The 250,411-nt window shown below is 38.4% G+C and overlaps 16 protein-coding genes across 34 annotated transcripts; 8 read left to right on the top strand and 8 right to left on the bottom strand.

Moving 5' to 3' along the window:
* The first annotated feature begins 2,328 nt into the window (after nt 1–2,328).
* LOC143207008 (uncharacterized) lies at nt 2,329–7,398 on the top strand. Its single transcript, XM_076419981.1, has 3 exons — nt 2,329–3,632; nt 4,772–5,115; nt 5,681–7,398. The coding sequence occupies exons 1-3, from the start codon at nt 2,800–2,802 to the stop codon at nt 6,241–6,243; spliced, it is 1,740 nt and encodes a 579-aa protein (XP_076276096.1). The 5' UTR covers nt 2,329–2,799; the 3' UTR covers nt 6,244–7,398.
* Nucleotides 7,399–12,442: 5,044 nt separating this feature from the next.
* LOC143207012 (uncharacterized) lies at nt 12,443–16,202 on the bottom strand. Its single transcript, XM_076419989.1, has 4 exons — nt 15,969–16,202; nt 15,229–15,548; nt 14,427–14,815; nt 12,443–13,830 (listed from the first exon to the last, which is right to left on the bottom strand). The coding sequence occupies exons 2-4, from the start codon at nt 15,535–15,537 to the stop codon at nt 13,095–13,097; spliced, it is 1,434 nt and encodes a 477-aa protein (XP_076276104.1). The 5' UTR covers nt 15,538–15,548; nt 15,969–16,202; the 3' UTR covers nt 12,443–13,094.
* A 1,660-nt stretch (nt 16,203–17,862) lies between these two features.
* On the top strand, nt 17,863–23,880 carry LOC143207006 (phospholipase DDHD1). 3 transcript variants are annotated; one of them, XR_013008597.1, is made up of 12 exons: nt 17,863–18,074; nt 18,273–18,371; nt 18,825–19,175; nt 19,497–19,661; nt 19,736–19,864; nt 19,947–20,088; nt 20,182–20,288; nt 20,359–20,672; nt 21,070–21,349; nt 21,430–21,567; nt 22,226–23,471; nt 23,539–23,880. XR_013008597.1 is itself a non-coding variant. In XM_076419976.1 (11 exons), the coding sequence occupies exons 2-11, from the start codon at nt 18,305–18,307 to the stop codon at nt 22,369–22,371; spliced, it is 1,839 nt and encodes a 612-aa protein (XP_076276091.1). In that variant the 5' UTR covers nt 17,863–18,074; nt 18,273–18,304; the 3' UTR covers nt 22,372–23,880. The 3 variants fall into 3 exon arrangements, 2 of the variants coding, with proteins under 2 accessions (XP_076276091.1, XP_076276092.1); XM_076419976.1 differs by having other exon boundaries at nt 22,226–23,880; XM_076419977.1 differs by having other exon boundaries at nt 17,863–18,164; nt 22,226–23,880.
* Nucleotides 23,881–28,494: 4,614 nt separating this feature from the next.
* E(r) (enhancer of rudimentary) lies at nt 28,495–31,160 on the bottom strand. Its single transcript, XM_076419998.1, has 3 exons — nt 30,738–31,160; nt 30,319–30,406; nt 28,495–28,818 (listed from the first exon to the last, which is right to left on the bottom strand). Exons 1-3 carry the CDS (start codon nt 30,738–30,740, stop codon nt 28,598–28,600), a joined length of 312 nt encoding a protein of 103 aa, XP_076276113.1. The 5' UTR covers nt 30,741–31,160; the 3' UTR covers nt 28,495–28,597.
* A 904-nt stretch (nt 31,161–32,064) lies between these two features.
* Asap (ArfGAP domain of ASAP) lies at nt 32,065–72,649 on the bottom strand. 8 transcript variants are annotated; one of them, XR_013008596.1, is made up of 17 exons: nt 71,848–72,649; nt 50,471–50,543; nt 49,323–49,468; nt 47,935–48,189; nt 47,711–47,796; nt 46,432–46,934; nt 45,656–45,883; nt 44,490–44,712; nt 44,243–44,423; nt 43,863–44,138; nt 42,838–42,957; nt 42,542–42,764; nt 41,778–42,062; nt 41,493–41,659; nt 40,541–40,609; nt 37,059–37,921; nt 32,065–36,973 (listed from the first exon to the last, which is right to left on the bottom strand). XR_013008596.1 is itself a non-coding variant. In XM_076419962.1 (17 exons), exons 1-17 carry the CDS (start codon nt 71,971–71,973, stop codon nt 37,706–37,708), a joined length of 3,162 nt encoding a protein of 1,053 aa, XP_076276077.1. In that variant the 5' UTR covers nt 71,974–72,648; the 3' UTR covers nt 32,065–37,705. The 8 variants fall into 8 exon arrangements, 7 of the variants coding, with proteins under 7 accessions (XP_076276077.1, XP_076276079.1, XP_076276076.1 ...); XM_076419962.1 differs by having other exon boundaries at nt 32,065–37,921; nt 45,590–45,883; nt 46,432–46,696; nt 46,778–46,934; nt 71,848–72,648; XM_076419964.1 differs by having other exon boundaries at nt 32,065–37,921; nt 46,432–46,696; nt 46,778–46,934; nt 71,848–72,646.
* Nucleotides 72,650–74,025: 1,376 nt separating this feature from the next.
* LOC143207016 (small ribosomal subunit protein eS19) lies at nt 74,026–74,987 on the bottom strand. The gene is made up of 3 exons (XM_076419996.1): nt 74,903–74,987; nt 74,601–74,671; nt 74,026–74,455 (listed from the first exon to the last, which is right to left on the bottom strand). The coding sequence occupies exons 2-3, from the start codon at nt 74,669–74,671 to the stop codon at nt 74,062–74,064; spliced, it is 465 nt and encodes a 154-aa protein (XP_076276111.1). The 5' UTR covers nt 74,903–74,987; the 3' UTR covers nt 74,026–74,061.
* A 387-nt stretch (nt 74,988–75,374) lies between these two features.
* On the top strand, nt 75,375–84,769 carry LOC143207014 (persulfide dioxygenase ETHE1, mitochondrial). Its single transcript, XM_076419991.1, has 6 exons — nt 75,375–75,616; nt 76,039–76,183; nt 77,899–78,084; nt 78,651–78,739; nt 80,040–80,250; nt 80,617–84,769. The coding sequence occupies exons 1-6, from the start codon at nt 75,464–75,466 to the stop codon at nt 80,679–80,681; spliced, it is 849 nt and encodes a 282-aa protein (XP_076276106.1). The 5' UTR covers nt 75,375–75,463; the 3' UTR covers nt 80,682–84,769.
* Nucleotides 84,770–85,750: 981 nt separating this feature from the next.
* On the top strand, nt 85,751–133,440 carry Appl (amyloid-beta-like protein). 3 transcript variants are annotated; one of them, XM_076419974.1, is made up of 15 exons: nt 85,751–86,102; nt 107,617–107,670; nt 109,715–109,846; nt 112,234–112,360; nt 115,722–115,812; nt 116,617–116,747; nt 125,902–126,121; nt 126,208–126,418; nt 126,758–126,931; nt 127,054–127,125; nt 128,175–128,365; nt 128,497–128,657; nt 128,732–128,964; nt 129,474–129,620; nt 129,724–133,440. In XM_076419974.1, the coding sequence occupies exons 1-15, from the start codon at nt 86,040–86,042 to the stop codon at nt 129,832–129,834; spliced, it is 2,118 nt and encodes a 705-aa protein (XP_076276089.1). In that variant the 5' UTR covers nt 85,751–86,039; the 3' UTR covers nt 129,835–133,440. The 3 variants fall into 3 exon arrangements, with proteins under 3 accessions (XP_076276089.1, XP_076276090.1, XP_076276088.1); XM_076419975.1 differs by having other exon boundaries at nt 126,749–126,931; nt 128,557–128,657; XM_076419973.1 differs by having other exon boundaries at nt 126,749–126,931.
* Nucleotides 133,441–134,556: 1,116 nt separating this feature from the next.
* On the top strand, nt 134,557–139,352 carry Hsl (hormone-sensitive lipase). Of its 4 annotated transcripts, none has more exons than XM_076419971.1 (11): nt 134,557–134,698; nt 136,092–136,526; nt 136,618–136,819; nt 136,895–137,108; nt 137,190–137,380; nt 137,526–137,808; nt 137,876–138,098; nt 138,198–138,382; nt 138,593–138,918; nt 138,982–139,107; nt 139,186–139,352. In XM_076419971.1, the coding sequence occupies exons 2-11, from the start codon at nt 136,168–136,170 to the stop codon at nt 139,252–139,254; spliced, it is 2,178 nt and encodes a 725-aa protein (XP_076276086.1). In that variant the 5' UTR covers nt 134,557–134,698; nt 136,092–136,167; the 3' UTR covers nt 139,255–139,352. The 4 variants fall into 4 exon arrangements, with proteins under 4 accessions (XP_076276086.1, XP_076276085.1, XP_076276087.1 ...); XM_076419970.1 differs by lacking the exon at nt 134,557–134,698 and adding an exon at nt 134,726–135,364; XM_076419972.1 differs by lacking the exon at nt 134,557–134,698 and adding an exon at nt 135,427–135,947 and having other exon boundaries at nt 138,596–138,918.
* A 635-nt stretch (nt 139,353–139,987) lies between these two features.
* San (Probable N-acetyltransferase san) lies at nt 139,988–143,919 on the bottom strand. Of its 3 annotated transcripts, none has more exons than XM_076419994.1 (5): nt 143,842–143,919; nt 141,508–141,553; nt 140,915–141,071; nt 140,662–140,828; nt 139,988–140,570 (listed from the first exon to the last, which is right to left on the bottom strand). In XM_076419994.1, exons 2-5 carry the CDS (start codon nt 141,513–141,515, stop codon nt 140,390–140,392), a joined length of 513 nt encoding a protein of 170 aa, XP_076276109.1. In that variant the 5' UTR covers nt 141,516–141,553; nt 143,842–143,919; the 3' UTR covers nt 139,988–140,389. The 3 variants fall into 3 exon arrangements, with proteins under 3 accessions (XP_076276109.1, XP_076276110.1, XP_076276108.1); XM_076419995.1 differs by having other exon boundaries at nt 143,876–143,894; XM_076419993.1 differs by lacking the exon at nt 143,842–143,919 and adding an exon at nt 141,634–141,851.
* LOC143207007 (peptidylprolyl isomerase domain and WD repeat-containing protein 1) lies at nt 143,740–148,020 on the top strand. 2 transcript variants are annotated; one of them, XM_076419980.1, is made up of 9 exons: nt 143,740–144,023; nt 144,105–144,193; nt 144,489–144,591; nt 144,667–144,863; nt 145,452–145,645; nt 145,751–146,088; nt 146,386–146,575; nt 147,184–147,756; nt 147,838–148,020. In XM_076419980.1, the coding sequence occupies exons 3-9, from the start codon at nt 144,554–144,556 to the stop codon at nt 147,979–147,981; spliced, it is 1,674 nt and encodes a 557-aa protein (XP_076276095.1). In that variant the 5' UTR covers nt 143,740–144,023; nt 144,105–144,193; nt 144,489–144,553; the 3' UTR covers nt 147,982–148,020. The 2 variants fall into 2 exon arrangements, with proteins under 2 accessions (XP_076276095.1, XP_076276094.1); XM_076419979.1 differs by having other exon boundaries at nt 143,740–144,193.
* On the bottom strand, nt 147,978–152,834 carry LOC143207020 (mitochondrial pyruvate carrier 2). The gene is made up of 3 exons (XM_076419999.1): nt 148,502–152,834; nt 148,289–148,430; nt 147,978–148,189 (listed from the first exon to the last, which is right to left on the bottom strand). Exons 1-3 carry the CDS (start codon nt 148,599–148,601, stop codon nt 148,045–148,047), a joined length of 387 nt encoding a protein of 128 aa, XP_076276114.1. The 5' UTR covers nt 148,602–152,834; the 3' UTR covers nt 147,978–148,044.
* Nucleotides 149,057–150,993, top strand: LOC143207018 (uncharacterized). Its single transcript, XM_076419997.1, has 4 exons — nt 149,057–149,455; nt 149,539–149,777; nt 150,416–150,460; nt 150,559–150,993. The coding sequence occupies exons 1-3, from the start codon at nt 149,370–149,372 to the stop codon at nt 150,427–150,429; spliced, it is 339 nt and encodes a 112-aa protein (XP_076276112.1). The 5' UTR covers nt 149,057–149,369; the 3' UTR covers nt 150,430–150,460; nt 150,559–150,993.
* A 138-nt stretch (nt 152,835–152,972) lies between the features above and the next one.
* Nucleotides 152,973–224,014, bottom strand: LOC143207010 (GTP-binding protein REM 1). 2 transcript variants are annotated; one of them, XM_076419986.1, is made up of 9 exons: nt 223,900–224,014; nt 220,799–221,491; nt 213,336–213,545; nt 210,567–210,813; nt 181,788–182,005; nt 172,285–172,448; nt 161,795–161,886; nt 158,845–159,037; nt 152,973–154,602 (listed from the first exon to the last, which is right to left on the bottom strand). In XM_076419986.1, the coding sequence occupies exons 3-9, from the start codon at nt 213,443–213,445 to the stop codon at nt 154,367–154,369; spliced, it is 1,260 nt and encodes a 419-aa protein (XP_076276101.1). In that variant the 5' UTR covers nt 213,446–213,545; nt 220,799–221,491; nt 223,900–224,014; the 3' UTR covers nt 152,973–154,366. The 2 variants fall into 2 exon arrangements, with proteins under 2 accessions (XP_076276101.1, XP_076276100.1); XM_076419985.1 differs by lacking the exon at nt 223,900–224,014 and having other exon boundaries at nt 220,194–221,479.
* On the top strand, nt 191,305–204,351 carry LOC143207013 (non-selective voltage-gated ion channel VDAC1-like). The gene is made up of 5 exons (XM_076419990.1): nt 191,305–191,471; nt 191,652–191,872; nt 194,291–194,516; nt 198,398–198,607; nt 203,979–204,351. Exons 2-5 carry the CDS (start codon nt 191,714–191,716, stop codon nt 204,242–204,244), a joined length of 861 nt encoding a protein of 286 aa, XP_076276105.1. The 5' UTR covers nt 191,305–191,471; nt 191,652–191,713; the 3' UTR covers nt 204,245–204,351.
* A 9,884-nt stretch (nt 224,015–233,898) lies between the features above and the next one.
* On the bottom strand, nt 233,899–242,663 carry LOC143207011 (pickpocket protein 28). Its single transcript, XM_076419988.1, has 11 exons — nt 241,648–242,663; nt 239,799–239,935; nt 239,544–239,731; nt 238,727–238,877; nt 238,104–238,243; nt 237,723–237,819; nt 236,875–237,138; nt 235,348–235,453; nt 235,216–235,272; nt 234,971–235,097; nt 233,899–234,486 (listed from the first exon to the last, which is right to left on the bottom strand). Exons 1-11 carry the CDS (start codon nt 241,700–241,702, stop codon nt 234,351–234,353), a joined length of 1,458 nt encoding a protein of 485 aa, XP_076276103.1. The 5' UTR covers nt 241,703–242,663; the 3' UTR covers nt 233,899–234,350.
* Between the last annotated feature and the right edge of the window lie 7,748 nt (nt 242,664–250,411).

Below are 250,411 nucleotides of genomic sequence, written 5' to 3'. Positions count from 1 at the left end.
GTGCGCGATGGGGACCATGGAGCGTGCGCGTGCGCACGGTGCTGGAATGGAATAGTGGAAGGGGCAAGGAGCAGTCAGCCGCTGTTCAAGTTCCCCACAAACTTCGGACGTAGATACGTTCCTGACGAAACTCGCGCATGCGCAACGATTCTAGCCTCAGTCAAGTACGAAGATCGGGTACTTTGGCCGCCCCTGCCGTAGGGCATCGCCAAAGCCGCCACAGTTCCCCACAAACATTGGACGTAGATACGTTCCTGACGAAACTCGCGCATGCGCGAAAAAAGCGCCTTACGTACCATCACTGTTACGGTAGTCTTTTCCAACAGACGACGCTCGCGCGTGAACACCAGTGAACACTCACACACCGCTATACCACATATACGTACGCGAGGATTGCAAGGATCCGTGATTCCACTTCTGATTTTTCGATAATGCAAAGACGGGGTTTTTTAGTAGTCAAAATCGCTAGATGAAAGATCAATCTAGGGCGCTGTTTGTCTCAAAAGTCCTTCTTTTACGTTTCCGAGCAATGGTTTTGCAATATTAGGCTGCATGTTGCCCGTCGGAGAGGCTAGTTAGTACGCCGGCGTGATTGCAGTGTCGTCTGACGGGCAACATGCAGCCAAATATTGCAAAACCATTGCTCGGAAACGTAAAAGAAGGACTTTTGAGGAAAACAGTGCCCTAGATTGATCTTTCATGTAGCGATTTCTACTACTGAAAAACACCGTCTTTGCGTTATCGAAAAATCAGAAGTGGAATCCCGGACCCTTGCAATTCTCGCGTACGTATACGTGGTCTAGCGGTGTGTGAGTGTTCACGCGCGAGCGTCATCCGTTGGAAAAGACTCCCTTACGTACCATCACTGGCTCCATCTCCACATGTCTCCAATCTCCATCCCTGTATTCCCATATCCATGGTTTGTACAAACATGCCCGTTGTTTGATACACGACTTATTTATATGGTTTTATCCACACAAACACATACATATATATCATTTCATACATCAACACATTTTTGACTATCAGTAACATTCACAAACCTTTCCCATAATGTGATGTTTGCAAATGTTACAGACAGTCAAAAATTTGTTTAATGTTTAATATACGTAAAATTGTCAGAAAATATAAAAATCTCACTATAAATACGACACAGAAGTAGAGTAAATGATGTCGCGTGTTTTCACTATTTTAAATTTGTGCAGTAAAAAAAAATTGTTCATATTCAGATTTTCATAAAAGTTGGCAATTTTTAATTTCATTGATATCATACGTTTTCGGCTTCTGCGAGTTACCACATGCAACATGCAACGTATGCAAGAAATGCTTACATTCCTAAGAATCGTCACCTATACATGTTTCGATCAGTAGGAGGGAAGCGAGGGGATATGCGGGGTAAAGAGTTATACGACCAAAGGATCACTGTTGAAAAGGAAGAACATGTAACGCGACGTATGCCGTATGCCATATATACAACAATTCCTGTCAGCTTAATTTTTGGTGTCAGTTTGAATGTCATGAGTAGACTGCGGATCTTTATGCAAAATGAAAATTTCTTACCTGAATCGCAACACACTGGAGTGAAATAGAAATTTATTTTCTTCCCTATTATGTTTAGTAGGTTGAAAATAATATACAATAGTACGTTTACATTTTTCTAATATTTTTGCTATTTTAAATTACACCTGCTCATTTTAGTCATAAATGTCATAAATCCACAGTCTAGTCATGAGCTCTTCGAGACGTGTATTAGTACCTGCACATTTTTATACACATATATGAAACAATCTTAATGTTTTTTATGTTTATCAATAATAATGTTCTTTATGTCATATATGTATATATGCATACATATATAATTATAAGAAACACGTACATTCTATATTCATGTATTTTATATTTATACATTGATCGTCTATATTTATTGTTTAGGTACAACAAATAATATATCTTAAATACAGGAAATTAAAGAAAAATTTTTAATTAAAAACAGATTTATGCATACATATATGTTACTTTTTATTGTAGTAACTGATGCGCTTTTGAATGCCTTTATCAGATATAAAATTATAAGAATGATAAATAATAATTAAAATCATTGAAAACTTTATTCATGGAAATAAAATTACATTTGATCCCACTTCCTTCAAATTTGTCTACAAAAATTGAAAATTGCATAAACATCCGCAGTCTAATTATAATATTTGATTAAATTATATTGACGAGTTGTTCGGACACAGTTTGAAATTTTGAAACTGTCAGATCTAAATACATACAATATACAATCTTAGACCACATATACTAATAGACCTGGCATAGGTATAGTATGTGTATAGGAAAGCCAAGAGTCCAAGAGTTTAGTGAGGCAAAGACCGTGGTGAAGGTGAAGTGTGTGACTGTGTGTGACACACCACAGGAGGGTGTCAAGAAGTGGGGTAAGAAGTAAGAGTGGGGAAGTTAAGGAGAGGGGAAGCATAGAAATCTGCAACTGCAACGACTGAACACGACGCTTCGTAAGCAGACTTGAGCAGACTCATTTGGTTTTCAGTCACGTATTCTTGATTCGTCAGTTCGTTTATGGGTCGTTTATACGTTTGTAATCACGCACAGATATTTCGAGTACGCGTCCAGTTTATGTCTCACTTAAATGATTGAGAATCGGCATGCCGCAAGGAAAGGAATGAACAAGCAGGTGTATTAAAATAAATAAAGATAGATCACGGTGTGAGGTTGTTAAGAGGCATCGAGCCAATTACTAGAGAATCAAGCTCAATTAAAAGGCGAGCAACAATCGCTACGATGACTGCTGCTTATACGAACGATCTCATAACCCAGGAACAACACGCAGAAAAGAAGATGAGCACAACAGTTAATAATGAAACACTGTGCAACAAGAAAGAGCAAACGGCGAACGAGGAAAATACCGAAATTGGTTCTGTGGAAAAGATCAATCTTGTAACAGGTGGCCAAGATCGAAAGGAAATCTCCGTCGATCAGGAAAAATCGCCGCTTTCTACACCGATTAATACTCCAATTCTTGACAAAGAAGACGATGGAGCTATCCTGGAATGTGAGACGTCTTCCGAAATGACGAAAGTTGTCGAGGAAAACGAAGATACTGTATTTAAACTGGTCGAAAGCGATTTGCTTCTAAGCACAGCTGACATGGAACATATTGATGTGTCTTTCGATGGTGAATCAATTGTCGTGAAACCTTTCGATACGATCATATCGCCAAGACTCAATGCGATCTTCAATCATCTTAGTAAAAGTTATACGGAAAATACAATCTTAGAAACACGTGGAAATGATTCCCCCACAAAGAATAATTTTAAAATGGAAGAATTAGAAGACTGTATTAAAAGTGTTACGAAAAGTACGAATATTTCAAATAATCCTGATATTCCGAATGGCTTGTTAAAGGAAGCGGATTTTCAAAATATTTCTGAAGAAGTATACGACCCAGAAAGTGAACTGAATTTCCACGAGGCTGTGCGTGCCGGAGACGCTAAGTGCATCGCGGCGCTTCTCGCAAGGGACTCTATACAAAATCTGGACGAACCGGATTGGAATGTTTCAGGTGATCCGCCCTTATTAGTGGCCGCTACCAATCATTGTTTGCCTGTCCTCGGGTAAGAAATTTCAATTGTCAAATATATACTTGTACTATAGAATATTATTTCGTCTAACAAACCATTCGTTTAACGAGTCTCTTTAAAACAAAGTACTTAAACAATCGCAAATGTTAAACTTATATGTATAAATACATCTACTTATACTATACACACTGTTGAAAAACTTGGTGATTATTTGATTGTTTTCGAAATATTTTCTGCATGTATATTTATTATTCAGATTAATTTAGAAAGTCATTGCAGTTTATTTTAAAAGGAAGAAGTATCTCTTGCGTGTTTATTAATATTTTATACTAATATTTAAAATTTTTTAATTCCATCAAATTGTTATTGTTATAACCATAAATTTTAAGAAAGTGGAATTAAATAAAATCTTATTTTCAGTGGTAGTAGCCTTTGTAGATCTGGAATAACTGAAAATCGTAACAAATCCTAGCAAATTTTAGATTCCAGCGTTTTTTGAAAATTTTCAGATGCCATAAATGCATAAAGTATAGCTATTAGATTATGTTCAAACAGCCATAGACTTTAATATTTGTACTATATTAAAATTTTGGAGTTTTTAATAAAAGATAACATAATATCCATATTTTATAAAATCCAAATAAGATCCATTGTTGAATTTTAATTTTGGTTTCTTAATTTCAGTAAGTATAGTTTTAAAACGTTACGAAAAATATTCGAATGTCAATGTGGTCAGATATTATAGCCATGAAATATTCGTAAATTTTTCACACTAAATCTTCTATTGAAATAAAACATCTGAACATTTGTGGAAACCATCCTTGCTTCCACACTTTGGTACATATACTTTTCTCAACATATTGTAACCAGATGTTCAAAGGCGTACTCTTCTCGAAAGAATCTCTGGATCTTACTTTAGAAATTTACACGCGGAGAAACATCGACGCGTCGATAACAAAAGCAAAACAATCTATTTATATATGCACATGTTAATTTAAAAAAGAAAAATATAAAATACAAAAATAACTGCAGCTTTCTCCGATATGTCGTTGTAGCGCGAAATCATTATTTATTTAGTTTACTTATTGTTTAATTCAGAAAAAAAACAGAAGATTTCCACTATAAAAATCGAACAAATGAAATATGGTAAATGAAAATTTATGGTTTTATAGTTTACTGCTTGCAAACGGATGCGATCCAGCTGTTCGTTCCCCTCGCGGCGAGACGGCTCTTCACAGAGTAATCTTAAATGGTGGCCCAGGAAATGTATTGCAATTTGTAGGAGAACTGTTGAAGTATGGTTGTCCGTCGGGCGTCAAAGAAGCTGGCGGTGGATTGACCGCGTTACACATATTAACGCGGCAGTTAGCGCATGCACAAGGGTCGAAAAACCTTCATCACAATTTTGAGGCGGCTCTAAAAACTCTCGATTTATTAGCACGCGCTGGTCCTGTTAACGCAAAAGATCATCAAGGCCGTAGCGCACTTCATATTTTGGCCTCCTCAACAATATTCGGTATAGTCACTGATGCAATTAGAAAATGTATCGTTTTAAATTCTGTATTTTCACTCCTAACTTGTGTAAGCAAGAAAATTGAACAATTTTTGCAACAAACAGGAATGTTGCTAAATTATAGGGGTACCAAATTTACAACTACTACAATCTTTTCTTTTAATCTCTTGAACGTACAAATGTTACATATTGCAACAATCAGACACATTAGTATGAATCACCTCAAAGTAAAAAAGTCAAATGCATGTTCTCTTTTTATAATTTTCTAATATCTAACATTCGTAACAACAACTAAAGTAGACACAATTATATATTAAAAACTCTTTGACTCTTATTTATATCTATAAAATAAGTAGTCGTCTTTTGTGGCACGTTCATACAAGAATTCAAGTTCTTTCCAATCTATTTTATTTTTCTATACAAATCAACGAACTTGAATATTTTCTATGTACGATTTTCCGATGCTTACACAATTTACGGCAAGGATCATCGTTAAAATTTTTTATTATAAATTTTCTTTTTCTATTTTTATAAGTTATTTCATTAAAGTACAACTTTTTTCTTACAGATAACAATCATAGAACAGAAATTGAGTCGTTAATTGGAATTCTATTAGCTGCTGGCGCTGATCCATCGTTGAAGAATGATCGTGGAGAAACTCCCTTACACGAATGCCTCGAGTGTGGTGCTTTAAACACAGCGCTTTTACTTGTACCACACACATTGACTGGTATTATGTCACGTTATGGTGAAACACCATTACACATTGCCTGTAGAAAGAATTATCCCGACATGGTGGCAAGATTATTAGAACAAGGAGAAGATCCTAGTGTACAAGATGCCGGTGGCAATACGCCGTTACATTTAGCTTCCGCGAGGGGATTCCATCAAATAGTTTCTTTATTAGTTACATCCCCTCTTGCACAATTAGAAAAACTTAATAGTGAAGGTTTAACTGCTCTCCAAGTAGCTGCGGAAAGTGGTTTCGTTAATGCGGTAAAGCTGTTGTTAAAAGCAGGTGCTGATCCAAGTCAGACGGTACATTATTGCACCACTACTCTACATCGTCATCCTGATATTTCCGTTTTAATAGATCATGAATTAAGTAGACGTCGTCAACTCGCTGCCTGATCATTTCTCTATACTGTTTTATTGAGAGAAACGCTTAATTTTAGCAGAATTAATCGGTACTCATTTTTTTATATTCTATAAAAATCAATTTTAATGTTCAGTGAACTCCATTGAAAAAAATCATCCATGGAAATGATACAAAATTTAGAGACTCGCATGGATAACAATGTTTCAATTGTATATTGGTATCAGAAGTTTTGCTCGAAACTGTAAAATTAATTTCTATGTACGATATTAAATGAAACACATTTAGGTAGGATTAATCGCTTAATAACCATAGCAGTTGAAGAAGCGACGTAAAACAATCGATAAAAAAAAAAGGTAGGATTAATAAAATTCAATAAAATCATAACATAAGTTCTGTTTCAAATATTAGCTTATATATACACTTCCAAATTTTTAAGGGAACGTATTTTATCCTTACAGTAATTTTATAGATATCAGTATAATAATTAACGTGTTAAAACGTTGTTGATAATTAATGATTCTTCGTGTTGAATTTTTTATAACTCTGAATTACATTAAAAGCATTTCACAAATGTGTATAAATTCCAATACTACAATTTAGAAAATTTAGAGAAGATTAGCTCAAAGTTTGTTAATTTTTTTTACATCTTTCTTCGTTGTTAAGTTTAGGTGTTAAAGTATGTTGCATAGGAAAATAGTATAATTCTTTTTCAGGTATTGAAAATCGTTAGTGTCGATATACTTATTTTTTACAAAAAGTCACTGCAATTGATAAAACTTGTTGGAACGACATGAAGATTTTGTGGTGTTATAATATCTACAAAATTGAACATTACGTGTGAGATTTTACTACACACAAACATATATATATTGCCATTTAGTTTGGCCACTGTTATTGTATTAACAAACACTAAATAGTATTTGTTCGTTGCTCAATACTGTCTGGTATTCAATCATTTGAAACTCGGCAGAAATCGTTAAAACTGCACAAATGATTCTATAATTTCTGGCTGTGGATAAAACTACACTTTAAAGACTGTGTAATACTAAAATATGCGTTTTGAAAGGATGAACATTATTGATTTAAGTATTATATGTTACTGTATGTGTTTATACACACATTATGTTTAATTAATTCTTTTGTAATACTATTTTTGTAAGAGAAATAAATACGCATATATCAATCGATTTAGATAACATTTTTTTATATTCTTCATTTGAAATTTGAAGATAATTTTAATTCAAATATAAATATAGGTGCTGTGACATATACAGTCAGCGGCAATAATAAGTGGACACCCTTAAAAATCGCATAACTTTTCAGAAATTGGTCCAAAGGACTTGAATTTTTTTAAGATGTTAGATCGGCTAGTTCGCTAGTCGTGTGTATTCACATAAATTAAATGGAAATTATTTCATACTTTTTAGTGCATTTTTTTGAAATAGGTTTAATTCTTTTTTTATAAAATTTTTTATTTCGCACTTTTTAGTGGAAAGAGCAGAATGTGTAGAACACCGTAGGATGGTTTTTTGGTCTTATTGGTTATTTGCAATAAAAACCGCAAACAATGAGAAAATGCAAAATTTGTTTTCAAGGGACCAATCGGGAGACATACCCTACAAAATGCAGAAGGTTTTGTCTTGATTGGTCCATTCATCTCGGCGTAATCGGTGAACATGCATAGAAAAAAAGGCACATATACAGGGTGTCCCAGCTAACTTGACCACCTTGAATATCTTTGTTGTTTTTAAAGATACGTCAAATGTCTGAAGGACAAAGTTGAATGGTAAAATGGGGCTAATAAGATACCAACAAAATTTTTTTTTCATGTCATTTTTTTTATGAGATTTCAAGGTCACCTTCATTTTTTCAAATGGAATGAGGTATTTTTTAATACATCAATCGATGCAGCTGGACATTCGTTATAAAAAAGTACTAACCTATGTATGTCGAAAAGTTAGTAGTTCAGGAGATATTTCAATTTAAAAAACTCTAAAATACCATTACTGTTTTAGAGTTTCTCATAAAAAAATTACATGAAAAAAAATTCTGTTGGTATCTTATGAGCCTCATTTTACCATTCAACTTTGTCCTTCAGACATTTGACGTATCTTTAAATACAACAAAGATAAGTATATAGAAAAAAGTTGTTGAGAATGTTGAGTTTTACAACACATTTAAATTTTATCAAAATCGGTGAGGTGGGACTGCACAATTACTGTGGAGGGTGTTGATATAAAAAACAATTTTAACAACAATTTTTTTTGCTATAAACAATTTTGCGGCAAGTTTCTCTTACAAATGTCGACCGATCCAGAGGTATAGATTCATCCCTAAATAGAATGGATAACCATTATTTTTTATACACCCTACATAGCTAGCTGCTAGGCTGCTATTTAGATCGCTTATCTTGCCCACAACATATTCGCAAAAACAATTTCAATTGTTCGCTATAAATCTGTAACTATGCGCAATGAAAAAAAACGTTAAAGTAAATGCTATTGTGTTTAATGAGAGGTATAATACTGTCCATTTTAAAAAATGTTGGGGGCCCCCGTTTCTCCCCCAAAAAATGTAATACATACTAAAATATTAGCCCTTCTTAACCATTTAATTTAGAAATAAAATTAATTCGATATCTTCATTAGATTCCGAGAAAACAGCTTATAACACTTTATATAGTACACCCTGTATATAAAAGCTTAGAAAATAGCATGGACCAATCTTGTAAATTTTATTTTCAAGTTTTTATGTTAGCTTTATAGTTGCTAAACAAGTTAGAGTTACACCGTAGCTATACTATATTCCCGAAACTATGTATTGAAAAACTTCTGTATGTCTAACAATAAGATTTATACATATGCATGTCTAACAATAAGATTTATACATATGTATGTCTAACAATAAGATTTATACATATGTATGTATAGAATAAAAGCTATAAAATAAGACTTTCTTTGGAATAATCTGAACTGCAACAGAGCTGCAGTTGATGTTCGCTTACCTCCGCTAGAGGCATAATTAAGTCAAATCATTAAAGTGGCCTAATTAATCATTTCTGTATGATCCTTGTCCACCGATACTATCTTAATACCATGTATTGCCTGTCAGACAGTAATTTTCTTTGAGCAAGTTAAAATCACATGAGAAAATGAGAATAGTCGACGATCTGTTGGCATCTGTTGGTATGCAGCTGTCAATATTTCATGTAACATTACAAATTTACAACTGATACAGTAACTGTATTCTGTGATCGTTAGTCTTTTATATTGTTTTCTTGACACTGCAGAAAATAATGATTTCATACAATATTTGTAAATAAATCTAAAGAGAAAAAGAACTACAACAATATTTTACAGTACTGAAATATAGAGAACCAGGACAGGCAACAAATACAAATACAACTGATCGTTTTGTAAATTAGAAGGAGTTTCTTAACCCTTGGATGGCAAAACTTGGGTCCATTTTGAGCCAAAGAATAAACATCATCATTCTACTAATCAATTTCTAATAAATCATTGGAATTGGTAACTTTAAAGAAAGTGTCGTGACAAATATGTTTGAAAAAATTGGCAAACAATACTATAAATGGTTTTGAGGAATATCAATCTCATAGCTACGAAAATGATCTCCACCACCATCCGTGGGTTAATCCCAATGAACATGCATTTCTTGATATTATCAAATGTAGAATAGCATTATGTTTCGTAATGAAGACATAAAATAGAACTCACTTTCAAATTATAATTAACATACATGTTAATTATACATGTCATACATGTACATGTAATCTAACTCTTTGTAACCCACCAAATATGGTTGTATGCTTTCGTTACGGAGACAGTTTGAACAGATTTTACTACCGAAGACTTGAGAGGACAGAAAATCTAACTATGTACTACATCATTTTCAAATGAAATGATGCATAACTCTGTGTGTATGAATAAGAAAATAATAGAGTTACTTAACCAGTATGGTGGACCTCCAAGAGGTTACATTATTTACTTAGTATGTAATTATTATATCTCTTTTATGAAAAATAAGTTTCACATTCATTGCAGCGTGAAATATTTTCCCTAATACATTATTGTAGGAATGATTAATAGACTCGATAGTGGAATATACACTGTGGCAAATGCATTGTAATACTTCTATACAAATTTTACATAGTAATCGAGTTATGACATGATCGGCTAGTACTATAATTATAACAAGTCTACAGTGAACACAGAAGTTGATACAAAACGTGTGCATAAATTTGATCCGAAGACTAATTTGAAAAAATAACACTGTCCAACACCAAATTTGATTTCAATATACTGTTGGGTCCTGCTTATAGAGTTTTTTGCGCTGATTCCGAATCTGGTTTTAATTTTTTTCCTATACGTCCAGTTTTTGAGAAAATGGAGTTTTAAAAAAAGACATATTTTTCAACTTTAAACAAATATTGCGATGTTATTATAAAAGATATTGAATTGTTGTTTACAGCAAAAGATTCTGTAGACTTTCCCGAATACAGTGATATCCAATATTAATACATTATGATTGTTTAAACATGTTTAAACAATGATTAAAGACGGAGATGCACCACTTTTGCACCAATTTTTGCGGATATTTTCGAATTTATCTCAAAAAATAAGGGTCCAGCGAAAAATTGAACTATACCACGCGAAAGAGCAGACTTTTATCTTGAGAAACCCCCCTGTGAAGTTTGCATGGTCGACGTTTTTACCGAACCAGAAAGCAAAATATCTTCGCCCGACATGCGTTGACGCCAGTGGTGCTCTTCCACTAGCGCGGTCGTTCGTCGGGATACGGCGCGGCGCGCTGCGGTGAAACGGCGCGTGGCTATAAGCGCGCAATTATGTCAGCTTACTTAAATGTAATATTTTATTAAATGTTATATTATTGTTATTTATTATTTATTAGTATATTTATTCTGTATAAATTATTTTTGTATTTTTTAATGTTAGTCTCTCGTTTATAGTATATTTAATACAAAAAATACCTTTTGTAACAAAAAAATAATTTATTCACACACTACACTATTACACTATTTACAATGCTAATATATATGTGTACACTATTCAGATATAATACACTATATCGATTTAATATGGAGCAAACTATTTTAATTATGTATTTAAGTCAATAAAAATAGTCCCGTTTATATTGTGTTTGGACTTATTTTACTCGGAAGAATCTCGAGTGTTCATTGGCACTATAATTACAATACATAGATAAGACGACAATTACTGAAAATAAAATTTTTCAGTCACCGCATTGCAGACTTTCCTTACATTGTATGTATTCCGTTGTCCGTAGACCGTCATTTATTTCAAAATATGTATCGTGTTGGTTCTTAAGAAAACTGATGCCAGAGTTCAGTTTCGGCTTTGTGTTTGTTGAAATCAGTCGTGTCAAGCATTTCAAATCTGCATTGCTACGTATAAAACTTCATAAAAAACATTTATAGTTATTTATAGTATTTTAGTTGTTCTGTATATAATATATGTATTTTAGTAGTGTATTATATCTGAATAGTGTACACATATTTATTAGCATTGTAAATAGTGTAATAGTGTAGTGTGTGAATAAATTATTTTTTTGTTACAAAAGGTATTTTTTGTATTAAATATACTATAAACGAGAGACTAACATTAAAAAATACAAAAATAATTTATACAGAATAAATATACTAATAAATAATAAATAACAATAGTATAACATTTAATAAAATATTACATTTAAGTAAGCTGACATAATTGCGCGCTTATAGCCACGCGCCGTTTCACCGCAGCGCGCCGCGCCGTATCCCGACGAACGACCGCGCTAGTGGAAGAGCACCACTGGCGTCAACGCATGTCGGGCGAAGATATTTTGCTTTCTGGTTCGGTAAAAACGTCGACCATGCAAACTTCACAGGGGGGTTTCTCAAGATAAAAGTCTGCTCTTTCGCGTGGTATAGTTCAATTTTTCGCTGGACCCTTATTTTTTGAGATAAATTCGAAAATATCCGCAAAAATTGGTGCAAAAGTGGTGCATCTCCGTCTTTAATCATTGTTTAAACATGTTTAAACAATCATAATGTATTAATATTGGATATCACTGTATTCAGGAAAGTCTACAGAATCGTTTGCTGTAAACAACAATTCAATATCTTTTATAATAACATCACAATATTTGTTTAAAGTTGAAAAATATGTTTTTTTTTCAAAGCCATGATTTTCAAAAACTGGACGTATAGGAAAAAAATTAAAACCAGGTTCGGAATCAGCGCAAAAAACTCTATAAGAAGGACCCAACAGTATATTGAAATCACAAAAAAAGTTGAAATTTGTTGGACAGTGTAATTAGCGGCTCGAAAGGTTTTCCTGTAAAAGGTATATTATGATCTTATAAGATTAGAATATTTGATATCAGAGTTGAAGAATATTATATATACTTCCTCTCTAAAAAATAGAATTGAGGCTTTTCAGTTTTAAACTCTTCATAAAAAAGACTTTATTCTTAATTATGTCTGTATCACATCTCAACAACACTTTGAAGAAAACTTATTCTTTAAAAATACTGTGATGCATCATATACATTTGTATATCTTACAAAACTTAAAAGCTAACTGGTAATATGAAGAATATATTGTAGAATAATTCTTATTAAATATGTCAAAAAAACAAAAGTATTTCAATCAAGATACACTGCTTCGCACAGAACACATTTTAGTATAATCAATATCATCGATATTATCATATATAAAAGATTTGCAAACTAACTCGATGTCTTTGGCTTTGCATTAGTTTGAATTCAAAGAAATCGTAAAGCGCATTGTCATTCTATAAAATGCTATTCATTATGTAAGCATAATTATAAAGTATAAAATGGATCATTCGCTTACAGATGAGCTACGTCTACAAGGTGCGGTTAAGTCACTAATCGTGGAATTGTGACGCGTTTTCCTTGAACCCTCATTATCATTTACAAGGTTTGGATTGACAGAATGCGAAAGAGCGACTGTCTTATTAAAATCTATTGTAGCATACCCTTTTTGTAACTTATTCGGTGACTCTGGAGGAGATGCGGATGAATTTGAAGGACCTTCCAATGACGAATTGATTGGTACATCCTTTGTGTCCAGATCTAATACAGCATAATTTACTTCTCTAATTGGACCACCTGTTGGAGTCGATGGAGTCAAAGGAGACTTTTCTGCTACAGATACACCAGAAAATCTTTTTCTTAAACTTTCAATTTCGTTTGCTTCCAAGTTGGCGTAACAATGTCTCGTTGCTTCTTCCACATCCGGTTGAATAGATGGCAAAGGCGATGGTCGTCCTCTTGTAACAAATAATTCTGTACACTCTTCGCCTGGACTGATATTCATATAAGCATGTCCAGATTCGTTATTTTCATTTTTGTCTTCTTTAAATTGTATTGTTTCAGGCACACTATGAGTTGGAGAAAGTGAACTAATATCATTAATAATGTCTACGTTCATGTAAGCTGCAGTTGTCGAAAGTGGTGATTTATTTTGTGTAGCAATGTTTATATTTCTATAGGTAGACGTAAATTCCAATGATACCGAGCCATTATCAGATACCGAATTACTCATTGTACAAGATCTGTAAAATAATACAAATTTATTAACTCGATATATTATGATACAGTATTATAATACAGTCAAACCTCGATAACTCGAACACCTCTGTAAGACGAAAATGTTCTTCATTCCCTTTCGCTGTGCTTTAAAAACCTCAATATATCGAAATAAAACTTTCTTTAACTCGAATTATTTTCCACAAGCGTGGAAGCCAATCAAGCCGGAACAGCAGTAAATATTTCACAATGTTTCATAGAAAGATGCAACGATATCGAAGAAAATGCTCTGCTTTGGTTACTGTTGAAAATACCGTTGATCAACAATCTGTTAATTCATTAACACAGCATAAAATCACAGATTTCTTTAATATGTAAGAGCCTAATAGATTATATTTACTACGTGTACATAATAAATAACTCGTCTTCAAAAATTGAACTTTTCTTTCCGTAAAACTATTACACTCAGCAAATTATTAAACCTCTCTATGTAAACCTCTCTTACTCGAAGACTTCGACAACTGGAAACCTCTATAACTCGAAGATTTCAGTTCTTCCCTTGAGATTTGAGTGGTCGAGGTTCGACTGTATTAGCAACAGAATGATAAAAAATTTTCTTTACCTTTGTATTGCTCTTCTAGGACTTTTGTTATTATTATGTTCCATTTCTAACGATAAAGGTGACAATACTTCTTCATTGACATACAACGAGGACGGATGTGGTTGAGGAAAAGGTGGCGGAGGTGGTGGCAGCCCGGGAGGTGGAGAAGGTGAACCTATGGTTCCTTGTGGCGATATAAGACCAGTGCTACTTCCCATACTACCTAATCTTCCAATTCCATTTTGTTGAGCGTGACCAGGTCTCTGAACCATACAATTACTAGTTCTACTTGGTATTGGATCCAAATAATTAGGCTCAACTGGTATTGTCACTCTTGTTGCTGTTGGACCAGAATGAGAAGCAATTGGAAATTCTCTGGACATTGCATCGTCCCCGCTGTTATTACAAACCTAAGAAGGAACTTAAATGAAGTATTCAAGTTGTTTTGATATATGCATTATCGCTCGAAAGGTAGTTAAGTACTTCAAAACTTAACCCTTTGCACTCGGAGCTATTAACTCGAAAATTAAACACTTCTTCCGACCTAAAACTATTTCCATTCTCTATGATTTATTAAATTTGATGGATAAGAAATTGATATAATACCTCGTATAATACTTAAATGTTTAGTAATCGATTAGATACCAACATATCTAATAACGTAAACGATATTTTAAATAATGGTACAGCAATTTTCAGTGGCGTCTCAGTGTTACCACTCGAGTGCTAAGGGTTAATATAGTTTAATAGGTATACAAATATTTAATTATCCTATATAAATCGATTAAAAATGTTTAGATTTTATGTACTTAAGAATACACACCTGAATATTTGATTGTACTAAATGAAATATATGTGCAGCTTTATGACATTTAAAGGCATAAATGCCTGGTCCCGTGGGACATCTTCTACCAGATTCAAAACTAAATATTTCAGCATCATAACCGTACCGACGTAAACAACGCAAAGGCCATTGTACAGGCTCTTTACCACGTTGATAAAGCACTATCTCAGTTTCAGTAAGTTCTAAACGTCCAGGAATAACTAAATTACCTGAATCATCTACATTCATCACTTGAAATTCATTTGGACGTAAATCATTAGTATCTGTCCGACTATTGACACAACCCATTCTTTTTTACTCTAGAATAAAAAATCAAGTACATGATCAGTTTCGACGATGACATATTTATTACTACATTAATATACATATGCTTCTTTAAATTCATGTATGATTTATCAATATTAATGTGTACCATTATTATAAGTAACATTAATATTAAACTTGTGCAGTATGATGTGTCCCCTAAAATAATGATTACTGTTTAGAAGAACGTATGAATTCTACAGAAAAGAAGTTTAAATACATATTTTTCTTCATATATGCAACATTAAACACGCTTGAAATTAATTTGCTTAAATTTAAACACAATTAGAAACACATAATTCAGAAAAAATTCAGTACGAAAAACTTAATGGTATTTAGTTTTCGTAAATGTAATCACATAAAACAACTCTAATGAAGATACAGAAAAGTTACATTGTTAATACTTAGGTACGTACCAAATGCGACATATCCAAAACATTCAACCTTATTTTTTAAATAAAATTATCTATCCTTTTGCGAACAACACACCACACATTACATACACCATTGAACAATATAAAAGTAGTTATCCATCCCACTCAATCCCACTTCTATCTCAATCACGGTCACGGTATAATTCTTATTCTTATACCGTGATCACCAGTGATCACCGTGATCACCGTGATCTCGATTCTCCAGAAAAACACTACGAAAGACGGCATTCCCATCTGTGCTACTGTGTATATCATGGATATACAACCAAAAATCCAAATTGACCGTGCTGCCCTCTTAAACAAAGGCAGATTCGGGGTTCAGCGGCCGGCATTGTGCCTTCGTTCTGTCCATGTCCAAATACCTGGTCCTACGGCCGACACAGGCGCGGCATATGCGCTGGCAGGTCGTTCAAAATTGAGCCAATCTGGCCTTGAGCAGCTCCGAGCGTAGCTTGGACAATATTTTACCCGTTTCTGCCCTAGGCAGGCTTGGCTCAAGGCGCGCCTGGTTGTCTGGGTACCTATTGACTATAGACTGCTATAGACCCATCACAGATACTCGTGGATACTCGGCAAAGATAATGTGCTCTGTGATGTCAGATTTTCAAAAGATGTGTAAGCTATGCTCATCGACAGTGCCAACGCTTTGACTTATAGGGCGGTGAGGGGGATCAGCGGGTGCGCCATGTACATGTACATACCCAGTACGCGGGAAGAATCAGGAAGAATGGACAGGATAATTTCAAAGAATTTGACATTGTATCATGAAATTATCTATTATAAACTGTATTTGAGATACAGACGTTTATTCTGTATGTTTTATTAAGATATAAAGTAATAATAGTATTATATATATTAACTATTTTAGGAATCGCGCGATATTTGATTCTGAAGACATATTATGCAGGTTACAAAATGGTTTTTTACATATAAATTGATCACATTTACAACATTTTAAGGTAGTACTGCTAGTTTTACACAATTTACATTTACCTCGCTTGTGATTAGTTATTGCTGGACTACGGATCTTTATGCATTTACAAAAAAATTGAGTAGATGAAATTCAAATTCGTTGAAAAATTGAAAATGTCAATACATGATTTCTGCTCTATTACAATCATTCAGGGAAGAAATAACATTCAATTTAATTTCTATTTCTTGCCATCGATGTATTGCTACACAAAATTTACACGGAGCAAGTGTATAATGGCGTAGTGTCGGCGTCGGTCTGCCGTTTCAGCCATTTTGAAATTATCTTAAGACTGCTTAAAACTTATCTTGTGACGTCACACCGTCGTTTATCTTTTCCGAGCTGTAACGTCAGAAATGAAATTGACATAATATAACGAATATAACATCCATGAAAAAAAAGATAAAAAATGCAATTGAAGACAATAACGTTGCCCAAATTTTATTTATTCTCTTATTATATCTATTTGTAATATATTATTTATTGATTACGAAAAATTTATGAAATTATACTGTATATATATTCATTTTCTTCTTAAAGTTATAAATAAAATTAAATATTCGTTTTCCGATGGAATTGACACTAATTTTAAAACAAAATGTTTTAAGATTAATTATATTTTTACGTATGAAAATTATACTGATACCACGCATATGTATAATACATGTATATATAACTTATACATACTTCGAGCACTCGGCAAATTGTTTTCACATGATTCATGACATATGTACGTTTGAAATTGTGTTCAATTACCTATCGATATATACATATGTGTATATAGTACATATATATATATATACTCATTTACTCATAGGCAAATACGTATTTGCATGTATACATACTACATACACTTTATCTGTAGTAATATATAAATTTATATATATATATATCCATGTCGCATACTATTTTACGCATTGCGTTCATACATCAGCTGTTTATTGATGAATGCAGCAGCTTACTGCACAGGAAAATAGGAATACATACAGTTGTATAAGATATATAGTTCGAATTGAATGTGATACGGCGTGGAGGAAGAGTACTGTATCAAATTTTAGATAACGTTGCAACTATAAATACTGCGGAGAAAGATTCTGTTCATACTATTTAGTATATATGTATGTAGTTCTCATCATTACATCGAATTATTCATACATATATAGATTTTACATTATTTTAACCGGAAACGACATTGCCCGAATTAACATGTATGAATATATATAAAGTGACTAATGGATGATATACTAAATACGTAATAATTATAAATCTGCATTAGTGACAAGCATGTGTTTGTGATATCGTGTTTTTTTCTCTAGTAATCACAAACCGAAAGATATTTATTGACAGGATGTCTAATATCCGAAACGAAGTCGATCCCTTCAGCGAAACACCATTAGAACTGCCACAGTTCGAAGGTAAAATTATAAATGTAGTTTAAAATACTTTTAGTAATCTTTGTAAACATTATTTACATATATGTACGAACTCAAACTTCTTTTAAGTAATGAATTTTTTGTATATTCACATTTTCAAATGAGAAGCAAACCATATGCTTCAAGTATTCGTAATATATGTAAATATTTATGACAACACGAAAAAAGAGATTAAATGTGTAAAAATATTATAAGTGTTACGTTTTTAGCGTATAATTTATGTGTAGTAATTAATTAAGTGCGCGCGAATTTCAAAGACCATAAGATTATAATTACCTTTTTTCATTCGAGAATTTAATTTTAACGTCTATAGAATTATCCCAAATAATTCGTATAATTTGAAACTGAAGTTACGAGAGAGTTTAAGTATGTAATATTTAATAACTAAGTTATTGTTACACGATCAAACGTAACGATAGTCCTTAATATTTCAAGATTCCGCAGAAGTTACCGCAGAAATTACCGCAGAAATTACCGCAGAAGTTACAGAAGAACAAAATTCGATGGTCGAAACAGAAGATATAGCGAACGATTTAACGTACGCAGAATCATTGACACCGATGCAAGTACGCTGGTTTTACAGAGACGGTGTAGACAAAAGATGGGTAGAATTTTGTGGATACGACAGTTTAAGAATCGAAAATGCCTGGCGAAATTATCAAGATTTAGTTGGTACAAATATTGATACATTGAATAATTTGCCTCATATAGAAAAGATTGTGGTGAAAGGGGGAATGTACGATGTAGAAATAGACAAAATGAAATGTGTTTCTATATATTGTTCAGGTACGGTTGCATATATTATCCACACTTTATATATTTTAACCCTTTGCACTCCTTTGTCGAGCGTGACTCCACATCAGGGAAAGGAATTTAATATAATTAGGAAACGAAATTGTTTAAAATAAGTAGCAGTCAAGGAACTGTCCTTTGAAGTAAATATGAAACAAAACACTTGAAATAGTAGGGAGTTGATGGCAACAAAATTGAAAAATAATTCGGAGTGCGAAGGGTTAATCATGAAGTAGAAACTCTCTAATACATAAAAGTGTTGATTAAGCAGCTGGTTCTTTCTATTCTATAATTATTAATTTTTATTTTCAAAAGGAGAAGAATGGGAAATTATGAGAGGTACTTGGTATTACGATGGTACTTGGATACCTTTAGAATCGGAACAATCTAAAATCATAGAAGAAGTTCATCTAAATCTTTTTCAAAAACCACTTCCGAGTCAATCTACTTCAGCATCCGACATGCCTCATCCTTACAAAAGTATAGATTTTTATTAGTATTAGATTATTTGCTGTTTCAGTCAAACGCTCGCTAATCAAATACTTTTATTTCAGTACTACATACGGAACATTTTCCAGAATTTCATGTTGATTGGCATAGCATAAACGATGTTATACTACACAGCGAATATAGACATAGTAAGTTAATGCGCAGCGTCACATCGAAGCTGGGATTTGCGAAAAGTATGTATTTAATTTTTTTATTGTTGGTAATAATGAAAAAATATGGTTATACACATTATGTTATTTGTATTGAATATTTTAGCAACGGGCTATCAATTACGCAGAGGTTACAAAGTTGCTGCAGTAATGGAAGACAAACCTAATGATATCGATCATATAGTGTTTGTAGTTCACGGTATTGGTCAAAAAAGAGATACAGGAAAAATAATTCGTAACACAACATCGTGTGTATTATATAAAAATCTAATCTATAATTATATATTTTGTTATGCGTAAATTTTTACATATTTAACGTGATATACTTAATATTTGTACAGATTTAGAGATTGCGTGGATTGGTTGAAACAAAAATATTTTCCCAACTCCAATTATAGAGTTGAATTTTTCCCTGTTGAATGGCGATCCTCGTTAAAGCTTGACGGAGGTAAAGTTGTTATTCACTATATCTACTAGATAAATAGTATTAATGTTTCATGTCGTACATATTCTTTTAGATATCGTAGAAGCTATTACACCTTACAGCGTACTAAGTATTCGACATTTGTTAAATTCATCAGCAATGGATATACTCTATTATACTAGTCCTCTTTACGGTGGAGAAGTAAGAGCAGGTTTACAAAAAGAATTGAACAGGTTATACTTTATGTTTGCTAGTCGACATCCAGGTTGGAAAGGCAAAGTTTCAATTTTGGCACATTCTTTAGGATGTGTAATCGTTTATGATATTGTCACAGGTTGGATGGGTCCAGATACGAGACCCCCATCTCCAGAAACACAGGAAGTTCTGTTGCAAAGATTACAATTTTCAGTAAATATCATTATTTTCGTATATACAGGGTGACAAGAAATAACGGAGTTAATCATTTCCTATTATAATTCTATCAAATAGACGAATTTTGAAAAACCAAATAATAACAACCATAATATGGACCTTTAGTATTCACATATTTAAGAAGTTTCGAAATGGCCACCCTTTGCGCCAATACAGAGGCTCAAACGTGTCTTGAAATTTTTGGCAATGGGACGCAGCTCTTCTGGCGTCATTCGGTCCCACTCCTGGTACAGAGATTTTTTCAATGACTCGTCAATTCGTCAATTTGACAGAATTATAATAAGAAATGATTAACTCCGTTATTTCTTGTCATCCTGTATAACAGAACAACAACTGTAAATACTGTAAATTCTAATTATTTTCACAATTGCAGATTGAGAATTTATTTTGTTTGGGTTCACCCTTATCTGTATTCCTTGCATTACGTACTCGTTCTCCGTCCAATAGAACCGACGTGATGCCTCAAGGTTTATGCAAAAGATTTTACAATATATTTCACTGGTCTGATCCTGTAGCTTATAGAATGGAACCACTTTTAGAGAGAGGTTATAGCAAAATTGAACCAGTTCTTATTCCATCTTACGGAGGAGTTGAAGGTCAACAGATGGAACCTCCGACGATAAGCGCGGCTGAGCAAGCCTTCTCCCCTACGGGTATACGAGAAATCTTCACGATAATAATACTTTTCAAAGACATATAGATGTAAATAATATTAAAATATGTAATTACATAGACACAGAAACAGATGACAGAGACGAGAATCCAGATATGCCTAATCGGGCTTCGGATAAAGGTTGGAGTCTTTGGGGTTTAGTACGAGCTGGTTGGAATGCTAAAGAAGATGCATCTACCCCAATTCAACCAGGTCAAGGTATGCACGTAGTTGGTATTATCATATCGATATACAGGGGTCTGTCTGGAAAGTAATGCGACCACATTTAAAAAAAAAAATCTATTAAACATATGGGTACAAACCTTTAAATTTCTTCAAAGTAGGATCCTTGGGCGTCAATACATTTTTTCCAGCGCGATTTCCATGCTTCGTGTGCTCCCTGGAAGGCGTTATCTGGAACCACGCTTTCAAAATAGCATCCTTTTAGCACATTTTTAATTTTTGGAAACAAGAAGAAGTCGGCGGAAGACAAGTCAGGACTGTACGGGGGTTGAAGAAGTGTTGTGATCCAACTAAGAAGTACCGTTTACTGTTTTCCCTGTAATCTAGGGAAAAGTTTTGGTTGGAAGTGCTCGACGAGGCTGCGACGAGGGTACTACGAGAGGCTCCACATAACGCCTTCCAGGGAGCATACGAAGCATGGAAATCGCGCTGGAAAGAATGTGTCGACGCCCAAGGATCCTACTTTGAAGAATTTTAAAGGTTTGTACTCATACATTCAATAGATTTAAAAAAGAAAATGTGGTCGCATTACTTTCCGGACAGAACCTGTAGTTGAAAAATAAAAATTATTATTAAATAGCATTAACGTTTACATGCGGATTAAACTAATGGAAAACATTTTTATGATTACTAGAATTATCACAACGGTTAGATTATGTACTTCGAGCAAGCTTGGGACGAAATTATCTATATACGGTAGCAGCGCATACAACATATTGGAGTAACTACGATGTAGCCTATTTTGTGCTAACAAGACTCTTCCCAACACTAGAATCGTGATGTTTATCTGCACATATAGTATGGTATTCAAATAGATTTTACTAAAATTAACTAGTCCATTGTAGGCCTGAGGGTCTAATTTTGACAGTAGGCCTACTAAAACAATCTGTGATAATGAAAAATCGATACAATAATACTATAAATTTAATCTAAATTAATCAGGTTATATATATTGCTCATATAATTAAAAATTAGCATATGTAGTTAACCTTTCCGACAAAACCATATGTTTTTACGTATACTCGATAAAGTGGTTCACATTTATTACACTAAAATTAGTTACTTATTTGATTACTTAATTCACAGCACTTTATATTTCTGTTAAACACGATACATATACATATATGTTTTATGTGAAACATTTATTTAAATGTATAACAAAACGAGTAATATAACTAGAATTTGTTATGTATTTATAGCGCAAGAACTGTTTTCTACGATACGTTTTATATAATTGAAAAGTTGTTACTCCTCGTTTTTGTTATATATAAAAGCGTAAAAATAATATTATCTTTTCGCTACAGTCGTTCTAGAAAAAATGCTACAAATATTCTAGCAGTGATGACTCGATTAGTAATATAATAATTCGCGTTATTACACAAATTGATTGCATTACCATTATCGTATGTTTAACAGTATAGATACTAGTAAAATCTTTTATTTGTATAAATAATATAGGAATGTAATATTTCAGGATGATACCTGAATGTTTTTTTACATATATATAATAACACTTGTCGAATTCTAAAAGAAACTAGATATATTTATATACAGTAGCGACTCCCATACTACACATAATTATAATTATAAGGTACAGTGGCCGAAATAATGATAGGTTTACCGAGTGAACTAGCTTATTGTTCTTATTTCTATCTACGTTGTGGAACATTTCTTGTGGTGTTTGTTATTGTTTCTAATGGGCGTGGCCTATCCCATGTAGCAGCAGTCACTTGAGTTTCGGCAGCGTAGATAGTCAGACATGGTTAGTTAAGAAATTTATTGAATGTTATCGTGTTAACAGACCGAAAATAATCATAGGTTCACAGTGATTTATTCAAAAGATACTTTTGATAATTCATGACTTGAATAAATTTTATAAGGTAAGGAGAAAACTCTGCGACGTTTCTATATTTTAATATAAATCATATAATCGTTTAACACTTTTAGAGCATAATGAGTCACGGAAAAAGCATTAGTTGATCATGAAAATGGATAAATCACTGCTTCCAAGGGCAAAGATAGATCTTTAAATATTATGAACCAATGTTTTTACAATTAGGTGATCAATACGGCTCGAAAGAATCTACAGGCCATCGAAAGAAGTTAAGTCGGAGGGATAAATGAAAGATTTTTCACAAACGCTCACAAAATAAATCGAACACGTCGCAAATAAGGACAAAATGAAACTTGCCAGTTGTTGTACGAAGTGTGTAACAAGTTTTAAAGACGATTTAAAGACGTTTCGGTACAGAAAACGAGCGAAAAAATCCCTTCTTACTAAACTTCGCAAACGTGAGAGATTAGAATTTACCCAAGATCTTATGTCAGGATCTTGATCCGGATGGTTCTCAGTATTACAGACATGATTTGCGTGATTAGAAAGAGATCAGAATAAGCAGGAATTATGTAGGATTTATGCAGCGTTTGGCTACCACGATAAGACTCTAATCATGTGGTTTCTGTCAAACGTCAATGCCAAAAAATACACCAAGAATTGTTGGAATATTTGCTAGATGAATACGGTGACAGAATTGGTTCACCAAACTCGATTGCTTAGCATAATAATGCCCGAATTGATCGTGTAGACTCAATTCAAAAATACTTTAAAGCAGCAAAAGTTGAAGTCTTGGCCACCAACAAGTCCAGACCTTGACACAACTAAAAACCTTTGTGGCAAAGCCTTGTGGCTGGCATGGACATACGTGGATGCCTACAAGCATAGGTGAATTAAAGCGGAGTGGGGACAAGTATTGTCGTTTGCCTCATGCCAATCGGCCGATGATCATTCTATTTCACTTAATCTCGATACTAGTCACTGTCCTCAGCCAATAACGACAATACGTGTAACGGATACGATATAGGAATGGAATGATAGTGAAAAGGCATGATTAGTTGCCCGCCGATTTATTTATGTCCGGAATAAACAGCAATGAATTAAAGAATACAATCAGAGAAGCGTGGTCTCAAATCAGAACAGAAATGTTGCAAAAATTAATAGATTCCATATCAAACAAAAAACATTTGAGATCATCAAAACCAACGGAGGATCTAATATTATCTATTAACTACAGAATTTTCTTTGCCTTTGTCATATTTCTAAAATTTAAACTAGAAAAATATTGAGTGAACCTATGTTTATTTCGCACATAAATTCCCAATTCTCTAATTGAAATATGTTATATGTTAATATTAATAATAATCGTATTATTTAAACAAATTAGAAATATTACATGAAGCACACAGTTACGTTACAAAAATCAAGTGAAACTAACATTATTTTGGTCATGTATGAGAGTATAGTATACGCGCTTTCAGAGGAGTGTAATTCGTTTCTCTCGGTTTTGGACTAAAAACTAAAATTAAAATTAATTAAAATTTGGACCAGTGCTTCTTTGAAATAGAGTTTAACGTGAAATGTAAAACGCAATGTTTATAAACGGATTTCAAATATTATTCCAAAATTAATTGCTAATAATCTACTGTTGTTATAAAACGCGTCTTATAGGACTTATTTTAGAGCCAAGTCGACCATTTGTAACAAATGCGTGGAGCGTATTACCAAAATGTTTAATACACGTTACACATATTATGTAATATATATGTCAGAATTTGATCCACGCATCATTGTGGATAGGATGAAATGTTCCAATCCAGAAAAGCAACCAGTGTTTAAAAATGAATTATAAACTTATAAACTCTCCGGTCGGTAGCTTCTAACATCGCAAACTAATAAATTTTTGACAATAATGTAAACACAGAATGAATCATCTTTGTGTTACTGAAAATGCAATGTTTTATTCTTTCCATTCTTTCCAATTTCCGAATATATGGCATGTACAAATATATATTTGAATTTTATCACGAGTTCGTTAGCTTTTCCGAATTTGAATGTTATTCGAACACATTCCAATCTGTTATTTGTTTGCGAATGCATTATTTAACACAATTAACGAGAACGTTCACTGGCCCACGATCTGTACATGAATTGCGAAAGAAATGTTAAAATCTGTTTGTGTGTATGTATGGTTTCTCTTCAGCTTTGAAACAAACTTGAATCCCATAAATTAGTGTTCACACAAGCGTGATATATAAATAAAACAAAACTATAATAGGAAAACAAGTCATCTAAAAATAAATATAAAAATTTTTAACTACTAGAGTATCGGAATTCTTAAGAAAAAAATAAAACTTTATTATACTTTTTAAAATATGTATTATGAAGCACATATATATATTGAACCTGTTACAATTAGAAATTCGAAACGTTTTGTTGAAAATTTTTTAGAGTATTATAAAAATAGAATTTTTGTATTTGTGAGTATATTATGTATTTTTCTATTCTTAACTAATATTGATTGAAATATAATTATTTGTATGCCAACGTTAAGAATTCTTTCAAATCTAAAAGAATTTTAAGATAATGTCCAAATTTTTAGGGTTTGAATTGTGAAGAACGCACAGTATGGGGGTTTCACAGCTGTGGCCATATTTTATTTTTCGTGAGGAAATGAAACTCGCTTATGTTTTGAATATTATAAGACAGTATCGTTATGCAAAACAAAATAATGTTCACGTTTGTTTAGTTAAATCATTTCAACGAGAAATAAATATTGAATTACATAACTATATTACAATACTACCTTGCGTTATTGTACTTGTAATAATGTGCGTGTTATCGAATGGAAGGAGTGCGATGATAGATTAAATGAATCCGTTGTGTGTTCTTACACTAGCAAGGAAAAGATGCAGCAATTGTATTATTGATTTCTGTCAAGATTTTTATGACAAACTTTTAGAGTAAAAATAATAAATTGATACATATCCGATATACTTTCAAAAATATTTAATATTAATGCTCTGAAATATATCAGTGACGCATTTTTACGATGTAAAATAAAATCTTTTCTTAGCATTTTTTCAGAGCAGTTAAAGAACATAATTATTTTATAATTACACTACAGACTTCGAAGTTTGTTACAAAATATTTTTCATCATAATAACGTAACGAACACACTGTATTTCTATAGCCCAATAAAATTGTTCATTTGAAAGCGAAATAGAGATAAACAAAATTCATCGTGTAAGAAAAGATTCAAACGCATGCTATTTCCACATGCATATAAACATACAGTAAATACTCTATAAACGCAAAAGCCTCGGAGAGGTTCGTTTGCATTTTTCGTAGACGGACACTATTTTTTGAGTTTCAAAGGCCGAGCGAACGTAGAGAAGGACAGCGCGTGTAAAGAGAGACCACGCGCGGCCGAAGCGCCAAAGCGACTGCGACTCTCCGCGTCTCTTTCTTTCCCATACGCTATCCTTCCTTGCGCCCGAAATGTTCATATTTAATTAAACCACTAAATACAGTTAAAATTATATCGTGTTTGGTCTTATTTTAATCAGAAAAATGCCACGACTATATTGGTGACAGTTCCTTAAAAAAATAATGAAAAATGAAGAAGATTAAATATTGGTGTTACAATGCGAGGACGCACGGGCCTTTCAACAGTGGAGGGGATATTTTTTTGCGTTTATAGAGGATTTACTGTATATGATATATACATATATATACGTATATAAATCAAAATTTGCCAGAGAAACTGCGCGCCACTGGTACATTAACTTCAACTTTATAATCAACGTAATTAAGAAAAAGAAATATTACTTTTTGCTCTAAATTCATCATAGGAAGTTAAATTGGAATCAATGGAACAACTGCCGCATCTCTTACTTATAAATAAGTTAATCAATTTTTTACATTATTTTCACTTTTACATTAACACTTTGGGGACGGACGTTTCTGTTCAGACACAGCAGTAGATTCAAAGCGAAAATAGCATCAGAGCAATCGTACATCGAGGCAAACGCCATGGTATAAAGTTTAATCTACAATTTTCCTTATTTCAAAACTTGAGTCCGAGTTGTCATGCTGTTCGCGAGGTGTTACAATGAACAACCAACTTATATATTAACTTAGGTGCTAGGCATTACGAAGTAGTATATACAAACGCCAGTATGAAATAAAGACTTTTGGTAATTTTTAAAAGACAAGCATGTTTGAAATTTCTGCGATCGATATTCATATGCGTATAACGTATAACGCATACAAGTATAAGTATGCCCTCAAGTGAAATGGGTAGGTGAAGTGACACAGAGCGGTCTCCTCCGCAGGACTTAGAATGGGACATTACTGTACATAACTGTCCAATTTGTTAATACTTACCCCTCGAGGGGCCAAGAAGCTCGAGCTGCTGCCTCGGTCGCCGAACAGTGTAAACATGCGCGTAATTCGATACAGTTTAGATTATTCTTTATATGTGAACAATAAAAAGGGATTGTTATCTCATCATTGCTTCGATAAAACGTCGATCGACCTGTACGAAATTAGATCTACATAAATTGGATTTCATCAGTCAGAATATTACTATAGCTTGTCAAAAGTTGTCGACCCTTTGTGCGAGCCTTTATCTCAGCAGTTTGAAATCGACAATAGGAAATAACGAAAACAATAGATAATAGATTTGTACAAATCAATAGAGTGATTTTATCGCTTTAAAAATATTTATTATTAATTAAACCTATTTAAAGTGAATTTAACGTTAATTTAAATTAACTGACATTTAACATAACAAAACTATAGTTATGTTTGTATGTATCAACATAATAGAACCTGATTTCGGGTAAAGGAAGAACTGATAAGAGTAGAAATGTTGAACATTATCGCAAAAGTTCAATTTATTTAGACAAACATGACTTTTTGTTGGCATTAGAAAAATAAAATCAATAAAATACCAATTACTCTCTAAACAGCAAGAATATGGTATAAAAGCAAGATAGATTTGATTAAATCGAAAAGATTATTAGGAAATTAGTCGATCACAATGAAAATACAACATTACGATATGCTTTTCAATTATATATTTATTATTACAAATGGCAATATAGACCTTTACTTAAAGTTAATTTGTCTTATACATAAAACATACATCTATCTTTGTCTATTTAGTTACTCGCTATGTCCAGCAGCCCGACGTAGTAAAACATATATCTTTTCTTTAATCCAATCTTTATTGTATGGAGCATATGTATTTGTCGATTTTTGATAAACAAGACATGATAAATCTGTGAGTTGATCGATAAAATCAAACAGCTGACTGATATCATATGTTATAGTTGGAGTATTTGGGTTTCGCTTCTTTAAATGCTCCTCATAAATCTTGCATACCCCTATGTTAAGAAACAATTAAATATAATCACTTATCTATGCTAAAGTGACAGTATATTAGTTAAATAGTTTGTAATGACATCATTCCATAAATTAATTATCTGTTAACATAAGAATTTTTAGAAATCCTTGCTTTATATATACGTTATTGGTACAATATACAATCAGTTTTTAATGATAATCTAAACATATTAACCCTTAACACTTTAAACATTTTTTGATATCATCAAGAACTTTAATTTCCAGGGTAATATTCTGGAAAACCAAAAATTTCCATCTCTGGAAGAAAAAGTGAAAATATTTGCGAATTCATTTACTCTTATTAGTTCATTTTATTCTAATGTAAATAAATATTGTACTACAATTACCATTGATACAATAATTTATAGAACATATTATGCATGTCATCACAGAGTTAATGGTATATAAGTTAACAGAATATAATTACGTATCATATCTTTGAATCGAAAAGATCAGTTTCTACATTTTACCAAAATATGAACGATGCGAGTCCTCTCTGATTTGAATGAGCTCTAGATACATGTTGTCAAGACCATATCATTCTGAACAACATTTCTCTTTAAAGGTTCTGGCGGTCGGCTTTAGTTTACGCGATATTCGCAAAAAACTTTACTTGTAAATTCACCCTTTCACAAATCGATTCCAACCTTTCTAATAAATTTGAAAAATGAAACTACGTATGTATTTATGGAAGCGTATTAAGTATCGAGTCTTATGTTTTCCTCGCAGTAATGACACTGTTCACATGTGTCTAATTTTAAGTATTCGTAATGGGTGAAACTGATTTGCAAAAGGAAAATTGATTTACAAACAGGTGCAACTGATCTGCATAAGGTTGAATTTGACTTGCAAAAAGGTGAATTAGGAGTGCAAAACTTGTGGGTCCCATGGAAATCACCAACACAGTTTTCGCCGACAACGAATTTGATCCACAATGACTTAAGACACAATATGATAATATCGTATGATAATACATACTGTGGTTGTCTTAAGTTGTTGTGGATCAAATTCGTTGTTGGACAAAATAGTGTCGGTCAAAATCGTTGTCGGCGAAAACCGTGTGGGAGAAATCTGTGTCAGTGATTTCCATGGGACCCAAAACTTGTATAGGTGTTCTTGATAGCGAACACATATGGCAGAAACATTATAGACAGGTTTGGGAACCAAATCTAACTCAGCATTTACAAGTAAAGTTTTTTTTACCATACAGCAAGCATGCACAACCGGACAATTTGGGAGCACGAGCTCTCGATTCGGCTCGTCAACAACAGGAGCCGCTCTTGGAGCTACGAGTTGTGCATACCTGCGGTACCGTAACCCATATACCTAACTGAAACTTACAAAAGTTTTTTGCTAATATCTCCGAAACTAAAGCTAGACGGCAACTATTTCAAAGGAAAATTTCAAGGTCATCGGAATTGGCGAAGACCCACATCGTCGGCAACTTTATCAAAAAATCAAATGATAAAATATTACATTACCTTCCATGCATTCGTTAACACTTTCGTAGTCAGAATATGTTCTTGTTTCAGGTCTATTGCCTGGTTGAACAAGCAATATGGTATGAGACTGAAACAAAAAATAATAAATAGTAAATTGTTTTCTATTATATTTTAAAGTTATAAAAATTAATTAATTTTTCACATTACTTTTTGTGCATACAAATAAAGAAATGAGGTAGATCTTATTCTACTTATTAAAATCTTGACATGGTATGTCTTAACAGATATCTTAACAATATTTACATCGATTCCAAATACAAATGTGTATTTGAAATTTTGTGAAAAAATTTAAACAATGTAAAATTTTCAAAATTTAGATTCAATAGAAAATTGTGAATGAATATAATACATAAATTATTAACTTATTCCAAAAATAATGAAAACAGAAGTGTGGTTACCATTACTGCGTTTAGCTGGTGACTATACTACGAAGAATACACCGGGTTTTTTTTTCGTTTAACTGGAGAAGTTAAATAAATGTATAATCAACGTTTGCCTGTATTCTATCAAATTCACGTGCTGTGGTCATTGATATTTTAAATGAGTTAAATTTGTATCTTCGCCAGTAAACATCAACAAACAACCATTTCTGCACCTGATTCGAGAAAAATCTGGTGTAGGTTAAATGGAGTTTCGTTTCTTTTCGAACTTTTATAACTCGGTGGTAACTAAAGATGGTAAAAGAACTGAAGATTGAATTTTCCTTTAAAATAGAAATCTGAAAATTTGATCTATAGAATATGTATTGAATGATATCGGCAAATATACTGATGTACTGTAAATTGCTGTAAATACACTCAGGCACGGTTGGGCACGGTGTAAGTAAGAAGAATAGGTAATAGATGGTTCAAGCAGTGTTCCGATATCGTCTAGGATTTTTCATGCGATGGATGGCCGCTGGTGGCACTGCGCGGCCAAAACAATAACGTATCTATGATGACGAGATAGTGGAGCCCTGCGCCTTGAGACAGTTATATTGGCGCGAAAGTACCGAAACAATCTGTTCCGGACAAAAAAACTTCAGGACGTGTCCTACAAGTTACAAAATATACACAAATACACATGTTATACATTCATTTTTCAGAATCAAATCATACAAATCTTTTCAAATTCTGCGGGTTGCTCAAGGTACCCCATTTTATCGAGAATCTTATTTAGTGAGGCTGAAAGCGCCACCAGCGGCCATCCATCGCACGAAAAATTCTCGACGATATCGGAACACTGCAGTGCTTCGATTGTGCCCAAACTTTCTCTCGCATGCGCGGTGATTTCAGCCTCAGTAACATAAGCTTCTCGATAAAATGGGGTTCCTTAAGCACCCCGCAGAATTTTAAAAACTTCATATGATTTGATTCTGAAAAATGAATGTATAACGAGTGTATTTGTGTATATTTTGTAACTCGTAGGACACGTCCTGAAGTCTTTTTGTTCGGTAAGATTATTTCGGTACATTCCCGCCAATATAACTGCCTCAGGGCTCTGGCCGCTCTGCTACCCAATAGTAGATACGTTACTGTTTTCTCGCGCCTGCGCGTGAAAGTTTAGACACAATCGAAGCACTGCCCCCGCCCCCAACTGTAATAAGTGCCATCATCCATCATCCATGGTAAGTGCCCACCCTTGCTATAAAAGCGATGGGATTATGGTATCAGCATTTATGGAATATTGGAATTGGAATATGTTTAAAGAATACGGTTTGATAAATTCACGCGAGTAAACAAAGAATTTGATAGTTCTCTAAATGGTATTTATTTCTGATACATTTCACAGTTTGTGAACTGCTCAAAAGACAATTCTGTAGCGATTTATTCGCAACGGAGACAGTAAATGTTAGCACATTACCGATCATATAATATCAATATTTAGACCTGCTTCGATATTGACGAAGGCCGCATCTAAACAAGATGTCTCGTCTGATTAACTTTTCAATAGCACAGTATTATTAGGTACGTACACGTAGGTAGACTTAATAATGTAACGGCGTTTCATTTCCGCGCGTACCGTGTATCTGGCTCATGAAATCTCAATAAACAAGAGATATCGTTATTCTTATCCTTGAGAATTAATTTCTTTCATTTTATGGTACACAATAATTCTTGACTTTATATAGATACCTACGTGACGTACGTTTTTGTATCTAGTACAAATAACTACATAATAGTAATAAATACTTATCATCTATACTTAACGTTTTTTTTTAAATGCATGAAGTGTAATAGGTTCAGAGAACAAAGTACGTGATCGTAGCTTCCGTTCTTTGTCGAAGATTTGTGTTGGTAATACATACATTGGTATTAGATCGTGTGATGTAAGATGGATTGTTAGAATCTCGTCTGTATTGCGCACGAAATAAATTATTGATTAAGTTAAGGGTAACTGATAGACTATTATATTTCCCTAGAGCGAAGAAAAGAAATCACATTAGAATATTTAAAAAAAAAATGTATAATTATATACATTGTTATCTTGACACGTCAGTAAAATGATAATTGTAAAACTAATACAATGTTCAATTGTTTCGCGCGCCTGTAACGAGTTATACATGTACATAAATACATTTCATAAAGTTATCAAGTAACAAAGAAAATTGTTTAGAAAAAACTATAAAATATACATAGTTGGAAAAAATAATATTGTCCTGCTCTTTGTCCCAGAAACACCCGATTTCCTTGCAACGTATATATACATCACAGCAAATTTCATGCACAGAACAGAAGCCACTCACAGTTGTCAACATCTCATTCTTTAAATATATCTATATAATACATACTTAAGACTATATGTTATTGTTTATCGTATGCTTAACAGTATAAACATCGATTCCTGCTCTCTCTCTCTCTCTCTCTCTCTCTCTCTCTCTCTCTCTCTCACCGTCTCGCTTATTTACTCTATACACATATATACACTCACCAACTGTCCCCTGCACTCTTTTCAGCGTCAACCAGTTTGACACTACTGTGAGACACAACAAAGACTACAAGGATATTAAAAACAGATTTTAAAGGCAGCTTAATGCTACGTGGATTAGATAGTTTTTCATGTTAATTCCTCTCGCTCTCTCTTTCCTTTTTTAAATTACAGATTGGCATTACACAGCGACGTGATTCGAAATCAAAGTTACGTTGAACCCTGTTTTCTTTTGTTTCTCTCCGTTAGAAGCGTGTATCCCTAAAGAACATCTGACGAATATAATTTTCAACACTACGAATCTAATCAGCAGATTTCTTTTTATCACCGTATAGAAATCGAACGCGCAACAATTAAGTGTTACATCTCGAATTATCTGCAAGTAGAACGGAAGGCTTTATCACGTATTTCCCCTAACGAACATTGACATTGTTTATTTACCGTGATCAGTACATTGCACAGATACAGTTATTGTAAAAGAGATACCCAGCGACACCATCAATCAGAGCATGGTATTCTACCCGATGGTTCATCGAAAAACATGTACCTTTACCTTCGCGCGATAATAACTCACTATCCGAAAGTGTTAACACTAATTAGTAATAGTTGTCCTTATAAAAGCTTTGTCCGTTTTGTTCGAATAAAACAGTAAAGCGTTGCAAGCCTAGCCTAATTATACGTAGGAAACAACTTTGTTCCGAATACTCTACTTCTTTTTTTTTTTTCATTTATATTCACTCACAAAATTTAGTGTGCGATATAATGTTTCACGTACAGGAGTACAAATTTAGGTGAATTAATTATTTGATTTTTCTAATCCTCCGTCAGAGGAAATGAACGAAAAATGCATTTATAGTGATATATAAAAAATATTGTACAATTTTATTTTATTAGAGTCCATTTCAAGAAAGTCTGGAAATCATTACGTTGCGATTGTGTATCCAACTTTGCGAGTAATTATATGTATATCTTTTTCGTGATATTATCGTTTGCTTTTCGAACGGCGGGGCTAGCTTCCTAATTTTATTTTCGTGCCGAATTTCGTCTGTAACATAAAGTAGAGTCTCGGAGACAACGTTGGAGAAAATATTAATTCTATACTGATTTCGACTAGGCAGCAAACACGGTCCTCGACTGACCGTGGATTCACACTTTGCATTTTCTCGCATTTCTCGCATTCGAACCGAGCATCGAACGATATACAAACAGAACGCGACAATTATTAGCATTCACAAATATATTTGGTGACGTTCCAGACATGTTTAAATACAAAAGAATGACAAGCGCGTTTCAATGTCAGAAGTAAAGTGGATAGCTATAATTAGATCAAGGTCAACTTGATCATTCATGGTCATGTGGAGGGGGCCATGCGAAGAACACCCCTGCCGTGCGACCGAGCGATTTCGAAGCGAATCCCAGACTACTATATCCTGTTTTTCGAAAGAAATAACAACTGTAGAGATCCTCGAGCCTCTTTCTTCAAAAAACAGACCATAACAGAAGCGATTTTGGATCTGATTAAAAGCCCCTTTGCCATTGCTTTGCACATTTCGAGGCAGAATGTCTGACCCACAACCAACTGTGATACACGCAGACCAACTATCCTCAAACGAAGGGGTAATCACTGGTAAGAGAACCATGGAACTCAAAAGAAGTGAATTTAATACAATCTGGTTGTTCTTATACCTTTTGAAAAACCTGGTAGGGTGCCATCGTGATGGGAAATGATTTGTCTTTTGTGATACCCTGAATGATGGCAACCCAGTTGTCTTTCGCGAAGCTGGGAGTCTCTAAACACAAAGGGCGTTAGGATGATCGTACAAGTTTTAACATTCAAAGGGACCATCGTTGGACGCCACCAAATTATTACCCCTCCTCTATTCATATCTGTTCATGCAAATTCTGCATGCATTCAGTTACGCACGCTCTGTTTCTAACTGCACAGTTGGACAAGTTTCAAATAAATTATTAATGTAACATTCACACCGAATACATTTTTACCGTTATCAATCGAACGAAGTTTCCGTTTCAATCTGTTCGATCAGATGGGATCACGAATATATGAATAATTTACAAAGCTTTTAATATTAATTAATTTTCTTCTCCATAAAAAGGTTTTACAAGAATACATTCTCATTCGAATCAACAATCGTTCTCCATTTATGAACAATATTTGATTTATTTGCAACCTCGAAAAATGCAATTTAATTAATTTGTGTTTTTTTGTTATCTGAAGGCATGACCTTGAGCGGCCATAACGACTTTGATCCAATTATAGAGGCAACGGCGGCCATAAGCAAATTTACTATCTCACCTAGAGGAATTATAGTTCCGTAGATTAAGCTAAACAGGCTGTTGCTTTTCATTTGCGAACGTTTCTTTGGTCTCGTGTGTATATATATTTCAAGTGAAATAAAAATAAATTTTTAATTCGCTTCCGGCGCATAATCATCGTTAAAGTCGCATACACAGCTCTAAAACTCTTCGTCCTTTCTTCTCTTCTCTGTAATATTCTCTCTCTTCATGTACATACTTAACCGCTAATAAACCTCTAATTTCAATAATTCTATTTCCGCAAGATATACATACATTTAAATATATATATATATCCATTATGAGACGCGCGTGGTGTGTGTGGGTATCGTGTTCGCATGTACGTTGTGTAAACGCGTAATTATGTATGTACTAACAAATAATATGGCATTACAAAAATGTACATACAGCCGTAACGACGCGATCTCCTTATTAATCGAGTATACTAATAATACTATCGGTGTCATGCAATATTAATGTCACACTCTGTTCTTCGACAGAGGTTGAGGACCTGTTTTCTCCTTTTATTTTAAACATCCTAGGTTCACGGTTTAAACGTTAGTTACGTGTCGTTACGACGAGAATCATTGTGAATTTTCGATCTTTCCTTTTTCTTGTTTCTCCTAGAACGCGACAGTACAAGAGTATAGCAATTATACTCGTAATTGGCAGTACAGAAAAAGAAGTGTGCGCCAGATATTGTAAGACTTGCGTATTAGAGATTAGACCATTTCTCACCGACCCTTTCATTCCGTTTCACACACTCACGCACGCACCCGCGCTTCCGTTTTTGTATTTGTAGTTCTGAATTTGTGCACAGCTTGCCGAACATAATCATCGTTACGAACAACGAATACCTCTTCTACCTAGTAGAATCGATATCAGCCAGCTAGATAAACCAGTATCCGCTGCATTATCTCTCGTTATAAACGAAATTACTGTATGATTTCACGGCGAATGGACTGTCCGATTATGCATCGTCTGCCCGGCCACCAATGCACGCGTACAACAGTGCCACTTAGCGTGGAATTTGTTCGTTAACCCGATTCGTAATACTAATGATTCATACTGAAATATATCTTATATATCACATTTTTGTTAACATCGGCTTTAAAAAGAAAAACCGTGAACAGTCCCCTTCCCAGTCTTTCGAAAGCGTCAGCCGAAACCATTCACTCGACGCACTTCCCCCTGTGTTCTTCGTCTTCGAACCGATCCCATCCGTCCTTTTGTATGAAAGTTAATCCGTGAAATCGAACTATTTACTCGAGGCCATTCAGGGGGCCAACCCACCGTATACATATAGTTCCCTTTCGCATAGTTCAATGAATTTTCAGCACCTCCTGGCCCTTTGTCAGTTACACGAGCAAGGGGTACAGCAAGTAAGCCGGCGGACCAACATTTTACGACGGTCCTTGAATAGCATCAGGACAGAAAAATACATAAAATTGGCGGGAATTCGACCAATACAAGTTGATAGACATTGCAATGGGATTTACCTCTCAATGGCCAGGAGTGACCAAAATCTTCCAACGCTTAACGCAGTCAAATTTGGATCTTTCTTTCTTTCATTTTCCTTTCCTTTTTTTTGGCGAAGGATAAAACTCTATGTACCTTTCATTCGCCTATCTCATAGGCAATCTGATCCCGCTTCCTTCTCTCCTATTTCAAGCGAACCGTGCTCCACAAGCTCCGAATGACATCGAGTCCACACGTACTCGTATGACAGAGTGCCAATGCAGGACCAAACCATAATTCTTAACCGACGAACTGATTGTCATCCTATCCAAGACACTGTTGCACCAGGGCAGATAGCGATTTATGGACAATAGCACTTCGAGTGAACTAGAAAGGCAATCCAAAGAAATCAAGTCTTTTCGTTTTGGTGTAGAACCGAGCTTCGATAGTTGTCAAGATGAAAGATAGACGTAGATATACATATAAAAGTTCCGAGGCCTACGTGTCTTCTATGGGGATACGACGGTTGTGGAGGATGTGTCTCCACGCTTTCTATTTCTCTCTTTTTCTATCTCTCTCTCTCTCAATCCTTCGGCTTTCGCATCCAACTTTTCCTGCCCAAGCTTGCGACACTCACGGCGCTGGCAGTACTGGAGACACTTGCCAATGAGTTCAGGCTTACCGAATGTTAATCTTGGAACATGTGTACGAAACTGATTGGGAACATTCCCCTTCGTTCCGGCGCCCGCTCCAACGCACCCTCCATCCAGTTGTCATCGTCGGTTTGTTCGTTGGTGACGATGATCACTTCCCCTTCCCGGAAGGACAACTCGTCTTCATTGTCTGCTTCGCAGTCGTACAGGGCTCGACAACGTCGTAGTCCGCTCAAGGTCGACGAAGTTGGCTAAAAATTAACGAATGCGAGATTACAATTAATGCGACACAGTGCGAACGTTCCTTTTAGTTCTCCAGGACGAAGCAAGCACACTTTAACCCCCTGACGACCAACATCATGTAACACAAACATATGCCAGCACGGTTACCTCTTTCTTGCACAGTTCAATATTTCATTTTCAACTATTGTCTCTGGAATATCTAATTTTCTCTTGAATGTATCAAAATATTTGCAAATATTCTGTAGACTCTCCCAAACACAATGGTGAATTTCTTTCGTAGCATTACAAACATTTAAGCGTGTTCCAAAATGTTTCAAGAGATCGAGAGTGATCGAGGGGCCCCTTCAGGCCCCTTCAGGCCCCTTCTCCTAGCAGACGACACTCGCGCGTGAATGTGTGGTATACTCACGACTCACACCCGCTAGACCACGTATACGTACGCGAGGATTACAAGGATCCGGGATTACACTTCTGATTTCTCGATAATGCAAAGACGGGGTGGTTTTATAGTAGTCAAAATCGCTAGATGAAAGATCAATCTTTTACGTTTCCGAGCAATAGTTTTGCAATATTCTGCTGCATGATGCCCGTCAAATGGCGCTGCAGTCACGCCGGCTTACTAACCTCTCCGACGGGCAACATGCAGCCGAATATTGCAAAACTATTGCTCGGAAACGTAAAAGAAGGACTTTTGAGGCAAACAGCGCCCTAGATTGATCTTTCATCTAGCGATTTTGACTACTACAAAACCCCGTCTTTGCATTATCGAGAAATCAGAAGTGGAATCCCGGAACCTTGCAATCCTCGCGTACGTAGTTCACGCGCGAGCGTCGTCTGCTAGAAAAGACCCCCTTAAACGCAACAATTTTCTCAGACATTTGTTTATTTGGTTTAAAAATTAAAGTTTCGGAGCAAGATATAATTACAGTTCATGACAGAGCGGATCTTCTTTCATTGGAACCCGTCGGGTGTCAAAGGGTTAACTTCTAAGAGTTGATGGAAACAAAGAATGTTTCCTTAAATCACAAAGACAGCTAAATTGGAAATTCTAGATAGAGAAGACAAGAGGGAGACAGTCTTTTTCCAAGAACGTATGCAGATCGTGCACAGTTAATTACCATAAATATTTGTTTGACTCGTTTCTCTTTTTTTACCATTATGGGTACCATGCATATAGAAGAAACTGTATTCATAAAATGTAAAATTGTATTACATAGAAATGTTACATATGAATCTCTTCTAATTAAATGCTATAATCGAACTATTTCAATGTTATCCATTCAGTATGAGAGTCTATTAGTTATTACTGTTCTAAGTGACATTTTTATACAGTATTTCATGCATATATTTAAATTGTCTTTCTCAATTACATAATTCTAAAAATTAACAATAGTTGCTAAACTCTTTTTTTACATGATAGTACGTATTCTCTAATGTCTAGGTACACGATAACGTCGATTTTATCGAAACAAATTCTGTGTTATTTAATCCAATACATCTACTCTTTCATTACCTAATGTATACTGAACTAGAATTTCCAATAATATGCATTGATTTCATGCCTGTTGTAAGTATTGCTTAGACTAAGTCCTTAGATTTAAGCTATCAATACAATGTAAAATTACAAAGTGGAAGATAACGTGTTATCTGGACATAGGTATTTTCTTTATACATACAGAAATAATCCAAGATTAACACAATAATATTTGAAACATTTAAAACAGATAGCTGACGCATCTCGTGATTACAATGAAATAATTTAGACAATAAATGAACGACACTATTGTATTTTTGTAACTGCTTACATCCACTTTGTGAGTTTATGGGGGTAGTTTACACCAGAGTAATTATATAAGGGCCCAGTGCGTTCAAGTGCTATTGTTAACACAAATTTGGGAGGCTCATGCGAGAATTAACTTTCAAAGCATCCTAGCACAATATATACTTTGATCAATATAAACATTACATCGACATAGAGGATTTGTACACAGGAAGCTCGAGTGTTAGTCATTCAGTATCGTTAATTTTATCATGTATATTCGATTTTCACAAGGTTGTTTACTCGTTAAAAATCGCACAGTAGAAATCCAGGAACAGTAATGTAGTTTCGATTAGAACTGAATAAAACAATCGTTTAGAATCATATAGCACGGACAACAGATCCGACGAATCGAAATAAAATGTTATTCTGACGAAAATTATGCCCAAAGCATTGACAATGAAAAAACGATTGTTACGGACAGCACGACTGATCATGCAAAAGCATTGCCACACTTGAAAGGATAACTATACTATTTGACTGTATTGATTGAATCATTTTATCGAAGCAATTATTACGAATGTTGGAAATTTTAGTAAATGTGCACAGACGAGAAAATTAAATCAACGAATAGGAACAATATAATTCAGTATTATAATAGTTTTTTGTACGAATAGAAAAAGAATTGTTTGGTTCTCTGATGAAACAAGAAAAATGCAAACTGTATATGTAAAAAAGAAAATTCTAGATTTGCAATTGTTGTGTAAATATATATTGTGGAATGAAAGGTATTCTTTGAAAATTTGATAACAATGTTGAAACACATTTCAAGTGTAACAAGCTGTAATGTGGGATGGCTGATGTTTACCAGATTCAGATTTGGGAGCAAAGATGAAGGCTCCTCGGCGTAGCTCTCTAGTCTGGACCGGTCCCTTCGCTGTACCAACAATGGTTAATAACAAACCATAAAGCACCGTCTTTGAAATGCATGCACTTTCTAAATACCGATTTTCTTAAAGATCACAAGATTTCTCAAGTTCTCGAATAAAAAAACAAGTGCTTCTTAAACTTTAACTGTCTCTATGTAGACTCTATCAAAACCTATTACGAATTTTCGTAATCACGTTACCACCAAATGAGAAATGATTTATACTAATATTAAGAACAATTATTAGTTGAATGGACAATTTAGAAATTTGCTCCAGCTGTCTTTTGAATTAATGAATTATGCAACATGAAAGAATGGATGTGCATTATGTATGTAGATTACTGCAAAGATTAGAGAATGTAAAAATGTGGTGGGCATATGATGCTCGTGATTAATATATGTAATCTACTGAAAATTACTGATACTATAGGTATGTGGTTAATATGATTTGCGAAGTACCGTCGTTTACGAGAAGGTATTATATCAACTACTGCATGGGAAACGTGGGAGGAGTAACACCGTGTTAGTTAAAATTTTCGGAAATTAGTGACGCTGTTAAATGAACAATAATGACTTGAATGGATGTTTATACATACACATACAATGTTAAAGGAGATGTTAGAAGTCTACCGGCATTGATGATTGCGCCAAATAAAATACAAATAAAACTTCATTCGCTTTAGCGTGAAAAATAATAAATGTCTTGGTAGGATTTAGCATTACGTATTCGAAAATAATATGAAAAAAAAAGTATACAGGAAAGTATTCCTTGATTTCCTGTTTCAACGTCTCGTCCCTCCTCTCTCTCTCTCTCTCTCCCGAGGAGAGCTCATGTTTTATAAAAATATTTCATAATCTTGTGAATAACTTACACGAATGATTCGCAGCTTACCTTGCGCGGGGGTGGAACAGGATTACCCAGACCGTGATCCGAGCACATAGAACTCAATGACTCGCTACTGCGGCCATTGCTCAATCTCGAGGAATTGATGCCTGAAGGCGCCGGAGGTGGAGGATTTCTCGGTCGTTGAAGCGTCGAGCTGTTCACTTTGTCAGCACCTAACAAACAGACGAGACACAATAAATCCTGAGAAAAGAACGGGTGCGGAAGGTTTGGTAAGGTTACCCGAGCCAGGCGTCAGTTCGTAGAGAAGTTCGCATAAACTTTTAAACGCACCGTGTCCCGTTGAAGAATCTCCACTGGGCGATCTTTTATGATGCTGACTGTTTAATGTATTTAACGCATGTGGTAGAGTATGTAAAGAATGCCCAGCTAAGATCGGTTCGCTCGTTGTACGGCTATGCGTCGACGCTGCTAAGGACGCGGACGAAGGTAGTGTACCATAATGAGAGGAGGGTATACCACCTGTACTTCCGGCCGGTGGTGGTGGTGGCGGTGCGACACGTTTCTTCAGAGACCCATGGATATTCAGTGAAATGTCCGGAGCCATGGGTGCGGGTACTGAAACAGAAATCATCGGTTAGTTCCTCTGTATCTGCATATCATGTGTACACACTAAAATTGTCGTAAAATACGTGGTCTGTCCGGAAAGTATCCGACATTTGCTTATATCTTCGTTCCCAAGTGGGCTAAGGAATGATACTTCCACTCGCTACAGCTCAAGCTCGGATACTTTCCGGACAGACCATGTACTTCAATTCAAAAGGATTGATCCTAGGACTTCTAGGTGTCAGGATCTTATTTCACCACCGCGGATTCTCCAACTTGAATGATCTACGTCTTTAAAACAACTAATAGGGTCCGGTGTTCCTTGATGAAAAATCTGTTCTTACAAGGGACGATCCTGAAGCGACATCTCCGGATTGTTTGAAATAAAATCGATTTTTCGAAGTTGACAAACTGGTCTCGCCTATTATGAGTGGCGAGGGAGTGCCGAGGATATGACGTAAGGCGTTAACTGAAGAAAAGAGAGGCCGTACCAGCAACAGGTTTCCTTGCTTGTGGTGGAGGTGGCGGAGGCATTTGTTGCCTATTCGTCGAGGCACTTGGCGAAGAACCGCTTTGCAAACTGTCGCAAGTGCTACTTCGACTTCGCAGTGTCACTGGTGAGTCTCCTGACCCAGTGCCCCCGCCACTGCCACCACCGCCCACATAAGATGGCGGTCTACTGCGGGACTTCTTCTCTGGCGTTAGACATCCATTCTACAAGAAACAATTAAAGTATAAACAACAACCCTAGCCAAACAATTTAGCTATTGATCTTCTACGATCATACCCTGTCCTCTATTATCGTCTCGTCATCAGAAAAATCAGTTGAGCCTTCATCGTGTGAGAGGTTCCACTCAATGTTAACGTTGTCGAATAACGTCTTCTGCCTCTGCAGAGCGTGACTCAACTAAAAACAGTACAACGTTTACAATTGCGTTCTTTGGATTTTATGATGACCAGACTGCGGATGTTTATGCAATTTTCAATTTTTCTAGACGAATTTTAAGCAAGTGGAATAAAATACAATCTTATTTCCAGTGGTAGGAGCCTTCGCGGATCTCCGAAAAATAAAATTTGTACTAAATTCTATCGAATCTTATACAGTAGCGGACAAAAGTTTAAGACTGCTCTAAAGAAGACGATTTTTAATATTGTACTATATGATTTGAACTTTTTTGGAAGCTAGAGCGATTAGTTTACTAAAGGATGTGAAAAAAAATTTTTTCATAATTGCAATTGATGTTGAATCAAAAAGTTGAATTTTTAACTTTTTTATGTGGGCCTATATTGAAAATTTAAAAAATACGTTTTGTAGATCTGTGTCAATTAAACATATTCTGAAAATTTCGTCAAAATTGGTCGACGTTGCAATGAGCTACAAACGTTTATAGATGGTAGCTGATTGTAACGTCGACCGATTTCGATGAAACTTTCACAGTATATTTAATTGACAAAGATTCACAAAAAGTATTTTTTAAATTTTCAATATAGGCCCACATACAAAAAAAGTTAAAAATTCAACTTTTAGTATTTTTTCAACAATTCCGATCAGTTGCAATTTTTGAAAAAATTTCTTTTCACATCCTTTAGTAAACTAATTGCTCTAGCTTCCCAAAAAAGTTCAAATCGTATAGTACAATATTAAAAAAGTTATCGCCTTCTTTAGAGCGGTCTTAAACATTTGTCCGCTACTGTACATATTCCGTCCTTTCCTGAAAATTTTCAGAAGCCACAAATGCATAACGATCCGCAGTCTAATGATATTATCAGGGTGGTACACCACTCAAAAAACATTTCATGTTAATAATATACCAGTTCTTTGCAAGTATGATGGCCCATCTCTTGGGCAATATCAAGCGGAGTTTTATCCTGTTTGTTCCGATGCGTGGGATCGGCGCCTGCACGCAGCAACAATTTCATCGCCTCCGCTCTGTCGTGCCTTGCACAAAGGTGCAACGCAGTCTCTCCGTCAACAGTGGTCCTGTCTATACCGCCTGTTGACATGTTTTGCACTAGGAAGTCGACAATGTGTAAACTATTTCCCATCTCGCGTAAAATGGCTAAATGCAAAGCTGTCTCGCCCACATCCTATAATAGAACAGTGATGCTACAATCGAGGGTCACATTTCCTCGAGTCGAGCAGGTGTACGCAAACTTCTGAAAGTTTGGCATCGATTGAAATGGAACTTTACCGAAGTAGGTAACGGCGCTGCCAGATCCACGTTCTCGGCATAAACTTGCAGAAGTTGTTGCAGGTCACGATTATTTACAGCGTGTTCTAGATCCGAGAGAAGATCCCTTTCATCGGCGCATGTGTTCATCACGTACCTCTTGTCTACATACTTGGCTCTTATGAAGTCGTATCTCTCTTCCCTGTTCGGTGAAACATAAGTTGGGAGATCAAAGGAATGCAGGCCGAGGATATATGGTTGTACTTACATGGTCGATGTTGGAGTTGGTTTGTGGTTATGATGCAACGTTGCTTCCATCACTTCATTGAACGCCTGGTTAGTCATGTGTCGTGCAAGGAGCAGCTGAGCTGTACCCACATTGTCGAGTGTCAGAGACTGTATTCTGGATATGTGTACACCTAGGTCTCGGTGAATACCGCTGCACTCTATGCAGACGATTATGCCGAAATTTGTGGACAGCCACGTAGCATCTGTAAAAATATTCAAATGATAGTCTCGGTAATCGTCGATCTGCAGAGAAACGGTTATTAATTGTGCACAGTACTACAGTACTAACACCTACCACCCCTCAATCAAGTCTATTACTATTTTATACGATATTAACCCCTTGCACTACGATTCATTTTACACACGGTTACTTTGTCGTTCATAATATCTCCTAGAAAAAGAAGAAAATTTATACCTATTGTCTTCCTACAATGTCCGTGTTAGGAAATTAATGATACTGTCCAACACCACAATTTTTCCCTAGACGCACAGTTTTTGAGAAACATGACTTTGAAGAAAAAACATATTTTTCAACTTTAAACAAATATTGTAGTGTTATTATAATAGATATTGAATTGTATAAAAATGTTTTTTTTTTCAAAGCAATGTTCCTCAAAAATTGTGCGTATAGGAAAAAACTTAAAAACAGATTCGGAATCAGCGCAAAAAACTCTATAAGAAGGACCCAACAGTAATTAGGGAACATAAAAAAAGTTGAAATTTGTTGGACCGTGTAATTAGACAGTGGATCTTTATGCAAAATGAAAATGAAAAACAATCTGGAGTGAAATAGAAATTAATCTTCTTTCTTAATACATATGTTTGACAAGTTGAAAATAGCATAACAGTATTATTAAATTCTTCTAATATTTTTGCTATTTTAAATTACACCTACTCGTTTTTATATCATAAACGCATAAAATCCGCTGTCTATTAATAATATTTATCGCGAGAGCGACACGATGTTATACATAGTATTATAGTGCAAGCGTTTAATATACGAATAAAGTCTACACTATTATATTTTCTGCAGAGTCTATCTGATCCTCTGTGATATTGTACTATTGATCGTGTACTTGCTTGGTTTGAAGATACAAGGAGATACACCTAACGTTCGACCCCCAAAACGAGTCCCATCAGATTTACCATTTTGCGAGGAGCAATCACAGCACTGATCGTTTCCCGGTAACCTCATAACGCATCGAATCACGGCCTGTTGTAGTTCAACTAGACTTGGATTCCCAGTACCAGCCTCTGCTTTGCCACTGGCATCGAATGCTCGAAGCAAAGCGCGTTCTTTGCAGTTGACCAGAACGGACATCCATGCTCGTTGATCTGCCTCGTCTTCCGCTTGGAAATGATACGTCCTGTTGTCTGAAGTATCACAAAAAATAAATCATCATGTCAAATTCTAACGATAAATATATAATAAATTTTATGATTTCGGCGCAGGGTTCGATCATTTATAGAAAACCAGCAAATGTGTGCAATTAATTGAACATGCTTCTCTTTTTCCGTTGGATTTACACGGCTGTGTTTCAGACGCAAAAAATGTGTCTTTGAGAATGATCCACATAAAGATCGAAACGTTGAGAAGCATGTTTAATTAATTGCACATTTGCTGGTTTTCTATAAATGATCGAACCCTGCGCCGAAATCATAAAATTTTATTATATATTTAATTTTCGATCGAGAAGAATTCATCTCTAACGATAAAGTGCATCAAGCCTGCAAAAATGCAAATAACAAACATACGACTTCGAAGATACGCAACATCGCAAACGCATCGTGATTCATAGGCTTTTTACGAGGCGGTGAATAATCACCGGTAGGTAATCCGTTAATATATGTTAACATATGCATGTAGCGATACAACGACACATATTTTTTTGCAGGTTTATACATCAGTTTAAACGACTCACAGCTAATGAGATCGAAACCCCGCTTGTCATCTGGTACTAGCTTGATTTGGCAGGTTAATAAATTCACTCGTGTGGGTGGTTTATTTTCGTCCGCGTGACAAATATCAAGATAACCCTCCGCCTGAACGGCGCACCTTCTCTTCTGCCATACTCTCCTCATTTTACCCTCGCTCTTCTTCAGAAGGTGTCCGGAACGAGTGACACCATGCTGCTTGTCCCCTTGCAGTTGGTGAAGCGAATACCCTGCATTCGCGTTTACGTTTAACTGAAAAGAAAAACACTGTCTTGAATATTCATGTCTACAAATTTGTTGTCTAAGATTAAAATATGGTAGTTCAAGGTTTACTTCTTTGTCGCAGCCAGAGCTCCTCAGGAGGTTTCTCAGCTCTGTCAACCGCCTTCTCTCTTCGTCCTGCGTTTGCCTAATCTTCTGCAACTTCACGCTGAGGTCAGCCACGTAGGAACCGAAGTGTTCGATGGTCTTTAGGCCGTCTTGAAAGTAACTGGAAAGTGGAAGTTCAACATATAAGTTTCTTATCGTAATCATCCTTGTCACCATCTCTATTAAGCCTTATACGAACGTGATCATAACTCCGTCAAAAATTGCCGTATCAATATTGTTAAACAATGGTTTGAAAGCCTGAAACCTCTAGTTTCAGATGCTCTGTTTCAAATTGTTGCTATGTTGGCTTTTTACAAAGTTATAGCGAGATGAAGACAACATTGACGGTTAACAAAAAATTTGTGCGACTTTGGAACATCACACGGGGAGCAACAAATTTTTTTGATAATTCGCGTTAATATCATTTGGAAGGGCTATCTTTCCTGTGTAAATTGTGCGGTTGTTGAATATTGTGCGATTTTTTTTATTCGAGTTATTCAACATTGAAGTAAATATGGGCGTTTTAACTTTAACTGGCTCCAGATAGCGAAAAAATTATCGTAGAATCTTGTGCGAAGTAGCAATAGAAAGAGCGTTTCTTTCTCTTCAAGGCACTCCTTTTGTTTTTTCAATTTCATTAGCATTTCGATATGCCAGGCAACATAATTTGTTGATTTTCACGTGTGGAGCAAACATGGGTGAATTATTATCCTGGTCTCTTTTGAGCAACTATTCTCGAGGAGCGTACGAGAGTTAAGAAAATCCATAGACTTTCAAAAACAACGAAATAATCGGTAGACAATGTGTTCAACAATTGTGCCTTTTCCAAAAAACTGTTTCCAGTTCTTGTTCGTTAAGAAACGGGTTAACGGCTAAAATATTCTCCATGAATCTTACTTGGTTTGCGCATGGTAATATTCGACTAGATGCTGAAGTAGTTCGATTCCCTTCTTGGTTTTGATTTCGTTCACCTTGATCAGATACTGTAACAGAGACGCGGACGGGGCCGGTTGTCAAACGATCGTCGCAATAAATATGTACGCACAGAGAGAGAGAGAGAGAACGAGATATGTATATAGAATTACTGTGATTCGTTCCGGAGACGATTTAAGGGGCCTCACCTCGCACATTTGCAATTGAAACAATCGTCTCTCCTTTTCCATCTCATCGGCGATCTCGGCCGGCGTCACTTCCGTCCGAATGAGGCCAGCCTCTTTCGCGTGCTGCTTCTTCTCCTTCTCGATTTTCGCGTATTTCGCCTCGTAGTCCTTCCACGCCTTCTCGAACGGTCTCTTCAGGTCGCCTTTAACTCCTCTCAGGTCCCCCTTCAGCACCGAGTCCAGGGGAAACATCACGATGTTATTGATGTTCTGCATCTGTCCATAAATAATCCACGCGTGACATTAATTGCGCAATTTTCGGCAAACAGGAAGGAAATCGATATCGGTCGACAGATAAGATACAAGCAACAATTTTCGGAGGAACGACTGGCCAACTCGAGGAAAATATACCGAAAAGTTCTGCATAAATATTGACAGTCTAAAGTCGGTTGCATGTTTTACGTAAAGCTGATGTTTCATGATGAAAATTACAAATTTTAATCAAGTCCTGCCAATTAAACTCGCAAGAGCCAAAGCTCTGTTTTATTTAATAATAATATTTCCAAAAAACAATGCTAATAATTACGGTGAATTCTTTTCTCGATCGAAGAATGAATATATAATAAATTTTATGATTTCGATCATTTCTAGAAACCAGCAAATGTGCAATTAATTAAGCATGTTTCTCGACGTTTCGATCCTTATGTGGATCATTCTCAAAGAGACATTTTTTGCGTCTGAAAAATAATATATGTAGAATATATTTTGAACAAAATTGTAATACAGCCGTGTAAATCCAATCAGGAAAAAAAGAAAAATATAAGAACAGATACTTGCTGTGACAACAAAGAACATTTAAACAAATATTAGAAAGTTACAAATAAGTGGTCTTTGTTCCATGGTGGCAAACGTGTAACTGAACCATGTGTTAGACAAATGCAAGGAGGAATATGTCCTTTAATTTATTTAATTAATTAATTGCACATTTGCTGGTTTCTAGAAATGATCGAATCCTGCGCCGAAATCATAAAATTTATTATATGTTAATAATTCCGTTTAAAGAAATTGCCGGATTGTTATACACGGCTTACCAAGGATCATTTCTAGCTGCATAGTTGCAATTATGAAAGAATGTTAACCATCGATAGAGCATAATCCCAGCAACAGTCGTCGGTATGATATGTTGCAACCGGTAAAATAGACATTAAACGCGGAATTGTTTCAGCGAACGAACGAGGAAACGAAAAATTAGCAGAAGGTGCACTTGAATATAAACGACGAGAGATAACCGGTCTTCTCTCGTGAACAGTTGCGAATGATTTTCCTGCGGAATCTATTTCGAATGAATAATTTATTGTTACGTAAAAGAACGGAACGACCGGGGCAGAAAGTATGGCGTCCATACGCACCAGCGTTTTCATTAGAGCACTCAATTCTTTCGTGACGACCGCAAACTTTAAGAAAGCGGCGCCGATATCCGGTTCCTGTTCTTTCAGCGCCGCATCGCCGAGCCTTTCCAACGCCCTTCCAAGGTACACCTCGTTATCGACGTGAGCTGTTGCAGAACAGAATAAATTGATCTTTAAAAAACTTTGCTAAAAAAAAAAAACCACCGCGATGTCGTTTGTATAGCCATTCATTTACGACGGAAGCAATTAAAACGAACATTAAATCACGAACGCCGTATACGAGGAGAGTTAACAGGAAAAGAAATCGCTTCAGCCTTTGCCGTACGATTTTTCTCATGGCTACAATCATTTTAACTTCTCCAAAATCTATATTTACCGTGTATGCTTGCATCTCTCCTTTAATGCTCACAAGTATTGACCATAATAGAATTTTATTTCGTTTCGAACGAAAAGCACAACGTTCGACCGAGTCTGACTCTCACAAGGGGAGAACCCCGGTGTGTCCGACTTCGATTTTGATAATTTTTTGTGAGATGATGGTATATGGATCCCTAATTATGTATGCAAAATATTAGGTGTAGTTACTCAATAGTCTTGAAGATATAAACAATTAAAGTTCAACCTGCTCACAACCTGCTAATGAAACAACAAGGTATGAAACTTTAATTGTTTATATCTTCAAAACTATTGAGTAACTACACCTAATATTTTGCATACAGAATCAGGGATCCATGTACCATCGTCTCACAAAAGATTATCAAAATCGAAGTCGGACACTCGGGGTCCTTCCCTTGCCGGTAAAAAATTTCTTTCGGTTTCTTTCTCCACGAATTCGCTCGTAAAGATTTACATATTTGCACGACTGACCCGAAACAAAAGGGTCCAACGTGCGAAATTAAGTATCTTGCAGTCTGGAGTCTTCTGCCTCATAGCTTACATTGAGAAAATGATTTGTTTCATTGAAGAAACGAAGAATCCAGGTAGAAAAACACGCGGAAACCGGCAGAAACTTCCATTTAAACGGAACGGCGAGTGCCGCTCGTTAAACGCTTGGAGAACACCTCGCGCCGTTACAAAGGCCAAGCAGAGGGGAAATCGGAAACTTTCATCCGATGTCTGATCATTTTTAAGCCGGCCGTGCTACTCACCGTTTCCAGAGTTGTGAATGGCTTTGATCGCTTTCTTCAGCTTCGTCAGGCCGTCCCTGTCGAAGTCCAGCGTCTGCAACAATTTCAAACAGTTCCGTTATCTCCTTATCTCCCTCTTCAGAATCGACGAAGATCAAACCGATAGAACGTCCAACTATTTCAACACTGGATCTACATTACTTTATACAGGGTGTTCTAGAAATGAACCGAAAGAAAAACCATCGGCGCCACCTGGTAGGTAAAATGTAATTTCCACTTGGGAGGTATTCGTTCCTTTTAGCTAGAAAATTTCCAATTTCCTTCGTTCCCCGAGCTTTCCAAAGGGTACGAACTTAAACGTTGTGTACGAGCAACAAACGTTATCGTAATGCGCGGACCGCGGAGAACGCACGCTCGCGAGCGCACGTTCTCGAGGCAGAAGGGGCTTCACCGGCTGTTAAACGCGAGAAGGAAAAGCAACAACAAGGAGGAATGGAATTCCCGAGCAGAACGACGACGGCGATACATTTTATCGGATCACGCTTCGCCGAGCGGAAGATTCGTATATCTTCGTTCCTCGCGGCGCGCTCTCGGCCGCTTCTTATCGGAGCAGATTTTTGCGTTCCGTGGCTCGCGCGCTTTCACGATTTTCAATAAACCGCGGGGGTAGGACGTTGTAAAAGTGTATTGGAATCCCGGCGTACGATCCCCGGCAGTCGGCTAAAGGAATCGCAATTAAATCCACCTATCGCCCGATGCCGCGCCGAGCAAATTTCAGCTGCTTATCTTGGACTGAAAAGACTTGCGCGGCCTCCTCGGGCATTTCATCCGTCGTTCCTTTCATCCGCGTTTGATCCAAAAAGTTGGGGCACTTTCAAATATTTTGCAAATAAGTAGGGATTCATTTTTATTTATCTTTTGGTAGAAGATGATCCTTTACATTAGCACAAGCTTGGTTCAGATTTTTGTACATTTTTGATCAAATGAAAAATATGGATTTCCATTTGAAAAAATGAAGTTGCCCTTCATCTGACCCTTAAAGGGCCATTATGGAAAAATGTGCATAGTTCCTGCTGGTTTCCGTAATAATCGACGACTGTCTCAAGATAGATGGACCACCCTGTATGTACAATACATAGTTTAGCACTCCACGCTTTTATTTATAGTCACTAATGCCTAAAAAAATTATTTCTTCTTTCTAGTGCCTTTTAATATAAGCGTGGTTTTTAAAAAGTTTCTTTTATTTGTATTTATCTTTTGGTAGGAGATGATCAAGGGATGATCCTTTACATTAGCACAAGCTCAGTTCAGATTCTCTTTGTACACATTGTTCTAGATACAGTTCGACTAGTTTGATCATTTTGAAGACGAGGTAGAAAGTATTTGTTCATCGAAATCATTTGTTTTTTCTATGAAATTCTTGAGGGGATGGGATAATTCTCTAGAGCTGCGAGTATTTACAAAAAGGTGGAACTCCTTTTTATTTCATTTCTATTGCCCGCAAACAACTCGGAAAATTGTTATCTTGTGCAGAGCTCCACAGTCTATTTATTGCTCGCAGAGGTCGACGAACGGCTCCTTCAACCCCTACGGGGTGATCCAAGGCAGGTATACATCAAGGTTTCATTAACTTTGCAAGAATCGTTGCGATACGTGGCGAGAGGTATTAATAAAAATTGCACGGTGCTCGAAGGGTTAATCAATTCGACAGGTTCGCCGATCGGCGTTAATTAAAGGGAGGGGTTGCGACGCGCTCGAGCGGTCGCGTCTTCGATTCTTTTAATTATCGTCGCGGAACTCGACGGTCGTATATGTATACATAGTAATCGACGGTCGAACACAGTGTACATATATCGGGGATCGCACGGAAACCGGATCCTCGGTGAAAACACCGACGCACCGCCATGCCAGCTGAATGCAAATTCCGGAAGAGACGCGGTCGTCGAACAAACTACCGTATCAGCGCAACGTGCTCAACGACGGGCCGTGACGTGTCGCGATATACCTTGATGCGATCACCTGCTGGCATCCACCAAACGAACAAGAAAGACGGAGACACCCACCTCCAGTTACCGTGTATTGTATGCTACAATACGCGCGTTCCTCCACCGAGCCCATTCAACGACCCACCGATCGAAATGTCTGATACCTATCAGCCAATCGACGTCTGCTCACGTTGGACCCCTTTATCCTAAGTGGACGAGGGTGTCCTCGCATTTAGGGTTTCTCGATGTTCAGCCCCATTCACAATAGACTAGCTAAGAAGTATTCTAATGATCGTTACATATCATATACAGATTGTACAGGAAAAGTGTTCTCTCTTAAATCGCGTGTTGCTACTAGATTTTTGTGATCTCGCTTAAGATAGAAAAAGACAGGACCCACAGAGCAGAATTAAACGACTAAATACAATTCAAATTACATATTGGGTATGGGAATAAGTTTCCGCCCTTTTGACAGATGTCGTTGTACTTAAGTACCGATCGCGTATTTGGTGGAACGCAGTACATGTTTTTGAAAGGTCTATGTCTAAGTTTCAAAACGCTGTCACTGGCAATTGTTTCGAGCGTGAACAGCAGTCAATTTTTCGCGTGAAAAATGTCGACTTTTGTTCCAAGTAAACAGCATTTGCGGGAAGTCATGTTGCATTATTTTGTTTTAAAGAAAGGTGTTATATATTTACTATATTATATTTATTATATATTTACGCGGGGACGATGCTCCATCAGATACAAGTTGTAAAGAATGGTTTCGGCGGTTTAAAAATCATGATTTCGACGTAAGGGACAAAGATTGCGATGGTGTGCCAAAAAATTCGAAGATACAGATTTGCCAGCATTACTTGGTGGTAATCCACGTGAAACATTTAAAGAACTGTCAATTGAATTAAACGTCGATCGATCTACTGTTGGAAAACGTTTACACGTTATGGGTGTGGTTTATACGCTTTTTTTCAACGAGAAAAAGGGCGAAAACTTATTCCCATACCCAATATATCGCGTTTAGTGTCGTTTTAATGAGAAAAGTGCCACAAATAAGTTGACGAAAGTCCCGTAAAAAAATTACGAGAAATAAAGAAGTTTTATAATTGGACTAAGCCAGAGCGCTCGGATTTACTTACTCGGCCGAGTTTCGAAGGATACGCCCCCTCGATCTAGCCGCGCGTCTCGCTCCTCGTGGCTTGCATAATTCGGAGCTCCTCAGGCGCGTTCCATACTCGCTATTCGTGACGCCTAGGAGAACTAAGGCCGCCACGGGGAGCGAGACGCGTGGCCGGGTCGTGGGGGCGTAGCCTTCGAAACTCGGCCGTCGCGAGTAAGTAAATCCGAGCGCTGCACTAAGCGATCGGTGCAGTGGAGGGGATATTCGTTTTTCTTAGATCGAATATTTATTATAATTGTGACAGCGCTGATAAAAGTATCATTGTAAGAAAATTGTACTTCATGTCTTCTACTTCAGTTCCAAATAAGGAACTTAAAAACCACCATTGTTCGAGCGGAAACATTTCCGCCATAGTTGTTCGTGGACTGTTTCGCAAGCCTTTCGGAAAGGAAAAACTGTGGGCGAGATTCAACAAGGTCGCTGTTACTAAATCCGACCCTAATGTATGCACACAGCGATAGAGTATTGTGTAACATGATTAAATAAGGCTGTATCCTTATTGATAGTGTGTTTATCACGCCGCGTCGGCATGCATAATGCAATATCCTTAAATATTTGAGCGGTTTTCTTGATGCAAACCTTATTCTTTACATTTTTAGCGTTGTCGGTAAATCGAGGATCGTTACGTAAAATTTTCCCGTGCCAACTAAGGTAGTAGTTAAACAATTTTGTTAATACGCATCGTCTGAGACCGTTGAGATAGTCTGATCAGTGTAACCTTTAATTACTGAGAAGTTTCTGCGATAAACTGTATTTTACTTCATTGTTAATTGTAAAGTGTTATAATAATGTGTGCAATAAATAATAAATAACGATAAACCGTATTTTCTGTACTGAAACATTGAAGCATCGAAGATCGACGAAGGCTCCAAGAAATTTTTGTCGACTCATTCGATTTCGTTGGTGGGCGTTGTCGGGCCGCGGTCATTGTGATTGTTAATTAGTCAGAAGTTGCTACGGTTTCGAACGCGACCGAATATGATACACATCGAGGGACGGGTTCGGGCTGAGAGAGTCATCGAATTTCTGTCACTCCGTCCCCTGTTTTATTCAATTTGTTCGACGATCCTCTTCACACAGTACCAGCCCGCGTATTGTGTGAACAATAGGGACGTCCATCGATCGGTGCGCTTCTGTTCCAACTTTCCAATTATACCCGGTGTAACGTCTCCGCCCGGCAAACTGGAATACATACATAGAACACGACCGAGGAGAGGGGCGATGTCGATTTAATTTTCCGCGTATCGACAAACACAGTTAAGACCTCCACTCAACAAATTCCACTGCTTTCGCTCGATTAATTAATAGTATTCACGAAACACAGTCGCTGTCCACACTCCGTTACAATTATCTCTCATCCCAGAACTTCAACCACAATGTCGTTCAATTCATATTTTAACGCGTCGATTGCTGAACCAACATACGCGAGAAAATTGTCAAATACACGTATTATACAGGGTATTTCACCTAACTTGACCACCTTGAATATCTTTGTTGTTTTTAAAGATACGCGTCAAATGTCCGAAGGACAAAGTTGAATGGTTAAATGGGGCTCATAAGATACCAAAAAATGTTTGTTTTTGTGTAATTTTTTTTTGGTCTCATATGAGCCCCATTTTACCATTCAACTTTGTCCTTCCCTTTGTCTTTCTCCTTAGAAATACCCTGTACATATACGAAAAACAAGAGCCGGTTAAAAAGTACTTCCTTTATGTAACAATTTTAACAAATTGAAAACAATACATTGGTGCTTATACATAAATGCTTGTTTTTCCTGTCATAAATTCTGCCTAAAAAATCTAGTGATAGCATGAAAAATCAACGGATGAACAATTTAAACGAATCATCGGAAGGTGAACAAATTGAGAGACATTTTTCTGTGATCTTCCGGTGGCAGCAGGCGAATAGCAATCGTCATTTCCGTTCGCCGTCGAATCCCTCTCGATTGAAACGAATTGGCAAACGAGATAGGTACGTTTTCTATTTTCAGTACGCGACCGGGGAGACAAACGGGCGCGGGCGGCTAAACGGCTTTTCCTCGGAACACGAGATACACGATAATAGCAGCCGCATCTTGCGTTATTCCGGTACCAAAACTGTGTCGTGTCCCAGAGCGGTAGTTCGTAAAGCTGAGGGAACATTGCTGTGAGTTCTCGCCGGGGTTCGCATGATTCGTGACGCTCGAACGCCGTCGGTCCAGGCACGAATCACTTGGGCGTCGTCGTCGTCGTCGTGCCTCGTAAACGCGAAACTGGCACATCAGAAATTCGCACCGCGAGCGACACGCATAAACGAGAAACGAACGTACTCGTTTTCATTTGCCTACTTGTTAACTATTTATCCAATCTGCACGGCGGGTGGGCGGAACGCCGGCCCGCAATTTTATAGAACAATGTTCGCTTTATCTCGATTGGCCTGTCGCGAAATTACTACTTGCGAATCGCTATTTCTGGGCCCGCGTGTTCGCAGAATCTTTCCGCAACGTTCGCACGTGCTACTTGTTTTATTAGATTCCAATATAAATATGTTCGGTTACTATCTCTTTTTCATTTAGTGATGAAAAGTATTGTATGTTTCTTAGACTCAGTCCAATTAAAAGTATTCGTACACGCTTTAAAACGGAATAACTTTTTTATAATTGTACCGAACGATCTGATTATTTGTAAGCAATTAGAAGCACCGGTTTACTAGATGATGTGCAAAAAAGATTTTCCAAAAATTACAATCAGGTTACATGCAAACAGAAAAACAGCATTTTTTAAATCTTTTCATTTGGGTCCCTAATGAAAATTTAAAATATACGTTTTGTAGATCTATGTTAGTTATACACAGACTGAAAATTTCATCGAAATCGGTTGGCGCAGGAAAGTACGACACGCATCGAAAGTAGATTTCAAGCAGAAACTTAAGTATTCTTACAAATCTTACAAGTATTTTCATAGCTATTAAAAATTCACAATCACAAATTATCAGGACTATCTGTATGCGGTTAGGAATCTGTACGGGGGGTGTATTAAAAATCTTTTTTTATTTAAATAATTTTTTATAACTCGAACCACTAAAGTGACTGTACGTCGCGCGTCGACTTCTATAATCATTTATTAATCTAGCCGAAGGTTATAATCTTGGTAATAAATTCCGCTATTAATTGATCGCTGTGGTACGGCTAATTACAATTGGAAACTACTAGAAACTGCATTTGGCACACTACAAGCTTTAATTGCTTTCGTGTCTGATTTTTAGTCGTGGTAACGGGGTCAGTGATTATTTATTTTTATTCCGACGCCCTAAATCATTGCGGACGGACGACATCGAGAACAATTACGGGAACAACCTTAATATTAGTCGAAAATGCGAATAATTCACGTTCTGTTAAATTGTTGCCGACGTTTACTGTCAACGGCAGAGAAACACTAAGTGACTTTATAGAAACTTCGCACTTGTGTTCTGCACCACACAGAAGAAAATCAAAACAATCGTAAATAGTAAACATAGCGGTCTAGAGTATGCAGTCCCTCTATCCGAGTGTCTACAAGGCACAAGACCAGATACGATAAATCAACAAAAATGGTGATATTTTTAAAATATCTATGAAAAAGAAGATGACTTTATAGAAATTTCGACCACTGTATTAATTTCAGATTGATAGGATAATTAAAAGAAGAATACAATTTTTATTTGGCTCCTGTGTCTGGCAATCAATGCAAACATTTTTTATTTTGCATAAAGATCCGCAGTCTAATAATAAACAACGAAGACTGCTATACGAAACAAAAATTTCTCTAGCCGATCGAGACAGGCCCAAACACATACTCAAAACTGTTCTACCTCCACACCCCGTTTAGTTTCCCCGCCTAAAATGGCAATTTTCAGGCGCCTTCCCAGAAAAGCGCAAATGCGCGCAGCTATTCGACGCCGGGGAATGCGAAAACGCCATAACGGGTCGAGGAGGGTTTGCTTAACAGTTGTTGGATCCCCAGAATCGGTCCCCATCGAACGAGTTTGTCCGCGAAATGACCCTAATCGTATGACGAGTGCGGTGAAACGATTTCGCGTTGCGTTACGCAGAAATCTGCGGAGGCCCGGTGTCGGGCGGAACCGTGTCATCGTGCTTGCTCTCGAATTGGAAACCTGCGAAACGCGGGCACGAGGAGGGGCGAGGCGTGTTTGGCAAATCCGCGGGGAAATTGGCAAATCTGGCCCGGTCCGGAACTGACCTCCCTTACACTGCGGAGCCGCCGCGCAAACGCCGAAGAAACAGGTAAAGCCGATGGAACAGGTTTCGCTGCTCCTCAGCCAATGAACCTCGGCTTAAAATACGGTACCATTTACAAGCGGGATCGCCGGGACCAATGTTTAACACTTTGCGGTACCCCGCGCACTCTCGCGGACACGTGAACGCGTAATATCGAACGTTTCCGGCCGTTCGTGCAGATTTACCGGCCCTGATTAACTTGAAATTTCATCGACGATTCCTTATACAGGGTGAACCACGAATGGTGACCATTACTCTGCTATTAGCAGTCCGATCAGAAATGTTTTTATCACATACAGCATGGTTTCGAAAGAACTTTCACGTGATTATTGCAAATTTTTTGTAAAAGAAATTAGAAAAGCAATTTTTTTATGTTGTGATACTTACCGAAATCGCCTTGAAATCCTCTAACAAATAGGCGTAAAAGAATTACAGGTGTATTTGCAAAAAATTGAAAGTGACCTTAAAAAACCATAAAAAAAGAGTTTTGAGAAAATTGGCTATAATCAAGTGAAAGCTCTCTTGAAACCATGAAACCTAGTATACCTGATAGAAATATTTTCGATCGGACTGCAACCAGTGTCGGGCAAATTTATTTTAAATAATAAATGATGAAATAATAAATAAACGTGATCTTAATTGCAAATAATAACTAAACTTTTCATTTACATAAATTATTGTTTCTTATTTGCAAGTAAAAGATTATTTATTATTTGGATAGAGTAGACGTCGAATAAATAATTTTTGGTCTTCCCTTATTTCTTGTACAAATAATAATTGAAATTGTATCTGTAAATAACAATTAACTTTATTATTTTAAATAATTCTATTTAGACTTGCTCAAATAATGAATATGTAATTATTTTTTATTTTTATTTGAATATCCAAATAACAAAAATAACTTGTTATTTAAATTTTTATTTATCTAAATAAATTTATTTACTGCCCAACACTCACTGCAACTAACAGAATAATCTCTACTGGTGACGATTCGTGGTTCACCCTGTAGATGAATTAATCTGCAACCCGTGCGGTTTGTCGGTTATTACCGGACTGCAAAAGTTTATGCATTCTTGTTAAAAATGAAGTCCAATTTAAACCAGCAGACAAATAAAAATAATTTAAGAACATAAATGTATCAGGTCCAGCTTATCAATGTTATAAGAAAAGAATGAAAGTCCTATTTGGCTTCTAGTGGCGTCTAGTGAATCAAAATGTCAAAGTGCGTGAACCGGCGCGGCTCAATTGAAGCAATCAACTGACGATACAATGGAAAGACTAAAAACAATACCTCCAGAAATACGTCTAAAAATACCTACAAATAAAGATATTCAAGGTTTCTTTCTTTTTTTAAACAGAAAAATAAATTTAGAAATATCAACTAACGTTCCCATATTCGTTGTCAGAACTGTTTTTCAAAAATGTACATAAATATTCATAAGAGAGTCGTCAAATGTCGCCGGGTGTCGAAGTGACTCGTTCGGTAAAAGATTAACAATTTTCCAAAATGACATAATTTCCAACTAAACGAAGTCTTTCAGTCTTCATAAATATGTTCCACGTAATATGTATGTAGATAGAATTGAGAACGTTCATCCTCGGAACGTTTAGAAAAACTTTTACCCATTAAATGAATGCCAGTGAATAAAACTGTTCAAGTTTAGCGTTAGCAACCACCCACACGCTTGACTTTTCACGACTGCGGAAGATCGTACGTCGTTTATGAATAATTATTTTTACGCGGATTTCACGCTGAAAGGGGTTGGCCGAGTTTCTCGTTCGCAAGTTTTCCGCGTGGCGCCGGCCTAATAATAAACTTGCGATGATAAAGCGAAACGATACAATGATCGGTCTCGTTCGTCGACCGTTCTCTCTTTCTTCGCCTAGTCCGTGTTTTTCCATTTTCAGAAGCTTGTCGCACTTTTATGTATCTAGGACAGTCGATGCTTGGCATCGCGCGCTGGTGTCCCGACCATATAAAGGGTGTTAAGAAGAATGCAGTCGTAAGTAACCTGTTAATCGTTTACTAAAAAAAGTTTCACGACAGAAACAACTTTTTCTTGAAACAAGCTTTACGCGCATTCTCATTCTCACGAATGTCCAGCTGCATCGATTGATGTATTAAAAAACAGCTCATTCCATAAAAAAAAAACCAAATTTGACCTTTATATGACTTTTACGCGTCCACTCACGAAAAAACGAATAATATCAGAATATGCTCCACTCGATACTATTCAAGCCTCCGCTGAAACAGTTTTTGTTACGAGTAACAATAGCGAGAAAATCAATTGTCAAAATCGGGTGAGACACCCTTATAAAGTTTTATTGGTAAAACTAGTCGAATTTTCATTTGATTGGTACAGTAGCGGACGAAAGTTTAAGACCTCTCTAAATAAGACGATAACTTTTTAAATATTGTACTATACGATTTGAACATTTTTGGGAAAGCTAGAGCAATGAGTTTACTAAAGGATGTGAAAAGAAATTTTTGAGAAAATTGCAATTGATCGGAATTGTTGGAAAAATACTAAAAATTGAATTTTTCACTTTTGTATGTGGGCCTATAGAGAAAATTTAAAAAATACGTTTTGTAGGTCGGTGTCAATTAAATGAACTGTGAAAGTTTCATCGAAATCGGTCGACATTGCAATGAACTACAAACGTTTAAAGATGGTAAAAATTCAACTTTTAGTATTTTTTCAACAATTCCGATCGATTGCAATTTTTGAAAAAATTTCTTTTCCCATCCTTTAGTAAACTAATTGCTCTAGCTTCCCAAAAAGTTCAAATCGTATAGTACAATATTAAAAAAGTTATCGTCTTCTTTAGAGCGGTCTTAAACTTTTTTCCGCTACTGTATGTATCGGTAAAATTGATAAACTACATTTAATTACGAGTTATACTTGCTGGATTTTATAAATTTTGTGAATTTGATGTGGGATTCGAGAATAGATCACAGGAAGGAACGTTAGGTACGATTAAGCGCGCGAGCGATTCATCTCTAGACACTCAGCATCGTGTATTGGGTGCTCATCCAAGTTATTGATTTATTCGCCAACAGTGACTCCATGGTGCAGTTTCGCTGTACATTGCAGTTCTTTTGCCACCTACAGTACAAGCCATCCATCCATCCATCCAGCACACGTTTACTTCAATTTGCCACTACGAGTCTTTACAACGCACCCCCGTCGCACAATTGATACTAATTGCCGATTTAACTACCCAGAGCATCGAACGAAAAAAAAGCTTCGAATATATGTTAGTCTATCGAAGCCTTGGACGTAATAACGACATTTGAACAAATGAATACAAGCTGGTACGAGCATGATGTTTCTCTAAATGCACAAATATGATTTTGGTTTCAGAGTATCCAACAGTACATGGCTGTCAGAAGTATTCTGCCAAAATGCAATTCTATCATGACAGTCGAGTAGAAAGTGGCTGACTACATGATTTCTGTTCAGCTTGAAATCCTTAATTTTAAACACTCAAATATAACTCTAGTTCCGTCGTATCCAAGAGCAAACGACTGCCAAAATGCAATTCTATCGTGACAGTGAAACAGAAAGTGGCTGACAGCAGAATTGCTGTGCATGCAACATGCGCATGAATAGAGAAATACATGAAAAAATTGAAACAAATTTTTAAAACGAATTCTAACATCTCAAAAAAATACTGGAGTCGTTTAGCACAATTTTTAAAAAGTTATTGGTTTTTGAAGGGTGCACAGTTAGGAGCAAAACTGATCACACACACGCTTTAAATCAGAATAACTTTTCTATGAATGGACGAAACGACTTCAATTTCTCTGTAAGGCTAGAAGAATTAGTTTAGTAGATGTCATATAAAAAATATGTTGACAAAATGCATTTGGTCGGAATCGTGAAAAATAATAGAATAAATTGATTTTTACTAGTTTTTTAGCTGGGTCACTAACGAAAATTTAAATGATGTGTTTGGTCAACTCGTATAAATTATATACGCTCCGAAAATTTCATCAGAAATTGGTTAATTGGTTTACGAGTTATAAACGATCGAAAGTGGTAAAAATTGCAATTTTTCAAGATGTTTGAATTTTTACCACTTTTGATCGTTTATAACTCGTAAACCAATTAACCAATTTCAATGAAATTTTCGGAGCGTATATAATTTATACGAGTTGACCAAACACATCATTTAAATTTTCGTTAGTGACCCAGCTAAAAAAGTAGTAAAAATCAATTTATTCTATTATTTTTCACGATTCCGACCAAATGCATTTTTTCAACATATTTTTTATATGACATCTACTAAACTAATTCTTCTAGCCTTACAGAGAAATTGAAGTCGTTTCGTCCATTCATAGAAAAGTTATTCTGATTTAAAGCGTGTGTGTGATCAGTTTTGCTCCTAACTGTATCTGCTTTTGACTCTCAGCCCGCCAATTTTCCAGTGTTTCTACGGCGGATGATGAAAGTTCACGGTGGAAGAAAGTGAAAGAAAAATAGAATGAGCGATGAGTCATCGTGAATTCGTGCAAGGGCCCAGAGAGAACCGAGCCGGTCTGAAGGAGCGGTGAACCAGCTCTTCGTCTGCTCGTCTCCTCGCTCCGTGATCCTCTTTCTCTTCTCTTTCTCCGGCTCGAACGACCAGGTGAAGCGACCAACAAGTACGAAAGAAATTCCTGGCCGCGCGCGCGGCCTTGGTAGGTCGTTCGTATCCGAGTCGTTTACCTGGACCGATTTGCAAACGCGAGGGATCGGCTGCATCTGCGCGCCGCTTCTAGCCGCCTCTGACCAGACGCCAGCAAAATTTTACTCGAACAATACCTGACAAATCCTAATCGCTCCTTACAAACGAGATCAAACACAAAACTTCGAAACCGTTCATACGAATGGAACGTACACTCCATAATTAGACTGCGGATTTTATAGAAAAAAATGAATGGGTGGATTATTTTCAAAAGTTGTGAGATCAAACAAAATACCGCCAAGTTCGTTGGTTTAGAAATACCTCTTGCAATACTGAAAAAAAGCGTTTGTAAAAATTAGTTTAAGAGAACGCTATTTAATTTTTAAACAGTTACATGGAGGGCTAAATTATTCAAACTTTGCCGCTACCTAACAATTTTTATGGCCATTGGTTTAAAAAGTAGCGGCCAAGAATGAATAATTTAGCCCTCCATGTAACACTTTAAAAATGAGATAGCGTTCTTTTAAACTAATTTTTACAAACGCTTTTTTCAGTATTGCAAGAGGTATTTCTAAACTTGGCCGTATTTTGTTTGATCTCGCAACTTTTTACGGTCATAGGAACTTGGCTCCTGTGTACAGGATGTTTTTCTTGGGATTTCATCAATTTTTGTTGAAATTTCATCAATTATCAAGTAGGTATCAAAGAAAAACAATCCTTTTCTAATCTGCAGGACAAAATCGAAATTCAATGTATCGAAGATTAACACTCTGCCGGCGACGCACAGTGGGCGAGAAACCGATCTTTTTGGACAAAATCTACCGACAACTCAGTTTTTCATCGATTCAATTGGAATTTTTTTTAAGTGTTCGTAAAGGACTATACTTTGATGACATGCTGCGCGAAAATCGTTAACTGTCACAAGAAATCAAGAATCATTATCTACAAAACCCAATAACCAATTGATTGTCAAAATTCTTTTTCCATGAAAATCCACACAGTCTCGGCATAATGTTATTGGAATTGTACTACGTTGTGGATCTTTCGATCGTAGAAACACAGGGGTCGTTAAACCATGCAATATTGTTCTCTAGAATCTCACTCTAACTTCATACGTAACACACAGCTCTATAGTCCATCACAATTGTTATAGAGAACTTACACGTGGACACGATCTATTTATATAGCGTGTGATCGAAAGTATGATGCGGAGAGGATGATTGTTAACACAAAAATGAACCGAAAAAGTCGAATACAATCTTCGGAAACGTTGAATTATCCGATGGCATAAATATTTTTAATTTTCTGCTGCCGGGATTGTTAATTGAAAAATGTTTCCGCACCGTTCCGATTTATTTCTGCGTAAAAAATCGGCCTTTGCCCTCGTGTAGGATGCTTTCAGTCACAGCCAGTGCACAGAACACAGGAAAATGATTCAGCGAAGAGGTGGTTCCACGCTGGTCGAACAATTATAAAAAAATTATCTGGGGCGTGTTAATGTATCGGCAACATGTAAACGACCGGTTACGCAAAATCCAATACATAGCATGCTGTTCTCGAGTCAGTCTCTGTCGATGGGATTGGCTTACCGGTCTTCCTCCACTACGGTCTTTGAGGGTAAGCACACGGAACATGCTTCCGCCCGTGCGTTTCAATCAATAAACCGCCTGTGAAGTGTCCGAGAGTGGAAATCTCTCGTGGAAATTCCGATTTAATACCGTTGGCCCGAGCTTATTTAATTATTTCACTCGAATCGCCTCGTAGCACACGCTCGGCCACAATCTTTGCTTGCTTTCTGGGAACCGTTTCTTCTTCTTGATCAGGCTATCCGGGGCTTTGATTCTACGTTTCTCCTCGAGTTAGCCTGAAACGGCTGATTAAATTTGAAACTTTTAGATCAGATTCGTCGTTTCGACCGGTTGGGAGAGGCCGGAGGCCGAGGGATGTTTCGTAATACCGTTGGTCTCAATTCCTGCTTTTGATCTGAAGAGGTTACTTCTAAAATGTTCAATCCGTCGTGATAATTGATTCATTCAACTCTTATGCTCCCTTTAATACTCCAGCAGTACTAAACACGTTTAATTTTATCGTTTCTCTGTTTCCACAATCATTTTTACACGCATTTATCTCCCACAATTAAAGAATCCCAGACGTTTCTTCTCCGTAAACAGTCTTCCTTAATATAGCTCTTCGACCGAAGAGTTTTATTAACCCGCGGTGCATTCGTCAAAGGTAAAGCTGTTATTGCATCAGTATCATGCAATCATTGGACGCGTACAGTTTATTTCCGTCTGTGGCGTATCTTGTAGCTATCGAGTCGTTTGATTTTGAAAAGCGATATCGACGTTTAATGTAGGATTTAAATTTGTTTTAATAATGACTCAAGTCGATATATCTCGATACGCGTGGAACGACGATTTCCAAGGTCCCGACGCAGTTCGACAGACTTCATTGAATTAACACACTCGTCGTCCGGAAGTGGTCAGAAAATGCCGCGCAGAACGTGCGCCTAATGCTAAGGCATCCTAGAAACAAGCTGTTCAATTAAGACCGACGACAAAAGCAAGGAATTGCGACTCTCAACTTCATTGGAGGCGCAATCGAGGTATTTAACACGGAGACTCGCGAGAAAACCTGAAAATTACTGTTTACCCTCAGCATCGCGGATTTGCACAACATTCAAAATTTGTTTCTGCTTCCTAGATATTCTAGACGAACTACGAAATATGTCAGAGTGTGTTGAATCATCACAGAGGATGCCGCTACCCTTATGAACCGGAAAAATAGAAAAACCCACACGAACGACAAGAAACTAATAAAAATGCTTTGAAAACATACGGAAAAATGTGCGCATCAATAAAAAAAAAAGGAATGTTTCCACCCGGAAAAACGAATAGCTGAAAACTCTTCCAAAATATACAGAAAAACGGGGAAACGCGAATCAATTGCTAAAAAGCGTGAAAAAAAGAAGAATCAATAAAAGGTTGGTTTTATTCCAAAGAATCAAAATCTGTGAACACTTCTAAAATTCTAAAATAAAAGGGTTGCTTCTACCCCAAGGGAAAAAACCACAAAAACATAAAAGCACGTAATAATGACCACATAAAATGTTTCTAACTCCAACAAATTAAATAATTTTCGGATTAACGAGGTCTTCGTGAATCGATCCGTCATCGATTTCGCATCGAACGTTCATTTACCTGTCCGGTAAACTAAACACCCGAGCGTTCAAGTTCCCGCGGATAAGGGACCGAAAGCAGCATCGGTGTCAGCTTGTTTGTGTGCGAGTGTGTGATACATAAATGTAGTCGCGTCGCGAGGGTGTTCTTCAGCGTGTCGAGATCTGGTGAAGCGACAGAACCAGAGGAAGCAGAGTTCTAGAAGAGGCACGAGGACCCGGTTTTCTCTTGAAAGCCGACAACGCGCGGAAAGGAGACGGAACGGTCCCGGTCATCTTCCGGCGGCGGACGCTAACGAGAATAGACTGCGGTCGCGCCACGCCGAAAATAGCCGCGGAACGTAAATTTTCGTCGCAACGGTGTCGTAAGTCGCGCTGCTAAAGCGGGAAAGTGGGTGACTTACACGCACTCAGGGTCAAGAGTAAACGAAGACGACACACTGGGTTAGGAGAATAGCCCGTGACCGGTCTGGATCCTCACCTCGGTGCTGCACCGAAGATTACGCTAGTGTTAACGCTTTACCTACCGAAAGCCTATTATTCTGTACCAAAAGGAAGCATTGAAATTTTCTTTTACATTACAATCTTAAATGAAAGTATCAAGTGGCGTTGTTGAGGGCGACTTGTTAGTTCACAATGAAAATTACTGTCACTGTTGAAGTTTCCATTAAAAAGTATTTAGCCATGACGCATAGATTTTGCAAAATTATGCAATAATCACCGGTCGGTAATGTGTTAAGCTGCCCTGACACTAGGTCTACGAAACAATGGATTCTAATATTTTTAACCCTTTGCACTCGAAGCAATTTGAACTCCAAAATCAAGATATTTGTTTCAACCCAGATCATTTTTGTTCTGTGTAATCTTTTTTACATTGTGTACATCAAATTGAACCTGTTTTCTCATATAACAGTTGAGATTTTTACAATTTATAGAATACAGACAAATTAAAGAATGCTAAAACTGTTTTGAATAATGGTATGGACCATTTTTAGTGACGCCTCAGACTCGCCATTCGAGTGCAAAGGGTTAACCCGTTAACTCCGTGACCAACCTGGGTCGCTCATTCTTACACATTATTTCACCCAAAGTAAATCTTCAGGCTTCAAGAAATAATAAAACATAATTAAAACAACCGCCATTTACGCTTTGCATTTGAGTGACAATCTCCAGTCGCCACTTGACTCGATGCGGTAACTAGCATGGCGACCGAGCGGCGGCAATAACTGTTTTATCAATGGATATCTTTCCTGTTTACATTTTAGATAATTGGCTCTATGTATTGCTTACGAGCACTTAACAAGGCCGATCTCGCGCTTCAAATTATGATTTTTAAGTCTACTGACCCCAAATATGTACAATTTTATTCGTACATGTGTAGCAAGCGTTGAAACCAGATCAATTTAAGAATTAACAATTCTAGGACTTTCAGTAATACGTAAATTTGTATTTCTTAATGGATAATAATTGTTTAATTCACATGAGCACATTAAGCTCAATATTCCCCAATTCCAAAAAATGTCCAGCATGTTTCTGGGTCAAACACCCCCATAACCGTTCTTTATGGGACACCACCGCTTCAGTTGCCCAGGGGACACGCGAATCCTCACTAATTAATTTCTTAATTACCGTCCAAGCTCGGCCAACGCTATACGCAATGATTCATCCCGTATGAAACCGAGAATTTTATGGAAGCAGTGTATACGATATAATTCTAGTCCATTAAATAGGAAAAACAATGCGACACTTTTCAATTATTGTTCATGGTGTAGGAGTGGAAATATTCTCGCTTGTAGACGATGAGCTTACAGGTCGGGAGGAACGGTATCATTGGAGATCATTTGAAGACAATGAACGGACATCCGGTTCTAAAATTAAAGCCACTCTTTAAAAAAAAAAAAGAACCTTAACAATACATTGATCGAAAGACAAAGTATCGTTCGAGTTTTGCAATTCGACACGCAACACGCGCTTTCGGCGCACACCTGATACCGCGAATTGAATATGACACTCTGCGAATTTCCTGCCGAGCCTACTTCATTTCAGCCTGTGCAATATTGATTACGCATTATCAGCAGAGTATTGATCTCCGGCGAAGACCGTTTTTCTTCCAATGTTATCTCCGAATTACGGTCCGGGGGCTTTTGATAGAGGTCGAGTGTTCTAAAGATCCAACGTGTTGAAAATACTCCTTCCAAGTTCTATATAAAATTAGGGATGTTCTGGAGGTATATAAAAACGCAACAGAATTTTTGAAAATTTGACAAGATATAATTCTTACTAAATTAATGCAATTATTAAAGTTTGCGTTCGATTCACTGCACCGTTTAAGAATCATAGCAATTTAAAGTTTGCACATTTGAACACGTCTTTTTATGGAGAATTCATAAAATTCCACTTCAAACCCTATTTAAACCTCGAAGAAACGCAACTAGAAACTCCAGTTTTTTTATACATATATGTATAGTAAAAATTATGTTAAAAATTTATTAGGATTCGCTAAACAGTTACAGAGCAAAAAATTATAAACTGTTACAAAACGTCAAAATCGTGTTGTCATCTCACTAGACTGGAAACGCGACAACAGTGTAAAGAAAAGTATACAAAAGTATGCAAAATATACTCATGAATGGCTTTCATTGCCAATATATTGATGTACTTCGAATTTCTTGTACTTCTATCTCCTATTGTACCTCCAGAACATCCTTAAATTAAACACTGTACTGCTATTACACGTTTTAATAGTTGTCATATCTAAAATAATTTCCAAAAGGAGTCGTCGGATTGTGTTGCTGAAGACGTATTAAATTCTCGCTGCCATTGAACTTATTTAAGAATTCATGAGACAGTAAATCCGTCTCTCAGTCCAACTGTTCATCAGTGAAACCGCGAGAAACAGTAATAAGCGGTAAACTCACGTTTCTGTGACGCCGGCAGTTAATCGTCGGGTCGGTGACGTCACGCACACGTAACTCCGTTCGTCAACGCGTTCAAAATTAGTCTTACCATACCGGAGCGCGGTCTTTTTTCGGAGCCTCGCACGATATGCTTACTAAAAACCGATGAATATTCAACGGTCGAAGAAAAGCTAGAAAAGAAAAGGAACGGGCAAACGCATCGCGGAAAGTGGTCGTTTATCCGCGGCGTATCGCGGGAAACTCTGCGAGAAATATTCCACGCACAGAGAGCGTTTCCTCGTTGAAAATCGTGCGGGTCATTAAGGCGAGGCAGGAGAAAACGAGCTGACCCGGAAGATGCTGGCGCATCAAAGCAGACGGAAGTGGCTGGGCATATAATTCGCAAGAAACCACCACAAGTCGAACTGCACCGTAAAAGTGACTCGCCTGCCATTACGAGTGCATCGCTATCGACTGCCAGGCAAAAGTAACACGCCGAGTGTTTTCTAGATTTTCCCCACGAACCTGTAACGACGCCGAGTGCCAGCAATCGAGAAAGCAATCTTCTGGGGACGCGAAAATAAACGCGAAACCGGAGGACGACACTAATCTAAAGTGAAATTGCATCGGGACATCTACGCGACTTTAAATTCCCATCTTTCCCGCCTCGATCTATCTCGAGAAAATTTTATCAAATGTTCACTGTTTATATGCTCCTTTTACTCGATTATGTCGTAAGCGCATCAAATCCGTCGTCTACTTATTAATGTTATAATTAGGCTGCAGCTCTATGCGAAATAAAAATGTTCCGCATTGATTGCGAGAAACAGGAATAAAATAAAAATTGATTTCATTGCATTGAAAACAACATTGCAATATTCTGAAATTTTTCTAATCCTTTACTGTTTTATATTTCGCTCAGCCAATTTCTTCGTAAACGCAAAAAAATCCGCAGTCTCGTTAATAATACTTCATTATTTGCTTTTGGTGTTTCAAAATTCGCCATTTTGTGTAAAACAAGTACATGGTGGTAGCCCCCTCTGGTACTTCCGGAAGCCGGACAGTGACACGCCATAAATCACGAGAAAATCCCTAGCGGATTGAAAAAATCCATTACAACGTTGGACCTACTAATTCTGTAGAACGTGATGCTGCAATATTTTACATACATATAGGCCACCCTGTACATACTCGATCCATTAAGTAATCATGTTTAACACATCAAGATAATTATTCACTAATTATTACAGCGCAACCCATTTTGTAAGGGTTTCAATTAGCCGACGTACTGAATTGGTTCGCCTCTATCGGCTTTAACGTCGATGCTGGATTCTTCCCCGGGTTCTTCTTCGTGGAAAGAAACTTTAATAATTCTATGCATAAATTCCACTTAGGAGCGCCGCCGCGGCACACTTTCCGCGCAGACTTCCCTATCTGTGTTACAAAATACGCCCACGATTCGATAATATGCAAAACAGCGGTGCCGCAATGATAATTGTTCACCTTATCGTCGCCGATTAGTTTTAACTCAATAATGCTGGCATAAATCGTGAGATATAATATTCGAATACGCAAGCATGTGCTAGAAAAGACGCATTATTATATGAAAAGAAAAACTATACATAAAATACTTTTACATTCAGCGTCGCATGAATATGCAACGACCCAATTTCGATCGTTGACAAAAAGACACGACGGAATTTACCGGAATTGTTATTGATGACAAGCGGAAAAAAATAATGACCCTACTATCAACACTACTACAAGCGTGTAACGGCCATTATTCACTGGTAAAAATATTTTATGATCGAGAGAACGCTCGAACGAATTCAAAAAATTGATTGCTGATGCACGAATAGGATAGGTTTTATGTTTGAGCAAGAAACGAGTTCGACGTACGTATGTACAATGGCTCAGAGTTCGATGATAGGTTATGTATGCGAAATTCCGCGAGCGCTTCCGTTTTTCCAACGATCGGCGAAAATCCCGACTATGTCGGACAAGTTGGAAACGGGTCCAGAAGGAGAGCCCATATATTTCTGCGAGACAGCGCAGTCCGCGAGAGTTACGATGGCAGTTAAATTACGAAAGGTTCTCGCAATAACATTCTTCGCCAATAATTACGTCGGCGTATTACGGTTTGCTATTACAAAAGATCTATTATCTGCAACTGCGTGAAAGAATAATTGTGCGAGACACTGGTTTTAACTCGAGTCACTTCGCTCTCCCGTAACTCTCTCGGTCGCATTGTGCCTTCATTATCCCGCTAATTAATCTGAATGTAAATCCCTGCGCGAGACGCATAAATACGACGACAGGCGTACTAAAACGTTGCGAGACAAGTGTGCAATATCATTGAAAATACAGTATCGTTAATCAGTCGTCCAATCGACTGGCCAACTGTCTACTAAACGCATTAATTCCTCGTGGCTCCATTTTTATTTTCCACCAGCAATCTCTAATAGAGACACTTACTTGACCGCCCATGACACATAGGTTAAGTATCAATACCTGCTTGTCAAAGCGCAGATGCAGTTCCGTGAATTTCACAAATTCCAACGAATTCGATTGTAACAGCGATTTCAGGTGTTTCAAGGGTTAAACGTATTCACGGTTGCCAATCTGAGACCAATTAAAAATTCCTGGCGATCACCCTCTGCTTTCTCGTTGGCCAGCGCGTTCGAAATGCAACGCCAAAGCATGTCCGAACGCGTTCGCCCTGGGAATCGCCACGCTAAATATCTATTTACATCGATACGTGGACTCGAATAGAATCGACTGTAAAATCAACGTGTTCTCGCGGGTGCGTTCTACCGAAAATTCTATCAATCATAGTCGAAGACGCGCCAGGCAAACCTATAGAGTGTAATTGTGAAACGCCCACGCAGTGGAACACGCGCTCGACCACCGATCCTCGGCGGAATTGGGCAGAAGTTATTTTCAATAACAAATGGATTGATTCGTTCTCTTGTTCGTGCACACAATTATTCGTCAATCGCGAGTAAATAACGATTGAATTGGGCAATACCGGTGGGACATCAAATACTTACATACATGTCTCAATTCTCGATCGCCAGTTACATAGTTTAGTTAGAATAAGGGATAAATAAAAATTGATTCGAACGATGCCCGACTGTGGTGCTCGGTGAGGTTATACGGGGCGCAAAGTGGCCCCGAGAGAGAGTGTATGAATGAAAGCCAGATAGGGGGGAAAAGAGAGAAAAAAGAGAATCACCTCCTCGAGGGACGTGATGGTCTGTCTGCATTGTGGCATCCGCGAGACGAAGGTGGAGGTGGTGGGCGAGTTGTAGTCCTCCCTCGTCTCCTCGACGAACTCGCTGACGGCGATTAGGCCCGGCATCTTTTCCCCCGTGTCTCTATGTAATATAATAGGCAGCCGAAACCGATAACTTCGTTCGATTGTTCACCGGGTCGTGGCCGTCGCGCACTCACTTCACTGTGACACCACTCACTTCACCGTTTCGCCCGTGCGCAACCATAAATTCCGCGGGAGGGCTGTCACCTTCTGTCTCCTCCCAATGCCGTTTCCCGTGACGCACGGTAAACGTCGTCCCGGTAAGACCAACGGACCCCGCAGAGGAGTGGCGGGAGGAAGGGTGGGAGGGGGCCAACGATGGCCGAAGGGAGAGGGAAAAGGGGGTTGTTGCAACGCGCGAACGAGAGGGAACGAGACACGGAGACTAATTCTTCTTCTTGTTCGTTTTCGACGGGCGAACTCTCGGTCGTCTGTCTTCTCTGCCAGCGAGAGACACTTGCGCGACACGATTATTTCGTTAACATTCTCGCGCGGAGGGGTTTCCCGCAGTGCTCGCGAGGAAACATATCCGGCACCGTTTTTCTTTCGTTCGAGAGCGAGCGACGACTCCCGATGCATACACACTTTTACGCGCGTAACGCGGCTCTCTGCGTCCCGGGACACCAAACCTCTATTCCTCTCGTCAACTTGCTCCAAAATCAGACGGTTCGGTGCCGAAACGACGGTGTCCACGGTCAAAGTTTCACTGAGGCGGCGCTGTATACGCCCATACCTTCACCATTGAGCCCGCGACTACGGAGAAAGCCGAACCCGAGCTCGGCCGCGATCGTGTTGCCATCTTTCCGGAAATCCCTGCACTCGTTCACGAGATTTTCAAATTATCTTTATTCGATGCCTGAAGGTTACATGGAAGGCTCCCTTGCAGAGTTGTGCAGAATAACAATTGAATTACTCCAGAATTATAATTACAAAGTAATTGAATTAAATTGTCATTCAATTATGTTGTAATTTATAATTCAGATCTTCAGTCAATTAAATTACAATGTAATTCGTAATTGCATTGGAGTACAATTATAAAATACATTGTAATTCAATTATATTGCAATTTATAATTCAGATCTTCATTCAATTAAATGACAATGTAATTCGTAATTGCAATGGAGCACAATTATAAAATACATTGTAATTGAATTATGAAAAATGAAGTAATAGGCAAGAAGAGGTTGAAAAATCCATGTAAAGGATTACACCTATCGTCGATTACACCACTAAATACAGTTGAAATTATATCGTGTTTGGTACCATTTTGCTTTAGAAAAATCCCACGAATATGTTGGCGAAAGTTCCATAAAATAATAATGAAAAATAAAGAAGATTAAATATTGGTGTTACATTGTGAAAAAAGTGATGTCACTGCGGGAATACTGTCCGTGCAGAACACGGCTGTTCGACAGTAAACCCGCGGTTACTGTATACTGTATATGAAAGAAAAATATATCGCAAGTTCTTCCAAGTTCTGGGCTATAATTTGGAGAGCTGTATTTTTATTATATTATATTTCAATTACAGTGTGTTTCAATTATATTGTATTTCAATTACATTGTGTTTCAATTATATTGTATTTCAATTACAAATCTGATTAAAATACTTAGTAATTGAATTAGCACAACTCTGCTCCCTTGTACGATCGAGTTTATTATCTCTTGTACATATTTTTATATAAATTTATACTTCTGTTGAAATTATATATATATATATAAACGCTGAATACTTTAAAACTCTTGTCTATTCTGATTATTGTAAATGTAGATCCTGTTTTGTCTTAATATTTCGTTAGTAACGAATCGTTACTCTGCAGCTCTGGGCACTTGTACATTTTAAAACCTTTATTCTATTTATTGTAAATCAATCTCTTCTTTTGTCTTATTGTATTATTATTCTATGCACACATTAAAGATTGATAAATACCTGTTCGCGCTTCTTTCTTTTGATTTGAACACACATTTTTGCTTTTTGTTAGAACGCATAAAAATATGTACCAAAATGTACAATATAATGAAGCAATGAAACGAATGTGATAATTAGCCAGCCCACAACGCCTTAACACAGGGACGGATGTAAATAAAGCGAATCATGTATGAATTTTTCGTTTTTATTACATTAACCGAAAAGTTATAGAACAAGAGTCTCCTGCAGTTTGAGTTGTTTTTTGCTTTTTGCTTTAACCTGCGCTGCAATGCGATCTAAATCCCTACGACCCTGGCTGGTGAGCTTGCGTCCACCGAGTGGAGCCTTCTCGATGAGTTTTAGTTGTTCTAAGCTTTGGAGAGCCTTACGGGCTACACCGCCAGCAGATTTGCAGAAGTGGCTGGGGTGGGTACCATTGCGTTTACGACCTCCAAAGATTTTGGTGACTGCCCTGGATCCGATTGGGCTGCGGATGTAAATGTGACGTACCAATGCAGCACATCTGATGTAGTACCAGTCCGGGTCGTAGGGTGCGAGTTCCTTGAAACGGGCGGATTTCACGATGTCTACCCATTCTGGAACGCGCATTTTGCCGGTCCTGCAATTTATAAAGAATTAGCGAACGGTTATTGTAATAATTTCGAAACTGAACGATTGCTGATGCTTGACATAATTATATATAGGTATGCGGCTTACCCCTCCATTTTGAGGTTATGTGTACGAAATTGAAAATAAATACTCACTTTTTCAAGAACGCGGCAAAAGCCTTAACGAACTTGTGTTGGTCAACGTCTTTTAGCGTCACGGAAGGCATCTGAAAGAAGTATGCGAAGTATGAACGATTGATAAACACAAACGTTGTGTCGACATGCCACACGTGTATTGCTTTAACATATATTTCAAAATTCTGCTAGAGAATGTTATTTATTCCATATTAGATGTAAATACAGTGCAAAACACGTACACTGCTTCTTATTACGAGTTATGCTATCGTTTTTTATGCTAATATGTCAAAGTTTATAGAAAACTGCCAAAAATTACACACCTTCGCTCGGAAGCTAACCGGAAAGAGAACAGTCAAGATGGAGTAAGAAGTACAAATTTAACAAGATGGCTGACTGGGAGGAAGCGGTCATAAAGTTTGTGTATGTACATAGAAAGGCGCCTTAACGAATGATTCCTTACTACAATAACAAATATATTTTAGGCTATATATTTATTAATTGTATTAGTTCAGTTAATAATACAATTAGATACGAATAGAATTGTAAGATCCAATATATATTTAATTTTTATATACTGTAATAACGAATGAAAGTGCTAGAATAAAATTGCAAATGGCATATACAATGAAAAATCGAAGAGAATAATCTCTCATGTGCATCGTAAAAATATCCTAACATGTTTGAAGATGGAAGATTTATAATGTCTAGGATGTAATACAGGTTATCGCATATATGTTAGGAAAGAGACGATAACTGATATCTGTTATTACTTAGATATGATGTAATCGACAAGACGATCGTCAGACTTGACTAATCGTCAGTGGTACAGGTAGCAAACTGCTGTCAGTACTGTCTCACATTTTACGCAGCATGCTTGTTGCATGAACATGAAAGTGGGTTTCGTTAGAAACTTGTGTCAGTATCAAATAAGATCGTCGTTTATAAAATCCAACGTTTTTACACGCCGGGATTGCAGTATGGCTACGGCATTGACGGAACCGATCCCGTTTACAAAAGATTTCTTCTTTCGTCAAGTAAGTCGATAGATGCGCATTTGATATATGCAGCATCTCTACCGATTATATAGTTCATTGTCGTGCTTGCAGTGACACCTGACGGCAGTAATTAAAATAATTAAATTCAAATAATCAATATTTATCGTTTCCACATGTTACAACTTACATTCGATTCGATTTCAAATGTTACTTCTGGTTCAGAGTGGCTTGTTAACAATATTTTATTTTGTATAGAGGTTACAACGTGAATTTAAATCGATTTAATTGTTTAATCATTTTAGCCTTGACATTTTGTTTTTAATAAGAAAATTACTGAGTTGTTGTCGATATTAATGCGGGTCGGTAACAGGCGGGAAATTTGAATTTTATTTTGTGTATATGTAAATACGTTTAAGTACGAAGAAAAATATTGTTATTTTACTTTTAATTGCAATTCTCAGTTCTTCGACCCTGTGTCCAGCACGTACACTTATCTGCTGGCGGATATTAACGAAAAAACAGCAGTATTAATTGATCCAGTGATCGAATGGGCAAACCGTGATAAGAACATTATTCAAGAGCTGGGATTAACTCTGAAATATGCGAGTAAGTTGCAATCTGTTAAGTACTTCCTTATATAATAACGAATAAAAACCCCGTCCGCCATGCATTACATTAATTACTCGAATTTACCACAAACGGAAGTGTGATTAAAAGCTTATTTTAAGTTTCCGAATTTTATTTAAAAATTTTGCATTGATTCGCTCGGCTCTCAGCGATCGAGTAATTAAATTACCGATTCATTATTCCAAACTGATTATATTACCTAATAACGGTCGAAATAAATCGAAATAGAAGTCTTGACGATGTAATCGGCTGTATCGATATACGACTAGGTCAAAAATGTCCTCGTCGACTGAAGCATCTCAAGTGAAAAATGTCTACCGAACGGTTATGCAGTTTATGTTCCGATAGTTCTGCAAAGTACAAGTTTCGTATTTGTATGGCTTGTTGAGTGAGCCGAATCGCTAATTGTTGAAATTGGCACTTGAAGCCTTCCGCATGGATCAAGACACACGAAAAGAGTCTTCCGGAACCATTCAATTACGTTCAGTTGAATGTATTAGAACAGATCAAAGTAATAGCCATACCCGTGCGCATCATAACTTCGAAAAAGAAATATTCCTCGAAACAGACAAAGAATGTGGAGTCAATAAACAGTTACAGATTGCCGAGATAGCGTGAGGTTCTCGTTTCTCAACTTAATTAACACTTTACCCACCGGGAGCCTATTAACAGCTATTTCAATGACTGTACTGTATTTAATACAAGTTTAACAATTTCTACTTAACTGCAGATGACTTATTGCTTCGTCAATTAAGTTACCGCGTCTGTTGAAAAATTAACGACGCAGTCCTTTTAGAAAACGGTCAGGTCATATCCGGTAGATGAAGCGTAAAAATAAGGTTCGAACCGTTTCAATCATTAACTAAAACCGTTTGTGTATTGACTTTTACATTTCTGGACCTAAATCGATCCTTAACATCCTGTTAAAATATGCACATACAATCCGTTACACTTTCCCGGTATCGTGGCTGACGAAATCGGATTGAAATAGACGACAGTCATTTCGGTTATCGGAGATCGGAAGAGCAACCTGGCTGGGAGTAAATTTGATTTTATCAGTATCAAGATTAAGTCTCGCCGGCATGAATGAAGCACGTAAGACAACACGCATTCACCTTATTCGAGAATTATTCAATTTTTGCAGTTTACAGGAGCGCGTTGGAGCGATTCAACTCGCGACGAAGTTAAACTGAAATTTCCTGTAAGTTCGCGTCCCCTTATCTTTTCCTCATTTGTATCCTATCTTTACGTCTGGTAGTTCTTGCTCGTAAAGCGTGATTACCGGAAACGGCGTTGTTTTTATTCAGAAAATTTGATCGAGCACACGGCGCTTTTAAATTGTTCGCGGCCCTTATTTGAATACCCCGGCCGCGCGACAGAAAGTGTAATTCTCAGTTGCGAAACTTCGGCTAAAATTCCCCCGCGAAGTTCGTGTCCTCCTTATCTGGTCTCTCGGCCGGCTACCGCGTTGCAATCTTTTGTGCCCGCTGCATAAGGCTCGCAGTATAAAAAGCAATTACCAAAGTGGCGTTTCCCCGAGAATCCCCCGGGAACGGCGGAATTAATGAAAAGATTTAGGCCCATCGAACGACCCCCGGATCATCCGGATCTTTCGAAAAAATGTTCATTTAACCGATGAACGGACCTCGGTCTTCGCGATGAACGATAACTAACCGGGAAACCGATTTTTCCAGTAAACACGCACATGCACGCCGATCACATCACCGGAACTGGGAAATTGAAGTCATTGTTACCTGGCTGCCTGTCAATGATATCTCGCAGCAGCGGCGCCGAGGCCGACGTTCTTCTCAATCCGGATGATAAGATTGATTTCGGCAAACATAATCTGCGCGTGGTGTCCACGCCTGGCCATACTGCGGGTTAGAACGCTATTTTTAATTATTATTTTATTACACTGGCCTTTAAAATGTTGTCACATTATGATTCTTCAACTACTTTTATAAATTGGTGACACTAGGTGCTAGTACAAAGAATCTTTCACACACTTAAATTAATAAATTCAGTAAGAATTTTTTCAAATAACAGCGAGGTAATTTTCTACGGCGCCTCAGAGTCGCCATTCGACCACGAAGTGTTCAGATTGTCCGCGACTCGATCGGACATTATCGAATGGGAAATGACTCCGAATTGGGCGAGATGCCTAGCATTAGACTAAACTTTCGTGTCAATCGCGAGGGGACATTAACATTGAGCCGGTCACGTAAAAGTACGTGTTCTGGAAGCAGTTCGTCGACTGCCGGTCACGTAGAACCTAACGCGACACACGACGTGATCATTATAAATGTTCTCTCCACGTACCGAACATGACACAGTATCAAAAACGACGAACAGCAAAACATCGTTCACGAACAGTCAATTTTTGGCATCCAAGACTGAAATTAACGAAACCAACGCCTGCAATTAATTAACTTCTCTATTTCCGTAGGCTGCGTAACGTACGTATGCGACGAGCAAGGAATTGCTTTCACGGGAGACGCTCTTTTAATTCGTGGATGCGGTAGAACCGACTTTCAGGTTTGTGTATGAACGACCGTATACTTTATAACACTGAAAACATTTTATAATTTACATATATTCCTGTTTCGCGCGCTGGACGGTCACGCAACTGGGACAGCTCGTATCTTTTCTGCCGGTTGCAATTAACAAAAAAAGGAGAACGCTCGAGAGAGGATTTGAATGGTCCACAGAGATCTATTTTCCTCTCGCTATTCCGCAAAAATGTACCAAGCTAACACAGTCTGGAAATGTTAATTTTGTTAGTTCCTCGAAATAACGGGACCCGTCCATTTCTGTGAAAAAAAAGATGTGTCGCGGAAAGATTTTCTGGTGTGAAAATAAACTTCGTCGACCGCTAGCCATTCTCTTCTTGCGTAGATTTTTTAACTGTGAAAACAATTCGATCTTTCCCAGCTGCGTGGGCCACCCTGTATCGTTTAAAATACTTTACCGCCCCGAACCCATAAATGTTAACTTGTATACATATACGGCAGCCGATTGACGTAATTGGCTGCGCGTCAAAACCTCCCCAACGCCGCGCGTCGCACAGTTCTTAATTTATTATGCAGCGACAATGTTGGGCGTAGAATCTTGAAATCTGGCGATAAGATTTTCCAGGGAAGCGCGGTGACGTAAAATGTTGTGTCGGTTCGATATTGTCCGCGGTAACTTCACCGTGCCGGCGCACATCATTTATGCAGCGTTTAATAGCAACATCGATATAATAGCCGCGAATAGTTTTACCTCCGCCTTTCAAATTTCTGTTATTAGACTGCACCGGCGTAGAAACTAGATAGCGGCTGCGCACTGTTTAAGTATACCTAAATAAACCTAAAACTCATTACAGCGTCGCGTCGCGGCGAATACCGTCCACCATACTTAGCGAGTATTTAATTTTGCGGTGAGCGAATTTCCGGCTAATTGGAGGCGGATGTTGTTTAATCGATCAACGCTAATTTTAAAAGACGAAATACGAGGTAAATAAATCCAATTCTTACGTTCCGCAGAAGTTTCAATCTCACATATTGCAACACGAACAGAAATAAAAAGAAAAGAGAAGAAAATAGGTGAATTTTAGCCGCAGGAATGCTAGGAAATTATGCCGTGTACTTTATAATACACGTAATTTAATTTTTATCAACCTGCTCGCGTATTTGCGCTTCCGACGATATTATTTTTAGCTCGCATCGTCGCGACCCGATGTTATGGTAGTTCGCTGAAATATGCCGAGCGAAAGAACGACATTTTTTTCGAAGCGAACGGGGTGTGGGGGGGACACTTTGTTTTTCTTTGTTTCATAATTTCACGAAAATTACAGGGTGGCTCGGCAGAAACTTTGTACAAGTCCGTTCACACGAAGATTTTTGCATTGCCGGCGAATTATAGGCTGTACCCGGCCCACGACTACAATGGCAGAACGGTAACTACGGTGGCCGAGGAGAAGACCTTTAATCCGAGATTAACCAAATCTCTGAATGAATTTGTTGACATAATGAACAACCTTAATCTGCCGTACCCGAAGATGATAGGTATGCTAATCCCCCCGTGTGCAATTTCGTTGAAGGACTAACGAGATTCGCCACGCGATATTATCGTCGGGCTTTAACCCTGATGCGGTGCGCTGTTTCTTTAGACTACGAAGTGTTGTAGTAGAATCTTCATAAGAAGTCTGTCAAATTAACTAAAAAAAATTCGAAGTATAATCAGGTTGTTGCATATGAAATGTCTGACTTTTTAGTGACATTAAACAAACATAACTTTTTCCTATAAATGGTCGGAATATTTAAAGAATTTCAAGAAAGTTCATATTTACTATTATTTTGTACAACGGTACAGGGTTAACGAGTCTCGACGATCGTTTCTTCGAAAAATTCGACCATTTACCATTTTTGCAGACAAAGCGGTGCCGGCTAACAAAGTTTGCGGAGTGTACGAGGTGAAAAAGGAACCGGAGCCATAATATTTTTACGCTCGTCAAATCGATGGGGCGTGAACCGACGATTCGTCGCACCGGTGTACAAACATTGCATAATAAAACGATTGCAGGTTCGCGCAACGTACAAAAATAATCTACGCGTCGCCATTTTGCGCCCGTGGACTCGTAACAGGGAAAAATGCAAAACGCTGCGCACTGTTACCGTAATTAACACCCCTCATCCTCTTTAATCTTTGAGCGTCGCATTCGCCGTACTGCACTATTTCCAGATCCGAAATCTGACGTTACAGAATCCATTAGCGTAATCCCTCCATTCCAGCTAAATATTTGTCTCGCTTTCTAAATAAAGTGCTCGGCCAACGTAAAAAATTAATTAAATTTCTTCCTCGAACGCTCCGTCCACGGCCGCCCAGTTGGATTATTCAGGATTTGCTGACAAACGTATTTATTTCTCGATAATAAACGTTATGCGAATCCGGGGCCGAGCATATGTAACACCGGGCGATCATGCTCTCGATTCTTAAGGTGGTATTGTTCGGAGGGGTTCGAGAGCCCGAAAATATCGGGTCGGGTTTGCAAAAATATAATTTTGGAGATGATACATTTTTAAACGCTTTCGGCGCAACAGTTCGATCGTTTATTACGAATTGTAAAGCAATTTTGCTAATTGTCAAACAAAATCAACGTTTCGATCTTAGTTTGGACCTTCTCAAGATTTATTTCAATCGCGTCTGTAAATAATTCTGTAATTTTGGAGACAGTTGAATGAGTTCGCAGTCGGAAGATTGAACAATATCAATTTCAAAGTTTACCGTGGTTTCGCATTACCGGTTGATCTACATTGCTGCGGACGTCGAAAGACGTTCGCGGGGGTTGCATTCATTGAATTATTCTCTGGACGTTGCCGGTAAATAGCCGCAGGAAATTCTAAAAAGAATAATAATGATAAATACGGACTCGGTTGCGCAATTTCTACATAAGTAAGACGTATAATACTGTTCGTGCAATGCATCAGATTTGCGTAAAGTGCCCGGGCTAGAACTGCCGCTCTAGGTCCGGAGCTTACGCGCTCGTGCTCTCGTCTCCGGTTTGCATATACAAATTGCGTAGTACAGCGGTATTATTATTGCCATTAAAAATATTACGACGAAGACGAGGGCGGGTTTAATGAAAACGCGCCGGTTCTCCATTTAAACGGTCCAAGGATGTATGAAAATCTCTGTATGCATTAATCTCAAAAGGTTCAACCCCCGGCACACGCCTCTCTTTCGAGCACATCTTCGAACGGCCCGGGAGAAGATTACGCGAATACATTTAATCCGGATATACCGCGATGTAAAAGGGACTGAAATTAGCATAAAACTGTGGGTGTAAATCGGAGCAACGACGGAACTAACACATTATCGCCCAGGCCGCGAGGATAAGGCGTGCGCTCGCTCGCCTCTTAAATATATTAATCTACGAACAATCCCGTCGAGTTTACAAAAAACAAAAAAGCGAAAAACTCGAAAAGGTTTCTTTCCGCCGAAGCAGAAAAATTCATCTTCCGAGCGACCAGAGCCAGCGCTTTCCTACTCGGAAGTCTTCGAAAGTGCTTTCTGTTATCGGCGCGAATCACCGAGAAGCCCATTAATCTTCCTTCAAGTAAGAATCACAAAAGAAATCGTTGCATTGTGCTTATTTCGTTTTGTTTATCCGTTCGCGATCGTAATTTGCTGCCGGAATTGCGAGACCGATTAACCCACGACTCTCGTGGCTTTGATCGTCGATTTGACGAAGTCCGTGTAAACAAAAACTCGGGCTGTTTTATCGTTTTGGTAAATCGGAGTCGCACCGTTCGTTTACGAACACGTCGACGTATGATCGCGTGGGAAGTAGAGAGCCGGAATTATAATCGCGGTGGCCGGTGACTTCGGCCATTTTGCAAGGTTGCCGCAGCGGGCCCCGAATTTTCCGAATTGCTAGGGGAAAAAGACGAAAGTCGGACGATAATAGAGACGAAAGGTGCTGTAATCGGGCGGTTTAAACGGGCTGTCTTGTCGAAACTCGAGACGAAGAGATCCCCATGGTGTGCCGCTGGTTTCTACTGCATAGCTGAGGGTTGAAATCGATACCGTTTCCAGGGTAACCGGTGGGTACGGTGGCCGACACACGGGCAAAGGTATGGGCCAAGGCTATCTGCTCGTGCATTTTCATGTTCTTCTGGCGAAAAAAAAGAACGAAGAAAACGGGGAGAGGGGGGGAAAAAGGAAAACAGAAGACGAACGGGGCGGTAGGGGAAATGGCGAAAAAACCAACAGGGAAGATGAAGGAGGAGGACAGATAAAGCCACGCGGAATGTGTAATTTCCCGGGGTTCTAGTGGTTTGGACGAAAAACAGAGGGGTAAGAGGCCGTGCACCGAAAGGACGCTGCGTTGTTAACAAACGAAATGTCAAGAGATGCTTGATAAGAGGGTGTACCGTAACCCGCGGTCTTCGAAACCGTAAAAATGACAAGAGGCCGACGAGCGGATGCGACAATACAACCTCGGCAATTCGTGCGGACTCGAGCACGGTCCCCGATGCATGCTGCTCACGATTTTTATTCCATCCACTTGGCTCTGTCTTCGTCCCTAACCTCGTCTGACCTTGCCTCCATCACGCATCGTCGACTTTCAAACATATTAGCGAGCGTTCTACGATCGCGTGGGCGGAACTGCATTTTCCGAAACGTTACGCGCTTCCAATCGCGCCGTGGAACGGCCGATTTACGCGATCGAAAGTGTTGTGATAATTATTGGAGCTGAGCGAGATCCCGAAAATGTTGGGTAGCCGATTGTTCTTGGGGAACAGTGTGCTTCAGAATGAACTTGGTTAAACATAATCGTCAATCGGAAGCGTCGTGAAAAGCCCGACCCGACATTTTCGAGTTCTCGCACACCCCTAATACCTCCCTAATACCTAATACCTCGCTTGTCGTCGCTGAAAACTCCAGGTTCCGATGTTCGCTAGCTCAGAACTCTATTCAGGCTTGTTTATGAGTTTGTACGTATGTATGTACGAACGTCGCAGTACTTTCGTTGCGTTATCTTTTGAAATCAGTATGCCGGAGCGTTTGATGCGACTGCATAGACGTGACTATACAACCTCGATTGAAATGCACGCTATAATCATAAAATTAATTGGATCCTTTTTGCGACTAAGTCCATGCACGGAAGAAGTGTTAATTTCTACGAACATCCTGTACAACGTCGATCTATACCAAAGTGGCAATTTCCACGGCGCAGTAATTTCTAGAGTTAATTGTGAAAATTGTTTGCAAGCAGCATAGTGTTCTCTGCTCGGCAGAGTGCATCATGCAAGGGAACAGATTCGTTAGAGTGGTAATAGGTGCGCAACTATGTGCATGATGTCATGCTGCCTTGTCACTCTTTGCATGTTAAACAATGTCGTGGTAATGACACGCAAACGGACGTGTCTGTATCAATTAATCGTTTTTATTGATCGTTAATAGGTAACGCTGGACGATTGATCTATCTTTAGAGGTGTGCCAGCTGCCAACATCCGCTTCTACTTTTTTTTTTCTCTCTTTTAAATCGGAGCTTTTGGAGCACCGGCTTACTGCGACGGATGACGCGGTCAAACTTTATCATCGATTGGCATCGGCTAAGGTTTCTGCACGTATCATTGGAACCGCTGTTTCATCTGCTACCAGTCGAATATTTTCAGGAGGATGAACCGAGGTGAAAATTGGAACAAAGGTGGATAGATCAGACTTCACGGTTTATCTGAATTCATCGTGTGTTCTGCGTTTCGGGTTCACGTGCACGCAACAATAAACATGCGCGAACAATATACGCGGATTGATTAGCGAAACTGGTCGCTTTTCGGATACTATTATCTGACATGGTTTCCATGGACTAATAAATGTGTCATAAAAGACTCGACAATTTCAGAGAATGAAAGAAAATTGCGTCGAGCGGTGGTTCATTAATTATTTTAGTCGTCATTTTGAATGCGACGACTTATTGATTGGGGAAGAAAGTATTTTTCGAACTCCTTGTTTAATTAAAAATGTAATAACAATGACAATGTAATAACAATAATAACAAAATATAAAGCATACTAAATTCGTATTGTTTAATTTATTTGATGTACCGAAGCGTCTCCTAAAATCCTATTAACATGTTTTTTTAATCAATCCTCCGTTTTAAATTGTACATATTCACGAAAATAGTCTTCATACATCAAAAAATCATCTTGAAGGAACAAAAATTCATTATCATGTTATTCATTGGTAATATGCCATCATTAACCGATTATTATGTTATTCAACGTGCGTGCAAAAAGTGTTCTCAGCGTGTCCGATATGAAAAGTTGAAAGGTATTCTTTGAATCGAGAAGCCTCGGGAGAAAAATACGTGAAAGTGGTGCGACGCCGCACAGTGGGACCTTTCGTCCAAATCGGAGACAAAATCAAAGAACTCTCGATAGAAATGAGGTAGAGCGATGAAATTTTTTTTAAATTAAAGCTGAAACTTTGCAGAATATGGGAAAAATAGGGAGATTATGGTAAGAGCGTTTTTTAACGTTGAGAAAATTCGTTAAACTTGCACATTTTCGAGAAAATTGTGGTTTTTCCAATACCACGCGCGGAAAAATTTTTTTTTGAACATGTTGTACTTCATTTCCCGTAAATTTTGTCACACTGATTTCAAATCTGGTCTCAAAATTTTTCTAGGACCTCAGGATACTGCAAAATCGATTTCTTGAAATTGTACATGTTTAACGAATTTTCTCAAGGTTAAAAAACGTTCGTACCATAATCTCCCTAATTTTCCCATATTCTGCAAAGTTTCAGCTTTAATTAAAAAAAAATTTCATCGCTCTACCCCATTTCTATCGAAAGTTCTTTGATTTTGTCTCCGATTTGGACGAAAGGTCCCACTAGTGCGCCGTTTCGAAATCTCAATATTCCCGCCACAGTATCGACTGACCACTGCGCGCATGTGAACGCGCCCTCCGGCGCGGTCATCGAGTGACAGCTTTTGATTGGTCGAGTCGTTTCAGCGGCACCGGCGCCGCGCTTCACCACCATCTTGATTTCTCGCGAATGCGACCCACCCAGCAGCAGTGTCACAGTAGTACGCTGTGCTCCCGTATACACGGCGGGTGAGAAGAGAGATAGTGGGTGTCTTGTCGTATCGAACAGCGTAAAATCGTTCCGCAACGTTCTTCTGCGGTTTGTTACACGAGTGCGGTCGCCGATAACTCGCTGGGAAGTTTCGGGAGAAAAACTACTTGATCGTCGTCTTCGGTAACTAGTCGAACGTAGGAGAAAGAGAGAGCGAGAACGGACGGTGCCGGAGATTTAAAGAAAGGTTAGGCGGAGTGGAAAGAGGATGAAGGGGATGCTGGTGGCCGGACTACTGCTGGCCGTTCTGACGGTTTGCCGGGGGGTTCAGGTGAGTAATCATGTTTGTGAATATCACCGGTAAAACGCGAGCCTAACAACGTAGAACCGCGAATCGATCGACCCCGGACAATTCCGCCTAGCTCTCGCCCGATGTCACTTCGATTATTTTCCTCTATCGAATAAGGGTTTCTTTTTTTTTGTCCCCCTTACTCTCACCCCGCACGGAACAAGCGGCAAATGTCACGCGCAACGCGCATCCACGATCGATGTACTGTCCACGAATCTACCTGCCCTCGTGAAAATTCCTTTTAAACGCTCGTCGATTAGCCCGTGCGCTACCTGTCAAACGGTTCACGGGAGCCTCGATCGATGCTGTGCACTCGTGTTCCTCGATGCGTTTCCTTCCACGAGTGCGTTATGGGAACGGCTGTAACGATCCGAACCGGAGAGCCGTACGAACCTTCTCCGCGTTCCAGAGGAATATGTCTCTGGTTATCCGGAAGAACGCCGCATGTCACATAATTTCACTTTCGAGATTTATTGCCGTTTCGAGCTTCGATTCGTTTCGGTTAAATTGCAAATTGCGAATTTATTTTCCTGACTTTTTTCAATGGTAAATACGTAAATCCTATACTACGAGGCTGAGTTAACGCATAAATTTTTTGAAATTGTCACATGCGGCGCGGCGTTTTTCCTGACAACCATAGATGTATGTATGTGCTTGCCCACGTTCGCCGAATATGTTAGTTCTCTCGCTCGCCTACGCTCCGACGCTTTTCTACAAGGCTAATCCGCCTCTGACATTACGCGTCACGAAATACAGCCTCTGTCATCCATGATTTCTTTGTGGGATACGTTACTCGAAACCCTCGGTGTCGTGCCTCTTCGGACGCGGTGCAGCTAATTTGTTTTTCATCGAGCGACCGCCACCGTACAGCGGTGCTCGTACCGATTATCGATAAGTTCGCATAACCGGGGTGATTTCGAAAAATAGTTCCAACAACGCGACACAATTCTAAATTGCATCATTAAGGCAACGTTCAACGATATTCTCACACGGATTTATACGTTTTGATCATTGTTTAATTAAATTATATTCAAACAGCGGATCTTTATGCAAAATAATAATGTTCTACCGAAATTGCAGCAAAGTGGAGTTAAATAAAGTTCATTTTTCTTTCTTAATATGTACTGTGTAGTGCGTTTAAATTCTTCTTATATTTTGACTGCCTGGAATTGCACCTATTCATTTTTGCGTCTGATCATGACCTACCGATTCTACTTCTTGCATGTACATATTATATGATACCCTGTATACATAGACAATCGACATGTTATGCAAAATTCCCAAATTTTGTCCCTGAAGTTCAAAAATCTTTTTGCACAATAATCCCAAACGAAATTATTAGATTGCGTTATTGAGTTGCTGCTTTACGATTAGCGGATCTTTTCATTTTCTTCCTTAATACGTTTAATAGGACAAACATAATCTAACAATTACTTTAACATCGTCCAATGTTTTTACTGTTTTAAATTATACCTACTCGTTTTTGTCATACATGCATAAAATTCTCCATCTCACTCCATCGTTAGAGATAATCTGTTCTACTTTCAAAAAAGGTTGTTCACCTGGAATAAAAGTTTCTCGACATGACAGTTGAGGTTAGAAGCCCTGAAAAATTCATGGCTGCATCAGCCCTCAATTTTGTATGAAATCTGGCTACCCAACGTTCCCGAAGTGAAATGTCTCCATTTCATAAAATCTAGTTGCCTGTCGTTTCTTTGTTAGTTACACGGGTCCAGATCTAAGCAGGATTCAATTTACGGACATCTTAAAAATATCGACATATCGAGCTCGGTCTGACAGCTCTATATTATCGATGTTTATCGATAACGTTATCGAAAGCAGCACCTCGGTCGCGGCGTTACGGTCTCCGAGTAAGGGGTTAGGTTTCTCTCGGCGTGTCAAGGGAGTTTCGAGAACCGGTTAATTAAAGCCTCGCCGAGTTATGACGTGTGGTTTTCACTGGGAACGGGATAAGCAATGGCGACGTACCTCTGATCAGCTACTGGTTTTTACATTTTTTTCTCTCCCTCTCTCTCGGTGATAGTTCTTTCGCGATTTTTTCTTTCTGCGGACTTTTCGTTCGGCTTCCGCGTACATAATTTCTGGGCAGTGAATCTGATCCGTCACGCTTCGAGGTGAAACGCCATTCGGGCAAACTCGGAGGAGCCTAGAAAAATCGCAATCACCATAGATGTTTTCACTTCGGTTGTGCGGTATTAGTTTATTTTTTTCTCGCGAATTCGAATTTTTTCCCGAGGCGCGAGGGTTTTACGAGGCAACCGTTTTTGAAGCGTGTCAAAGCGCGTCTGTCCCGGGGGAGTAACCTTGTGCACGCGCGAATTATCACGCACTAACGAACATAGGCGAAACGCCCGCCGACGGGAGAGAGCGGGACGTACGTGCAGCAGAGATCGCTGGCTCACGTAAGTCACAGAACGGATTCGCGAACGATTTTCTCGTTTACGTTAATTCCGCGTGACAGTTTAATTTACGCTGCCCCGGCCGGGCCCCGTGAAATAGGACGCGTAATATATGGGAACGTGCTCGCCGCGGACAAACGTCCCACCGGAGATCCACCGGCGAAAAAACGTGAGGTTAGGTTCACTCTTTTCGAACTTCGGTACATTGGTTTTTCGGGTTACGCGTTCCACCGTTTGACAGTGTTGCAACGCTTGTGCCTTTTACGTTAACCCACTGTAACCGGACTTGTTTAAAGTCTCAATAAAACGGATACAACTTGAAAAGTGTTCGAAAAATACAAGTAATAAAAGGTTTCGCAGTAGATAGCATTCTGTGCATGATGGTGGAATGAGAAGTGTTAAGCCTTTGCACTCGGAGCTATTTTAACACGAAAATTAAACATTTCTTCCGACCTAAAATATTTCCTTTCTTTATGAGATTTTAAATTTGGTGGATATGAAATTGATATTATACCTTATGAAATACTTAAATGTTCAGTCATTGATTAGATACCTACATATCTAATAATGTGAACAGTATTTTCAATAATTACCAATAGTTTTTGTTTTCTTTTATGCATGTCCTTTCTTAGTAATTTATGTTAAGTCTTTATTCTATTGTAAGTCTTTATTCTATTGTAAATGTGGACCTCGGTCCGTGCATAATAAATAATAATAATAATAATAATAATGGTACAGCAATTTTTAATGGCGCCTCAGAGTTGCCACTCGAGTGCCAAGGGATAACAAGTTATATTTGGCGTTGAATTCAATCCCAAATGAGAATTAAATTATTTTACCGAGCTTGAAATAAAGCTGTCACCGTGAAGGAAATCGCTCTATCCTGGACTGTTCAAAAATTGATCGTAGTTCGTGCGCTTCAGCCTCGAAGGAATTTTCAGAACATTTAAATCCGGTGCAAAAATTTATTTTTAAAATACGAACGAAGCTACAATCTGATCAAGAATTATTAATCGGTGAAAATTTAGAACGTTGCATATTCTACATTATCTTCGGATGACTTTAATTTAAATTTTAAAAAATTCAAGATAAATCACGATTTTTAAAATAGTGTTACTAATTCGTCGCGCGCAATTTCCCGGCCATGAAATACATAACTAAAGAGAATTTCGATATATTCGTTGGACTAATTAACTGGGATGTTCCTGGCGGTCCTAATTACGAACACGACCATGCTTCTCGATAATCAATTTATTCAAAATTTTCTTAGTAAATCGCGGCGCGGTTCTGAGACTCGAGGAACAATAAGACTAAAACGAATTTCGACATATTTATTGGCCTAATTAACCGGGAGGTTTCCGGTGGTCTTAATTGACCAGAGGAAAAGATTGGCTGGAGGAAACCGGCGCATCCGTACGCCCGTAGAAAAGTTCATTCTATCGGGGAATCGATACACACAGTTTCAGTGATCAAAGAGAAGGGAGAGAGAGAACGGCGAAGAAAGATCGGAGGAGAGAGAGAGAGAGAGAGAGAGAAGGCCGACATAAAAGAATCCGACGACGAAACTGAAAAATGCATTGAAACTCTTTCGTCCTCATTTACTCCGTGGCTACATTAACGGAGCATTTTCCCGTGCATCGACAGAGGGGACAAGAAGCCGCGTTTAAGCGGGCGGGAAGATCTTTTCTTTCTTTTTTCTGCTCTCTCTCCCTCTCTTTCGCTCTTCTTCTGGAAAAAAGTGTTCCGGTGAAAACTGAGTTTCACGGGTGAAAATGGAGCCACGGTGAAAATGAGGAAACGTCGAAAACCTTTGACTTGCGGGCCGCGTTTTCAATCGCGCGCGACAGCTTTAACAGAATCTAGGTAAGGATCGTAATTGCGGCTAAGTAAAACGCGAACGCGATAGCATTAATACTTGCCCCCGCGATCGGTGACGTAGCCTCTCTCTCTCTCTCTCTCTCTCTCTCTCTCTCTCTCTCTCTCTCTCTCTCTCTCTCTCTCGCCGACCATATTTCTTTTTCACGCGAAAATCTGGAGCATCCTTTCATTCGCGGCTAACAGACCGCGTAACCGTCCAACCCCGGCCATTCGGAGTTATTTTAATTCGGCTGCTGGTCAAGTGGGATACCCAAGTTTTTCAATGAGCGATACCTCGCCTATGCTCGTCACCGCGATGTCAACTTGTATACAGTTTCCCTGTTATCGCGAAATTGTGAACGCGAGTTCGCGACCTGAGCCATCCAGAATTCGCTTGGCGACGTCATAATGCCGCTTTTGTATGAAATTATCCAATGAATTTATTGGGTTGTAACGTCAAACGAATTTACTGTGTTTATAATTAAGATCGACTGTATGAACTTGTTCGGATTGTAACAATTCGACAGCGGATTTCATGTATCCATGATGGATCAAATACAAAACATTCTATACATTTAATATCTTCACAAACGTGCTTCGCAGTTCATTTTCAACGGACGCGATTGTGCAAACGTAAAAATGAATGACAATGCGATACATCTTTTTTACACGATGCTTCACTCTTGAAATTAATTTACATTTGAAACGTCGTCGTCGAGAGCATGTCCAATACGTCTGTTCAGTTCTGTCCGTTTCTGTTGTATAATATACTTGCAGTCACTCGCATGCACAGACTTATCAATTTCCCATCGATCTTATTACTTTCTGGCGTGTCTGCTCGCGCGCCAAGTTGTATCGTGAAAAAGCAGATGAGACTCTACGCCACACTGTCGATATATCTGCAACCGTTGCCGCAAGTGGAAATGGTCAGCAGTGGTTGGACACGACATGTATCTGTCACTTGCTGCAGTGCACACGTGTTCATCGGGCTTTCCGAATCGATTTCCTTGAGAACGGAAGCTTTTATAGGGAAAATACAGGGTGGTCCACGAAACTTGCACATCTATAATAATTTCTAAAGTATGCGTTGCACGAAAAAGTTTTGTATACAGAAGTTGCATGGTCTGAAGGGGTACATTATGTAGTGTATTTAATTTTTTTTTACAGGTGGACGCGTAAAGGACATGTGAAGGTCAACCTCATTTTTTTTAATGGAATGAGGTATTTTTTAATAATACATCAATCGATTCAGCTGGACATATTTAAATAACTCTAAAATACCGTTACTGTTCTACTAAGACGTTACACAAATAAGTAAACATGAATGTCTTATTGTTAGTACGACAGTAATGGTATTTTAGAGTTATTTAAATTGAAATATCTCTCCTGAACTACTAACTTTTCGATATACATAGGTTAGTACTTTTTTATAACGAATGTCCAGCTGAATCGGTTGATGTATTAAAAAATACCTCGTTCCATTTAAAAAAATGAAGTTGACCTTCACATGTCCTTTACGCGTCCACCTGTAAAAAATATAAATACACTACATAATGTACCCCTTCAGACCATGCAACTTCTGTATACAAAACTTTTTCGTGCAACGCATACTTTGGAAGTTATTATAGGTGTGCAAGTTTCGTGGACCACCCTGTATACCTGAAATCTGACTTTCATTGTCTAAATAGCTTACATTGAGCTGGAACGAGAGTTCGTAGCTGGACACGATTTATTGTACAGATCAGTATTTATCGTAAAAACCTATTGTACGTTGATAATATGTAGCATCATAAAAAAATCATAAAGAGAAATAAAAATGCGAAGGGATCAGGAAATAGTTGGGGAATACAACAGGATTAATTTAATTGATTCCAACCCACGTTCATTTATATTGACATTAAAAATACGTAAAATCTGCAGTTTTCCAGCGAATGTGGTCAATCCACTACTGAATGAATACTATATTATTAAAAAATGAAAATAAACAACGGTAAAAAAATAACCGAGGAACACAACAGGATTAATTTAATTGACTGAAGTCCACGTTCGTTTATACTAAATATTAAAAATTTATAAATCTGCAGTTACCGGATACAATAGTATGAGAAAATGAAAATGTAAAAGGGTAAAGCAAAAAGTGTACGTGGTAAAGAATACGGCACTGAAGAATACGACAGTAATTTCATTGGCTCTAAAACGCGTTCATTTATATAGGATAGGGTGGAGTGGGTTAAGTGCGTTAATTGGTTATTTTTATTACAATATGAACGTAATTTCTCTAGCTTGTATTTATTAATGTAGTATAAATTAGTATGAATTATTCGACATAGATGTCGCCCAAGAATAAAGGTGTTTTCCTCGTTTAAATCAACCAATGGCAAACAGTCACGTGCGAGGTACACGTACAACTTTGAGGTTACCCTGAAACGTGCAGTAGTTTACAAGTTATTAGTATATTCTGTGTTGTTATTTTAGGTAAGTACAACAAATATTGATGTAGGTTTACATTAAATAAACCGTTTTTGTTGTATTTTGTAAAATTTATTGGGAAAAACACTAAGATGCTCTTGCCCCGTAAATATTAGTACACGGGGCAAGTGCGTACTATCACGGTGGGGTAAGTGCGTACTGTATGGTTAATCATAGAACTAAACAATATAATTTAATGCAACAAGAAGCATTTTATAGCAGGCTTGTTAATCATTCTTTTCTTGCCCCGTAGCACTCGAAACAAGGTTTGGAAGAATTTTTAACTCTCAAAGACGCACTTGCCCCATCCTAGTTGACACTTTGTACAATATCCTATCAAAATGATAATTTTCAAGCAAGATTAGAATCCTGCATAATACTAATTCATCAGTAATAACTGTGGCAAGAGTTTGATACCACGAACGTTAAGTTTTTACATACCAGACTGAAAATACATCAGTTTAAAGTCCAATTTTGCAAAAACTAGTCCACTCCACCTTACTAAAAATACATAAAATCAGTAGCCAACTAGCGAACTTAGTTAATCGACCACTGTAATAGAAAGAATAAATAGAATATATCTCATTACTTCCGAATATAATAAATCTGTAAACGCACCTACCTCGTAGCGTTTTACCAGAGAGAGAGAGAGAGAGCGTCGAAGTAGCGGTCCCGAGCCCATATTTTTAATTGTTAATAAAGTAGATCGATGCGGCTGCCGCCGGTAGATGGAGGATGCACTTTGCAGGGACGTCGAAGCGGCAACAAATTTCGTTAAAGGTTCGCGGAAGATTAATGACCGACGATAATTCCGTGTCGACTAGTCGATTCAGCCCCGCTATTAGTTTGCCATAGCGGTCCCGAACTATGGAACACGAAGCCCGAGGAAAATTCCCCGGGCGAGATTCGATACTTCAAATTCGCCGGGACATTAAATTGTGTCTCCCTTCTTTCGCGAGATCAACATTTCTCCGCGGGAGCTTGTTATTTACAATTCATTGGAATATCGAGCCCGTTTCTTCACGAATAACGAGGCGAATAAAGCTTATTATTTTACAAAGCACGCATGAAATGATTGCACTGCAGAAAGAGAGAGAGAGAGAGAGAGTTCCTCGGACCCGGGTTTATGCAAATGGAAGTAAAAAGGGTGGAATAAAATTGTTTCGTGCGGATCACAAAGGAAAGATTGCTACTCGAATTCCCGAGACGGTATTCGTGAACCGAGGAAACGGAAATATATTATTCCCGAGACGTCTGTTTCTTGCTTCCCATATCTACTTACTGGAAAAAATATTATTTTGTACTCTCGCTTCTGGTAGGTTGTTATATCGTGCGCAAATGTGAGAAACGGGATGAAATGTAATTCAATATTGTGTTCACGACGTTGGCATGTTAAGATAAATGTAATCTTGCACGGGGACGCTGCTTACAGAAATGATAAACAATTTATTACTCCGTTACGAGCGTGTTAATATTAGCAACCTGAAAATATTCTTTGAATTTGGAGCAGGCTCTAAATAAATAAGAACACAAACAGGTCAGTAACGCAGTGGGGCTAAGAGGATGAAAACTAAAGTTCGCAGGCAGGGTTCATTTGAATCGAAGTCAGCCAAACTCCTCCCTGCGTATTTAAACTTAGAAGTTTTTAGTTTAAATTGCATATCGACCTTTGCCCCGGCTTTCGCTGGATAGTTGTTTGGCAAAGAGATTATTCGCCGGGGAGACAGTAGACGAAAGAATCTCTGAAGGATCAGCTTAAAATTCATAGGAGTTACTTCTATCGAATACTTCTCGAGAATGCGCTTAAAAATCATCGGCACTTTATCTTTACTTCGTCCATGTCACTTCTCATGCGCATTATCAATAACTGTCCCGAAATTCGTAAAACTAGCTTACACCCTGTAGCTGTTGCACGATAATTCCTGTTGATCGACCGCGGTTGCAACACCTGTTTCCTCATCCTGCGCTGGTAGAAGGAACAAAATTGATCGTTCAGTATTGTCCGACTTCGAACGCGTTTTCCTGGTCGGTGTCGGGAAATAACCACACGCGAAAACGCCCCCTGGTTCTATTTGCGAACGCTTGAAGAGGTTTAACAATACCGTGTTAATAAATCGTCGAAGAGGCCGCAAGGACCATTCAAATAACAAACGTCGACGGGAAGCAGTTGCTGCAGCAGCAGCACCGACTGCTTGTAAATTAACAGGTGCCTCGACGACCTCAATTTCGGCGTTCCTCCCGTGCACCCTGACTAATTTGACGAATAGAACGGCGATTTTTCACGCGCCAACCGAAACGAACCTGCTCATTGTTTTCCCTGAACGCGATCGCGTTTGTGGAATAGTTCCCCGCGTTGAAGAATGGTCATTATTCGTTGGTGGAACGTGCACGGTGGTGCTTTATCGCCGAGAAATATTTTATGCGAATTCATTTTCATCGAAACAGTGCGAACAACCCTTAAAGGGACATCTTTTTTGGTACAGAGAAAACAGGACAACTTTATGGTATTTTTTCCACTTGTAGAAATTGAAGCAATATCAATTTGTTTGCCCTCAAATTAAGACTCGAGAGTTAATTATATTGAATCATAGTGTAACAATAAAGTTTTATTCATTTTGTATTTGTATTATATTTTTTAAAAGCATGTTTACCTAAAGTACGGCCCGCTGTAACATTACGCGTCATCAAAGTGGCCCGTGAAACCATTTGGGTTGGCCAGGCCTGATCTAAATAAATATTAACTTCATCAACCGTGCCTGAAAAGGAAAGAAGAATAACAAAAGCCATGCATTACATACAAAATACAATAAAGTGATTATTGCATAATTTTGAAAAATCTATGGTACATGGCTAAACACTTTTTAATGGAACCTTCAATAGCGACAACAATTTTCATTGTGAACTAACAGGTCACCCTCAACAACGTCATCTAATAGTTTCATTTAAGATTGCAATGTGAAAGAATTATTACAAACAATTATTGAAAATCCTATTATGTAATAGGCTTCCGGTAGGTAAAGTGTTAATCTCTCGAAAGTTATTGAGTATCTGACCCTATAATGCTAGATTTTCATAAACAGGAGAACGAAATCTACCAGTATGTAAACTTTCGAGAAAATCTGAGACCCCATGACCGTACCTTCTCCTTGTAAGCCGGGAGTTGAATCACGCGACCCGTTTTTCACACACTACAATGTGAACCTTCTCCGGCCCTCCGCATGTACCCTCAAATGGCCTAAGTGCCCTTAAAATCGACATTTCGCTTCTTCGTCGTAATGCTCGGGAAATTAGTACAGTTCGGCGATCTTCTAAAGCATATTGGGTGGAAAATTCGCTCCACATCATTGAAAAACGATACATAGTTTATTCCCAGAAGTGGTTGGCGTCGTCTCAGTTGCGGAGTTGTGAACAAACCTTAAAAATACGAGCGACCATACGCCCCGTTCGATCGAGCGTCTCGGAAAGTCGTTGCATGTACTTGGTCGATATCGTCTCGAATATTGAAGGTGAAGTGAACAGAAGCTTTTCATTTCGAGGTAAACTGTGTCGTTACAGGATATGTGCTCGTTGCATTGGCATAACCAGCGAGTATATCTTCTGTGTATCTGGATTATCCATTTCTCGTTTATTTTTGAGGGAACGGTTTATGATTGCTCGATTACAGTAGGCAGTATCGAATGCTGTATTCGAAAGGAACTTTTTCGAAGACGGGATGAGTAATAATCGTAATTATGACTTCTATCCGGTGTATCATGGAACTTATCTCGTTCGCGGTTATGACGTTGTGTTACACGCTTGTTACTTCATTTCACGGACGCTAATGACTTCATCCGTTTACTTTAAAGCACGACGTAACGCGCAAGTTTTCTGGGTTCGAAAAAATTGATTACGGTAAAAACGTATCCGCCATCTGCGAATGGTACTCTGTAATGTCCTTGGTACTTTGCAATTCTTTATCACCTGGCTCTAAAGTATAATGTTGAACGAGATTGTATGATTAACTTGTTTTTTGACCGCGCCTAAATGGATCCGAGATGATCGTCGTAATGTCACATGGCCGGCGTTGTCATCTTTCTCACAACATTCTTCGCATATTTTTTTCAAACACGTTACGATTAACTTGCTGCAGGCTTCTTTCAATTTTCTTTAGAAATTGACACTTTCTTTCACCCGATTAACGTCGCTGCTTTCTAATCGCTTTAAAGCCGGAAAAAGGTGTCGAACAATCTTCACGAGGACAAGTTCTTAAAATACTTTCCTGGGCCATTAAAACGATGTCTAAAGTTTCTAAATTATTTTAAAAAATCAGAGAATTCTTTAATACCAGATAGGAGAACGATTTACTTAGCAGCGAGAGCTATACATATAATGTCGGGTCTCTCATAAAACACAGTATAAATCCACTGACTGAAAAAATCGTCGTAAATCAGCAACTGCTGCGTCTAGTGGTTATGCCGGGACAACCGATAGGTTTGTTCAGAGGGAACGGGAAGCGAGAGAGTGCCGGTGTCAAGATCAGGAGAGATTTCGAGTCAGTTTCCTTTGACACGCGGCCGCCACGCAGCCATTTAAAGCTGATTAGCCGATGTTTTATATAAGATTCGATCTAAGTGGATTTACTTAATGCACTTAAAGCGAATCTGACCGCAGAGCCTTAAGGAGCTTCGGGCACACGCGACACCCGCGCCTCCTCGTATACCACAGTTTTCAGACGCTGACGTTGACCGAAACGCGACCCCCCTATCCCTTCAAGATGCTCTACGACGACTTGCCTCGCCTCGTATCGTCGATTCTGCATCGATAAGAACGAAGCCAAGCCGGGATGGAGGTTGCACCGTACACCCCAGACCGCAGAACTATCTCCGATACGTGTCGCGTTTTATAACGCTGCTGCGGACCGCTTTAGTGCCGGAAGGTTGCAACATATTGATCGACGAGCAGCTTCTTCGATTCCCTGACTCTTCCTCCTCTTCATCGTCTTCTTGTTCTCCTTTCTTTTTATTAACGCGTTCACTGCCAGACCACGCTGCCAGAGATAACGTTATTCCCTACGTAACTGAATTTACACGGGTTGTCTCCTCTGGCAATCATTCCTTCAGCGAGCCTCCACTTTCCCAGACGATTCCGAAGAATTTCATGATTCCTTTTACGTAATTTGGAGAGCGTGAGATTCTTTTAAATAACCGTGGAGATTGTTTGGGGAAGTTGGGATTTATTGCTGAAAATCTTCCAGCATTTTAATTCCACTATGCATACAGGGATTTCGACAAAGCATCTCTCTCTCAAGTGTCCTTTGTTTTACGAGAAGGAGAATTTTCGACCATGCGGGGGGTGACAACGATTTGACACACTACCAAAATCGGCAGTGGCAACCGGGATTTAAGGATCGAAGAGGCCACGGTTCCCCGGAGGATAGTTGCGGCAGGGATTATGCTCGCGCACGCGACCACGGCTTAAGCCTTCTCTCGCCGCGTGTTCCGTTTATAGCCGAGAAAATGGCGTCTCTCGTGGGTGTTCGTCTTTTAATGACAAAGACCGGCACTTGCAGGAATTTGTGATCAGTTCACTTTGTTTACGACGACTCGTCACGCAACTCCAATTAACTGGGAAAGGGAGATCCTTTCACCGTGAACTCGGCCGCGAACGCCAATCACGGTACCTATCGCCACGAATTCGACGAGCTGAAAAATCGTTCCGAAAAACTGCCGGATAAAAATTTAATCGAGCGCAACACATTTTCGGCTACCGTTTCCAATTTGCTGAAAGCATCAACAAAGGAGGGAAAAATATCGCTCTTTTTCGGTATTCTCTAGAAATCGGGTGCACGGAACAGGATTATTTGCTGCGGGACATGTTTGTAGAGCGAATTGTCGAGCGGAAATCATTTTCTCGCCGAAATTTTTGCATTTCGCGTTTCGATGGTCGAAGTAAGCGTACAGTGAAATTTCGATAATACGGGGTCGAACGATTCGGCGCGATCGATGGCCATTTTAAAGTATGGAATTTAAGTAATTTAATTGGCAATCGGTAATTGATGACGACGCGATGCGGGACCGGTCGAGTGTAATGTAAATATGTGTGGCAGATTACTTTTGCCAATTACGTTATTGTATTTGCCGCGCGGGTTTGCGAAATTAGTTTCGTCGTTCTGATTGCATTGAAAATGCATTTTTGCGGTCCGACGTTGCCCGTGACTGGAGCACGGTCTTTATTTTATTTGGCAACTCATCTTTCAGAGAAATCATTTAAATCTTGCTCATTTTTCATTGTTTCTTCGTTGCAATTGCGCATGTGTAATTATGTTCTGATTGGATAACGTAGCAACTATTACTCGGCTATCTTCTTTTGTAAAACGAACTATAATTCGACTGCACGACGCGACGTGACAAGAAGAAAAAGGATAAAAAATCAACGCCCCACATTTGTTCTTTTTCCAAAGTGAAGAATTCGTTTTCTATTTTGGAAAAGCTGATTCTACTCGTATGTTGCAAGTCCGAAGTGATATGTGTAGGAAAGACAACTACTACGACTTCACTTATCTTCTTTCGAAAAACAGACCATAATTTAACTGTCGCATGCTGGAAGACGTGTTCAGAACCGCCGCTCCAGATTTTCTTTTTCCGAAAAAGAAGCTCATAAATTCGTATTCTGTTCACAAGAACGTACGACTCGAGCGTCTTCATATTTTTCACTCGGCTTTCCCGGTCGCTGGGAATTTTTCCGCGGGCGATTCCTCAGCAGAAATGGATTATCCGGATCTGTGGGGCGAGGGACTCGTCCGGTGGTGTAAATCGGCCAATAAATAACCGTATTAAGACGGTTGCGGGGCGAGGAAAAAGGGAACACTGTGTGGAACGAAACGTCTACTTTCTTGAACATTGGCTGAAATATTGAAATGTCGAAACTTTGCAATGTAGCTTCGTTCAATCACTATTAAGCAACCGTAGTTTAGGAAATCACCGACTGTGTAAAACACATTTTTTTTCACTTGAGCGTCAATAATTCTTACTATAGAAGAGATTATAAAATATAAACCTCATAGATGTCTGAAATACACTTTCATTGCAACAGTAACCTTCTTTAAAATACTCTAGATGATTGAAGTGGTTGACTTTGATATTTTATGCTTCGCAAGAATGTGCAGGGTGTGTCCGTTAAGTTATGTCACCATTTTATAGGCATTTCCAGTAGTGCAGTAGTGTCAAATAAACGTTCAAATACTTCATTATGTTTAATTTTATTGTGTTTTATATATGAGAATACAATATACCTTCAAACTAGTGGGTTATCAAATCATTTCAACGAAAAATGATTACATTAGTTCTGTTCACAAAAATCGATTTCTTGAAGAAACCAGAGGTCGTAGACAAATTTTGAGACCAGATTTGAAATCAGCGTGAAAAAATCTACGTGAAATGATATATAGCAAAAATTTTAAAAAAATTTTTCCGCCCGTGGTAACGGAGAAACCACATTTTCTTGAAATTGTGAAAATTTAACGAATTTTCTCAAGGTTAAAAACCATTCGTACCGTAATCTCCCTATTTTTCCCATATTCTGCAAAGTTTCAGCTTTAATTTAAAAGAAAATTCATTGTTCTACCTCATTTCTATCGAAAGTTATTTCTTTTTGAATCGAGTTAGGTCACTTTTCCCCACTGTGCGCCACATACGATCAAACTCGGAGTATTTTCATGTTCTTGAGCTCGGCAGCGAACGTGTTAAGATTCGATTACAAGATTTTACGCATACAACGACAACTCGGCAAGCTAACATAAGCGTGGTACATAAAATAATTCGAGCAGCCTCTGCGATATCGAAAGAAAATCCTCCACAACTACTTTGGAAACGTCGCGTCGTACGATCATGCATAAAATCTGTCAACAACGGAGACAAACGAAGATAGTTACGTCCAATTCCGCGGAGTCGCAGGCAGTGTGTCTCTTCGCGTTGTCAGAATTCTGTGTCACAGCTTGGAACGTACAATGATCCGACAGCCGCCGCGGAAGAAGCGGAAACGGGAACAGAAAGGGAGTCAAAAACCTGGTTCCACTTGGACCGCCTCGCGAGCAGAAAGGGGGATCTGTAAAAGCATCTCTTGTTGCGGACTCGAGAAAGACACAAGACAGAAAAGACAGGGAGCCACGGATTCGCGCGCCCACGGAGCCCACGAGTCGCTGAGCCCGCGCGTTTCCCGGCCATGTTTCAGATTAAAAGCGCTGGAAACGTGGAAACACCGGCTCGGATTGAAAACACCGGGACGCGACTACCTTTTCAGACACGTTTATCTAAGTAATTGGAGTTTAAACCACTGAAGGAATCATTTTTCATCTTTCGGATTGGAGTTCGGGAACGCGCGAACACACTGACGCGCGTTTTTTCAAAGATTAGTAGGATGCACTCGCCTTTTGTGCGATCCCTATCCAAAAGCTTCTACGCAATTTAACTGTCGGACATTAGAAACAGTGGAGAAGAGTGTATTGTCCTCTTCTTCGGAAAAGAACACGTCTTTTCCGAGTATTTTCGCTTTTTAGTTCGTCACAGAAAATGATTATCAGCTACGGAAGAAGTTCATTCTGTAGCGAATTTTTCTAAATTGAACTCTTTTCGAATGAATTGTAAAGGATCAAAATCCACAAATCATTTTTAAAAATTATTTTATACGAATTCAAAATTTTAATCTCTCATTCTCCCAGATTATTTTATAAAGACCATTGTGCATTCTAAATCTTGATGAAAAAATATACTATATTTTTTAAACTGCGTACTAAAAATTGTTGACTTGGAGAACGAGATTACAAATGAACGTCTTAAATAATACTGGACATAATAAATGAATATAATAAAATACTGGCGGGTTGTATATTGATCATTTACTATTGTTAGAATAATGAAATATATAATATCATGGATTATTATCTCCGTAGGAAATGTTTCGCGTACATTTGTACATTTGTGCTATAGTGTTCGGAGTATTTTTCATGGAGTCTCTGCCAGGTGTGCCGTTCTTCGGGAACGGTGACTTCTGAATCATCTCGTGTGATGCAGACAAGGTGTGGCAAACGCATTCTGCGGCGTAAACGTCGTTGTCGCGAATTACATCGAGGTGTACGTCACGATCTCGTTTGGCATTCTACTCGGAGAAGTAATAAGAGTAGATGGTATCTCTCGACTCGGGTGTTCTACCCTCGATGCAAGATCGCGTGTCTTGTCGACGTTGAAATCGTTGCAATGGCGTCCGTGTCTCAAAATTCTGGCCTATTTTGCACGTCGCGCCGCGTCGCTTCGATGATGGCGGATTGTTTGGGCTGGGTTTGCGACGTGTCTGAGTTGGCTCTGGTTAGGTAAGAGTATTGATTCCATATGCATAGTTCTTATAGCTGACCGTGTACCACTAAATATAGAACGTTGTTACTGACACGTTTTTCAACTTTTTTAACACTAGGTTTAGGATGCGTGAAAATTTTATCGAGATTGTAAAGATGCATCCGAGAGACTCAATAAATTTATTTCTTTGGATGCACATTGTAAAAAGAATGGATAAAAAAAATGTTATAAAAAGAAATTAAACCGACTTCGAAAAAACGCACTAGAAAGTATAAAATAATTTCCATTTAATTTATGTGAATATACACACGAACTTAAATGCAATACAATCTTTTCGGAGGCGGCGCAAAATTGAAAATTTTCGACACTGGAAATTACGAAATCAGCAACATCTGTCATTTGGAAAATTTTTAATTTTTGCGCCGCTTCCGAAAAGATTGTATTGTATTTAAGTTCGTGTGTGTATTCACATAAATTAAATGGAAATTATTTCATACCTTTTAGTGCGTTTTTTCGAAGTCGGTTTAATTTTTTTTTTTAAGTTTTCTTTTATTTCACACTTTTTTTTATCTCTGTCAGCCGTCACATGCCAAATCGTAATTTATAAATATCTGAAAGCCGCAATCGATAACGGTAACGACGTCGCGTCGTTACTGTTCCTAATATCTAACATTCAGCGGAGTTCACAACGGTGTCATCACCCTATATTTTCGCAAATAAAATCGTAATTAATACAGATATTATTTACAGATTGAATTGAGTAACCCCCTCCTTTTTCGAAGTCGGTTAAAAATTTGGATAGAACAGCCACTTTTAGCACTCGGAAAATGCTTTTAACGCTTCTGGAAAATCGAGAGAAAAGACGCGGTTACTTACATTATTAGCCGAGGATAGTTAACAGATTACATTATCTATGCAGAAAGTTTGCCCAATGGATGGCAGTGCTTCGATAATCCAGGAAATTGAAGAACCCGTTTTAAAGTCCGCGCTCTCTTGCAAACTGTTCCCGGGCAACAAGGAGAAAATAAAAAGATGAGAATTCCGCCGAATCAAAGAACTTCCATCACGCGGATTGCTAATTTCGATTATCGGGGAAATTGAATGTCAGCTGGGAGAGCCGGCGTCGTTACTCTGAGATTTTCAGGCTCGGTGCTTCTTTAGAAACGCTTAACCTTCGCCCGTCTATTTTTTGATGCCTCTTAAGTCGGCTGCTAAGCCGTTTGCTTCGCACATACAGCCAAACGTTTCCGGCGGCGAGATAAGTGCTTGCGAAAGCCAATTTATACTGGGTGTCGACGAACTATTGAGAGCGTCTGCAGAATCGCTGAAGCTGCGCGATGTAACGAGTTGAAAACTTCCAGTAACATTTCTTTACGAAGAAGAAGGTTAAACATCACTAAAAAAAATTGATGCACAAGGATTAATGTGTGTTTCATATTTTTATTTTGTAGAAACGTCACAGAGCCTCTGTTCTTCGTCGACAGAGGTTTCTGGAGGTTCAACAAAGATTTTCCGACTCACGAAAATTATTTAAGATTCACGAAAATATTCTACGAGTTCTACGAAGATTTTAGGGGCCCGTGAAAATGTTTTAGGGCCAGGGAAAAATTTTCACGAGCTATGATAATTTTAGGGTTCCGTAAAAGAATGATAGGGTGTGCGAGAATATTTTGCGCGCTCTACGAAAATTTTAGGGGTCGTTGAGAACGGTTTAAGATCCGGGGAAGAAGGTTTGAGGGTCTACAAAAATTTTAGGGGTTGCGAAAATATGTTGGAGATTCTACGGAAACCTTTAGAGGCTAACGGAGAGAGGCCTCGTTCCGCAGAAATTTTAAGAGGCGAGTAGCAAGGTTTGCGAATATTTTTGAAGATTCTACGAAAACTTTAGGGTCTTACGTAAAATCCCCAGTGTCCACGAAATGTTCGAAATTTATGAAACCATTTTCCGGGTTCTACGACACGTCCAGAGTCCCAAAGTAATTTTCAGGTCTCTCTCCATGATAGTTAACTACAGAATAAAATGTTAGAACGTGGTCGTTAGGCCTCCGCAGAGCTGCTTTGAATCGATAAGCGAAGAAAGTGGTGTAGGGGATGAATCAAACGCAATCCAGTCGAGGGCCTGCAGACGCCATGATGTGGCCCTGCAGGAGATTAATGGTCAATGGCACGTTATGCAAACAGGCCATCACGGCAACGGAATCGCGACGTTATCGCGTGAGCTACGAGCATTCTTTCGCGAATGGGAATACGTGAATGAAATCGTCGAAGGAACACCGAGCACATTTCGAATGTAGGAAGCAACGCATCGTGGGTGGTTAAGTTCCTTTAGAGTCATCCTAAATTGCAAACAGAAGTCGTCTCTGGTACGTTTCGAAACACTTGTTCCTGTGCGATTCTTATATTCCCCGCAGCGATCATTTCTTCCATTAATTCAGTGAATTATCCGAGTTATCGGCAACGATGCCACGTTAACATCGCAACGCAAATGGCTCTGAAGATCGCTGAAGTCAGGAGAGTCAGAACATTTTCCTTGATGGCGGCCAGTCTTCAATTTTTCACGGATAAGACGCCGGTCAGGTTTTCCGCTTTTTCCCGTTCGCGCAGTTTGTTCGTGGCCTGTTCCATCTCGAGCGGCTTCTATGCGCGCTCAATAGCCCGTTAATATGTCATTAGCCGAGCCGAGATGACTAAATCAGCGATAGAGCCGCGTGCACGCTCGCCGACCGATTACGCCCGGAATCTAATTCCCTTGTGTTACTTGTTCCGAGGCAGCTTGCTCTCTCTTTACCCCCCCTCTCTCTCTTTCTCTCTCACTCTCGCCGAATATCTCGCGTTATATCGGCCGGCGTTGTTCGAAAGTTCGATAGATTGGTTCGGAGCACCGTTAAAACGGCTCCCCGAACTCCGGTAAAATCGGGAAAGTGGGATTGAACGGCGTTTACCTCAGGAGAGACGGAGAGAGCGAGATCGTTAATTGTTTTGCCCGAGCTGTGTTTTTGGCAAGTCAACGGAGATCCCGTTCCGCGAATCGCCGTCGAGGAAATTGAAAACGAGAGAGCCCCCCTCGGAATTGCCAGCACGCGCACGGAGGCTCGATCATCGTTGTATTTTCCCTCGAATCGCATTTTAGTTAGCTCTGTTCACGGCGTTGCATACTCGACCAGTTTGTTTGCCTCTCGCTAACTTATTTATTGAACGGCGATTCAATTGATTCCGCCGAGCGCCGCCCGAGAACGCCGGCTTTACTACAACAGTCGTAATTAACCTGATTTTAGTCGAAGATCTTCGAACGCATCCTCTTTGTGCATTCGCTTTCCATTGTTCATCAATTTTGGATTTTCATTCGGGGGGGCGCGTTATGTTGAATCCTGTTTTTGGAGGCAACAAATATATTTACATCTTGACTATTGTGGCGGTGTTGATGAACCAGAAAAATTTTTGTTCGCTGAAATGCTTGTTTACGTGCACGTCGAGGGAAATTAGAAAATATTTTTTCGGAAGTGAGATAATTGCAAAAATGCCGTGACTAGTATGAGGATGTTTATGCTGAAATCTATTGGGTTTGCTCACTACCTACTTGTTCGCATTATTTTTTACCAATTTTACGACAAGACCTAACGATTTCGTAAAAAAATGAAATACGCGCATCATCCCTCGTGAAAAAATGGGTTCTGCATCAATTTTAACGATTTCATGTAAGAGAATAACCTGTGCACCGATCGAACAATTTCATCGAGAAACGAACACGTTTACATTGTTCGTATCGTTCTTTGCAGAAATATATAGACTAGTTTTGCGGACTAAATTGCAATTTATAATGTACGGGTCATTAATGCCACAATTACCAGGACAGCGTACAAGGATTAAATAAACGTAAAAGACAAATGTAATTGGCTACCGGGGTAAAACGAATTTATTAATAGCCTCTTAACTGGTAGTTGTTAAGTCCATAAACCAGCCGCATAGCCACCGGTATCTGTTAATGCAAATTAGTTTATTTAACCCTTATTCGCATTGAGCCGCGGCTGCCGTAAATCGTACGATTCGCCGCAAACAATTTCTGCTCTGATTATAGCACTAGCCCGCGGATTTTTATGCAAATCCTCGTTTCCATAACCAGATTTACAATGTCGCGAATTACATTTTGTTATTTTCATTTTCTACGATCTACTATAGAATGATTTACGAACAAGTGGATTATTCGAGCCAATTTTACCGAACGAAAACACATCCTCTTTTAATTGCAATTTTCCTTGCTGATATGTAAAAATTCATTTCACATCCACAAGCTGCATTCGTCAGCAGCGACCCAATTAAATTTTACACTTTCCAAAAATATGAAAAAAGCACCGTGCTCGTATAGTGCCGTAACGAGGGTACGAAGCGCCTGTGGCAAGGTTTAACTTGCGCCTCCCCGTAACCCAATACATAATGGCAAAAATATTAAATTTTGCTAAATGCAATATATGAAATACTATTAACCTCATCAAAATGAGTTGCCTGTATAAACAATAATGTATTCGTCAAGGTATTTGTATGAATAAATAATCTATAACCTAAATAAGAACAAATTTTTATTCATATTCAATAACGACAAGATAAAAGAAATACAAAACATAGGTATATGTTAAAATAATATAATGAAAACATAAAACAGTTCAGCATATTTTACAATGTAATTTTTCTCGTTTTTTCGTTTGCAAACACATCTATTATATGTATATCGTCATAATTTAATGTTCTGGCAACATCTTTTTCAATTGATATTATAGACATGTTTGTGCTCTTGTCAGACACATTTCTCAAATTTTTTTAACAATATATCTGATTGAAGGAAAAAAAGAAATATATTACGAATAATAATGTACGGTATTGAATCGAATAATATTTTCAATCATCTCATGATAGACAATTCAAATACATCACGATTTGCTTCTAAATTTCATACTATTGAAAAGAATACATTGATATTCATCGAAGTAAAAAAATGACAATAACACACGCGTGTTATTGAATTAACTACTTTTTTTCTCAGTATACCTCTGTTCCTAGTCGACACAATCTTCATTCTGCATAAAAGTCCTCAGTCTATCGACTACGAACGTGTTAATCCGCAGGGTTTAATTTAAGCGAGACCGGGGAAACGCATTCGGCGAGTCTCCGGCAACTGTTCCTCGTAATATGTCGGGACAAGTCTCTGTCGACGTGCTTCCGGCGAAGCACGGAGGCAGCTTCAGCGGATTTCTTCGAACGAGATTGACGGAAGGACGCGCGAAAAATTTCAAGAGAGTATCTACGAGGAGAGACGTCTAGTCTCTCTCTCTCTCTCTCTCTCTCTCTCTCTCTCTCTCTCTCTCTCTCTCTCTAGCTCGCGTACACCGTTTCACGCGTGCTGAATTTCACCGGTGGTTTTCTGCATTGCAGGCGGTGTCGGAGAGGCTCGAGTTGGCACCAGCTGGAGGAAGATCAGAGCCGCAGGTGAGTACCACTCGAGGATGCACGTTTCCTTTTTCTTGCGAATTGCGAATGTCATCGAGCCCCCCCCCCCCGAGCGTCTCGCGATTTTGCATTCGCGATTTCACAGCTGCTGTTCTCTATAGAATAGACGAGTCTCGGAATCGTTTCCGTTCGTGGCTCCAGTCTCGCATCGATTCTCTGGTTAATTTTCTTCTCTCTCTTTCTCTCGCTCTCTCTCCCTCTCTCTCTGTACTCTGTGTCCGAGAGACCCGTAACGAGCCGGAGACTCGAATCGGTCGACCTCGATTTTATCGCGGCTTTTGTGGAACGTTGACGCGATGTTTCTTAATACATCGGTAATGGTTCAATGCAGCCGATTTATGCATAAAACATGCGCCCGATTCCGCGGCGAAATGCGAGGATAGTCACGCAAATAGCATCGAGCAGATGGACAGAGATATTATTCGAACGACAACGGTGGAGCCGCTCGAGTGGACGTAATTGGTTTTTCACGGAAGAAAGTGGAGCAGGAAATTATGTTCGAGATTGTATGTAATTAATTCGGGACGGATTATTATGGTCGTTTACGAGGGACGAAAGTGAAACGGATCGTTGCGCTGGCTTGCAAATGAATGTGTTGTCGAGTCGTTTAATTTCGTTCCTGTATGTCGACTCGCGCATTCCACCATTAACATTACACGCTAATCTTTTCAATTTGGCACATCCTTCGGATTATGAAGATGCATCCTATTTCAGCGAGCATGTATCGTACAATAATAAAAATCGCCGAAAATCTTAGTGAACACATTTCCGTTCTTTTTACGGAGCATTGCATAATACAGTCACTTTTAGTGCTCCGTAAACCCAGTGTTAAGATTGTAAAGGTTCGATTACCGCTTTTTAGTTCATGGTTTCTGATAGCAGCAAGTTTTAACGAGGAATCAGATGTTGTTCTTCCGATCAAGTTTCGATTACGTCTACTGGAAGCAACTTCTAAAATATTGGCGATTTTATTGGGTGTCCTGTTAGCTTCAGAAGATTTTTTGTTTCTCCAGCACTCTAGAACTTTATTTATTTGAGGAGAGAACGATTTTCACAGTTTTTCAGAGGTTTCTATGAATAAAAAACTGTAACTGTTTACTTTTGTTACGCACCGTTGAGAGCTTCATTTTACGCCGGGAGGTAAATTGGTATTAAAAATTATAAATCCTCCGAGTACGTATACGAAGTTTCTGAAAAATGCCATGAGTTCATAATATCCGGAATCTAGTTATGAAACTTCATTAAAAAGAGGAACTTTTGAAGAGAACTGTCCCTCGAGAATCTGTATGACGTCGCAGATCTGAATAATTCTTCAACCCCTTTATCTTGTGTGAATTCTAACGCGGTTCTAAGACTAAAACATGTTCGACGAACATCTACTCGATGCTACTTGAGAATAAAAAAAAAACCTCAAATCTCTCGAGAATATAAATCATTTTTCGTGCCGTAGGAACCACGTTCGTCCTGAATGGTTTAAACGAACACCTCGGAACAGCCGCGAATCGTTCGGACGAACATTAAAGAAGTAATTTCGTTGAAAAGGGTGCACAGAAACTAGTTTATCCCGCGGAACTCGCCTCGCAATTCGTTCAAGAAACTGGCTGTCGCGTCTAAGACTGCAGCTGGGCATTTAGAGGTGGTTGAACTGTCGGGCGAGCAGTTTCCGGGGATATCGTCGTCCGTGCGAATCCCGAAGATTTTCGCGTGCCAGGTGCTGGGAACGTTCGCGACCAGCATTTCTCTCTCTCCCGTTCGCGAAGATAACCGGGGGGGAATTTTTGTATTCAGACCGTCCGGCGTGTAGAGCCCGTGTCGGGTTTGAAAAGGTCGCTCGCGACGCAAAGTTTCTCCGGCGCGCGGCGTTTTAAGATTTATCGCGTGTGTCGAGTAAGTAGGTAGTAGGAGGCTACGTATGTCGTCGTCGTCGTCACCATCGCCGCGTTTTATTTCGCGGGGGAGATGATCCGGTGACAGGCCCGAGACTGGGGTGACTTTCTTTTTATGCGAAAAACACTTTGCGAAGGTTGCGACATTATGCGAGACCGGCGAGGTGTATCTGGCGCAGCACATGGGCGAGCAGGGCCGCTGGGTCTCCTCCGCCGACAAGAAGAGCTGCATGACGGACAAACTCGAGATCCTCGAATACTGCAAGAAGGTAAGCGAACACGCGTTCCTTTTACTAGAAGGCCGCCTCTTCCATTAAAACCACCCACGAGCCCCGTTCGCGGTCGTTCGTTTCTGTTGGGCACGGCCGCGCAACCGGTCCGTAAAAAAGTCCGCAGTCGAGTATGCGAACGCGACTCTGCACGCAATTGCACGTCACTGTTGTTAGCGTTTCGGCGAGCCGATGACCCTGATCGTTCGACTTCGATGCTGCAGCTTCTACTTATTTAATCCTCGGACGGTCCTTCGAGGTGCGATATTTGCGAAAGAAGTCGCCGCCGAAATGTCGATCGTATCGTCCACAGACACTGTTTCTAGATACGTATCTTGCTGATGCTAGAACGTGGAAAATTGTAATTACTTTTTATCAAAACCTTTATCATGTTGCTCATCTTGTGCACAAGAAATACCTTCACGAATATGTTTCAAAACTAGCTCATCAGGAAGTTAGTTTAAAATCAATTGCAAAATTTGCCACCGAACAGACAAACAAACAAAAAAGCGAGCTAATAAAAACGTGGTAAAAATTCAATGAAGCAGCGAATGATCCGAAACATCATCTACAGTCAAAATTGCAATAAGTAGACTGCGGATCTTTATGCATTTATAGGAGAATCGAGAAGATGATCGAAAAATTCAAAATTGTTGAAAAATTTTAAGAATTGAATATGTCCGTACGATTTCTCCTTCATTGAAATCATTAAGCGAAGAAATAATAACATTCAATTTAGTTTCCATTTCTTGCGATCGAAGCAGACAATTTTTATTTTGCACAAGTATCTCGGCAACCGTAAAAGCATCGAAAACGGATTGTTTTCTGGATCGTCTAGCGATTGCAGTGTAAATAGTTAGCACCTGGAAAATCATCGAGCATCTGAAGCTCGCCGTGTGCGTCTTCGGGAGCCAGTATATCGCATTGTCTCGAGAAAAAGCTCGTTGAAGTCGGACAATTAGGGTCCTTGTGATCGAGAGATGGGGGCTCTCTGTTTTGCGGCGTGGCTTTGCGGCGTGATCGCAAATGTTTCACGGCGGGCGCCAGCGAAGTCGGGCGAGAAGTGGTTCTCGATTCACTGACACGGATCGGTTTTCCCCGATCCCTGTCAAGTGACTCGCATCGCGTGTCGTCGATGCATGCGAGCCATTATCGGGTGAAAGGCACTGGATCGCTTGCTCGCGGCGATCGAAATTAACGCCGCGACTACACACAACACACCCCCGCAACTCGCGATATCCCTCGGCGCACGTGAAATTGCATGTGTATGCATCCGATGAACCGATTTTTCCCCCCCAACGAGGCCGCGAGCACGATCTCTCGATGGGAATTGATTCTTCTGGGGTGTTATCGTTCTTGCGATTGGAGTCGAACAAGTCCTGAGTTCGTTTTGCTTTTTAATAAATATTAAGTAACAAACTGTCTACCTCTATGAGAAAATTATAGAGCAATTTAAATACCATAGCAAAGCAATCGAACACTTTTTAATATTTCTAATGGCGAAGATAGGGGATGGTTAAATCGCGTTTCGTAAACCAAAATTTATTTTCGTAGGTGTTAGTTTTGGTAACACTGAATTTGCCGAAAATGTGTAGTTCTGAAATTGTTGTAGGTATTTATAGAGCAGCACAAGACCGGTCACGGATAAATGTTTTATATACGAATGCAGAAAGGTCTGCAATTTAATCGTCGCTATTAATTCTTTAAATGTATTCAACTAGTGTCATCAGCGGTAGTAGTGGTAAATGAATTAATGATGGCAGGGAGCACCATAAATTAGCTTAAAAGGCAGTAAAGCAATTTTCAGTGCGCGCCGCGCCGTGGTTCACGGAACTGTGAATTTCATTCGCATCAGCGATCATTTGATTGAAGCAATTAGTCGAACTAGATCAATTATGTGTGATCTTTATTCTGTCATGAGAAATAACGGCGGCTCGCAAAAAAAGAATTACCCGAAGGAACTTTTACTGTTCAGGTCTCGAAACAATTTAATTATTACCGGCCATAACAGCGAGGAGAAACATTTATTAAAATCTCGGGAGGATCGAGCAAGAAAATTAATTAAAATATGTAGCTCGGTATCTTGATGAAAGTAGATTGGATACGAAACATTTTATCAAAGATATCGCTACGGAAAAATTGTTGCACGCCACGCACGTTTAATATTCTGTAATGGTTAATGAGCAATAAATGCACCATGCAATGTTTGCGTTTGCGAACCTGTGTACTGCAAGATGTTTTTCTGAAAAAGGTGTGTGCCGTAAAGTTTATGTTCCGATGTAAGCATCATCTTATCGACTTGATCGCTTTTTTTCTTGGTTCTCGTTGTACAGACTTTTCTTCTAAAAGTTTGAAGTGATAAGATATGATAACCCCGATGTTTTCAGGCTTACCCTAAGAGAGACATCACCAACATTGTTGAGTCCTCGCACTACGTAAGGGTCAGCGGATGGTGCAAGCCTGGAAGAACCAAATGCAAATTGTCTCGTTGGGTCAAGCCCTACAGATGTCTCGGTACGTACAGATGACGAAATTATTCTAAACTATTCCCCCACACTGGAAATTTTATTCAGAGTTCAAGATTTGTACCTTTAAACCACGATGAATTTATTAAAACCCACGATATTCTCGAAATCGTGAATTTCATACCTCTCTCTTCCAAATTCCACAATTTCATGAAACGAAGTGCTCCCTTCATTAAAATTATTCCTCCGTGTTGCAGATTTTATTAAATAACTTTATTACAACGCGTACGCGATACTCCATAAATCATATACAACATTGAAATACGTCTTCTCGAAAACGGAGGCGTATAATGAATTTATTAAAATTCACGAACTGCGCAACTTCTACTGCCCACTCGGCAATTACCAAAATTAAGTGTTTCCTCGAGGTATCATTAAACGAGTTAATCAATGAAATGTTCCGCGAGAGTTAAAGCCCACGCGAAATCTTGAAAACGAAAGCCGGCAATTTCGCGCGGATGAGAAGTTGCAAACCGGTTGAATGTATTTCGCGAGTTGAAATCGCGCGATTCCGTAGAAACACAAACTGAAATTCACGCCTGTATTGAATGGAACGGTAAACGTATCAACTTTTTTACGGTCGGCCATTCACCGTTCTAATTAAGAGTATATTTGAACCATTTGCGCGGCAACGCGCGGGACTACGATCGTGCTCTTTAACGAGGGTAAACCATTCTATCCATCCATCCAATGACGCTTTAACAGCGTCATCGACGCCATTCAATAATCAGTCATTACCGTATCGCGGCCGAGATCTTCGTTTATTTCACTTTTAAAGAACCGCAAGATAATTACATCTTTCACAGTACAATTTTACCCGGCGCCGATCTCTTTAATATTCATTTCCTCCTCGCCACAGTCAATCTTTATCGCACTAGCGCAGAAAATATCGTGCGTCTCGCTGGTTTTATTTCTTGTTAATCTCAGTTTATGCGTTTATCGTCGAGCAACCTTGTTGATTGAGATAATAAGTCTTTAACCAATTAGTTCGACTAAAGTTCCTAGCAACGTTCAATTCACAGGTTAAATTAATTTCCCAGCTACAGTAAAAGCGCGTTTGCTGTCAAACAGCCGTGTTCTGCACTGACACTGATCGTTTAGTTATTACTTGATTGTCGGGGTTGAAAAAATGATTTTGTAATAGCCCAATCCTTTCCGAATAAAACAAAAAAGAATGTAGCTCAATCGGACAAATAGTTCCCAAGATAAAAATTCGTAAGTGAGGCACGTTTTCGCCGAAATGGGCAAAAGTTGAAAACTTTGAAGGCCTGCCATTTCCAAAAAATTCGAATCCGGCAAAGTGACGACTTAAACCCCCCCTAATTTCACATGGACTACAACATATTTCATTTAGAACAAAATCGACGATGGTGCTTGCAAAGAGTGATCGATTTGGCATGGAATGATCCAACGCGCTTTTACTGTATTATGACTAGACTGCGGATCCTATGATAAATAAAAATTGTCTACCATTAAACGCCAGCTGCCACGTACACATTTACTCCGTTTCTTAACACTTTACCTACCGGAAGCCTATTAATAGGATTTTCAATAATTGTGTGCTGTACCAAAAGAAAGCATAGAAATTTTCTTTTACATTGCCATCTTAAATGAGACTATTAGATGACGATATTGTTGGTGACTTGTTCGTGCACAATGAAAATTGTTGTCGCTATCGAAGGTTCCATTAAAAAGTGTTTAGCCATGTACATACCATAGATTTTTCAAAATTATGCAATAATCACCGGTCGGTAATGTGTTAATCCTTAAATGCATCTGCAAAATTCACTTTTAAAATGCAGTGTTTAATATTACATTCATATTTAATGTTGAATAAATGGTAAATACACTTATGAGTATTTCCTATAATGAGGCGCTGTACTGGTTCTACACAAAAAGTGAAACATCGAGATAGAAAAATCAGTATGAATTTGCGAAATATACAATGGAACGTTTTTATCCCCAGCGGTAACGGCCGAATAAAACTTCTGATAAAATCTGGAACATTGCAATTAGCGAGGCACGCGTTAGATAATTTCTCCGGTATTTCCTCGGCGAAAAATTCTGGCCGCACGAAATTAAAATCACCGAAAAATGACGGAAAATCCGGATTTCCCTGTCGGTACTTTAAAAAGACTGCGTTTACTGGCAATGATATATGGTAGTTCAAGCGACTCTTATCCTTAACTTTGGAAAAAAAATATGATAATTGTGTTGAGATTGGTTTCGATATGGTTTTTATGGGTTATTGAGTGCTGCAATGGAGTACGGGCTTGTTTGACAGCCTTTTTCTCTTTGGGATGACGTTCCGGCGTGGATGTTGTGAGATTTAACAATTTTTATGAATTTATTTTCGTATTTATGCTACGACTAAGCTGCTTATCGTTTTGCAATTTTTATGTCACACTACTGAATAACATGTAAAAATTAAAACATATAAGTAATAAAAAAACTGTTTAAAAACCACGTTTCGCAACGTGCGCAGAAGAGTTCCGCCTTGAACTTGATTTTTCAATGGAGGAATATGTACAGCGGTTTACGACGTGTCCGTAGCACGTTTGATCAAAATTGAAAAATTATTAGACGATGTTGCTCGGAGGGATGGCCCCCATAATCCGATCGTGACCGCCACCGTAGAATCTTTTACGAGTTTACGTTCAATCCCAGCAGAGTGACTCTGATTTGCAGTTTCTGCTGTATTGATTCTTCGGGGTTGTCGAGTGCTGCGTATAGCGGCAGAGAGAGCTCGTATTAAGGAGTTGAGTAGAGACACACGTATCTACAGGGTGTACCGAAAGTTTGCAAAACATCACGAATCATCCGATTAGACGCACTATAATGAATGAAGAACAATCGTTCGCTACGAGACACGTTATTAAAAGTCTCGAACGGTACCTCGGTGAAAAAAACATAGATATTACAACGGAGTATTTCATTTCGAGTAAAAGCAATACAATTTCATAAAAAAGGACATCGAATTATATTGCACAAAAAAGATAAAAAAAACAGTAAAAAAATTACTTTGGGAGGAGAAAAAATTGCCGAAGCATTTTTATCGAACGTCGTCGTGTCGGGAATGCCAAGTGGCAATTTCGACAGGTTCGCGCAGCCCCGTCTTTTTTCATCAATTTGAACGGTTCCCTTGAAAATGATAGAGAGGAATAATTTTAAAAGCGCTCGCGAGAGGAAATGGTAAATCTTTTTTTCTTCTTTCTCTGCGAAATCGCTAACCAACTCGGCACAGCAAACGAAGCCGATTTGTGTGTTCGCGGATTCTCCCGATGCAGGCCGCGCGCGTTTTTCCACGGAAAGTTCGACTCTCGTTTCTGTTCACGGCTATTTCATTTCAGAGGGCCCGTTCCAAAGCGACGCGCTGCTCGTTCCGGAAGGCTGCCTCTTCGACCACCTCCACAATCAGACGAAATGCTGGGAATCTCACAGGTAAGGAACGGAATTTCAACGAACACCGAAGGCAACGAGCCAACTATCGATTCCCGTGCAACCGTGCTTCTGCTACACCTGGCAAAAGCATGGGATCGTGTTTTATAGTTAATGAAAATGGAGAACGCCGCACTCCTCGGCAGAGACTTAACACTTTAACTGTCGGATCTATTCGATACGGTTCCGCTGCTGAAATTGCCGCATTGCTAAGCTGTATCTACTGTCTCGTTACTCAGCAACGCCTCTGCGAACATTGGACACTGAATTTAATAAAATCCCTTCGAAAATAGAACACGAACGTTCACAATCGTCTACTAAATTTAAAGCAAAACCAGTGGCCTGACGCGTAAAACGAAAACGAACGAACATTAACCGAGGCTGTTCGAAGAACCTCGTGGAACTATAACATATTTAAGGGTCGCGCAAGAGTTAAATGTTAAAGACTAGAACATGGCGAAGCCTCTTTATAAGGAACCGAGTAAAACTATAATAAGAACATTCCGCGAACAGCTTTCGTCTTTCCTGAGCGGAAACGGGCTCGCTTACCGGAATTATTATACCCTCGGAGCAGGAACGCAACAGTTCCAAGAATGTTCGCGTTTGAAAAGTTTATGCCGATCGGTCGGGCCGGGGCTTAATCGACTTTCTTGGATTGTTCCGCGACACCGCGCCGGGGAAATTAGTTTGCCCTGTAAGAGGATTTGCGCTCCTCCTCATCTGGCCTCTTTGAGGCACGCCGAGTTCCCTGAACTCGATCAAAGGTGATGTCAGCTCGTAAAGAGCCCCGCGAATTTTCCGTTTCAGATGGAACGCGACCGCAGCGGACACGTGCAGAGAGAGGAACATGAATCTGAGGAGCTTCGCGATGCTTCTGCCCTGCGGAATATCTCTGTTCTCTGGTGTTGAGTTCGTGTGCTGCCCGAAACACCTGAAAGGTACGTAACGTACGTATATTCTATCATTTCATCATTCATTCGTTCAACCAATCATTCGTCATCGAGCAGAGTGTGTGTGGGACGCGCGACGTGTCGCTCTTAATTAATCGAACGACGAATTCGCACATTTTATCTCGTTTCTGTTTAACCCTTGTGCACCGGCCATCCATTTACTGTATTTCTTTCGACAATTTGCTCCTCTAAAAAGTATTACGAAGTTTCTCTGAATGTCCATTCTTTACTCGCTAATATATTAATCTATAGTCTTATAATGAGAATTTGTGCAAACACGTTAAATACAGAAAAGTTAAACCTAAAACCGAGTCCATATTTCGTTGAAAATAATTCTACATCTTACAAAGGGATGCCGCGGTTGATGGGTCACGGATTTTTCTGAAACTTGCAGTATTTTGACGATATCATCTCCAAATGTAATTTAGCAAAACAGTAGCGCGCGCTTCTCAAGATTTTCCGAGAAAATTGCATTTGAAAATCGGTTTGTACGCGCGCGTTTTAAGGAGTCCGCGTTAAAAGGTTAACAAGAGTCTTGCTTTCGATATTCGTTTTTTCTTGAAATTGATACCTCAATTTTAAGCCTTAAAATCTATTGTTTGTAAGTTATTTTTTGAGTAGAAGATGCATGTTTTTTATGTGTGGGTGTTGGGAAATAAATCGAACATCAAAATAATACAGACTGTTATATTTACTTTATTATTGAAAATTCTCTCTCTGTATTAATTACATGCTGGAGATACCAGATGCTCTGTGATAATAGAGAGATATTTATATACGTCCTCTGAAAAGGGTGCTCTTGTACGAATGCTGCATTTATAGTGCTGGATGCCCCAAAAATTATTGTTTTCCATGTTTTTACGACGAATATCACCCTGGCTCGTGTCATACAAGCACGTAATTAATACAGAGAGAGAATTTTCAATAATAAAGTAAATATAACATTCTGTATCATTTTTATGTTCGATTTATTTCCCAACGTCCACAAACAAAAAACATGCATTTTCTACTCAAAAAATAACTTATAAATAATAGATTTTAAGGCTTAAAATTGAGGCATCAATTTCAAGAAAAAGAAAATATCGAAAGCAGTTTTTCTTGTTAACCTCTTTTAACGCGAACTCCTTAAAACGCGCGCGTATAAACTGATTTTCAAATGCAATTTTCTCAGAAGATCTTGAGAATCGCGCGCTACTGCGTCGCTAAATTACATTTGGAGATGAGATCTTCAAATACTGCAAGTTTCAGAAAAATCCGTGACCCATCAACCGTGGCATCCCCTTCTTAGCAAAATCCGATGATCGTGGCTAACGTATACATATACTCCGGTAATGAAACATTATTTGAAATGCATAACTGAGTCCTGAAAGAATTAACTATATATCCTCATTAAACTGCAGATCCGAATGCACACATGAGATATGCGAATTCCTCAAACACAAGAGAACATGGACGTGAAAAACAATGAATAATATACCCATTCGATTTGGACAATAAAGAACGCTTTCCAACGAGATTAACGATCGCGAAAGCGAAGAGCGAGACTGTTATATTTCTCTAGTCGTTCGAATAATTCCGAGAGAGGCACCGTGTGCACGTCGGAGCGAATTGATTTTGCGCGAGCAGGTTCAATCAGTCGCAAGACAGCCCAATGCAAGCAAGACAAGTTGAATATTTCCGGGCGCTTGACTGGGCACTTTTATAATTATTGGAACGCTCGGCTGGAAGAAAACGTTCCGTTTTGCTAATATTTACCGCTCTAATGATTCCTGCCCGCAAGTAGTCTATATGGACCGAACGGCAAGAATCGTTGGTTCCCAAAGTGTGTGTACAGAGACTCTAAAGCCAGATCTGCATGGAGTAGTGGCGCTAATGTCATTGGGGCTAACTTCGGGTCCAAAACTTTGCGCCCGGTTGCCAGCGATGTTGACTTAGTTTGAAACTTCCTCCCGCGTGATTGCTTGGTCAACATTTGACGCTTTATCTTTTTACCCGGGGACGTAATAAGACCATCGAAGACAACGGCGAACTTTCGATGGCCGAAACAAGCTGCTCCAGCCTGCCTATGAACTTGGGAAATTAATCGTGGCCGAGAGGTTCGAGAACACTGTCCGAAAATAATGTAACTTCTCTATTAAACCTATCTCTTCCGAGTAAAAGGAGTCCAATCGCGACCTGCTTATTATCCGAGCACTCGTCTTCCTCTGATTAGTACGGATGATGGACGTTCTGCAGTATGTATCGTGGATTAACCCTTTGCACTCGAATGGCGACTCTGAGGCTCCAGTAAAAATTGCCACACCATTATTCAAAACAGTTTTAATATTATTATTAAATTTGTTTTCTATAAATTGTGAAAAGCTCAACTGTTACATGAGAGAACTGGTTAAATTTCATGTGCACAATGTAAACAAGATTACGTAGAATAAAAATGATCTGGTTTGAAAGAAATGATTTTCGAATTAAAATTGCTTCGAGTGCAAAGTGTTAAACTAGTAAATCTGTACGACGGACACGCTCCAGCGTTTTAAATGTCAGTCAACGCCGTACATCCGAAACAAATAGCTTGAGGCTAACGTCCGCAAACATGGAGAATTAATTATAGCAGGCGAAAAGATTCGGGACCGCTTTCCAAACGCAATTCTTCATATTTCTCCCGGTGACGGGATGCGAAAAACATTATCCGTAGACACGTTCCAGCTAGGATCCTTCTTCCAACCCATTTCAAAATTCGCATTACGAACACTCATCCGAGAATTATCAAGTTGATGCAAATGAAGCGCCGTTTTTCCGCCGTTTGGAACTCATTAAAACTTTCAGCTTCCGCTAAGCCGATAAAAAATTATTCTTCAAGGGGGATGCTAAAAAGCGAAGCAGAGAAAGAGAGAGAGAGAGAGAGAGAGAGAGTATTCTAATTATACGTGGCTCTCGAATGCTATTCAAAATCCGATTGAAAAAGAAAACGTATCTCATCTACCACCGTCTAGGAGAACCACCGGAGTTAACCCTTCATTACCCCGTCGTTCGTATTCTATTCATACAGTAAGGAGCAAAACTGAACCAACAACTTGCTTAGGGTTCTATCTTCTATATTTGATATGAGTCTTCTGTATTTGAACTTGATCTCCTATATCGTATTTGAATTTTCAAAAATCTTTGTGTTTCTGCACGTTTCAACACGAGTGCAGAGAACTAACAGGTTTTATAGTATCTAGAGTAGAAAATATGCTATTGTCCGGTGCCAGGCGAGATATGCCTAACATTTCCCATGACCGCGGCTGAATCTAGGAGGGAAAAAAGCAACAGGGTGAACAAAGCTTGGACAATCTAACGAGCGTTCAGAAACTAGAGTACACGATTAAAAGATCCATGGAAAACGGGGCTACTATCGCGGCCGGATATATCCGGCGGCGTAAATATACGCGGCGAGATGCGTGTTACAAAACGGTCTTTGTCATTTTGCGGCGGGTGCTCATTTTAATCGGCTCCTTTCACGATTCGAGCATATACTTTCTCCGCGCGGTGCATCGAGTCGTTCAATACCATTGATTCGTTTCAACGGTGCTCCTCATTGTTTCATTAATCATTCGACGTGTACCGCTTTAATGGAGTCGGAGAGAGGGAAGGGGAGATCGGCCATTTCATACGCGGCACCTGTGTGATGTGTTCGCCATTAAAACCGGGTTTATCGAGAATTCTGTCCGTAGATGTAAACGGTGGGGGTGTATCAGGGCGAAACAGTCCTGTTTTCGTATTTACTCGTAGCTCGTCGCACAGTGCGCCGAAATGCCTGTTTCTTGCACAAAATTCAATCACTTTTGTTCTGCTGATGATAGAGACACGAAACAAAGTGGGTTCTTTTTATTTATATTGAAAGCAATCTCGATATGATATTATTATAAGTATAGTCATTTATTTAAACATTGAAAAACGATATTTGTAAACAAAATTTTAGGACATTAATTTTTATTTATTTAATCGTATCTGTAATTAATGTAATATCAAAATTATTTATTCAATAACCACAGTCAAATCTCATGTTTCTACAAGTGGATATCCGCGTACTCGCTTGCTGACCAGTTCTTGCTACATATTTTGTTAAATAACTCTGATGTTTGCAAACAGTAGCAATTCTAACTTATATAATATCAAAATATACTATCTTAGTAATACGACGTAATCAAAATCCCAGAGTTGCTTGGAGTCACTTTTTTTTATCCAATTTTTTTTTATCTAAAGATTAGGGAAACCAATAAAACTGAATATTTTTGAAGATGAATTACAATTAGCCAACCCTTAGCCATCATTTTCTAAAAAGATTATTTCTTACAAACGTCTTTTGTTCATAACACAACGGAAACAAGTTACGCTATGAACCGATGTACTATTTGATCTTCCTAAAATTCGCTTACAGGTTCGCTTGTAACTAATTTCCTGCTGAATTTTTTTAATTTTTTTTCAAAAAATGATTTATTTGCACATTTTAACATAGTATGAACATGAACATAGTTTTAAATCGTCATGAAGCAGTGACTTTTCCGATTTTTGTCAATGGTTCGGCACACTGTGCGTCGGGAGGAATTCGATTCATCAATTTCGAGAAATCAATTGTTCTTTGCTTCAAGTTTTCTCCAAAACAATCAAAATCCTCCTTTCTTTAATAATTTCAAGAGGTTGAAAATTATGTTATTCTCTAGTCCTACTAATCCTGCAATCTAGTAAAACGATTAGCATTCGAGGAATAAAAATATCCGTTGAAACTGCGAACCACAGTGTTACTGAACATCGTAGAAAATGCTGGGTGCTGACACAAGGGTTAATCAATAGCAGCACGTGTAGAGATTGCAGCCCTGGAGTTTGAAACAAAACAGGCATGGTTCGCGAATTCATGGATATGCAACATTCAAAATTCGTACAGAAAGTATCGATAGGTCTGTGTTTGGCTTGAGGATTCAAAAAGTTCAAATATTTAATTGAAAAAAGTGGGATATGAATATGCACATAGAAACCACCCTTGCGCAGCACTTGTATCTCACAAAAACAGCCATAACTAGCGAATTCGTGGATACACGAGTACGAAATGAAAAATTAGTTTCCTCTCAAAAATCTTTTTCCCTCCCACAAAGCGTTCCTCTTAGAGCACAGGGTAAACTGTACTATTGCTGGCATTGCAGTAGTTATTGGCACTTTTGACTTAAACGACAAATATTAAGAATTCCTGCTATAGAAAATCATTTTATATTGCTTCTTATTTATATCTCAAAGCAACGTTGTAAGCGTAAACAGTGTAAATAGTGTTTTATTAAAATTGTTTATCTACCAAGTGCGTATATGTTTAATTATAAAACAAATAGCCTGTTTAACGTTTACTTCTTACTGTGCCAATGTACTATTTGTCTTACGATTGTTATTCACTGAATATATTTTATAACAAAAGATTTATGACCCGTAAACCTGTTTGATTTTGCTGAAGAATCTCTATTAGTTTATAATAATAGCAAGTTAAGCTCGTTTAAACATTTCAAAAAAAGATAAAAAGATATTTACTACGATTTTGGCTCAGGGTGTCAATCATTGTACAGTTTACGCTAACAGTTCGAGCAGCATTTTTCTCGAAACAAAAGGGTGCCGGTTCGCTTCGATCACTAGGAAACCGTCTAATCTGTGTCGTTTCCCGGACCGTGATTTTTTTCCATACAGTGTAGCGAACGCTCGAGTAGGGTGCATTAAGAAACTGGGTATATTCCTACCCCTTGGTCCCCGGCAACCGGCACTCACCCCCGTCGCTGCTTCCGTCTTGCTCGCTCGTGCAATCAATAACGTTCGTCGACGTTCCCGACGACTGCGCAACGTAACGCTATGACTTCGCTCGTTCCTGCGCATCTTTTTCTTTCCAATGGACGCCGACGCGAGAGCGTAGCTCGGGGGTGTGCTGGCTATACTACGCGTAGCTAATAAACCCCCGACCCTAATACACCCCGTGTCCGATGATCGCTCGGCACAGAGAGACTAGAGAGAGAGAGAGAGAGGGAGGCACAGACGCCAGACAGTTTGCGATACAGTGCCCCGATGCTGTTTCCACGTAGTTTAGAATCAATAGGAATCGCCGGTGAATCACCAACCATGCTACAAAACCCACCCTCGCTTAGACAAGAACCGGTGCACACCCCTTGTTCGTCCGCCCGTTCGTTCGTTTGCTAGCCGAAGCTCGTCCGTTCGTTCATTCGGCCAGACCCTCCACGTTTGCGCTAGCATGTCTGCGGTTGTATGCGAAAACCGCGGACACAGTGGCCAGCACATAAATAGGGGAGTTTTCGTTCCACCGAATTCTGTCTGGTCTGTATCCGCGCGCTGCCTTCCATGTGTATTACAGGGGTTGATTCGCTGGAAGCGCTAGCCTCCCATGGACGCCAGAAAAATATGGCTGGGGGATGCGAATCGGTGGCTGTATGTATTTAGAAATTAGTGGGAAATGTCCTTGGGGAGTCAAGAGGAGGTCAACAGGCTTGACGAAGTTTACACATTTCGCAAAAAATTAGAAATTAGGAAATCGTAGCATACATGAAAATATTTTCCTGTCGATTACCTTTCTCTCAAAGAAATTCTGAATAATCTTCCATCGCGAACTGCACTGTATTTCCTGAAATAAATGTTTCGACGATTTTTTGTGTGTTTCTTCCACTCAAAATGTGATGTTCGCCCGGGTTACAGGAGTACCTCGTTACGCTTGTAATGTTAATAACAATAACAACGATGTTAAACGTAATTGAGTTCAGTTTCGGATGAGCTAGGAAGCAGAATTTGTGTTTGCTTGTTACTACGACAATGGCGAATGTGTAACAGAGTTTACATTTGCATGGAGAGTTTGGCAAATTGAATTTGTGCGTGTTCGATTATTCTAACAATATTAACAGTAAATATCATTCGCTCCACCTGTGAATTCTGTGAAAACGACAATGTATGAAAGATTCTTTCTGAAAATGCGAACGCGAGGATAGCAGAGTCTACGGATACGGTTATTGATATTTCGAGCATGAAACCGCAATCTCTCGGTACGGAAAACTTATGACTTATGGCGATCTGCATCCGCAAATGTATATGGTAGAACATCTTCGGTCTCTTTGGACTACGACTATTCCGGTTGGAGCTGCTGCTATAGAGATAGTCTGCAACTACGAGCTAAAACAGCATAAATCATACTTTCCAAGTTTCTGTTGAAAGCCTCTGTCTTATAGAAGATCTGGAAAGTAGGGGCACCATTGTAGTCGAAAGAAAAGGAATTCGTCCTCAAACTGAAGTCATCGGCGAAGACTCGGAAACTAACTTGATTGTATTTTACAATTCCATACCACTGTCAACACGTACGATAGTTTATTGAAATAACTAGCATTCCTTTCATTGTATAACGTACGTGTTCCAAGTCTCAAATATTGGATATTGCTACTATTAAAATTGAAGGGGTTGAAGTATTTCGTAATATAAAAGTCACGTTTCCTAGAAGAATGGAGAACACAGCAAACGTTAATAAAAGCAAATAAAAGTACTGAAACACAAAGAACGAGTGCCTAGTCTAGTCCATAAGCACTCGAAACGAAACGTTTTGATTTGTCGAGCACAGCATTCTACTCTTTGATCGTTTGAAGCCATTCAGATAATTACGAGCGCTGCTGTGCAGAGAACAGAATACACTTTTCAGTTTAATCGGTTGAAGAATTAAATAACAATGCGTGTAAAGTTTATTCGACCTTTTTATGCGAGACCTGGTATCGCAATTGTTAGGACTCCGTGATTGAGCTGGGGAACCTGTAGCATAATTCTCTATAGTCGTCGATCAGAAAATTTCTAAAGCTATGTCCACACTGAAACAACTCTTGTTGCCTTCTTTTTTTTTTAACGAACACAAGAGGCGACAAAAAGTTGCTCGATGTCGGTCCAGTGTGGATATAGCTTGAGATTGAATAAATTATATAATTTTTGAGCCAAATGGGTTGGCAGCCAAACTGTTAATGGCAACAGGCAACGCAGAGATCAGCTCTCAGGGATCGGTTCCACTTTTACCGATCGGATCTCCTGTTTCTGGCCGTTTTGCGTGGGCGCAGAGTCCACCAACAGTTTGCGATAGACATACTAATATTCCCCGGGCGAAAAAAAACTGCCAACGCAACCGCCACATGACCCAGATAAAAGGATAGCACAGCGGGAGGATACGTCGTCGGGGCGAAGCTTTTGTCTGCCTTTGCAGAACTCGAGAAGTCAGCTCATCAGCGTGTCTATTCTCGGAGAATGGAACATCTCGAGAACCTAGTTAGTCAAGACGGCTGCCCTCTTCAGCATAACAGAGACAAATTAGAGTTTTTCAGGGTGGGAAAGGGACGTGTTATATGCGGGGAAGGGCTCCTCGCGAGGAGGGTGAATTTTCGGAACCAGCGAGACCCTATATCTCAACATCGCACGATGGACTGGAAAAACCCCGTTAATAACTGTCTAAAATGGCCAATATTCTAGATTTTGAAGCTTCGAGGAGCTCTCAATTGGTAGAAAAAATTTGTCGAAATATGAAACTTCCAAAGCTTTGACCACGGAAAACTGGTTTCCAACCTTTGTTGCCAGAATCCGGCTCTCTTTTTCAGGGAATCGCATTTTCGCGGAACGATTCAGAAAGCCACGAGCTAAATGCACATGTAGATTTCCCCTCGGGCTTTTTAATACGTCGAGAATGAAGTTCGCTTTGCGCACCGTCTTGCGACCACGGGGCTTGGCTTTTCGGTCAAAAGCGAATGGGCATCAGTAAATTACGTTTCTGGAACGCTTCGCGCGGCTACCGACAAAGCTGACCGAGTAATCTCATGATAATTATTTCCTTGGAAAGCCGGAAGTCTTTTCGCAAACGAAGTTCCGTCCACAACGATGTTATCCTGGCTGCTTCGCTGTTTGAAAGTACTCAATGTTTAACGGTTGTTCAATTTTACGAGTAAATGTTCAAGTTGAGAGAACTAATTGGTATGTAGAGAATAGCATTCTTCCACACGAGCGCGAGAGAAAGTAAATATTGAATGAAAGTAAGTGTGAGTGAGAAAGAGAACCAAAGTATTACCTAGCAGTAGACTCTCAGGAAAATCATCGCTTCGTGATGTACTTGCAGAAAATGTGAAGCCGAAGAAACCGATCGACCTGCCGATTCCGAAGAGTGTAGACGACGATATCGACGAAGATGAGGACGATCTCGACGACGAGGATGACCTCGACGCAGACGCGGATGACGACGATGATTCTGAGGCGGACCCTGAGGACGTGCTCAGCGATCAACCCGACGACGACGAGAGCGACGAGGAGTACCTCGACGATTACGACACTACGACAAGGTAAAAGTCATCGAAAATGGTGAATCTTTGTAATTTTTTTCTATTTGATGCTTGATAACTTCCTTTGATAATTTCCTTTCCCGCAGTCGATTATCAACGACAGTTTCGACAACGGAGAAGCCGAAACAGGACGTGACTGCGATGCCGTTGCCAGTTAGCACCAGCACGCAGCAGTCCTCGCAGTCTCAGAGCACACCTGATCCGTACCTAACACACTTCGACCCGCGATCCGAGCACCAAAGTTACAAGCAAGCACAAATGAGACTCGAAGAAGTGCACAAAGAGAAAGTGACAAAAGTAAGTGGGCATTGCTACTTAACCGGGCTGCATAAAATAGGGTAGACATTTGTTTGGTTAAGGGAGAACGCATCGATACAACAAATTAACAATAATCACTGAACAAAATATTTGGGGATTATTACAGCAAGACTTTGTTGCTAGAAGGTTCGTGAAACGAGATGTCACTGTAAACGCAGCATGTTTGTCTAATGAAAAACTTGTTTTCGTACAAATTTTAAGCAAGGAGAGTGGCTAGGAGTGATTAGGAGAGACCGAGTCGAATTTCGAGAGACAGTTATTATCACGCGGAACACCAGTGTCGAAATCTTTGTGCTACAACGGTTTTAGGTGATGAAGGATTGGAGCGATCTCGAGGAGAAGTACCAAGATATTCGTGAACACGATCCGGTTGCTGCTGACGCTTTCAAACGATGGATGACTGCACGATTCCAAGAGACTGTCGCAGCTTTGGAAGAGAATGGCGCTGTGGAGAAGCATCAATTAAGTGCTATGCACCAGCAGAGAGTACAAGTACGTGATCTCATCGATTAGAACCGAGTTAACGATGAATTAATCACTGTGTTATCTCCGAAGTAACATTAAAGAGCCACACTTCACAATGGATTACAACATTTGTTATGATTCATTTGCAGGAAGCAGTTAAACAGAGGAACGAGGAAGCAATGTCCTGCTACACTGCTGCTCTGAACGAGAGTCCGCCAAATGTAAGCTGATGGACGCGCTGCGATGCTATGCTCTTAATCCTTTGCACACCATACTCTTTCTCAGTTTTATACTCAACAATTCCCTGTTATTTAGAATGTACTTCAGAAGACAGTAGAATCTCGTTTATCCAAGCCAATTAATACTGAACTTCATACATACGAACCTTTAACCGCTATTATAACAGCCCAGTGGATTCTTAGTTATATGAACGCGTATTCTGAAGTACATAGAACACGTATGTTTAACTTGTTCTCAGTCCCACGTCCCACATATGGGCCACGATGATTAAAACAAACACTTATCGAAGCATACATGATCGAAGACCACAAGGTCTGCATATGGGATTAACATTTAAGCCTGTTTGAAGTTTGTAGAATAATACAGTGTATCCTACATAACACTAGTAACTGTTTAGTAGTGCTTTTAAAAGAGCCATCGCACAGTGGGTTGAAACGCGAAAAACGCGGACAAAAAAATCATTTCTGAAGCTACTTCTAAGTTTAAATTAATAAAAATGGTACAGTTTTATAGGTTTTGAGGTGCTGAATTCAAATTAACATGTTGCAAAAAACGAATGCTGAATTCAAATTAACACAAAACAAAAAACGAATGCGGCAATGCAACGATGTAAGGCCAAACTTTAAATTGGTAAGATCTCCGAAAAATCGGGTGGAAATATTGTCCAAGTTATTCATTTCGGATATGCTGCATTTGCATATGATAACACCGCATGCTCGATGTATTTGCAAGGACATTACAAACTTTACCATCTACCATAGTTGTAGTTGAAAATGAAATGCAGAAAATGATGCCTCATTTATCTACTGACAAGTTAATAATACAATTCTACATTTTTCGTTTGGTCAGAAAAATGACTTTTGTCCGCGTTTTTCGCGTTTCAACCCACTGTGCATCGTCTTTCTCTGAAATTGAGTTTCTCAGGCTGAGGACATTCCCGTGAATATAAAATTGATGTCGACATGAGCGTGCAGAGGGTTAAAAGCCTATGGAAGCGAGGCAGATTCACAACGTTCGATTCTCTGTTCAGATGCACCGCATCCAGAAGTGTCTGCAGAAACTGCTCCGAGCCCTGCACAAGGACAGACACCACACCATCGCTCACTATAGACACCTACTGGACAGCAGCCTGGAGCAAGCGCAGCGTGAGAAACCAGCGACCCTGGAACACTTGGCGGAGATCGACAGAATCACCAATCAGAGCCTGTTAATGTTAGAACGGTAATGTGCTAGACAAACGAAACGCAACGACGATCGCAGAACCTGTAGATCTCTGAAATTTCGAGCATTCAGAACACGCATTTTGTCTCGTAGAAACAGTATTCATGGGAGATTTCATTCCTTATATTTAGGTATCCTGATTTAAGCGCAAAAATTGGCCGGCTTATGGATGATTACGTTTTGGCCCTCAGGAGCAAAGATGAGACTCCTGGACTGCTGTTAGCGATGACACGCGAAGCGGAAGCAGAGATTTTAGACAAATATCAGGCTGACGTTACCAGCAAACAGCAAGGTATCATGGATTTCATCAATTGTTAACGGGTTGCTCTTTCGAGTGGTTTCATTGTGAAGAAAATTTATTCGTAGAAAAAGAGCATCAGAAGGAACTCGAGCGAGCACGCAAGGAGCAACGCAAAGCGGAACGCGGCGAATTACGTACCGAACAGGCGCAACAGGAAGAGAACGACTCCACAAACGATAACAAAGATACTCAGCCACAACAACAACCAGAACAATCCTCGGCTGTTGCCGCGATGCACAGTGAAGGACTTGTCAGAGCAGCTCACAGCATGACCCATGAAATTTCCCACTCTGAACCGGTAAAAATAATCATAGTACGCCGGAGCCCAGACAGTCCTACTTGACATGAATCTTCGAATCATTTATTCCTTTTGTAACACGTTCGCCACCAGCATTTCTTCCGCTGTTTGCCATCACTATTCAAATCTTTGATTAAACTCAACAGGTACCATCTTTATAAAATAGTAAAACAATTTATCAGAAGAAAGTCATGGACTCTATGAATATTATCCTGTGTACTGTGACTTTAAACGACACAATCTACAAAATTAATTTGACTATTTTTAACCGGTGGGTGCCGAACGTGTTAATATATTAGATCAAGTTGTAAATAATTCCTGCTTTGTTTCACATAGTACTTGTTATATTGACCCTCTGTAATGCCGTGACAAATTATAGAACGCTTTCCAAGTTGTATACGTTCGGATTAGATTTGAAAATAATTAGATCGTGGACGGTTAACCCAAAATTCTTTGATATGTAGCTGTAATTGTTGGACTATTTCTAATGTTGATTACTATGTTTGTAGGGATACTCAGTTAGAGGGGAAGTGTATCGTAGGGAGAGTACATCAGTCTACTTCACACTTGCGTTCGCGGGAATAGCACTTATGGCTGCTGCGATAGTTGGCGTGGCAGTATTCAAAAGACGTAGTGCGAGAAGCCCCCACAGTCAGGTAGAAAAGAAAATCATACCGATTTGTAAATCGAAATAATTGTATTATTTCGACCTTATCACAATTATATTGTTGTACTAATAATTTTCGTTGAATTGAACAGGGCTTCATCGAAGTCGATCAAGCGGCTACACCAGAGGAGCGACACGTCTCGAACATGCAGATCAATGGATACGAAAATCCTACATACAAATACTTCGAGGTGAAAGATTAAGTTAGCCATCTTGGAACTACAGAATTTTATTTGAAAACTGGTCTTAATTGTCCGTTCTCGCGTATGTTCTTCAAGAATATCATAGTATTTTGTTAGTGTAAGATACCTGATCAGGTCCGAGGTTCTTCCGAAGATTCCGAAGTATATAGAGAGATTTGCATTTTAGTGATACGTGGAATATAAAATCTGTCCATAGGGTGATAGATGTTGCAATACAGTATCATTATGCGACGTCCCTTTATATAGCCTACCGACGTGTCACGTTCATTCTTTATGCTCCGCTGACATGTATAAAGCAATGCTCACAACAATATCTGGAGCGTCCGCGTGCGACGTTCCCACGCGAATCGAGATTATCTACGAGACGACTCGCAGAGAGAGAAAGCAACACGCCAATGTGCCATATATGGGAGGAAAACACATAATCATCTTCGGAAGTATCTCATACACGTTGTTTTCGTTTCGTTGTCATACATGTTATCGAGTATTTTTGAAAAACGCAGGAAGGAGCGCTCACGATAAAACGAAATAACGGAAAATAACGAGCCGAATCGTTTACTCCGCTAATTGTCCTTTTAATGAAAGGAGCCGGCGCGACGGTCAGTTTACACAACAGACAATTCATTGTTTCTCGGCGACGGGAATACACGTGGCTGTTGCGCTCTTTGCTGTATTTTCTCAGTTCTGATATTTTCGGAGATAGTCAATGGCAATAAAGGTTGCGCAGCTTGAACCATAATACGTGAAAAGAAAAAACACAAACTAAAGACGATAGGCAGCGGTAGCGGCTTGCACGGCGAAAGAAAAACAGCAAAGTATAATCCGATTAAAATAATGAATAATAACGGGAAAAAAGGTGTATGCTAATCGATAAAAAAAAAGAAACGCTCTTAAAATATCAGAACGGCAAATCGAATGCACGTTCACCTTCGTGATGCAGCTGTCTTTTTCCATCTCCGTTCGATTCCCACTGCCTGATTTTTTCAGCGACCTTTTCAGTACTTAACGTCTACATTAGATTATACAACTTTATACTTAAGGGGAAAAAAAATAATTGAGAATCGTGAACGTATCTAAAGTTTAATGAGAAAAACGAGATATTTTATCATTCCATACGATAAGTCCACTATATTATCGAGGTGCTGTCCGAATGTATGCACGGAAAATGTTCAGTAGCTCTGTTCGACTCGGCCGAGAGCCGTTTCCCCGTTCCCGGACGCGAACGGAGTCGAAAGAGTCACGCCTGGGCTACCGAATAAGAGGAACAGTTAACAAAGAGTTTTTTTGAGTGGCATTAGTACCTTCGATTCTAGCTCGACTAAGTGGCGACCGTTGATGCAAAGCGTTTCTCTGTTCTCGTTGTTTCTATTTTTTAACTTTTCGTTTCTACGTCCTGCCTCCTTTCTTTTTTCTGTTACTCTGTCCTCTCTCTCTTTTACTTTCCCTCTCCGCCGCCCCCCACCCTTCCATCTTCTTTTGATCATTACGTTTTTCTATGATTTCGAAAGATGGTTCATACAATAACTATCTTAGGATATTAATTATATATATATATATGATGACGATAATATATTACACGTTTAATGCTTATATATTTGTATATGGTCAGATGATAGTAGGCCGCACTTTAGCCAGGGTCGCGTGGGAAAGCACAGCTTTCACTTGTTTTCGATGAATCATGCACGTTTTATTTCTTTTTTATTAGCCTGATATACCTTGGTATCGACCGATCAGTGTAATGTATAGATTCGACAGGCGTTTTTTCTGTACAATGACAATGTTAGCCGCGCAAGTATTATGTTGACTACAATTGTAAGACGCTTTCGAGACCGAACGATTACTAGATCGTGTAATTAACCCTTTATAGGGCACGTGTCCCGAGGCATTGAGAGAAACGTGTTTTTCCTCTTTTATTCGGCATTACCGATTAGGATCTACGAAGGATTGATTTTTTCTATCGTCGGAGAGAAAAAGAAAACGAAACTTGTGATAGAAAAAAAATAACAAGCCTGGTGTACCGATGTTTACCAGTGCCCCATTCATTGTGTTATTTTTATAATAATGTCGTAACCTTTCCATGTTGCTGGTACACCGGTGTGCGTGTGTACCAGCGAACTATAAGGGGTTAAAAAGTCGCTCATCGTTTGTGAATGTTGTATCCTCTACCTACTACATACATACATACCTTATATGGTCTCCTTGTTTCCAGACAATGCTAATTCTCTTTTTGCTAAAATAAATTAAGCGGAATTGCGCAAACCGGGGAGACGATTAATGAATCCTTGGATTCCTAAGCGCACGTTTGAAGCAGCTGCCTCCCGTTTAGAGAACGAACACACACACACAGACACATGGACTGTTTTGTCTCACGCAACTCCGGTGAAAGGAATGTGCCGACGAAAAAGAAAAAAAAAATAACGCACGCGGGCACACACATTCGCGCATCGCTGAGTGTTAAAAATATTATTTTAGATATATTTAAAAAGAAAAAAAATGATAGCAATTAACTATATGTCTATGGATACAAGAAAAAAAAGCATAGCATCAATGCGTTAATAAATAATAATGATAATATAAATATCTATATATAAAATATATATGTTCGTGTGCACGTGTGTGTGTGCGTGCGTAATATATGAACAATATACATATACATATACATGTACACCTATCAAATTAACTATACATTATGTACCTATAGCGTATAGTCGTTAAAATGAGGGAAAAAGAAAAACATTAAACACGTCGCGTATATAAAATGACTTGATACGGATTCACAGATGTTGAGGACGCTCTTGTCCCTCGTCGAGAGAACGCTATTCTCATTGTTTCGGCGATTTTGTTCCGATTTTTCGGTTTCGTTGTTATCGGGAAAGAATATATACGAAGATGATACGCGCGGCGGTCTACAGGGTGTTCAAAAAGGGGCGAATCACTGCGACAATATCAGACGAAAATGAAAAGTGAAATTATGGATTTGTCGTCAAACTATCAACGATTAAAATCACTCTGCAACTTTGATTTTCGCCTTTGATTGTCACGAACATCACCTATTATGGAACGCCCTGTACGACTGGCCCACATTGGCGAAAGTATTATTCACAGCTACCAAAAAATACAACGTGAATAACACCAGAAACCGGGGCTTACCAAATTCAATGTCCGCGTGCTATCTTCCGAGGATCGGTGGAGAGGAAGAAAAAGCTTCGTGCTCGTTGAAGAACATAATCTTTTACGAGACGGAAGTGTGCGTGACTGGAGTAACGGATAAGGGATACGTTGTTTACTTCAACGAGCATCGTGGGAAACCTAACGGTTATCCATCCGTCAGTATTAACTCGGGGTGTCCCTTGGGAAGCATATCAGTTGTTAGACGAGATTCGTTTTGACGGTTATAGTCGCGGCGGCCGGGTTCACCCATCAACATACTGTGAACTCGCATCGAGCCACCCTGTATAAGTTTAAGAATTGATTTTTGTAAAGAGGTAATAAGTACTTACCGTGGTAATTAACTTAGCTTAAAACGAACAAAAAAAAAACGAGAGAAGAAGAAGAGAGAAGAAAAAAAGACGAAGAGAGAAGATGACACGTGAGAAGTGAGGAAAAGGAACAAAAAGAGAAAAATAAATACGTCCTTTGCATAGAGAGAGAGAAAGAGAGGGAGAGAGAGAGAGAGCGAGCGGTTCGGATTTAGAGAAGCCGGCGCGAATGGGAATAATAACGGAACTAAACTTTATTTTTGCAGTTTTTTCGGGTATTGTATGAATTCTTACGATTCTATCTATATATATTCCCGCGTCTTTTTAACGAACGTGTCGATCACAGTCCAACCATGATGTAAACATGCGAGAGAGAGAGAAAAAGAGGAAGGGAGCCGAATTGTAACGTGCAATATACCGGTATCGATGTGTAACGCCTATACAGCGCATGTAATTGTTATAGTTTTCGATCTTATGCTCGTGTCGCTATTCCGAAAGAAAACAACAACAATAAGCGGCCTCGCGCCAAATCGAGTTTCTTTCTGCGAAACACATTATACATATATATTATCATATGGAACTGTGTATAGTGTATACCTTCTAGTCATGCGTGCGCTACCAATGTGTATCGGTCACACGATTTATCAGCAGGCTAGATCTTCGAAACAAAGAGGATCATGGCTTTGTGCGGGATGACCGATAATTGACGGCCCGAGAATGGATTAATCATCAACCAAATTCGATAATGAATCGACGCTCAATAGACGACCATCTGGCATCGGGACAAACAATATATATATATAAATACATACCAACGGAGCCGAGACGCAGCTCGAACTTACGGGGAACGCAAAAGAAAAAAACCGAATTTTTATCAGTTCTCTTTTAATCGTAGGATCGGAAACTAACACGTTTGCTATAGAACGCTTTTGCGACCGTTCTTTGACGAGTAGAAAAAAGTTACTAAACCGGAGAATAAAAGTAATAATTCTCACCCCCTTTCCCACTCCCCCCCCCCCGAACTTCCCCTCTTCACCAGTCTCCCTCTTTCTCCATCACAAGGATTTCTCCTCGCCACTCACAAATTTTATCGCATTATTACACTCCGTGAAAGAACGTATTGTGTTTGTGGATATATGTAATTTTACTTATCAATAAATAAATTACAAAGGTCCACTCACGTCTCACAGTCACTTCTCATTCGGTGATTGCAGACGGTCTTATCGCGCGCGTAAACTGCATTACCGGACTGTGGATTCTTTTTATTGTACACTCATTGTATTTTTCTCTTAACTTAAATCTTTGGAATCTAACAAATTTTCTCTCATTCCCAGCTTCTCATAAAGCCCATAAAGATCCACAGTCTGGTGATCGTCGTTTCTATCGTGAGTATAAATGCATATTATAATAGTTGCTAATTATATTTTTTTATAGAGCACGTTTTATCTATACAGCTATGATTCCAATCCTTCCGCTGATCGAAAACAAAAGATGAACAATTACATTAATTAGTATTATAATGTGGCAATGGTCTAATCCAGAATAAATAAAAAATCTTGATTATGTATATTTACGAAATGGCGGGATTTTTAACTCAAATCGCTGACTTTTTTCCTGAAATAACTGTCACGCGGTGAAAAAATTAGATGCAACTCCGTTTCTATTTCATTCGCAAATGGAACAGTAAAAATAAATTATTTATTCGCAACGGAAACGTAATTTGAATGAATCATTGACCTCCATAAGTATATATTTAACGCCGCCATAAAGAGCGTCCGCGTATAAAAAAATCGTAGATGATTGAATGCCAAAGACAGCTAACGGTTTCTTTAATTTGCTTTTTATCATTATATGATTAGTCCGTCTAACGCAATATATATAGTTGCCTATCGCGAACTTCCTCGATTACGAAAACTGTTCAAATTGTTACTTGTCGGTTCTGCACCGTCAGTTCGAGGAAATCATCGAACCGTAATAATATTTGTTCTCGTTTCATTCGCGATTATTGCAAATAAATAAGTTGAAAACGTCGCGAATGTGTACACATTCTGGTAAGTATCTCGTCTCTAATTGATATTGCTATCATCTTAATTAATAGTATTATCAGAATATAAGCAAGCATTTCCGAGCGTTCGGTAGACTGGCTATTATCTGGCAATTAAACTTGAACTATATGTGTATTTATTTTTACGTAAACTTTGCTCGGCTCGTTCATCGTTTGAACTTCAAGTGCTTCATTTTCTTTTATTACGGATGGAGTAATCAATACGTGCGTAGCGCAGTCATTAACTACACTTGAAACGAGACAGTCTTCGATCGCGAATCTTATTCCATTCAAAAGTGCTCGACTTTTGCAAATGTATCGTGTTCGTAAATAGCGGTTGTTATTTGTTTGTAAAATATTGATATCGATCCTAAAAGAGTCATGGCGGCGACGATAGGCATGTAGCAAATGTCAAATTCAAAATAAAAATTGACGTTGAACCGTTGAACACGGACCGTAATGTACATAGAAAGTTTTGCACGAGTGGGCGTGATGTAGTGTAAATAACAAAAGTTACGGATCATTCAGAAGTGGTGTGTACATCGCGTTATTGCTAACCTTATAAGTTACTAACACCATGAACGTCACAGGTACTATTCAATGTTAATTAAATTGAACAAATATTTGTTAGCAATTCGTAGTAATCTATGAATATATATTACGAATCATAGTACCTAATATATTGTACATATATTGTATTTTTATTAACTAATAGCATAATTATTATTTTACAGATTCTGTACTTGTATTCAACCACAAAATAGTTAGTTAAAAATTGACTGTCGCACGGTGAAACAATAAATAATTCAGATGTCTCTCAATGATGACTTTGAAAGACCATTCGAAGACTACGAGCCCCTGCAGTGGGGGGCATTGCGAGAATTATGCCAGGCAAACGCAGAATATTTTATGTCGCATCAAGATGAAAATGGTATCAGAATCAGGGCTGCCCATTTGGCAATGTTGGACCACTTGGAACAGGTGCAACCATTATATAAAGAAATCAGTAGGTTTGCACCGATGTTTGATTTGGATGTAGACGTTCCTGGCAATGGGTATAGAAGTTTTCTAGTCTTAATAGATAAATGTATCATACACTCACGTGCAATCTGTCACCAAATATATTGTCAGAAAGATTCTATATTTTTTCGTAAAAGTTATTACATGAGGTAAATATTCTGTTCGAAGTTTCGTGTACAAGCAGATGAACGTCGACGAGTAAATTAATGCTCTTCTATTTTTACGCACAAATGTTTACAGAGAAATAGAAGCATGTTTGCAATTATTAGCATCTTTATACACTTGTTTAGAACATTTACAAACTCTATACTCGTGGAGCGAGAAAATGGCTGATGGTAGACCGTCTCTTTTCATAGACGATGATCATAATCCCCACGATATTTTACTTAAAATGGATAGTATTAACCAGTATTGCTTTTACGGCAGATGTTTAGGATTTCAGGTATATTAACGGAAACATGATTATCTAAGAAATTCTAATCAACTCGTTATAGATAACAGAATCAATTTATTTCAGTTTGCCGATACGCTCAAGCCAGTAATAAAAACTATATTGGTCGCTATGGCAGCATTTAGCGAAGTCTTTTATGATAATGGAACACTGTTGTCACGATGTACTAATTCTGTTAAATACGTGTTAGACCCTGAGACAAGGGCACGTCGTATTGTTGATCTCTCCCAACGTGCTGATATATCATTTTGTCAAGCTTTTTGGTTTCTCAATGAGACTGGTAAACTACGATCATTCGCTTTAATGAAAAAACGTAATTCGCCACTGTCTTTTTCATGTATTTTGTCAATTACTTTATTAGATCTAGCACGTAGACTGCCGGCTATGGTATCTCAATCTTTGGCAATAAATCAGATAATTTCTATTCCACCTGAAGAATTGACGATTTCCACATTGGATGGGAAAACAGTGTCAATTCCAATACCGCACAGTCACATTGGAAAGAAGCCGATCCATGTTAGATTATTGAGTTTTAAACGTCGCGTAGGAATGGTAAAGAGACAATTCATGTGATCTAAGTATAGTTAGAATAAATTGAATATTCAACTGTTCCTACTGTCTTAGCGTTTCACTTAATCGAATAAGAAATTTTTGTGGATCGTTGATTTTACTTATGTGCAGTACATGGTTTTCTCAGATTGGTTCAGGTGGAGTAGGAGGAGAATTGCTAGAATCGTCGAACGAGCTGATAATTCATTGCCATGGCGGTGGTTTCGTAGCACAGACTTCATTATCCCATGAAACTTATTTACGGACATGGGCAATAAACCTTGGCATACCGATTTTAAGTATAGATTACAGTTTAGCACCTGAAGCTCCATTCCCTAGAGCATTCGAAGAAGTTTTATACGCGTATGCATGGGCTTTAAATCATTCAAGTACTTTGCTTGGTAGTACAGCGCAGAAAATACTTCTCGCTGGTAAGTAACTATCATATTTCCTTCCGCTTTCCTGTTACTCGTAGTTTACGGGATTAACTTCTTTCAGGTGATTCTGCCGGGGCCAACTTAAATTTGGGAATCACCTTAAGGTGTATAGAACTAAACATCAGAAAACCGGACGCAATGTTTATGGCGTATACCCCAGTCCTAGTCGATTTCGTATTGTCGCCTTCACGTTTCCTCTCTGTGACGGATCCGTTGTTACCTATGGGATTTCTTATACGCTGCCTGAAAGCATACGCAGCTTCAGATATTAAGAAAATAGCAAAGTAAATCACCCACAGACAAATGAATTTCAATTTCAAATAACTACTATTTATCTACTATTAATCTACTATTTATTAATTCTCAATTTATTGAATTTGCAGGGAAAAAGAAAACGATATAGGGGATGATAACAAATCCGACACAGAGTCCTTTGCAGAAGTCAGTGAGAGCGATTTGATAGCGTTAGCTCTCAGTCCCAATGGGGATGAGACAAACGACGCGCACAAATTAGCGTCTTTACCATCTGACACCACTTTGAATTCTGTTAGTCTAACAGAAGCTGATGGTACAGAGATTACAAATATTTCGTGTACGAAGGGTACAGCTGGATAAGTTGGTCAAATATGCTTTCAAACCAAATTGATCTTTTATCATACCATTCGATAGGGCCCCCAAAGAAAGACATTCAAAGACATTCAAAGAAAGACCTTATCTGGCTATACTCTTTCTGATGTGTTGCTTTTAAGTAATTTGTTATTAACATTCTTCGATGTAGTAGGTGTAGAAAATCCGACAGAGGGAGCGAAATCTCAAGAATACATTAAAAGATTTTTGGATTTATATCGAAACAGCGGTATAAATGCCTCGACATATGTTGGAAACGGTGCGGATAGCGTGAACAATATTTCAAGAAATGGCAAATCGTGGTCACTCTTTGGGTGGTCGCTTTCAGGAAAGCATAGAGAGTCCAAAGAGTTGGATATGGAAAGTACAAGGTGTCCAGTGGAAGACTTTATATTCACGGTGCCCAGGGATCCATTTTTAAGTCCCTATCTCGCATCGGATAATCTTTTAGCACAATTACCGCCTATTGCAATGCTGGTAGGTTCTTCACATTTATTCGAGGTTTCTCACAATAATGCAACATTGAAACTGCATTTGCAGACGCTACAACTGGATCCTTGCCTCGACGATTCCGTCATGTTTGCAAGAAAACTTCGATTGCTTGGTGTATTAGTTACGCTTGATATAGTACCCGGTTTACCGCACGGATTTCTGAATCTGACATCGGTAAGTGGAAGCTCTTGTCAAAATTGAACGCAATTAATATTTACAATGTTCCCCTTTTTTATTCATCTACACTTACAGGTCTCAAAAGAAGCTAGTGATGGATCTGATATATGTGTCAAGCGAATACAGGAGCTACTAGCATTATAATCATATGCATGTAGCCCATACTCATTAAAGTATAAATGTTAATATGTGGGAACAAGTTTCGTTAATGCTAATTTTTTAAATGTTGTTCATAATAATTTTTTATACAAGAAACTGCGATAATTTGCAAGTATTTATACCTTTACGGTCATCGATTTTAAATGATTGATACTTTCAGAGGAGCTGATTCGTGTGGTTGTTAGCGAATTCGATTTATTGTTGAAAATTTGTTCAAGTTCTTGTCAAATTTTTTTTATTAATATTAACAAATGTTACGAAATTTATATTTCTATTTATTGAATCTTCTCCCATGTGTCCCTATTTATTGATTCATTACGCATCGAGTTATATAATTTTGAATTTTATATATCAAAAATTTGCATTTGTTATTGTTTATTTTCATCTTTAAAAGTCCTTTATCTGAAAAAGGTACTATAATCGCATTCCATTAAATTACTGTATTTTTAATAAGAATTATAATATTATATCTATTGCCTTTTTGTATATATTTATATTTAATATAAAATAATTGAGATCGATGGTGGCAACGGTACAAATACTGCTACATATTATTTATATATAATATACTGAAATCTATTGTACTTAAATGTTAAATTGCTACATGCTATATTCGAATGATGCTAAATAATTGAATGTCGTGAGAAACTCGGGCGGAAATACCGTTTTAGTTTTTTTAAACAGCGGATGAGGAGATGTGAAAAATCAAAACAGACACTTCTCAGTTTAAACATGATATACTATTATATTATACAGTATCATATTTTATTCAGCTGACAAACACATGAATTTTATAGATGTAAGATACTAATTAAACGAAATGAACTTAATGAAATCATACCAAAGAAGAAGACAATACGCATAATATTAATGATATAGAAATTTTCCTTGCTTTGAGAAGGTGTTAACAATTCATAGGGTTTATTAAGTTATATTTGTTTTTTACATGGAAGTACATTTGTATTTGTTAACTTTATTAAATTATTTATAAAATTCTAATTTTATAACTTATAACACATTGGGGAATAGAATAAAAATTATTTTATTACCAGACTGGGAGAACATACAGTTTTTTTGGATGTCATAAATTAATGATTAACGAATCTCTTTCTTCCTTTTTTTATTGGTTTACTTGTTGAATATTTGTTTGCTCTTTATTTATTCTAGGACGTAACGTTTTTTGTAGTACATGAGCGTCTGCAGGTTCTATTCTCTTATAATAGTGTTCCTTTGTCTCTACTATTTCAAATCCAAATTTTTTGTAAAAATCAATAGCTCCTTCATTACTTATTTGAACGTGACTACAAGCAAATGTTTAGTATATCAAAACTTTTCATTGTTAATAGATAACTTTATAGTTACTCTAAAATTAAATTATCTTTTGATACTTACAGGAAGATAGAATCAAAGTTTCCATCTTTGTTGACATAATTTAATACGTGTTGTACCATTACAGTACCAATTCCTAATCTTCTATAGGGATAAAGACATCCCAACGTCATAATATACAAACGCCTAGAGTTCTCTGAGGTATCTACTCGACAGCAAACTGCTCCGACCTGGTATAAATAATGAATTATTTTCTTCTAATAAATATTCTTTTCTTTATGAAAGATAATTCAATGTGAAAAATTGAAAACCATACCACTATATCATTATAATATGCAAGTTTCGCTAGTTCACCAGCTTCTAACACATCTTTGTAAAACTTCTCATTGTACGAGACTGGAAACACCACTTGGTTAAGAAGTTTTAGTTGTTTTATGTTGTGTGGGGTTACATCTCCTAGCTCTATCTTTGATCTGTAATTGAAGAATTCAAATTCCATTAAAAATCAATATCAAATAGACTTTGTTTATATTAATGTTAATCGATTATTGTTGAACGAAAATATGGGAATCTGTCAAATGCAAAAATTATATTAAATTCACGATGAAATATGTTTTGTACAATAAAACGTTGCGTTAGAAAAATCATTCTTTCCACAAAGTATATACCATAAGTATAATTCTTCCCCCAGATTTGAAATTACACGTTTTCAAGTAAACGTGCCCTTGAAAGTAGAAGTATTTACACCTTCGATGTGCTGTCAATTTTTGTAATTCACGAGTAGAGTAATAATTACCAAACAGTATCGCAAAACTGTACTTATATTGAAGTATAAAACAAATAATGAATGTTTCGAATCATTCGGCTTATGAAAGTAAAAATATAACCTCACAATTGTTTCGAGCTTACCTAGTCATATTAGGAAGTACCAGTTTTCTAAGGATTCGGAAATAAACTGTAACAACAAATTTTTAGGCTAATGGGTATTACAAGAAAAAATGTTAACAAATAATAATTTGTCGGTACTGCACTAACGTTGTACCGCTCAGTTCGTATCACACCGAAATCTTATTATACACTAAATACAGAACAGAATACGGTAGGGTAGGTTAAATGTGTTTTGTGCCTTCGAATTTTGATAGGTTTAAGAATACGCAACCGATTTCTATATATTTGATAATAATGTACGTATACGTGTTACAATTACAACAGTAAAAAAGAACATAAAGTATCTACAAGATAATACAAACAAAAATAACAGCAAATATTTTTACATTCATTTTATTACATTTCTATCTAAACTAAACCATACATATTTTATGTGCGTATGAAACTGTGTTTATAAAAGCCTTTTTTTTATAATCATCCTTTATCAAATTAAAACGACTTAACTGTTTAAATTCTATAATTATTTCATCGTCTCATATTAAATATTAATATTCCTTAATGACAGCAGATAATGCGTATATATAAATATAATTTAAATAGTACAATATAGAGGATTTACAGTAAATGTTCTATAAACGCGAAAATCTTTCAACGATAAACGCGAAAAAAATATCCCCTCCAAAGTAATACACTGACTCGGCTCGGTATATCGGTGTGAACCACTACATATTATCTGTATTATAGGCCATGAAAAAATTTCTCATTCATTATTATAATTTATAAATTTGCAATTCTAAAATACGATGTATACCCCGACAGCACAGTCTGCCCGAGCCCACCGTCGGACCCAGCTAGCCGAGCCCCAGCCCGACACGTTACGGGCTAACGCAATGCTTGGCTCAGCGTTGAGACCAAATCAGGACGATTTAGCCTGGCCCCTGTGCACAAAAGGGCGCGATTTTCACCTGCCGGGGGCTCGAGCCCAGAGCCTGACGGCCGGGCTGGGATTCAGCCTGTTTTTGAGAGGGCAGCACGGTATCACACTAATGTGGCCAATCAGTGCTTCGATTGGGCCCAACTTTTCTCGCGCATGCGCGACACAGGGCGGGTCGCATCAATGTGGCAGTACTTTGCAAATGCGTAGCAGTCTCCCTTGTTACCGACAAAAGTATAATAAGTTAATAAATAAGACCTTTGAGGGCGATTGCTGCCTAGATTGACCTTTATTTGGCGTTTTTGACTACTGAAAAAACCCGTGTTTGTATTATCACGCAATGAGAACGCGAATCCCGCACCCTTGCAATCTTGCTAATCGGCTGAATCCTAGCCCGGCCGGCAGGCCCTGGGCTCGAGCCCTCGGCAGGCGGAAAACGCGCCCTTTTGTGCACAGGGGCCAGGCTGAAACCGAGCCGGTGTGCCGTCGGGGTAGATAAATATAACTTTTTTATATCGCTATCGTTGTAAGAACTTTAGTAAAAAGACTGTCGATAATTTTTTATGTTATAATTCACGCTCAGGGTTTTGCTGTTCCCATTTATTCCTTACATCAGTGATCATCTTTAGCGTGGAACAGAACCTAAATACAACCTATTTACATCATCTTCAGTAGGAAATAGACCTCGGGCGTAAGCCCGAGTTATTGTTAGACCATATTGTATACTTATAGACCTGGCTTCAGATACAATATCGGTTTCGGTAGAATATCGGTTGTTTTCATCCATTTCGGTAGTATTATTTCGACAGGAATACCTCTATAATACACCGTGGTGGTGACATGTTATGCAAGATTTCTCGCGCATGCCCGGCGATTGTAGCCTCAGTAAAGTAAAATTCTCGATAAAATGGGGGACCTTGAATTGGCTTGAATTGAACACCCCGTAAAATATCGGTACTTTCCCGCCAATATAACTGCCCCAGGCAGAGTGCTTCGATTGAGCCCAACTTTTCTCGCGCATGCGCGCGGCGTTTTCAGCCTCAGTAACGCGAGCTTTTCGATAAAATGGGATTCCTTGAGCACCCCGCAGAACTTTAAAAAATTTATATGATTTGATTCTAAAAAATGAATGTATACCAGGTGTATTTGTGTATATTTTGTAACTCGTAGGACACGTCCTGGAGTTTTTTTGTGCAGTAAGATTATTTCGGTACATTCCCGCCAATATAACTGCCTCAGGGCCCTGGCCGCTCTGCTACCCAATAGTAGATACGTTACTGTTTTCTCGCGCCTGCGCGAGAAAATTTGGGCACAATCTTAGACCATATCTAAATAGATCTAAATCTACACAATCGAAGCACTGCCCCAGGTTTCCAGGTTTCCACTACCTCGTCATCATAATCATAATATAGATACGTTACTGTTTTAGACGTGCAAGGCCGAGAAATCTCTTGCACAATATAATATCTCACTCTCACTACTGACTGCACCGCCTCAGAATCATGCACTATGCACAGTCCCGTTTCCGTTCAGATTCAGAGTTCAGCGTTCAGGTTCAGGTTCAGTTCAGTTCAGTTCCGCTTCCGTTAGGTCCGTGATTGTGGTATGGTGTTCACGTAAATGTCAGTTTCAAGCAAAGCTTTTTGATTTTTTAAATATCCCCTTTTGTTGTAATAATGTCCAGCACCAAGAGAGAACATACAGAAAGCGATAATGAGGACGATTGGGTTGGACCATTACCTTCAGAAGCTGCACCACAGAAAAAACAGAAAGGTTCATAATCTCTTTTATTAGTTGTATTATTGTATACAAAAGTGAGATGAATAAAATCATATAAAACCCCTACATTTTTTATTTTATAAGACTGCAGTATTGTTCTCATTCTTAATCTTGATGTTATACATATAGTTTCTATTCAAAAACAAGATTTGAAGTTGTATTATGATCTATATTGTTATCACTTAACCCTGCACGATACTTTGCAAAACATAACTGCATGTATTGAATTATATGTGATCATGCTTCGATAAACATTGATAATGCAATGTTGGTTAATGTAATTTTGCAGTTTTGGAATATGAGCAAGTGTATATAGAGAATTTACCCTACTGCGAATGCTACGAGAAGTCTTACATGCATAGGGATGTGATTACTCACATTTTAGTCACAAAGTTAGTATATTATAGTCCTATTATTGATTGTTACCGAATGTATGACATCGTATTAATTTTTCTTTATTCCTGCAGGTCAAATTTTGTGATAACGGCTAGTTGCGACGGACATGTTAAATTCTGGAAGAAGCAAGACGAGCTCATTGAATTTGTTAAACATTTTCGTGCCCACTTAATGGCTATACAATCAATGGCAGCCAGCTGTAACGGTGTTCATGCATGTACAGTCAGTTTAGATAAAACGATCAAGATTTTCGATGTTATCAATTTCGGTAAGTATATCTACAATTCTAATCTGACATTCTGATGTACACCTGTTTAACGTTAAACCTACCACGAGGGGTCAAATAACCCATTTTAGATTTTTTATTTGATGGTCGCTAGCTTAGCGTTAAAGGGGTAAACTCGTTTTCAGGATTGCAAGGGTGCGAGATGCGTCTTCTTATTTCTCGATAATGCAAAGATGGGGGGTTTTCAGTAGTCAAAAGGCTAGATGGCTAGATGAAAGATCAGTTGAGGCCGCGATCGCCCTCGAAAGTCCTATTTTTACGTTTACAAGGCGTAATTTGCATTATTCGGAAGCATACAGTTGCGCATGTAGCTTTTTCTATAAAGCTGAGACAGCTACATGCTGCCGAATAATGCAAACTATGCCTCGTAAACGTAAAAATAGGACTTTCGAGGGAGACAGCGGTTAGATTGATCTTTTATTTAGTGCTTTTGACTACTGAAAAACCCCATCTTTACATTATCGAGAAATGAGACAGCGCACCCTGTGGAATCCTGGAAACGGGTCTACCCCCTTAACTAATTGAATTTCTGTTGAATATATAATTGATATGATTGAATTCCTGTTGAAGATATGATTAATATGATCAAAATGGACTTTATACCTCTGTGTTCTGAATGGATATATTCAGCGGGAGATGCAATATCTGCTCTGGCAGTCTCAGCTCAAGAATCGAACAAAATTTTCGTTTACGATGGACAAGGAACTGGAACGCCATTGCATGTCTTTGAAAGATTACACACTAAGCCTGTTGTTGCCATGAAGGTAGGTCAAATTAGTCTGTTTATTTGCAGAATAATCCTGTTAATTACATAAATTTATTTACTTTAAATATACTCCTGCTAATCACATTGATCTATTTATTTGCAGTACAATTCTGCTTTCGAAACGTGCATTTCTGTGGACAAAGCAGGAATCCTAGAATATTGGACAGGACCTAAAATGGAGTACAAGTTTCCCAAATGTGTTACGTTCGAGTCAAAGTTGGACACAGATTTGTTTGAATTTGCAAAGAACAAGACTTATCCGTGTGGTTTAGCTGTATCTCCAGATGGTAAGAAGTTTGCTTCACTGAGCGGAGATAGGAAAGTCAGAGTGTTCAATTTTCGCAGTGGAAAATTGTACAGGGTGTTCGACGAAACGCTGCAGAGATTTACAGAGTTGCAGCAAATGACACAGCAGCTGCCAAATATGGAATTTGGCAGAAGGTATGTTGTTTATTAATACTAGGTTTACGGAGCTCTAGAAATAACTATTTCATATTATTCTATAAACATAACAAGTATGTGTCTATCCAAATTGTTGGCCATTTTTCCAATAATACATACCCCAAGAAATAAATTTGGTAAATAATTTCTCAGGGAAACATCTTTACAATCTTAATAATCGTAAATTAAGAATATTAGAACCAGTTATTTTGACGGGTTCCCGTAAACCTAGTGTTAAGAAAATTCATTTATCTATAAATTATATACTTAATTTAACCGTCTTTGTGTAATTTTTAGGATGGCAGTTGAAAGAGAGTTGGACAAAACGGAAACCAACTTGGGTAATATAGTGTTCGATGAATCTGGTTATATGATTTTGTACAGCACAATGTTAGGAATCAAAATTGTAAATTTGTACACGAATCGGTGCGTTAGGATTATGGGGAAGCCTGAAAATATTCGTCCCATGCAGCTAGCCCTGTTCCAGGTATTTATATTAACATAAATATTAGATTAGTGCAAAACTTCTGCACGGATTTTATATGTACACTATTGCTCAAAAGTACTTATGTGGACACTTGCGAAATGTGCAACGCAACGCCTAAAAGTTACTTCAGCATCTAAAATAGTGACTAAAATCGATCTTTATTACTTTCTTATCGAATATCTAACGTTTTAAGTTAAAAACTACGTATGTGGAAACTTACCAAAGATTAAATACGAGATTCGTCGACGTATCCACCGCGATTAGTTATTACCGCTTGCACTTCATCGCGGCAATCTTTCTATTAGTATTTTATCATTAGTATTTGTCTAATACAGCTGGTTAACGTTTGGCCGTTTAAAAACGGATGACCCTGTATAATTTGTACATAAAAATAAATTCTATTGTGCTATGATACCACAATATGCATAATAATAATAACTAAAAGTGACAAAATTGTTCTAAATATTTTTTTCTATTAACTTAAACTACGTTTTGTAGAGAAAAAGGAAGTTTCCGCACACTTTTGAGCGGTAGTGTACAACATACAACGTTCCTAAACCTCTGCAATTGTTAATGTAATCATTTTCATATGTTTGTGAAACACAAAGGGAAAGGCGAGGAGAACAGCAGCTGTGACCGTAGAAATGGAAGCATCAGAGAACCCCACGCTGGAACTGAACCGTCCTGATCCCACTCTGTTCTGTACAGCTCACAAGAAGAATAGATTTTACATGTTCACGAGACGGGAACCGGAAGACACAAAGAGTCAAGAGTGCGACAGAGATGTCTTCAACGAGAGACCGTCGAAGGAAGATATTATATCTTCTACAGAGGCCACGAACATGCAAAAGATCTTCGATACCGCCATTATTCACACAACACTCGGAGACATTCACGTGAATCTGTTTGGCAAAGACGTTCCGAGGACAGTAGAAAATTTCTGCGTTCATTCGAAGAACGGCTACTACAATGGACACGTGTTCCATAGGGTAATCAAAGGGTTCATGATCCAAACAGGTGATCCTACCGGAACTGGTACGGGTGGAGAAAGTATATGGGGAGGGGAATTCGAGGATGAATTTAAATCCCATTTGAAGCATGATAGACCGTATACTTTGAGCATGGCGAACGCGGGACCAAACACGAATGGCAGTCAGTTTTTTATTACTTTGACGCCAACTGTAAGTTATTAATACAATATTATTAATCGAAAAGTGAGTCGGTACCGTGGAATGTGTCATTTTAATGAATATCTTTTTCAGCCTTGGTTGGACAACAAGCATACAGTATTCGGTAGGATAGTAAAAGGCATGGAGGTTGTACAAAATATCAGTCAGGTGAAAACGAATCCAAAAACTGATAAACCTTACGATGACATTCGGATAGTCAGTGTCAGTGTAAAATAATAATTATTATACAATAAAAATCTGCAATATATTTTTATACATTTCCGTCTTTGCGATATTCGTTCACTTTCCCGTTGAACCTTCCAGTTTTGATTCTTTTTTTCGTTGATATATAATGCCTCTTACGAAGTTGTACGCGCTTGTCAAACATGTAAACGCGTTTACGGCGAATAAGTTGTAATTCTTTGGTATAATTATCAATGAATATCTGTAGAATAATTGATTATTGTTAACAGTTGGTTTGATTAATTTAATTGTTTATTGACGAGGAATTTATTGCGGTTTGTGTGTAGTTGTTTTTATATACCTGGACCAAATAGCGCCTGTTACCATAAGACTCGCAGTTTGACTTAGGGAAATCGTGTTTGCGGGTCGTTTAATATCTCCTATTCCTGCTGCCACTAAACCCCATTTAAAAGTTGGGGCCCAAAAGAATACAGTCGTCGGACCTAGACTTATTAATATTGAATAAAATATGTTTTCAAACATTGATCGTTGTTTATTGAGAATGGTTACCAACCTGCAGGATGTAAAAAAACCGTACGCAATTTTCGTGGTAGAAAACAAGATATTCTATACATAAGTTGTTGATAAAGTTTTCCTTTTTTTGGCCTTTGCATGGCAGACCAACAATTGTTACTTTCAAATATCCATAATTTCAACTACTTATTTGAATCTGTTCGCAATTTGTAATCGCGAATCAAAAAATAAGCTTGCCAATTGTTATTAAAAATATTACCTACTGCATATATACACAGAGAGGAAAATATACATATCCTCTCTGTACACGCGTGTATTACAACATCGTGCCGGAATTAACATTGCGTCTTATGGGAGAAGCGGCACGAATCATTGAGTGCTGTAATGAATATCCATCATTTTTCATTTTGCATGAATAAATTATCTTTATTGTACAATACAGACACAGAGGATTCTCCAGTATAGAACCACCAATTTTTTTAGCCTTTGAATAACATTTTCATTGAATATTGAGCCATCCACGATCACAATAACGCGTGCAGTGCCGCTAGAATCCACTAGAATCGGTCAAGACTAGTCCATTTTTCCTCCGTATTAGTATGGTCATCAGAGAGGGGGTAAAATGTATTCCCCTCGATTACCCCGATCTGGCGGCACTGTTACCTACGACATTTCTAGATAATGACCATTCTTTCGCGATGTTTGCGATTCGATTATGTTTCGGTTCTCCAAATTATCCGCTGTCACACGTCTCGAATCTCACAAAAATATAACGAAAAAAATTCAAAATTAATTCGAGTAATGGCGTGGCACATTTAAGAACATATATTTAAGCAGCTAATAACAAAACCTAACGAAGTCAAATTTTCAAACATTGAAACGCAGGATAACACTTATCGGAATTCAAAATGTGTTGCAATGGCCAGAAGAATAAGGTTTCCTGTTGGAACGACATGGAAGAATTAAAATACTTGATGTGTGCCATCGAGTGTTGGTCTGTACAATTTCACACAGCGATTTTTACACATACATATTTTACATTTTAGTTGCATTATTGTTGTTGTGGAATTTTTTTAGTCAATGTCCAAAAATACCACCACCGCCCGTGTGTACGATGTTGTTGCCACCAAGGATTGAAGAGCTACCTGCTTACATTCCTCCTCCAGCCCCTTGTTGTCCTCCACCTCCTTGTTGTCCTCCACCCAAGCCATGTCTTCCTCTATGCATTGGTCCTTTCCCTGCACCCCCTTTGAGATGCCCTCCATGTCCTCCAAAACCCTGTTGTCCACCATGTTGTCCTCTACCTTGTTATCCAGGTAAGTGTACATCACACAGGGCGAGTCTCGTAATATGACGATCTCACAAATACGGTAAAGTCGCGATCGAGCTCCCTGAGGATCTCCACGATCACTGTCCCTTCGCCTACCCCTCCTACTAGCGTGCGTCCCCGCGAGGGGCCAAGAAGACGCAGCCATAAAAAAATTGTATAATCACAATCTCCGTTTTCCTGCTCAGAACAGGCGATGGGAGCTAGATCACTACTTTACTGTAACTCGTAAGTTATTTGTCGTACGACAAAATGTTTTCAACAAAAGCTGCATGCTTTCCTGGGGACATACAAGTGCTCTAATCTGTTTTTTTATTACTTTGATTTTTTATCGAGATATCAGGGTCACCTTCAGATTTTTAAATGGAATGCCTAATGGTTTGTAAATTTAATAAATTATGAAATTCTGCGTAAAAAAGTGTTATACAAAGTGGGGCTTAAATACTTACTCAGAGGAAGTTATTTTCTACACAAAATACAATTTGGTCGACTTCGAAATGATCCTCGACTATTATACTACTAATTTCTATGTGTAATTTTTAGTCCTTGGATTGTAGTCTATAACAATTTTTACATGCGAGCGTTGTAAATGATAAATTGTTGTGCATATTATTGATTTGTTTGTAGGCCCCTACTGTTAGACATTGCTGAAGCTAACCGAAGATTACACAAGTAAGTAGCATTTGCTTGTTCAGGGAAAGCTTTGAAAAAGCACAAAGAATTATTGAATAACAATTTATATCACCTACTTTTATTGATTTTCATTCCAGGACTACCTGATTTTGTCCACACGTGCGATCGAAGTACCAATTCAGAAAACTATCTTGTATATGTAAATTAAATGCGATTGATGTTGCTTGTAAATAATGGTTGAAAAAATATAAACAATACGAACAATTTGTGAAAGCTACAAGAACAATCAAAATACGAAATGATTTTACACAAGAATTTTATTTGGATTTGATACGGTCCCTTGGGTCGGCGCTTAAAGTAACACTTATTTCTTAATGGATCAATTCGATAGAGAACGCTCGAATCACTTAAACTGTTAAGCCTAGTTTCGATAAATTTAAAAGATTTTATACAATAGCAATAGAAGAATGACTAATATTTTACAATGAAATTATCGCGTTCTTCACGAACGAAGAACATCCTTTCCATCTTTCCAATGGAAAACGTATTGAAAAGGCCGGAACAAAGAAGTTCGCAAATAATTCACGATCAATTACCAATGAATTTGCAACCATGTACATGCACATCGTTATCTTTCGTTAGTCGTCTTGAAAATAGAATATTCGTTCTTATTCCTTCAGCAGAGACTAAAAAGAGGAACTCATTGCTAACTGATCGACACTCAACGCTCGCAAATATTCTTCCTCTTTTGCGTACACTGTACACTGTACGTTGTATACATAGGTCCGTGTGAACTTTATATTCTACGTACAGCAAACTATTTAGAAATGAAATTATAATGCTAGTATAATTAGTGGTGCAATCATTGGCGAAGTTTCCGTTTACGATTCCGGTTACTACAAAAGATCCTAATCTAGCTTTCCGAGGAAAGTATTTCAAAAAATCCTTGTCCGCAAGGAGTCAAATTATGTTAATGTCTTTTGCAAGACTTAATTATATGACCATGGGTGTGCGAGAACCCGAAAATTTCAAGATTCTCGGGTTTACCGGGATTCTCGAAAAAGTAGAGATTCTCGATATATAATTTATTCCTAATATATTTATAAATATATTATATACCTAATATAGTATATCTTGTATCTATATCTATATAAATAAAAATCAAATGCTGTTCGTTGGTAAGCGCATCACTTGAGAACGGCTGGATAAGAAAAATTGGAAAAGTATCACGGAAAAATGGAAAATTCGGGAAAAACTAAAAGTGCTTTTAAAATCATATTTCAATACAACAACAAAAACGAACGTCGTAGCTTTTAATCAATATTTCAATAGAAATTTACATTATCGACGTCTGTTTGCATTATCGACATTATAAACATTCGCTAACCCTTCTCGCGAGCTCACAAAGCGAGCGAGCTACAACAACCCTACTCGCGAAGCTCGCGAGCAACAACTCCCCTCTAGTATAATATAAATATTTAATTATTATACAAAATTCTTTTCATTGAAAAGAATGTTGTCCATCACTAATTCTTTTCGAAAGTGTCACATGTATGTAGACAGTGGATTTTTATGTAAAATAAAAGTTTCTACTTGATTGGCAATCAACTGGAGTGGATTAAAAATTTGTTTTCTTTCTTTGTTAGTATGTTTATATGCCAAATGTTTTTGCTGATTCGAATTGCACCTATTCTTCTACGTAATAAATGCATAAAGATCCGCTGTCTAGCCATGTGATATTCTCGAAATTTTCGGGAAACTCGATTCTTTCGGGGATCTCGATATTTTCGGAACACGACCATCGGGTTCCCGCACACCCCTACTTACGACGCAACGGTCCCTCTATACGCAGAGTGTCGATAAATTAAATAAAAATTGTTAAATGACATCATATATCCGCAAATACTTAATTATTATCTAAAAAATGATGAACATTTTAAAAATATTTCACTGAAACGTTACATATGTACTGGAATTCAATATTTCCCTGCAACAAACGTCGATGTTTAGTTTGAGGCTACCCTGCGTGCAAACGGCGAGCAGAGAAGTTCAACTTCGGAATTGAAATTAAAACGGGAAGAGAGAACGATCGTGACGATATCGATCGAAATCAATTTTCGCGGACGAAAAGCCGGGAAGACAGAGTACCGTGATTACGTGACCGGAATTCATCTTAACAAGGATTCAATGCGAGGAAACGTTTCTCAAGGAGAGAGCTCGAGGACCAAGTCGTCTGCAAATAATCAAGATTATTTCGAGCAAGAGGAAAGAGCACGGAAATTTCAATTGCGAACCTTTTCCTCCTCTGTGTACTTTGCTCCGGTGGGCTTCGAAAACTACGAGCTACATTTAAATTGTTTTGACGGAAAAAAACTCAAGAAATTCCCGCCATTTTTTTGTGCAATTGTTCCGTTCAATGTGGCTCGCACAATTGTTGGTACACAATACCATCGCTCCTAATTACATCCGCTGATGAAATGATTATTGTTCGCGCAAAATTGAATTCCTTTTTACAAAGTCGTTGTTGTCGTAGACCACAAATTGAATAAAAGTGAATGATCAATATTCTATGAGAAATTAATATTCGTCTCTGAAAGCAATTATCGATATGACACAACGCCAATGGTCTCGTTCGATTATTTACTAGATTATCGATCGTACTTTTCTATCGTCGCTAAGCGTTAATCGTACATTTTAAAATATTCTTCGCAGCGTTCCAATACTGTCTCATACGAGGCGTCCAACGACGAGCCCTAGATTCGCGTATCGTCTCTCGGGATCGACGTTCCTCGTTCGATTCGATGGAAAATGTCTCGAAGGATATCGCCTGTGAATTTACAAAACGGCACGGTTGCATTCCTTCAATTTCATTTCTTCTTAAAACTCGTCGTTTTAGGGAAATGCTTCTACGACATTCGCCACCCTTCAATATCTCCGATCCTCCCCCGAAAAGTATTCACCCGTTCCAAGAAAAATATTTTCTTCTCTTTCTGCGAGATCACCTCCCGAAAAATCTCTTTTGGACGCCGCATATTTTCGCCAGAAGAAGAATCTTACATATTTAGATATTTCGTTTTACAGTAGGACCTCCATCATCCTGGTCTTTCGTTGTCTAAACGATTCATCGTACAGTAATATCGAATTTAAATATATAATAGCGAAAAGTAAATTCTTTTCCAAAGTTCTTTAATGTCGCAAATAAAATACATATCATTTTAGAAGAAGGTATTCGAGAAAATATTGTTGTGTAACCTGCGCAGATTTTTACTCGGAATAAATCGACCACAACCATTTCGAAAACAATTTAATTGTATTACAAATGTTGGCCGGTCTACTGTATACACGCAGTTCGATTTTACGCACACAGTAGTCGAGAAACGCTATTGTCACGCATAAAGTGAAGCAATTCTACAAAAATCATCTTCGACGGAAAAATGATCGATAAAACATAACTATTGTCCAGTAGTTATTGAACATTATTGAATATTATTGAACACATTAAAATGGCGCCGTACTAGGAGTTGCAACGTGTACTGTTCGAGTAATCATTACACAATGAATTTAAACTCTTAAACAAAGTGGAGCTAGAAGATAATAAATCGGATAACAATCTGTGTACATTCTTTTATAAATATTCCCACGACAGAAAAAATTCTTTAAAATAAATTAAAATTAGATGCGTAGAAAAATAATGATCGAGCACATTAAAATGGCGTCGACTACTAGGGGTTGCAGCGTGTACTGTTCAAGTAATCATCACACAATGAATTTAAACTCTTAAACAAAGTGGAGGTAAAAGATAATAAATCGGATAACAATCTGTGTACATTCTTCTATAAATATGCCCGCGACAAAATGATCTCGAAAGAAGAACTGAAAGTATAGCTATCACTTTATGTGTCGTAACGATAACGGAACTTCCGTTCAGAGTTTCTTTGGGCAACGTTACAGGATGAAGAGATTCTCACAGCTCTTCGTTTTCCTTTTAAATCCCAGCAGGTGCTTCAAGATCCTTCTGCGGTGCTTGCTTCTCCGCCGTCTGGTCGCTTGATCTCGATCCCGTTGCGGATTCAGCTTGATCTGTGCCAAAATGCCGACCAATAGCTCGTCCACGTGGTGCGCCAGCCCCGAGGAAGTTTCGATGAATTTGCAACCGCAGTTGTTCGCCAAACGTCGGCCAGCTGCGGGAACATTCAATTGAAAATTTGTTAGACAACTTCGACCACTATATTTGCAAATTCTATTAACACCGTATTCGCATTTGTCCTGGAACTTATCACAGCAAAGTTGTATCGTGCCACTTGAGCAATTTCGGGTCCTCATTGAAATCTATTGCATTAACAATGACTAATTTATTCGTTATTCGAATTCTGGAAGCTCTCGAAAATCATTTCAACCCCTAAATTAAGCCTCGCCCGTCCCTCGTGTCAATTTGACACAGTTTTGCTGAAATAAGTTACACATACTGTTCTGTTATTTGTAGGTTTCCCCCGAAGGTTTTATACTTTTAGTGCGAAACACACACATGGTCGGGAAACCTAAGATGTAAATGTTAACACATCAATTTGAAAAAAAAAATCGAGAAACAACTGTTTACTTTGTTATTTATTAGTAGACTGCGGGTCTTCACGCATTTATGGCATCTGAAAATTCTTAAACAATGCTACAACCGGCCTCGGCCAACCCAAATGGTTTCACGGACCAGTTTGATAAACATGCTTTTAAAAAATGTAATACAAATATAAAATGAATAAAACTTTATTGTTATACGTCGCACTTGCGCATTTTAACAATGACTCGTGCAAAATTTTTCATTTATTTAATATCTTTTGTACACATACAACGAGAAACAAAAGTTTCAATAGAAATGTAAAATCGCCCGGCGGGCCGCGTGTTGGCCAGGCCTGTGCTACAATGTAAAATTCGATAGAATTTAGTAGGATTTTTGTTTGTTTTAGATCTCTACGGAGGCTGTTCGCATGAAAAATAGGATTTTATCCCATTCCACGTGCTTAAAATTCGTCTATAAAAAGCTGGAAATTGCATGAACATCCACAGTCGATTTATTAGACTCGGTTCGTGAAATGAGGGATGGACGAGGATTAATAAAATTCATTCGAGTATAACAAGATACTGACATTTACCACAAGATTTCATTTCCATCTAATTCCTGTCATAAAAGGGTGCATTAACTGAATAATACGAACAACATGCATTCTCGTGTTAACTCTTAATTGTACTGCAATTTGGGCACTATACTCGATTTCACGAAAGTCATTAATGGATTAATACGACGAATAATGGGGTCTCATCGACGTAAACATCGCACGATAATCGTGTTAATTCTTCCCGAATTTACTGTTCGAATTGAATTTTGTTTACTACATTGTTTTCGTGGTTTTGCTAAAATAAGCTTCGCTCATCCGGAAGCTATTTCTTCCTCCATTTTTAGCCACGCTCTGTAGCGATTGGTTTCCGTATCGAAGTGAAACAAGGTGAGGAGCCGTATCTAATAATAAATGTATAAACAAAGGAGTGAAATCACGGACATTGAGGCGGGACAGATTTGGGGTAATGCCACTCGAAAGAGGTCTCTCGACGGAAATCGATTTTATAGAACGAAGGTATTGGGTCGTGCAATAAGTTCGCTCGGATTTCGACAATATGTAGGGTAACCGTGGGAGCCAAGTGGAATCGGAAAGTGAACAGACCTCGGTAGTGCATCATTATGTGCTCATATTGCCTCATTCGCCGCAATTACATCGAAATTTCCACCGGACGAAATAATACGCGGAAAATAAAATATGAGTCCTCTCGACCCTGCGATGTGTTCCACTGTCGAATTTATTATGAAACTAGCATAATTTCCGACGAAAAAATTCATTTGTTTTACCACGCTTATATTAGCTTGCCGAGTTGTCGTTGTTGTATGCGTCAAATCTTGTAATCGAATTTTAAACCACTTCCCGATGAGCTAGAGACTTGAAACTTTAAACATAGCTCAGAACTGGATGACAATGCAATATTAAAAAAAGAAATTTAAAAAGAAAAACTGTGCGTGTAGGAGAAAAAAATTTTAATATTAACCGTGACACTTCGCCGCGCGACGTTCGGTACATAGTACGTCATCGCGTTCAGCGATCCCCACTCCGCGCGCCAGCGCTCCCCACTCCACTGGCCCATTTCGCACTAAGTTCCTTGAAATTGGAAACGAGATTTCTCATTCGTCTTGGTAGATTCTCTAACTGTTTCAAAGAGAAAAAACCTATTCCAAGAGAAGATTAAATGTATAGGACGTCTGCCACGTGTTCAAGATGGCGACAAAAGGAAAAATGGCAGTGTACGGTCGCCGGAGAGATACTGGCAAGGGCTTATGCACGCGTTGAGACATTTTATGCGAACATCCACCCACATACTAGGTCTTCTACTAAGTCTTATCTGCGGGCTAGTCGGGTCTTTTGTCTTCCATTGGCTCGGAAATTTAGCAACGGTTCGTAACAGACTCGAGTCCCATTAGTTCGGTTGCTGAACATTGCGGTTCCCGACATCGCAGGATCGCAGTGTTGCTACACGAAGTTTTCTTGTTCTAGCAGAGGCTCGCAAAGAAACGAGCGTTTGCCAAACACGGGAATTTACGTGGAAAATCGTAAAATCACTTTTCTCACATTTTTATGAAGCTCTGAACCTTTCCGACTTACTCGTTTAACTCCAAGACTAATTCTCAAAGGATTTTATATTCACTTTGACGAAATATTCTTAAAGAATAACAATCTTCTTCATAAAGAACGATAGAGCCAAGTGAACACAGTTCCAGTCAATGTAACATATTCCCGTCTTTATGGCAGCATCAGAGAGATGGTTCAGTCGTATCTGGGTGACCAGAAATCGTCTGGTGTGATATCAGCTATATGCAGTAGCTGTCGAACATCCTGTTATGCCGTTGGTAGCAACTTGGTCAACCCGACAAGGCTCGAGACGTAATACATAATACCCGGTATAGATAAGGGGTCGCGATATTCTATGCCGTTCTATGGAATACATGACGTAACCGTTCGTCCACAATGTGCTAAGATTCCGTGGATCGTACATGCAAATCTGTGTACAGTGCTTGTGACATTTTTAGAATGGCAGTTGGAAGAGAGTTGGACGAAACAGAAACGATGAATCTGGTTAGGAATCAAAATTGCAAATTTGTACACGAATCGGTGCGTCAGGATTATGGGGAAGCCTGAAAATATTCGTCCCTTGCAGCTAGTCCTATTTCAGGTTTACTTATCTATATTCATAATTGCCAGGTTCTATCCTCTGCTGTAATGGTAAAAAATCTCGAAACACAGAAAGCTAAATATAGAAAGCTAAAATTTGGTACACAGACAGCCCAAAGGGATGCATCAATGTGATTTTATCCCGGACGGGCTTCAGGATTAATTGCTAAAATTAAATAGTAAAATAATCTCGAAACTAAAAGTAAAATATATAAGAAAAACTTTTTAAAAACCACGCTTATATTAAAATGCACTAAATAGGAGAAAATAATGTTTATCCTGGTGCTCCTTAAAATATCGAATCCAGTTAAATGATTAATAATATTTTTCCCCAAAATTTTCAGCAAATTAGTTCATTTTCTGTTATAAAATTAGTGTCGGAATAGGTAGAAAAATTTAATATAAATTTACATACAATCATGACATTGGTGACTATAAAAATAAAAGCGTGGAGCGTCCACGAAGATTACGTCAATATAGTTTAGCGGTCCACGCTTTTATTTTTATAGTCACTAATATGTCATGATTTTATCGAAATTTATATTTAAATTTTTCCATGTATTCTCACACTAATTTTATAACAGAAGAAATTTTGAACTAATTGCTGAAAATTTTGGGGAAAATTATTAATAATCATGTAACTGGATTCGGTGTTTTATGGAGAACCAGGTAAAACATTATTTTCTCCTTTTTAGGGCATTTTAATATAAGCGTGGTTTTTTAAGTTTTCTAAATATATTTTGTTTTCTACTTTTATTGTCATCGGAAGCAAGTGTGTATACAAAATTTCAGCGAGATTGGATTATGGGAAGAGGTTTAAAATTCGATTAAAAGATTTGACGCATACAACAACGCGCGCAAGTTAATATAAGCGTGGTAATAAACAGACAAACAAACAAACAAACAAACAAACAAACAAGAAAACGAGCTAATAATAACGTGGTAATTAGTGGCATACTTCCAGGAATAAGCCAGCCGTTGATTTTTCAACGGGAATTACCAAAAGTTATAATAGCCGGGTTAGATAAGGGGTTTCGATATTCTATGGGATTCTATGGAATACATGACATAACAGTTCGTCGACAATGAGCTGAGATTCTGTGGATCGTCCGTACAGAACGTCTGCAAGTCTGTATGTATGTACAAGGCTTTACTCACCGACAGACGAGACCTCCCGTTTTCGCTCGAGGTCGACCTTGTTCCCGACGAGAATCACCCCGTGGCTGGCCATGTAATCGCTCTTCCACAAATACAGCAGAGTCTCCTCGGCCACCTTCAGGCTCAGTCGGTCCACCACAGAGTAGACCACCACGTAAACGTCGGGGTTGTACGTCGAACAGAATGTCTCCACCTGGACGGGACAAGGAAATGAATGCCACTTCAGGCCGGAAGTCACTCGGAGCCATGGATCTTCAGCTTTCAAGATTTTTAGCTTTCGGTTTAATACTGGAATCACCGAGCCATCGAATAGATTGAATTCGGTTTTAGATTTAACCTAGAATAATTCTACAGGGTGTTTCGTTTATCTGAAAACGGAAATATCTCGCGACGCACTGAAATTTCTTTACAAAAATTGGTCGGTATGAATATGATGTAATGTATTTCAGGACTCGAAAGGAGGAAATTTCAAAGTCAAATTAATATTTTTAAACGGAACCATACAGGGTCATCCGTTTTTAAACGGCCAAACGTTAACCAGCTGTAGAGGATTCCAAATGGAACAACTTTTACCCCTATCACTTTTTTTGTTTCGCTCCTTGATTTCCAGATAATTGCGAAAAACCATCATTTCTTGAGTTTACATAAAATATTAAATATCTCAGGACTCCAATGTTTAGTTTAAAATAAGTAGGGGCATCTTTTTTATTGAATAAACTTTTTTTTATGACCTTCGGATCATGGTTTTTTTGGCGTCGAGCACACCGTGGAGCCTGAAAGAAATAAATTGGAAAGTGGCGGTGTGCTCCGCGCCAAAAAAAACCATGATCCGAAGGTCATACAAAAAAGTTTATTCAATAAAAAAGATGCCCCTACTTATTTTAAACTAAACAAAGGAAAAACCATCAAGATTCATCATTGGAGTCCTGAGATATTTAATTTTATGTAAACTCAAAAAATGATGGTTTGTTGCAATTATCTGGAAATCAAGGCCGAAACAAAAAAAGTGATAGCGGTAAAAGTTGTTCCATTTGGGGTCCTCTACAGCTGGTTAACGTTTGGCCGTTTAAAAACGGATGACCCTGTATATTTTTTTCACAACACGATGGCATTTTCCTCCCCTACCATTCGGGTCCTGAAAAACATACACATCGTACCAAACAATTTTTGTAAACATATCTTTTCCGTAACTTCAGCGCGTCACGAGATATTTCCGTTTTCAGATAAACGGAAAACCCTGTATATGATTTTTTGCATTTTATGGACACACATTAAAAAGATATAATACCTTATACAATACTCACAGCTTTATAGTAATTGGTTAGATACCAACGTATTATTCATTATAATAATGTAAACAGTATTTTCAATAATGGTACAGCAAGTTTCAGTGGTGTCTCAGAGTCACCACACGAGTGTGCTAAGGGTTAATATTTATAATTATAATTTATGAATTAACCATGATCGGCAATTTATATCGTGCTTCAACGTTCGTTGGTTTTGTTATAATATAATCGAGATGAATGCACCCGAGAAAAAATCAATGAGTTCGATAACGTAGAAATTGTTCACGTGGAGTTTTCCGTCAATTTCGGAGAATATAATTTGGAGAATTTATCGTTATGCAGCATTGTTTCGGAAAAACTTAATTTGCGAGTTTCAACGAAGTTCTTCTGACTCCACTCATTGTCGTTCACGTTCTATACTGGAACAACTAATGGAACGCCACTTGAGAAATTAGAGATACTATTTTACGCAAACGTGATCCGAAGACATTTTAGTCAGGTATCAATAATCATTTAATAAAGTCGAAGCGAAGTTTCCGTTTACGTCCGTGCTCAGAATTGGATGAAATTTTGGGAATAGGTTCTTTTTTGACTAAAATGATGATTATTGGAAAGATTTTAGGCGACTCGAAAATAAATTTTTACCATTTCAATGTCCCTACCTTACCGACACCACTCCAGTATTTTCGCATGCCCTTTCCGCCCCTCTTCAACCTAATCCTAACTAATTCTGATCGCATAATCTTACCATTGTAGATATTCAATTAATTGGTTTAACAATTGGAATTTTGAAAACATCTTATATTAATTTCCAGAATATACATATTTAATATCTTTAATTAATTGCAAAAATGGATCATCACCAGCTCTGTTGACCTCATAGCGCCATAAAAATTCACACATCTGATCTATAATTGAATCATTCTTAATGCCACCCCTACTTAGACTCTAGCGGGACATAAAATAGTAAAAAGATTTGTCGGTAAGGTAGGGACTGACATTGAAATGATAACAAATTTTCTTTCGAGTTGTCAAAAATCCTTCTGACAATCATCATTTTAGTCAAAAAAGTAGCTACTTTCCCAGAATTTCATCCAATCCTGAGCACGGACGTAAACGGAAACACAGCCAAAGTCGATGTTATTTCAACCGTTTTGCATTCTAAAAATACAAAATCCGGTTTATGCGAATTCATTAAATACTTGGTAAATACTTGGTAAACTTGGTAAACTTGGTGTGTCACTCGTACACGATAGATGCTGTAGTTAACATGTTAATTAGCAACAAATTTGCCGTTTTAAAGGTTTCTGAATTCTTTCACAACGAACCGAATTCTTTCGCGCAGCCGGCTCATTTACATTTTAAATAAACGAACGTCGTGTGTGCTGCGGTGTACTAAACGTATTCTTCCGACGAAATTAAATTTACGAGGTAATCCGGCGAGTTAACATCGGGAAGAAGATAATACGACGTTCAGTGGAGAGATTCAGCCGGCTTTTGAATTAATCCGGCTGATCCCAAACGTTGTAACGGGTAAACGAGCCGAAAAATGCCTGGCAGCCATGAATTAAGCAGCGGCGGGTAATACTGATTCTAAGTGAAATTTACACGATCGAACGACAACAAAAGCCAACGTCGAGGACGCTGTTGGAATTGATACTCACCGACATCTCAGTCGCAGGATGATCGATGATCTCTAGCTCGGTTTCTTGGCCGTCGAGCAACACTGACACGCTCTTCTGTCCGTATTCGTCATCTGCAACAAAGATTTCAGCAACGTGTTTACCTTCAATGAATTCAAATCTTTCAAGATCAATGTCACGTTCACACGTTCACGATCTCGTCGTTTGCTCGAGGATAGTCTAATTAATTTTATACATACACTGCCCGAGGAATGGACGAGAGTTAAATCATTTTTCAATAACACATTGTAACAGTAAACGTAGACGGTAGCGAAATTGCCAAAGAACTTTATTATTGTAGAGAGACAAAGGTAACGAAAATCGTTGACGCTGGCCATAATTTTCTGGCGTGGGCAGTAACGCCTACACCGGTGGACACTGAACGGGATCTGGATCGCTTTGTTAGCAATCTAATGTTTTAACATGAGGAAATTGCACGGAAATGTTGGACAGTGATGCAAAGAAGAAGAATATTAGGAAACCAGCAGAAGGATGAAAGAGGACATTGAAATATCAATTGTTAGTTATTTTAACCGTCTGCTGTACAATCTGGCTCTGCAAGACTCGAGATTAAAACATGAAATGTCGGATATTGTAGAGAGACGAAGCATCAAATGAAAAGAATGTTAGAAAAGCAAGAAAAGATGAATGATATATATTTTTCAAATCCTCTCCTTCAGTGTACAATTTATGCTTTCGTTCATACTTGAGGAAGCTGCGTTACACGAGGATTAATATACCGTGCACGTAACCGTGAATTTTAATTTCGCTGGACCGCGATCGGGACCTTGATTGGACGCTGTAGACTAACGAACGGATTAATCCTTGGCCCGGGAGCTTGTAAAAGCAGCGTCTCGAAATGAAAATGAATGGTTAATTAAAATCACGTAAGTAATTGTACATGCGATTGTTGCGCAGAGGAAACGTAATTAAGGGAACGCCAGATGACACAAAGGTTCGCTGGCTTGCAATGCGTCGGTCGAATTGTTTGCGAAGCAACGCGTGCAACGTTAATAAAATGTTTTTCATTAATTTCGAATGCCTCACGTTGTACGCTCTGTACGTACGTATTTACCATGTAAACACGGGACTGCCTGCATAACTTCAGAAACAACTTCTCAGATGAAAACAGGGAGAAAAGAAGTTTAAATTACACAGAGCGAGTCACCCAACGTTGCCGCCACAAATATCTTTGTTGTTTTTAAAGATACGTCAAATGTTTGCAGGACAAAGTTGAACGGTAAAATGGGGCTCACGTACAATACCAGAAAAAATGTTTGTTTTTATGTAATTCTTTTTAGAGATATCAAGGTCACCTTCATTTCTTTTTAATGGAATGTCCTATTTTTTGTACCGTAGATCGGTAGACTATCGAATTCTAAATATCAATAGTTAACGAGATATTAGAAACAATTTTCTTTTTTCTTTGAATAATATCTCAATTTTCTTTTTTCTTTGGTTAATATCTCGTTAACTATTGGGTTTAGCACATATGGAGGTCAATAGTTTTAAACTCAGAATTTCACACTCTATCGATCTATGGTATAAAAAATAGGACATTCCATTTAAAAATATGAAGGTGACCTTCATATCTCTAAAAAAAGTTACGTGAAAACAAACATCTTTTTGGTATCGTATGAGCCCCATTTTGCCATTCAACTTTGTCCTTCAGACATTTGACGTATCTCTAAAAACAACAAAGATATTTGAGGTGGTAACGTTAGGTGACTCACCCTGTATACGAGATGATAGCAGGCGAGTGGTAAAGTTTAAATTAATCATTTTTACCGCACGTCAGACGTTGTTGTTCAGCTAATCATTCTTATCGGGTTTTTCGGGATTTTTCGCGACGATTTCTTTTTTTAATCGTACACATTAATCAATCAATTATGATTAAAATTTTAATCGATTAATGCCCAACTCTGCATGAAATGCATCAGATCAAGCTGATGAGTTTCTATTTTAATAAATCCTGCAGCTATGTTCACATTCAATAGTAAGGTTCGATGATTCGATAAATACATTTAAAAACAATCCGCTTTGAATCTCCGAACTGAAAAACGATGTTTCCTATCGTACTAAATGTGTGATGATATCGGCGCACAGGTTCGATCAGTGATTTCCTATTGTACATACGTGTTAATAATACGCATATTATCGCAATCTTTTTCACTGAAAAGTTGTATTCGTTTACAGAACCACGGTTTTTCATTCACAAACTCGGGGAAATTTTAAAAGATATCAAATTATGCTGTTAATTGGTCTTACGTCGCGTACCAAACTTTTCAGAAATACGATGCTGAAAAAGTGGGCGCGCAAGATTTAATTGGCACTTTAAAATCGCCTCGCTATTTTAGACAGCAGTCGCGTATTGAATTACATTATTTCAGTGATTTTCAGCTGAGGAAAAGCTGCGATAGTATTTTATAATTAGCACTCCGAGTGTCGCGTCGCACAAAAATTATATAAAACTGAAAGCCGAACACGTCGTTACTTTCAAGGCAAATTGAAAGATGGTACTCGACTGTCAATGAAGGGGTTGAATGAATTACCTCGATTTTCAACGATTTCTGAGGCTGTTAGGTTGTTAATCAAGTTGCTCCTCCGACGAAATATGTATAATAACCGTGTCCCAGAAATTTCTGTATTATTTTTTTTCTATCATACTGTCTAAATTATTGGGTAATGAGTTTCATTGAAAATGAACTAAATAATTTTGGCAAAATTTCAAACGATGTTCCACAAAAGCGATAATAAAAATTTATTAAAAAGTTGAGACACTATAGTAGCTAATCATAATGAGTTAGCTAGAAATGCAGCGAAAAATGATGATAAAAGATTTTGCGGAGTTTGGTGAATTCTGAAATGTGTCTATACATATAAAAATCTGTATAAAAATAATGGTTGAGTAAATGACTCCCAGTTTCATGGAGTTTTTGTGGATAATTGGTCGTTAGTCGAAGTGTTATAGAGCAGGAATACAAATGTTTCGCAGTCAGAATTAAAAGCGTAACAAGTTGTTTTATTGTTCGCAGACAACGAGGCCGTCCATTATGAATTTCGCGGCTAACTATGACGGATGCCGGGCGTATTTTCATTGGAGATAATGAAAATGATCTCCCCGGGCAGGGAATTAATGCCAATTTCGTTGTTGCCACCGCGTAACGACGAGCACCGTGCAGAAAGAGGATCTTCGGGGAATGGGGGTGGCAGTTAACGAAGCGAGTGACCGTGTATTTGTGCTTAATCGAAAGACTCCTGACCCTTTCCGGTTTACGAACGTCACGCTATAGCTACGTGGATACGTACGAGGAAGCTCCGGGGCATTTTTTTCAGATATTTTTTTCACGTCGGCTCACGGACGTTCATCCAATATTCTAATTAGAACGTGCGGCGAGTTCTTTCATTGTTCCCAGACGCCAAGAACCAGAAAATCAACCGCGGGAAGAGTTCTGTGCTTCATTTCGCGAACGTTTCTCATGTTACACCGGCATTGTTTCTAACATTTAAAGATACGGCTCGTCGAATTCACTAAAAAATTTCAAACTTTTCAAAGTACAAGATGTGGGTGGAAGGAAATGTTGAATTCGACGCGAGTCGCGCGGTGCTGGGTCGATTTTGATCCACCGTGAAGCATTGGCACAAGTAAACATGAGTGGAGACTGTTAAAAATTAACGAGTTCACCCTTTCAGTCGGATTTCTTCCGACCTAGGATAATTCCATTCTGCGTGAAGTTGATGTAATACCTCATACAATACTTAAATGTGTAAATATTGTTCTTAACCGACTTCGAAAAAGGAGGAAGTTACTCAATTCGATCTGTATGTGCCTTTTTTTCGCTTTTTTCCTATGTATGTTCACCGATTACGCCGAGATGGATGGACCAATCGGAACGAAACCTTTTGCATTTTGTAGGGGATGTCTCCCGATTGGTCCGTTGAAAAAAATTTTGCATTTTTCATTCTTTGCGGTTTTTATTGCAAATAAGCAATAAGACCGAAAATCCATCATACGGTGTTCTACAAATTCTGCTTGTTCCACTAAAAAAATTTTATAAAAGAAAATTAAACCGACTTCGAAAAAACGCACTAAAAAATGCACTAAAAAGTGTGAAATAATTTCCATTTAATTTATGTGTGAATACACGCGAACTTAAATACAATAATCTTTTCGGAGGCGGCGCAAAATTGAAAATTTTCGACACTGGAAATTACGAAAATCCTTAAATTCTTCTACATGCTTTCACATATTAATGTATCTTCTCTTTCCACCTACTGATTTTCAAGTCCATCATATTTCAATGAAATCATAATCAGCAACATTTGTCATTTGGACAATGTTCAATTTTGCGCCGCCTCCGAAAAGATTGTATTTTATTTAAGTTCGCGTGTATTCACATAAATTAAATAAGGAAATTATGTCATTAGCGCGTTTTTTCGCAGTCGGTTTTAAAATTTTCTTTTATAAAATGTTTTTAAAAGTCCTTTATGTAAGTATACTTTACTACGCAGAATTTCATAATTTATCCGAATTCGCGAGAAAAAATATTAGACATTCCATTTAAAAAACTGAAGGCGAACCTCGTATCTCGATTGAAAAAGCGAAATAATAAAAAACAGATCATCATGTTACGAGACTCGCCCTGTATTTTAGCACAATGCAGCATATTCTACAGTTAACAATTACAGAACCATTTTCTTCATCCACTTTACGCTGCGATCAAATATCTTACATTTGAAATGATGACTCATAGGGCAACCTGGTGATAAAACCGAGGTTTAAATGTATTTCCGGAGGCAAACTCGTCGTAAATGACGAACGGAGGTCAAATTTTCGTCCACTCACGCAATCATGTAACATACATACACACATAATTCCACCTATTACGTCATTAAACTTCACGAACAACGAACGTCAATTTTCTCCAAGAACACCCCCGGAATCATGCTTGATAGGTTTCCTGATTCTTTCAGGGGATGAAAAGCTCCTAAATGTGTGTGGAAGGAATTACTCGACTATAATAAGCCGTAATCAGCGTGATTTTATGATTCATACTACATCCGATTTAAACGACATCATAATCTACAAGCGATCGCTTGTTCGTGGACGAGTCACAGCGGTGCATTGATTGTAATTTGCATGGGTGGGTGCTTTTGTAAGCTGCAGACTCTTTGTACCATAAAACTCGAGTCGTCTATACAGGGTGTCCCAAAATTCGTGAATTTTCCGAAGGGGGGTGGTTCCTGAGACCATTTCAAGCGACATTTTCCTTTGCAAAAATGTTATCCGCGGCTTTGTTTAGGAGTTATTAACGAAAAACCACGGACCAATCAGAGCGCGACCTAGACGCGAGTTGGCACAGTAGTCATGGCGCGCCAACTGTCTATTGGCCGACTGTGCCAACTCGCGTCTAGGTCGCGCTCTGATTGGTCCGTGTTTTTCGTTAATAACTCGTAAACAAAGCCGCGGATAACATTTTTGCAAAGGAAAATGTCGCTTGAAATGGTCTCAGGAACCACCCCCTTTCGGGAAGTTCACGAATTTTGGGACACCCTGTATATTTCACGACAGGTAAATTCGTTCAGTTTCGTTGGGGTGCGACGCGACGTCTAGATGTTGTACAGAGCTATCGTTGAAATCAGGGGATTTGGAAACATTGGCGTTGTTGGAATGAATGGAGATGTGATTGGGATAAAGAATTCATTAGATGAAAAAAAAAGCTTGGGCTTTGCACTGCGTCGTAATTTTTGTGAACTGTGTGGGTGTAGTTTCCCTGACTGTGCTGGTTGTAAATATTTTGATCGGGTACATTTCTTTCCAATGTTCTTATTTCTTGTTTCTTCTTCTAATTTTGCACGACTTCTTCACTTATTTTGTATGCAGTTTAGTTTCCAGAGAACCGTTCATTTCAAATTTAATTTTCCACAATGCACAAAACGATTATGGGTCCCGAAGACCAGACAAGATATGGGTTCGAGGATAACATTGTAAACGTACTTCTTTTTTTTAAATCTATAGATTTATATAAACTGTTATTTTTGCTGTCCCCCATCAATGTATACAATAACTGTAACTATCTCCACAAGTAAAATGTAAGACATATCTGATTCTAAACCATGTGGTCGCTAATGACCTAGCTGTTAATGCGACCACATTAAAATAAACCATGAAATAAATAAATACTAAGATATGGGTCGACCCGGACCGATGAAAAACTCAAGTGGAGTATATTACCATAAATTGACCGCACGAAAATTGACGAAAAAGAAGCAAGTTTAAAAGTTCGCATCCTCGTGCAACATTTTTGCGATAATTACTCGGAAACTCTCGTGTCTCGCGGTTAATTCATAAAAAAGCACCGTCAAAGAGAACTACAACCGAGTTCCTGATGATATAGAGCAGTATTACGAAGACTTTACGCGCATTAACTAGCAGAATAACAACTACCATAAAAGTCAAAATGACCCACTACAGTCTGCTCGTTTTTGGCGTAGATAAACCGCGGATTTTATGTGTTTATAACAAAAATGTGCATAGAAATAATAGGCCAAACCTCAATTGTGAAAGGAATTCGTGCGAACAATTTTTATTTTGCTTAAAGTCTAGTACGAAATCCATAAAATCATTTAACGATAACTGCACGTAAGATAATTTATTATTTAATACGAGGAATAAAGGTGAGTCAGACAATATTGTAGTCACAGACGCAACCTTTCCCGGCCAACGTTTAATTGTTCCCGTTTGAACCCTGACCTGAAACAGTTTACAGTCCTGCTGCGATATGCATATTTCAGTACCTTGAAACGTACTTCGCCAGTGTACACTAATTAGCGAACCAACCTTCCGCGTCCAAGCACGCTTCAAGACGTTGAAATATGCACACCTCGCTAATCATTGGTCCACGATCCATCGAAGGATACTTAACGGGGTGGCACCAACTAAAGACCGTGGTGTATTATTCGAAAACTTCAGCGAGCTTGTAGTTTTCGACATTTCCCCAAAAAAGATCATTAGAAAAATGCGATTTTTTATTCAAATTGAAGTCGGGTATTTTTTATTAAATTTCAATATTTATGGTCACGAAAATAGTCATTACGAATGACTAAAATTTTGCTGTGTGATCTTTAACCGAATAATGAAAAATGTTCGACCTTAAAAGAAGGATCAAGGTCAATGTTGTGGTCCACGTTTTTATATTAAAAACACCGAAATCGACATTTCGTTTTAGAAGAAATTAATAACATACGTATTTGTATTCGCCAAATTGTGTTCAGAATTTTCATCGCGAGTCTGGTTCAATGTTACTGCATTGCTATATTTCATGTTTCAATAACAGTTCATTTCGTTTACATTTTGGCACTGCAAGGGGTTGATAACTATTATCGACGGTGGAATTAATTTCTGATTACTGATAACTATTATTGATGAGAGAATTGTTTTTGAAAATAATTTGTTTGGTCACCGTTAACCAGTATCGCTGACACGAGTTTCATTTTGGTTTCGAGGTGACCAATAATATCGATGACAGGACAAAATTACATTGATAATCGTGTTTTTTAAATTATAAATGTCTCCGCTCGAAACTGTTTCATCCTGATCCGTCTGTCGTGTCATGGATTTCCACCGATTCTGAAATTGTTAGAAGTTTCCGGTTTCTTTAATTTTGCTTGAAAAATATGTAAATTCCGAGAGAGAAAAAACAACTGCAATGCCTCTTGGGAACTGTGCGCCACGGGTATGCAATCTTTAACTAGTATCGTCTCGGAAGGCAAATCCTGGATTGAACAATGCCACGAGAAACTGTAATAAATATTTGAAGAAACAGACGCAAAAGAATTTTCAGTTTGTTTCGACGTGAACAAATAGTACTGTATACCAATGCAAAATACAGTATTTAAGTTCTGATATTTTTAATTAAGTAAATCAAATACTGGATATAATTGTATTCTTCTACTAATGGTTCTATTTCATTCAAATGAAACTATGTATTTGAGCGATCACTGTACCATTTTTCAGCTGTCAAACCTAACAGCGTTATCAAGTATTCCCTAACACTCGTAATACGAGAATAAACTTCGACGGATGTTCGTGAAATCTCGAAACTGTTGAATTTGACCTGACAGGAAATCTACCTTCGTTCCGCAGGAAATTATTTCAGTAGCTCGCAACACGTTCGGTTCGTGGGGAAGAATCGTAATTTATCAGGTTGGAAACTTTACAGAGGCATTCCATATTAATTAGCGAGCGACGGTGAAAGCAGCTGGAGTTGAATCACCGTCGATAACAATTTCACGAGTGTAATTATATTCTGTGCATTTCTTAGTAAAATGCGATGGAATCGATTTAATCAGAGCGGTCTTATTATAATCTCAAGTGTAGGGAACAAAATTTGTTTCGTTCTCAATTTAAAAAAATTAAACCGACTTCGAAAAAAATGCTCCGAAAAGTATGAAATAATTCGGATTGATTTTTCTATAAATAGAAGGATATTTGCGGTGTAATATAACAACGACGGAAAGTTCCGAGATAATCGAATCAGCCTGGGAAACGCTGAGAAAAGATTTCGTTAGCGGTGGAGGTACACATAAATGGAGAGTTTCACGGTAAAAGCAGAATTTCATTTAATTTACGACAGAAGTTCGGAGACGGCCGTTTTGCTTCCGGCCCGTCTAAATTTCAAAGCAAATAAAACAGCTGCGAAACGGATTCCCGAGGTCCATTTGCACTTTCGAAATTGGCAATTCCGCGTGACAAAAGAGGGGGTAGGGAGCCGAGCAATTGACGGGGGTGTGACGGCAGTGAAAGGTGGTAAACTCGACGCTTTGACGATCGTGAAATGTCTAGGCCGGGATGTTTAGACTGTAGATTTACACTTTGCAGTGATACATTGCCAATTTGTGCTAGAAAAAGTAGAATTATTTAGCAATTGGTGTTTTAACGCGTTTCATGCCGAGCCGATTTTACTCGACAATTAAACAAACTTATGTGCTTTTTGTTCTATACTGCATTGTTTATAATAAACTTGACTCGACATTGACGACATTGACACAACATTGACTCGAATGTTCAAACTTCTTAATTTTCATTATTTTTTTATGGGACTTTCACTAATTTATTTCTGGCATTTCTCTGATTAAAACGACACCAAACACGATATAATTTCAACTGTATATGTAGTTTAATCGACGGTGAAAATTTCGGGCGCAAGGAAGGACAGCGATAACGCCAGCCTTTCAACTGTGCCAGCGATAGCGACTGTCCGCGTCTCTTTCTTCCCCATACGCTGTTCTTCGTTGCGTTCGAAAATTTCATCGTCAATTAAACCATTAAATACAGTTGAAATTATATTGTGTTTGGTGTCATTTTAATAAGAAAAATTCCAGAAATAAGTCGGTGAAAGTCCTATAAAAAAATAATTGAAAATAAACAATTCTATCATTACCATTACATTGTGAGAACTCGCGGGCCTTTAAACTTTAAACTGTGCCGACGACGGCGCACTATGGGCCAAACCGACGAAATCTGTGTTAAAATCAAAGAACTTTGCAGAATATGGGATAATTATGAAGATTGTGGTACGAAGGTTTTTAACCTTGAAAGAATTCATTAAACTTGCACAATTTCAAGAAAATGGTGGTTTCTCCAATACCATGCGCGGAAACAATTCTTTTTAAACATGCGACACATCATATCCCGTAGATTTTTTCACGCTGATTTCAAATCTGGTTTCAAAATTTGTCTACGACCTCAGGATTTTGCAAGAAATCGATTTTTGTGCACAACAACTTATGAAATCATTTTTTCGTTGAAATGATTTAGTTAATCCACTAGTTTGAAGGAATATTGCATTCTCATATATCAAACACATTAAAAATAATCATAATGAAGTATTTGAACGTTTACTTAAAATCAGCGTGAACAAATCTACGGGAAATGATGTGTCGCATGCTAAAAAAAAATTTTTCCCGCGCGTGGTATCGGAAAAACCACAATTGTCTTGAAATTGTGCAAGTATAACGAATTCTTTCAAGGTTAAAAACCGTTCGTACCAAAATCTCCATAATTATCCCATATTCTTAAAGTTTCAGCTTTCATTTAAAAAAAATTTCACCGCTCTATCTCATTTCTATCGAAAGTTCTTTGATTTTGACACAGATTTCGTCTTCGGCCACGCGATCCGTATTTCATTCTGTCCTTCTCTATGTTCGGCTTTTCGATTGAAGTCTCGGCGCAGTCGACGCGGTAGACGCAGTCATAAAAAAAATAGTGTCTACTACACCACCGCCGTCCGTGCAGAACACGGCTGTTGGACACCGATTGAAGAATTACTGTAATATGTCCGCAGGAACATTAACAAGCTGTTGAAAGAAATCCACTAAATGGGTACCCGGTTGGCTATAGAAGGGTTAAAGGAATGGTTGAAAGACGTCGCTCGCGAATCGAAAGGAGAAATAAATGTGTTCCGACTCACCGAGGGAAGTGTCATAAGCGCAAATGTAATCGCTGGTGGTGAATTGAGCGGTGAGGGCGGTCTTGCCAACCCCCGACGCACCTAGCATGCCGACTTTGTAAGTGGCCACTCGTTCGTTGCTCGTGTCGTCTTCGGCCTCCATGCCAGAAAGCTGCGACGCCAAGCTGAAATAGAAAAAAAGGCCCGTTGGAAATCTCTGTCAGTGCTTCCACCACGAGATCTCGCAGACACAGATATCGACCGGTTCCCTCGGAAAAGAAAAAAAGAGTCCGAGAGAGAGAGAGAGAGAGAGAGAGTTCGTGCTAGAGCTGCGCACGTATTTCTTTGTCATTCTCGAGAGCCCCTTCGCACCGTTGCTTACCCGCTGGCGAAAAATTGAATGATGCGAGGACCGAGGTCAAAGAACTCGAATCTAGAACCCTGCTTTGTGCTTCTACCCATTAACGGCAAACTGCGAATCTTTGCGTGGATTTCAAGGATTCTGACGCAGGTTCCTTAAAATTGTTCGCTGGGAGTGGGGACTAATCTGTCCATAGACATATAGAGATAGACTGCGCGGCCTGAACGAAGCGCTGAAGCCCACAATGGCGGCGTGCGAGAGAAAGAGAGCATTAGCCGGGGTCCATAGCGCTCTCTTTCTAATTGATGTGTCGACACATCATATAGAAAGAGAGCGCTATGGACCCCGGCTAATGCTCTCTCTCTCACTCTTTGTACCGCGCGCCGCCATTGTGGGCTTCAACTCGCCCATAAGACGGCGCAGTCTATCTCTATATGTCTATGAATCTGTCTTGCATTTCACTTTTTTTTAAATTTTCGGTATAAAACGTAATTGTGGACTGAAGGTCTCGTTTATTCAAGAAACTCGAATCTAGTTCACCCTGTATTATACTTCTCGCAGCCACACCATTGCCAGCGAACCCATTGTTCATGAAACCAATTAAAAGTATCCTTTCAATTAGCGAGTAATTCGCATCGTAATTCGACTTGTTGGTGCACAGTTGGAATTACCGTATGGATCGTAGACTTTCGAACATGATGAAATAGTTGCCGGTAGATAAGTAATGTGTTATATTAAAAATAAATTTCTATCTCACTCCAGTTTGTCGCAATTCAGGTGGGAAACTTTTATTCTGCATAAAGACCCGCTGTTTACTGATGAAGCGAGTGCAATGCTTGCGAAACGTTGGGAGCTTAATTGCAGTGGGACACGGCTTACACTCGAAAGTCTCGACGGCGAGAACTGTATGATGTTGCGAATCGTGAAAGCCTGAAATCTTTCATGAGAAATATATTAAGAGAATCTCTGAAATCCCTCTTTACAACTGCGACATGAACAATAAAATGCGAAGGTTCGAGGCTTTTACTTTTTCGCTTCACATTTGCCAGTTTCTTGTTCGCTTGGATCTCGGGATATGTTTTAACGAACAACCATAAACTGATTTTAAATGAAACGACCGAGTGATTGCACCTTTAGCTTTCATTGTACACTTTAGGATTAAATGTCCGCGACAGACGTATCTGTTTTTGTAATGCTATAATGCTTGATTATGTATGCATAGGGGTCGTGACGAATTCGAATAAAATGGTAATAACTCCCGCGCTGTTGAGGATGACGAGTGTGCCGCGCATAGAAAAACTAATTACCTGACGGCCATTTCGGATCTGGTGGAATCATGTTGTATAGCAGTAGCTTTTTTGTCAATTTAGATGTAGATGTATGAATACGAAATGTGTGGGTTGATGAAAATGTTAATTTCTTGCGTAACTTCTTGTTGTTCGATTACTGTTTACGTATTGTTCCGCGTTTGCGAGGGAAGTTATTTATGCCTCGAGCCCTGATAAAAATAGCATAGGTTGGAGGACAGAATAATACAATGCCCTCTTGAAAAAAAATGTATTGCACGATAAACATGATATGGAAGTAGGTAATACGATTGTTGTGCAGTAACTAACATAATCATTTTTCCTGGAAACACTATAATAAAATAAAATGAAAATCGCGTCGAGTTCATTGCCGAGTTTGTTAGAAAATCTACTGAGTAGAAATACAACGCCCTCGGAAAAGAAATTTATTTTATGATATGTTGGTTTGAAGAAAAAGTTTCGTCGTATTTCAATGCAGAAATGAACCAAGCTAATTCCATATTTTAAATGAAGTTTATTAAATCAAGTATATGTGCCGTTTTGATCGACCACCTTTTGCCATTTTTGAGGTAAAACCATAATCCCGTGACTGTAGAACTTCTGTGATTTCTGGGCGAAAAGCTTGATTTTCGCAGGCCTCTCTTCAATCTTCATTGAACGAATTAAAAGTGTAGCGAAATTTATTTGATTAAATGATCGAGTCATTTTCAAATATAAATTGTGTGCGAATCTTCGTTGAAGACTGCGAAGATTTTTCAGAAGAATCGATGAGCGATGGATTGTTCCTCGATCTATGAGATGCGCAGAGTAATATGATCCAGCCAAGAGGATGATAAAAGATTCAATCCACACAGTTAAGAAGAAACTGACTAAGAAGAATCGATGAGCGATGAATTGCTCCTCGATCTATGAGATGCGCAGATTAATATGATGCAGCCAAGGGAATGATAAAAGAAAGTGACTAAGAAGAATGCGATTAAGAAGAAATCGATTAAAAGGAATTGGTGATGATGTAGCCACCTTATGAAGATTAAGCCTAGAACAATGGATTGGCTAATCTATAAAAGGGATGGTTCCTCATCAGGACCAGTTCAGTCAATGTTAAAAATTCTATCGATCGCCATCGTACATCAATTAAAAGTTCAGTACAGTGTGTGTTATCCTGCTGGAGTATAATTAGTGAAGTTAAAGTTAAAAAGTGTTAGTCAGTCGAAGATATTTTTGTTATACATCAACGACAAAATCACCACACATCATACCGAAGCGTGAAGCGGTCGTGTAGAACAACTCTGTGACAGCGAAAACTGCGTATCGGTAAATACTAACAATTTATAATCAAATCACAAAAACTGAATGAATCTGAAATTTGTTACACAGAATATATTTTGTTTATTTAAAGTTGAATCAAAATATCAAATCATTTTTGAAGAGTTCGCCCAACTTCGATTTCTACGTTCCAATTCCACGATCAAAGCCACATAGAATTTAATAAATCCTCAATTACCCGAACCGAAGCCGGTGAATGCTGGTAGGTTCAAAACTGCGTTTGATCTTCAATTTTAAAATCTGTCAAATGAAACTTCAAATCTTTAACACGTCCACCTTGGGACGTAACACATGGTAACTCCCAACTATCGGGAGAATACGAAGAAACTTTATTCCCCGATCTAATATTTATGTGCTATAAATGATATATAATTATGAAAAAGAAGTTCGAAGCCAGTGATGAAGTGCAGAAGTGATGAATAAGTAACTAAACGGATGAGTGAAAAGTGAATGAATTAATTGTTCACCTTGCGTTAATCCCCATCGGTCCCTGTGGGGCTTTGCGACTAGCGACCGTGACGTGAGAGAAGGCATATGAGCGAAAAGGGTTAAGCAGAGTAAATCTTTCATGGAACAGCCACGAAGGGAAACAAAGCCGAAAGGAAATCGGGGTACGTCACGCGGAAAATTGTGGAGACAAGTGGAGAACCCTGGTATATATGTTTGTTGGAAATGGTGGACGGCTTTCGTCTTTTGCCAACTGAAATGAACTTCCTGTCCGCTTCGAAATGCTCGCAATACGTCTCCTCGAGCTCGTGGAAACTCGCGAGTCTGCTGACGTTACTATTAGAGATCGGACGCGTCACGTATTTTTTCTAGAGCAACGCGCGAATAAATAAAACAGGATTTCGTAACTATGTAATTCTATAAAAGAAAATATAACACTATGATCCTTTATTGAAGTAATTTAACTATGGATACAATAAAGTGAAGGAATTGTTGGTGGAAGTAAGAAGAAAATTAAGACAAAACTGTATCCAGAGACAAATAAAATCGACACACATAAAAATTGTACAGAATAAAAAGCGAATATAACTTAATTTGTATAACGTATAATTTTTAATGGTCGAAGAGAGAACGGAGACAGCGTCGAAGTAATGAAAACCTTTCTAAAAGGATTTCCTTTCAAACAACAGGTATTAAAACAGATATTTATTACAAAAATGCACGGTCCGCTGCGTCGACTACAATAACATCGAGTTTAATATCGCAGATTATATTCCCTTGAAAGTTATGCACGCGTAAATGCGAGACGAACGAATATCCACCGTAATAAATTAGTCAAAAGACTCTGCGAGCTGAAATTCGCATTTACGAAATTGAATGGCAGCGAGAAAAGGGCACAGTGATTGATGAGGCAATAAAGGTTATCGCTCACATTCGTGTCTAGTCGGAGAACGCGACAGCTATGCGAGCACAGTGGAAAAAAGTAAATTAAGACCGGCCAGAGAACCGGTGGAAAAGAGTCCTCGTATTATCAGTATTTCATGCAGGGGCTTCAGTAGACGTTATTTTATATTCACGAAGGTTACTTGAGTTTCATAAAAGTGAAAGATAAAGCGGCAGGAAGATAAAACCTGCAGAGAGCCCGACCGCGATAAAGAGGATGACTCGTGTTTGTTCGACAACGCGTAGAAAATGATTTTTGTTTCTTGCACGGTTTTCTCTCCATTTTTTAAAATCGTTCGCTGTTCGACTTTACGAGAGGCGCGGATGTTTGCCATCTGCTTTGAAAATTATCCCACAGTTTTGTCGTGTTATACGATCATATAACGTTTTGGTAAATGGCGAAAATTTCGATGGCCTTGGGTCTGAAATATCGCGGCAAGTGGAATAACCACGCTTAAAGCGGACTGGCTGATTACATATGCCCCTCTTCCACGGAATATTTCATCCACCGCTTTTCCAGAGCTGTTACTTTCATGCTCGCTGGTAATTTAATCAACGTAACCTCGCGATATCGGAAGAGAGAGAGAGCGTGGCCAACTCCTGTCGATCTCAAGTTTTTCGAGCGAAACGATTTTCTATTCCTGAACATCTGTTCGCGATTTGATTGATTCGCAACATAATGGGTCCGTGCTGCTTCTTAGATCGTGTAGTTCTACTATCAGATGATTGAATAAGCTCGTGCCGGATTTGAAAATAAAATTCAACGGCTAAATTTTAACGCGAATACAGCTGTATTAATCAATTATATAGTCACCGTTCTTTTCTACGATCAGATAATTTTTTTTACACTCCGCGGTGCAGTTTGTGCGACATCTATGAAAGTCGGGCACGAATTTATCATCTAGTATTTTTGACAAGTAGAAAAGACAAGATAAATTAGCGAACAAGTGCACGATTCCCTAAATTTTTAAAAATTGTGATTCTTATATCGAATGTTTGATTTCAAGTCACTGATGCACCTGAAAATTGTCTTTCCGCCCGACCAACAATCGAAGTTTGTATCGAGTTCCTTCGAGGATGCTGCACGCGAATTTAACGACGTTACAGCGCGGCGTGGAAGGTAATTAATTTCGATGGTCACGTTGCAGAGTTACGAACAGGGTGAACCGAGTAAAATGTTTCACTTCGAAGTGAAACGTGTCGAACAAAAGATATTTTCTACAAAGGAAGCCGTCACAAGCACGAAACGATTTTCCTCGTCGGAAAATAGCACGCGTTCTAAAAATTTCTGGCGCATTTTTTCCGTTTCTCCGATTTCCAGAGCATCAAAAATTTTATTGAACCACTCCGCGCATAGAATATGCAGCACGTCATCCGAAAAATTCCGACAATTTTCCCGTGTACACGTTCTTTATTATTCCTTCTAGCGAATAATAAAAATTTGACTCGGCGCACGGTGTAGTCTTCCAGAAACGCGTTTCACGTCCGCGTCTTCTGGCCGAGTTACGCGTCATCTTTTTATATTTTCCATAAAGTACAAACAAACGAGTGCGGGCGAATGCACTTCAGTGTTCGGAAAAAAAGAATCCGAAAATGTTACCTTCGAAATGTCGTAGCTTGAACGAGTGTGGTTCGAGACTGGGAAAGCGTAGAAATATCGAAATATTTTAACGTGCTCACGATAATGGAAAAATTTGTTCTTCTCCCTTTTTTATGGTACTTGTTATTTTTACTACTTTGTAAAAAAATGTTTACCGAAAGCCGAATAAAATCTTCACGATACAATAATGGTCAGACTTTTGATAATGATTTAGAATTTTGGCAATTATTTAGGCCCTCTTCACCGATTTTGATGACCTTGAAATCTATGTTGTCAAGTCATCGTTCTGCATAACTTTTTTTCTAGCTTTTAGTTATACACAGTGTTGGACTGTTGGGCAATAAATAAATTTATTTAAATAAAAATTTAAATAACAAGGTTGACTGCATGTTTATGCGGTTTCTCAGAGTATTATAAGAATGCAGAAAGTAAAATATTTTATTTCGTGTTCCCCCCCACCCCCCAGATTGTTAAAATAGATATATTTTATTCTGTGCATCAAATCGTTGTAATAGAAATATTTTATTTTGAGGCTCAGATCGTTAAAATAGAAATATTTCATTTTCGAAATTGTATATCTTAATTAAATAGTATTCGAAATATTTGTTTCGCCAAATAATGCCCACCTCTGGATTTTCCCCCACATCCGTAAAAAAAAAGTTGTTCAGATTGCTGACCTTGACAACATATTTCAAGGTCGTAATATTATTTTCAATAAAATCATATCCGACTGGTTTAGCAGAATCTGTTTGAAATCTTGATCGTGAATCAGATTGTATGTATAGTCGGAGTGGTGAATGAGCAAATTGGCCGATAATTCGCGGTAATGGTAGATAATGGGGGACGATTTCGATCGGTCGATTAGCAGGTCAGCTTTCGCCGAGCGTCTACACTTCGATGCCATTCCGCTAGGTCGCCGTCTGGCGAACAACGTTCTTCATAATTTTCGCAATTTTTCCCCGCAGAAGAGCACTTGCCGAGATTACATCTTGTTTCGCCGCAATCCGCACACCCACCCCCAACGAGCGGATAACCTTTCGGGATTCGAGGACGATGGGCACTGCGACGGAAGATTATGCGAGTCAGACGAGGGGAGAATCGCGAAAAAGAAAGCCAAACGGGGACACTTTAATCTCTTTAACCCCTGGGCTAACAATGGCAATGTGACGGCTCCCGGCTATTTCGGACCATCCGTGAAACTTCATTTTACATCGTATATAGAGATAGCGGATTTTTATCGAAAATACGAATTTTCTACCTGAATTCCAACAAACTCGAGTGAAACAGAAATTTATCTATTTTTTTAATATGTTTAATAGCGCGGAAATATTATTATTATTATACAGGGTATTTCACCTAACTTGACCACCTTGAATATCTTTGTTGTTTTTAAAGATACGTCAAATGTCTGAAGGACAAAATTGAATAGCAAAATGGGGCTCATACGATACCGAAAAGATTTTTGTTTTTATGTAATTTTTTTTAGAGATATGAAGGTCACCTTTATTTTTTTAAATGGAATGAGGTATTTTTTAATACATCAATCGATGCAGCTGGACATTCGTCATAAAAAAGTACTAACTGACATACTAAAAGTATGTCGAAAAGTTAGTAGTTCAGGAGATATTTCAATTTAAATACTTACTAGTGTAAGTAAAGTAAAAGTCCACCTCGAGAAAATCACGTTTTCATTGTAAGTTGAAAATATTAGAAATAGGGATCATTTTATGAACTGGATGAGCCTGACTCGCCTACGGGACTGCTGATATGGGTGATAGCACAGGGCTCGTTGGCTGTTATCGTTCGTTTCGTCCCACGGCCCTCAGCACGCTCTGTAATCGGTAGGCTGGCAATTACGCCGCTAATTACTCCGTGGGAGGACGGTAAGTGCCAGGTTTCGGCAACCTGGCCGATTTCGCGTGATTCCGGCATTCAAGGTATGGAATTTAATTAGACCGCGTTCGCGCGCAGAGTTCGACGCCCGGCGAGAATTAAAATCTTTTGACCCCGTGCCAGCCGCGGTTTAATTTCCTCGATTTTGTTTCGTAGCAAACCACCCTCGCTTTTCCCTTTTGCTTTTCGCTCGGCAATCTCGTTCGAAATATCCGAGCAAGGGCACGAAGACGTATTACTTGACCACGTAACACTTCCGAGCTATTTTTGCGCATCAAAAGCGACTTCGTATATCGACAGGTTTCCACTCATTCGTATAATAACTCCGCTGAGTTAATAAATCGAATAAAATTTCGCAGTGCAATCGCGCGTCACATTTTTCCCCACGCAAGTTTTGAAACAAGCTAAATTACAGAGTAATCGCAATGACACTGCAAAACTTTTCGTGTTCAATTCAGGAGCCACTCGGTAAAGTTGTGTCATTAATTTGTCTCCCAACGCGGTCGCTTCAACGGTAAATCAGGTTTGTTACTGGCTTGTTTTAGATTCTCTCCGTAGTTCACCAAGTATTAATTTTTTCTTTATTCAACGACGTGGTTCAATAACTATCAGCACAGTGCTTCCAAAACAAAAAGTCGAAGAAGAAAGCCAAAGAAAATATGTACTTTTCGACAGGGACCCTAACTGTTGTAACCAAACAGAAAAGAAGTCATGGAATAACAAGTATTTCATCGACTAAAATCGTAATGCTTAATGAAAATAATTTTCTCTCATTCATAACTGTTATGAGCGATCGAAATAAACTTCTGTCATCGATAACTGCTTTGAGCAATCAAAAGGAGGATCCAATTTTTTGGACACTAATAACTAGACTGTGGATCTTTATGCAAAATAAAAATTGTCTTTGTCAATTGTCAGGCACACGTACCATACACAAATTTCTTTCCTGCTTTAATCATTTTAATCACAATGAAAAATAACACATAGATGCTCTTTTCAATTCTTTTTTATTCTTTTTAGCGCTTGAAATTTCGCCCATTCATTTTTGTCATAAATGCACAAAATCCGCAGTCTACTAATAACTGTTACTTGTAACCAAAAACTATAAAAATCGATATTTTTTAATAATTTTGTACTTCGAATATTTTTCTTTATATTTTGTGCAGATTACCTTAAATTTCAATAATATTCAACTTTTTATCAATGATTTTTATCACAGAAAATTTTAGAATAACTGTTATTTTTGATCCCCGCTTTTATATCAACGAAAAACTGTAATTTAATATTCTGGCTGCATTTTATCTTGAATTGCACTTTCCACTAAAATGTCACTGAACTATTTCCTATAATAAAGTATAAAACACACAAAAGAACACACTGACCATCAGGATAATACCGAAGATCCTCGATAAAAATTTCCGTGTTTTCTGACAAAATTTTTCTTAAATCCCGAGTGTGATCGTTGGAGTGATACGGTCATCGTTGCGTGCCTAATTTTTAACGAGCCGACTGCCGAGGCGTGCATCGAAAATGATTAATTAATAATCGAGTGAGTAGAAGGACAGAGCAGGTCAGAGTGATGTAGAGCTCGGTAAGATGAGACGACGAGTTCGGGTAAACAGTTAGCCGATAGTTAATTAATTCTCACCTGAGCAATCTCGCCTCCCTGGTGCTGCTGCAGCTAGTGCCGGAGGATGTGACACTATTGATGCTCCTGCTACGGCGGCTCTTCAACGAATCGCCGAGGTTGTAGACCCCGTTCGCTGTTATAGAAAACGATCTCAGCCTGTAATATTCCACGCCATCCTCGGTTTCACCCTCTTCGGCCCTACCGGCGCCGCCGCGTTTCGTTTCAGCAAGCATCGGCTGCAACAGGAAAAATTAACTCCGTCAATTGATACGGTTCCTTACAAAGGGCATCTCACCCCCTACGAATGTCCGCAGATCTGTCTCATACTTTTTTCTCTATACAGGGTGTTCTCTCTAACGCGACGCACGATTTTTCACCCACTTGTAGGGTTGCCAGATCTTCTATATTTTATATGACTCTTCTATATTTGAACTCGATCGAAAAGCTTAACCCTTTGCACTCGAAGCAATTTGAATTCCAAAATCGAGATATTTGTTTCAACTCAGATAATTTTTTTTCTGTGTAATCTCTTTTTACTAATAACAATTGTTGAATGATATCGGCGCTACGGTGTCACGACTCTCATAATATTATATTTAATCACACCTAAGCAAGTGAGTGAAATATTGTGGAAAAATTTATTTCCCCCTTACATTTAAATATTTAATAGTTATTACCTTTTGAAAATTGTATGTGATTATATAGAAATTATTTTATTTTCTTACAGACGCAATTCAATTCAATCTTGAAAATGGTCCAAATCAGTGACCGAAACGTCGATTATTTGAAAATTAGCAAAATTGCTTAGTTAATTTTTGTTTTTTTTTTGTATTTAACGATCGAACCGTAGCGCCGATATCATTCAACAATTGTTATTAACAATAATACGATCGATATAAATAATTTCGATCAATCTTTTTTACATTGTGCACATCAAATTAAACCTGTTTTCTTATATAAAAGTTGAGCTTTTTACAATTTATAGAATACAGACAAACTTAATAATGTTAAAACTGTTTTGACTAATGAAATGGCAATTTTTAGTGGCGCCTCAGACTCAGACTCGCCATTCGAGTGCAAAGGGTTAAAATGAGCTGTTCACGCAACAACGAGTTCTTCACGCTTTGGTGAATTGAGTTGTTTATGAATGGGGGTATTCGGACATTTTTTTGTAATAGAACTAGTAAAGATGTCGGTTTGAATCTGTGCGACCTTTATTTATGAATCTCTGGAGAGCGTACAGGAAATTTTTACGCGATATCAATGACGCTGTTCAAAGTTATAGCAGTTTTATCGAGATCACTTTAACGGCACTTCGTCTTCCTATCGAAGGATGCCGTGATCGCCATCATAAAACAATACTATTTCAAAAACGATCCAAGAGGGAAATCTTCTTATGTTCATAATGATTTTTATTATTCAATTTTGTAGGAAGGACACATTTTTTCCATTGTTTTTAAATGAGCTGCAGACACTTCTAGGTCGAAGCATTGCTTCACAACAGCAGTTCACTATGGCTTCTGTCCGTTCGAACACACAGGAACAGCTCTGGAGGATTTCTCCTAATGTCACTGGGATTTTCTACTGCCTATTGAAACTTTCCACACGTAACGAAGCGTCTCCTCTTCGTTATGTCCTCATAGTTAAAGTTTCAATCTTGAAGCTCGAAAGCACAGTATCCAAAGCACATTGACTCATTGACAAACAAAAATACTCTTTTCCTTTCAAGGAATTAATAAGGATAAAAATGTTGAAGTTGTATAAAGAACAGTATCGTAATTGGCCACACGTAATACAGTTGCCGAAATTTCTATAAAGTCATCTTCTTTTTCATAGATATTTTAAAAATATCACCATTTTTGTTGATTCATCGTATCTGGTCTTAGAGGGACTGCGTACTCTATAGACCGCTATGTTTACTATTTACGTTTGTTTTAATTTTTTCTGTGTGGTATTCTAAAAGTAGTTTTAGAACTCACAGAAATCCTGTTTGTTATCATTTGATTCACGTGTATGAGAATGCCGAGAGGAAAAGTACTAACAAGTGAAGAAGAAGCATCGATCGATGCTTATAAAGATATGGGCTGCTCTAATCGCGCAATTGCTAAGAAAACTAATCGGTCATATACTGTGATTAATAATTATATCAATTTACGTGAAAATTACGGAAAAAATCATCTTAAAGGTAGTAATAAAAAATAGTCAAAGAGACAACATTCAATATTAATGAGGTCTGCAGCTAAGAAAAGGAAAAATGCTCAACAACAAGACGTGTGCAACAACTTTTAAATTCTTCTGGACAAAAATACAACGTAAACCAGGCCTTAAAGGAGTACATAAACCGGCCCGTATTGATTTCGCACGGGCACAAAACACAGTGACTTTATAGAAATTCCGGCCACTGTACAGTAAAGGTTCGATCTAAGAAAAATCGGATTACGCGACATGTTCACACTTGACGCTGCTCGGCGAGCAAGGCAGTGGCGTGGAAGGAATATTCGTTTTTCTTAGATCGAATATTGGATGTAGTACTACTACAAGACAGTTTACGAATGGCAGCACGCGAGGAAACTTTCTAGTTCGTCGGGGTCAAGTGCCAAAAACTCGGCAAGTAGTAAACTGCCGTCGAGGAGAACTGTTTTCAGCGAAGCCGCGGGGTAAATGCCGTTAATTGGAAATTCGTCGAATCGTTCCGAGAGAAGGGGGCCCAACTACGGCGAATCACAGTTAGAAACTTATGCGCCAGTTACGAGAGTCTGCGCCGCGTGTACACCGCTTTGCGTCAGCGAATGGGTTATCATTAACTTCATTCCGCGTGAACTGTTTCGGGAAGGCGGCTTCCCAGAGCCAGGGAACTAACGAATGATAACTCTCCAGGGTCGGAGGATTCTGTACACTTTGAAGCACGAGTTTAACGCAGCCAACGTGATCGAATTTGTTCTGAATTTTTGTGCATCGGGTCGGCAAGAAAGTAATGTCGGTATTTTAAGGTGAAATAAAAATCGAATTTCTTTATTCAAGCGACGAACTTTAGTCAATAAAATATTTTCTTGTTTGTTCTTTCTGGCAAAAGATCATCGAACAAAAGGGGAAATATCTTATTCATTAAAGCTTATTGCTTGAATAAAAGAATTCGGCTCTATTTATATTGTTTCTTGTTAATAATGAACTTGATGATAACTAAACCACCAAGTCCCTCGCAATAGAAATTACAAAATCGCATGCCAGCCACCACAACGACTTTTGTCGAACAGGATTGATGATTCGTAAGACTCAAGTCCAGAGAAAAGAAAAAAGCTCCGAGCTTCCCGCGATGGAGGCTAGATAAAGGCTTCGAGATGTCGGGACGTTGCCCGGCTTGTTTGCGATAAAAATTGCCTTATTGATTCCTTCCCGTCGCCGACGGCACACGGCCTCTAATATTGCTCGCGACGTATTGTCATAAATATACGAAAAGATAACAGGCGTTCTTTGTTACTCGAAGCCTTTGTATTCCTGCACACAATGCCGTACGAAAGGTACGTGTCGATGAACAGTAAACACGTGCGTTTGATGTCCGCTTCTTTTTCCCGGTGTGCCTCGCCAGTGTTTTATTGCACCTGTATCTTCGTGCGTCCCACGATCCCTAGATTGTGGACGTTTATGCGTTTTAGACACTGTTTTACTATGCGGAACACTGTAAACAATATGCTTCAGCTCCGTTTGCATATTATCTCGACCACGGTGATGGTTTTTATGAGGGAAATGAGCTTCTGTTGAGTAGTATCTTTGAGAATTTGCGAGATGGAAGCTGCGTGCGCATCCGGTTGAGTGAATTTTCTTTTTAAAAGGTATCGCTGCAGTACTGTCTCTAATTTGAAAAAATGTGACAGTGCGTCGGTAACTGAACACTTTAGTCGATGCAGTATCAAAGAAAGGATAAATCTGAACCTTTTGGAAGAGCAATATCAAAGGAAATGTAAGCTTAAGAATGTTATCGGAACAATATTAAAGAAAATAGAAGCCTGAATATTTTGTTGGAGCGATATCGAATAAAATATAAGCTCGATCGTTTTATTGGCAACTTCAGAATAATTCAATGGAGTCTCAAGATCGAGTGACAAAATTGAATTCTATCTTTTCCGCGGGATCTTAAGTAACAAATTCGTGGATCTCGGTTCCCATCGACTCCGATAAAAAAGGACAAAGTCTTTCTAGCTCCCAGCAGGTAGGTCGCGTTATCAATGTCAACGCTACACCCATAAGCTACAACAAAGGCGAGAGAGCGCGCCGGGAACGTAGAAAATCCAGCCTGTGATAAAAATCGAATTACAATGGGAACAGAAAGATTTCACGGCAATCCGTCAGGATTGATCTTCCAATACGTCGCGGAGGAGCGAGCTTATCCGCGGATCGTATCGATCCTAGTCTAACAATGACGTCGGACAGATTTCACGTCCACGTTCTCCAGATCAACGGGTTTCTCGAGTGAAAGGGTGGAGAAGGGTGAAAGGATTTGGAGATAGTGGTCTCTTAAATTTGCAAAGTTTAGGATCCGGAAGTTTCTTCAATGGTCCACCCATTTCAGCATGTTGAAACTTTGATGCACAATAGTTACGCGATGGAACATCGTACTTTCTAGAAAATGGTCACTGAAAGGGTCATTTGCAGAAAACCACCCTGAGAAATCATTTTCTTTCTGTCCATAATAATTTTGAACTTTGTTATTGACATGAATCCGAGCTTTGGAACATTCCTCGGACATTCGTGACTCCTCGGACGGGATACTCCATTCGGTTGCTTGACTTTGACGTGTATAGATGTCCCCGGGTTCGGGAAACTTTCGGGTAAACTGCCCCGACAAGATTGTGTCGCAAGAAAGAAGTTATTAGTTCGGGGCCGCTCGCAGCGAGTTACTTGAATCCTTCGGTGACCCGCGAAATTTCTATCGAAATTCTTTCGGACACCGCTTGTGCGAGGCACTCCAGTTATTCGTGGCTTGATCTACGGCAAAAACTGCGCCGAAAATGTAAAATCGAAGTTCTTCTTATCGGGCTCCGGTCTCGAGAAAATCGGGCTTGAAGTTTCAGTGCGCTTGAAGGTTGTAAATAATAAGGTTGCTGAGCTTTAAGTATTTATGGTAGTTAGAAATTTCTGATAGGAAATTCATATTTTATTATTACCACGCTTATATTAGCTTGCCAAGTTGTTGTTGTATGCGTCAAATCTTGTAATCGAATTTTAAACCACTTCCCGATGGGTTAAAGACTTGAAACTTTAAACATAGTTCAGAGCTGGACGACAATGCAATATTAAAAAAGAAATTTAAAAAAAAACCGTGCGTCTAGGAGAAAAAGAAATGTTTATATTAACCGTGACACCTCGTCGAGCGACGCTCGATAGTACGTGATCGCGTTCAGCGATCCCCACTCCGTGCGCCAGCGCTCCCTACTCCACTACACGTTTCCTTCTCCGACTCATCCCCACTCCACTGACCCATTTCGCACCGAAGGAGCTAAGTCAGTGTGGTGTTCCGTTCATTCGGTTCCATTTCGAACAATTTCAGACTCCATCAAGAGACTATGTCGGGTATTTCCATATCTTGCGTTTCTATATATCTCACTATTTCATACCAGTATTACTATATCTTGCGTTCCATTTAAAAAAGACTGAAAAGTAGATAATAAAAATATATATAAAAAAACATTTTAAGAACCACGCTTATATTAAAATGCACTAAATAGGAGAAAATAATTTTTTTAGACATTAGTGACTATAAATAAAAGTGTGGAGCGCCCACGAAGATTACGTCAATATAGTTTACCGCTCCACGCTTTTATTTATACTGACTAATGTCTAAAAAAATTATTTTCTTCTTTTCAGTGCATTTTAATATAAGTGTGGTTCTTAAAAAGTCTTTTCTATATATTTTTTAATTATTATGACAAATTGTCATTGCGGTTTATATAAAATAAGAATTTCTAGTTCATGATGTATTGGTTACAGTGTTGAAAATATTAATTGGATTGCTCGGATATTGGATAACAATTCATCACGATTGCTCATCGCTCGTAATTATCCGAGCGAAATTAAATTATTTTAATTTGATTTAATGAATGTATCCTCTCATTATTTGAAAAAGGAGATAAATAGAAAGATACGGTAACGTCTAATTTTAGTTTACCGAGCATTTATTATGGTATATTGGAAATCGCTTGTTTATTTGTTAAACTCTCTTCAGTTCTATTAAAGAATGCCGAGTCTCATTGAAACTTTGGATAGTTTAATTTCTCCGTATAATGAAAGGGAAACGCCGATGTTGCTGACAGGCATCACAGGAAATTAGGCTAACACGCGAGACGTCGGTTCACAGCGATGCAAGCTAATTCGTATAATGGTTGTCTCGATGCAACGGGATTCACTTTGACCCTAATCTCTGTTCGTAAGTCTGCCTCGAAGATTACAGAGTCCTTATTAGGTCATAGGACGTTTAAAAGATTGATTCAATTGAGGCCGGGAAATATATCAACTAAAAGGATGACCACCGATGTCCTAAGTTCTTAGAAACCGTATCGCATGATATATGTAGGTTGCAAGTTACTTCTTAAGAATTCTATTAACATCGTTCACACACACACACAAAAATAAAAAATGTGTGCAAAATGAAGTAGCTTTTAAACGTTCTACAATGGAGGTGCAAAATTATCGTCTCTGATAAAAAGAGAACGTAGCATCGATTATCCAATATATCCAATATACAGGGTTTTAATTATATAAATTATTTGCGCTATTGTTGAAAATAAGAAAAAACGACTAAATAGGATCTACACGGTTTTAAGGCGTACATCTGATGGTCATAAAAAATCCTGTCGGAGTCGGAGTGGGAACGCGTAGTGGTGTCACGCGCGGCAAGGTGTGTGTGTGTGTCACGGTTAATATTAAAATATTATTTTTCTCCTAGACTCGTAGTTTTTTTTTTAAATTTGTTTTTTAATATTGCATTTTCATCCAGTTCTGAGCTATGTTTAAAGTTTCAAGTCTCTAGCTCATCGGGATGTGGTTTAAATACGATTACAAGATTTGTCGCATGCAACAACAACAACTCGGCAAGCTAATATAAGCGTTGTAAGAAAAATGAAGAATATAGATTATTAAACCTGTTGCATATTGAAAATATAAGCGTGGTAAAATAGGGAAATGTACCGACACACATTTTTCCCAGTAAATTCCCCTAAGGAAGGTGTACGTTGTCACGAAGTTTCCGAGTAAAAGCGATCAGTGTAACGAAGATAGGATCTCTCGGTGTCGTGAGAGCTGACTTGTAATCAGATTGTAATCAGAAACGCGAGCAACGAGCAGGGAATAAAAATGTGAGAATTTTCTTAACGATCAGCAACAATAACAGGCTGGCACGTGGACGAAAGCATGAACCTGAGACACGAACGCGAGAAATAACTTTATCAGAGATTTCACCCGACACGCGACCATTTCGCAGAACCAATTGTTCGAAACGCGTGGAGTCTTTTCGTCGGCACGCGGCACTGCAAATAAAACGGCGCACGTGCTGCAAAATTAACGCGCGCGAAATGAGCAAATGATTCATTCACGTTGCAGTTATTGCAACGGGAGTTGTTTCTCGAATCGAACAGGAATTTGCATTACGATCTCCCCTAATCCAGATAAAATATAAATATTAATTATTTGCCGTTTGCTCGATTCGAGCGCTGTCATTCGATTGTCACATCCCCTTGGGGTAAACGCCCACGAGATCGTGTCCCGGTAATGTCGTTTACATGATTGAAAACTGCGAATGACATTTTACACAACAAAATTACATACTCAGAGTATCGCGCACCCGTGCAAGAGTGCGGTGGCACACGCACACATTGCTAGATCCGCATATACGTACAGTGGATAACAAAAGTAAGTTAATACTCGTATTTTCAATAATGAAATCACGATAACAGTACTATTTATTCACTTATAAAAATAAACAAGTTGATTACATATTTAATGGTAATGTTGAAAACAAAATTTATCACGATAATCACAGTGATCTGAAGATTTATCAAGATATTCATCTTTCTATACTAAATATAATATACAAAATTTGGTGTGCCAAAAGTAAGTTGAAGTATCGTTTAATAACACTGTCCAACACCAAATTTGTTTCACAATTACATTGTGATTGTGGTACTTATAGAGTTTTATGCGCTGATTCCGAATCTGCCCTTAATTTTTCTCCTAGACGAACAGTTCTTGAGAAACAAGACTTGAAAAAAAAAGAAATTTTCAACTTTAAACAATAATGGTATTATAAAAGATATTGAATTGCAATTGGAACGCATGTGGTGAAACTTGTTTGACTTTTAAAAAAGTTTGAGCACGGTTGATTAATTTCTGAAAAGAGATATATCGTTTATGTTGTAATCCGTGGCTGCGAGATAATTGTTTCTCTGGTTACTGGCGGTATTTTTATTCTCACTATGGCGGCTATCGATTCCCATCTCCACGTGTAACGATATTTAAGCCCCCCATTCGTTATCTGAAAACCAGTTAGCCGGTGGGGAATAATAGGCGTCCCGGGCGCAATTTGCCGACAATTGGGAAATCGATTTCGATATTGCGATAATTACGTACTTAAATTGGCGCAATCGATGGTCCTGTTTGCGAGTAATCGTCTTATTAATAAAAGTCATTGGGGAAGATTGTATTATCCAAGTCATTATCAGAGACATTGATTGCTAACGAAGTAAATATTTGAACTAAATAGATTTTCTGTTCACGGTATAATTCCTTAGTCTCGAGGCTTAATTTACCCCAGGATTAATTACAATCTCGCTGAGGGACACGAGGAGCATAATTACACTACGATAGAAGATGATTGTAAAAAATGTTATTCGAAACAATTTCTCATAATTCCACATTCTTTCAGAGGTGACATTAAAAAATCGTTTCGGATCTAGCAAATACATAGATTTCTAGGAAAGAAAAACGAGTATGTACGGGGAGAAATTCCTCAGTCCTCGGCCTTAATTTCCCCGGCGTTAATTACGAACACGCTTACGAAAACGAGGTCCGTAATTACACTATAATAGAAAAAAATGGAAAAAGGCACATTATCCGTTATCCTATATTCTTCCGAAAGTGACATTAAAAAATCGTTTCTAATTTAGCAGAGAAATTTCTTAATCTCGAGTCTCAATTCTGCCAAGGTTAATCGCGAGCTCGCTCGGTAAAAAAACATGGGCCGTAATTATAAAATAATAGAACTTACAGAAAAATATTTTCTCGTAATTCATTATCTCGCGCTTCTCCAAAAACAATATTGAAAAATCGCGTTATAAAATGAAGGGAGAAAAGTTCAATAGCGACCTTAATTTTCTCCGTGAATGATATATTACCGAAAACGAGGACCATCGAATACGCCAGTGTTCATCACGAACGAAACAAATTCGAAGACCCGACACAACATTCTGAAATCGCCGCCTTCCACGACGTGCTCGGTAATGATCGTAATGATTCGTCCTAATCGCGAGAAACGTCAGTGGCCGTGTTATCGACTAATCCCTGTCAGAACTGATAAGTAGGATCTGTTGACTAGGATATATCCCCCGTGATCTCGGCGAGCGATCCACCGTTTCGACGAAGGTTAAGGACGGCGATGTTGCGAACCGTCGGATGGATCGTCGCCGAGATTCATCCCATCGACGTTGCAATCTGGTAAACGTTCCCCTAACCCCTACACACTTGAACTTTTCGACACGATATTACTATGCCCGCAACTCCTTCGCAATTAGCTCACCGAGCCGGTTAATACGTTCCATCCGAGCCAGTTCGACTAATTTTACTAACCTCAGCAAGAGCTGACGGGTTCGTAATAAAAATGTCTAACTTTTGCAGCTAATCCGATCGGCCCCTATCTTGTTATTCCTCGTTGACCTATTCGAATAGTCTCATGCATCATGAGCGTACCGAGTTACACGGACCTGGGGAAAAGCGCGAGGGACGTGTTCAAAATGGGCTACCACTATGGCAAAAGTCTGATCAAGCTGACCTGTAAAAAATCTGGCGAACCTCTGAATATGAACAGCGATTTGGCCCTCGACTGCGACCACAAAAAGGTACAAGAATGCCAATTCTATTTAGTCATTTCAATCCCCTTTCTGTGCTAAGGGTTGCCCAAAGAATAGAAATGACCTATTTTTATTACTACGTTTTTATTAGCTGGCTTTCTTCTCTGAAAATCTTTTAACCCGGCGTTAGTTAGGTGGGGGTCTCACAGACCCCAGAGATTTTAGATTGATTGTAACATTGTAAAGATGTTTCATTAGTTAAGTATTTTTGAAAAAGGTATTTATTTGTACAGGGTGACAAGAAATAACGGAGTTAAACATTTCTTATTATAATTCTGTCAAATCGACGAATTTTGAAAAACCAAATGATATCAACCATAACATAGACCTTTAGTATTCATATATTTAAGAAGTTTCGAAGTGGCCACCCTTTGAGCCGATTCAGAGGCTGAAACGTGTTTCGAAATTTTCGGCTATGGGCCGCAGCTCTTCTGGCGTCATTCGGTCCCACACCCGGCGCAGAGATTTTTTCAGCGGCTCGAAACTTTTATGGGGCTGAGCACAGACCCTGGCCTCCAAAATCGACCAAACGCTGGAGTTCGTAGAGTTGAGATCCGGCAAGTACGGCGGTCATTCCGCAGATGTGATGAAACCTGGAAAATGGGATTTGCTACGGTTTTCGTGGATCAAGGGGTCAAAATCAACCAAGAAGTGTATCGACGGGACATTCTCGAAACCGTCGTACTTCTGTGGGCCCAACAGCAGCTCGGCGATCCGGAATGGACGTTACAGCAGGATTCCGCGCCGGCCCACAGGGCGAAAACGACTCAGGAGTGGTGCAAAGCCCATTTTACAGGTTTCATCACATCTGTGGAATGGCCGCCGTACTCACCGGACCTCAACTCTATGAATTCCAGCGTTTGGTCGATTTTGGAGGCCAGGGCCTGTGCTCGGCCTCATAAAAATTTCGAGTCATTGAAAAAATCTCTGTACCAGGAGTGGGACCGAATGACGCCAGAAGAGCTGCGGCCCATTGCCGAAAATTTCAAGACACGTTTGAGCCTCTGTATCGGCGCAAAAGGTGGCCATTTCGAAACTTCTTAAATATATGAATACTAAAGGTCCATGTTATGGTCGTTGTTATTTGGTTTTTCAAAATTCGTCGATTTGACAGAATTATAATAAGAAATGATTAACTCCGTTATTTCTTGTCACCCTGTATAATACAATAAATTATTTCGGTGGTCTGTGAGACCCCACCTTACCACTTACGATACATTTTCCCACCTTACCAACGCCGGGTTAATATTTTCACTGTTTTAAATTGCACCTGCTCATTCTTGTTATAAATGCATAAAATACGGAGTCCAGCGATTGAATAGAATATTGAATGTGATATTGTTAGTGATTAATACTAATTGTATTTATGAAATTTATTTATGAAACGTTCTATGGAAAATTGAATTTATTTCTTGTCGAATGGTTTTCATATTTTACGCGCTAATGAAATTTACGTTCGAATGAACTTCACTCACACGTTACGGCTACATTCTGTCAAAGAGAAGCTCCCACACGGGCACCAATTTTTAAATATATTTTTTTATCCGATTCCATGCATAAATGCGCGAACGGGCATTAAATATTTAAATTATTTAACAAATGCGAATCTTCAGTGGTCTCTCGACTTTGCCATCTTTTAAGACGATATGATAAAAACGCTGTAATTTCGGACATAGTAATCGAAGAGGTGGATGGATATAAAGGTGTCAAGTTTGTTTTCTGTAAAAGAGTTTTTAACAAAATATCGCTGCTCCGGAAGTATAATACAACTGCAAAAATTGAAGATTCGGTTTAATTCTTCTATGAGAGTAGTTTATAGACATTGTGGGTTATTAAGTTATTATTGCAACTTTTAAGTAATTTCAATTGATAAAATAATAAATACCAGCCTCGATTTACATTATGTCGATTTGCAGACATCTGGTAAATGCATTTTTGAGTCCGTCAACACAATAAAGTCAATTTCACACAATTTTACAGTTGCGTCATTATACCTCCGGAGCAGCGACATGTTGTCCTTTTTTGATGAATGAAGATAATTATTATCTTTTTTTCGTATTAGAGATTAACCATAACAATATATGTATATATATTTGTGATTGATCTGTGTTATTATCTTCATTCATCAAAAAGGGACAACATACCTCGCTAAAAACTCTTCTACAGAAAACAGACAATTTGTTACTTACACCTTTATCTATCCGCCCACACAATTATTCGCATCTCAAGACATTTCTATATATTCTGCAAAGACTGACGAACAAATCCGCAAAGTTTAAATTCAATGTCTCCGCTAGTTTAAATAAAATTCAGAAAAGTAGCACCATCGCTTTCCATCAAAGTAGAGAGACTCTCCGAGCGAGTGATTCAATCCCAGAGTAGTTATTACTAATTTCGTAATTGCAGTTGTCTGGCACCGCAGGTGCAGAATACAAGACAGAGGAATGCGGGACGTTTTTGCAAAAATGGACGTTGGACGGAACGGTGACGGTCGGTCACATTCTGAACCCAGCCTTGATTGCGGACGTTGGATTTCAGACGGAGCTTAGTTACAACCCGTCAACCACCGCGAAAACGATCAAAATCGGCGCCACCTGCGTCAAGGAGATAATCAACGCGAGCTGTTCGATCTGTTAGTTTGTTTCGGTCTTTAAATAATTTTACGTCTGACTGAATTGATCGCGTGTTTTCAGAGAACACTCGCACTTTCAGAGAACGATAATACGAATCGAACGCGTTGCTTGATTTATTTAAAACTCGTAACGGTAACGTTACGCCCACCATTGGCTTTTGAAAAGTTTCGATATTTTGCCGGATATTACTTTTCTCCCACGGATTGCGTGTGTCATTGGAAAATATGAAATCGAGTTCGATTTGCTCATTTCCCCTCTTTTTCTTGGGGACTTTTTTTCAAAATCATTTGAACGGGTTCAATACGCATTGCAGTCGATCTATTCCTGTTCGTCACGAGTACATAAAATTCGCAGGATTTATTAATTGTCGTGACGTCAACGACTTTTCCCTATTTCCAGTAAAAGGATCTTGAGCAGGCGACTGGTCTGAAGTATTCCGGTGCGAGAAATCGATTGCGCATTGTGTACTTGATACGTCGGAACGTTCGTTAAATAAATTATTATCGTTTACGCATGGCGCCATGCCGCACAGTGGTCCAAATCGAGAAATTTAGCGACTTTTTGTTATAACTTTTGAACCACAAGAGATATCGGGATGAAATTTGCACTAAAATTCATTTAAAAATGGTCCATTTGAACCATAGACAAATTAATATTTGTTTCATTTGTTAAACAATAATTTTCAATTAATTTTCATTGATATTCTTCACGGAAAAAAAATTATTTAAATACAATCTTCCACACCATTTTTTCTTTCTAAGTGTGTATTTTATATTTATGTTTCACACATGCAATGTTTTACGGAATGGGTAAAATGCAAATTTGAGGAATCGTTTTTTAATCAACGCATACAAAAAGTATGAATAAGTCAAAAGATATTTTTTATAATAATTTATAATAATGGTTTTATAATATAACAATAATAGCATGCATCGCATCCAAGAGAAGCAATTTTTCTCGTGAAGAATACTCATCTTAAAATGTCCGACTTTCAACATTTGTTACAACTATAATATTTATCAAGTGTTCGTTTTTTTTTGCCAAAAGTCACTGAATTTCTCGATTTGGACCACTGTGATTCCGGTAGAATATTGGCCGTCCTCATTTGAATAAATGATTTAGATTTTCCACCTGGTTATTCGATTTTACAGTAATTAATGATTCCAGGAACACTGTTTCCACGGCTCCTGGAGCCACGGAATTAATGCATAATAAAATTTTAGGAACGGAGGTGAATGTCGTGATTTGAATATCCAAACGTCAACAGCCGGTGTAACGCAAATTTTTCCGGATTTCCGTTTCACCGAGTGTCGGTCGATTGTTAAATGTTGTTCCAAAGACGTTTTATAATTACTCAGATCGATGATCTAACGAGAACGCTCACCTTTTAGACAGCGATTTAAGAATACCGAAACGAAAATCCAAGTCGATGCACTGCGCGCGACGTACCTCACTGTCGACACCAAACGCGAGTCAGAGGAACAATGGTTCCGCGAGTAAATTCAAGTTTCGACGTCCGAGACGGTGGGCATCGGGACGGGGCGTTTGATGTTTACCAACAAAACGCCATAGACCGTCGATGGCGGAAATTTCCAATTCCAACGGTATTCTTGTTCCCACGGGTGCTCCACCATCGAAAGGTTAATTAGTCCAAGAACAAATCGATCTGATAAAGGTCTGAACGCTTGGGTTGGTCGGAATTCTTTTTTTTCAATCATCTTCGTCCCTTTGTCGCGATAAGAGAAAATAAGGGCACCTTTCGATTCATATTTTTAGAGCCGTGATTGAAATCTTCAACCGAACAATAGCTTTCAACACACAAACAGCTATCCTTGATAAACTGAATTTCAATTTTTTTAAATTTCATTTACCATTTAACACGTATATTAAATTGCATTTGAATTTTTGAACACTTCCTCCGTTTTTCAACCGTTTCGATTTATAAAAACATTCGCAGAACCGTATACGGATTTTCTGTTTAAAAGACTACTCGACTATGGTCTTTTTACATTCACCTTTAATCCGTCGAGGATGAGTGCTATATTAGCAACATCACACTCGCTCATCCAGCTCCTGATCTTGCAAATAAATAATTCAACTATTTACATAGTTTCTCAATATTCCAGTGATTGATACATGATTTAATCCTCCGAGGGAAATGCATTGAATATTTGAAAAAATCCTCATCGGGAATGTTGAACAAGTTTTCATAATTTTTATGAAATTGTGAACCGTGTAAATCCTCTGGGACAGTAAAAAATAATCGATTTTATCCTCGAAATTATCGAATTTATCGAAAAATATCGAAATTAAAGGACTGAATTCTCTCTGCAGCGCTTGGATTATCATGCGCATTCCTTATTAGCGAGCGAGTCTATTTGTAGAAGCGGAGGAATTTTATTGAAAAAATTCAACCTTCCAAGGAATTATCTTTCCTGCGCGTTTCACTCGCTAATAAATCCAATCAACGTTTCGTTTAATGCGTCGCATGCAGAACGCGGCCCTTCAAAGGCGAAACGGTTCCGCCAGAAAAATGGTTTTTTCGCGAGAAATGTGTGGAGCGAAAAACATTCTTGATAATTGGACTGAAAATATTCGCCCTTTGAGGCGCGTTACATAATCAACGCCAAATTTCTAACAATACAACCGACACAATTTTACAAAAAAACAAAAAACCTCCCGGAATTCCGTCAGAATTTTCAATGGCACAGCACGGCTCATTCTAGATGATCAAATAATTTAACGGAGAACATGTATGAGGCACGTTTGAAACTTTTTTTCCATGCTTCAACTGTATCCAACTTTTTAGCGCCCAGGCCTCATTAATTTTTGTATATTTTATACATTTATATTTCCATCTAAGTTTCGTACTGTATTCCCATGTGCCATTTTACCACGTTTTTGTTATATGTATTATATATTTTTTTACCACGTTTATATTAGCTTGTCGAGTTGTCGATGTTGTCGTTGTTGTATGCAGAACTGGATGACAAAGCAACATTGAAGAACATTTTTTAAAAAACTGTGCGTCTAAGAGAAAAAAAATATTTAAATGTTAACCGTCACACCTCGCCGCTCGGTAGTACGTGATCGCGTTCAGCCATCCCTACTCCACTGCGGGTTCCCACTCCGACTCATCCCCACTCCACTGATCCACTTCGCACGGAAGGAGCTTCAGTGTGGTGTTCCGTTCATTCAGTTCCATTTCGGACAATTTCGGACTCCATCAAGAGACGTCGTCTCTCGGAGTCATCCCCTCATTCTTTCTCGCGTATTTCCATATCTTGCGTTTCTATATCTTACTATTTCATACCAGCATTACTATATCTTGCGTTCCGTTTAAAAAAGACTAAAAAGTAGAAAATAGAAAAATATATAAAAAAATTTTTAAGAATGACGCTTATATTAAAATGCACTAAAAAGGAGAAAATCATTTTTTTCCTGGGGTTCTCCCAAAAGTTTAATATAAATTTAAATAAAATCATGACATTAGCGACTACAAAAATATAAGCGTGGAGTGCTAAACTATATTGACGGAATCTTCGTGGGCGCCAGGCTTTTATTTTTATAGTCACTAATGTCATGATTTTATATAAATTTATATTAAATTGTTGGGAGAACCAGGAAAACATTATTTTCTCTTTTAAACCTCTGATATGAAAGAGGTGGATGGAATATCTGCAACAACGCAAGCAATTCAATGCTATAATTTCGTTCCCAATGGCGTTATTGTTTTCAATGTAACATAATATAATTTAATCTAAAAAGCTGTGGGAGGAAAGTTTGCGAAAACGCGGTTAAAAAATCGTTGGAATGAATGAAACGATTTTTGATAGCGCCCACGCGTTCGCGTACTACGGCATTGTGTTCTATGTTACAGCCAGCGATATGAACTCGAACGTGAACATTCTGGGGTCTATAGTCGCCGCCATCAAAGGTCTCTTAATCGGATACCAGGGTGGTTACAGCACAGAGACGAACAGGTTGACGAAGAACGACATGAGCATGGCTTTCAGCTATCGGGACGTCGACTTTCACTTTCGATGCAACTCGATGCCGCAAGAGTGCGGGCTATCCGTTATGTACAAAGGTGAAGCTTTAATTCATATCCATCTTCTTGACCTTCAAATATCTCACACAGTAGATCACCAATTCTATCCGATTCCATCAAACATTCTCTTTGTTACTCCCGTACAATTGTGGATTTATTATGCTCAACGTCTAACCTAAAATTCACAATTTTGGCGATGGTGTTAAGCAGTACAAACAAATTCATTAAACAGCCACTCTTCATGAAATAAATAACGAATTCATTGAAACACAAATACCCTGAGCAAGCATCCCAAAAATTAGCGTCGCCATTCTTCACTGTTTCGGACCCAAATAAAATTTCTGCAGGGTGAAATTCGATCTCGTAATGGTGTAACCAGTACAAACAAATTCATTAGAAAACCAGCTATAGGCCGGACTGTTCACGAAACAATTCAAAGTGATGTTAAATAACAAATAATAGCCAAATAATAATTGTATTCTTCTTTTATTTATTCTATTAAGTTAGTGGTGTCCTTAAATAGTTTTAACATGTCCACTGCTTTAAATGGTGCGTGCCCATTTTTGTCATAAATGCATAAAATCCGCAGTCTACTCATAACAGTTATCGATACGAGAACTTTATATCGATCGCTCGTACATAGAACTATTTTGTGTCTAATTATTCTCCAGTAGTGTTATCCTATATCATGTTACGACCTCCAGGGCCCCTGAAGAGGTGCCTTGCGATATTGGAGATGAATTTTTCATAGCAATCGTGCAAATCTCGTATGATTGTTTCGCGGGAAATAAGTAGATGGGCACCCTTAAACTAATAATGGTCGCCGAAGTAAGTTTTCAACCGTAATTGCGAATATCGATTCCGGCGTAGAACGACGGCAATCCCTGTGCAAAATGGCCGCGCAGAAATTATGCACAGGACGGCTTTGTGTCCGCGTGAAACGCCGTCCATTAGACCGGACGTATCGGAATTACCCGTTCCTAGTATTCATTCGAAAAAGAATTAGCCTTACACGCGGAATGATTCCGGTGTTTCATCACTGTGCGTGATCGGCACCGGGAATTCAATGTGAAAAGGGCACGCGGATACAGTTTTAAGCGTAATATCGGCAAATATTCTGCCAGGCAATTTTCATTCTGCTTTTCCAACGATCCGGTACTGTTGTTTAAAATTTCAATGAAGCTTCACTGATTCGTTTCTGCTATCCGGTTCGACGAACTGCGCGTTGATCGAACGGTTTGCGGTTCGCGATTGTCTGTTAATTTATTCACCAGGTAAAGTTTCGAAATCGTCTAGAAAAAAGTGGACTCGGCAATTGCGGGAGCCTTGAATTATGTTGTCACTTGGACATAGTTCCCGTGACACCTGTAAAACACTTTTCCTGAAGTTTGATTGCGAGTACGACACATCAGTAATTTTGCATAGTAGGCGAACACCTTGACAATTTCTAAGGGTTTATTCATAGGACGAGGAAATGCATCTAGAAACGGAATCGATACTTTAACTATCGCTTCTAGAAAAGCAGAAATTCAGAACTGATTTTTCTACGCATGTTTCATTTTGATGAGAATAGAAATTCTCTGTAAAGTGTAAGGAAAAGGTTAAAGATCTAGACTTTGATTATAAAGATGCAACTGTGTTCTTTTTTTACTATAATAAGCATGACCGGGGATAAAATAAATTATATTGTTGACTCTCCCGATAAAAATAAAGCGAGGCAGTATATGTATAAACATAGCAAAGGATAAAAGATATTATTGTGGTCTTCCGATAAAAATAATGTAAAGCAACATGAAATAACATAATTCCAATTATCGATCGTAAATGTTATCAAAAAAATGCTTTCGGCGCTACCGTTTCGATCAATTGATTAATCGAAACGAAATCGTTATTAATTCATCGAAACGGTAGCGCCGAAAGAATTTTCAAATTCGATAACATGAAATAACAATGTTAAAAATAGCTAAAGTGAAAATAATACAATAATATGTTGTCGCCTAAAGGACAATGCCGTCAAAAACACGAACGCAATTTTTCTGCTCCGGCATTTTTAATTCGCACATGTCATAAATTGACAAACAGAGTAAAACGACTGGGCCAACGGAATATAAAAATGAAATTCGTTGTTGGATGTTTGCGAAGGACTCGAGTTACTGTTTTCCTATCGTATTGGCATGGATAACAAGGTAATAAGAACAAATTGCATTTCCTCGTCTGCCTCGCCCTGAAATGTACAGGTAAACAGCCTAGTTAGTGTTATTGTTTCTTCGCCTGGGGCAGCACGTGACCAGAGCTTCAATATTAAATAAACGGACCAGCGATATTGTATTCCGTTCGTTTTTGATCGCCGCGGGCAAGGAACTCCTCCCACCGTTATGTGTCTCTAAATTAGTCGCACAGATCGAGGCATGACCGTACCTTTTACGCGTTTCCAATGCACACTTCATAATCCCAGGCCTCCCGCGGAAGGAAATGTAATTACGGTTCGACCAAGACGAAAATAAATCCGAAGGAAATGGATGAAAGTAATCCTGAACTAACAGCCGCGGCGGGATGTGGGATCTCGTTTCTCTTTTTCTTTCCCCCGTGCGTCGACGTTTTCTTTTCTCGATTTTCTTCCCATCCGTTTCGTTTTTTCGAATCGTACCATCTTCCTTTTCGCCGCTTTTTACATTCCCCCGCGGACAGGCTTGTTTGCATGCGCGATTCTTTTTCTTGTGTTTTCCGACCGACTTGTTTGCTCGCTTTGAAAATTAGGAAGGTATTGTCTTTTCTGTTTGTGTTCAAAATCTCCGAGGAAATACGATCATCCCTGTGGAAACTGTTTCCGATAGATTCTGCTGTACGGGTTGAATTTTTCATTAGGCGTTCTACAAAGTTCAAAAAGTGGCGTTTATGCCAAAAATGAGTAGATGCAATTTAAAACAGTAAAAACATTAGAAGAACTGAAATATCAAGAGATAAATCAAATTTTTATTTCACTCCAATTTGCTGCAATTTAGGTAAAATATTCTCGTAATGCGTTAGGACTCGCAGTGTACTTACAGCGTTTGATAATAGCTCCTGTCGTTACTAGATAATGATTTGTGACTCGATTCGGTAGTGTTAGAGAGAGAGAGAGAGAGAGAGAGATCACGATGAATAATTTAATATTATTTTCAGCGGATTTTTTGAAATATGTGACGGGGCGTCTCCAGCGAAATATTTTATTCGAAACCGGCTGGTTATTCAAAATTGATAGAAACTCGTGGAACTGGCACACGGTGCTCCCTTCCGTTTTAATTTCCTCTCTCTTGTTCATTAAAATACATTTTAAAAACTGTGTCCCAGGGGATTGACTGAAAATTGCGAAATCTCATATCCGTTCTCTTAGTGCGACTTGTCGGCGTCAAACGACAACAAACCACACCAAAATGTTGCCAATTTCAATCATAATAACACATACTTGTTTTTAATTGTACGATTGCTGTTGTACAATATAGATTATGTAAAAAATTTATGTACAAACCAAATATTTCTGTGAGAATTCCCAGTGTGGAGGTTGGACAGTATGCAACATTGTTCCATAAAACGGTTAATCTGAAAATAACTTCTGTTTCGAATAAATCAAATCGTAAACAAATTAAAGAAATCAAAATTACCGATGTATCATTTTCAACTCGACAGTAATTTTATAAAGAGAGAAATGTCCATGTACTTTTCAACTAATGCAAACAATTTTTATGTCCTGATGAAAATCCGTGGTTGTTACAGGAAAATGATAAATTGGCAAATTCACCACCGTGCTCGCAGGTTCGTTAACAAAACAGTTCGGCTTTCTTCGCCGGCGCCGCGGCGTTTGTTTAAAATGCATGAAGTTCAGTGTTCCGCGCGGATTGAAGCAACGCGCGAAGACAATATTCCGGATTAATAATCATATAAAGATTATTCCGGCCGGTAGTTATGAATTCGGCAGTTCAAATGACGATGCATAATTGCACGTGTGTGTCCGTATCGCTGGGGTTCCAATTACGGTTCGTAACGATGTAGGCTGTAAACGAACACCCCATTATATTAATCTAATGCGTGCGTTACGCAATTAACTGGGCCTCCTAAGTAAATAACAAACCCGTAGGCTAACCATGCGCTTCACAGCTCATTAACAACTATCCGCGATTTCTTTCTCGTTGACGAAGACTAAGATCTTCCCTCGGCCATCTTTTCTCGTGGTGACCCAATTAAATCGGGGATACTCAATATTCTCTGTGACGGCGAACATATTTTTCATCGGGCTTTTTGTCAACAATTTCCCTGTAACGTTCGGTTTTCAAAATATCGACTTCGTTACATGCTCGACTCGATGCAAATGACATTGTCCATGACGTCATCAGCGCTAACGATATCCTACAAATTGCCCTTCTACAAAATATAATATCATAAACGGATGACAAGGAATTAGAACACGCTTGTAATATTTATTAAAAAAACTGATCTAAATATTTGGGGGTGGTTCAATCAGCCTCACTTCAATCAGTATCTAATTTGTTATTAAAAGTTGTTATATTGGCAAAATTTATATTATACAGTAATGTCTCAATTGACGCAAAATGGCTGTACGCGCCTAACGCAAACAAAATATACCCTCCACTTTAGTAATCTGATCTCGGCTCGGGTATATCGATGTGAACAGCACAACATTGACTCGAGTGAATCGAATTTTCAAACTTCTTAATTTTCATTATTTCTTTTTTCTGGGACTTTCACTAACTTATTTCTGACATATCTCTGATTGAAATGACATCAAACACAATATAATTTCAACTGTATTTAGTGGTTTAATCGACGGTGAAAGTTTCGAAGGCAACGAAGAACAGCGACAACGCGGGCCTTTGAACTGTGCCGGCGACGGCGCTTGTTCGCGTCTCTTTCTTTCCACTACGCTGGATCTTCGTTGCGTTCGAAACTTTCATCGTCGATTAATCCACTAAATACAGTTGAAATTATATCGTGTTTGGTATCATTTTGCATTAGAAAAATGCCACGAATGTGTTGGTGAAAGTTCCATCAAAAAATAATGAAAAATAAAGAAGATTAAATCTTGGTGTTACATTGTGATGACGCACGGGTGTTTGAACTGTGTCGGAGACGGCGACACGCTTCGGCCACGCGGTCCTATTTCATTCTGTCCTTCTCTATGTTCGGCTCGTCGATTCATATCCATTCAAATCATAAAAAAAACAGCCTCTACTACGCTACTGAAGTCCGTTCAAAACACAGCTGTTGGGACTTCGATTGAAGAATTACTGTAACCGTCTACGACCGACGCAATCGAATCTCCCCGAGGTTTTTACGTCAATTGAGACATTATTGTATTCACCGGTTACGATGCATGTTTACCTTGACTAACGAAAGGTTTCTTGTTACTTTCAAGTGAACGAGGAATGGGAGACCGCCATAAACGGTCTGATGTATAAAAACGGCGGAAGCCAAGATTACACCGTGGGCGCAGCAGCGAAATACATTATCGACGACAAATCGACGTTCCGGTGCAAGTTCAATACGGATCTGCAACTGGGTTTCAGCTTGCAACAACAGCTCGCCGAGCAAATCACGGCGGCTCTGTCTTTCAACGTCGACTGCGCGAATGTGCAACGCGGCGGGCACAAAGTTGGCCTCGCTTTCCAAATTGAAGGGTGAACTGCGAATCCGAGAGTTTTTCTACCGATCTTCTTTCACAGACCGGTCTCCGGTGTCCGTCATTTTTGAGTACGTTTGTCTTGTATTTGTGATCGTCGATATTGAATCGTCCGTATTGGTATTAAACTATTATTCTTATCTAACGGTCTCCGAGTTTCTGTGATTCTTTAGCCACACACCTGGACCTGGACTACCTGACTATTATTATTATTATTATTATTATTTTATTACTCCATCCATATATTACATTTGCTGATATCAAAATGCAAATAAAAATGTTCCATCACAATTTCAACAACCAGAAGTCGATTAAAAAAAAAATTTTTTAAACCACGCTTACGTTAAAATTCACTAAAAAGGAGAAAATCATTTTTTTCCTGGTTCTCCCAAAAATTTAATATAAATTTAAATAAAATCATGACATTAGTGACTATAAAAATAAAAGCCCGGAACGCGCCCACGAAGATTACGTCAATATAGTTCAGCGCTCCACGCTTTCATTTTTATAGTAACTAATGTCATGATTTTATTTAAATTTATATTCAATTTTTGGGAGAACCAGGAATGTAATTATTTTCTCCGTTTTAATGCATTTTAATATAAGAGTTTCTTCGTTCTACTTTTTAGTCTTTTTTAAATGGAACGCAAGATATAGTAATACTGGAATGAATAGTAAGATATAGAAACGCAAGATATGGAAATACGCGAGAAAGAACGAGGGGATGGTAGGGTGGAGTAGGGAGCGCTGGCGCGCGGAGTGGGGATTGCTGAACGCGATCACGTACTATCGAGCGTTGCGCGGCGAGGTGTGACGGTTAATATTAAAATTTTTTTTTCCTAGACGCACAGTTTTCTTTTTAATTTGTTTTTTAATATTGCATTGTCATATAGTTCTGAGCTATGTTTAAGTTTCAAGTCTCTAGCTCATCGGGAAGTGGTTTCAAATACCATTACAAGATCTGATGCATACAACAACGACGACTCGGCAAGCTAATATAAGCGTCGTAATAAGCGTGGTAAAAACAATTTATTTTCGATTTTGAAACATAATAGCATTTTTAATTTCTCATTCTTTAAAATTTTTGCAAATTTTTGGTGGTTTTGAAATTTTTAGAGGTTGAGGCATTTTTGGAGATTTGAAAATTTTGGGGGTTTGGAGATTTTTGTAGGTTTGGAAAGTTTCGCAGGTTTGTTAAGTTAAACGAAGCAGCAGGAAATGGTATTATAATTTTCAATTTTCTAAAACCGTAACGGTTTAATGTCTTGAAGACTGTTCGAGTTCCTTGAGCTCGGGCTGTTGAATTTTTTATCAGCCCTCGGAGCTGTCGGCACGTGCTGGAGGTTTGGCGACCGATCGATAACTATGAAGCGATATACGATTCATCGCAAAATCTGGCTCACGCTACAAATTGCCTGCGTACGACTAATACCGCTCGCATAATTGCCCATCAAACACAGTCGCTGTACATTGCGATACTGGACTTCTATAAACGGTCATATTAAAAACATTTTGCAGAACGGCTAAAATGACTGATAATTAAGTTGAAATTCATATTTGCTTTAGTGTAATTGGTAAAACATTGAGAACAAACGTAATTATCTACAATTTCACATTTTCTCTGATAATAACATGAATTATTATTATTATAATACGCTGCCACCGTTACGCACGCGTGTAAAACTAATTACATTTTCTTTAATCCTGCGTCACGGGAAAAGCCAATATCTGTAAACTTGAGTCGGTAAAAGTACAAAAATATCATTAAAAAGAAAGAAAAGAAAAACTCGAGGGGAAAGCTCCATTGAAAAATTTTGTTTGATTAAATAGCTAGCGAAGCGTACTATTAGATTGGTACGTAAAATTCGTCATCTGGCCATTATTTCTGGTAATAACTTAATTCCGCGTGACTTAAACAACGGAACATTAGGTCATAAATCTTAAAATTGCTTTCATCGTAATTCACGGCGTCTCCGTGCAATTTTAAAGGGAGCGGATGCGAAAACCATGGTGATTTCACGGTTTTTAATAAAAGTTTACGGCGACACATCGCTTCGCGCTTGCTATATGGCGTTCTCGAAGTTTATCACACGCCGCGCGCCGCGCCGTGTTGAAGAATGAATAGCAACGTGACCGGAAATTAATGAAACCGGAACGTTATTGATCTTGTTGCAATACGCGCACTTCCATTGGAAACGAAGAAGTAGTTTGCCCAGAGCTTTTCACCGGCGCAGATGAAAATTTGCGAACTTAAAGGGGACCGCTCTCAACCTCCTTTTCTAATGAGGAGAATAATGAGAAACAGTCAGAGAGCAGTTGGTGTTTAATTCAACACAGTTTACTTGATAGGGATTTGAACGAGGGGCTCGAAACACGAAGAAAAGTGTTTGTTAAAAACTACTGCAATATATTAATAATTCGATTTCATTACGCGGAGCGCTGCTGGAATCCGAGAGCTGAGAAAGAGGACAAATCGGTGTTGTATTCCGGATACTCAATATAAGTATATTTATTAAGTACAAATTCTAAACGAAATACAAACTACGGACGTAATACAAAAGATCTTAGTAGTCTAGACAAGACTCGGTAAGAGACTGATCGGAAGCGAATGAAGACTGAGAAAAGAATGCTCGCGAGAAGAAGAAATCAGCAGGAGATATAGGTTTTGAGTTCTGTAAAGTGGGAGTTGTTTTAGGTCTAATGGTCAGTAAGGGATGAATCATGGGGATGAGGTTCAAAGATGAGTAATGGTAGATGGAATGTCGAACTGAAGATAGAGAGACGAACTGAAACGTTCAGATTACATGAGTGATTACTAATGCTAGAGAGAATCTTATCGTTGGTATACAACACCTTCCGGCATAAAATTGTAAACAAAGTTTAACAATGAAATATACCATGAATTAATTAGGAATTAAGAATTAATTACAAACTAATTTAGAATAGATAACTCAATTATTGAGTGATTATTTGAAAATGCAAAATTTAGATATAGAGTGAAATAAAGAAAATAACGCAAGTTAGAATATACAACATCGACGAGTGGGTGTTTCAGGCCGAAGAATTGTGTAAACAAATTCCAAATAATCTGGAACTGAATCGAATAAAACACGTTTATTTGGAAATGTTTAAGGGAAATCATTTGGATGGCAAAGTTTAAGTGATCTCAATCGATCAAGTGGTTTGACAGTAGATTTTGAAGAAACTTGGAATTAATCGTTTTCATTTGTGAACTATTATAGTTGGTTTCTCGGAAGAAGATATCTGAAATGGATAATAGCTGTTAGTCCTATGTTTCAAGTTTCAGGTAATGGGAATGGAATAGGCAGCTGCTATGACTTCAGATATCTCCTTTCGATAAACCGACACTGGCAATCCTTGAATAACATGGCTGATTAATTGCTTCCCTGTTATACGATACCATGTAATACAAGATTTACAATTCTCTTAAGATGTACTGAAGAATAATTTCTTTTATGTTAGCACTAAATTATACTATAGTTGTGTTAAATACAATTCGAGAGTTGCTAGTAATGATTTTTGCAGCGAGAACGATCATTGTGTGGCTTAAAATATAAATGTTCTTAAAGATACAGTTTATCGGGGAAATATCCGCTGTCGGGCTGAATATCGACAACTTGTCAATAATCATCGCGATCAAGCTAAAACATCTATCTTTCCCAACCGTTCCCTTCCCTTTAACTTTCCGATCTCCTTCCGTTCCAATTTGCAATTACGAGGAACCATAATTAATCGTTATTAATTTGCTACAGGAATAACGAGTTTTGTGCGCGCATAATTAATATGTATAAAAGCGTCGCGACGGGACGTTTTGATGAAATTGGACCGAGGATCATCATGTAGAATAAAAAAGGAAGATAAATGCAACATATTGGAGCAGAATAAAAATTTCTTTCATTAATTATGCTGATACATTCAGCATAAGTAAGATTCATTTAATTTTTTCAATGTTCCAAGTTTCACCGACTCATCAATGGGATGCGCAGTCTAATAAAAAGAACTTCATTAAAAACCACGCTTATATTAAAATGCACTAAAAAGGAGAAAATAATCTTTTTAGACATTAGCCACTACAAATAAAAGCGTGGAGCGCAAAACTATATAGACGTAATCTTCGTGGGCGCTTCACGCTTTTAAAATTATTTTCTCCTTTTTAGTGCACTTGAATATAATTGTGGTTTTTAAAAAGTTTTTCTACATATTTTTTTATTTTCTACTTTTTAGTCTTTTTTAAATGGAACGCAAGATATAGTAATACTGGTATGAAATAGCCAGATATATAGAAACGCAAGATATGGAAATGCGCGAGAAAGAATGAGGGGATGACTCCGAGAGACGACGTCTCTTGATGGAGTTCCGAAATTGTCCGAATTGAAACTGAACGAGCTCCTTCGGTGTGAAATGGGTCAGTGGAGTGGGAACGCGTAGCTGTGGAGGGAGCGTTAGCGCGCGGAGTGGGGATCTGTGAACGCGATGACGCACTACTGAGCGTCGCGCGGCGAGGTGTAAATGTTAATATTTACATTATTTTTTTCTCCTAGACGCACAGTTTTTTAAAAAAATATTGCAGTGTCATCCAGTTGTGAGCTATGTTTAAAGTTTCAAATCCCTAGCTCATCGGGAAGTGGTTTAAAATGCGATTACTAGATTTGACGCATACAACAACATGAACGACAACTCGGCAAGCTAATATAAACGTGGTAATAAAGCATCATTCTTTGAGATTTTTACTGTGACTAAAAATATGCAGGCCGTATAAGAAAATTGACGCTAATAAACGTGTTCCTCCTTCCTCAACGTTATTTCAGTGGTATAGCTGCACCGAGAATAGCAGCGCAGGGTTATAAACCTCACCACGTTATAGGCAGAGGGTCAACAATAGAAGTAGCCTTCACTCACGGCGACTCGTTTGTACTGTTCTATAATAATCGACGCAATTTCATTCATCCAGTATCACGATGAATCAACTACAGAAATTGCAGATAAGAGGTTTTAGTGGTGGACGTACGATATTAAATATAAATTCATGAGAATTGTTCAATAAAACATATAACACTATCGCTCAAATGTATCCAGCTACTTCCTTTTTCTCTACAAAACTTAGTTTAAGTTAGTAGGAAAAATAAATATTTAGAACAATTTTTCACTTGCAGTTATTATTAGTTTGTACAGGTATCATAAAAAATGCAATACAGTATTGTCACCATAAACGCATAAGTCGGAGGGATCTGTGTGCGTTTATCTGAGACTGCCAGCTATTTTTCTGAGCTTCAAAGGCCTAAAATAGAGACCACGCGCGGACCTTTCAACTGTGCCGGCGACTGCGACTGTCCGCGTCTCTTTTTTTCTCATACGCTGTCCTTTCTTGCGCCCCAAACGTTCATCGTCAATTAAACCACTAAATACAGTTGAAATTATATCGTGTTTGGTCTTTTTTTAATCAGAAAAATGCCACGATTATATCGATGAATGTTTCATAAAAAAATAAGTAATAATAAAGAAGATTAAATATTGGTGTTACATTGTGAGAACGCACGGGCCTTTGAACTGTGCCGACGACTGCGACTCCCCGCGTCGCATTAATAGTGGTTCACACCGATATACCCGAGCCGAGATCAGATTACTAAAGAGGAGGGTTTTATGCGTTTATAGAGGATTTACTGTAATAGAATTTCTATCCACAGATACGAAACCTAGTGGAACGGTCTCGGTGTTTGAAAGGAGTTCAAGTTTCACTTTGTTTCATTTCTAAGGTGCAAAGCGAATTCAGAGAATTTTTCGATACAAATACTAATAAAATACTAAGAGAAAGATTGCCGCGATTAGTGCAAACGGCAATATTTAATCGCGTGGATTTAATCTTATTGTTAGTCCAATATTGGTAAGAGAGAGTTTCCACGTAGAGGTAGTTTCTAACTTAAAACGTTAGATATTCCATAAGAAAGTGATAATGATCGATCTTAGTCACTATTTTAGATGCTCAAGTAACTTTTAGGCGTTGCTATTAGACATTTCGCAGGTGTCCGGATACTTTCGAGCGGCAGTGTGCGTGGTACATTCTGAAAAATCGATTTTCCGAGCCTTTTAAATAAAAATATACGGGGGACAGGAAGAAAGTCAGTGGAGCAAGATCATTTTTGAAGGACACCGGTCGAATCGGAGCCAAGCAAAGGTCGGCGGGGATAAAGACCGGCCAAGTTTGTTGCCAATATTGCTCGACGAACGGCTTTATAAGCGTCGCTGTGACTATACAGCGGGGAATTATCAAAACCGCAGAAACGGCACACGTAAATCACGACTCACCCTGTGTCGTGGTACTGCTGGCATGCTGCTGGTCCTTCCACGGTACTGCCTTGGCCCTGGACCACGGGATCCAGATGTTAAACCAGCTGGACCAGCTGGACTGGTTGGACTCGGGCCACCAGGGCTTGCCCCTGGACTCAGGTGAGACGAGGAGGACATAGCACCTGGACTGATCGCTGGTGTCCTCGTAGGACTCCTTGGTGAAGGTGACAGGTGACCCCATGGTCCTGCTTCTGCTTGCAGGAACCTATCGTTTCAAGACTTTTGTCAGAATGATGATTTTAATTGAACTTAAAGTAATGAAGTTGAAGATGATTTAAGTATTCAAAGGGTTCAAATATTTTTTTTATTGATCCACTGTGGATCCTTATGCATTTGTGCGTAGGCAAATGTTGAATACGAGTTTTGCCCTATTGGGAATATATTTCCAATTTTTATACATCAATGAAAATCTATGTTCGCATAAAGATCCACGATCTTAATGAAACTATGGATTTTCTGAATGTGAAATTTATGATGATCCTTTCATTTCAATTTGAGCCTAGTAAAGCTGATATGATCATTGGCTATTTACACAGAAACACATGAATATATTATATGTATATTGAACTACGTAACTATTTATTACTGCGAGGAACTACGTCATTTAATGAAATGCTCCCCAAGCGTCAATTTTAGCTGTTACTTTACAATGAATGGGGAGAACGATGAAATACATGGAAATGAAAAAATTAAATCCTTCCCAAGCGTCAATTTTAGCTGTTACTTTACAATGAATGGGGAGAACGATGAAATACATGGAAATGAAAAAATGTAATGCACAGTGTTTCTTTGCGTATGTGGAATGCTTGAAGCTTCCGAGCACTGGCCTGCAATGATTATAGCACAGCAACGGAAAATAATAACGACAAAAATAGAATGAAAATTGCAGGAAAACTTATTCCAAGACAATAGGAAACTGTGTTTCACCTAATTGGAACGTCTAATTAGGGAGAACATTTGCACAAGGAAGTGGGTGTAATACGGAAACTTTCGTACCAATCTTAACATCGCCTACAGCGAAGTGATCGATGCAGTAATTACATAAACGAATGCTTGAATATCGTCGTAGAAAAAGCTCGGATCAAGAAACAATTTCGGCTAGCTGAGAATCAACAACTGAATCCGAGAAACTTAACTGTGTTATACTTTGACGCAAAAACGGGCCCACTATTCTCCTTTGCGAAACAAGAAAACAGAAACAATTTAGATAAACTGTACTGTCTGTCCAACGAGAGTTGGCACAGATTTTGCTAGTGGAGCACCGGTTCGGATTTGACCTTGGTCGAAGGAGAGTGTGGTGGCACGCTCACACGTTGCTAGATACGTGCATGAGGATTGCAAGGGTTCGGGAAATTTCAAATCACGTCTCGCTAATGTACATTTGGGGCCCCTACATAGTCACAATTGCTAGATGAAAGACGAACCTAGCGCGCTTGGGGTCTAAGATGGCCTACTTTTGCGTTTTCCAGGCGTACTTTTCATCATTCGGTACCATGTAGCGGAGCGGCGAGATGCATTGGGCGGCGCGACAGTGCTGCCACTGTCAAGACACGTACATTTTCTTAAATATCGAGAGATTTAGGGTTCTTATAGAAAAAGCATACACCAAGCGCACTTGCGGTTTTTTTAACAACCTTTATTATGTTAAACTATAGTCACTGTATCGGTAATACAGTGACTGAATGATCAGAAACAGACATTAGCGCTCCTAGCGAAAAATGCCGGAACTATAAAGGTGAATTCTTCTCGATCGAAAATTAAATATATAATAAATTTTATGATTTCGGCGAATTTATAGAAAATAGTTTTTTAAAAATTCTCTTTTCCGTTGGATTTACACGGCTGTGTTACAATATTTGTTCAAATTATATTATACATTTATTATTTTTCAGACGCAAAAAATGTCTCTGAGAATGATCCACATAAGGATCGAAACGTCGAGAAGCATGTTTAATTAATTGCACATTTGCTGGTTTTCTATAAATAATCGAAGGGTGTACCTCGGCAAATTTCAAACTGTGTGTTTAAACACGTATAGTTTAACATAATAAAGGTTGCATTGACATTGTATGTGTCCCCGCAACTGCGCTTGGTGTATGCTTTTTCTATAAGAACGCTAAATCTCTCGATATTTAAGAAAATGTATGTGTCTTGACAGTGGCAGCACTGTCACGCCGCCCAATGCTTCTCGCCGCTTGAAAATGCAAAAGTAGGCCATCTTAGACACCAAGCGCGCTAGGTTGGTCTTTTATCTAGCGATTGTAACACTCTCGCTCGACCAAAGTCAAATCCGAACCGGGACGCTCGTTTGCTGTCTTCGTCAAGCGATTCGGCCAATCGCGGAAGACGTGTAGCGCGGAGTAGGGATACCACGTGGTACCTATGAGTTTCTCTGTGCCAACTCTCGTTGGACGGACAGTACAAACGATTATTTTCTCCTTTCATAATCGAAAACTCAATTTACAGATGATCAAATATTTATCATTCATAGTCACGATATTTCTGCTTCGAGAAATCACTTGAAAATCTCAAATAGTTGAAATTATTCATAATTACAGAAATATCAGGTTGAGTCCTAACTTAATATCAATTTGATTTATCAATAATTATTTACAATGGCTCATAAATGAATTTATAGAGATATGAACTGTGACTCAATCTAATATTTAGACAGCTTTCTTATTGTTAGTTTAATATTGTGATAAAATCGAAGTGGATTTAACTGACCTGTGCAGATCAGGGGTGGGTCTAGCAACCGCGATGCTGGAGCTGCGTCTTCTGGATGGAGTAGGCGACTTCGGAGCGTCAACTGTCGCATGACCGTGGGAATTCATCATCGAACTGCGACGGACTTCGACCTCACTGCTGCGCCTCTGAAAAGCACTTTTGCTGCTCCATCGTCGGCCCTTCGGATCGGCGTTCGGGTTATCCTGCTTTCTGAAACGCCACCACGATGACTTTTAGCAAGGAAGCTAAAGTAATTGCTCCCCGAAGTTGTGTCGGGGTTGGGACGATTTTTCACCGTGGGGCCGGGTTAAAGGGCTAAAAGCGTTTTTATGCTCGACGATAGAACGGCTCGCTTATTTACCGGAATTTTAAACGATCCAGAAGAAAGACGACCGGCTATGGTTTAAGCGCACGCACAGGAGGGGCGTTGTGCAAGAGAATAGGGTGGAGTTCTTTATGCGAATGTAAATAGAAATCGTAAAACTTCGTCGCGAGACATTTGCCTAATACGATTTGTGGACTGTCGATGTTTGAATACTTTACGCGTCCGTTTGGCTTTTCAAGTTGCAGAGATGCGTCTTGATTTACTTGGGACTTTTGGATCGTGCATGCTTAATGTTATCATTGCAATTCCACGAGAAACGTTTCAGAAGTTTTTAAATCTTTAGCTGGTTTATTTGCTTCATTGTTAGTGCGATATACACTAACAGTAAAATTGTTACAGATCTCTACGTTTCAGGCCAGTTCTAAATTAATTGCACCGATGCACTGGTAGCTATAATGGTAAATAATGACTCGCGTTCGCCACTATATGTAGTATCTCGTCGTCGAAGAAATCCTGCTACAAGAGAGTGGATTAAATCGACTAATGAACACAAAAGTTCAAGTTGTCCGCTGAAACGCACTTGGCCGAGTTTACTTCCGTTAAATTAAAGCCGCACACGCTCGATATCAAAGTGTTCGCGTCTCGGAGATCTATGTTGCTTGTATCCAGTGATCCCAGTTGAAATTTCTCCACTAAAGCTCGCTCGTGTGATCAAGATCTCTCGTAGATCCCTTTACACCACGTCTAAGCTTTGTGTCAAACCTTCCTAACAATTCAATTACGATTATCATCAAGACCCATTAAGGCATAATCCCTTACAAACCTCTACAAATTATTATAATAATATTATTACATCATTTTATATTACGAATAGTGATTCTGAGGCGCCACGAAAAATTCTAACTAATCAATTAGTAAACATTTAGGTATTGTACCTCGCTTAATAACCATATAGTCCAGTCAACGAAAAATTGTAGAGGAAAATGGAAGGAACACAATTTTTAACTTTAAATTTTTAATCTTTGTTTGGACTAGTTAGGAGGTAAACATACTAAAAGTCCCCACTCCTAGGAGGTGAGGATGGTTTTCCGCTTATATCTCGGAAACTATGCGTCCTAGCGATAAGACCATTCCATATAAAATTAAAGCTGACGAAATGTGCCACAAGATTGATTCGATTCAGTTTTTCGCTATCTCGCATAGTTTCCGAGATATAAGCGGAAAACCGAAACCTGCACCCCGTTCACCTCCTAGTAGGGACTGTTAGTATGTTTACCTCCTAACTAGTCCAAACAAAGACCCAAAGTTAAAAATTGTGTTCCGCCCATTTCCCTCTACACCCCCCTTGTGAGCATTCATTGACTGGACTAATGAAGAAGCGACGTAAAAACAAAAAAAAGTATTGTATCTGAGGTATTATACCAATTTCCTATTCATAAAATTTGAAAAATTGTAGGAAATGGAAATATTTTAGATCGGAAGAAATGTACAATTTTCGAGTTAAGATAGCTCCGAGTGCAAAGGGTGAAATAACACCGTGTTCACAGTGTTTCGCCAATTTGAAAACTGGAACTCTCGAGTAAAAGTTTGACGCTCCGTCGACTTATATATCGTTTCCACCACTGAAATCTTCATCCGAGTTTGTTATCCCTCGACCAAGATGAAATTTTTGCTGGAAGTCAACATGAATTAGGCGCGGACAGCGGTGGCGTATAAAATTCGACCTGAATCGCGGAAAGAACTATGAAAATACGTCACTCGGGCTCCACTATTTCCCTTGTATCTCCCGAAGCGAAATGCACCTAATATTTTTACAATGTTTTCACCCCAGCTATTTGTTTAATCAACGTAGCATAGGCACTGCAATAGTCCTACAGTTACATAAATATTTTAGAAAAAGTTTTCAATCTACATATAAACTTCCGAATCTGCGTTCCTCAGCATACACCATGAATTATTAAAAGTCAGCATGAATAATGTATAACCGACTACAACAATAATAATAATCCGGTATAATGTACAACTAATTCCGTATGTATATGAATTCGATAATTAAACCGCGAATATTTATGCTTTATGATGTATGCAAATTTACAGAATACAGGAAGACGTGTATATATTGTGCAAATGAATATTACGCTTATTCCATTTATTTTTAGTACAAGGAGTACGCTTTAGCCGATAAAGCAAATATTATCCTCGTTTCAATTATACCTGCATAAAATTGAATACGAAACTGGATATTTGTACAAATGCTCGCAGTTCTATGAAGCAAACACGAACAATAAATGAACAACAAAAACTGGTAAAAAAGTAAATAAATGAAATTCCCAAAAATCCGCAATGGAACAGGAGATCCAACAGCCATCGAACTAAACAACAACAAATACTGTTCCAACCCGTGTAGTATTATTATTCGAGTCCACACATCCGATCTCTCCGCAACAAATAAACAAACAACGCGTACGATCGCAACAGCTAACAAACTATGTAATACAATATCAAGAAATAAATTACGAAGAAACGTACGGCACGTGTTTCGAGAACAACAAACGAAGTGGAAACAAATATAATATCGAGAACAAACGCCCCGTTGAAAAATTGCTGCGCAATTCCCCGATATTTCCATATACACGCGCGTGTTCAAACACTTGCAAAAAGAATAAACATCATTGACCCACATTTTTTTCGCGCGCGAGAAACACACGCATTTATCCGAAAGTTTCCGGCGAGACTGTCGCGAAAAAATATTACATATAGTATATACAATGTACAAACCAGTGCCGTAACGAGGGTATGAAGCGCCTGTGGCAAGTGTCCAACTTGCGCCTCCGCATAACCCAATAATGGCAAAAAATAAAAAATTTTAATGTAACAAGTTAAATTTTACTAAATGCAATATATTAAATACTATTAACCTCATCAAAGTGAGTTGCCTGTATATAGAATAACGAATTTGTCAAGGTATTTGTATGAATAAATAATCTCTACAACCTAAATACGAACAAATTTTTATTCATATTCAATGACGACAAAATAAAAGAAACACAAAACATACAGTGACTCCCACTAATATTCGGACACTCTTAAAAACACCGTAAATTTTCAAATATTGGACTATGCGATTTGAACTTTTTTGGAAAGCTAGAGCAACTAGTTTACTACAGGATGTGAAAAGAAATTTTTTCAAAAATTGCATTTGACCGGAATTGTAGAGGAAATACTAAATGTTGCATTTTACAACTTTTTCAATTTTTACCATCTTTAAACGCTTGTAGCTCATTGCAACGTCGACCGATTTTGACGAAATTTTCAGGATATGTTTAATTGAAACAGATCTACAAAACGTATTTTTTAAATTTTCAATATAGGCCCACATAAAAAAGTTGTAAAATGGATCTTTTAGTATTTTCTCTACAATTCCGACCAATTGCAATTTCCGAAAAAATTTCTTTTCACATCCTGTAGTGAACTAAGTGCTCTAGCTTCCGAAAAAAGTTTGAATCGTATAGAATAAAGTGTCCGAATATTAATGGGAGTCACTGTGTAGGTATATGTTAGAATAATATAATAAAAACATAAAACAGCGGTATTCTTTGCTTTGCGCCCCAAACCCAGTAGCGCCGGTGGCGGGCGCCTCTTTCGCCACACCCGCGTTACGGCACTGGTACAAACTATGAAAAGCAGTCCGCGAGGAGATGGTTGGAACATAACGTCGCCGGATACGGTCCGTTTAATCTTCCTCGCGCAAAAATTACACGCGCCACTTGCGCGTCGACTTTCAGTCACCGGAACGAGCTTGGAAAACGCGTCTCCCGCAACTTTTAATGAGTCCTCTTGAAGAGGAGGGCCAACAGTAGTCACTAGAAATGGCATCGAGCCCCGGCATGTGCCTGCGAATTGCTAATCGAGCTCTGAATCCATGTTTCATTTCGTGACGCTCGAAGCCTGCTCAAAAACGATAGTTCGCTTTTTATTCCGGCTGCCTTCGAACCCTGGAACGAGTTTCGGAAGCTTATTAGTTCTACCTCGGGCCTGGCCAACACGCGGCCCGCCACGTCGAATTGTGCGACCCGCCGGGCGATTTTATATTTCTATCAAAACTTTTGTTTTTCGTTGTATGTATACAAAAATATTAAATAAATCAAGTGTCATTGTTATAGTGCGCAAGTGCGACTACGAACTCCAGGTCTATATCTGATATAATTGAGTTACAGTGCAACAATGAAACGAAACAAATTTTTGCGTTTATGTGAAATTATGTGAAAGAAAGGGTAAACAAATATCTCATTAATTAAGACTCGAGAGTTAATTATATTGAATCATAGTATAACAATGAAGTTTTATTCATTTTGTATTTGGATTACATTTTTTAAAAACACGTATACCTCAAGTGCGGCCCGCAGTAACGTTACACGTTATCAAAGTGGCCCGTGGAACCATTTGAATTGGCCAGGCCTGTTCTAACTATCTAGAAAGAAGTGGCAGCGAAGCAAGCCGTGGTAAAAGTCCGAAAAGTCGGACTGCATTGGACTGCGTAGCGAGATTTGTTTAATTTCTAAATTATTATTCGGAATTATCTCAACCATTCTGCAGTGGAAGTTTTCCATTTCCGTTCGAATTACATTATTCCGCGGAGCTGAGACAATTATCACCGGTCTCGTTCTCGATAAAGGTTTTGATGGCAAATCGATACAGTCTCCGGCGGAAATGGAGTTGCCATAATCGAACCCCGATCCCGTAGACAGCCTCTGATCTGGCATTTTAAGTTGGTCATCCGCAGTTATAGCACGTCGCACATATAATCATCATTCGAGTCGCGGAGATTTCACACTTCGCTCCACTTTTCAAAGACAATTATTAGACGCGCATGCTTCACACAGCGTGTCCGATCCGCGTCGGCCAATTATAGTAACCCAAGAAAAGTTTAATAAGATTCTGATCTTTTCTTTGGAACTGCTAATGGGGTGAACAAACTTCTTTTTTTAATCCATCTCCTTTTTAAAATCAGATCGAGGTCTGCGCTGGTGGATGGGGTTGTAAGCCGTTCAGTAAATTACTGGAACAAGGGCTTCAGTCTCTTAAAGCTGTAATTGCTCTAATGAATCTTACATCTGGGCGACTTAATGAAATCTTAACTCTTTCATGCAGTACGAAGACGTTATATATACACATTGTAATGAAATATTGTTAAAATATTAAATACACGTATTACCAACATCTTTTTGATTGAGAACAGCTTTAAGATTACTTGGGCGATAAGTTAAAAAATAAATGAGACGTCAAGCTGCCCACTGGATTCAATGCTACTTGAATCATTGAGTCAGAACTAAATTCGTCAAGTTAGAACGCAGTTACATCTACAAGAGAATTGGTGTTGCAAGCTAACATTTTGATTTTCCGAGATTCTTGGCAACGGTGAACGTGTTAAACGAGTCGGAAGTCGCCTAACAATTTCCAGAGGCGACTGTTACCTCGAAAATAGGTGAATCTAGCGTGATTCGCGAGGGTAGCTTTGATTGGCCGCAGAAATTCGATATTCAGGAGGGCCAATGCTTTCGTAGGACTTTCAAAGTAAAACAATTCCTCGAACTCCTCGTGGGGAACGCGAGCGCCCGAGCATCTGGAGCGTGTAAACCCGACTCGAAAATTGTCAGATATACACACGAATGATTTACGGTCGCGCCGTCGCGTCGGTCGGACACAATACACCTTAATCGGATTAATCTAATCAGATCAGTCCCCCGTCATGTACTCGCAGTTATCGTACGAAACGAGGTACGCGGTCCTCGGAACCGGTAACGTTCCCTTTGAACTCCGTCTCCCTGGCTGAATACTTGGCAAATTCATGGGATCAGATGTCTATTTCGATTTGTCAATTTACTGTGCTAATAATTAGCGAAAATTACGAGGACTGACTTAGTTCACCAACGCTTCCACGAAGCTGCGAATCGGAAAGCAGCTTTCCCATCGAATTGGAAATTTCTCGATCTACTCAGTTTTATTCGAAACCTTTCAAACATATTTTTCCTTCTTCGGGGATTCGTGCTATAGTCACCATCTCCTTTTATTACTGGACTGCGAATTTCTACGCAGAATAAAATGTTCGTGCAGCATTTACAAGAAAAGATAATTACATTGAAATTTCTTCCTTTTGCTAATAGCATCGATTATTTGAAAGCTACATGACCACATTCTTACATTCTTCCAATGCTTTCAGTGTTTTATGGTTAACCTACTTATTTTGATCATAACTGCATAAGATCCCCAGTCTATTGATTACGTTATTCAGTTACGTTGAAAGCTCATTATCGTTTCTGCGTAGAAACAACGTTATAAAGTTACTAAAAATCATTGCAAGTTACGTTTGAATACTTCGAACATCATCGATATAATTCAGCATCGACTGGAGTTACGCATCTAATTTTTGTTCTTTTACCACTCAATTATTCAGAAAAAGATTTTTGAAAATGCTATGAATATTCTCCTTTAAGAATTTTCGGTCTAAAAATCCTAAAGTCCATCATAATCACCTAGGTATCAGCTTATCCTCGAGCATGCTGGGCAGGTCGTTCGAGTCCTCGTTCAGGGTAGCAAAGAAGTCTTGGAACCTGTCAGGGAAGCTGCTCGGCGGGCAGCTGTTCACGGAAACCCGGTCAAAACTCTCGGCGGGAATTTTCTGGCCGTCTTCATGGTGTCTCGACGTGTCTTGCGTGTCCATACAGTCTCTTTTTCGTAATCGTTCTAACTGAAGCTTTCCCTCGTCAACATTCGCAGCCCCACTGTTCGACACCCCATTCAACCAGCCAGCAACTCACCACAAAACAACCGAACAAGCAATGTTCTTCAACAAAAATATCCCTCAAAGTTTTTCAAAATTCAAATCGACCTCGACCCGAACGATCAACTACCAAACGAATCTCCAGCACTATTCAACAGTACTCAACTGTCACATGTGAATCGACAATTCAATATTTCATTCAAGATCTAAATCTTCGACTCAACCCTCAAAGAGGACTGTTGGTCATCCAGTAATAGACTTTCGGTCACCGAGAGGGAACACGGAGATTCGAACACGTGGATCATAGACGCCTGGTACCACTAGATACCGATGAATTGAAAGTTTTTAACAACTCACTAGCTCGAAGATGATCTAGAGATGAAGAATTCGGTGTAGGTGAAATCGCGAAAAATCGCGAGGTCGATTCGCGCGAAACCGATCCAGTCGGAAGGCAGTTGTCGAAGAGCGATGTTGGTTTTTTCCCGACGAGGCCCTGGAGAAAACTGACGCTCGCATCGTGTGTTGCACGTCGCTCTAGCCCCCGCTCAGAGAGTCCGCAGCTTGCGCAAGCGTCACTCACCCCCGAAAGCTCAACCGAATCGCCGGATACGCGATAACTCGGTGAAAGTGACCAGCCGTTCTTCCCCGTGCTTGTCCGCGATGACTTTCTCTAGTTTCTCTCTATCCACGATTCTTCCTCCCTCCCTTCCTTTTTCTCTCTCTCCCTCCCTCTGTTTAGCAGCTAGTTTCGTTCTCTCGCGTATTTCCGCTGCAATCGTCACGCGCCTCTCTAAAATTGAAAGGGAACTGCGCGTCGAGCGTGCTTCTGCCGAGCTGGATCCCTTTGGAGGGTCATTTGGCGAGGGAGTCGTCTCACGATGACACGGAACGACTCCGGCGAATAGACTTCCGGAATAGAGTTTCCGTAAATAGACTTGAACGGTCACGTTCACTTGTTCCGTCGCCTTTTTGCTTGGTTCCGTTCCGTTTTCGGCACCACTACCTCCGAAAAAGACAGCTCACTATTGCAGGGCGGGACAAGTGGTCATTCTGGATGGAAAAAAAATCAGAAATCATTTGGGTTGTCTATAGCACGTCCAAATATTATTGTAAACACTTAAAACTTAGTTGTATAGTATTTCGAAGAAAAACAATTGAATACATAAAGAACTTTTTATTTACAGTCCTCTTAAAAATCGCATAACTTTTTAAAAATTGGTACAAAGGACTTGAATCTTTTAAAGATGTTAGACTGGCTAGTTCGCTAGAGAATAAGTAAACAAAAATTTATTACGATTGCAATTGGTAGGAATTATACAAAATTTTAAAAAATGTTCTGTCAACTTTTTTATCTGGGCCTGTAACGATAATTTAAAAAATGCGTTTTATAGATTTCGGTAACTTATATGCATACTGAAAATTTCTAGAAGCTACATACGTTTAAAGATGAGAGCTTAAGGGTGAAAGTCGCAGATTTTCAGCTTTGCCAGGGTATTTCGCCCTTGCGTGATCATCTTTAAATGTTTGTAGCTCATTGCAATGTTGACCGATTTCGATGAAATTTTCAGTATGCATATAAGTTACCGAAATCTATAAAACGCATTTCTTAAATTATCGTTTCAGGCCCAGATAAAGAAGTTGACACAACATTTTTTTAAATTTTGTATAATTCCTACCAATTGCAATCGTAATAAATTTTTGTTTACTTATTCTCTAGCGAACATCTTAAAAAAAATTCAAGTCCTGTGGACCAATTTCTGAAATGGTATGCGATTTTTAAGGGTGTCCACTTAATATTGCCGCTGACTGTATACGGGGGAACTTATTTTATTCATGCATGTTGCATTACCTTGAAATGGGAAAATTGAAAAATACGGACTAATCAGAGCGCGGCTACGTCGGACTATAAATGCGGACTCGAAGTGCTTCGAAACTCGATTAAAAATGGTATGAAACGAATAAAATAACGCGTTAAACGAGGGTAATCATTCCAGTAAAAATACCAAACATGTTTTGCTGATGCCTTAGGTAGATCAGACGCGAAAAATCCGAGTAAATCCTATTTTCTTGGTATTTAATCTCGTTACCCTAGACAAGATGCTCGGAACGCCGTAGTCGGCCATTACGTGCGAACGCGTGGCGTGCTTCTTTTCATCGTCACCTTTCCTCGCTTACATTAAAATACCATAAATTTCGCTCGTTTCTTATATATCAACGGAATCCATTCCAGGCGAGAAACAAGAGAATAATAGGCAACGAGGGAGAAGCGACACTGTCAAAGCATCCCCTTTTTCTCCACGTGGAAAAAGAATTTCACCGAGGAACGCTGATAAATTGTGTATCCATAAAAATCTATTTCGCCCCCTCTCGCCCGTCCGTCTCAATAATGGCCGAAGAAAAATAGAAATTGGCGAACCGGGCGACAGAAAGGAATCACCGAGCAATTGGAATTTATTACGAATTTTCGCACGACCGTGTTCACGGTGACAGGATCTCATAATAATTGCGACGTTCGCGCGGAAGTTTCGCACATCCACGTATTTACGAACATAGAGAGCTGCTTCGAGTATTATAAAATTAGAAGCGGTGGAACTTTTGGTGGAAGCAGATGTGAATCACAATTCCCGTTTCATTGAAGTGTTTGCGACCTGCATTTAGTCTTTAACGAATTCACCGGCGCCCTTCAATAATTTTCATTCCATTAATTTCGTGAAAACTGCGTAATCATACAAGCATGAAATGCGTGACTGTGTTTGTAAAAATATAACCTATAATTTCTAAATTGTAACGAAGAATCACGTGACCACAACCGAGCGGATTAATTTGCAACTAATCAGTTGCGCCATATGGCTTTCAACGCGGTGTGACGCAAATGTAAATAATGATAAAGATAAGGGGATGAAAAAATAAATCCGATACGGCCACGCGACTAGTATTTCAATGAAAAATGATTACACGTTCCTGTCACCTAGTTGCCCGAGAAGATTATATTTCCACAATGAAATAACTGTAAATGATTCTCACCGTGACGTACTTAGAAACGTTTGAAACATTTCTCCTACGCGAATAAGAATGTCATTCTTGAATGCTGTATTCGTCGGCTGCGGAGGATGTTATGCGAAAGCTCGCAAACAACCATGAACGGCTTTCTAACTTCTAAGATTAATTAACTGACTGATTAGCTGCTGTCTATGTAAATATGAGATGCGTTATTAGATTCCATCTCGGTTCGCGTCTCCAATTTCGAGCACGACAGATACAATTCCGTTGCGATACACCGAACGAGTGTACAGTAAACTATGGTGAAAAGTTAGAGTGTAGATTACGACTAAAGTTCTGATTGGCAGTGCGAAGTGATAACCGCAATAGGGAACGCAAATTATGCATTTCAATAATACGGTTTAAGTAAGTGCGTGTCTGTGTTTCTTGTAGAACGTAGAAAATCAATTGTCACTTACGTGCTATGGTCCTTTCACATTTCTCGAGTCTCATTTGTGGATGAAGATAATGACAATTAGAACATGTAAGTCGCACACACATTCATTCTTTAATTAATATAATAAACATTTATTGATAAACACAGCTTTTTGTCGCTTTCTAACCCATAAACTCGCGAGATCTATACCGGGAAAATCGATATACAAGAAATTGCTAGATCTAGTGTCGCCACCTAGCGAGTTTACAATCTAACAAAAACAACAACGCCATATTCGCACCTCATAGGTAACCACAGTTTATGAAATACGCTGTACAATTCGTAGAAAAAGTTTCTTAATCGATTTATCTTATAAATCTTAGAAAATATGCTACTTCTTCAACACTGATAATTAGTGACAGCTTTTATAAATGATATCTATACTTTTACAAGTTTGATTCGTTACGTTGATTCAAAAAACTACGAAATTATTATTCTTATATCCCGGATGTTCTGGAGGTACAATGGGAGACAAAAGTACAAGAAATTCGAAATCCATCAATATACTGGCAAAGAAAGCCATTCATGAGTATATTTTGCATTAAAAAATAGATTAACTTAAAAAGCTTTCGTTTAATTAGTGCATTTCATGTTATATTTATTTTTTAATCAAATTGTCTTCATATTACAAAAAATTGTAAGTGACTTTTGCGAATAATTGTACCCTCTGATTGTAGCTATATTCACAATATGTATTCAGTGGTCTACACCAGTGCTCCCCAACCTTTTTATCGCCGCGGTCCGGTCAACGTTTGCTCTGTAACTGTTCAGTGAATCCTAATAAATTTTGAACATAATTAATTACATAATTTTTACTACATATATAAAAAAAACTGGAGTTTCTAGTCGCGTTTTTGCAAGGTTTAAATAGGGTTTGAAGTGGAATTTTATGAATTCTCCATAAGAAGACGTGTTAAAATGTGGAAACTTTAAGTTGCTATGATTCTTAAACGGTGCAGTGAATCGAACCCAAACTTTGGTAATTGCATTAATTTAGTAAGAATTATATCTTGTCAAATTTTCAAAATTTTTATTGCGTTTTTATATACCTGCAGAACATCCTTAACACATACATAAAAATGAAGGTTCACGCTGATCATATCGTAGAGCCTTGTGCAAGTATTTTTAGACTTATTTTAGCGAATGAAAATGTGCAGAAAATTCTTTTTTCTGCACTAATGGCTGCCACGAAAAAGATTACATCCTAATCTTCAATCAAGAATGTAATCGTTCACGAAATTAATCTTCCGCTGTGTTTCGCTCGTGCAATTTATTTTTCCACGACCAAATTGCTCGAACTCGACTCCCCTGCTCGAGTCATTAAAAAACCATTAGAATTCAGCAGTGGCACGATTCTGTTCGAAGCCATTAGAGGATTCCGTGTTAGGTGGCAACCGATGTCCAAACTGTCGGCTCATTCCCCTAACATCCCCTATCGCAGGATGACCAGCAACTTGTTACAGGATGTCGACCCGACGTCGCGTAAAAGAGAAACGACTAGTATCTGGAAGTTTCGTGTCGATATACTGGGAAGCTAAACGAAACTGAAAGATCGGTGGGAATCAGAACAGAAATATTTTCGGCAAACCGCGAGAAATTGAGGGAAAGCAAATAAACATTCAGAGAGAAAGAGAGGAGAAGAGAGTGATAGGAAAAGGGGTGGTGTGTGGAACAGTCCCTAGGATTTCGAAGGGTGAACCGGCGATAATCGATTGATCCTTATCCGCAGAAAATGTTCACGGAAGTCAAACAAAATTACTGGACACGTGAACAAACAACGCATCAGAGGATATTACTGATTGCAATCGGTTTGGACGAGGAACAAATTCGCTGAATAATTAAAAGCGAGGTATTCCGGGTACGCTTGCATTGGCAGAAGGCTTTGAAAGAATCTTCGTTTAATTATAATTGGTTCTCGTAAACGAGGTTCTGTTGTTACATTCACAATTAAAAAATTTTGTTGAAAATCTCTGAAACTGGTTTGATACCACCGTATTGGGTTAGTAGGAACGGAATGAAGAAATTGCTGGATTTTCCGTGCAAAATAGACGATGAGCGTATTCCAGCTCGAAAATGGCGGCGACCGTTCGAGGACCGATCACTCGAACGGCTCTTCCGCCAAGAACTGTGTCAAATGTTCCGTTTCCCTCTCACATTGACAAATCGGGTCCAGCAACGGCTAACACCGGCTTTGTGTCAGCAGCGTCGAGTGACGCCGGATAAAAGGGGGTTGACAACGAGGCTCGGGACGTGGAGGATTACAAGAGATACAAGGAAGAAGCGACGGAGAACCTATTCATAGATCAGTAGCCCTTTCGAGAGTTCGACGAGAGGGGGAGGAGGAGGACGCGGCTGAGGCGGTACACCGAGACAATGCTCACTATCTTTAGACGTTACTCAAGACGCCGAAAGAGAAACGCGTGTCAGCGACACCTTTCCCGATCGAGATTGCAAAAGGACCGCCGAAAATTCATCCACCGCTAATTGAACCTTGCACTTCGTTCGACTATCCAAACGGGCAAGGACAAGGAGATATAATCAGCGGCGATAGTGGAAACAATCGATACACTCTATTTTGCTGTCCCGACGCTTTTTCTCTCGACAGAGATAGAGAGGTATATATTTCAGTGACAGACAAATTGTTTTCCAAGATTATACTGATTTTTATTAAGCATTATTTTTAAGTATTGTACTATATATCTGTGGTTGTAAGGAAGAACGCCGCACAGTGGGCTAAACCGATGAAATCTGTGTCAAAATCAAAGAACTTTCGATAGAGGGATGAAATTTTTTTAAAATGAAAGCTGAAACTTTGCAGAATATGGGATAATTATGGAGATTGTGGTACGAACGTTTTTTAACCCTGAAAGAATTCGTTAAACTTGCACAACTTCAAGAAAATTGTGGTTTTTCCAATACCACGCGCGGAAGAAATTTTTTTCTAACATGCGACACATCATTTCCCGTAGATTTTTTCGCGCTGATTTCAAATCTGGTTTCAAAATTTGTCTACGACCTCAGGATTTTGCAAGAAATCGATTTTTGTGAACACAACTTATGAAATCATTTTTTCATTTAAATGAATTGATAACCCACTAGTTTGAAGAAAGAGACATAGTTCATAGCATTTCCCACACGCTCTTCTTCTTTGCGTCGCAAATTTTGATCGTTCATTATTTTTTCTATGATTTTCTATGATCCACCGAGAAGATTGTATTGCATTTAAGTTCGTGTGTATTCACATAAATTAAGTGCATTTTTTTAGTGCGTTTTTTCGAAGTCGGTTTAATCCTTTTTTATAAAATTTTTTTCATGTCTTTTCTTCTAGTAAACACGTAGATCCTGTACTCTGAAGCACGATTAACGCATAAACTCAATTTTTTTGAAATCGTGGCATTTCTCCTGACAACCACAGATACATGTCTCCAACTGTCCACGATCCCCGAATTTTTTTGTAGATACTCGACCTTGGAGCCGAGGTACATATCTATCATGATCCCAGGGTTTACGACCGAAGGGCCAATCCCCTGTCGTCTCGAGAGTTTTTGTGTGGGATGAACGGCCAGCCGCAGGCTCGTCTTAATCATTTTCCAGCATTAACGAACGAGCTTTGATGTATCCATGGTAACAACCGTGATAACAGATATCGATCACCCAGGTTCGGGTCGCCTTCCGTCACTCTCGGAACGATAAATTAATAGCGGGAAAATTTCGGAACATGCGCTGGTCTGCCTACAATGCAACGCAGCGGTGACTGATACAAAGGAAGGGAGGTAGAGAGAGAGTCAGCTGTCAACTAGAGCGGGATAATTTTATTTCCGGAAATTACCCGTGGCCAATGAGTTATCAATTCGCCCGTTAAACCGGACCTGTCGACGCAGTTTGCGTCTCGATCCGTCGGGCAAATCCCCCGTCTACGGTGCCTTTAACGGCGCGCGATTCAATCATCAGTCTTTCATTACGTTCCAATTAACCTCTCGGTGTCCGGGTTGGAATCAAGCAGCCTTTTGCATCACAATTTTGTTATCCCGGCTATTTTCTGTGTTTCCGATCCCGCGGGATCGATCGTTGAGCATAATTGCGTTAACTGCGTTTCGTGATGCGAGGTACATATTGCGGCGCATTATTTGCTCTTATGGAGGGAAGTTCTGGCAAATTGGAAGGTCAAAACAGTTTTAAAACACTTTGTATACGTGTGGTTTCCGGGATGCTCGTAGTGGGAGAAGTTTTGCTTTTTCCCGTGACATTATCCTAGGGTTGAAAACGCTCTCGTAAAAAAATTCAAGAACACAGTCATATTGGAAGGAAAAATGTGTGATCTGATGTTTTGTTATTAAAATAATTCAATCCTACGATATTTCGCCTCAAAGGGTTGAATAAAATGCCGATGATTTTGTTGGTTCACCTTTGAAATCGCTGCCGTTATTAAACATGCATTAACCTCCAGCCGCTTTCCAAAAATAGCACAAAGAGGTCTTGATTAATATTCATCCATTTCCGTTCAGTACTTTAAATTGGTCGATTATGTTTTATTCAGAAGCTCACAGACTAAAAAAAAAACGCACGAGTCTGTACCTGCAACACAGTCCTAAAGACGCAATAAATTTCACAGCATCCGAAACGGTGGAACAAGATTAGAACAGTTAAAAACTGGATGCTGTGCTAAAACTGTATACGTAGCACGCCAAGCTCGTAGAACACAGAGAGGAAGCGGGAGATAACAGGTGATAAATATTTAAAAGCGCGACGTGTCCAGTAAAATCGATCGGTTAAGGAGAAAGACGGTAGAATAGATCCAGTATAAAAAATATCAAGAATCGGTGATCGAGATAATTCTATTTCGACACATCGCATTGCTCGAAAACTGCGAAATAATATTAGCCAAGTTCCGTGAAATGTGATTCACTCTCGCAAGAACTTCTTCCGTTCGGATACTTATCAAATAAAGATTTCCGCTTCCGAGCTCCCGGACATTCTCCGATAGGAAAACTTCCACAAGACGGTTATTAGGAGTAACGGACTCCTCTCTTTCCACTTCTCTCTGGTTCAGCGAAAAATTCAACTTCCTCCCGCGGCTAATTACTACCGACATTAACGTACTTCGTTATCATCTTCACCGTAACAACCCGCAGTCGATTTCTTTTCAGCTCCTCACGAAGTTATAATTGCCTGGCAACTTTTTCTAAAGTGGTCACCGCAGCGTCCTTATAGTTTCCCCTAGTTGATAGTGATCCAAGGTGAAAGAGATGGAAACCAAGACTAAGAACTCCGCTTCCTCGATAGACAACTCACTGGGACCAGAGCCGACCAAGTTCTGCGGATACCCGCTGGACTTCGAGTTAATGACCTTCGGCAATATGCCGTATTCGATTAATTGCTGTCCTGTGACCCGGATTCGCTTTTGGCGAACATCCTGCGCGATGAGCATCCAGAAACAATTATTCGAAAACATTTTATTCACCAATTAAGGTGAAAACACCAGTAATTCACCTCGTATCGGTAGTTGACCATTTTTTAGGAAATCGTGGAAACTGATGTTTCTGGACGTAGTAGTCTTCCGACAAAGACGCGATAGATAAATGTAGTTTCTTTATGAAGAAAAACGGATTTTGCTCATTAATAATTTTGATATGGTCAAAATACACTCCTCAAAAGAATTAAAGGATCATCTCTGGGAACCCGAAAAATTGCTACTAGTTTACACACACACCTTTTGCGTATGTGTGTGCTCTTACTCATAAACGAGGCGGTAACACACGTTATTAAAGTTTTTAATTAGTAGTCAGTGTCACATGTCACATGTAAAATATAATGTTCGCCATACTTCTGCATCTAGGAAAGACACGATCAAGATGAAGATTACGAAACAATTGTTTTCAGTATTTACAAAGATTGAAGTTTTATTTTATACAATTTTCCATTGTTTCTATACATTTCCGCGAAGGGTAGCGTTCAATAGTTTAGTATCATCGATCTCCGAGGACCGATTCATCATACGTTCGCTCAACGCGACGGCGATTGCGAACGTTATTAGCGTTCGACGGATATTCAATCATTTACGTGCGACAGTGCGAGCAGGATTCTTTCAGCAAACACATTCTCTGTTTATCCTCGGCGAATGGCATCTGTCACAGTGTGGGGAAAAGACGATTGGCGACGCAAGACGAAGAAAAATGACGGTCTATGGAAACGTTTTCCTCAAAATTGATCTCCCAACCGGGGTAGCAGGATGTATTCTCTCGACGATATGGCAGCGCGTCTCCTGTATTCGAGAGGCAATGCATAGCATATTCTACGGCCCACTCGAACAAGGGAAGACTCGGAAGATGCTCCTGAGGAATATGTCTATTCTGGTTACGTCGGAAACTGAAAATTTATTGAAGTCGTACGAAGTTGCGGAACGTTCTTCATTCCGTGTCGAACTCTCGATGGCAGACACTGGTTCAATATTTACGTAATTTGCTGCAACCACTTTGACTTTCGACGAGTAAGTGTACAGCTTGTCACAAAATGATGTGTTATGGCCAGACTACGGATCTCTATGCATTTATGAAGAAATTGATTGAGTGAAATATAAACCAGTAAAGAATTTTTAAAATTCAAGAATGTTCCAATGTTGCTTTTAATGTGAAAAAGTCGTTAAGGGATGAGATCAATTTTCATTTTAATCCTACTGCTCACAGTCAACGAAGAACATTTTTATTTTGCATAAAGATGCGCAGTCCAATTATCGCCATTGATACGTGATTCTACGTAAACAATATTTGTTGTACCAATTAAAACGCGGCTACAGTATGTCGCAACGAATATAATCTTCCTTCTTCTTCAAGAAATGATGAAAAGCAAAAGAATTCGAATCACTGTAATTGTAAAACTGAAAGATCGTAGTGCAAGGGGTTTAACAGAGTTTACTTGGGTGTAATTAGGGCTCAGTGGATCGGGAAGTTTTTTCCGCTGCGACACCGGTGTCTGGATTCGACTGTTCTTGACCGACTGGCACGCGATCACGTTTTTCGCGAACCAGCGAAAGGACGGCCAGTATATCACGTGGAACATCACGGTCCGCAGCCAATTCTGAGGATCATCGTGCAACGTGCAAGCCAAGCTTTTATTCCGTCGGCCCGACCCCGCTGAAATTGAATCCATGGCAAGAATATCGGAACGACGCGACGCGTAGTCTCGGGCGCTGATGAGAAAAAAATCTATCCCCCAGGAAATCTTCGAGAGAAAACCGTAGTCGACGCCACCGCGTACTAGCTCCTCCTAATGCTGTATCCAAATCGCATTATACACACTAGGAACATTCGCATGAACCGCGAAACGACGCGAGACTGCTCGCAAATCGAAAGTCGACAGGTTGATTCACGCAGGAAAATTTTTACAAACGGAGAACCTCAATGAAACTTGGTACACTTATTTTTATATACAGGGTGGTCCATTTATCTTGAGATAGTCAATTGTTACGGAAACCAGCAGGAATATGAAAAGATGTTTTATATAAAATATTCTTCATATGAAGGGGCACATTTGATGGCGCTATGCACATTTTTCCATAATGGCCCTTTAAGGGTCAGATGAAGGGCAACTTCAATTTTTCAAATGGAAACCCATATTTTTTATTTCATATTCTTATTCTACATCGAAAAATAATAATATTTCCGATAAATTTATAATTTATAATTTATAATTTATAATTTATAATTTATAAAGATGCTTTATTTAGAAAGATGCTTTTTCTTCACTTGTTAGTACTTTTCCTCTCGGCATTCTGATACACATGAATCAAATTGTAACAAACAAGATCTCTAAGAGTTCTAAAACTAATACTTTTAGAAGATCTGCAATTTTCCGTAGTCCTCTGCTCAGAATACAGAGAAACACTGAGTGACTTTATAGAAACTTCGCACTTGTGTTCTGCACCACACAGAAAAAAATTAAAACAAACGTAAATAGTAAACATAGCGGTCTATAGAGGGGGCAGTCCCTCTACCCGAGTGTCAACAAGGCACAAGACCAGATACGATAAATCAACAGAGAGGGTGATATTTTTAAAATATCTATGAAAATGAAGATGACTTTATAGAAATTTCAGCCACTGTATATGAACCACATTCACAAATTTTTGTTCGCAATTATCAACAACATTGCAAAAGCTATTTGTCGAAGAAGCAGGAGAGGTTTGAAGAATTCTTTTGCGTGTTTTACGAGTGAGTTTGAAGTAAATGTTCATTTTATTCGATGGTTCATTGTTGCATTTCACATTTCATGCATTTACAGGATATACATATAGATACATGTGTGGGATATGACGATTAAATTTGTTGGAGAGCCCAGCAGCCCGCCATTAAAGAAGATAATCAATTTTATTTATTTCATTTCGTTCCGACGTTTCAAAGAATAACGCGTGATAACCTGAATTGTAGCGGACATCTCGTATTCATTTATTATTGGTGCTTCAATACCGACAATATGTCAAATGTAATTTTCCGAAGTTCATAATCTTTTTAGGTGCGCCAGTGAAATATTTCCAAATTCAGGCGAGTAATGCACGCACGCTGCTGACGTAATTTCATGCGCTCCACGTGAAATGAATTAAGCTTCGTTGAATGTTAATGTGTCTATCAAATGCAATTGATAGCGAACTGAAGACTTCCACGTGCCCCAATTCAAATCAATATTATAATAAAAACTCATATATCAGCTTCTATAAAATCCTGCTGAATTTAGATGAAGACTTTCAACATTTAATCGAGATCAATTTTCCAAATTGTAACTGGAATTAGGGATGGGATCAAGTTCAATATGTACTCACGAATCCGAGTCAAGTTCAATAACCAAGTTTCATTTCATGGGTTTCGATTACTAAATACTTAACACATTACCGACCGGTGATTATTGCTTAATTTTGAAAAATCTGTGGTTCATGACTAAACACTTTTTAATGGAACCATCAATAGTAACAGCAATTTTCATTATGAACTAACAAGACACCCTCAATATTTTTATAATAATATTCAACAATTGAATTATTCACTGAAGAAACTTACATGATAGGTTTTAGGAAGAAATCATTAGGAAATTGTTAAGCAAATACAGTAAGTAAGTTTTCAAAACACATAATGGAGAACTGAAATTCATGTACGAAATAATTTTAATGAAAGATTTTTCTATATTATTGTAATTATTTTAATTATTATACTATTTTTTTCGAAGTACTTATAGAGAGTTCGAATTCCATCAATCAAGGTTCGAACCTTGACCGATGTTTGCGAGGTACTTGATCCCATCCCTAACTGGAATGGTTCAACTATTCAGCTCCGAATTTGTGCAATTGATGAGATTTTTAATTTCGCATAAGAATCCCGAGTAATCTCGAACGCTAGATTGCGATTTTTCAAACTCTAGATTGAATTTCGAAGTGTCTGAAGTGTTCCAAGAAACAAAGATGGCTGATCAAGAAATCAACGTTCGAATCAGTGGCGCGTTACCCTATGGGTAACTGGGGCAAATGTCCGCGGCCCCAAAGCAAAAGGGGGACAAACCGAGATACAAGATCCAAATTCTACGTTTTTGCCCTGAAATTCTATTTTGCACAAGGCACCAACTAGTTACAACGCGCTACAGGTTCCAATGAAGTTCAGCAACTCGTATTTCGCAGAAACCTTTTCATTTCCGCGAACAGTTACTCACGGACAGGACGGACTCCGTCATTTTTAAAATTGAAAGTGCTTCTCTGGGTGCGCCGCGGAAACTGTTCGTTCCGGACATAAAACAAACATTTGTCAGCCTTTCTAAAGTCTTTATTCGTGGGTCCCGGGACAAATAACTTTGAAGCTGGCGGCAGATTTTCGTCTCGCAATTTCTTGCGTTTCTTTCTACGGGCGGCGAGCAGCTCCGAGATCAGATAATAAAGAAACTCGACGAAACTTATGACCGAGCCGCCCAAACAGAGTCCGAAGATTCCTCCAAAAGAAGCTGAAATTGCATTTTCATTCCTTAGATTGCACCGATCTACTCATACCGCTCATTATCCTCGTTTCAGACAATCAATTTCACATTGCCGTAAAATTTTCTGTTATAGATTTATCATTATTGAACTATTAAGGTCGTTAGAAAATTTTGTTGTAATTCTTAAAGTTTCGGTTAAGAGGACTTTTTCATTTAATGGTCTGACTATAAGCAATCTTCGGGAATTTTTTTTAGAAAAAGTGTCAAGCATTAAGATCCGAAATTTAACATGCTTGTGAAGCAACATTTGAAGAATGTACACAAATTTTTTTAAGTAATAATAATTATTGTCTTCGAAGTTTTAGCGGTAGGCACTGATATGAGAGCACTTCAAGAAAATTTCTGGCTCCGCTTCCACGAAGCATTTCCAGCTCTACTTGACTTTGTTTTACACGTTCTCTCTTATTAAACGTTTCACGGGATGCGTCAGACATGCTTTAGGAAGTTTTCCTTACCCAGAAGACTATCCCAGCCCAAGATGGTTTCCGTGCGGTACTCTATGTACGAGCCATCCCCGAAATACACGTAGAGGAACGAGATATTATTTACATACAAGCCGTGCCTGTAAAGAAGCGCTCATGAATTTCTTGTTCGTCAATGGGAGGAAAGAAGCTTTTGCTCGCCAGGCCTTTCACTGGGCTCCATAATAAAAAGCATCAACGATAATATCCCCGTTTTCACGCTAATGCATTCTATTGCTCTCTCAACGCTTTCGGATGGAAATAGCGATTTCTTCACAAAAACAAGTTAAACACATATTATTTTTCTAAACTAAAAATACGTTCTTTTTAATGCTACTAAAAATATTAGACTGCAAGCTTGGAGGCAGAAAGAGGATACAATTGTCGTTGGCTTTTCATTTCGCTGTGTCAATGCAATAAGAGATTCATCTAGTTATTAAGATTTCTTTACTACCAATCCTTCTTAAAACTCTGTGTTTGAGGACAAATATTAGGTGCAAGGAATTTCTTGAAATTCTATGTTTGTTCTTAAATTAATATTAGCAAGAAATAGTTTCCTAATTATGAAAATTAAGTGAAACTTACGTGAGCTGGGAATCGTACTCCGGATTGTCTATCCGAATCGATTCGCTGAAAACGTTGTACGACTCATCGTTGCATTGTGGAAGGCAGCTGCAATCTTTCCTGGAGAAATCCGTCTCGGAAACAATGCCTGTTTATAATGTTAGTAAATATTAGTAAAAATATATTCAACAAAAATTCTCTCCTTCCAGAACGGAACATTTAAAGTACCATTTGGTGATTAATTGCAGAAATGCATTGTTACTTACTTCTGCGGGTCAGGATGCAATCGACATCGGTTAAGTAGCATGAGCGAACGTCTGGGTCTGGTAACGAACAGTATGAACATTTATTAACGTCCCGCCAAACGAGTTAGTAAATCCATTTGTTCGAGTACTCACGTTCATCAGGGTAAAAGAAAGGCAGACATCCGCAAGGTTCGTAAGCATTTCGCTGGACGCACTCCGAGATGCACGTCTGGTAACTATACTTCTTTTCACCGGTGCTCTGGACATCGCCGATAGCCAAAACATAATTTCAAACAAGGTGGAATGGGGTAAGTGCGTCAACGGGGCAAGTGCGTTAATTAGTTATTTTTATTATAATATGAACGAAATTTCTCTAGCTTGTATTTATTAATGTAGTATAAGTTAGTATGAACTATTCTACATAGATGTCGCCCAAGAATAAAGATTTTTTCCTCGCTTAAATCAACCAATGCAAAACAGTCACGTGCGAGGTACACGTACAGCTTTCAGGTTACCCTGAACGTGCAATAGTTTACAAGTTATTCATATATTCTGTGTTGTTATTTCAGGTAAATATAACAAATATTGATGTAGGTTTACATTAAATAAACCGTTTTTATTGTATTTGTTAAACTTCATTGAGAAAAACACTAAGATGCTCTTGCCCCGTAAATATTACTACACGGGGCAAGTGCGTACTGCGTACTATCACGGTGGGGTAAGTGCGTACTGTACGGGCAACTATAAAACTAAACAATTTGAAAAGCATTTTGTAGCTGGCTTGATAATCATCCTTTTCTTGTCCCGTAGCACTCTCGAAACAAGGTTTGAAAGCATTTTTAACTCTCAGAGACGTTCTTGCCCCATTTTCGGGGCAAGTGCGATGTAGTTGACACTTTGTACAATATCCTATCAAAATGATAATTTTCAAGCAAAATTGGAATCCCACATAATACTAATTCATCAGTAATAACTAGACTGCGGATCTTTATGCAAAATAAAAAATGTTTGCATTGATTGCAGGACACCAGGAACCAAATAAAAATTGTATTTTTCTTCTAATTATTCTATTAAGCTGAAACTAACACATTAATGTTCTTAAATATTTTCTACATGTGCACTGCTTTAAATTGTACATACCCATTTTTGTCATAAATGCATAAAATCCGCAGTCTAGTAATAACTGTGGCTGATGTTTTTACATACCCGACTGAAAATACATCAGTTTAAAGTCCAACTTTGCAAAAACTAGGGCGCACTTACCCCACTGCACCTGACAATGAGTATTCGATCTAAGAAAAAGTGATGTCCTCTCCACTACGGGGCACATCCTGCTCATGGGACTTACGTCAACTTATTTATGGCATTTTTGTTATTAAAATGACACTAAACATGATGATCAGACTGCGGGTCTTTATGCGTTTATAGCAAAATTGAGAAGATGAAATTCAAAATTGTTGAAAAATTTAAAGAATTCATGATGTCCTCTATTAAAATCATTAAGGAAAGAAATAACATTCAATTTAGTTTCTATTTCTAGCAATCGATGCAGACAATTTTTATCTTGCATACTGATCCGCAGTCTAATGAGGGTAAATCGAATGTCGTCACTTTGGGAACTTAGTTCTAATGATATGGAAAAATGTGGATGAATGGTTCAAGTTAACAGGAAAATTTTACCTCGCCATCGAACAAACACATTCTCTTGTTCAAGGGTATATTGCGGATGTTCTCCGAGCTGCTGACTTTGGTCCCGGAAAGTACCAACCTCATTACATGGCCGGGGACCAGGGATGAGGTTTGCGCCCCCACGTCCGGATAATCTATCGGATCGTGTACAAACACGTTGGCACCAACGAACTGTCTTATCGAGCTTTTATAGTTCGTAGCGTCGATGTTTAGGGCGACCGATAAACCAATATCGCGGCCCGACCCCGGTGCACGCTGCAACATCACCGTTCAACCTTTCTATACAGGATTTGCCAAGATGGTGTCGGCGATAGTGTGTTACGAATTTTGAAATTGATACGGGCAATGGATTCCTGTCGATACGTCTCTGCGCACCAAATACGAGCAAATCAAACTCGTGGAAACGAATTTGATTTTAGCGATTGTTCGAGCTGGATGCTCTTTATTTGCAATGGACAGACTGCGGATTTAATGCAATCATGTCAAAAATGAAGAATTTAATTCGAAAAGATGGATAAACTTCCGAATTGGGCAACAACCCTGCGACTTTTTTTATACTCTGGACGTACTTCGACGTGCTGATCACGAATATGATAGTGAAAATTGGCGCAAATTTTATTGTAATGGCGGAAACCATTAAAAAACCATAAATAAAAAATGCTGGAGTACTAAATTCAACAGAATTTAGCACGATTTCTATTTATTTTGGATCGACAAATGCTATTACCGATGAAAATAGAATTTTATTTAGTGCCACTTTCTTAAAAAATGTCTACAAAAATTATAAATTGCATGAACATCCGCAGTTTATTAAGAATGATAATTTAGTATACTGTTACCAGAATATTGTTAACGCCCGGTAGAACCTCTGAGGAATTGTCAGACTGCATCGGTTCTTCGGCCATAGCGATATCCGTTAGCCACGAATCGTTGCCTCTGAAAAAGGATAAAAATCTTCGATCAAGAAACTTGAAAACAAAAATTGTTTCATCAACAACATGATAAGATGCTCCAATATCGTTGCAACTTGAAATAAAAATGAAAAAAAAAATTATTATAGAATTCAGAAGTTACTGATTATACCAGAGTGCGAATCTTTATGCAAGAATGTTCTGCATCCATAGCAATTTTAAGAATTTTTTGGGAACTCGAAGATAATATAATAATCTATTAATGTTTATTAGAAGTGTACAAAAGCCGCATTGATTACATGTATATACATTTTCGAAAGATCATAGTGATAGTTGAAGCCACAGCAGAAGCCCTCGTTCGATTTCACGGTTTTGAAGATCTTGTTGCAATTGTAGATCTGCCCGAGCCAGGAGCATCTGACCAACAACGCGTTGCAAGGTTGCATCAACTGCAACGAAAAGACAGTATGATCATGAACCACAAATATCAAAATACAGTAAACGTTCGAGCTAAGATAAAAGTCATTTTGTGCAACGCGCCCGTGCAAGAGTGTGGTGGCAGTTAATTTATTTAATTAATTTAGTCGTATTATTACTATAATATTACTATACGTAATATTAGTTAGTTAAAACGTAAAAAAATGCATTTTGGGCTCTGGACAGACATAGATTTGACTTTTAGGAGTTACAATTGACCGCTTCTGAACTCCTCGTTGCAATGTTGAAGCGTCATTTTGTATTCTTGTAAATTGTAAACCTTGTAATTTCGTATACGTATATGCGGGTCTAGCGATGTGTGCGTGTGCCACGACACTCTTGCACACTTGATTTCCTTAGGAATTAATACAGAAAGCTTGTCGAAAGCAATTTTCTATATCATGTACTACAATATTCGCAAAAGATCTGCCGAGATAACAAGGGGTATTATTCACCTCGAACATTAGTTTATCGACGGTGTAACCGAGCGTGTCGAGGGCCCACGCCGCGGTTGCGTTATCGATCTCGATTTTATCAGGTCGTATCAGTTTCATCAGCGAAGAAAACAGTCTATTGGTCATGCTGATGTCGAATCCATTCATCAGTCTGTTGGGACAAATTGAATGCAGTGTACGAAAGGAATTAGAAAACACTGAGAAGAACGAAGTAAATGAGAATCTTAATTAAACAAACTGTTCTCTGTTCGTTAAAACGAAATATCAACAGAACAAATGAATTTCGCGGTGGCTACGAATACATTTAGACAGATTTGAAAACTTTGCTTTCCATTACCGACGACTTTTACAGTTGTAGAATATTTTACATGGTAAATTATACAAGAGTTTTGTTACAGAAAACTTTTGTTTCAGCTTGAAAACAGCTCAAAGGAAATTGCTTATCCCAATTTCTACAACATCACACACGAAACTCCCTCTGTTCTGTTCCTTCATTTCATAATGTAAGTTTTAATTATAAAGCCGCGGAATGAGCGCGTTGTAAAGGAAACTTTACTCAATAAAGAAGCGAGGTAAATTGTTTCTGACATACTAACAGTCGAAACTCCTTTAATTAATGGAAGTCGGTCGAACGTCGAAGGGTTGCAATTTACGGTTACTTACACAGGAAATGTAAAATTTCAATCGAAAAACTAAACGTTTGACCGCAGAGTTAATTTCAGAATTATCATTTTACAGGAGGATTGACAAAAAACGAGAACTCTGATCTAAACAATTCAAAGATGTTCGAACTGTCAATAGATTCAGTGAGACTTACAATTTTCTCGCAATTACGTTGGCGTGTAGTCCGTAAACTTTATTATTGTTACATATCGTAATCCCCGGGAATTGTAAATCCTTAATTGGGTTCGAGGTATCGATGATCGTCACTGTGGGATTGTTCGAGAAATGGTCCCACAATCGTAGCATCAGTAACAAACAGAAGAAAATCGCTGCTACACAAATCTGCGCAGAATTCTTTATGAGATTAAATTAATTTTTCCAGAGAACTTGTAAAGAACGTTTTACCCACCGCAAACCAAATTGCTCGTTCGAATCTGGTTTCGGCTGTGACGATGTAACGAAATCCGTGCAGACCGCTGTTTTCGCAATAAACATGGAAGAACTTTTTCAAAAATCGAGCGATGCTTGACCGACCCATTAACCGTCCTACAAACAAAACGAAATTCTATCGGTCCTCTTGCTTTGGTTAACTCTTTTGACGCACGCACCACTTTTCAAAGCCTTTTTTATTGTGTAAACTATCTCCGTTACTACAATTTCCGCTTCTATATTATGCAGATAAAATGACGGAGTGTATTCGACAGCTAATATTAAAACTACACTCCTCAAAATAATTAAGGGATCACCTTTAATTGCTACCAGTTTACACGATCATAACTCCGGCGAAAATTGCTGTATCGATATCATTAAACAATGGTTTGAAAGCGTGAAACCTCTAGTTTCGGATGCTCCGTTTCAAATTCTTTCTATGTTGGCTTTTTACGAAGTTATAGCGGGATAAAGACAACATTGACGGTTAACAAAAACTTTGTGCGACTTTGTAACATCACGCGGGGAGGAACAAATTTTTTTGATAAATCGCGTTAACATCATTTGGAAGGGCTATCTTTCCTGTGTAAAATGTGTGGTTGTTGATTATTGCGCGATATTTTTTATTCGAGATATTCAACATTGAAGTAAATATTGACTTTTTAATTTTAACTGGCTCCAGGAAGCGAAAAAATTATCGTGGAATCTTGTGTAAAAAAGCAATAGAAAGAGCGTTTTTTTCTCTTCAAGGCACTTCTTTTGTTTTTTCAATTTCATTAACATTTCGATATACCAGGTGTTTCTGAAAGTATGCTTAAAATATGCACAATTTCCATTTTTCCTTTAACTCAGAAACTAAGAAATGATCGCAATACCACGATCCGAAAGTCAGATTGAAGCAGAGATTCTGCCGATTCGATTGAGCTCCCTGTGAACTCGCTGCGACAATTTTTTACCTATGGCAGCTGTGTTTGAAGTTAGTGATTCGCAGAAATTATCGCCCCACGTACAGCGACTGCCTGACATCTCTGAATACACTACCACCGGCGTTAGCATTCCCCAAGACATGCCGGATTTATGCCTCCTTTGTGTATGTGTGTGTGTGACACTGACTACTTAATTAAAAATTTTAATAACGTGTACTACCACCTCTTGATTTTCCATCCCTTTTAGCAACAAACCCACATTTCCAAAGTTTCCATTGTATTACAAACTACCCTTATTACGAAAATTTCCAAGCATGCAATAACGTTTAAGTTCGAGCAAACTCGACGGAAGTGAAGACTACACAATGAAAGTAGAGAACACAAGATTTTGTCCACACCCACACTAAGAAACTATAGCCCGGGTGATCGGAAATATCTCGGTGAAGTTGTCTGATCAGTTAGACGTTTCGAGTTGCTACGTGCAGATCGTTACCGTGCAAAAGCACAGCCCTAGACACGGCATTCGTTCCCTCTTCCTCGCTCGCAGAAGCGAATTCCATTACAGCGCATTATAAACAACGAAGGACGGGCAGAACACTCAACTAAGCAGCTCAAGTCGATGTCGTACCGGCCCTTTGTCGTGGACACTAAAAGGTTGCTCTGTACAATGATATTGCAGACACCGCAAGGAAAACAATGGTGACCTTATGGGAGGATGAGTGAGACTTCTTCACTGTTTTTGTAACGGAGGAAAATTGCCTGAAACGCCACCACCAAGCGTAATAAATTACTTCGTGGACGTACTACGTAGCTTTCCGTTATTTCGCGATAAGTACAGCGCTTATTAATCAACGAAATGGATGAACAGCGAATCCTCTTAGATTACTATAGCCAGTCACTCACCAAGCCTGCTCACTTTCTTAGCTGAATGATAACCATACCGCGGTAACGTTTGCATTCTGACATTTTCAGGATCGACTGTGCCAGACACCAAATACGAACGTCAGCCAAACTGGCTGTCACGAGACCCATCAAACGAATGAACAAATTAGTGTCGTGTGGATGATACCGAGGAACATCGTACGCCTCCAAGTAATACCATTTTCTACCAATTTCGTGCGGCAAATTCTACGAACTGGCGTTATTAGGCTAATCCATAACCACTCAGGCAAATGATACAGAGGTAAGAGGCCAGAAAAAATAACAGATCGTCGGCGATCGATGGATAGTCTGTCATGGTCAACGAATTGGTTTAACCGTGGGTTGTAAAAATCGGAAATGGACTTGAAATTGAACGTGTCGCAGCGCAGTGGCAATCGATGCTCGATTGTTATGTACAGCTTTATAGAGCTGGAAGGGTGGAGGGTTCTAATTTTCATGGTGGAGAGATCGCTCAAAATTTAGGCGTGAGAAATATATTTTTAACCGACTTCGAAAAAGGTTACTCAATTCGATCTGTATGTGCCTTTTTGAAATCTAAAGACATGTAACATGACTCCTAAAGATAGGAGAACGTGTTTGTGTATGGCAGCATTTTATAGTTTTTCATCGGGATTAGTTTTATACAAAAGTATAACCACCCACCGGGCGGGTTGCGCCCGACCACTGGCGGTATACCTGAAAAGGTTGTTATAGCAGACAAAAAACGCGCACGAATCAGCTCCGAACCGACCAATTATATTTACAAACACCGCGCTCCGTCAATTTCAGACAGACCCACCGAATCAGATCGATGGAAACATACAAACATACACATACTTTTCTATTTTACCACGCTTGTGTGTGTATGCACAGTAGCGGACAAAAGTTTAAGACCGCTCTATAAAGAAGACGATACCTTTTTTAATATTGTACTATACGATTTGAATTTTTTTTGGGAAGCTAGAGCAATTAGTTTACCAAACGATGTGAAAAGAAATTTTTTCAAAAATTGCAATTGATCGGAATTGTTGAAAAAAATACTAAAAGTTGAATTTTTAACTTTTTTATGTGGATCTACATTGAAAAAATACATACGTTTTGTAGATCTGTGTCAATTAAACATATCCTGAAAATTTCGTCAAAATCGGTCGACGTTGCAATGAGCTACGAACGTTTAAAGAGGGTAAAAATTGTAGAGTTTCAAGATTTATTGCCGAAAATAGTGAAAATCTGCAATTTAGAAGTGGGAGAGATACATGAGAGATTTTAGGAAAACCTAAGTATTGGAGCATTGAACGTCTCGCCACCGACGAGATATAAGGATAGACCTATCATCTTATGGGACTTCGTGTCCACGCTATGAATTACCGACTGTGCAAAAAAACCAGAGGTTTTCGTATGCCCTCTACAATTTAGAGTGGTGAGTTTAGAAATTACGTAGAATTTCATATATCGATTGCGTAGTTGCCAAAACACATTTGAAAATATTCGTCGCATAGTTGCCAATTTACTGTTACTGCCGTGTAATGCACAGCGCGTATTTTTGCTATTTTCCACGTTACAGCATCGACGAATATATATATATATAAATACAGTCCAATTCTGAAAAAGTAAACGAAACGAGTCGAGTCAGTCAATACAATTCGTCTGTGCTACCACTAATTGTAAGAAAGCTGTCAGCACAAATGGGATATAGGAATATGATTCCTATATCCCATTCGTGCTGTCAGCCTATTTTAGCTGTCAGCAGCCCCGTCGAGATCCTGCCTGGGGCTCCAAAACCGAGTTGGTAATACAGGAAATGACAAGAAAAAGAGGCCATGTGGCCTCAGCAAAGATGGCCACCAAAATACATTGGGTGATAGGTCTATCCTTATATCTCGTCGGTGGTCTCGCACAATAATATAACATAACTTATACGACCCAGCTTTCAAACTTGAAATTACAGCATTGGAATGAACAGTTCTTCAGGTTATAGTCACTGACGAGAAGAGGACGCTCTTATCAGTCATTTAAAACTTCTAGGTCGATAAGGCAGTGTACTCCAGCTTTTATACGACGAGAGCACCGACAAGAGCCACCGACGAGATACTATTAAAGACTGCCAGCCGCCAGCCCCTGTGTTATTCCGCGGAACCAGTAAGTGGGCGCGAGTGGGCGCGGGCACCGACGAGATACTATTAAAGACTGCCAGCCCCTGTGTTATTCCGCGGGACCAGTAAGTGGGCGCGAGTGGGCGCGGGGATAACGTGAAAGTTACAGTGATCTGATATACCACATCGCTAAAAATTCTAAATAGTGCTAAAATAGTGCCAAAACATCGTCTGAAATATGGCGGAGAATGTAACATTTAATAATAATCGATATGGTTTCGTAATAATTCGCATTCACACCGATGCATCGCGACGAGAATCTCCTCAGTGGTCTTCTTTACCGACAAAATGCCGTCGTTGGCCTTCTGTTTCTCTGGATGGAGCTAAAATATATCCTAGAGGGCGTAAGACATACCGAAAAATTCGAGTCCCGCCAACTCCCATAAGGCTGGCAGTCTTTAACAGTATCTCGTCGGTGGCGCGGGGATAACGTGAAAGTTACAGTGATCTGATATATCACATCGCTAAAAGTTCTAAATAGTGCCAAAATAGTGCCAAAACATCGTCTGAAATATGGCGGAGAATGTAACATTTAATAATAATCGATATGGTTTCGTGATAATTCGCATTCTCACCGATACATCGCGACGAGAATCTCCTCAGTGGTCTTCTTTACCGACAAAATGCTGTCGTTGGCCTTCTGTTTCTCTGGATGGAGCCAGAATATATCCTAGAGGGCGTAAGAAATACCGAAAAATTCGAGTCCCGCCAACTCCCGTAAGGCTGGCAGTCTTTAACAGTATCTCGTCGGTGCCACGGGGCTCTAAGAGCCTTAAAATGATAAGAAATTTTTTTTCGAGTCGCCAAAAATCACTTAGGGAGACATGTTTTTGATACAAAATAAACCTATGTGCAAAATTTTAGCTCAATCCGATTTGACAGACTTTCGGAAGTTCACCCGAAAAATGCATTACGTGCAATTGGTAATTAAGGGATGGTCTTTATCTCTCATCAATATTTTCATTTATCAATTTTGCGATAGAGCTAATAATTTGTAATACGTCGAGAATACACTCATAGTTTATATTGAAATGCTAGTATCTTAAAAAAGCATGAAGAGTATGTATCTGACAAAATCGTCGACTGTCGGCTATACACCGTGTCTACATGAAATATTGTACAATTACAATGTCAATGACAATGTATAAAAGAAATCAAGTAAATGATAGGCTGGAAATTGCAATGCTGTAATGCTTTCCAGTAAACATTAAATATTGATTTGTTCAATTGATTTAAGAAAAGAGGCCAATAAGTATGGTAGAGCAGACTTTAACAAGACTAATACTTAATACACAGTTGCGAAATAAAGCGTGAAAATAATTGGTGAACGTACGGGACTGAAGTTTTTCAAGAAAAGACTTTCTACCAAGTCACCGGTGAGTCACGCGATGCAACACAAATCCGACACTGAGATGTACCTTGTCGAGTCGAGTTCAAGGTCACGGTAGTGACCTTCTCGAGTATCGTTGCGATCACTCATTGTCGACGAGTCTTATGAAAACTATACATACATCGGGCAATTAAGACTTTTGAGTAGGGGAAGCCTTTTGAGGTAGAACTTCGAAGAACGCAATACTCCTGGTCATTTTCTTGCAAATGCTTCCGCAAATCAATTGATAATAGAAGTTTATGTAATGGATTGAGTCATGAAGAGAAAGAATAGGATATTGGAGTAACAGGCAATTGTTGATTTGAAAGTTGACCCGTTGATGTGTCCTTGGTTCACTTCTGGCATTGTCATGGCAGATCTGAAATGACTAGCCTGCGGATGTTTATGGAATTTTCAATTTTTGTAGGCGAATTTTAAGAGAAAGTAGAATGAAATAAAATCTTATTTTCAGTGGCGGGAGTCTTTGTAGATCTGAAATAAATGAAAATGGTACTAAACCCTGTCGTATTTTATATTATACCATTTTTCGAAAACTTTAAGGAGCCATAAATGGATAAAGATTCGCAGTCTAGAAATTATTAGTATTTCGTTTCTTCATATCTAATTATGTAATTATGCCCTTGAGAATTCATTGATGATTCACATTGAATTCATACTTTAAAAAGATCCGCGATCACTTTCTTTTTAAATTCTATGCATCCATTTCTAATGTCTAAGATCATTTTACTGGTCGTCATCTTAAGGTATTTCCTGGTTGCTAAGAACACTCGAATGATGAATAAATTGCATAGAAAGGAGAAGAAAACAATAATTATCAATGCTTATAAAGCCTTCAGTCATGAGAAAAACAATAATAATGCGATGATTTATTTCAACAAACGGAAATTGACATCTTCTTTCAGGATAATTTCTTCTAGAGGTAAACAAGGAAGGCAAACAATAGCTATTATCCCACTTTTAACAATTTTTCTACGTGTTTGTCTTATTGCTAACAGTAAATTGCTGTAAGAGACATTACGAGATAACATTTCTGTATTTTGTAAGTTTGTTGTAAGAACTGTACTCAAATTATATGTATATTAATTCGACACATTCGAATTTTTGAATGTTAAGATATTTCTAATTGTATGTGAATTGCAAGGAACAAAAATTAAATGAGAACGCATCTCGATTTCTCATGTTTCACACAATCGTGTATTTCATCTAATTATGTCTGTAAAAATGCAAAAAATTTGCATTATTGATATCGGTAATAATATTTATGGTCAACGTGTTTAGAAAACCTTATTTCATAGTTAGACAGCGAATTTTATGCATGTATCGCAGAAATTAGTAGGTGTGATTGAAAGCAGTAAAAATATTAGATAAATTTAGAGATGGTGTCATATTATTTTCAACCTATTCAACATACTAACAAAAGAAAGAAAATAAATTTCTGTTTCACTCCAGTTTGTTGCAATTCAGGTGGAAAATTTTTATTTCGCATAAAGATCCGCTGTCTATTCATAGTATTAAGTCAGGAATTCAAAAATCATATTTTAATAAGCAGCGATTCGCTATAAAAAGTGATTGATAACCGTTAAAAACTGTTTGTTTCTGTTCACATATCACAAACAACTACATGTACGTCCAAGGATTCCCAACTTGGATTCGTTGTCTCGAGTCATCTAATAATGAACGTGACACAGCTATTCAGATCAAATTCAATTTCCCTCGAAATTCATACTTCGACAGGAAGCATACGTACATGTCTGTCTATATTTAAATGCATATTTGTTTATAATCGGGATAATCGAGTTAATCGAGCTAATCGAGGTCCTGCTGTAGTTGACAATAATTGTTTCATAATTATTCGAACTATTGTGCCATGCTTTATTCGCACTTTCTGCCAGAAAAACAAATTTCAAATGTATTCGGTGGCATACACTCGTAGAAAAGAAGTATCATGACGTATACTTTACAGATGCATCGTACCGTTTTGCGGAACGAACGTATCTCGTGGTGACTAAGCCGGCAGTAATTTAAAAATCCCCGTATGTACGTGAACGCAGAAGACGTCCAATTCAGCTGGCGGTACTGTAATTTTATATCCTAGTATTATCACTACTCGTGGTCAATTAAACCAGTAAACTCTTCTTCTGGTTGTTCTAGGAACGCCGCTTATGGAAATGAACGCGCGTTTTATGTTTTTTTACGCTTCATTCAGGGAAAATTCACGATAATGACGTCGAAAGACGAGTTTCCGGATATGATCGCGAAATAACATCGATATTACAAAATTCGATTGTCCTATTTCGAGCCGAGATTTAAAGAAGAGATCATTTCTTTGTTGATATTATCTTCAAACAAGAACACACGCAGAGACACGAGATCTGATTTTCAATCTTCATCTTTAATTACTTGTTAGGAAGCACATTACACGCGACCCAACTGTGATAATTTTAATCAGTAATAGAAATCTGCACGGTGTACGAATAACGCTTTTAATCAAAATGTCAAGAAAATTTCTATATTTTATTCGTACATTATTAATGATAAACTTTCTAATCGAAAAACTTTTTATGAAACACTCACGCCACCTTCCTGTAGTTTTTCCACTTAAATGTTTGGGAAAATTAATCATGCACTGATTGCAGTTTTATATAAAATTGTAATCATATTTTTATACGTATAATAATTTATATTACAAAAGTTGATCTGAGGATTTTTCAAATAACATAATATAACGTAAATAATTCGTTAAAATTTATTTACTCTATAAACTATAGTTTTAGAGTAGCAACAATTATAATACTGTACATATAATACATCCACAACATGAAGGTTTATGAATGTACCAATTGGTTTTTAATCTCCCCAATTACTTACTTATATTTCGAATAACAGTCAATTGTGTTTTAATTCGGGGAAACCTAGAATCGATGAATTCTTCCTAATGCCGCTTCATTATTAACTAATGTCTTCAATTTGTGGGAAACCACGTACGCGGAACAGCGCCGGAAATAAACAAATTGGACGTGTGATTATACAAGTTCAAGGAATACCCGAGTTTTTCAATCATTCGCGAATAATGAACTGCGATCATCCGCTGATTCAAATAAACCCGGCAGACCTGTTGACCGAAACTCTTTTACAGTATATTTAAAAAATTATAGTAAAGAAAATATTCATATTATGCTATTATCATTTTAATCTATAATTTTTAGAATTAATAATTCATAATAAAATTGTCCCCTTTTAAAAATGAGTATTTAGAGAACCACAAAACAGTGAAACCATTAGAAGAACATTAAAATGTTGTAATATATTAGTAAGTAGTAATTAATTTCAAACCTGTTTGTTGCAATTGTTGTGGCCCAAAAATCATTTAATTTCTTAAAAAGTCACGCACTAATCTTTTTCTAAACAAATTCGAATTTGAAATGTAACATTCGAGCTAACTAAAAATCTAACTAAAAATCATCGGAATAATTTTTTCTTCATTTTCCAAATTACGTTTTTTCAATTTATAACGCAATAATAGATTTTATTCGTAAATAAATTTCAATAATTGATTTCAAAGCCGTCTCTTCGACATTGAAAATTGCGATGGTTGATTGCGTTATTATTCGCAAATTGACTTCAAATCGATAGGCCAAGGTCGCACGGAGGTCAAGATTCTGCAACAGCTGCGGGAAAAGAAAACTACGAGGAGATTTTTTCAGACGGATTCGGGATTTGTGCGCCGAATCACACAATGATATCGCGTTTTGCTTAAGCCTGCCCACGAATTATCAGTCTTGATCGAATTGAGTCATAAGAACAGCTACGCAGAACAGTGTTCTAGGTGCGCATAATCACGTTTACCTCTTCATCACCGCATCGGCGCAAATCGCGTCGACCATGGTATACCTATCGCCTTGTAATTCATCATTCGGGAAAAAAATGTTTTGATCGTTTGTGACGAAAGAAAAATATGCTGAGGCTCATCATAGACGGCAAACAATTTTGATTACCGCATTTTGATTTGTACACGATTGCGAGGCTCGAAGATCGTGTTGGCTATAGTGCGAATAGTTGATAACAGTGTTTTTTAATGAATGACACTTTGCTCGACATTTCTGATATGCTCCTATCACGTGGAGGAAAAATATGAAACATGTGTATACAAAGATGTAAATATTCTATTATTTATTATTTATTATTGTAATGAATGTTTCCTTATGTCGATCGTAGATTGTTGCTAAGAACGTTTTTTTGATGATTTCAGCGCACTGGTTCGATCAATTGTTAATATTGTTATACATAACACTATTTGCAAATTTTCACAATATCTTTATTTCAACGTTTCGATCTTCTTTTAGATAAAACTCAAAAAAATTTTTAAGAATTGCATCTGTAAATTAGTATGGACATGATATTTGGTCCCCTCAGGGTTTCAAATTCATTTACCAATCCTCTTCCTCTTTCCACTCTCACCATCGCCTTTTCAGCGGGACCTACTGTTTATGGTGGGTTCCGAACCACCCTGTAAATTAGTAATAAATGCTATATTTCAAATTGTGTGAATTTAAAACAAGAGCAACGAAGATCGAAACGTTGAGATAAAGATAATGTGAAAATTTGCAAATAGTGTTATGTATAACAATTGATCGAACCAGTGCGCTGAAATCATAAAAAAAAACGTTCTTAGTATAATTTTAATTGTTTGGAAAGCTGCTAACTGTTAAATTGTATCCGTCGTAACATCTTCGCAATTACTATATTGTAGCGGAGTCACACTCGACATCAGAGAAAGAAAAATGTAAATAAAACGGGTTCTCACATGTATTTGGTTCTTCCTTTATCTATATTTTTCAGTTAAAAACAAATATAAGTCCCCCAAACATAAATTACAACTAAGTTTGAGAGCTACATCGAATATAATTAATAAACAAAATTGTATAAAATAAGTAACAGTCAAGGAACTGTCCTTTGTTGGCAACAAATTTGAAAAATAATTCGAAGTGCGAAGGGTTAAGATTCGTGTCCCCGTTCTAGCTATTCCCCAACGCCGCGGCTCGGTCACGTGACGCATTTCGTCTCACTCCCCTCATCTGGTGACTCTACGTATAATAAAAATCTTCAGTTGCAGAAAACGGAAGTTAAATACAAATTTGTTTTTTAGGAGGTTCGGTAAACTGAAAATAAGAATATTGTTAAATTCATCGAGAAACTTATCTGT

This window comes from Lasioglossum baleicum, chromosome 3, assembly GCF_051020765.1.
Source record: "Lasioglossum baleicum chromosome 3, iyLasBale1, whole genome shotgun sequence".
Lineage (NCBI taxonomy): Eukaryota > Metazoa > Arthropoda > Insecta > Hymenoptera > Halictidae > Lasioglossum > Lasioglossum baleicum.
This window is presented reverse-complemented; position numbering and strand designations above follow the sequence as displayed.

Bases quoted from the DNA above. Each gene is read 5' to 3' on its own strand.
- LOC143207008 (XM_076419981.1), top strand. From the start codon at position 2,800: ATGACTGCTGCTTATACGAACGATCTCATAACCCAGGAACAACACGCA. The intron at 3,633-4,771 runs GTAAGAAATTTC...ATGGTTTTATAG, and splicing joins CATTGTTTGCCTGTCCTCGG to TTTACTGCTTGCAAACGGAT. The intron at 5,116-5,680 runs GTATAGTCACTG...TTTTTCTTACAG, and splicing joins GGCCTCCTCAACAATATTCG to ATAACAATCATAGAACAGAA.
- LOC143207012 (XM_076419989.1), bottom strand. From the start codon at position 15,537: ATGGGTTGTGTCAATAGTCGGACAGATACTAATGATTTACGTCCAAAT. The intron at 14,816-15,228 runs GTGTGTATTCTT...GTTCCTTCTTAG, and splicing joins TAGTACAATCAAATATTCAG to GTTTGTAATAACAGCGGGGA. The intron at 13,831-14,426 runs GTAAAGAAAATT...ATTATTTTACAG, and splicing joins CCTAGAAGAGCAATACAAAG to ATCTTGTACAATGAGTAATT.
- LOC143207006 (XM_076419976.1), top strand. From the start codon at position 18,305: ATGTCTAATATCCGAAACGAAGTCGATCCCTTCAGCGAAACACCATTA. The intron at 19,662-19,735 runs GTATAGATTTTT...CTTTTATTTCAG, and splicing joins CATGCCTCATCCTTACAAAA to TACTACATACGGAACATTTT. The intron at 21,568-22,225 runs GTATGCACGTAG...TATGATTACTAG, and splicing joins CCCAATTCAACCAGGTCAAG to AATTATCACAACGGTTAGAT.
- Asap (XM_076419961.1), bottom strand. From the start codon at position 71,973: ATGCCGGGCCTAATCGCCGTCAGCGAGTTCGTCGAGGAGACGAGGGAG. The intron at 45,884-46,431 runs GTGAGTCGTTTA...GTGATACTTCAG, and splicing joins GGGTTTCGATCTCATTAGCT to ACAACAGGACGTATCATTTC. The intron at 44,713-45,655 runs GTAAATCTGATG...ATATTTTTACAG, and splicing joins TGATTGCTCCTCGCAAAATG to ATGCTACGTGGCTGTCCACA.
- LOC143207016 (XM_076419996.1), bottom strand. From the start codon at position 74,671: ATGCCTTCCGTGACGCTAAAAGACGTTGACCAACACAAGTTCGTTAAG. The intron at 74,456-74,600 runs GTGAGTATTTAT...TATAAATTGCAG, and splicing joins TTTGCCGCGTTCTTGAAAAA to GACCGGCAAAATGCGCGTTC.
- LOC143207014 (XM_076419991.1), top strand. From the start codon at position 75,464: ATGAACATGAAAGTGGGTTTCGTTAGAAACTTGTGTCAGTATCAAATA. The intron at 76,184-77,898 runs GTAAGTTGCAAT...CGATTTTTCCAG, and splicing joins ATTAACTCTGAAATATGCGA to TAAACACGCACATGCACGCC. The intron at 78,740-80,039 runs GTTTGTGTATGA...CGAAAATTACAG, and splicing joins GCGGTAGAACCGACTTTCAG to GGTGGCTCGGCAGAAACTTT.
- Appl (XM_076419973.1), top strand. From the start codon at position 86,040: ATGAAGGGGATGCTGGTGGCCGGACTACTGCTGGCCGTTCTGACGGTT. The intron at 109,847-112,233 runs GTAAGCGAACAC...CGATGTTTTCAG, and splicing joins TCCTCGAATACTGCAAGAAG to GCTTACCCTAAGAGAGACAT. The intron at 127,126-128,174 runs GTAAGCTGATGG...TTCTCTGTTCAG, and splicing joins TGAACGAGAGTCCGCCAAAT to ATGCACCGCATCCAGAAGTG.
- Hsl (XM_076419971.1), top strand. From the start codon at position 136,168: ATGTCTCTCAATGATGACTTTGAAAGACCATTCGAAGACTACGAGCCC. The intron at 137,809-137,875 runs GTAAGTAACTAT...AACTTCTTTCAG, and splicing joins GCAGAAAATACTTCTCGCTG to GTGATTCTGCCGGGGCCAAC. The intron at 138,919-138,981 runs GTAGGTTCTTCA...CTGCATTTGCAG, and splicing joins TACCGCCTATTGCAATGCTG to ACGCTACAACTGGATCCTTG.
- San (XM_076419994.1), bottom strand. The intron at 140,829-140,914 runs GTATGGTTTTCA...TATTTATACCAG, and splicing joins CATATTATAATGATATAGTG to GTCGGAGCAGTTTGCTGTCG. The intron at 140,571-140,661 runs GTAAGTATCAAA...ATTTGCTTGTAG, and splicing joins AACTTTGATTCTATCTTCCT to TCACGTTCAAATAAGTAATG.
- LOC143207007 (XM_076419979.1), top strand. From the start codon at position 144,097: ATGTCCAGCACCAAGAGAGAACATACAGAAAGCGATAATGAGGACGAT. The intron at 144,592-144,666 runs GTTAGTATATTA...TTATTCCTGCAG, and splicing joins ACTCACATTTTAGTCACAAA to GTCAAATTTTGTGATAACGG. The intron at 147,757-147,837 runs GTAAGTTATTAA...TATCTTTTTCAG, and splicing joins TTATTACTTTGACGCCAACT to CCTTGGTTGGACAACAAGCA.
- LOC143207020 (XM_076419999.1), bottom strand. From the start codon at position 148,601: ATGCAAAGGCCAAAAAAAGGAAAACTTTATCAACAACTTATGTATAGA. The intron at 148,431-148,501 runs GTTGGTAACCAT...TAATAAGTCTAG, and splicing joins GGTTTTTTTACATCCTGCAG to GTCCGACGACTGTATTCTTT. The intron at 148,190-148,288 runs GTATATAAAAAC...ATTATTCTACAG, and splicing joins ACAGGCGCTATTTGGTCCAG to ATATTCATTGATAATTATAC.
- LOC143207018 (XM_076419997.1), top strand. From the start codon at position 149,370: ATGTGTTGCAATGGCCAGAAGAATAAGGTTTCCTGTTGGAACGACATG. The intron at 149,456-149,538 runs GTCTGTACAATT...GAATTTTTTTAG, and splicing joins ATGTGTGCCATCGAGTGTTG to TCAATGTCCAAAAATACCAC.
- LOC143207013 (XM_076419990.1), top strand. From the start codon at position 191,714: ATGAGCGTACCGAGTTACACGGACCTGGGGAAAAGCGCGAGGGACGTG. The intron at 191,873-194,290 runs GTACAAGAATGC...TCGTAATTGCAG, and splicing joins TCGACTGCGACCACAAAAAG to TTGTCTGGCACCGCAGGTGC. The intron at 194,517-198,397 runs GTTAGTTTGTTT...TCTATGTTACAG, and splicing joins CAACGCGAGCTGTTCGATCT to CCAGCGATATGAACTCGAAC.
- LOC143207010 (XM_076419985.1), bottom strand. From the start codon at position 220,381: ATGGACACGCAAGACACGTCGAGACACCATGAAGACGGCCAGAAAATT. The intron at 213,546-220,193 runs GTGATTATGATG...GTGGCGTTTCAG, and splicing joins GAGGATAAGCTGATACCTAG to AAAGCAGGATAACCCGAACG. The intron at 159,038-161,794 runs GTGAGTATCAAT...TGTCCCGTCCAG, and splicing joins ATCCTGCGACTGAGATGTCG to GTGGAGACATTCTGTTCGAC.
- LOC143207011 (XM_076419988.1), bottom strand. From the start codon at position 241,702: ATGCAAACGTTACCGCGGTATGGTTATCATTCAGCTAAGAAAGTGAGC. The intron at 235,454-236,874 runs GTAAAATTTTCC...GGCGATGTCCAG, and splicing joins TGTGTTTGTTCGATGGCGAG to AGCACCGGTGAAAAGAAGTA. The intron at 235,273-235,347 runs GTGAGTACTCGA...GTTCGTTACCAG, and splicing joins TTTCTTTTACCCTGATGAAC to ACCCAGACGTTCGCTCATGC.